Source organism: Microcebus murinus, chromosome 11, assembly GCF_040939455.1.
Source record: "Microcebus murinus isolate Inina chromosome 11, M.murinus_Inina_mat1.0, whole genome shotgun sequence".
Classification (NCBI taxonomy): Eukaryota; Metazoa; Chordata; class Mammalia; order Primates; family Cheirogaleidae; genus Microcebus; species Microcebus murinus.
The window spans coordinates 11,141,075-11,429,432 of NC_134114.1; the positions used below are offsets into that span (position 1 = coordinate 11,141,075).

At 44.3% G+C, this 288,358-nt stretch overlaps 3 protein-coding genes, 1 long non-coding RNA gene and 1 pseudogene across 4 annotated transcripts; 3 read left to right on the plus strand and 2 right to left on the minus strand.

The window, feature by feature from the left end:
- Positions 1 to 1,960: 1,960 nt before the first annotated feature.
- On the minus strand, positions 1,961 to 150,176 carry ANKH (ANKH inorganic pyrophosphate transport regulator). The gene is made up of 12 exons (XM_012790261.3): positions 149,779 to 150,176; positions 61,189 to 61,405; positions 49,879 to 49,997; positions 46,754 to 46,837; positions 40,185 to 40,355; positions 37,458 to 37,592; positions 35,227 to 35,319; positions 31,100 to 31,195; positions 8,215 to 8,344; positions 5,714 to 5,837; positions 4,734 to 4,833; positions 1,961 to 3,449 (listed from the first exon to the last, which is right to left on the minus strand). The coding sequence occupies exons 1-12, from the start codon at positions 149,872 to 149,874 to the stop codon at positions 3,336 to 3,338; spliced, it is 1,479 nt and encodes a 492-aa protein (XP_012645715.1). The 5' UTR covers positions 149,875 to 150,176; the 3' UTR covers positions 1,961 to 3,335.
- Positions 70,464 to 99,075, plus strand: LOC105885366 (uncharacterized). Its single transcript, XR_001160646.3, has 3 exons — positions 70,464 to 70,546; positions 77,939 to 78,013; positions 98,991 to 99,075. It is a non-coding gene; the product is annotated as an uncharacterized LOC105885366 (long non-coding RNA).
- Positions 150,177 to 170,726: 20,550 nt separating the features above from the next.
- On the plus strand, positions 170,727 to 171,192 carry LOC142873776 (10 kDa heat shock protein, mitochondrial). Its single transcript, XM_076008362.1, has one exon. The coding sequence runs from the start codon at positions 170,759 to 170,761 to the stop codon at positions 171,065 to 171,067; it is 309 nt and encodes a 102-aa protein (XP_075864477.1). The 5' UTR covers positions 170,727 to 170,758; the 3' UTR covers positions 171,068 to 171,192.
- A 5,054-nt stretch (positions 171,193 to 176,246) lies between these two features.
- On the minus strand, positions 176,247 to 176,680 carry LOC105885360 (large ribosomal subunit protein uL24-like; annotated as a pseudogene).
- Positions 176,681 to 187,426: 10,746 nt separating this feature from the next.
- On the plus strand, positions 187,427 to 231,913 carry LOC105885359 (selenide, water dikinase 2-like). Its single transcript, XM_076007894.1, has 6 exons — positions 187,427 to 187,639; positions 190,648 to 190,794; positions 191,062 to 191,150; positions 200,595 to 200,756; positions 229,315 to 229,374; positions 230,547 to 231,913. The coding sequence occupies exons 1-6, from the start codon at positions 187,427 to 187,429 to the stop codon at positions 231,850 to 231,852; spliced, it is 1,977 nt and encodes a 658-aa protein (XP_075864009.1). The 3' UTR covers positions 231,853 to 231,913.
- The last annotated feature ends 56,445 nt before the right edge of the window (positions 231,914 to 288,358 follow it).

Consider the following 288,358-nt stretch of genomic DNA (forward strand, 5'->3'; position numbering starts at 1 on the left):
AAAAGAGTGAGGGTTTCCTGCCAACATGCAAATCCTTTAATACTTCCTGAACCACGTGGCCAGCAGGTCCAATCCCATCATGACTTTCCTGGTTCTTTTTGCTCAGTTCTTGGGTGTCTTACCAATGCCCTGTGCTGCTGAGATCCCTGTAGGTCGGTGCAGAACAAATGGCAATTGCACATTTAGAATGACCTCCCATGTGCTCCTCAAAAAACCAAAACGAAGAACAAGAGGGGCCACCCAAAGGAGCTGATCTGACCTCAGCTTGTTCAGAGAAAACCTTACTATATATTTACTAGCTATCTATGCTTTGAACTGCCCAAACTTATGTCTCAGCATGAAAGGAAAAACTGCTTTCATGCCCTTGTATTTTTAGATCATATTTGTCTACAAGCAGTCACTCAACTTTGAGAAAGTCACACTTGGTCTTTCTGTGGTCCTTGACATGAGACTCTCACAGGCACGGTGCCCTTCTAAATATATGTCAGCTGCACTCCCTGCCGTGAAAAATAAACAAGTATTGGGAGAATATTTCTTTGGTCAGCAAAGTCAAAGGATTGCCCCTAACAACTCAGAAAAGCAGGAAGGAGAAATTTACTGCCCCAGTTTGATCTCTTCTGCGTCTATCTGGATGATAGAATTCTTGCTTAAAACAGATGCAGAAGGATAGACTAGCTCTAAATTTTGCCTTAAGAGTTAAGGTGTTTGTTAGGCCGTGACTTAAGCAACCCAAGTGCAGGCTACCTATGAAGGATCATGTGCTTCAAGGTGAAAGTTCGAACAAGTCCTGCAAAATCACAGCTTCAGGGCCTGCGTCTGGCATTGCTTGCTGTGTTCTCAGAAACTCTTGTAACAAAATAGCCCATTAATCTTTATCACGGAAGGTGTCTCTGGAGTTGTAATTACATATTTTTGTTGCATGACAAAGAGGCTCTAGCTTATCTTTCCTGGACTTGGTGGGAGAGGATTTACCTTTTCAATTTGATCTTTAAAGTCCAACCCTAGAAGCATGAAAGAGTCACGTGTGTTCAAAAATACTGCTGTTGCCGGGCGTGGTGGCTCACGCCTGTAATCCTAGCTCTCTGGGAGGCCGAGGCGGGCGGATTGCTGGAGGTCAGGAGTTCGAAACCAGCCTGAGCAAGAGCGAGACCCCGTCTCTACTATAAATAGAAAGAAATTAATTGGCCAACTAATACATATAGAAAAAATTAGCCGGGCATGGTGGCACATGCCTGTAGTCCCAGCTACTTGGGAGGCTGAGGCAGAAGGATTGCTTGAGCCAGGAGTTTGAGGTTGCTGTGAGCTAGGCTGACGCCACGGCACTCACTCTAGCCTAGGCAACAAAGTGAGACTCTGTCTCAAAAAAAAAAAAAACAAAAAAAAACAAACAAAAAAACCTGCTGTTTAATTTTCTAGTCATGTACTTTAAAAAAAGCTAATACGATTAGATGGAGTTTTTTTTCTATCTTCTTAGCTCTGCCCCTGAAACCACTGCAAAACAGCTATGTATCTTATTTTCAGATAGGTATGTAGAAATGGAGGAAAAGCCACTCTGAGGAAGCACGAAGGATATGTCCCCATGGTGGGCAGTAGTTATCCAGAAATGTGAATGCAGCCCTGTTGTGTTCACAGCTAACTTTGTGCCCTTACGTTCTTTTCTATGAAGAACAGTATTGATTATATGGCACTGAAAACAAGACACAAAAGACCTGCCTTTTTCTTTCTTTCTTTCTCTTTTTTGCCCTTCCAGCTTACACTTTCATTCCCACTATGGTCTATGCCAGTGGGCTCATTTGTCCCCGGGTTACCCATAATGAAAAATAGTTCTCTTGTCATTTACTGCCCCTTACATTCATATGCAAATGATGGACTTTGTAAAACTGCTGCCAATAAGGTACAATTCTCATTGATACAATACGTTTCAACTGCAGGTATGTCGAGCACGCAAGCAATCACCGTATTGTATTAGAGACATTTTATTGAAAATGCGAAAATAGGAAATGTATTATAGCCTAAAATAAATTACATAACATATACAGCATATATTTATATCTTTAAAATATTTTTTTTTGTTTGTTTGTTTAGGTTCTTTCAGTCTAGGAATTTTGACTAAATCAACAATTTAGTGAACTGTGTCCATAATTTTTTAAAGGAAAAAACCCGCTTTCCAAAACTTAGAAAAATATACTGCACTAAATGGATTTCAAATGCGTTATTTCAGGGAGTATCACATAGTGACTTTGATATCGTTGTTAGAAAATGTCTTGCTTTACCATGTGGTGTGAGAGGGACGTACCACAGAACACTGGATTACCGGGACTGCACAGTGAGGACTAAGAACGGCAGAACCAGGTAATACAACTACTTCAAAAGTTACGATACGGCAACCTGGCATTAGAATGCTAGATTATGACTTAAAGCTTCAGTTCACTGTAAAACTAAAATGTAAAGTTAGAATGCTCCGTTTCACTCGCTCTGGTGCCATCTTCAGGAAAGGCGAGTGAAAAGCAAGCCTTTGGGGGAAGTCATGCGGAAGGATGCTGGAATTTGGAGATGCGCTCTTGTGACAACTTAGAACAGTTAGCTCATGTATGTACACGGTGGGGAGGTGAGAACTGACAGCTCGCTCGAATCTAGGAGAACACAACGTGAAATGCTAGCCTTCGCGTCAGTGTGCTACTCCCATGGCACCTCAGACCTTTCTACGGATTATTTCCATACATCATCGGCCCGGCGTGGTCCCAGATCTCTGATCCTCGGTGTGCACGGCGACTGCAAGCTGCCGCCCGCCTTCTGCTCGCGTGTAGCAGACAGTTACACCTCCATGGCAGAGGGGAAACACGCTAGGCCACCAGGGCTACATCTCTGCACAGCCGCGTGACTGGGAAGCAAATCAAAGGAAGCCGAGTTTTAACCTGTTGATTCTTAAGAGAGATGAAAAGGGACAGGAGGGAGCCTGTGGCCTGCTGGGCAGGGTGACCAAGAGGTGATGGCACAGCCGCAGTCCTTTGGTTCCAAGTGGAGATTGTCCGAGGGGGGAGGGCACAACTTCGACCACGAGGCAGCTGTGTCTTTTGGGGTTTCAGGAAGCAGGGGCATGAAGTCAGTTGTTTGGTTTGTTTTTACAAAGCGACAGTAAAGACCTTTCTCTCGGTCCCCACGTCAGTGTGAGCATACCTAGTATGCTGGAGAATTGACACGAAACCTCTGAATCAAGGCCTCTTTCATGAAAAAAAAACAAAAACAAAAACAAAACACGATGAATGGGAGAGGGAAGAGATGATGCTGAAGTGTCGTCCTGACTGTCCCTGCAGTGCCCGATGGCATCCTGGGCCTTATTCATTCTCCTCTCTCATTTCCACGATGTCTGTCACCTCCTCTGCCTGAGGCATGTCGGTCATGGCGGAGTCTTCCCCCTCTGTGGCTGACTCGTTCTCCATCTTCTTTTTCTAGACCAGAGAAGACTCGTCAGTATGAGACCGAGGACAGGGACATACCATAGATCCATAGCAGGGAGAGGCCAACCCGGTCTCATTTGTAGTTGAGGCAGCTTCTTAGTTCAGCACGTTCCTTTCGGTTTGGTTATCTGTGCACCTGCTGTGTGTGCCTGGCACTTCAGGGGACATCGTGTCCCACCTCCCTGCCCCAGACGGTTCCCACCCTGCCATTTCAAATTGGGGAGGGGGCTGTGCTCTCTTCCACGCCTCATGGTCACCTGTAGGCTCTTTTCCCTTCCTCCTCCCTAAACCCCGGAGCCTGGAATGTCATGGCACCGGAGTAATTCTCCTTGTTCTGGGACAGCTCTGGGCTTGCTGTCACTCTCCCTCATTCACTGCCTGTCCTAATCTCTGGCAACTTTCCTGCCGTGTTGCCCGTCCCTGCAGTCGGTGGCCTCTCAGCGATCAGGCCCTCAGCGCCTCCTGGGCTCAACCGCAGACCTTGTCATCATACACCATCGTCCACCTGCCACCTCCTGGCCCCCAGTCCACCGGTCCTTTCGTCCTTTCACTGTGGTCACTTCGATGTCCCCCTCCCCTCTTTCATCAGCTTAAATGAAAAGCTCAGTAGTTGTAATCACTTCCTGGCCCTGCTTCTCCTCCACCCTACTTGCCGGGCAACACCTTGACTGTGCTTAGGCCCAAATCTCCGCCAGTCTCAGCCGCAGCCCTGGGCTGCCGTGGCTGGGGACGGCCAGTGTCCCGACGGGCACGTCACAGGCCGCCCTAGCAAGCGGCTGTCACACTCTGCTTCCTCAGCCCGCTCACTCTGCTGCTCTCCCCTCCCAACTGCTTCACGCGTCCTCCTCTTTCTCCGCGTCCTCCTCTTTCTCCCAACCTCCAGCCTCTCTTCTCAGCTGATGATCCGGCTTCCTACTTCACCGAGAAAAACACAGCAATCCGAAAAGTACTTGTGTGAGTGTCCCACCACTGCTGTCCCTCAACACCACCGTTTCCTCCCCGAGGCAGCAGCTCCTGTCTGCTGGATCATTCCCCGACACGACCAGCTGAACTCCACCCCGTCTTGACTGGTTTTCTGAAATCCACGTCCACACCTCTCTCTCCTTTAGAACAAATTCCTCAAAGGGGGCTGTCTCTATTTGCCATCCCCCTTTCTCTTACCCACTTCCGCCAGGCCCCTCGGCCAGACGCCTGGGCGAGGTCACCAGCGAGCCCTGAGTGATGAATTCCACCTCCCGACCCCTACGCCCCTGCGCCGCGGTGGCGCCGGCTCACCTGCTTCCGGTAGACGTAGCACGCCGCGATGGCAACCATGGTGGATTCTCCCACGAAGCCCGCCAGGAGGGAGCCCACGCCCAGAGTGGCTCCGTGTACCCTGGAGATGAGAACGCACGTCTGTTAAAACCCAGCCAGGGGCCGGGCGCGGTGGCTCACGCCTGGAATCCTAGCACTCTGGGAGGCCGAGGCGGCGGATTGCTCAAGGTCAGGAGTTTGAGTGAGAGCAAGACCCCTGAGCAAGAGCAAGACCCCGTCTCTACTATAAATAGAAATTAATTGCCCAACTGACATATATAGAAAAAATTAGCCGGGCATGGTGGCGCATGCCTGTAGTCCCAGCTACTGGGGAGCCTGAGGCAGGAGGATGGCTTGAGCCCAGGAGTTTGAGGTTGCTGTGAGCGAGGCTGACGCCACGGCACTCACTCTAGCCTGGGCAACAAAGCAAGACTCTGTCTCAAAAAATAAATAAATAAAAAAAAAACCCAGCCAGGGTGCAACAAAGTCAATGCCGAGAGCAGGAAAGTGGGTGTGGCCTAGAGAGTGTGGAGACCGGCAGTGTCCTTGCTCTGCTGATGACAGCCATGCGTCCGCATGAGGGGCCTGGCACTCGGGGCTGAGCCACCCCGCCCACAGCACGTGGAGCCCACAGCACGTCTCTCCCCCCCCAGAAGACACAGAGCTCCCTGTGGGCAGGGACTGTGGCCTTCCTCTCTTCTGTGTTCACCTCCCAGCGTGTGCCCCAGCCTGCCTGCGGGGGTGGGCACTCTTGACCATTACTCGTACCTGGGCCTGACCCCAGAAGTACCTTCCTAGAGTGGATCTCAAGCGCCTCAACCTGGCGCTCAGGCAGAAAAACAAAACATCATTCTGAATCTCTAATGCCAGAGATGCTAGGGGATTTCACACGAAGACGTACGTCTAGACAGGGTACTCATGTGACAGAAGGACCCACAGCCCCGAATCCCCTGGTGACATACCCCAGGTAGGGCAGGACCACGAGGCTGGCGATGAGGACGATGATCCGCAGCACGGAGCTGGGTGCCAGGACGAAGGTCTTCTTCAGTGTCATCAGCCACCCGGTGAGATGGGCCCGCACGGTGACTGTGGGGAGAGCAAAGGGCCGTCAGCGACACCTGCCTCTGTCCCGTCCTGCTGCCTCAGCCAGAGCAGCACAGCCTTGGTTCAGGGGCTGGTGGGGACCCAGGCCTTGCTGCTGTGGCTCAGCCCCTGTCCCCACCCAGGCTTCCCGCCTTCTCAGAGCCCTTCGGATCTAGACGGCTGGCGGCAGGCAGGCTGTTCGCACCACTGTGACCGCCATCTCCTGAGCGGACGGTCGGTCCGGCCCCACCCCCAGCCCGGCCTCCACCTCTGAGCATCCATCTCTCTCAGAGAGACTCAGAGAAGAGCTAGCTGCACCTTGACAGGGCTCTCGTTTGAAGCTGGGTGAGTAGAAAAGCTGCGACCAGAAGCTGTGTTCCCCTCTTGTGTCTCAGAGGGGTGTGGGGACCAGCGTGGTGGGCCAAGAGAGGGGACTGCTCTGTTCCCTCCACGCTGGGCTGACCACCCCTTGCTCCACCCCCCTCATCGTGCAGCCACAGTAGTGCACGCGGTTATTTCACAATGACGTGCACCCCCGAGCAGAGGCGCAGGGGACAGCAGGGATCGCTGCATAGGGGCATGTGCAGGGCACAGACAGAGCCTTGCCCTTGTCAGTAGGAAGTGCCCTGCGCACCCAGATTCTGTCTGCAGCTGGAAAGGGCTTGCGGAAGTGCAGGCCAGGTGGGGACCTTGAAGGGAGGGGCCCTTCACTTTCATTGGGTGGCACCAGACAGAGGTTCTAGGAGGGGTAAGTGCTTACTCCTGGGATAACAACTCCTTTCCAGGGTATGTTTGTTTAGAAGGAAGAATCTGGGTCTTCCGGGTCTAACAGACTGTCCTGCCTTCTCCAGGCTGGAAGCCTTGTACTTAGGAGGTTCACTGTCTTCCCTTAGGCACAGGCATATGCTAATCTAGTTGGTCCAAACCAGGCCATACTGGCCGGAGTGGCAGCTGTCTGGACGCTCTTCATCTTACAGGCCAGGAAGTGGAAGCAAGAGGAGATTAAAGGCTGGTCACACACAGTGACAGCTTGCTCCCAGCAGGGATCTCTAGGACCCTCAGATCAAGACCATGGGAAATGAACCGTAGGCGTCTTAATCTCCAAGTGCAGCTTCCTCCCAGGATTGTCACTTTCCAGAGCTTGGCTCGCCCAGTGTCCACCCAGCAAAGTCCAGGCACCATCCTAGTGCTGTGATGTTCTAGCCGTTCCTCCATTTCTGCCACAGCCCTGACAGTGACGCCACACGACCTGGCCTCCAGGAGTGCTCAGTGTCTGAGAGCAGGGCTGCTTGTGGCCCACCTTGGACCAGCACAGGGCTAGTGGGGTGCACCATGGGCCCCGGCCAGGACTAGCTTCAGGGCTCATTTCTTTTTCTTTTTTTTCTTTCTTTTTTTTAAAATTTTCTTCCCTACTTCAATGGCTACAAATTTAAGGCTCATTTCTTAACCTAACTGTGGCTTTGTAGATTCTGGCTTCTCAGGTTAATGATTTGGGTGGATTATTTTTGCAATTGATTTTTGTCTAGCTGATATACACTTGGTGTGGAATTCAAAAGGTACAAAAGGGAACACAGTACAAAGGTCCTTCTCCAAGTTGTGACTTCCCACACCCTTGTCATGCTTCCCACAGGCAACTATTACCAGCTTGCTGAGCTACTTCTAGAAACTGATTACAGCTATGCAGGCACTTACCATATATACATGATAATGAAGATACACACGTATATTTCCTATCCATTTGTTACAGAAATGGTCACCTACTGATCAGCCATCCTGCAACCTGCTTTTCTCATTTAATCTAGAACTACCTGAGTCTTGTATAGTATAGCTCAGACTGCTGTGTCAGCTTGGTAATTTTCAATGTTGGCCACGGGCATTTTCCTTTCTGACCATAAACCACTGGCCTCAACTTGACTGGAGTCTTCCTGTCCTAGTGCTCTGTCTATGTATATCTCCAGGTTTCAGCAGTAAGCCCACTCTATTTTCTTTTTCTTTTTTCCATTTCACCTTTTAAAGTAACATACTCTGAAACTGGGTTTTTGCTGTACAGTTCTAAGAATTGTAATACATGCATAGATTTGTGTAACCACCAACACAATCAAGACAGGACAGTTCCATTGTTCCCTCAGAACCCCACATGCTATCTTTTTGGGTCTATTTTCTTTTTTCCTATGTTTATAATCACTGCGCTTCAAAAAACAAGGTATGCCTGTTTGATTCATTTCTTGAAACTTTATCCTACTAGCTAATGTCTTTAGATCTTTCTAATCCACTGTGAAATTTTACATTTTTGTTGGTGACCTGATTGCAAACACTCCCAGAGAAAAATCGGGCATGACGATAAACAGGAACGTTTCTCTCATTGTCTGTTTTTCTTTACCTGGAACTGGGAAGAAAGAGAAGATCCGCAAAGGAACGACACAGAGCTCTGCAAAGGCAAAGTCCACTCCAATGATGTCTATCAAAATTTTCTCTGAAACATTGGGGGTCCAGAACATCACGAAACAGAGCTGGAAAGAAAAAAGACATGGAGCAAGCTTGTGAGGAAAGGCATTAATGAGTGAAATGGTAAAGGCAGGGGTCGCACCACCCCTGAGGAGCGACTATGAAAGACGGTGGACTTGCCCAGTGGTGGCAGGCACACAACTCTGAGGGCTGCCACCTCCCTGCCTTGTGAAGCAGATCAGGAAGTGCGGCAACAGGTCCTTCTGGAAGCCGGGGTGAGGGCAGGGCCCGGCACACCCGGCACAGGCTGGCTGAAAGTCTAGATCATAAGCACTTCACTCACACTTCCGCTTACAGTGCTAGTGACTGTGTCTCCCTGAACGTGGCAGGACACAGGGTTTCAGTCTCTGGATAAGGTAAAACAGGGTACCTGGCACGGCTGATGGCAGGGTGACCCCAGGCTGAGTACCCCTTATCTAAAATGCTTGGGACCGGAAGTGTTTTGGATTCCAGATTTTTTTCAGATTTTGGAATACTTGCATTATAGTTACCGGTTGAGCATCCCTAATTAATTCTGGATGGCTCCAGTGAACATTTACTTTCAGAGCCATGTCAGCAGCGCTCACAAAGTTTCAGATTTGGGGACATTTAGGGTTTTGGGATTAGGGATACTCGGTCTCTACATGGAAAACAAAGGGGTTAAGGGAAGGATGACTTGTGTGTCGCAGCTTTCCTCCTCTCCCAGGCTCCCAGAACACGGGAATCCCACACCAGACACGAGACCCAGCGTGGTCTCTGAGGAATCTGACCAGCCCAAGAAAGAAAACCTAGAGTTCCTGGAATTAGGGGCTCCCAACAAAGCAGCCCACTCAACCAGCCGTCGGGGAGGCCTGCGCGGTGACAGATCTCACCTCGGTGTCCGCGGCTGCCAGCCAGCTCCCGGCGCCCACGTATGCAACCGCGAACGCCAGACCTTAACGCAGGCCTCTGATGTGAAGAGTTCAAAACAAAGGCACAAAAAACAACAGAGGAAACAGAGACAGTGCAGACACAGAGAGAGGGAAAAAGAAGCCTTTTCCCACTGATATTCTCAGAGACATGGGAGAAGAAACTGCATCCATGAAACAAGCACAGAATGGAAATGTTCTACAAAAGACAGTCACAGAACAAAAGAGAAGTTCTGGGAACTAAAAGCATGAAGGCAGAAATGAAAGTCACTAACCGATAGATAAAGTTTGGGAAATGTACCACAAAGGCAGAACAGAAGAATAAAGGTGTGGAAAGTACCGGAGAAGAGACTTAAAGAGTAAAGGTCCAACATTCAAGTAATAGTTGTTCCAGAAAGAGGGGACAGCAGAAATCTCAGAGCTGACAGGCCCCATTTTCAAGACTGGAAGGTCCCATCGGGTGGAGGCGGCGCAGAGGGTGGGAGAAGACCAGCCGGAGCACGTCACCTGACACCACTGGGGACAGAGAAAAGGGCTCATGAGCTTCCGGCCTTCCGCTTCTCAACAGCACGGAAAGCTAGAAGACGTGGCAGTGTAAGTTGGGAGGGAAAACGGTTTCTGTCCTAGGACTGTATACCGAATTGTCAGTCAAGTTGTGTTTAAAAGAAAGATATTTTCAATATTCAAGGCCTTCCCAAAGTTTGACTCCCATGCACACTTTTCCCAGAAGCTACTGGGGGGGGGGCAGGTGGGTATGCTCGGCCCACGCAAGTGAGTCGCAGGGAAAGAAAGAGAAAGTCATGGGATGGGACACAAGGCAAGAGGAAGGCGGGTCTCTGCGGTGGGGGGAGGGGACCCCAGGAAGGCTGTGACAGGCCTTCGGGGCAGCTCATCTGCACCAAGGGGGGGTCCGGGGGACGCCAGCTACCTGAGGGGCTTGAATACATGAACTAAGAAAAATTACAGTTAACACAATTATTAAGCTCAGGAAAACGTGAAGATGTTAAGAAAGGAAAGGAACCTGGGCCCAGCTGTCATAACCTGCCGGAAGGGCTGGGGCTGCCTGTGGGAGCAGGAGAGGACCAGGGAGGGGACGCAGGAGGCCTGGGGCGCAGCCATCGTTAACCATCCTCATAGAACTGACTTCACACTTCATGCTGATTTTAAAAACTTGAATTCAAAGAAATGTAATGACATCACTTTGGAAGACAGTGTTAAAAACATGCTTGTTCCATCAAACAGTGATCTGCTTTTCTTGAAATGCAAGGGATTCTTCTCTGAGATAACACTGAACACGTTATAAAACGAATTACAGTTGTATCAATACGGAATACTCAACTTTTAGAATATAACATCCTTTAGGCTTTGGGTAAATTAAGTTGCATAGAATTAGGCTGGCTCTATTTACTATGTCATGTTGAAATATTTCAAAAAATACACCAGAGATCTATCATAAATATGTTTCACTGTATAAATGCAATGGAGCTGTATCCCTGCATACTTTCAGCACCTGGGAAGCATATCCCACTGGTTTTCAAAACTGGCAGAGGTACTATCATTTAATCCTACTGCCCGATGTCAGTATTCACACCCCATCTTTGACACAAGGAGAAAAATACTCCCTTAGACCGGGCAAACACCATGCCCACTTCAGAGCTCAGGGACTTCATTACGTGAATGCCCTGGACAAGTGGCTTTGCTGTCTTTTCCCGCTGCGAAGCTGCCAGCCCAAGATGGTGCGACATCACTCCCGGGTGCAGCCCAGGCAGGGCAGCAATTTCATATTACGACTCTAGAATAATACCGAGCATGGTGCTGGAACATAACTTACTTCCCGGTCTATATCCCATTCTGACCAAGAGATGGATCATCCCTGCTCCCAGTTCGGCTTTATACTAGGCCCCAAATATTTCCCACAGCAGCAAAACTGAAGAACTGAGATAAGGGAGCGCCGCCCCGAGTCTGGGCTGGACCCGTTCCCTCGCGGCTGGAGTGCCACACCCGGGCCACGTGCTGCTGGAAGCTTAAGCTCCCAGGGGAATCATTAACATGCTTTATTTATTTTGCAGCCAGGGATGATCTGAATGTGAGATAATGCCTCAAACCAATGTTGCAATCTCTGGGCTTTGCAAAAGCCTCGTAAAGACGCTTTTAAGTTACAAGGAACCAGGGGAAAAGGAGGGTGTGATTGCACATCGGAGAGAAGGATGGTGCCAGGGGCCCCCTGTGGCTAACAAGCCAAGTAATTCCCCACTGGGGGAATTACTGTCCTGTAAGAGATGATCAATTAACCTTTGGAGGAGGGAGTCCACTTTGAGGACACATTAATAGCAAGTGTGCCCACATCGCTTGAGACATTTACATCAACATCAACTAACTGCATGGGTGAGCACAGTTCTCGTACCTTGAACACAACCACACGGTTAAGGTTTGCTGGATCTCTAATGGGAGCTTCCTGGAATGGCGGCTCAGTATTCCATTTCTGAATTCCCATAGTATAATTTAACTTGCACTACCAAATCACTCTGTTCTTTATCTGGTATCTATCTGTGCCACACAAGTGCAGAGTTTTCCTTCCTCAGAGTTTTCAACCACATACACCCAGAGCCTAGGTTGGGTCTCCTGGGAGCATCGTCCCTGGAGCTGTCAGTCTGGTCTGGGGCTGGGACAATCACAGTAGCTAAAGGGAAGGAACACTGCGTTTATCAAACCTCCCTTCTCTTTCTCCCTGAGGGCTTTGGAGCCTTTGCCATGCTTCCAGTATGAAAACGCTGTCTCACCCTCCAGCCCTGCGCCCACCAGAAAGGAATGCATGTAACCTAGAAGTGGTTACATCCATTGTGTTTGTTAAAAGCTATAGTGCCCATCTGTGGGTCAGCTTCCCCTAAGCAAAGTACTGAGCCCTAGTATAACATCAGACCAAGTTTAACCAGCCCATTTCAAAAAAGAGAAAGAAGCAGAAGTTCCCCTGACAAAGAGGAAAGTGTCAGGGAAAGTGTCACTCTAACGAGTTCACCCAAGAGTAGCCTTGACTCAGAACATGCCCTCCCTGCTGGCCATGACATGTTGTGTTCTTCAAATATTTGCAGAGCCTAATGGCATTGCCTTTGTCAAACCAGAACACAAACCTAATAAACCCCTGTCAATGAACGTGGTTTGTTCCTCTGAGCAGCTGCAGGGCTGGGGGTTTGGCTGTAGAGTTTGCTGTCAAGATCATGTCATTAGGAGGCAGCCTTCAAAACAGAATGACCCACCTAGTGCCCAGCTCTTGGTTTTTCTATTTATTCTCCATTGAAAAGAACCAGGGTTCCTTGGAGAAATGGCTCATTCTACGACCAAAGCAGAGAGAGACTATGCAAGACAATTAGCCTGGAGTATCTGTAGTACCAGGAGTAAGGAATTGCTCAAAAACAATGGGGACCCATCAAAGGGACACAGGAGCCCACCAGAAAGAGCTTCCAATGGCCAAGGCTGAAACAATCCGAGCAACATAAATAATACAGTATTGATTCACATCCCAAAGTATAAAATAAACATCCACGAGTCCACAGTGACATAAATAAATGGGGGAGAAGGGACAATTCTCCTACACAGAATCCTCTAGATAATTTATCAGATACTCCCTTCTGAGGCGGGTGGAACATGCCTCCCCACTCTGTATGTGTGCACAGACCAGCCACTTCCTTCCAAAAAGTGCAGTATGCAAAGGGGACAAGTAGCTTGACAGTGGATAAATTAGCAAACGTTACCTTGGCCATGTGATCAGGGTCAACTCCCACAGCGCTAAGTCATTTTGACAGTAGTTACCCTTGATAAGACACAATGAGAACAGCACCTTATCCTCCTGGCCTTCCTCCCCCAAATCCACAAGCCCCGTCTAACCATGAGTAAAACCTCAAACAAACCCACATTGAGGGACATTCTACCAGACACCTGGCCCGCACTCCTCACAACTGTCAAGGCCTCAAAAACAAGGAAGGTCTGAGGAACTCTCGTGGGTCAGAGGAGGCCAAGGAGACATGGTGACTAAATGTAATGGGGTGTTTTGGATGGGATCCTGGAACGGAAAAAGGACTCGAGAAAACAAACCAATGAAATCCAAATCAACTAGTTTGTGGTCATGTCCCAGTGTTGGTCCCTTGGTTGTGACAGATGCTCCACAGTAAAGAAAGGTGTGAGTGAGGGGTATGCAGGAACTCTGCACTGTCCTCACAATGTTTCAGTAAATCTAAAGTTACTATAAAAGGAAAAAAAAGGAAGACCCATAACCCCCTTCTCTTTTATTTGGCAGACTGTGATTCTTTTCCTGAGGACCAGAGGTTGACTGTCAAATGTCTACATTGAACTTTGAAATACTTTCTTGTATTCCAAGATATTTTCATCCCTAGTAGACAGTAGTCTCCTTGCTGTCTCTCATCCTGCCTTCGTGATCGCTGAGTAGGCTTCCTCGATTCTTTAATCGTAGGAGCCCCTTTAGACACTAAGCACCCCTGGGCCACAGCTCTTTTATTCCCAACCTGAACTCACAGTTCCGGTCAGTATTACGTCTTGACAAACTTTTACTATCCACATTAAGGTCCCCAAATAGGAGTAGGGAGGGCAGAGCTGATGAAGGAAGCCCCTAACCTTACAGAAATAAAAAGCACCCCTGGGTCTTACGATAGTGCAGTCGGAGTGAGCTGTGACTAGAGCCACGGAAGGGAGATCTTAGCCAAGACCTGCCTCCCTGGCAGAAGAGGGAGCCCTGGGTGGTCCCTGAGCTGCTCCGGGGACAATGTGAGTCTCTTTCCCAGGAATCTGAAATTGGATTCAAAGACTCCTGTTCTCTCCATCGGCATTTGAACCCGGAAACAAACAAACGGAGCCACGGTGGGACAGCCATTCCTGGGTGTCCTTAGAGAATCCGTTCTACAAGGGAACATTGCCAGGGGCTCTGGGTTTTGACTTAATTTCCATAAACTGCTGACTATGCTTTTGAGGAACTCACAAAGCTTTCACCATTACCCTGAATAACTGAAATTAGTAGTAAACAAGAAAATCTTTCACCTTCCAGTTAGAAAAGATAAAATACATGCAGCTGTTTTGAATAAAAATCATTGGCCCTGGAACTCATTTTTGTTTACCTGGATTTAGTCGCCCCTCCCCCCAACAAGCCAGTGGTTAGCCCTGAACAACACAAAGAGTGCGAGGAGGTGGGTCGGGGATGGAATTCCTGTCCCGCTCTTTCTCTGGAGTTTGCATCTAGGCAGGTCCCAGCAGGAGCACTCCTGGTCTCAGCCACGCCCTGGGAAATGGGGATGGGCTCCTGCGAGGACCGGGGCCAGTCGGCCAACTCTTTTGACTGGTCCACGCTGAGATAAGGGGTTGACTCCATAAAGCAAATCAAGGCCTGGCTTCCTTCACTTGGAAAGTCTTGCCACCCAGACAACGCCCACTGAACTAGACATCACAGTGATCAGCTCCTCCTCCCATCCCCGATGACTGGACCTCCAGCACCAGCGTGTGGACCGGAGCTGGAGAGCACACGGCGCCTCCACCGGTGCGGGCACGTTGCACGTGGTCCATCAATATCAGCTGCTATTATTGTAGGTTTCCTGGGACTGTATTAAATGTTAGCAGTGGAGTCATCTGTGGGTGGTAAAGTTAGGGCTGATTTTATTTTCCTCTTGGTACTTTTCTATGGTTTCCACAAAGGGATGTGTGTTCTTTTTCTATCAGAAAAACATTTTAAAATAAAAAAAGACCCCTGTGTATGTCTTCAAGCGCATATGAGATAAAGTCGATCTTCATGTGTGCTTGAGACAGGGATGTGAGGAGTGGGATGGGTGGGATGGGTGGCCTTCAGAAGGTGGCTGACAGCTCGCTTTTAACAGCCAGCGTCTTGGGAGACCGTGTCCCATGTCACCCCGTGCGCAAGGCACGCTGATCTGATGCACTTGGGGGTGGGGAGGCCAACCAAGGCAGGCCTCAGACTCCACACGTGCCTGTCTTGCTTGACTTTCAGAGAGAGTTGGCGCAGATCTAAGGAGTGCCACTTGGCCCTTTGACGCTTAGCAGCAAACTGCGTTGGCCTTATTCATGTGGGGAGGGGAAGGCAATCCCGAAGTGCATAACAGGTCATGTCATGACTCTGGCTTTCTCCCCAAGAGAGATGGGAGCCACAGCATGTTGTGGGTGGAGGAGGGACATGATCAGATGGACACGTGGCAGCCTCGCTCAGGGCTGTCTGAGGGGCCAGGGCAGAAGCAAGGAGTCCCACTAGGGGGTTACTGTGCCAGACCAGGTGAGAGGTGGTGAGGGCTTGAACCCGCAGGGAAGTGAGAAATGGTTCAATTTGGAGGTGTTTGAAGGCAGAGCTAACAGATGGGCAAGGGACCAACGTGTAGCCTTAAAGAGAGGACAGGGCAGAGCCATGTGCCCAGGCACTCACAAGCTGTCCCATGAGCTAGATGAGGGGACCTCTCTGGAAGCCCGTCTAATGTGACCATGGCTGGCCACATCCCAAATGGAATGACGCAGCGTTTCATCAGGACTGACTCTTAGAATCAGGGTGACCCCCAATGTAGAAGGAAAGAAATTGCCATTTTTACCAGGTTGGAAATGCCTAAAGCAGACACAGAGTGTGAAGGGACGTTTCTGCATGGTGCCTTGCTCAGCAGGACAGAGCAGGGCAGCCTCACGAGGAAGGAGAATGACTATTATGATCATATGCAGCGGGGAGAAGTGGCAGACTTTTTATACAAGGTCAGGCTAGCAAAAATTTTAGTAGGCTGAAATAAGTGTAGCAAACCACACCCATTTACAATAGATGAAACTGCTCGTGTTACTGAGAGACACAGAGCCTAGTGTTCTAAGCTAAGGAAATTGGAAAAGTATATTACAAAGTGTTTTTAAAGTCTCTGATACCCTCTATTTGACTTGTTGATAACTATAATAATTATTATATATCTATCTGGAATATTTCCATAAGAGAGTTGATGCTCTACCATCGACTGTTATAGCATATTCATGGTAAAAATGAACATTTTAAGAGTAGCTTTATAATAATTTTTTTAAGATTATGAAAATGAAATCATTGCTGCTATCATTCAGGTTTAATGAAATTGCCAAAAATATGCACCGTCTTTCAGATCTAAGAAGGCTAAATTCTTACCAAGGCGCCCTGTTGGCTGGAAGAAACAATACACCTTAGACAGCAGGGGGCGCCATGCACCAAGCACACAGAGGGCGCCCAAGTGGTCAAACCTCTGCCCATTTTATCTGCAGGTTTAATTTTTTCCTATTCTCACTCACCTGATATGAAGAATATTTAGGAAGCTCCACACTCCAGCTTCTGTTTCATCTTTCCTTTTCCTTATTTCTTTTTTTGAGACAGAGTCTTACTCTGTTGCCCAGGCTAGAGTGCCATGGCATCAGCCTAGCTCACAGCAACCTCAAACTCCTGGGCTCAAGCAATCCTTCTGCCTCAGCCTCCCGAGTAACTGGGACTACAGGCATGCACCACCATGCCTGGCTAATTATATATATATATATATTTTTTTTTTTTCTTTTTTTTAGTTGGCCAATTAATTTCTATTTTGTTTAGTAGAGATAGGGTCTTGCTCTTGCTCAAGCTGGTTTCAAACTCCTAACCTTGAGTGATCCATCCGCCTTGGCCTTCCAGAGTGCTAGAATTACAGACGTGAGCCACTGTGCCTGGCCTTTCCTTGACTATTAATAGTCAATGTGGAACTTATTGGGGGATGCACGGAGGAAGCATGGCAGCGACTGTTTAATGGGCGTGGACTTTCAGTTCTGCAACTCAGGTATGGGTGATGACGACAGTGTGAATGTGTTTACTGCACCCTTAAAAGTGGTTGGGATGTTTTATGTTATGTGTATTTTACAATTATTTTTTCAATTTAAAAAATTTTTATTTTAAATTTTATTTTAAATTTATTTTAAAATTAAATTTTAATAAGCATGGAACCTGCTTATTACAGCACCATGCTTGTTCATTTGCTAATTTTTTTTTTTGAGACAGTCTTGCTCTGTCACCTTGGCTAGAGTGCCGTGGCATCAGGCTAGCTCATAGCAACCTCCAACTCCTGGGCTCAAGTGATTCTCCTGCCTCAGCCTCCCCAGTAGTTGGGACTACAGGTGCAAGCCACCATGCCAGGCTAATTTTTCTATTTTTTGTAAGGGGGGGGGTGTGTGTGTCTCACTCTTGCTCAGGCTGGTCTTGAACTCCTGACCTCAAGCCATCCTCCCACCTTGGCTTCCCAGAGTGCTAGGGTCACAGGTGTGAGCCGCCACCGCACTTGGCCAATTTGCTAATTGTTTTAATAATACACACATGGATTTGCCCTGGCATTTTTATTATGAGGGCTTAGGTAGCGTTTGAGGGACCAGTCTTGTGTTTTAATCTCCTGAGTCCCCCAAACAAATCAGTCACCCCCTCAAATCTACGTGAGCTGACGGGCAAACTCCTGGACTCCCGGAGTGTCTAGAGAGCAGGGCGGAGGCTCAGAGGGCAGGAACTAACTCTTAGCAATCACTCATCTATGCCAAGAGTGCCCTGTACATTATTGCATCTAATCCTCATACGATCTTGGGATGGCTGCCTTATTTTTCGCTCCTCTGTTGATGAGGACGCAGGGCCCTAAGGGGGACTGTGTGACTTGGCCCAGGTCACCCACTGGTAAAGGGGTAGAGAGGGCAAGATTTCAATGGGCTGTGGGGACTGGGAAGCTTCCTCCCCATTTCTGGGAGGTCTTCCACTGCTGACCTGCCTCGGCACTCAGTGCACTGGTACAGCCAGGGGCAAAGGAGAAAGTTTTCAATTCCCTTTCTTTACCTTGGGTTCTCTCTCCACCCCCCCAGGCACAAGAGAGTCACTTTGTTCTACTGGAGCCTGGGAACAATGAGGCAGCAGTCTCTACCTCCGGGTGCGGGGGCGGGGCGCCCCAGCAGTGACAAAGCCCCAAACAGGCCGCCTTTGTTCAGACAAAGGGTCAGCATGGTACCACAGCTGGAATAAGGCCTTTGGTGCCGCCCAGGATGGCTGAGTGACAGCGGAGGCTTTCGGGGAAGGCCAGCAACAAACAGGAAGGTGAGACCGCCTCATTCTTACGATCCAAACTTTTGACTTCAAAAACAGGGCCAAGTAGCCAAGGTCCTGCGAGATAGCAGTTTTTACTGTCATGTCTGTCAGCGTGGATTTTGCTGCTTGCACAGTGGAAGGACTCAGGACTATTGCGCTTGCCAGAGATGCAGCTTGGAATAGCAGATGCAACCGAGAACGAGGAGTTCTTGGTGTGCTGTGCCCAGCAGCAGCAAGGCAGGAGCAGGGAAGCTTCCCAGAGCATGGGGGCCTCTCCTCCGTGGGGGACAGCGTGCAGAAGGGGGGGGAGCCCATCCTCAATTGTGAGGTGCAAACTCGCCCTTACATTTTGAAAAAGGGCTTCTACCTGGGGAAATGGAAGACTCGAGAGAGGCAGTCTAGACCAGACTCCAGGTCTCCAACGTCCAGGCAGAGTGTTCCCGTTCCCCTTCATCTCCCAAGCACCAAGCTGCGCCTTGGAGGAGCTGCTCAGACCCTCAGAGGCACGCACAGGTGGCCGGAGGAGCCTGGGCTGTCCCTGGCATGAGGGACACTGTAAATCCTGCCATGGTCTGTAACCTTGCTGGCTCTCAAAGGTGGCGGCAGGCTCTGGAGGGGAGAGGCAGAGTGGGAATTCTTGTATCTTTGGGAAAGGTGCTTATCTAGTGTGAGCAGCAAGGAAAGTATTTGAAGGTTAGGTGCAGCTCACCAAAATGGATTATCTCCCTGTTTTGTAGAGAAAGCCCCTGACGGTGCGGATTTTTCAGCCAGCGTCCTTCTCCGAGGCTGCAGCTCTCTGCTTTCTTCCCCTCCAAGCTCGGCGCTTCTGCGGTCTGCAGTTCTGCAGTCTCAGGGCTACGGTTTCACGTGTGGCACACCTTCCTCTGGAGTGCACCTGAGATACCACCTGTCGCCTCCCTGCGATACAGCCCCGAGGGGCAGCAGGCCTGCTGCAATCCGTGCTGGGATTTTCCCAGGAACAGAAAGTCAGGAGAGAACCTTCCAGACCACCAAGTCCCCACTCCCATCACCAGCAGGCTGGAGCCTGGTCCCGCCCAGATAAGGCTTATCCCAGAAGGCTGGCAGCCTCCCTGGAGGCACCGCTGACAGGCCTGGGGGCGATGGCCATCATGGGGGGTGGGGTAGTGGCCTTGGCCTCTTTGAGTCACAGGAACCAGGGAAATTTAAAAAAAGAAAGAAAGAAAAGAAATTAAGGAAACATGTCAAAATTTGTGGAGAGAAGCCGAATATAACCTAATAGCACCAGAGTCTAAAAGGAGGCTGGAAAGTTCCCAGAAGAGAAATTCCCTCCACACAACCAGAGAAGAGGCCGGCGAGGAGGAGGACGGACGGCACCTGATGGCAGGGTGGCCCCCAGGTGTGGAAGGGGGTGTCGATGGCCCAACTCTCCTCCAGGCCTTCGTCCGCCCACCCACCCGCGGGCTGGCACACCCAGGTCCTGCCAGGCCCAGGCCAGGGCCGGGCGCTGCCCGCAGAGCGCATGCGCACTCGAGGTGCGGCCCACCTGCGGTGCTGTGTGCTGCACTGACTGCAAGAACCTGGTGCGGGGAGCGCAGGGGCAGGGCCCCTGTCTGCCTGGGAGCGGGTGCGGAGGAAAGGCCGCTGCACCCTCGGCGAGCAGCAGCCAGAGGGGAAGGACAGTCCGGAGGGCGCCGGGTGGGTAACGAAGGATTCACTTCCCGAGGGCCTTTGTCATTTCGAGTTGGCCATGGGCTAGGGCAGCCAATGGGACAGGATGAGGGGAGTCTTGGGGCCACGTCCTAAGCTCCGTAAGAACAAGGTCCAGGAAGGTGAAAGCCCAAATACTCCGAATGAGTCTAAGTGCTCAGATCAAGAAAAAGAACTTTAAAAATTATGCCCCAGTAAGAAAAGGGAAAGAGCTGCCAGGGCCCGAGGGCACCTCCACGGCCCTCCTCTTTATCTGCCCTCTCCACCGAGGAGGGTCACCTTAAAGCTAGCAAGGGTCAGCAGTCACGGTCAAGAAGGCTCTGAAGGCCGGGCGCGGTGGCTCACGCCTGTAATCCTAACACTCAGGGAGGCCGAGGCGGGCGGATTGCTCGAGGTCAGGACCTCGAAACCAGCCTGAGCAAGAGTGAGACCCCGTCTCTACTATAAATAGAAAGAAATTAATTGGCCAACTAATATATAGAGAAAAAATTAGCCGGGCATGGTGGCACATGCCTGTAGTCCCAGCTATTTGGGAGGCTGAGGCAGGAGGATCGCTTGAGCCCAGGAGTTTGAGGTTGCTGTGAGCGAGGCTGACACCATGGCACTCGCTCTAGCCTGGGCAACAAAGCGAGACTCTGCCTCAAAAAAATAAAAATAAAAATAAAAATAAAAATAAAAAGAAGGCTCTGAAGACCAAAGACCAAGACGGACACAAGGGAGCAAAGCGCTGTGTGAGAACTTTAAATGTGGGCAAGGCTCACATCGTTAACACCGACCGACCGCCGTGAAACACCCGCAGCTGTGGCTGAGCGAGCAGAGACTCCCGGGCGCCAGGAGCCTCCACGTCGGCAGATGTCCCACAGGTGGACTCTAGAAGGGCGGGTCCTCGCTGCCCCGAGCATAGGATCCACAGGACCTCGCCGGGTCTCATGTTCATCCTGGTAACGGAGCCATGCGCTAACTTAAAAAGCCGATGTAGCCTTGGGCCGCGCTAACGAACATCATGGACGCGTCCCGCTCTTACTGCCTAGGCCTCAGGTGATCTGAGCACGGCGCACGTCCACATCTGTGTGAGACACGGCGACGTGGGGGGAGACCTGAGAAACGGGGGGCTGGAGGAGCCAGCACCCGGGTGTGTCACAGGAGCAGAGGGAATGCTGGCGTCCTGAGGGAGGACACGGGATTCCCGCATACACGGGGTAGGCCTTTCTAGTCTGAGGACTCCAGAATGCAAACTCCAAATGCAAAAGCATTTGAGCTTTTCGGTGTCAGTCGTGGCACAAGTTTGCCCTGCAAGGGGCTAGTGGAGATGCACTAGGTTGATTATTCAATTAATAAAAAGCTGAATAAAAAGCAAGAAGTAACCTAAGTCTGACATTGGTACTTCCATCTGATGCCATGATGCCTGCGAGGGCCATGTGCGACTTAAAGTCTGTCCTTGCTGGCCTTTTCTAATGTGTGGTTGGTGTCCACAGGGCTGTCTCAGACGTCTACTCAGACGACTAAACATATCAATTCCTCTCTCTCTTTCCATCCAGCACTGCAGCGTTTCTGAATTAGCTGGAGAGCGCTGTCGAAGGTTCCGAGCAAAGGCCATACATTAGCTAAAAGCAACTTCAGTGCTGCCTGCAGGTGCTGGAGACACCCAGGCCCCGGGAGAGGGAACCTGGTAAAATCCTTGGGGGGAGGAGTGTGTTTTGATTGTTTTCTTTTGTTCCTGGGTCGAATGGCATCTTACTTCATCAAGCACACAAAATGGCCATTTAGCATACTAATCGGGGCCTCCTTGTGCTCATTCACACACTGCTGGACATAGTGGCCTCTATTTGGTATTTTCTGGAGATCTTTTGAGATGAGTTACAAAAAAAAATATTTTAAGAAGTTTTGCATGGGCTTCCTGGGCTCTGAGCCTGCGGCAGACAAGTAAAGCTGTGGTCCCTCAGGAGTGTCAGGCCACCGGGAAGGGGCTATGGGTGGAGCCCAAGGTGCTTCAGAGCGTTTGAGCAGGTGCTGAACTCAGAAAGCTGAAGAGCCATGAACGCCACATTCTTGAGTTCTCCAGAGTGTTCATGGCAAATTCTTGTTGGGAGTGTCCTGACCAAGCACCTTGTGATTCCTGCACGTCCTGAGGTGCTTGCTCACTGGGGAAGAAGGAAGTCCCCAGATGGTTTTTTTTTTTTTGGTCTTTAAGCTGAGACTAATAAAAACAATTTTTTAAAAAAGCCACAGAGAGTCATAAGCCATTATTCCTGGAAGTCCATTAATGAAGTCGTACTGAGCTACTTTGCCACCAGGTGGAACAACAGTTCAGGACTGACATCTCCCTACGATGACTCTGTTTAAACCGGTGAAAACCGCAGGAGCAGGGCTGGAGAGCCACGACTTTGAGGTGGGGCCGGGTGGGCAGCACCGGGAACGTGCAGGCATCTCCGTGCTCGGAGGGGCTGGTGACAGGCTCAGGGTGCAAGCAGTATCTTCCCCGAGGTTCTCACACTCACTCAGGTGGGGGCCCCACGTGTATTCTTTGCAGACCACAGGTATGAACTGACACATTAAACTGAAAATAAGTAGTTTTTATAATTTCGTGCCAAATCAGATACCATTTATAAGGTTCCAGTGGGAATTAGTAGAAGGGATCAAGATTTTGAGGCAATGTGGGGGAAAAATACAACCGAATAAAATACAAGCAACTTCCTTTTCCTGAAAATTGGGAAAGTATTTTGAGCTTTTCAGTGTTAGTCGTGGCACAGGTTAGCCCTGGATTTAGCAAGGGCCTTGTTGAGACTAGATTATTCTCAATTAATAAAGAGCAGAATAAAAACAAGAAATAACCTAAGCCTAACACTGGTACTTCCATCTGATGCTATGATGCCAATAATCACCCTCCCCAAAAAAGCATCAGCAAAGATGTAATTAAGCACATAAATGCAGGTACAGTGCTGCAGTCCACGGAAAGTATTTCTAAGCAAATTCTCTACTCACATGAAGAACCTGGAAATAACATAATAGAGATGAAAGGGGCAGCCTTGCAAAAATAACAGGAAAATACCTAATCCCACAATTTCCTAGTGACAGTGAAGGAGCCATCCTATGAGTTCTCGCGCTAACAGGTGCCCCGAGGGAGTTCTGTTTTGCACAAGTTCTGAAAAGAGCAGAATGGACAGATGGAAAAGAGATGTACATCTTTCTCCTGAAAATCATTTTTGAGAATCTGCTTTTACAGAGTTCCTGAGAAAACAGCAGGAGAACGAGCTACAGCCACCACCACATCTCAAGCACAGAGTCGCATCTCCTGCGATAATCCCTTCTCCGGGGAAAGGCAGGGGAAACAGCTCTTGGACTTTTGACATCCTCCTCGCTGTGTCTGTCACCTACCTGCCGCCAAGACAGACAGGGGCGGGGGCCGCAGTTTCTCGGCTGTGCCCTGCCATTTTGCCACCCCCTTAAAAGCCTCAATAGCTGGTCCTTCCCCCTGCCCAGGGAAAAGTCAATAAACCCTTTTTTTTCTATCCTAATCTTTGTCTGCAGAAATCTTTCTCAAAGTAAGATGTACAACGTTTGGGGGATGGACACACTTGAAGCTCTTACTCGAGGGGGGGCATGGGCAATATATGCAACCTTAACACTTGTACCCTCATAACGCGCTATAAATAAATAAATAAAAGAAATCTTTCTCAAAACCCACATGCACTAGTTCTCCACCCTAACAGAGACGTGGTGTGGAAACCAAAGGGAGAGAGAATCCGAAAAGAAAATAAGTCAGTTGAATAGCTAAACATCTGGTTAATCAGTCCATGTGGCCTTAAGGGCTGACAAGAAGCAGCTTTTCTTTCAGAAACAATGGTATCTCAGTTTGCCAGGGCTCCTGACACAAACGACCACAAACTGGGTGGCTGAGAACAACAGGAAAGTACCTCTCACGTTCTTCAGCCGGAAATCAAGGTGTGGGCAGAGCTGGGCCTGGCGTCCACCAGCTGGGCTGCAGCCACAGAGCTCCAGTCTTCACATGCTGCTCTCCCCATGTGCTGTCTGCGCCCAAACTCCCCCTCTTCTAAGAATACCAGGCACACTGGCTCAGGGGCCCACCTTACTCACCTACCCGAACTCCACCTTAGCCCTATTTCCAGATAGAGTCACATTCTGAGGGACTGGGATTAGGACTTTAGCATAAGAACTTTGGGCAGACACAAAACAGCTCCTGACAATGAGAACAGAAGGTTCTGGGTTGAGTGCAGGTTTGCGGTCTCCCTTTTACCACCACTGACTGCAAAAAGCAAGGCTCAGCAAGCTCCAGAAAGATCCTATTTTCAACTTTTAAAGAAGAGCTAGATCCAACAGCCACTGACCTCAGATGCCCTTGCACTCTACTGAGCAAGGCCACGTGGTCGGACTGGCACACTGTGCCCGTGTGGCACCCTGGCAGGGTTCCCTCTCTCTCTGCCTTAAGTGACAGCAACACACGCACCCACACGCGCCCACACGCGCCACACCGAGCAGCCTCCGTGTGTTGAAGCTGATGGAGGCCAGGCATCAGGTGGCCGGTGGGTGCAGTCTGGGGTCCCTGGCACTGTCCCATGACCTCGGCATAATCTGGATGTGGGTGTACAGGGCCAACCCTGGTGACAATCCCACTCCACATCTGCCTTCTTGGAGCAGGTCAGTTCACCAGAAAATCAATCTGTGGAATAACCAATTTGGTCAATTGACAATTTGTCAAATTTACTGAGTTCTTAAGAACTTTTCTCTTTTAAACTCTTCTAAAGGTTAAAGCAATTTCTTCTGGAAGGGTTGTCCGGGGTCTCTGGGGCATCCTCATTCTCCCCATCTGTCTGTACCCCCACCTCTGCCATTCTGCTCCATCTTTCTCAGACTTGTAACCCCCTCTCTCTTTTTCTTACCATAGTCTTTCCCCACTCCCCTTCTCCTCCTGACCTTCCCATTACTCCATCTCTCTGACATTCAGTCTTTCTCCTTTCCCTGATCTTGCCCTCCCCCCTCATCTGACTTTCTCTGGGCTTGGCATCCAGGGGGTGCTGGGTATGGCTGTGTAGGTTGTTCACTGCACAAAAGTGCCCTGGTGGCTGCGCTTGCCAAGATCCATCTGGATGGGTGCCCGTTTCCATTGTGTGCAAAAAAGATCGGGAGGCCTTAGCAGCAGCCAAGCCTGTGCACAGATTCTTCTCCACCTCTCCTGGAGCAGAGGGGCCCCCTCTCTTGGCACCAGCTCCCCAAAGCTAGAGCAGCAGGGAGCCTGAGAAGAGAAACACCAAATGTTCTTAAAAATGCCATTGTGAAGTCAAAATGGAAACTAGTCAACTAAAAGTATCCAAAGCTGTTAAAACTTCCCCTTTTAATAGGATTTGCTATGAACTTCAGAAAGAGTTAAAAACAAAACAATACAAAAAAAAAAAGGCCCATGTTTTAAGTAAATCAGCAAATTTGGTAAATTTAGCAGCCTGATTTGGCTTTCACAGAATTAGCCCAGCCTCCAGGAATAGGGAAGTCCGTTATCCTTTTGGGATACTACTTCTCCACCAAAGGACTGTTGGGAATACATGGCCCACCATGGTTAGTAGTTTCTACTTTACCCCTAAATCTAGAGTCTAGGAGGGAACCATGAGAGACCTCCCCCAGGGAGCTTAGGGAGGCCGGGTTTCTGTCATTTAGCATTGTCAGCTCCCTCCTCCAAGCAAAAGGGCAACTGCTGTGCCTGCCCCACGCCTGTGAGCTCACTGCCTCCTCAGCCTGTGGTCTTTGGGTCGTCTACCGAGAGAAACACAGACTTTTAGGGTCCACTAATTATCACTGCGCTCTACAGTCAGGCCCATGGATGATGGAGACCACGGCTCTCCGGGAAGGTTCAGAGCGGAGTGGCCAGTGGCTCCGACTCCAGCACCAGTGGCCACCTGTTTGCATCTTGCATTGCTAGTCTGCGATGTCTCCTACACATCTCCACGCGGAAGCAGACCCTTTGAAGCTGTTCTTCCACATGGCTTTACACCCTAGATATTTTTGAACTTTGTTTTCCTTTGCTTCAAGCAGCAGCTTGTCAGTCCGCAGTGGCCTTGCTAACCCGGGTTTGCACTGTGTCGCTCCCTTCTTGCTACTGAGGGATTCATTGTCACCTGACAGGTGTACTGTCCTGAAGCTAATCTTTTGGATTGACTAAAGAGAATCCCTGGTCCTCATCCACCCCCACTCCATCACATGGTTCCAAACCCATCCTCCCCCACCCCAGCCGCTCTGAGGACTGACAGCAAGATGCTGATAGAAATGGAAAATACGCTCCTCTGAATTCACCTCCTCCTCCAAACTGGGCAGAAGACATTTGCTGCTTTTCTTGAAACTGAATGATCAAAAAAAAACAAAAAAAAAACCCTTCCAGATAAGAGTATGAGGGCAGGCCAGGCGCAGTGGCTCACACCTGTAATCCTAGCACTCTGGGAGGCTGAGGTGGGTGGGTCGCTCAAGGTCAGGAGTTTGAAACCAGCCTGAGCAAGAGTGAGACCCCGTCTCTACTCAAAATAGAAAGAAATTAATTGGCCAACTAAAAATATATATAGAAAATGTTAGCCAGGCATGGTGGCACATGCCTGTAGTCCCAGCTACTAGGGAGGCTGAGGCAGGAGGATTGCTTGAGCCCTGCAGTTTGAGGTTGCTATGAGCTAGGATGACGCCACGGCACTCTAGCCCGGGCAACAGAGTGAGACTCTGTCTCAAAAAAAAGAATATGAGGGCAGAGCCAACCTTTGGAGTAGGATAGATACACTACATTTAAAAACCTACAATAAAGAATAAATAAACACGCATCACTGTAGCATGCTGAGATATTAGTCTCTTATTAGCCGTCAAAAGTGACACAGCTGTATTTTTCATAGGCAAAGGTGGATATTGAACCCAAAATGTCACAGCCTGAAGAGTGAGCCTATTCCAATGGAAAGAGTGAATTTTTGTTCTGGACAGGGTAAGTTTTCCTTTGAAAAGCAGTTAGTACCACTGAGTCACCAAGTGTCTGCAGGATCCGTGGGTTCAGCCCTTCTCGAAGACCCAGGCACAAGAGGCGGCCTCCCCAAGAAGCCGGGGACAGGAAAGCGCCACAGCTCACGTGAGGCCGCGCACAGAAAGCCGTGGAATCAGCACGAAGCTCATACCTCGCACCTAAAACCATCCACTGAAATAAGCTCAAGGTGTCCTGCCCGTGAGTGTTTCCATGACCTCAGCTACCTTAATTTCCTCTCATCAAGAAGTTTTAGGCCGGGTGCTGTGGCTCATGCCTGTAATCCTAGCACTCTGGGAGGCCGAGGCGGGCGGATTGCTCGAGGTCAGGAGTTCGAAACCAGCCTGAGCAAGAGCGAGACCCCGTCTCTACTCAAAATAGAAAGAAATTAATTGGCCAACTAAAAATATATATACAAAAAATTAGCCGGGCGTGGTGGTGCATGCCTGTAGTCCCAGCTACTCTGGAGGCTGAGGCAGGAGGATTGCTTGAGCCCAGGAGTTTGAGGTTGCTGTGAGCTAGGCTGACGCCACGGCACTCACTCCAGCCTGGGCAACAAAGGGAGACTCTGCCTCAAAAAAAAAAAAAAAAAAAAAAGAAGAAGTTTTAAAATTTGAAAAACGAAAATAAAAGGCCTCTTAAAAGCTTTATAAAACAGGATAAACTGATCATGAATGAGAGCACTGTCACTCACCAAAGGTAAATGCCGAACCTTCTTGACCCTTGTTCCCCAGTTAAGAATTAGGTGATTCATACGTTTATTATGTTTATTAACCTGTCATTGTGCCCTTTCTCTGGTGTCAGGCAGATGCTAGCCCTGGGGGTAAAAGGTGACACGGACTGGACCCTGCCCTGTGCCGTTCAGAGCCTGAGAACAGCGACACATGTACACGCATGAATATAAGTGATATAAAAAGGCACGTGCACATTATGATGACAGTTTCATGTTCGATTTAGAAAAATCTCCCTTTACGTTTTTCCTGTGTGCCTTTACGTTGCCCAGGCTGGTCTCAAACTCCCGGCCCCCAGCGATTCTCCTGCCTCGGCCTCCCGAAGTGCCGGGGTTGCAGGCGTGAGCCACCTCGCCCAGCCTCCACACGTCCCTAACCAACACTTCCTCTAGCCGAGATGCTGGATCAGCTGAGTGAATCGCTGTAAGGACAGCGTATGTAAGACGCTGCCTAAGCTGTAGCTTTTAACACCATGGCTTTTAACGTTGAAGAAAACACCGTTTTCAGGCATGGCAGCACGTGCCCAGGTCTGGCCTAAGCACCAGGATTTGTTCCCGTCCCCCTGGGAAGAGCACAGTTCAGAGGGCAGGGCCCTGGAGAACAAGCCCAGAAGGCTTGGCTCTCGCAGGTTCTATTACTAGGTATTTGCACAAGTCACTTGTCCTGTTTGAGTCACTTCCTCTTCTGAAAAATGATGGGTTTTGACTAGCTCTTCTCCAAGTTCCTTTCCAACAAAGGATTCTGAGTCTCTCTGTCTAAGGTGAACATTTACCCCGAGACACTTCAAGGTACAGATGGTTTTTAGATCAAGGAATAGAATAAAGTAATAAATGTCTATCTGGGAAATATAAGCATTTTCACAGATTGTGGGTAATTATTATTTCAAAACAAACTTGTTGCAGAATCATTTTTTTTTTTAGAAGGTACAAATTACTGCCTGTGAACTGAAAGGGAGAATATCTTTAAACCCATCAGATTCAACTCTAGCCGTGGGCAGCTGTTTAGACACAGTAGAGGAAGAGAGAGAGGGGTAAGTTTGGGTGGCAGAGCCAGCACCAGGCCAGGGCTCCTCGCTTTGGATGCAGACGACATCCAAGTCACAGAGCCGGGCAGCAGAAGCAACTCAACTCTGGACTTCAAGTCATTTAACAATCTCGAAGTGCTGAGGTTTGTTCCTGGAATAGAAACCTTCACTGTTTCTGCCTAAAACATTCTTTTAGACAGTTTCAAAGTTGTTCAGTGTTTTGCTAATATTTTAGGGAACTATGGAAAAACTTACACACCCTAGAGAGACACAGAGCCAGCACGGAGCAGGGCCACCCGAGGACCTGGCCGACTCAAGCAGAAATTCAGAAACTCCCCCCGCAGTAAGGCAGCCCTGGGAGGGGTCTCCGACCCACCCCACGTTCCACAGGGGACAGCTGGTGGGAGGGGCTGTGTTGGCAGCGACAGGGGCAGCCGAGGACACGAGGTCATGACTCAGCGATGTCAGACTTGTTCTGTGATGGGCTATTTGTCTCTGTTGTCCTTGTGACGGTCTAGTCAGGTGTTGGATCGGTGGATTGAATATTAAGCTACAGACTTTCGAAAATATTAAGGTACAGGCTTTCAAAATCGCGTGCAGGGCTTGATTTGAAAGGACCATGGATGGGCTCGTCAAGCCCAGTGGTTCTTGTGCGGATGGTAAGAAAAACCACAGTTCCTATGTTCCTGTTATCAGCACAACCCAAATACTGTGGCCCTATGTCCTCTTTATTAGTTACTGATGATGACAGCTGCACACAGGCAGACCTTTCTGCGGCACACCTATGCTGTGTGAGTCAATACTACATTCTACAGGACTTGAAGGGAATTGTTGCCACAACAAACAGGGACAACAGAGCTGAGTCCAAAAGACGATTTTTTCTTTTTATCCTCTTCTTATTGCTATCTTTTTAACCCACAGGGCACGGTCTGCAACGTGTGATTGTTTATAAATGTCAGGGTTTTTGCTACCATTGATAAATGTTCTAAACCAGCAGTCCCCAACCTTTTTTGGCACCAGGGACTGGTTTCATGGAAGACAAGTTTTCCACAGACTGGGATGGGGGGATGGTTTGGGGATGATTTAAGCACATTACATTTATTGTGCAGTCAGACCTCTCTGCTAATGATGATCTGTATCTGCAGCTGCTCCCCAGCGCCAGCATCACCGCCCCAGCTCCACCTCAGACCATCAGGCATTCGAGTCTCATAAGGAATGTGAAACCCAGATCCCTCGCATGCGCAGTTTACAGCAGGGTTTGTGCTCCTAGGAGAATCTAATGCCACCGCTGATCTCACAGGAGGCGGAACTTGTGTGCTGATGTGAGTGATGGGGAACGGCTGTAACTACAGATGCTCACCTCCTGCTGTGCAGCCCAGTTCCGGCGAGTGGCCCAGAGGTTAGGGACCACAGTTCTAAATAACCTTAAGTTATATACCCCATGGCCTTGGGGTTATAAAGCATGTACATATTTCCTCCATGATTTTTGTTTATTTGTTTGTTTGTTTGAGACAAGGTCTCTGTGGCCCAGGCTTGAGTGCAGTGGCGTCATCACATCACAGTTTGCAAGCTCAAACTCTTGGGCTCAAGAGATCCTCCTGCCTCAGCCTCCAGAGTAGCTGGGACTACAGGTGTGTGTCACCACACCTGGCTAATTTTTGTATTTTTTGTAGACATGGGGGTCTCGTGATGTTGCCTATGCTGGTCTCCAACTCCTCGGCTCAACTCATCCTTCCACCTCGTTCTCCCAAGTGCTGGGATTACAGGTGTGCGCCACCGCACCTGGCCTCATCAATGTTTTTTGTTTATTTAAGGTTGTGCACAGAGACACCAGTGGGCCCTGTGCATGGCGCGGTGTCACCCAGAGGGGTCCAGATAGATGGGGCCCGGGATCCAGCAGGGCTCATTAAGTAAGTGCTGAATGAGGGCCTCATCGGCTACGTCAGCAGAAATGTATCTGCAAGGGAGTTTTACCCGGAAAACGGAAATAACACTGAGTACATTTAGAAAAGGGACAGGGATGGTTCCAAAGTTGGCTCTGAATGTTTAAAAAAATGAGCTGGGAATTATTCAGCAAGACCAGAGTATTATTCAAATTAAAGGCAAAGCCTGCCTTTCTCCAGCAGATAAGAAGTCCCAACAAATGCCAGAAGCAGATCCTTTTCTCCTGGATCCAATGGCCTCCTTCAGTCACTGGTCACATCGGGACAGGAACATGCACGGAGAAGGCTGCTAATCAATCCAGCAGATAGCACATTTCGGAATGCAAGATTTCTCCCTTTAAAAGGGTAATTTCCTCCTTTACAAAAACCCAAACAGAGACAGACAGACAGACAGACGCTGTCCTTACCGTCAGGGATAAGGCCATGCAGACGAAGGTGAACTTCTTGATGTGGGCTGCTGTGACCGTGTTGCTCGTGCTCACCAGTTTATTGCTGGGGTTATTCTGGGGAAAAAAAATGACAGTCGTGACTGGGCTCCCGCTGACCCTTGGCTATCCCCCCCCCCCCCCGCAAATCTTATAGAGCATCCCGTTTTTGTTTTCTTTGACTCATCTGCAGTATAAGTTTCAAGTGACAGCTTGCAAGGCGGCTGCCACATGAGTCTCTGACAGCTGTCAGGTTCCTGTACATGAACACTGGCCACAGCGAATCCTGGATGCAACGCCCAGCAGTGTTGCCTGACTCAGTCCCTGCCTCGCCCAGCCCAGGCCTTGGCTCTGAAGCCTGCTCTCGGCCCCAGCAGGGCCTGTGCCCAGCTACCATGGGCATCTCCCTAAACGCCACAGCCCTGCTCAGCAACCTCGGGGTCCCTAGGGTTCTGCTCCACCAAATGGACATAAATTCCGCTAGGCATTCAAGGCCCTGCCCAGTCGTACCCAGCTTCATTTTCCAGCCAGCATTACTTACTTCTCCACCTATATCCCAAATGGGGCCTCCTGCCCTTCCCCTAGCACACCTGTGCTTTTGTTCCCCCTTCTCCTCATGGATCTTCTGATTTTCAAAAACACCCTTCTCTTTGGGGCCCATCATCCTTACAGCCCATCTGTTCCCTAAAGCGTCTCTGACTTTTGCCTTCCAAGCTGACTCTGGGTCCCACCTCCTGTGACGCTGATGACTCTGGAGCTCTCTTGAGGCAGGCATCGTGCCCTGCCACGTGTTCAAAGCCTGGTGAGGTCGTGTGCACTTTGAGCTGTGCATCTTGCCCATCTCTTTAGCCCCGAAGCACTGAGCACAGTCTTTGGGTAGAGAAGGTGCTGCAAGAGCACTTGCTACATTGAATTTTAAGCAAATCTGCAGGTGGCTCCAATGTCCTCCTGCACAGCAGCAACCTGAGGCTTGCCAAGGCTCTTCCCACTAAGTGTACTCCTCACCCCATCAAAATGAGCCCCTGGCCCCTTGCTGCAAAACCCAGCAGAGAAAAATACCCCCTGCCTCATTAGGGACCCAGTCAGTCCCAAAGCCCACTCACAAAAACAAACCCATATACCTGGTTCCACATCCAGCCTCATAAAAGACTGACCTGCACAGCTATGACAGGATCCACTTGGAAAGAGCTTTTGATTTTCCTTTACCTCTCCAATCCCTTCATCTGTGGAAGCTATGAGCACCAACCTCTGAATGACTGTACTTTTTCTTGAGTCTAGCCTCTCAATATATGTTTGCTTTTTTGAATAACAGACTGCTGCTATAGCAAAATACAAACCCCAGCGTTGGAAATCTCCAACTCCACTCAGCTGGGGGTCTGCAAGGGGTGCCCTGGTGGGGCTGGTGAGAAAGAGGCCCACGTTGGAAAGAATTAGGGAAGCTCACCAGAACACACACAGCCACAGTGATGGCAACAGCTCCTTCCAGGGCACTGCTATTTGCAAAACAGCAAATGTGTCCACAAAGACGGTTAAAATAAACTAGCATGTTTCATTAGATTGGCGCTGGTGTTTCATGTCGTTTGCCCACTCTGCTCAGAAACATGCTCTTTCGCAGGTAACTGCCCATTAAAGAGAATTTGTACTAGTGGACACCTCTCTCGGTTCAGGTTTAGCTAGAACTTCCCAAAGGCACGTGAGCGATTTTAAATCCTCAAAGAGGCAAAGGATTTCAATTGTCAATGAAGCACATTCTGAAGCCCACACAGAGGTGTCTAAGATTCGGGTGAACAGCGGCATTCACACACACGGCTTGGGGTAGCTCGCTGGGGTGCCTGGAAGCGATGGGTGAGGTTTTAAAAGGAGTCTGAGTAGCTTGAATTTCTGGCTAGAGGTATGCTTGTTAAAGGCATTTTTTCAAAGCTTCTAACCTCTGTGATCACGAATAAAACAAAGTTTTTCTTGGATGCTCCTACTGAAACCATACAGTGCTGTATTGTTAAGTTTTATTACTTCGAGGTGGCCAAAAACAATTTCAGATGAGACTTTGGCAGCCAAGAGGTTCTAACACTTCAGCACCTGTCCTTCTCATCAAGTTTCATTCGATAATCATCTGATGCTCCAGGAGCTAGAACTGAAATTTACCAAGCAGGCTTATGTCCATGTTGTTTTTCTAGGACTCATTTCTATACATGTGTTCCTTGAAATGAAAACAGTGATGTCTACCTAGAGACTGAATTAAACCCACTCAAACACAGAGTGTCAGCTCTCTCCAGCGAGTGACTCATGCCTTCTGAAGTCCACTCTCAAAGGCCTGGGAAGCAGGATCAAAAGCATATTTTAGGCTATGGTCTGCATCCTTTTTTTTTTTTTTTTTTTTTTTTTGAGACAGAGTCTCACTTTGTTGCCCGGGCTAGAGTGAGTGCCGTGGCGTCAGCCTAGCTCACAGCAACCTCAAACTCCTGGGCTCCAGTGATCCTTCTGCCTCAGCCTCCCGGGTAGCTGGGACTACAGGCATGCGCCACCATGCCCGGCTAATTTTTTTATATATATATCAGTTGGCCAATTAATTTCTTTCTATTTATAGTAGAGACGGGGTCTCGCTCAGGCTGGTTTTGAACTCCTGACCTTGAGCAATCCGCCCGCCTCGGCCTCCCAAGAGCTAGGATTACAGGCGTGAGCCACAGCGCCCGGCCTATGGTCTGCATCCTGATGTTGCGACTGAGTGTTTCCAGTAGGGGGTGGGTCCTAGCTATGGTCTACTGAGGAAGCTCCACGCCTAGCAAAGGGCTCTGGGCCTATCTCCCACTGGGTCACGTGGTGGGGTCCCTAATGCATGCCAAGGTGAGTTACTCTTCATGAGGGAGCGCAGGTACAGAACAGAAGAGGAAGGTGACGGTGGCCTGGGGGTCTGGGCTGTATGGAAGAAGACTGCGGGAAGCGGAAATGAGAGCAGGTGCGTGTGTGTTTGCACGCGCATGCGCTAACAGGGAGACTCCGCGGGGGATCACAGAAGCAGACCAGGCGCCGGAGGGACAGTGGGTGATCTCTCTCCACACTTGATCCTCCATCTCCACCTTGTCCCCACCACAGGTGCTCGGGGGATGCTCTCGGGTCAGGGTGCAAGGTGGGGCTGGGGGAGGGGGCAGTCAGAGACCTCTCCCGGGTCCCCACAACGCAGGTCTTGTCCCCTCCCTGCAGCCCACACACAGTTTAAAGCAGGGCAAGAGGTTTCCTCTCCTCTCTCCACAGGGCGCTTGTTGGGGCAGGGCAGAAAGACGTTGGCACTGGCTCTGAGCCAGTTCTGTAGGGATTCAAGGCAAAACGGTTGCTATAAAGGGTACAAGTGGCAGTTTGTTTGCCACTTTCCTATTTTTCATTTAAAAACATAACACACTATTTTGGGGGTATGTTTCGCTAGCGATTTGTGGCAGAGTACAAGCCTATGGGGTTAAATAATAAAGCTATAATGAAATAGACATTTATTGAATGACAGCAGCACAGTCATGACCAGGCCACAGGTCAGGAGGGTGACGTGCCTCCCACGCTGGGGAGGACAGAGTGGCTGTCAACAGACAGTTGCTTATTCTTCTGCCAGAGTCGGTCTGCCTTCTCAAAACCATGCCGGACCCCAGTCTTGCGCTATGGACAGCGTGAGCAACCGTGTAGACCAGCACAGCAGCAGAGACCCGTGTGGTGTGAGCTCAGGCACACAGATTACTGTCTGTTCCTTAGCCAGGTGGTATGTGGTCGGTAAAGTGTTAGTTTAGAGAAACAAACCACAGAAACAAAATCCAATATATAAAGTTCTTTTGAGAGCTTGTTTTCCCTATTGCAAACAATTTCTCAGTAGGAATAACCCTAAAAGTGACCCTGGGAACATGGGCGTGGAAAAGCATCATGAGGTCAGCATCAAGGCAAGCTTAAACGTGCCCTTGTTATTTTCTGAAGGAAAACAGTCCACAGTTACCTTCGACACCCCCGACACCACATGAACCTCGTAAAGGGAGGTAAGATCGAGAAACGACGAAGTGTCCGTCATCAGAGAGCCCTGTCTATCGAACGTCATTTTAACAAGTGTGCTTCAGACACTGCCCCGCACGGGCTCTCACCTTGTCAAAAGCAGGATAGACAGCGCGGATTTCCGTCAACCAGCCATACGGCATGTGACCCACGGGGTACGTGGCTGTCAAAATCGCCACTGCCTACAACAGAAGAGTCAGCAGAGTTAGCGTGGGCATCAGCGGAACGTGCCCCCAGAGCTGCTGTGTGTTACGTGGCACAGTGAGCAGTCTCAGATCCCTCCACCCTGGGTGACAGCCATCGGCCAGCCACGGGACGGCCTGAGGGTGTGGAGGGTAAGGTCTGGCCACAGGCCGTGCTCTGAGGTCCTGCACTGTGTCCCTGGGAAGGGGGCGAGTGAGCTAACCGAGGGGACGTGAGACAAGGACAGTGTGTATGTCTTGTATGTCGTGTATGTTTTATACGAATCCAACAAGTTCAGATCCCAGGTTTGGGAAGCCAAGATTTCAAACCAGGTCCACCAGCTTCCAGAATCTTTGGTTGTTCCATGGAGCCCATCCGAACCTCTGGCCGAGCCCTCTTCCTGGTGCTCCAGAGGGAACTGTGGCCCCGCCTGCTCTCCCGAGGGTCTCTGCTCCACCTCTAAGCACCTCTCTGTCCTTCGGGGTGGCCGGCACCGCACGTGTTTGACTCTGCTTCCAACGCAGCTCACCCCCGTATGCCCTGTCAGGATGGCCCAACTTAGATTTTTAACTGAAGAAAATTCAGTGAATATTGCATACAGGAAGATATCCATAGGTTTCTGTGAGAGTGAGAGGGGCTGCTTTTGTGTGAAGGAAAAGGAAGAAAAATGAAAAGGAGGCATCTGAACCCACGTTCCGGCAGCAATCAGCTCTAACTAGCTGGCAGAGGCTTCATCTATTCTAGTTAACAGGACGGTGACGCACAGGTGTGCCAGGAGCACGAGGCCAGTTCCCAGCTGTGGCGTGGAGTGGCACAGTTTAGTGGAACAAAAAAAAGAGCTCTGAAGTCAGGCAGACCTGGATCCAAACCTTCACCTCGTGGCTTCCCAGCTGTGGGAAGCAGGAAGCCTCTCGGGGTCTCCCTTCCTGCTTCTCCAGGGGGACAGGAATCCTAATCCCATCTCAGGGGTTGTCGGGAGTCAAGGAAACGTACATACATGCCTGGCACATAGTAGATGACCAAACAAATGTCAGCTGTGTACCCCACAGGCTGTGCCTAGATGCCACTGGGGGCAGTTCTGGAATGGCCCTAACCCCCAGTTTGTCGTGGGAAGATGGAATTCTAGCACCCAGGTGATGCGGGTCCCCTACTTTTCACTGGGAACTGAATTTCACTTGAACTGAAAAGTTGAAGCGCAAAAGCTGCTATGGTAGCCACCCAAGATGACATTTGTGATTCAAAAAACAAAATCCAGGAACACACCGAGGCAGGAAGAAAGCATTCTGCTTTTGATTTACGGGCTTCTCTTTCCAGGCCAACGTGAGCGGCTTCCCAGGACATGGAAACTGGCAGGCCACTCCCGTCTGGGGACCCGCTGACAGTGCAACGCAGGGCTCTGGGCTGCTCCCTGCAAAAGCCACGCCTAAACAGGAGCCCTAATAATGAGCAGCCTTTCGCCTTGCCTAGGATCGGCGGCTCCAGAGACAGGATTAGTTCTCCAGAGGGAAGTGGAGGGGGAGACAAATGAAGTCATTCTGTTTGTTCAAACCCAACTTGAGAGGGAAAAAGTGAGTCAACTCTCTCTTTGGAGTAGCTGCCAGTTTCCAGATACAGTTCTCGAGCTGTGAGCAAGTCGGTTGAGGAGATCGGTGGGGGGAGGGTGGACGGGGAGCAGGGAAGTCACCACGCTGGGTGGCTCGGGCGGGAGGGCGAGGGACAGGGGAGGGTGGGCCAGGTCGAGTCACAGGCTCCCAGCTCTGCACGGGGCACGTTCCATGTCCTCCGCAGCTACGGGGAAGAGCCACGTGCCGACGCCACGGGGAAATGGAGAACTGAGTGGGAGTCAGAGGCCAGGACGCGGACGCTCGCCAGCTTCCAGCTAGTTCTGTGTCTCGGTTCCCCATATGGTAAACTTCTGAGAAGGATGAATTAGACGTTTTCTTCCATAATCATAAAAATATAAAATTACATCACTATAAGTCACTGAAGGAGATCTTCGTGGCTTCCGAGCGTGACTGTGGCACGTAACTGAATCTCGTGGCACGACCTGAGCTCTCAAGATGACCCAGAAGTAAATTCTACCCCCCTCCACCCTGCAAGGTGATTACAGGTGCTCATGTCCCCACAAGTGCCCTACCTCCGTAGCCGCGGAACTGCCACCGAGGTCCCGGGAGACGAAGAGGTTGACAATAGGCCTACTGATTCTCTGCGTAGCCAGAATGAGAGCCAAAGGCCACCAGAAACTCAGCATCTTTCTTATGGTTGCATCCCCCTGCATTAAGAAACGGAGAAAAAGGTTTACTAAACTCTAGAAGCAGAATAGGAAAAAATATGATTGAGAATCAAAGCTTTTCCTTTTTATGCCAATCAAGAGCCAATTCACTACACTTAAAAGTAATACAAGGAAAATTCTCTGTAGACGAGCCAAGCTGAATTAAAATAAAATGTTCCATCTTATTAGAAATTAACTCAGACAGTTGGCAAGCGACTGTGAAATCAAAACACCCATCGAAGCTTAATAGATCCAACCACTATTTTCCCTACGGGGAACCTCTAACCAAGGTAGAACTCAACCCCGTGGCCTGAGAAACAGGTTTGAAATTAGTCTGTTTATGTCATCAAACTGACTGGCTAGAAGCCATGTTAATAAGAAGTAACTCTTAGAAAAAAAAAAAATTATGATTTATTTGGGAATCAGTCAGCTCATAGAAATGTGCCTAATTATTTCGGCACTGTATAAATCTACGACAGAAATTCTTACTCTTGAAGCTCTCATAGATGTCAAATAAACTGCTCAGAAGCACAAGCAGAACAAAAGCTTGGTAAAGGGCGACTTCCGGGGCCCTGCTCTTGGGGCCCCAGAACCTCGTCCACGAGTGTATAATAAAGCCACGTGGTTTGGCCCCCCTAAACAAAACAAAAACAAACAAACAAAAAAAAAGCTTGGTAAAGAACAAATGAGTGGCCGGGCGCAGTGGCTCACGCCTGTCATCCTAGCACTCTGGGAGGCCGAGGTGGGGCGGATTGCTAAAGGTCAGGAGTTCGAAACCCACCTGAGCAAGAGCGAGACACCTCTCTCTACTATAAATAGAAAGAAATTAACTGGCCAACTAAAAATATATAGAAAAAATTAGCCGGGCATGGTGGTGCATGCCTGTAGTCCCAGCTACTCGGGAGGCTGAGGCAGGAGGATTGCTTGAGCCCAGGAGTTTGAGGTTGCTGTGAGCTAGGCTGACGCCACGGCGCTCACTCTAGCCTGGGCAACAAAGTGAGACTCTGTCTCAAATAAATAAATAGAAAAGAACAAATGAGTTTTTAAGTCTTCTGCAGCAACGGTGTATATCTTTAAAGCCTGGCGTTCCTTCTGCAGTTTTGGTTTTGACTCTTCACGAGGGTGAGAGTCACACCATGGAACCACCGCAGCCACTTCACTGTATTCCCCTCTGCTGGCGGCTGACCATTAAGAGATGGAGTGCTGCTGTCACGACCAACTTGTGCTTGACCGAGTGATGGAAGCAACTACACAGGATCTCACTGATGGCCTGACCTCGGAAAGAGGTAAGCGGTCAGTACAATTACTGTTTTGGGGTGACAAAAGTAATGTGTGGTCCAAGTGGGAATTGGGGGAGGTGTGATGATTTTTTTTTCAGGGCCATATTTGTATCTGCCTTATAGCTAGATGCAGAGAAACCCAGTGATGTCTACTACCTGTGGGTAAGAAAAATTAGCACGCATGGAAGTCAGACATTGTTGATACTCAGGACAAACAGAAGGCCTTGGTCACTGGTGTAAGACTGCGTGTGTTACCGTTTCTGATTCAACTTCCAAGGCACAGGCCAAGCTCTGCCCTCTCCAAGGAGGCTTCTCAGACCACACTCCTGTGTCTGTCTCAACCGTGGTGGCTCTTACATGCGTACTGTGCTGTCTTGGGTTCGTGCTGACTGTCGCGTCTGAGTGGGTCTGATCCGCCAGACGGGACATGAAGCGGCTTCAGGGTAGAGAACATACCTTAACATTTTCTGTGCTGCCCTGTGGCACCTAATGCTCTGCTGGGTCCCCAGGAGGCGCCTGAATAGGAGGTTGTGATTGGCCAGTGCAGAGAGCAAACACAAAGCCTCGATCCCTGCTGTAAGATTAAGAATAATGAAATGTGCCAGCCGGGTGCAGTGGCTCACGCCTGTAATCCCAGCACTCTGGGAGGCTGAGGCGGCGGGTCGATCGCTCAAGGTCAGGAGTTCGAAACCAGCCTGAGCAAGAGCGAGACCCCGTCTCTACTAAAGATAGAAAGAAATTAATTGGCCAACTAATATATATAGAAAAAGTTAGCCGGGCATGGTGGCGCATGCCTGTAGTCCCAGCTACTCGGGAGGCTGAGGCAGCAGGATCATTTGAACCCAGGAGTTTGAGGTTGCTGTGAGCTAGGCTGATGCCACGGCGCTCACTCTAGCCTGGGCAACAAAGTGAGACTCTGTTTCAAAAAAAAAAGAATAATGAAATGTGAACGCAAAGGTATCATAGGCAAATGGTCAAATCTTTGTTGATGACGGAATAACTTCCGATAGAGGGTAAGAGAAACCATGTATGTTGCATCTGTTCCTTGGCCTGACATGACTTGCGGTGCCTCAGTCTCCTCTTATGGGATGAGGACGCTGGACAGTGACCCCCGCGATCACACACACCCATCTCTTGGAGTGCATTCTCCAACTGCCTTCTCCAGTGGCTGCTACCTAGCACTGGGTCTTTGCGAGTATGACATCGCGGCCAATTTGATTATCTGATTTCCTTGATTTCTCATTTTACATGGATGTGGAAGAGTTTACTCTACTCTGAGTATCCAGCTGTTTTCAAGGTGTGGAAGACGTACCCCCAGCTCCGGCCCACTCCTGTCGGGGATGATGTCGTGGATGTTCTTGTAGTAGCCCAGGCACAGGGTGGTGCAGCGCACGAGGGCGCCCATGTACAGGGACAGGATCGGGATGAGCAGCGGCTCCCGGCACTCCAGGTGACTGTGAAGCAAAATGGCTACGAAAACAACCTGCGAGACGGGGAGACAGGGGCCGGTCAGAGGGAGGCGAAGGCACCAACCAACAGACACGCGGGCCCACCCTCTCGAGCCCTGGGCAGACAGGTCTTCAAGTGAAAACCTGCAATTTGATGCAGAGGGGACTGAAACTCGGGCGATGACTCGATGTTGCTCCCATGCCATTCGGGTGTGGCTGTTGGGGACTCACTGGAGGAACACACTGATGGTTTTATTACACCCACCACGCAGATTCTTTGAAGGCAACTGCACGTCTGATTAAGGTTTTTGCTTTAAAAAAAATTTAAAAACTTTGGCCTCCCGCCCCCAAATGTAATCGAGCTTTGCCCTGTCAAGGCCGGATACTCAGCTGCATATGCAACCTGTGCCTGAGCACCTTTCATAAAGGAAACAGCAGTAGTGATCAGGAAAACAGACACTAACATTTGTAGGATGGGAGTTACTAAAACTGCTGCAAAAACCACCAACAGTAATTATTATAAAATAACCTACATTAAAATTTAAAATATAAACTTATAAAAGTGGAATCAGTTGAAATACCCAGGGTCAGGACAGATTGACATTATAATTGAGTGTCGATCTTTATTCAATGGTACCGTCTCTAAAGCACATTTAACGGCCAGGTGCGGTGGCTCACGCCTGCAATCCTAGCACTCTGGGAGGCCGAGGTGGGCGGATTGCTCGAGGTCAGGAGTTTGAAACCAGCCTGAGCAAGAGCGAGACCCCCGTCTCTACTATAAATAGAAACAAATTAATTGGCCAACTAATATATATAGAAAAAATTAGCCGGGCATGGTGGCACATGCCTGTAGTCCCAGCTACAGGGAGGCTGAGGCAGCAGGATTGCTTGAGCCCAGGAGTTTGAGGTTGCTGTGAGCTAGGCTGACGCCACGGCACTCATTCTAGCCTGGACAACAAAGTGAGACTCTGTCTCAAAAAATAAAATAAAATAAAATAAAGCACATTTAACAATGTATTAACCTCCTGGTGAATCAGAGACTCACCCCTGCCGTGGTCCACAGTCCTCCTGGGACCCACTCATTCAGAAGACCCCGGCAGCAAACACAGTGCAAAAGTAGGGTGATTTGTGAGGGGAGGTATATTTCTCAGCTACATCAACCTTAACAGCCAAATACTCATGGGAAAATAGGCATATTCAAATAGAATGCCACTCAGTGATCCTGAACAAAGGACTGTCCTAATCACTACATTATCAAGAAATCAGTGATGATGGAGAATTACGCAACAAGCTGGAGAATGAGCCTGATTTCTTGTATCGGTACATCCCACTCCACAGGGAACCCAGGAGAGCCGGCAATGGAGAGAAACGCTTCTGAATGAAAGACAGGGATTAGGTGCTACAGGTGGTTTGCTTATAGCACAGACCGACACGCGTGCCCCGGCTGTCATTCTGAACCCCTACAAATGAGACCCACCCTGTCACTGAATCACCAGGGGAGTGCAGGGGACAGAGGTGCTGCTGGGACACAACCTGGCTGCCAGGAGCACAGGCAACGCCCCTGAGCACACCCGAGTTGGGGGGACACTCACGCTCACGCTCACATTCACACTCACGCTCACTCTCACGCTCACACTTGCCAAGGATGCAGTGGGGTTCAGTGACGGAAATGAGGATGTGCATGACTTTCTCCATGCGTCCTGCTTCCGAGTGGACCAACCATAACGTGCTAATGGCAGGATGCAGAGGGACACCTTTGACTTCTACAAAACCTACAACGTAACCTGAGATGATGTTTAGAGGCTGAAAACTAGCTGTGTGGAAAATGAATGCGGTACTCGAAGGTGAGTACTGGGCGTGGTCTCCGCCAAGTCCGGAAGGCTCCGCAAGACAGGAGCCCGAGCGGCAGGACCAAAGCGGGATCTGGACGAGTGGGAAAGGGAGACATGGCACAAGAGGACTGAGGGTGGCGATGACAAGGAGATGCGGATGGGTCCGGCCAGGAGAGCCCGCAAGGCCCAAGCGAAGACGGGGCCGGCCTCCCCGGCATCGCGCAGACCCGCGCCAGGCGCCGCAGCACCCACCTCGGATCTGACGTCTCCGCGGGGGCCTGTACTGTTTATCAACTTAAACTAACAACACCTGCGCCTTTTGCATTTCAATCCAGAATGAAGATTCTGAGTCGGAGACAGCCATCGAATACAGGTCAGATTATTTCCGGAGGGGACCGACTTGTCTCGGTGGCGAGCAGGTGTGTGCTGGCCCCGACCAGGTGCTGGGATTCAGTGAGAAACAAGACAGTCCCAGACTCTGGTCTGCAGGGGCTCACGGTCCAGCGGAAGAGGCGGGAATGTTAATCGGTGGACGATGCTGGGGAGCGTGCACTGCAAAACGCCATGCAGAGCCGTGGGGAGGACGGGCGCACGCCGCGAGGGGGAGTGCTCTGCCGAGCGCTGTGCCGTCCCCGCGGAGACCTACAGCCTGCGCAGGGCGGGCAGCAGCCGGGAGAGCCGAGGTGGGGCATTTCCTCCTGGGCAGAGGGGGCTGCGCCTGCAAAGACCCCCATGGGGGTGGTCTGCCACACTGAGCCCTGAAAGGACGGCCTGTGGCTGGGGTGCAGAGAGCAGGGGGTGAGAGGACGGTGCCCGGGAGAGGCGCGGGGCCCCTGGGTCTTTAGCGCCTGGGAGTCATGATCAGGATTTTAGCCTTTTATTAAGAACACCAGAAAGTTATTTTTAAAGCAGGTTTAAGCAGCGGGGAGGTGGCCAGAATTTCACTGGGAAAAGATCACCTGACTACGGTGGGGCTGGGGGTTGGCAGGGCAGAGGGGCAGGGCCAGCGAGGCGGCTTCCCTGGCAGTGCAGGTGGGAGGGGACGACCCTTCGGCCCAGGGTGGGCAGGAGGGCTGGGCAGAGTGGGCAGACTGCAGAGATACCTACAGTTAAAATCTGAAAGGCTTGGGGATAAAGGGAGAGACTCTTCTCTGTTGGCTCCTGGCTTTCTGACCAGGTGGTAGAGCCACTGGCGAGCTCAAAAATGAAATGCCTGACACGGAGGGTCATTCGGTCAGGCTTCGGGTACCTTTGAAGGATCTAGTGCAAATGTCACGGGGACGTCTGGGGAGCCCTGTCTGGGGCCACAGGAGAGGGCTGGGCTACAGGTATCTATGTGGCGACCACGAATCGTGTCACAGATGGGATAAACCGAGGGGAGTTAGAGCCTTCACAAACTGAACACGCAGCGAGGAGAGGGGAGGGCTTTGGGGAACTTCAGCGTGTTCAAGTCGACAGAGGAGAACGATGCCTCCCGCCAGGAGAAAAACCAGGACTGCAGTGGGGTGAGGGCCGGCGGGGAGGAGTCCACAGACTGAAGGTAGCTAAAATTGCTCACTGGGGTTACTGGCGTGAAGGTCATTAGTCAGAACCATCTGGGTGGAAGTCAGCCTCGAGTAGGGAACAGAGTAAAAGGGAAGTGAAAAGACGGAGACAGTGAGCGGAAACCACCCTTCCGGACAGTTTGGTTGTGACGCAATGAAGAGGGGGAGGGACAATGGTAGGGAAGGAGGTTCGTGGGATCCAGAGAAAGCCTGGTGGTGGTGTGTTAAGAGGGCACATATCTGAGCTTGTTGACATGCCAAGGGAAATCAGGGGAGAGAGAAGGAACCATTGCTAACTGGTCAGTGGGTTCCTGAGAAGGCGGGGCTGGAAGTGGGCCGCAGGAGGAACTTCCGCTCTCCTGGGATGAAGGGAAAACGGAGATGACCTGGTTGGGTTTGAAGGTTTGGTGGCTGGAAGTTGAAGAATATGGTTGCTTCAGTTTACTGTGTGAGGTGGGAGAGACGCCCTGAGGCACGGGATAAGATTGTGCATTTGTAGCTTGGTCAGTATGTCCCACTGTGTAACTTTTTGCAGAAGCATTTTCTCCTGGGTGCAGGCGGAGGAGGGCGCATGATTTTGTCGAGAGGCTGAGATGAAAAGGCAGGAGATGGAGAATGTACAGATTAGGATCTCATCATCCTTGGGATGTCAGCTGACCTCAAAAGGCAAATGACAGCAGAGAGGTCAGAGGATGGGAGAACCCAGGGAAGGTAACCAACCTCGAGAGAATTCTCACTTGGATATTGAGCAGATGAAGAAAGTCTAGATGGCCATGAAATAAAACAAAAACAGCAGAACTTTTTCCCGAAACCCTTGCCAATATGAAAGACCAGAACATATAACTACTATAATAACGGTGGCACAGAACAGTCTGCATGTTTGAACAAAACGAAGAGCTTTTTCGTCCTGTTATATGAAACGTATGAACTCAATTAGCTTAGTACAATTTTTAAAAAAGAGAGAGCTGTCAGTGAAATTCAAAGCATTATAAATGATTTCCATTTATCATTGTTGATTACTTGTTATCTATGCCAAGGTGGCATTTCTGGGTACTTTGCGTAGGATCTATTTACTTACTACATAATTAGGTAACCAACAAATGCTTTCATGTAATGAGAGGAAACTCGGGAGTAAAAGACTTAAGAACAAAAAGAGAACTTAATTCCTCCAAACAAGTTGTGGTAGGAACTCAAACAATGAGGTTTAAAATAACTGTTCTGCCAGGAACAGCCTGAGGCCAGATGGCACCTGAAATGGGCATCTATGCTCCTACTAACCAGATTGTTTATTCTGAACCTGCCAGCCCTCCCTCCACAGGCAACGACCAGGATCAGGCTTCAAATTGAGAAGGAAAATGTCTGTAGGTGTATTGGCAAAGTATTTCCAGATAAGTGCATTTTTCCCCTCTGTCCTTGGATGCCTACTATCTTTATTTTAGGCAAAGTGAAGGGTTTTCTTTCTGTGTTTTTTCTTGCCTTTAAAAAAAAAAAAACCAGGCCGGGCGTGGTGGCTCACGCCTGTAATCCTAGCACTTTGGGAGGCCGAGGCGGGCGGATTGCTCAAGGTCAGGAGTTTGAAACCAGCCTGAGTGAGACCCCGTCTCTACTAAAAATAGAAATAAATTAATTGACCAACTAAAAAAAATATATATACAAAAAATTAGCCGGGCATGGTGGTGCATGCCTGTAGTCCCAGCTACTCGGGAGGCTGAGGCAGGAGGATTGCTTGAGCCAGGAGTTTGAGGTTGCTGTGAGCTAGGCTGACGCCACGGCACTCACTCTAGCCTGGGCAACAAAGTGAGACTCTGTCTCAAAAAAAAAAAAAACAAAAAACAAAACAAAAAAAAAACCACACATCTAAAATGTATGCTCACAAATGCTCATTGAATTGCTGATGCCAACGTTTGAAATCAAAGGTACTTCCTTAATTTAAAATTAAGTGATTAAGATGAATAAGGCAGTTTAAGTTCTTCTCTCAGAGGATGCTGAAAGTAAGACTGGGACAAAGTTCTCTAATAACTCTGCAAGAAAATTAACGAAAATATATCAAAGAATTTGGTTAGCTAGTACTCAGGCACACACATGTACAGTGTTAGCAGAAATTACTTTAAATTACTTTTAATAGTGATCCATGGTGTGAATGTGATTAATTTGGAGATTTAATTCTTGGTCTTTCAGGAGATACTAACAGTTCAGCAGTAGATTATTCCAACATGGTGGCTAAAAGATTAAGGTGCACAATGGGCGTAAAATGCATGGCAGTGTTTATAGAACAAAACTGAGAATTTGGAAGGAGGCTTAAAGATCATAGTCTAACCTCCTCTTCTGTGACAAAATCATTCTCCCAAGTCCCTGATTGTAGGAACTTAGTTTCACTTATAAATTTTAGCAATTAAATCTAATTTTCCACTAAAATTTTCAATGTGGTCTCCTTGATTGGGAGAAGGATGGACGGACATAGACTGGGGCTGCACACCAGCCCTCGGAGAACTGGACACAACAGAGAGTGGGTGCAGGTCGTCTTCTCAAACTGCATGGGAAGGCAACCAAACCAACTTCCTGGGTCTTTTTGAATGGGGAGAAATGACTCATGAATAGTGGCTCTGGATGGCCACAACATAAGAAACAAGGTTTTAGGAGTAATTCCCAAGAGTGATCGCTCTAGAACAGAGTGACAGACTGCATACTGCCAGGCCACGCAGAGGTCACCCAGCCAAGGGCACGGCGACCCTGTGACCACCCAAAAATGGACTGGGTATGACTTTATAGTCATCTCACATGCACACTCTTTAAAAATAAAGGTCAAAACCTCAATGCTGACTTTAAATTCATACATCTCTTATTCTAGCGAGAATAGGCATATTTTTTATTCCAAGGAGTCTCCTTCACTCATTCATTTAACAAACACGTATTGGCGTCTACACCGATGTAATAGCGCTGCCGAAACCAGGTGAATGCAGAGCGCACTGCCCAGTGAATGAACACAAAACATGCATCAGTCACACACACCAGAAGGGGGCTCTAGGTAGGTCTGATTGACGCACAGACCGTATTTACCTGAGCTATGACATCCGAGATTGAGGCACATCCCACCAGGAAACTGTACTTGTGTTTTAAGAGAATGCCAGCATGGGTCCATGCCTGCCAGAAAGAAAAGAATTTGGCATGAGATATACTTTCAGGATGACACTGTTTCTGGTTGTCGTGCTATACTAGGCATTCCTGAATTACACTTTATACCACCGCCCACCCCCCCAAAAAAACCTTAGCACAGTAGAGGTTTGATAAGTCTTTGGTTGGTATAATTATTGTAATTTGGTCTAGTGGCTAGTTTTTCCGCATTAGATTTGTAAGTGGAATGAGACTGCACATATTTATTTAGTACCAGTCATATGCGGGCTAGCACACCTAGCAGGAAGCTGAATGAGTACCATGAATGGAGAAAACATGACCCCTCTCTGGGAGCCGTCTTAATCGCAAAGCAGCTGCATCCTCCTCACATGAAGCATGTTATTATGAGGGCTCTAATTTGGTTCTGAGTTATTATTAATACAGTCATCACACGTTCCCACTGACTAATGAAGCTTCTACTGCTTTCTTGTCTTTGACTTTGGGCTGGATCTGATCTGACACTTTGTGTCTTTGAGGGAAATTAAGAGGAAGGTCCTAGAAGAGGAGCAGGCAATGAAGACCGCACCCCATCCCGCCCCGGGACAGCAGGTCTGGGGAAGATTTAAAGTTCATGGTAGGATCTGATTAACGATCATCCTCCTTAAGGCCGATTTGGACTGACAGAAATAACACCCCACCCAAGCTGCACACAATCAGACCAGTAGAATCCACTCCCTGGCTCTGTGTCCAGACTCTGTGCAGCAGCGGCTACTTCCCTCCCCAGCTCCTAGGTCCCCAGGGGCCAAATGTTAGAAGAACTGCAAACTGTAGACAACATTTGCAAACAGCAACCTGCAGGCTCTTTGCTGTCTGAGAGCCATCTGCACCACAAACTTCACAGCTTTCAAATATTCTCTCTCCCACCGACACATCAGGGCCCTGCTGCAGGGGGAGGAGGTGGTGTGCGTGTGGGTGCGGGGAGGAGGCGACCTGCTCTTTATAAATGTCCGGCATTTGGGTTTTTATTAGCAGTCTCTGACTGTTTTATTAGGGTCTTTGGGGGAATTTATGGAAGAAACATGGAAGAGAAGGGAACCAATCACAAATGTTCTGGTGTTACACTGAGTTGTAGAAACTCTCTCGTGGCAAATGAATACAGCCAAAGGGAAGTGGACTACTGGGTAGTTAAGAGTCTGCGATTCACTGTTATTAACAGTCCCAAGTTCCTGGAATTCTCTGTACATTGTAATTCTTCTAGGTGTTTAAATTTCCACTATGAACACAGATGGAGGACAGATATTAGAGCAATATCGTGGACTCTGCCCAGGAAGTCAGGCCTCAGCTCTTTCGGGATGTGAGAAAGATCACACTGTGCGGTTCTCCAGCTGATGGAAAAGCAGTATGCTCCCCCCACAGGCGAGTTCTCGCTGGGGGGAAGCCGGTGCTGGGGACTACAGCCCCTTTGTCTCCTCCTTCTTCTTCCTGAGTCAACTGTGTCACTCCTGAGTGCATGCATGCAGCAACAGGTAACAAAAAGAAAATCCAGGTCCCAGTGTTCAGATGGCCCAATCCTCCCACCTGCAGTGATGCCACAGCAATTAACCAGAACATTCACTCACAGCTCAGAGTTTAGTATTGAAGCCTACCACGCAAACCAATGGAAGGCTATCAGGGATTCGATGACAACATGCCAATAATCTACAGGCAAACTGAGACTTCAGATAACACTGGAGATGATGAACCTCACATATTTTTACCTTCCCTCATTCCTGCCAGGGTTTGGGGCTGCTGCCTCACCTCAATGCAGACATCCACGTACCTCACACGTCTAATGTACGTAAAACCCGAGGTGAGGGAGGTAAAAAACCCACAGACTAACACACTCTCATTACTTCCCAAGGGTAACTCAAAATGGAGCCCAAGAAAGGGTTTACTTTCCAGCCTTGGACATTATTGGAATTTTTGGTTTTTTGCTACCTCTCTTTTATATATCTATAACACAGTTGGGGGGAAAAAAAAAAAGCATTGTCTAAACTCTTCAGTATCATGACAAAGAATGTATGGAAGTGAGAAGCCCTTAGCTAATGTAGTAATGCTGGTTAGTAAAGTAATAAAACCTTGTCAGGGTGCACAAGAGATTCTTACTCTACAACTCTGTGTGTTTATACAACAGTGGTAAGTTTATCAGAAAGCTATTCTGACTCTGATCCAGAGTCCACCAGAAAAGAACTTTATGTTTGAGTCAAATTTTTCATGTGGGCGCTCTTGCCACCCACCAGAACTTCTAGCAAATATAGCACAATTGTCATAAAACGAATTGATAAGATGGACTGGTTAAAAGTCAACAGCCCACACATAAACCTAAACATTTGTACCCCCATAATATACTGAAATTAAATTAAAAAAAAAAAAAGTCAGTGGCCAACCGGAACCTTTGGGCACTGATGCTTTAGTTTAGTCTAGCTGCTATGAAAATCAGTATGCTAATTTCTCAAAAAATTAAAAATTACCCTACGATCCAGCAATTCTACCTCCAGGTATATACCCAAAAGAACTGAAAGCAGGGAGATATTTGTGCAGCCATGTTCGTAGCAGCATTATTCACAATAGTCCAAAGGTGGAAGCAATATAAGTGTCCATCAACAGAGGAATAAATAAGCAAAATGTGGTATATCCATGCACTGGAAAATTATTTAGCCTTAAAAAGGAAGGAAATTCTGGCACATGCTACAACATGGATGAACCCTGAGGACATCATGCTAAGTGAAACATGCCAGTCATGAAAGGACAAATACTGCATGATTCCACTCATACGAGGCAGTCAAATTCACAGAGTCAGAAAGCAGATGGGGGGTTGCCAGGAGGTGTGGAGAGGCAGGTAGGAGAGTTACTGTTTAAAGAGTACAGGGTCTCAGTTTTGCAAGATGAAATGAGTTCTGAAGCTTGATTACACAACAATGTGAATGTACTTCATGATACTGAACGGTAAACATAAAAATGGTCAGTTTTGTGTTATGTATACTTTGCCCCTGTTTTTTTTAAAAAAGAAGGCAACAATCTTTTCTACTCACCATCGCATCCATGAAAGGGAAGGCAGCAAGATACAGGAAGGCCCTTCTCGTCTTGTTGCCCACTGACTCGTCCACATGGTGCAGTTTGTTGATGATGTAGTAGCCTAAGTCACTGTAAGCTGCAAAGGGTCAAAAAGCATACATGGAAATATTTAGAAAAATGTATCTTTATATGCTTTTTATTTCAAAAGCTTAAAAACAATTTAAAATGTAACACTTATTTGCTATAGAAAAATTAGAAAATTTAGATAAGCAAATAGAAGAAAATCATCTCCAATCTCATCCCTCTACCCAGAGGAGGTCCTGGCTAACACTCTGGGTTCTAATCGCCAAGTTCTTTTATGGTGTGTATTTTAACACAAAAATGAGATCGTGTTATATATACTCTTTTATAAACCATGAACATCTTTCCATGAGATGCCTCTACATTTTAATGCATTGAATCCCTTTTTGTAGGTTTATTTAGTATCAACTGACTCAATCTCCTCTTGGTGCACATTTAAATCATTTCCATCATTTTGATATATAAAAAAATGCTTGGATAGGCTTGAAGCTACATGTTTACACATATTCTTAATTATTTACTAAGAGAAAATTTCTAGATGTTAACATGCCTTTTCAATAAATATTTTGAAGCTTACTTTTCCACACTTGTCAGTCCCTTTATTTTATTTTCGGGGAGGAGAGTAGCAACATTGGGTATGGTCCTGCACGGTGGAAAATGACATGTAGGAGGTGCTTTCGAAGTCCTTCCAACAGCAGGATTTGTTACCAGTGTGTGTCTGGAGTATGGCAGGTACTCAGGCCATAGCGGCTGAATGAGTGCATCCGTGCCCAACAGGTATAAGGGAAGACAGAGAAAGGGCTTCCTGATGCACAGCTGGGCATCCTGACAGGTGTTACTAGCAAAAGTTAAATGAAATATTGAGCCGTTTTCTACCTCATTGATATAGGTTTAGATTATGTATGAAAATAATAATTTTAGTGTTTTCGATAGTGTTTGACAAGTGCTCTAACAGTAGGTGTTCCTGCTGCTTTCATTCTAACTATGGGTATCAATGTACTTAGCTACAGAAGCTGCTCTGAAATCAGAATGTAGCCAGAGTACAGAAGGAGTCTCACTTTAAGTCAGCGGTCCCCAACCTTTTTGGCACCAGGGACCGGTTTCATGGAAGACAATTTTTCCATGGACCCAGGTTGGGGGGAAGGTGGAGCTGAGGCGGTGACAGGAGTCATGGGGAGCGGCTGTAAATGCAGATGAAGCTTCACTCTTTCCCGCCGCTCACCTCCGGCTGTGCAGCCCAGTTCCTAAGTTTCACGGGGGACAATTTTTCCACAGATGGTGGGGTGGTGGCGAGGGGGCAGGCGGAGCCCACTCAGGCGGTGATGCCTGGCCGGGTTCCTAACAGCCCGCGGACTGGTACCGGGCTGCAGCCCAGCATGTGGGGACTGCAGCTTTATGAGGAATAATGAGGATCCTCCCAACATTTCAAAGTTTGGGGACAACTTATCACTGTTTCAACTGGTAAAAAGAAATAACCCGCCATCCTTTGTCAGGAAGTGTCTTGAATTACAGGAATTCTGGATGAGGTGAGGCCTTGAGGATGATATCTAGAGTACCGAGAAAAGCACATACAGGAATCGCAGTGGGGGTGGAGGTGCACGGGAGTGATTTCCAGGGGTAGGAGCTGGGATGGCTCATTTCCAGAGAGCAAGGTGGGGTGAGGGGTGGGGGGTGGCAAGTGCAGGAGGAAAGCCCCCAGTCCTCCCGGGAGGGGCAGAGGTGAACAACCCAAAGCCCAGGTGCCAGGTGAGCAAACGTGCCGGGTGCGGAGGTGGCAGGGCTATCGGAGCCAATGAAGAAGCAAGGAAAGGGATCCAGGAGAGAAAGCGTCCCGTGGCAGAGAGAGGGAGACCTGGAAAGACGGGCCTAGCTACGGCAGGGGACATGGAAGGAAGGAGGCAGCTGCGATGATGTCCCTGCTGTCCGGGTCAGAAGCCCCACGGAGATGAAAAGTGGATTAGAGGAGGCCTGACTTGACCCGGGAAGGCAGGGAGGGAGAGCTCCATTCTGATTTTGCAGCGCGGTGAGAACTGCATGCAGACATGAGCTAAGCTGGCCGACACACAAAGCCAGAGAGAAGACGTTGCTCAATCGTACAAATGCCCTGCTTGGGGTGCCGAACCGTGGAAATTTTGTCTCAAAGTTTATTGTTGCTGCTGCTGTTTATTTGCACATTTGTTTTCATCCAGTCCACAAATGTTCGCTGTGCAGGGAGGCACAAGGAGACAGTGTTGACCCTGCCCGTGCTGCCGCCCCCGCCCCCCAGCTGAGGCCACTGGCAATGACAAAGGCAGCCACACCGGCTGAGCAGAGCGACCAATGCCAAGGGCAAGAGCACGGGGCTGGCTATGAATAGCTCATGAGCTCAAATCCCCCGGTAAAGGTTATAGCCCATATAAAACACCCGCTGCGTGGACTTAACAGCAGTGGCTGGAGCTGGGACGGCGGAACTGGCGAAAGACTGAGATCCAGAAGGATGGTGTTATAAGCCGAACTATGTCCCCTCCAAACTCAGACATTGGATGTGACCCTATCTGGCAATAAGGTCACTGCAGATATGTTAATACTTAGGTGACATGAGGTCACACGGAGTCGGGTGGGCTCCTAATCCAATATGACTGATGTCCGTATAAAAGGAGAGATTCAGAGGTCGGTGCAAAGAGAACGCCCCCAAAGATGAAGGCAGGGAGCGGAGTGGCGCCTCTACATGCCAAGGGACGCCCAAGATTCCCAAGCAAGCCACCAGCAGCGGGGCGAGGCATGGGACAGGGTCTGTCCCAGCGTCGGAAGGGACCAACCCTGCCACCACGCTGATCTTATCTTGCACCTCCAGCCTCCAGAACCGGGAGACCACCAATTTCTGTTGCTGAAGCCACCCAGTTTTGTGCTACTTTGCTGGGGAAGCCACAGAAAACAGACAAAGGCAGCTTCTGAGAATGGGGGAGAGAATTATTTCATGTTAAACTCTGGGGCAGTGGCAAGAACGGACGGACCGTGTGGTTTGCACAGTTGAGAGCAGGGCACGAGGTGCGCATGTAGCGCCGGAAATACAGGTATAGATGTCAGGAACATTCTCCACCCTGGGGAAGGCCAGAAACTGTACCTGAGGGGGGGGGCCCCTTTTAGTTATCAGGCCCAGAAAGGCATTGCAGTGTGACAGCGTGTGACAGCAGTCACATCCACTACCCGCCTTGAGCTACATAATTACCTCTTTTTCTTGAGACAGAGTCTCCTTTTGTTGCCCAGGCTAGAGTGAGTGCCGTGGCATCAGCCTAGCTCACAGCAACCTCAAACTCCTGGGCTCAAGCAATCCTGCTGCCTCAGCCTCCCAACTGGCTGGGACTACAGGCATTTGCCACCATGCCCGGCTAATTTTTTCTATATATATTAGTTGGCCAATTAATTTCTTTGTATTTATAGTAGAGATGGGGTCTCACTCTTGCTCAGGCTGGTTTCAAACTCCTGACCTTGAGCAATCCGCCCGCCTAGGCCTCCCAGAGTGCTAGGATTACAGGCGTGAGCCACCGCGCCCGGCCCATAATTAATTACCTCTTGAAGCCACTTGCTACGTGGCTCTAGACTGGCACCAGGTAGCCATAACTGCCCTGTGCTGGACACCACAGCTCACGCCCCACAGGTGAGCAGTGTGCAGCCCGTCACCAAGCAATGCTATTTCTGGGCACCAGCGAGAATTCCTGCGGAACAACTTTGGGTCATCCCGCTCCTTATCTCCTTTTGCCTTTAAAAACCTGCTTGCAACAAAGGCTGCACCAAGCACTCCTGAAGGCAATTTGGAAGTGTGTCCCAGGCAGCTGTCCTCAGTCCTCAACTTTGGCCCAAATAAACTTTTTTTTTTGAGACAAGGTCTTGCTCCATTTCCAAGGCTGGAGTGCAGTGGTGCGATCACAGCTCACTGCATCCTCGATCGCCTGGGCTCACGTGATCCTCCTGCCTCAGCCTCCCGAGCGCTGGGACTACAGGTATGAGCACCGGGCCCTAAAGTCTTTATTTAAATTTTGCCTCAATTCCTCTCTTTAGACAACCCCCTGTAAATTCAGCTACTTGTTTGAGTATTTTAACAAAAACATCAAAGGCAGTGCCTTTACGCAGGGTAAGTGGAATAAACGTGGAACATTTAACCGGGTTAGAAGGATGGCTGGAGGTTCTCAGTCCTGTCTCCCCGGGATGAGCCGGCCCTGCTTTCAGCTTTCCGGCTCTGCCAGCTTGTGTCCCCACCCCGAGCCTTTTCAGCACGCAGGGCCAAGGCCTGGAGTTCCACAGTACTTCAGGACCTCTGGGGCCCCAGCTGCTTTCACTTTTTTTTGTGTGTGAGACAGAGTTTCACTTTGATGCCCAGGCTAGAGTTAGTGCTATGGCGTCAGCCTCACAGAGTTTCACTTTGATGTCCAGGCTAGAGTTAGTGCCGTGGCGTCAGCCCCGCTCACAGCAACCTCAATCTCTTGGGCTCAAGTGATCCTCCTGCCTCAGCCTCCCGAGTAGCTGGGACTACAGGCATGCGCCACCATGCCCGGCTCATTTTTTTCTATATATATTAGTTGGCCAATTAATTTCTTTCTATTTTTAGTAGAGACAGAGTCTTGCTCTTGCTCAGGCTGGTTTCGAACTCCTGACCTTGAGCGATCCTCCTGTCTGGGCCTCCCAGAGTGCTAAAATTACAGGCGTGAGCCACCGCGCCCCCGCCGCTTTTTTTTCTAACTTCTTTTCATTTTAGTCTCTTTCTCTTTCAGCTGCTAGATGAGAAATTTGGAGGCCAGAGGGAAGCAGCTTTTTCTCCAGATTTTCTTCCTTCCTTTTGCTCCTCCCCTACATGGTGGAAGAAGAGTCTGATTATAACTACAGAGGTTTTTTTCCACCCTATGAGCTGTGAGTATAAAATCCCAGCAATGGTTTTCACCTATTCTCTCCCACCCTCCATCCCTCCTTCTCTCCCTCCCTCCCATGGCCCTGAGCTATTTCTAGGTAAGGCTGTTTGTGGGGAGGGTGATTTGTTTAAAGTGCTTTGCATAGAGTCCATAATTACCAGGCTAGCTGCCTTAGCAACATTTAGTAACCTTCGACTTCTATAAACTGGCTTACCAAGATTGCTCTGAAATAGCTTGTATTCCTTGCAAAGAGAGAATGTTATATTAAAAAAAAAAAATTAAACAAGGCTTTTGAATAGATGTAAACAGATTTTATGACACTGCGAAAGCAAGAAGGCACAGTTTATAGGTGGAAGCTTTGAGTCCACCTAATACAGGGGAAACAGAAAGGCCCTTTCATGTCCACGGCTCTCCGGACCTCAGCCCTGATGACGGGCACTTTCTGGAAGGAGTGGTTCTCAAACTTGGTCATCCAGTGGTTATTAGCACTTGTTGCAAGCCATCAAATGTTAATATTAATTGAAACAAGTCTATATGCATATATTTTTTCTACGTCCAAAAGGCAAATTTGAGAACTCCTGTTGTCATTCAAATCCCCTAGTTTTCAATGCTTAAAAGTCTCACAGGTACTATTTGTTGACCCACAGCATCCTGTTTACAAGGCCTTCCATGGGAGCAGGTAACTTCGCCCCTGTGCTTCTAGTGTACCAAAGTGTGTGTGTTTACACGGCTGACGGGCCATATTTGCATCATCTTGGCAGACATGCGTTGAATGACCTGTGTGCATCAGGGTATAGCTAGCTGTAAAGGGGACAGTTCCTACACAGGGCTGGAACGTGGGCATAAATAGTATAACTCATCTATAATCTGTACCAGGCCGACATTTGTCCAGAAAATACAGGGATGGGAAATGTAAACATTGCCTAAGCCTTGAAGAGATACATAAACCCATGTATATGTAATTAAAGTAAAGAAATTTTAACACAAGAATAAAAATTCTACCTCACTGGTATCAAAGCTTGGTAGAGCAGACTTCAGAATAATTTATTGCAGGATATTTGCTTCTTTCTAGAGAATATGATTATTTGCTTCTTTCTAGAGAATATGTCTTATTCACATCTGAAAACCCAGGGTCTAGCCTGGTGTTTACACATAGTAGGTGTTTGATAGATGTTAATTTAATCAATGCTTAAATCCACAATCCCAGAAGTGGCGACTGGGGTAGATTGATAGCTAAAATGTCCCCAGTTCTTCCCTCTTCCTTATAGCGCCACTCTCTGTCACGTGATTTTGCAGCTCCTCCTGTCAAATGCTGGGGTCTCTTTCCCTCCCCCTTGAACCTGGGCTGCCCTGTGGCCCGTGCTGCTCAGCAGTGTGCAGTGGAGGCGATGGTGTGCTGGGTCTGGTTCTTGGCCTCAAGAAGCTGTGTGTGCATCTTTTTTTTCTCAGTTAGAGCATGGCCACGGCCGCCGGGGAAAGTCCAGGCAACTCTGCTGGAGGAGGAGAGACTGTGTGGAGGGGAGCTCAGCTGTCCCCGCAGACACCATCCGCCCGGCCTGCGCTCAGCTGACAGCCCCCCCAGGAAGCCCACCAGGTCGGCAGAGCCACCTCCTAACCCTCGGCTCACCCCAGAGGCACGATCCCAGCCAAGTCCAAAAGAACCCCACCACCACCCCGCAATCTGGTAAACAAAATTAAATGCTTGTGTTTTGAGCTACTAAAGTATCAGGGTGGTTTTTCACATAGCAGTAAGTTGTGAGACTATACAGAAATTGCTGGTCCCTAGCACCCTCGTTGGTTTAAATTACGTCAAATTGTATCAATTCATCCTTTACACAGCTGGTTAATAATCCGTGAGTAATGGAAAAATTTGAAAAGAGAAGTCTAAGTCTGGTCAATAGAACCAATCTCGAAACCACTCCAATTGCTCACTACAGGGGCACAGGAATCTGCAAAAGTTGTGTTCCCCTGAGTTCTGCCAACTGTTCAGGTTGCTTCAGAACATGGTTACAGGTTACCACGGAGAAAATGTATAAAGAAATGTGTAAGGCCGGGCGCAGTGGCTCACGCCTGTAATCCTAGCATTCTGGGAGGCCAAGGAGGGCGGATTGCTCGAAGTCAGGAGTTCGAAACCAGCCTGAGCAAGAGCGAGACCCCGTCTCTACTGTAAATAGAAAGAAATTGATTGGCCAACTAATATATATAGAAAAAATTAGCAGGGCATGGCGGCGCATGCCTGTAGTCCCAGCTACTCGGGAGGCTGAGGCAGCAGGATCGCCTGAGCCCAGGAGTTTGAGGTTGCTGTGAGCTAGGCTGACACCACGGCACTCACTCTAGCCTGGGCAACAAAGCGAGACTCTGTCTCAAAAAAAAAAAAAAAAAGAAATGTGTAAAAAAAAGCTAAAATCCACAGCAATAGTTTGGACATCTCTGTGAATTGGGAGGTCAGGCAATACCCCATGCAGGTGTATGCAGTAGTCCCCTATTATCCATGCAGGTGAAATTAATTTGAAACCAAATACAAGGTGAGCAAGCTTTCCTCTTCTGTAGATTCATTAAGAGGAAGAAACAGGATAACACCTGCACTGCAACCACTGGCCTGAATTAAGGTGTGGTGGCAGCAAACCCTGTGTGCTACAGTTTGTAAAAATAATGTCTCATAGATGAGTCCAAGACAGAAGTACTGGCCACGGTTAAGCTAAGAATGGGACACTTAACTGGCAGGTGCCCAACAAGGGCCATGAGATATTCCCAAGGCTCCTGCAGTTTGTGTATCTTGAGCCAGGCTTTGGGTGTGCACAGAGTAGACAGTAACGTGTGGGCCAGGGGACCTTCTAGACTTCAAGTCTGTCAATCCAACATGATTCCAAGTGTCTACTCATTTGGCTCCTTGCACAAGGCTTGGGTGGGTGGGAGGGTGTTTCTGAGTACATTCTCTGGAGCCATCTTCCCCCCCCAGTCTCTGCCAAGCATTCCTGTGTGGTCAGTGGAATCTGCCCCAGCCTTGACCGGGGAAACCGATGACCACGTGCGAATGTCTCAAAGATGAAACAATGCCTAGCTCACCGGTGGGGTCCGAAAAGGAAAAAAAAAAAAAAAAAAAATCAAGAAAAAAATATGAAACACAAGGAAAAAAATTCCTTACCTGCAGCAAATGTAAGAAAAAGGACCTAGTAAAAGGTTCTTTCCTTTATTGGGGCAAAGATAAGAAGAGTTGGCACTACAAAAGAGCTTTCAGTGCTCTCTGACTTGAGCCTATTTCAATCATATTCCTGTGACCCAGTAACAGATGCTCAGAGAGGTCAGTAAAGGTGAGAAGCCACACCTGCCACTGATTTTTCAAAGCTGGAGATGTTCGCATTTGAAATCCCTTCTAAGTGAAGAAGATCCTCCTCCAAGGACTGGTAAATTATTAGTCAATGCTGAAAAGCATAAAGTGTTGAACTTCATCCAGACTGACAGAAAAAAAATCTAAGAGAAGATCATGTCAGGATCACTTTAGGTGGCTGTAGTAAAATGTTAATTTAGAGCACAGGGTCCAATTCTTGACTCTATTCTCTATCAAAGGTAAGGAAAAATTAGAAAACGTTGTGCTGAAATGCAACTCATCCTTTCAGAGACAGTTAAGAAATGACACAGCCCTGTGGTCCCCAACCTTGTTGGCAACAGGGACCGTAATCATGGAAGACAATTTTTCCACGGACTGGGGAAGGGGGGCAGATAGTTCCAGGATGATTCAAGAGCATTACATTTATTGTGCACTTTATTTCTATTATTACTACCTTGTAATATATAATGAAATATTTATATAGCTCGCCATAGGTTGGGGACCCTGACCCAGTCCACGAGGCCTATCCCGATGCCCTAAAATAGATTCTCTTCCTAGTGTGTGCTCTCATATATCCTTATATAAATGCCATTGAAAAATTATTAATTAGAAGAATTTGATAAAAAGAAATAAATTCATTAAGGTGATGGGGAGCTAGCACCTAAAGAAATGTTTAAGGCAATTAGAATAGTTTTCCCTTAACAAAAGAATAGACAGAAATTCAACGTAAGCCTAGATTTCAAGCATGGTGATTTGGAAATACGCAGCGCACGCACTGACTCTAGGCCCCACCCAGGAGCTGCACACGCAGGGAATATATGCTCAGCTCGATATCAGCCTAAGCAAATATACTTAAGAAGATTGCTTCATATCATATTAACACAATGGCGTCTCACGTCAAATATCTCTGGAGTATTTGCTTTTTTGCCTTATCGATGTCAATGTTCCCCTTCCACAAAGCATACTTGCCCAAGAGCTGATTGTTAACAGCTGAGATGTAAGTAGCTGTGTTTAGCATCACTCGGAAGGGAAAATGGGTTTAAGTGTCTAATGTAGGTGACACAAAGTGGAGACTGACATTGGGAGGGAAATGTGCAATGATGTAGGAAAATGGTGATAAGAATAGGTGGAAAATAGAGAGAGAGCTCCATCCCTTCACGGAGCTTATGGTCAAGATTATGGGAAACGGGGCCGGCGAGATCTGGGGACAGAAGAGCGTACAGGACTACTAAAAAAGGAAGGAGGCAGGAAGGTGCGCAGAGATGCATGATACAGCAGATGGCAGAAAGCAAGGCAGGATCAAAGAGTTAGGCAGAAAATGGAAGGGTCGCCAACAAACCAGAAAAGGGCAAATCATTCAAATCTGAGTTTTAAGTGTTCAAAAGAAACTGATAAGTGCTTTCTTAGCAATTGTGGAAAACATTTGTTTGGTGGAAGAAAAAAAAACGCTATAACTATAAAAATATCAAAAGTGATAAAATGATTAAATATATCTGTGACATAGACCCATTTTGGTTTAAATTTAAAATTTCATGATTCTATTTTAAAATTGAAAAACTGAGATTTGCTTGGAAAATGACATTGATTTACTTCAATGAGACCACATTTTCCTCCTGACAATTTCTATAAGACAGGACGTTCATATTTTCCCTTCCATAATTATTGACCACCGGTAACTAGCTGGTAATCCTATAAAGTCTCACTCAACCATGGCTGAACAAGGAATGCGAGTTTTATTTTGAAGTCCAAGTAAAAAGACCAGTAGCAAAAGGAACTTATTTACATATTTAGAAATGCTCCTTATTTAAAAAATACATGGTGTTTTTTTCAAACACTGTGCATATGATACCATCTTTTAAAAGGGCCCAGATCAAATCTAGCTGCAGAAATTTTCTTCAAAAACAGGTACATATGCAAACAGTCCACAGTTAGCCTTCAGGGCATAAATTGCAGGAATAGAAGGCATCTCCTCTTCATCCCATGCCCCGACGCTCTGAGCACAAATTAAATGATCAGTATTAACGCTCTGGCTGAATATTTGGCCCCTGAGTAGACATGCTCTCTTCCACACTGTTCTGAGTACCACAATCAATGCCAGATTGAAAAGGAAAACCACAAAGGCCTTACCTTCTTTATTTTTAGATTTGCAGTTAATGTTTGAGTAAACATGAGCTGCATGAGAACACACCGCAAATGGTTTGGGTTAATTGTCTCGGTCATTCCCTTGACATTCATACTTCTCTTATAACCAGCAACAATTTTAAGGTACACAATGGGTTTATGAAGTGTCATTCAGAGTGCTTTATGCGACTGGCTTCGATAGATGTGCCATTCAATTTTAATGCCAGGAAAGCAAGGCTGTTTAAAGCCAAGATGTTCTGCAATCGTGCCCTCAAGGTTGTATTAGTATTACCACCAAGACGGCAGTGGAAGTAGAGCTCCCGCCATGAAGGAAAGTGCTTTTCCAAGATCTTGGTTAAACTGTAGACCAGTTACTATATGTATGAGATAGCTTTCTTGTTGTTCCATAAAAAAAATGTTATGCCATGAATATTTAGTTTTGTCTTTGAATGGGATAAAATGAGGCTCTAAAACAATTACTTTAATAAATGAAACGAACTATTGTTTTTGTTTCACTCTGATGAGCATTAATTCTAAATGACAATCATTCCATTTTTATCGTCGAGATTAAATGAGTCAGTACAACAACGCATGCACATCTCTACCAAAAGCACCTGCTATTTTATTATTGAGCTTCCCAAATGCTATTCCTAGATATCATCACCTATTAATGAAATCACTCCATCTCTGACTTTGGGAATCAAGGACACAAACCTACAGCTTTCCAGAGAAAAAATATGTTATTTTCTTGGGCTAGGAACACAAACTCCCTTCCTTCCATTCCCTGAAATTTTCATAAGAAATATTTGATAATCAGTGAGGAAATCAGTTATCCTAATAAATACATTTAAGTCAATGAAAAGGAATATGAAATTGCCAAAGCTGGACATGCCAGTGGCGGCCAATGGCCTTACCTATCAGCGTGTGAAAGATGGCAGCGATGGCCCCGGCCACCACCATACACAGGACGGCTTTGGTCCTGTCTCGCTTGCTGTTCACAAACACCAGGCCCACATTTTTGAAGTCACTCATGGGACCCGTGAAGAACTTCATTAGGGAGTATGCCAGCCCGTAGCTGGCCAGCATTTCGACTGCATCTTCCTTGACAGCAGCAATGCCCCGGTTCAAGGCCTGGGGAGGGGGAAAAGAAACCCACAAACAGCATTAGAAATGTCATCTCATCTCTGGGGAACCACACTTCTAAAAATGAAACTCAGCAGATCATGTTTCTATAGAAACACTAAGCAGCTTATAGGGCAAATCTCACTGTCATTTGATAAAGGTGATTGGTTTTCATTTTCATCTGCATTAGCTTTGGTTTGGTCATCTTTTTGTGAAAGAGATACCTGTCCATTGGGGTTAAAGTAATAGGAAAAAAAAAAAAAACCAACAAGTATTTTATGTTAATAACAGAAAATAATCCTAAGAAGTTTTGGTTAAAAGTTGGTTAAAAAGAGAACTAACATGTTAAATTTGTGGGCTGAATCTACATAGCAGGAACAGGTATTGTGTCAATGAACCAACCAGTTTATACTGGGGAGGGAGGTGTTCTTGTCCCACTATAGCCAGTCTCGGTGCTACCTTGGTATGCTCATGAAAGCTAATTGGAACAACACTAAACGAGCCTATCGGTGCCAGAAAGAGGAAAGGCTGAGTACAGCAAAAGAATTCAAAGTACCCCTCAAATGCATTTAATATGTAAGAATCATACTCTGTTACAACAAAACAAAGTAAGCCCAGTCTATTGGGTTTCACTGAATCTGATACTATCAATTGTAAGATAACATTATCAGTTATACACCACCAAGAAAGAAAAAAATACTCCCAATTGTATCTGTATGCCCATGATTTTAAGATGTATTCAGATTTCAGAGACACTAAAATATGGGGGTGTGGGTGGGGTGTGCCTCAAAAATCCATGAAGGTATTTCGCGTCACACTTAAAGTTACTCCTTAGTTTCGAGGGCTGCTCTAGGTTTGGTCTCTAAATTAACACAGCATACTGTCAGCATAAGCACAGGTAGAACTAATGAGCAAAACCCAAGGGCTTCTTTGCCTTTCATTCCTTTATGAGACACGGCTGACTGATATGAAAACATACAGAGTTGAACATTCTTTGCAAAGAACAAAATGTAGTTACAGGAAAATACTAAAACTGATTTTAGAAAACCTTAGAATAAAAATTTATGATAGCTATGGGAATTCATTTTTCTGACAAAGTTGGTGTTATATAAGCTAGTTTCTGATGATTATTTCCAATTGTATCTGTAATTCCCTTTCCTTTCTTCCAGTAATAACTTGAAGACTTCCCTAAGAACCTTCTTGGCCTCTGCAGTGCACACCTGCCGTGATGCCTTTCTTAGAAACAAATCTTCCCTTATGCCAAAGCTGATCGAATACCTTAACACCCTAAAGCAAAATAAAAACCAAGAAGCTCCTTTTATACTAAATCCCCTTGTGTTTGACAGGATTATCTAGTCAGAGGGCTCCTGCTATGTGTCAAAACTTACCACTTGACAATTTACCGAATTAATTCCTTCTGGACTTCTGTAGCAGATGCTATGCTGTCAGTTCCCCGCCCAGGTCCCCTCTCCTGGGAAGTGTACCCATCCCAGCTGCTGGGAGTTGGCACTCACGGCTCACAGCCACCTTCCCAGGGGGCAGTGTCCCCAGCCCTGTGCACTGGGCAAGCACACCTGACACCTCTACCAAGCCGCCAGGCTGGCAGACACTGGTATAAAAGACCAGCACCTCTGCCTCCATGCGGAACCACTCAGTTGTGATTTCTGCCCCAGGATCCCCCGTGGGCTCGGAGGAAGCTCATCTCCAGTGTAGACCGACTCCTTGCTCCACTTTCCCACTGCCCAGCCTGCCCCGTCCGCCACGCATGGGGGTCTGGCGCCTAGAGAACTCAAGGCAGGACAGCTTCTAATCACTCGTCTTTCAGACGTCGCAAATAGTGTATGGTGTTTTTCTTTGTCTTTCCTATCCTCCTCCAAATCCGGCATTGTGAATTGTTTGCTTTTTATTACTCAGATGTGTTAAAATTTAAATGATATATATTATTTAGCACAAGTTCTAAAAGCACCTAGTAGGGTACCTAAATAACTGATGACCTGACTTTTTAATATGTCTTCTTAGAAAAACTTTATTTTTTCCTAAAAAGACATCAGACCTGGCTGAGGCATCCTCTGCAATGAATTCTATTTCCACCAACAATTCTTTGGTCCTAAAGCCGGTGCTGGGTAGGTGGGAAGAAAGGCCCAGGTAATGATAGCTCTGTCAGCAAGATCGAGTGGGAAAGTTTCATTTAGCCCAACAATTACCGTAATTTGAAGCAAGAGCACAGGGTTTAGAGCCGTGCAGACTTGAGCTGGAATCTGCTTCTATCACTTAACTGCTGAGTGGCCCTGACCAAGGTATTATTTCATATTTATTCTCCCTGAAATAACCCAGCAATCTTAGATGGAATGTGGTGACACTGCAAGCATCTCAGTGTTTGTTGAATGAACAAATGAATTAGCTGTTTTCTACCAAGAATTTTAATGTTCATACTAATTTTTATGAAATTAAATCACATTTTAACTGTAAGATATAATTGCTTGTAAGATATGCCATTGATTTAATGTTTTTCATGACCACACTAAATGTACACATTATTTGCAAAAGAGCCTGATTTCAAGAAACATTAAAGTGCATGGACAAAAGCTTCAGAATCGAGGGCATGTACTATATCAGTGTTACTCGCCCTTTGTCATTCCCACGTGTTGCAAATTTGTTCACTTCTTAGTTTCATGATTTGCCTTGATAGACTGCATAATAATAATTCTAGTATCCAATCATTCTATGGAGTTTCTTTCTATGCTTCTTAGATTTGCTATTTTTACCCCCCCAATAGGTAATTTTGTTCTGATGCATGGCTCCATTTGCACACTTTTAAATCTCCCTGGAACCTATGAAGTGAGTTATGAGTTAATTTCCTCCAAGTAGTTTATTTCCTCAAACCACTTATTGAATACACCATTCCTCTCCCAATTTGTGATGGTTTCTTACCATTCATTAAGTTCTCCTGTGCCCCTCAATCACCTGTTGTTTGCTTCAGCTGTCTCTATTTGCTCACCCTGTTTCTCTTCACAGCCTGTTCACTACCTGACACCGTATCCTATCTACTTGGAATCTCTTTTATGGCCTGTCTGCTCTACCTGAACGTAAGCTCCAGAGAGCAGAGACCTGCTTCTCTGCTGTATCCTATTCTCACAGCATGGTAGGACATCGCACGACAGATGATCGGTAAGTATTTGAAAGAACGAAGGAAAACGTGTATAAGCAGTGTAAACATTTACTGTGATATGCACTGAAGAAGAAAAGACACAGTAGTTTCCCTCCCTTATCCACAGAAATGTTTCAAGACCCCTGGGGAGGCCTGAAACCGCAGACAGTACTGAACCCTATGTATATACGTTTCTTCTTATAAATTAGGCACAGTAAGGGAGTAACAACAATAATTAATACTCAAATAGAATAATTATGACAATAGACTGTAATAAAAGTTACACGAATGTGGTCTCTCTTTCAAAATAATGTAATATTTTCAGACCTCGGTTTAACTGAAACCAAGGAAAGCGAAACTGCGGATTAGGAGGGACTCTTGTGTGCCAATGAGCTGGATGCTTTTTGGAGAAGCATATGGATAGACGAGGTGACCCCTATAAGGAGGTGACATTTGAGCTGGGACCTAAAGAACAAGAATGAGACCAGTATATGAAGAGCTGGAGGAAGGCTTATTTTTAATAGAAGGGAGGCCAGGAAGAGGAGTAGATAGTGAGTTTGGAAAAGTGGGCAACGCTAAGCTCATTCCAGGTTGGGGTGAAGAACGTGCGTTTTGTTGCAAGAGCAGGGGGAGGCGTGGAAGGGGCTGGGCAGGGGTGGGACGGAGGCTCGTGCCATTGTCACAGCAATGGAAGCAGACCGCGGAGGGAAGGGGGGCGCAGGGCTCTGCGGCAGCAGCATAGGCCAGGGAAGGTTGGGGCCCGGGCTGGGGGAGCGGTGGAGAGGGAGAGGCGCAGGCAGACAGGAGAGCGTTTGGGAGGGAACGTCAGTGATCTGGTGATGGACCACACGGTGGGCTGAGGAAGGGAAGAACCTGAGGATGACTGTTGAGCTTCTGGCTTAAGCCCTGGTCAAGTGCAGCTGCTATTCACTGGGGTGGGGAGACGGTGGGCTGGAAAAAGCAAGAGCTCCACTGGGAGCCTCATGCTGGTTTGAGACACCCGTTAGAACTCCAAGTAGGGAAATCAAGTGAGATAGCTCCGTGCGTCTGTGGCTACACATTGGGAGGTCATCAGTACATAGACAGTATTTAAAGCCAGGGGACTGAATGAGATCTTCTAGAAAGGACAGAGGGAGAAAGGAAAGGAGCCTAAGATTTGGCCCTAGAGCACGTGGGGCATAAATGTAAACATGCCAAGGACATGGCAAGCCTTCTGTGTCATGCTGGGGTTGTGACTATGCTGTAGCTCAGCGTCCCAGGAATGTCACTCCCAAATACTGCCACCTCTCCAGCCAAAACCAGGAAGACAGTCACTGTGGCTGGTAGAGAAGAACAAGCTATGGTCGTGACCTTCAGCTACAGAAGCGTCTTAATGTCTTCAGCACGAGTTGGGCCTGGAGGCAGAACTCTGGCCAAGACATTCATAAGCACAGAGGTTCACCTGCTGTTTAAAGGCAGGTTGTTTCTAAATGTTCACAGGCCTTCCAAAGTAAAGACACTTTGCTTCAGATTAGGGCCAGATCTAACAGCACTCGAACAATTGTAAATACGGAGCTGCCCTTTCATCACAGCCTGGCCCCGGCCGCAGGTGCGTGGCACGGCGCCTTTCCTCACACTTCTCACCGGCACCCTCTACGCCACGGCACTCGGCAACATGGAACGTCTGACTCAAAAACACATCTGGGTCCAAAAATCATCGAGTGGATCATAGGTGCCTGCGTATCTCCTGGTATCTGCCAGGTTCGTGCTGTTCTGTTGCCTGATTTTTTTTCCCCACAGTAAGTTTGCAAAACCACAGGATATTAAAAAGTAAAAAAATACAGCCTCCAAGGCAATGGTTACCAAATCCCACAGGTATGAACTGATCTCCCTGGTATGAGCTGTCTAGATCATTACACCTTAACAGAGATCCCCGGCATTTTTAAACCTCAGACCTAGAGACCAGAAATATCTCCATATTGTAGACTGAGATTCTTCAGGACAAGTGTCGCCCGCTCACCCGAACCCCCTAATCATTTTATGCCCATGTCAGCCACAAGCATTCCTTGCACACAGGGACCCCTGGGGCCCAGGGCTTGGTGGGGGGTACTCCTCCTCCTCGGGAGTGGGTCTGGTGCACAGGCTGCTCAGCCCATCTCGCGTCTGGACACCTGTGAGGCACTGATGTGTAGGCAGATGATTGTTCTGGGCTCAAGACAAAAGCTGAGCCAGTGAGCCATGGCCACAGAGACAAGGTGGTTCACTGGTCTGATTGCCCTGGGCCTCTGCACGAGAACGGCCCTTTCCCATCCTCCCTGCAGGTCTCCTCATGGTTACAAGGCCCTGGGCAAGACCCTGAGGTCCTGCTCAAACAGCACCTCCCTGCCTCTGCCACACTTGTCACCTCCACCCGAGAGTGACTCTGCACAACCCCCAGCTGTTGATGTCTACCCACTGGCTGAAACGCCTGAGAATTCCAGAGTTGGTCAAGAGGAGGCGGTGGGCACGAGGAGGAGGGCACTGCAGTGGTGTTTTCCTAGGGTCAGCCCTTCCCTCCCCGTTCTGCAGGTGGGGTGAGCTTCCCCACCCCCGCGCCTGCTTCCGACCACCCATTCTCTGCTCTTCTGTAAACTCCCTGCTGCTTTGAGACTCACACCATTTAGCCATGGTCCTCTCTAATCTCATCTCCCTTTAGAATCCCAAATAGAGAAGTCAAGTCCCTTCTGGTCCCTTTGACTTGCCCTGAGAGTCCTGCCACTTGGCCCCTAATCTCCCCAGCACCTTGACTCCAGGGGAAGGTGTTGCGATATCCATCTGGTCAACCCGTGCGATGCCCTTTCAGGTCTCCAACCTCCTCCTCACCAGGGACTTTCTCTGTTTCAAGCACCCACTCATGTGCCCACGCCTTTGCCCCATAGCCCACGGTCATCCCACCTCTCTCGGTCCAGTTAAAAATCTCTGGCTGCGATCTTCTGCCCTTCCAGATCTCTCCATTTCTCCCACCTCCTCAGTCCTAAACTTCATCAAACTTGTCACTCTCTTGACTCTCCTTCCTGCCTCCTGTCTTCCCTCCTGACCACCCCAGCCTACACTTCATGGTCATCACTTAACCACACCTTGCCAATGCCCACAACTCACTGCCTGCTGTCCCTAAGCCTGGATTCATCTGCTCACCTGCCTGTCCCACCCTTGTCTGTATCTGTAGACTTCTACTTGGGCGCTGAGAGCGCTGGAATCAATATGCCACCATACGCACGATTGCCAACCTGGACTGGGCCGTTAGCTGCTCAGACATCCTCTTTCCTAGTTCCCTTCTCTTGGGGAAGGCCCAGAACACTGAGAGAAGCTTCCCTCTTGCTCAGAGATAACCTCACCTCTTACTTCATCTGGCACAGCGAATCCATCAGGTAGAAACCAAATTTCTCGTTGCTTCTCCCTCTAAAGCAACAGAACCCAACCAAACACATCTGTCCCAAAGGCTTCCTCACCTCCTCTCTCCCGAGACAAAGGAAAGTGCAGTCTGCCCAGGGTGAGCCTGAGCCACCCATCTGGGCTCAACATTGTGGTCCCTCGCTCCGACTCCCCAGCCGCCTCCCCCGTCTGTCTGATCTTTGCTGCCCGAGGGGTCCTTCCCAGCAACGTGTATAGGGGCATGAGCCTCTTCCGTCCTCCTCCTGACTCCTCTGGTCACCAGCCTCTTCTCACCTTCCCTCCTCCGTGGGGTCCCAGACCCCTTACTGTTCTCATCAGAGTGTCCTGCCTGTCTACTTCTTGAGGCAAGGGCTGGGCTTATTTGTCACCAGTTTTCCTGCACTGGTTTAGCACGATGCCTGAAATTCAATACATGAACAAGTGAATGTGTGCTAATTGTGACACGTAATGTATATGTGGTCATTCATAAATAAAAGCTTCCCGCTGTAGATTTTGGTTTTCTGGGTAAAAAATATTTTTGGTAGAATCTATGAACTTAAAATATGCAAAGTGATGATAAGAGCACTCCACACATTTGTGCAGTCCTGAGATTTTCTCAATAGGTAGGTAGGTAGGTAGGTAGGTAGGTAGGTAGGTAGGTAGGGGCTTCTGCAGCTATTTCCACTGAGCCATGCTGAGCACCGGGCTGGCTGCTTAACTGCAGACACACATACAGCATGGCCCTGGGCCACAGGACTAGCCTCTTCAGTGTGGGCTGAATTAGACTTTTGTCAAATCCCTTTTTTCGCTTCCTTTGGTTGGATATCAATTGGGATAGAGAACACACTGTTCCATTAGGGAGTCAGATCCTGGAACAGAAGTTAGCTGCTAGACCGGGCGTGGTGGCTCACGCCTTTAATCCTAGCACACTGGGAGGCTGAGGCGGCTGGATCGCTCAAAGTCAGGAGTTCGAAACCAGCCTGAGCAAGAGTGAGACCCCGTCTCTACTAAAAAATAGAAAGAAATTAATTGGCCAACTAATATATATAGAAAAAATTAGCCGGGCATGGTGGCACATGCCTGTAGTCCCAGCTACTTGGGAGGCTGAGGCAGGAGGATTGCTTGAGCCCAGGAGTTGGAGGTTGCTGTGAGCTAGGCTGACGCCATGGCACTCTAGCCTGGGCAACAAAGTGAGACTCTGTCTCTAAATAAAAAAAAAAATAAGTTAGCTGCTGTAAGAAGAAAATCGGGGCTGGGCACAGTGGCTCACGCCTGTAATCCTAGCACTCTGGGAGGCCGAGGCAGGCAGATTGCTTGAGGTCAGGAGTTCGAAACCAGCCTGAGCAAGACCCTGTCTCTACTATAAATAGAAAGAAATTAATTGGCCAACTGATATATATAGAAAAAATCAGCTGGGCAAGGTGGCGCATGCCTGTAGTCCCAGCTACTCGGGAGGCTGAGGCAGGAGGATTGCTTGAGCCCAGGAGTTGGAGGTTGCTGTGAGCTAGGCTGACGCCATCGCACTCACTCTAGCCCAGGCGACAAAGTGAGACTCTGTCTCAAAAAAGAAGAAAATCAGAAGTTTACATTCAAAGCATAAGAGAGTCTCTTCTGACCGGACCCTGGAGAAGCCGAGGGGACCCGGCTGGGAGCTGAGCGTGCCAACCAAGGCATCCGAAGAAGGGTGCTTGGAGGGGCAACAGGGCACTCGAGAGGTGGCCACACAGGTCAGGAGGTGCTAAGGGCTTCCATGGCCACATGGAGAAAAAACAGTCCTGCTCGCATGGAAATGTCTTTTCAAATTCTTCCACAAAAAGGTGTCCAGTTGGACACTGGTCTTGTTCCTTAAAAGAGCAGGAGGTTATTATATGAATGTTGAAAGTCTCGCTTTTTTTTTTTTTTCCTTTTAGCAGGCTGGATACCCCCTTCCCTTGTCTCATCCCAGACAGAAAGACCAGTGAGGCATTAGGGCCGGGTCATCATTTGGTTTTGCTCAGAAACAGCCTGGGCCTCCCCATCATCCCTTAGATAAAAGACAATTCTTCTAAAGCTTCAGTGATCTTATTACACCTATGACGACATGAAACAAACTGACCATTGCAGCAGGCGACATAAAGTTGAAAAATCAGTCTTCAACCCTAAGTCCCCAGGAAATTTACAACTGGGGGAGTGTGGAAAAGTGGGCAGGACAGGTCTAGGCACAGCCACCTGTGGGAACAGCTTCCCCCAGGCTCACGAATAACCAGCAACTGTGGATTTCAGTCCTCCCTAGGAGTCTGGGATCCTGTAATTTTCCACTGTTATTGTTCCGTTTGAGTTTTCAAAAGTGGCTTGGGTTAAATCGGATCATTTGTCTCCCCGGTAGTTTTCCAGCCACGCTTTATTTTCTCAGGGATCTATAGGGCCCTAAGGGAGACGCCCGCTCTGTCTGGCAGGAACTTCCCGCCCCCGCGCCGGGCTGCGGTTTAGCGGGAGCAGCGGGGGAAGCCGGTCGCGCCTGCGCACAGCAGCCCGTCCACAGTTGGCGCTTCCTGAAACCCCGAGGCGACACCCGTGTCTTCTGTCGCTGCCGCACCTGGACAAGAGTTTCCACGAAGAAACGGCCAAACAGGGTATAGTGATGACTGGCTGACTCAGGTTTCTGGCCGTGTCTTCAATATGTCAGGGGAAATAACAGCACTTTCCTGTATGACCTCTTAATCTGAAAATATATTCCTTCTCTAAAGGGAATATTTTAGTGTCGTGGGACCCTCTTCAGACTCTCCTGATCGCTCAGTGAAACAGGAAGCGGCCTGACCCAGCTAAATTTAACTTTAATTCAAGGTGGTGGAAGGCTTGACAGGGCAGGGATACTGCTAGGAAAATTTAAACGTATTTAAAAAAAAAAAACAAAAACAAAAAAACCAAAGGCTTCCTGTGCCACTTAAGAGTACTTATGCCTCACCGTGATCTCATGTCTTTGCTGTCACTGAAATTCCCACATTGCCTGCTGATTTTTTACACTTATAAAGATAATAGGGTTCCTAACTCAGAACTCTGCCCATTATACCTCAGAACTGAGTTTAAAATGCTTTTAAAGGCCGGGCGCGGTGGCTCACACCTGTAACCCTAGCACTCGGGGAGGCTGAGGTGGGCAGACTGCTCGAGGTCAGGAGTTCGAAACCAGCCTGAGCAAGAGCGAGACCCCCGTCTCTACTAAAAATAGAAAAAAAGTAATTGGCCATCTAAAAATATATAGAGAAAAAATTAGCCGGGCATGGTGGCGCATGCCTATAGTCCCAGCTACTTGGAAGGCTGAGGCAGGAGGATTGCTTAAGCCCAGGAGTTTGAGGTTGCTGTGAGCTAGGCTGACGCCACGGCACTCACTCTAGCCTGAGCAACAAAGCGAGACTCTGTCTCAAAAATAAAATAAAATAAAATGCTTTTAAATTTAAAAACAATAACCAAAATGCCATAAGCAATAATCTGGAATAACAGACTAACCCTGGGATCCTGGGAGTCTTTTTGCTGACTCCCTGTTCACTCTCTCTTTGCTTGGTAAGGGGTTATTTTTCTTGGGTCCTCCAGCACCTTGACGCTGGCTGTGGATCTCTGAGCAGCCCAGAGCCTCTACTGCCTTTTCTGACTCAACTGCACCACAAAGGTGTGTCACCTGTTGCCTTCCGGTGACATTTATAAATGCACTTGTACTAAGTAAAGAAAGAGTGAAGGCCCGTTTGCATTTGGGCCTTATGAAATCCAGTGACCATGATGATGATGACAATGATCTTGGCAGTAGCATATCCCAAATACTTGCTCTGTGGCTGACACCATTCTATAATAGGATCTTTACTTCTCCTGACAACTCTGTGCGGGGCATATTGTTATTTCTAAGCTTCTCAGTGAGGAGATTGCTGTATGGAGAGGCTAAATCACTAGTCCAGGGTGGACACAGAGCTCAGAAGAATCCAGAGAGCTTGGCCTCAGAGCTGGTGACCCTAACCCTCACTCTATGATACCAAAACCAAACCCTCAGCTAGGCGCAGTGGCTCACGCCTGTAATCCTAGCACTCTGGGAGGCCGAGGCGGGAGGATTGCTTGAGCTCAGGAGTTTGAGACCAGCCTGAGCAAGGGCGAGACCCTGTCTCTACTAAAAATAGAAAGAAATTAGCCGGGCGTGGTGGCACGTGCCTGTAGTCCTAGCTACTCGGGAGGCTGAAGCAGGAGGATCACTTGAGCCCAGGAGTTTGAGGTTGCTGTGAGCTAGGCTGACGCCATGGCACTCTAGCCCGGGCGACACAGTGAGACTCTGTCTCAAAAATAAATAAATAAAACGAAACCTTCCTTTGACTATGAATTAGATATTATAGGTGGTGCTAAATTCTGCCTAGTAGCAACATTTTAAGCAGGATTAGCTATCAGATCAAAAATAACTTTTGGATAAAGACTATTTTTATGAAAAAAATTGCAAAGAGCCTAAAGTTATGGTTATTTTTTAAACAATACTGTGCCACCATAATCCCAGTGTAAACGTGGAGAATGAACTATGCCTGAAGACATCCTATATCTGAGCCATGCCAAGAAAATGAGGATAAAGGAAATAGGTTGATTACGTTGTGCAGTCAGCACCATGTAGCTTGGAGAGTTCAAAACCTGTAACTACGGCACCTGCTCAGCCATCACCAGTGCAAGGGGACACCACCGAGGCTCTGCGGTAGCCTTCTGAGGGTGCAGCCAAGAATCTCTAGGGCTCTTTCTGTAACAGGATAATGTATCCTCCCAGGATCGTTAACTTGTTCAAAGTTTTTATTTACTTTTCAGCGGCCAGGGTCCATTGACTTCTGAGTGAGGGTTCAGTTAGGACTCACTGTTGATATTTATGCAACTGGTACACATCAGATTTTGTGAATGATTTCTAAGGGCCTGGGGCCTTTGATCTGATTGTTTGCTGTGATTGCTTTTAGGAGGTGAGTGAGAGACAGTTACAAGTAGTCACTAAAGAAGGTAGCCCCTCTGGTCTCCACCACCAGACTCATGGAGCCCAGTCTGTTGGGAGTCAGCAACATTGCCCATAGCCAGAAGGACAAGAGAAGACCCTGCAGCACAGAACAAGGGGTGTCACCGTTTTAGACACACACACCCACCCACCCACACACACACACACACACACACACAGATGGGAATCCAACAAAATTCAAATAGAAAAACTGAATTATGGCAAAGCTGTCTTGAGCGTTAGCTATGCACAAAGAGACTGTCTTCCCATCCCCCCAAAGCTGTTATTGGTTTAAATTATTGATTTATAGTATTCTAGATGAAGTAAAATATCTCAAAGTTGTTTAGAACACAAGACAAAAGGCATCATTGTGGCATGAGAAAATTAGCAAAGAGTCAAACTGTCATTAGTTGCAGCAGTGATTTAAGAATTATATATCCTGAATTTATTTGTCTTTACAACTATAACCATACTGTATGCCTGAGATTTTTCACCTAGAAAAGTGACATGATGAAGTAATAAGCTATAGAACAATGTGGATAAAATTAAAGTACCATGAAAATTTCTAAACTAAAGATAGAAAAATGAGCACATTTTTATCTCTTACTATTTCATACATCAATAACACGTGCGGTCGGAAATGCACATGCTGAGATTCACTCTGTAAACCCAGAGTCACTGCATTCCAGACCTTTTATCTTTGAGAATCAGAGTAGTCCTGAAGAGTGGCCTTGCTCCAGCCCTATTACCTACACAGGCGAGGGGATGGAGGGGACCCAGGGAAAGGAGACAGCTTTGTGCTCCACTTGGCCCGCAGCCCTGGGAGGATGCTGTGGCATAAGGACGTATTTGTTGATGAAGTATAATAATTCATTCAGAAAACATTTATGGATCACATGGAGAATAACCACCTCTTAAATATGCAGTGCTGCAGAGTCTTGAACGTAACTTCGCACGTTATCTAACTGGTTTTATCTAACAACTCTACAGCGACAGGTAAGAATGGAAAAGTCCCATGTTACAGATCAAGAAACTGAGGCTCCAAGAGAGTCTGTGCCTTGCCCCAGATTCTGAGTTAATACATGGTGCAGCCGAACAGAATCGAGGAGATGGTTGGCTGCCTGGTGCTCCTTCCTCGTCCCTTCAACACGGGATGGAGCAGGAGGAGCGGTGGCAGGGGGGCAGGATGAGCACCTCTCTGCCATCATCAGGCGAGCAAAGCTGGGGAGGGGCATGCATGTCCTCACACAGACACGGACTATTACCTATGCAGGCATTTAAGTATGAGAAATAATTATTACTAAAGGAGATTTTTTTTATGTCTAGTTTGGGGATCTGGAGTGCCCTTATAAAGAACATATGTTGTCTAGCACTCTGGGAGGCCGAGACGGGCGGATTGCTCGAGGTCAGGAGTTCGAAACCAGCCTGAGCAAGAGTGAGACCCCGTCTCTACTATAAATAGAAATTAATTGGCCAACTAATATATAGAGAAAAATATTAGCTGGGCATGGAGGTACATGCCTGTAGTCCCAGCTACTTGGGAGGCTGAGGCAGGAGGATCGCTTGAGCCCAGGAGATTGAGGTTGCTGTGAGCTAGGCTGATGCCATAGCACTCACTCTAGCCTGGGCAACAAAGCGAGACTGTGTCTCAAAGAAAAAAAAGAGAACAAAGAACATATGTTGGGCTGTTGGAAGTTTTCCCTTTGACAGGAGTAAGGAGCAAGGTCACAGCATCTGATGACAGAGTGCTGTCCTGCTCAACCTCTACCCCGCAGTCTGGGCAAAGAAGTCCCGCAGGTCAAGCAGCTTCATTAAGCTCCCAGCACTGAAGCTCCCAGGGAGGTCCCCGAACAAAAGGAAAGTATCTCAGTGACATGTCACTCTTCTCTGCCTTCTCATTCTCACTTACCTAATGTGGGAGAGTGAGACCCTGGAAGAGGCATCCGGTAAAGTTAGTACGACCCCAGTCAAGGCCCTGATGACCCCACACAGGAAGATTTGTGACGCTGTCCCCAGTGGCAGCCGGACAGTGACCCAGTACCCTGACTGCGGAAAGGCCTATTGGTCATGCTCGTTCGGTGACTCTGGACACGGCGTTCAGTCTTCCGCGTGTGGGGGACTCGGCACTTCGCTTCATTTCTGTTCATCTACCTGACGGCGGAAGGCTGAGAGCAGATGATGAAACGCCTCCCAGAAATGCCCACGGCCCAAATGGGGCTCCTCTTTAAGCCTTTGCAAGTCCTGTGAGATTTCCACTCAGAGACTTCAAAGCAAAAAAGACTCATATAATTAAGTGCAAGTACTAAATCTTACCAATTGAAATGGTTATTTGAAAGCATCACTTAGGAAAATATTAATAAAAATGTATATGTTAGGAGAATAACTCTCTTGCTCTTCTCTAATAAAACTCCTTACTATATATTATTTAAAAGTAATATATGTCAAGGGAAAAAAGCCCATTTTCTTTGTGTCTTAGTAGAATGACAAACTACTTACGAGACTGACACACTTATTAGACCAGTATTAAACTAACAAACTGCCTCTCTCTCCCACTATAAAAGAGACAAAACTATACAATTAATTCTTGGGAATAAATTCAAAAAGTAGTTTCTAAAGAAGACCAGAGCATTTTGTAGAAGTTCATCAAATGAGACCTGAATGAATGCAGAAGCAAAAACCATGCTCCATGAGGGAGGAGAAGACTTGTCTGGGACCTTTCTGAGTTCATTTGTAAATTCAATGGCGTTTCAGTCAGAATTCCAGTGATTTGGGTTTTCATTTGGACCAGGGCAAAATGAGTTTTAACTCCACATAAGAGAAAAACCAAGAAAAATGTGATACAGGAGTCTAGTGAGGGGGCTCTCGCCTTCGCAAGAAACTAAACTAACGACCAAGAAGCCAGCTCCCAGCAGAGATGCTCATGCAAAGAGGCTGGACCTCAACAGCAGGAAAATGAAAACTGAAACGAGACTGCCATCAGATTAAAAGAAATTACAGCTGATAAAATCTAGCGCTAGTGAAGATAAGGTGTAACGGGAAATGTCACGGAGTATTGGCGGGCACGTTAACTGCTGTCATTTTGTGGGAAAAGAATATGTCAAGAGGTATTAAAAGGAAGTGTACCAACTTCTTAGTCCAGTAATCCCCCTTTAGAAATCTATCTAAACAAGGATCCCAGTACATAATGACACGCATACAAAGATGTTCATTAAAGGGTTGTTTGTCATGGCACATGGCTGACAATAATCCGTCCACCACCATGGGAAAGGGGACATCGGATAAGGGACTGTGACACACACAACATGAACTGGAACAAAATGTACAGAAGTAGAATGACGCCCGTGAAACAGTGTTAAGTAGAAGGAAGTTGTACCTCAAGCAATATAGTATGTTCTCACTCTTTTTTTTTAAAAAAGACCCTTAAAAATGTGTAAATATATTTGCATGAGCAGAGAAAGACCATTGGAGACTGACATATACTGAGCTGCTGATACTGGTTATTTTAGGAAAGGTGGGATTGAGGTGGGGGCAAAGAGGGAGAAATTATTACCGTGACACACATCTGTATTGTTTTATTTATGACAAAGAGCAGATGTTACTTTTATTAGTTTAAAATGAAAAAAAAAAGCACCTCTATCAATGCAAAGTAAATGAAATGCCTAGTTTCCTAGGGTGCAAAGCCAAGCAACTGCCCGCAACGCAAAGGCCGGGGAGTCACCGGTGTGCTCTTAGTGATCACCTGTGCTGTCTCTGAGCAGCAGCACCCCTGTTCCTCTTGCTTGAAAAATGCTGTGATTTCCGACAGTTCTAAATGCAAGGAGCTGAATACCAGGAGCGGTGTGTTGGCCACAAGACAGTCACAAGAAAGCTCCAAAACCTACACCTTCGGGCATGAGCGAGTTGCCCTGTATGAGACCCATTTTCCCTTTTCTTTTTGACTTCCAGACCTACATCATGATTTGTTTACAAATAGGTAAAACGATTATACCAGTCCGATGAGAGCATAAAGGCATTTAACCCAGTCTGCTGGGTCCTAGAGATTTACCAGGACTATCAGGGCGGCCGCTGTTAGAACTCTAGATTAGCAAGCCCAACCTCTGAATTTCCTGGCTGGGCTAGCTCTTAATCCAGCTGATACGCCAGCAGAATGCTTTCCTCTTGTCTTCTGCCTCTCCTCTGCGAACAAGGTCCATTCCTCCCCCCTCCACGAACCTTCCTGCAGCCTGTCTAAGCCACAGGGTCGCTCCTGTCGCAGGGATGACTGTCGCCATTTATTTATCCACAGAACTGCTTCGTTCACTCAAATATATGCTGTGTTCACTCAAATATATGCTGTGTTTGCCTGGCCCCGTGCTCTTTGTGGACACATGTACAGGATGGGGTGGCCAAACAGGCTGTCATCGTTTCATGGCCACCACCTCATGTACACTGGCAATAAAGGGCATGGGGCCAGGCAAACGCCACCCTCGCTAAGTCTATTTGGACGTTTCTTTATATCCCCCACAAACCTGGAATTGGGGGCTCGTGTGTAACAGCTACTGAGTGATCCATTGCCGTAAGGATTAGGGCACTTCCACGTGAGGAAGAGGATAGTCTCAGGGAGCAGGAGGTGAAAAAATGGGGAGAAGACAGTAGAAAAGCAGAAAGAAATATACATGGACTGTCGCCAAAACAAAGGCTAAGACAGAGACACAGTAGGGCGGCTCCACAAGTAATACAGATGAGATAATAGCTAACGGATCAAAGCGAGTAGAAAATGAAACCTTAGCAAAAAAGTGTATGAGTGTCCCCAAGCAGCTGTGCAAAAAGAAAAAAAAAATGTGCTTCCCATGGCACAGTGTCACTTGGACTCTTGGGGTGTGACTACACCTAAACCCGCCTGGCGCACACACGACAGCAGGCACAGAAGAATGCGGGCATCCTGCCCACTTCAGTGTTAGAGCTGTTTTTACCAAGTCTCATTCCTGAGCTTCCTTGTGGCTTAAATGCATTTTTGAAAGTAAATTTAATATCCTTGTATCGCATTTAGGTCGCCTTCAACTACTCTAAACGCATGTCGTGCTCCCAGATTGGTGGTGATTGAACAAGTAAACAAACAAAAAAGGTAAGCTCCTTTTCTATGCTGTGTCCATCTAGAAATTTTCTTTAGTGCTCAGCATTTTGGCTTGGTAACCTCTCCATAACACTAAGGAATAAACTAAACAATTCTTCCTGTTTTACTAAGAGTAAAAGGTTATTTGTTAACCTTCAAAATGGCCAAATGAAGACGTTTAAAACTGCACTTTTAATATAAAACAGTGATGATTCTGGACGTTGAGTAATACAGATGTTCTTTTTGTGTGAAATTAATAGCTGTGCCTGGTTGGGCGCGGTGGCTCACGCCTGTAATCCTAGCACTCTGGGAGGCTGAGGCGGGAGGATCGCTCAAGGTCAGGAGTTCGAAACCAGCCTGAGCAAGAGCGAGACCCGTCTCTACTAAAAATAGAAAGAAATTAATTGGCCAACTAAAAATATAGAAAAAATTAGCCGGGCATGGTGGTGCATGCCTGTAGTCCCAGCTACTCAGGAGGCTGAGGCAGAAGGATTGTTTGAGCCTAGGAGTTTGAGGTTGCTGTGAGCTAGGCTGATGCCATGGCACTCTAGCCCAGGCAACAGAGTAAGACTCTGTCTTAAAAAAAAACAAAAACAAAAAAAGCTGTGCCCGTGTAGTTTAGTCTGCTTGAGAGTAAGCTGTGATACCTTTCGATTCCCCAATATAGAATATGACTCTTCTTCACAAGTTAAAATGCACTAAGCTTCCCTATTCTCTATCCTTCCAAAAGTACAGAGCAAAAATGTTTCTCCATAATTATTTCTATGTAAAGATAAAAGTACACTAAACAGATAAAACATGCCATAAACTATTATAGTACCTAATTTTTAAACCTCTCAAACACACGTGGAACTTAAGAACTCTCATCCCATATGACTGTGTTACGTGTTTTCTTGGCTGGCGCAAAAATTGAAGAATTCAAAGAGAAAAACACGGAACAGGGAAAAACAGGAAGTCCCAAATTTGAAAAACACTCAATCCACCTTCTATGCAAACCACAAAAAGATTCGACAAACTAAGTATTTGTTGACACTGGCTGTAATTTTTGAAAAGGGACAGAACCTTAAAATATACCTGGAATGAGACCCAAATCACTTGTTCCCTGGTTCTTTTCTTTTTCTTTCTTTTTGTAAAAATATATTTTAGAGGAACTGCTAAGTAGAAGTCTAAAATTACTCTCATATTCATCCCTGAATAGATGAAGAGAGTTGTATGGAGATGAGACTGTTTTCAACGACCCTTCTACATGTGGCCTGGGGTCTGTGCTGGGCATTCTCTCATGAGTTACCACATTTCCTTAATCCTCTTGAAAACAGCGAGGGAGGGAGTCTTAGCTCTCGTGAAAGACACAGACTGGAGCTCACAGGGAAAAATAATCTACCCAAGGTCATAAAGCTACTTACTGGCAGAACTGGGACCTTGGCCTCTAAATCCAGCCGAGTCAGCTGGCAAACATGTGGACCACCAGGTCTGGTTCTCAGTTTCCCCACATATCAGCTGTGTTAAGACCTTTCTGAGATCCAGCATCCTTTTCAGTAACACAGGGATGCTCCTCCCAACCTGTATCCTAAAGGTCAGATTTTAGCGTTAACAGATGACGTAGCAACGGAGGCAGACCACCAGCTTCTCTTTCCCCTTCAGTCAGGCAGAACGCTGGAGATGCAGGGTTTGGAGGTGTGAGTCCCCGGCCTAAGCCAGAAGCCCTGGCATAGGAGGGACGCTACAGCCCTCTTGGGACTTCAGGATGCAGTTTCCGTTCAGGGCAGACTCAATATTAGTCCCGAAGACCTCTGGCACATCCAAAAATCTTCTAGAATCTACTTGCTTTTAAGAACAGCCATACTGGCCGGGCGCGGTGGCTCATGCCTGTAATCCTAGCTCTCTGGGAGGCTGAGGCAGGCGGATTGCTCGAGGTCAGGAGTTCAAAACCAGCCTGAGCAAGAGTGAGACCCTGTCTCTACTATAAATAGAAATTAATTGGCCAACTAATATATATAGAAAAAATTAGCCGGGCATGGTGGCGCATGCCTGTAGTCCCAGCTACTTGGGAGGCTGAGGCAGGAGGATTGCTTGAGCCCAGGAGTTTGAGGTTGCTGTGAGCTAGGCTGACGCCATGGCACTCACTCTAGCCTAGGCAACAAAGTGAGACTGTGTCTCAAAAAAAAGAACAGCCATAGCTATAGACAGATGCAGGCCAAAAATTACTGCCTCGATCATCTGGGTCACACTCGCCTGGTCCCTTAACGTGGTCTGGAGGGCCGATAGGGAAGGGCCTTAACCCTGGGGCGGATGGATGAGCTCCTCTTCCAGAGGTGCCCGTGCTGACCCGAACCAAACGGCCCTCCCGTCAGCAGGAGGGTGAGGAACAGCAAGAAGAACTGTGGTGGTTCCTCTGTGATCTCCATAAAAATGCAAAGATGCAGACTCAATGAAGCAGTTCTCAAAGCGCCTTCTATACCACGCCCCTTTGCTGCTACCCAGGCTCCTCTGGCTTTAATAAGCCTTTTCTTACTTTCATTTTCTTTTTTATAGACATGGTTACCTTGCTTAAAAATTGGTTTTGCATAAATTCACCCTCCCCAAAGTCAGCTGTTGACTTTTGCGTGGTCAAAAGCTAACCAAAATCAAGCAAACTTCTCTTTACTCAATATTTATTATCCTCATCGAATCTGACAGCCTTAGAAGGAGGTGTGCCCAATGTGTACAGTGAGCACTGGTTTTACATTTTCAAAAGCAGCTTCCGGTGATAGCTCATGAAGGCAGAAGTCTACCCCGGTGTCTGCTCTGGGGCTCTCTCAACTCTCACCTTCTCTTCTAGCAAATCTCTGCCACGCAGGTGCTGCCGGGAACTGGCCCGTGTGGCAATCGCTTGGTGAAGAAGTGTTTGTTCAGTACCTGTTACGTGCCCGGTGCTGTACCATGCAAGAGCCATGGGGCACACACGAGGTTAAAGGGTGGTCCCTGCCTTTGAGGAGGTTATATGAAAATATGCAGCGAGCAAAGGACAATAACGGTGGCACTGACTCGAACGGCGAGAACAGGCTGAGCATGCTGGAGAAGACAGGGCAGGGTCCTGGGTCCCTGGAGAGAGAGCAAGGCCTTTGAGGGGGTTGGAGAGTGACTGAGCTCAGCCTGCTCCTGGCTCAACAGGAGGTCAGGGCCGCTCAAGGAAGACGCAGCAGAGTGGGAGGAAACTGGGCCGGGAGTCTAGAGTCAAGTCCATCATGCCAGCAGGGCATGGAGATCAGATGTGACTGGCACTAGGCAAGACTGCAAGCTTGTGACACAGAGTTTGTGACAACTGACCTGGTGGGAATGTGCACAGTGGGCCAGAGTGGCAAGAAAATAGAGTCAGGAAACCAACTGTTGTCACGGTGCCCAGGGAAGAGGTGCTGCGTCTCAGACCCGTGTCGGTGACGGTGGGGAAGGAGGGTGGGAGCCATCATACGTGTTGATGCGAGAAATAAGATCTGTTCCTTGTCCGCCTCAAGCATCCCTCTTCCCCATGCGAACCTCCCTGCGGTGGGGACTGTCCCTCCTTCACCACTGTGTCCAGGCTGGCAATGAACGCTGATCAAAGGAAAGAACGGTTTCGGGGTTTTGAGCTGAAAACAGTCCCTGGGACTCACTACCCATCCTTGGAGTTATATATAATACAGCAATACTGAGTTACAACAAAGCCTAAAATAAAAGAGTGGTGGACATCCTCACCAAAGTTTAAAGAGGCCAGGGTGCGTCCTGCCTTAGACTCAGTCTCCCTTCACCCTGACATCTAAGGATTCTGGGCGTGACAGAGGCCCACGGGGACAATGTGTCCGCTGGAGACCTGGTGAGGATGCACCTGTGCCGCTTAGTCCTCGATTCCACACGTGTGCAGTGACGGCTCAGAGGGTCCCCTCTATCCTGACCGTGCATGGCCAGAGACCTAAGCCTTAAATGTCCTTCACCTCTGGTGGCTGCATGCAGCAGCGCACGCGAATTTCCCCAGTCCCCAGGGGTTGTGCCCGTGCAGAGCAGGCGGCACAGTGGGGACCGCGGGGAATCAGAGGCAGTGAGACCGCTGAACACGCTGGGCACAGTTCCCTGGAGATGCCTCATCAGGGTATTTGGGAAGAGGCTGAGCGGCCAGGAGACGCGCAGGGATGAGGAGGCAGAGTCAGTGGGCAAGGGGCAGAGCAGCCGGACCAGGAGGTTCATAGGACTGGTGGCCGCAAATCTCAGTTGCTGCTGTCCTCGCCTGCACTGCCTCAGCTCCTCCTGCCCTGGAGAAACCCAAGCCCAAGTGAGTTTGTCCTGGAAGTTTGCAAGTGACACCTAGTGGCCCAGCTAGCTGGAGGGCAGCAAGTGAGGCCCTGGCAGGAGCAGCTTCATGCCTGTCGGCCAGCACTCTCTCTCGTGGGGCCGTCAGTCTGCTCCCTCTGCATTTGCTATCGGTGCATTTCTGTGTGGCTGACTGTTGAACAATGAATGGGGCGACCGCCCACTGGGGGAAAAATGTTTTTCTCTAAGTGGAAGAAGTAATGCTAACCAATGATCCATCCTGGCCTGCAGAGCAAATGTGTTTGCTAAGCTAATGCTTATCTGGTGGCAAACTTCTGCTGGGATAAACAGAAATATCATTAAGATCTCTTTACACTGGCGAAAACCAAATCTCGTAGGATGTAGACAGAGTGAGTGCAAATAACTGCACGGCTCCATTCTCTTGCGCAGTGGATAACTGGCGCGTGGACTCCGGCAAGCCCTAACAGTCGCAGGCAGGAAAGCGTTGTTGGGAAGCACGCTAGGAAACCAGCCTGTTCTGGGGCAGCAGACCTTGTTTCCAAAGGACACTCATTTTAGCCACAGTGGAGACCTGGAAAAAGCTGAACTGCACAAACCAGAGCTGTATTCTGCAGTTCCTGCGTGCCCAGCACAGACTGCGAATCCACAGCGTAGCTGTGGTGGGGACACATAGGAAGAGGGACTGGGGCTGCAGTCAGAGAACATGAACTAAAGACAGCTCAGGGAGGGCCTTCCACGGTTTCGGGGATATTCCAGTTAAACGCCTCTTCTCTCCTTCTCCTTTCTTCTCTCTCACTCTGCTTAATAGTGCTCCTAACACAAAAACTCCTTTTGCTTACTATTAGATCACAGTCTAAAAATAAATGTCCCCCAGTTTGCTAACTGCTCTCATTTGGAAATGTGCTGTGGCTAAGAGCTGACCCCATAGGTACTTCTGGCACAGTTCAATTCTTTTCCCCATGCAGGTGACAAGCATAATAAGCAAATGCAAGAGCTTGCTACACGTCATATAATAAGCTTGCTTATTCACAGACATGGCCTTAGGATGGGTAAACCAAGGTTTAGAACTGACCAGTTTGCTTTCCTTGGAATTATGTTAGGGTTGCATTTAGCATTGCATTGCCCTAGGATTCTGAGGAAATATGTATGTTGCGTTTGCCTCAGCACAAGCTGAAGCAATGGAAATAGACAGAATTCCTTTTGTGCACTGGAAGGTATGCTCTTATGCATTCCTATGCTATACTGTGTGTATTTTTTGAGGTAAGAGCACTAGTAGGCGTTGCACAGAAAGAACGTGTCCCTTACACTACTTGTCTGAGTGATCGAAAAATGCCTGGACCCAAGCCTGGTCCAATGGGCATCTACCCACTGCGGCTCACTCAGCACACGCCACCATGCACAGCTGCTCTTTTCTGAAGCGGGATCCTTCATGTTTGTGCACAGAAACTTGTTCTGTTTTCTCTGAGACATGCTGATGGCAAAGGAAAACTTGGTTACTGCCTCGCAGCCATTACTATCAGCCACGAAAGTGTAGTCAGCAACAAGAGGGTGGAAAAAATTTATCTTCAACAATGGTAGGGAAATCCAAACATGACCTACTAAACACTGTTGTTCATGATTTGAATAGTGAACACATTTTCTGCATTTGGAAAAAAAAAAAAAAATAGAGGCAGCTTTTATCCTGAACTAGAGAAATCCCCATAACAATACTTCGTGGTTCTTAAACTCATTTGAAGTGCAAATAATCCCCAAATCATGTGAAATTGATTAATGGGATATGAAAAGAACAAGAAGGAAAATGCAGGATTCTTTAAGCTAGTTTTCCGAGTGAGAACTGTATAAGGGATATTGCAAAAGCAGATTATAGCCCCAAATGTATAAAAGCAAATATTCTATGATGAGCCCAGAGAATGTGGGACTGGCTAATCATTCCTTCTGCCATGTGACACCTTCTCAGTGTCCTGTTCCTTGGAGTCTTTTATAGTTAAAATTATTTTGGACATATTTTCCTTCTGGATTATTAGAGTAGATCTCAGCTAAAAAATATTCTTTTTGATGTGAGACTTTTACAAAGAAATTTATATCTGTGACTTTTGAGGCTTGGCATACCTTGTTTTATCGTGCCTTATTTCATTGCACTTTGCAGACATTGCATTTTTTAAAATTGAAGGTCTGTCACAACCCTGACTTGAGCAAGTCTATCAGTGCCATTTTCCCAATAGCATGTGCTCACTTTGTGTCACGTTTTGGTAATTCTTGGTAGTATTTCAGACTTTCTCATTATTATTATACTGTTAATGTGATCTGTGATCAGTGATCTCTGATGTGACTATTTTAATTGTTTTGTGACTATTTTAATTGTTTTGAGGCACCATGAACAACACCCATATTAAGACGGTGAACTTGATCCATCAGTGCTGTGTGTGTTCTGACTGCTCCCACCAGGTGTTCCCTGGTCTCCCTCCCTCTCCTCAGGGCTCCCTATTCCCTGAGACGTAACAATATTTAAATGTTGAAATTAGGCAAGTTAGTGACACTACAGTGGCCTCTAAGTGTGCAAGCGAAAGGAAGAGTCGCACGTCTCTCACTTTAAATCATAGGCTGGAAAGTTTAGTGAAGCAGCTTAGTGAGGGAGGCACGGTGAGAGCTCAGGCCTTTTGAAAGCTAGGCCTCTTGCACCAGTGAGCCAAGTTGTGAATGCAAAGGAAAAGTTGCTGAAGGAAATTAAACACCCTACTTCAGTGAACGCACGAATGGTAAGAAAGCAGGCCTTACTGTTGATATGGAGAAAGTTTTAGTGGCCTGAATAGAAGATCAAACCAGCCACAGCATTTCCTTAAGCCAAAAGCTAACCTAGAGCAAGGCCCTAACTCTCTTCAATTCTATGAAGACTGACATAGGTGAGAAAGGTGCAGAAGAAAAGCTGCAAGCCAACCAGAGGTTGGTGCATGAGGTTTGAACCTGTCTCCAAAACCTAAAAGTGCATGGTGAACCAGCAGGTGTTGACAGAGAATGTATAATAAGTTATCCAGAAGATCTAGCTCAGATAATTGATGGAGGAAGCTACACTAAACAATGGATTTTCCATGCAGACAAAACAGCCTTCTACTGGAAGAAAATGTTATCTAGGTCTTTCACAGCTAGAGAGGAGAAGACAATACCTGGTTTCAAAGGACAGGCTGACTCTCTTGTTTGGGGTTAATGCAGTTGGTGACTTTAAGTTGAAGCCAATGCTCTTTTACTATTCTAAAAATCTGAGGGCCCTTAAGATTTATGCTAAATCTACTCTTCCTGTGCTCTAGAAATGGAACAGCAAAGCCTGGATGACAGCACATCTGTTTTACAGCATAGTTTACTGAATGTTTTCAGTAAACTGTTGAGCCCTACTGCTCAGACAAAAAAAATTTTTTTTAAAAATATGACTGCTCTTTGACAATGCACCTCGTCACCCAAGAGCTCTGCTGGAGATGTACAAGGAGATTACTGCTGCTTTTATGTTTGCTAACACAACATCCATTCTGTAGTTCACGGATCAAGGAATAATTGTGACTCTCATCTTATTAAGAAATATATTTCATAAGGCTATAGCTGCCGAAGATAGTGAAGTGATTCCTCTGATGCATCCAGGGAAAGTAAATTGAAAACTTCTGGAAAGAATTTGTCATTCTAGATGTCATTAAGAACACTTATGATTCATGGGAGAAGGTAAAAAATACCCACATTAATAGGTGTTTGGAAGAAGTGAATTCCAACCCTCCTGGATGACTTCGAAGAGTTCGAGACTTCCGAGGAGGAAGTAACAACAGATGTGTTAGAAACAGCAAGAGAGCTAGGATTGGAAGCGAAGCCTGAAGGTGTGACTGAATTGCTCCAATCTCATGATAAAACTTGAATGGATGGGAGTTGCTTCTTAAGTAGGAGCAAACAAAGTGGATTTTTAAGATGGAATCTACTGGTGAAGATGCTGTAAACACTGTTCAAATGACAACAAAGGATTTAGAATATTACATTAAGTTTTTTGAAAAAGCAGTGGCAGGGTTGGAAAGGAATGAGTCCAATTTTGAAAGAAGTTCTACTGTGGGTAAAATGCTATCACACAGCATTTCTAGCTACAGAGAAATCTTTCATCAAAGGAAGAGTCAATTGATGTGGCAAACTTCACTGTGGTCTTAAGAAACTGCCACAGCCACCCCAACCTTCAGTCACCACCACCCTGATCAGTCGGCAGCCATCCACGCTGAGGCAGGACCCTCCACCAGCAAAAAGACTGCAACTCACTAAAGGCTCAGATGATCATCAGCATTATTTAGCAATAAAGTATTTTTAAATTCAGGTATGTACATTTTCTTAACACATAATGTTACTGCACACCTGACTACAGCATAATATAAACATAATTTTTATATACTCTGGAAAATCAAAAAATCTGTGTGACTTGATATATTGCAGTGTTTATGTTATTGTTGTGGTCTGAAAGTAAACGTGCAATATCTCCAGGGTATGCTTGTATAATGTGATGTACTTATCTTGGAAGATTTAACAGAATCACTGAACTAAAAGGTTCCTTACCTGGTTGTTTCATTTCTCTCTCATCGTCACACGGAACCCTATTAGATGCCTTCTTGATCTTTACGTCCTTAAATTCTCTACGACCTTCCTAAAACAAATTCCACTGTAATGCCTAGACTGATGATTACCAACACTCATTCCCAAATGCCCTAGGTTTGGAAATTGGCAAGCGAATGCTGTGTTTCTGAAAGTATGTTGCAAGGAACCCTATTTCTTCCAGACGTTAATAGGTGCTGCGTATAAAAAAAAGCTTCACGCTTTGAAATAACTTTCAAAAACAAAGTTAAACATTTTTTAAACTACAGAATTTCTCAAAGACTTTAATAATGTGACAATGTATGTTATAAATCTCCAAAGAAACAATGGCATCAGAGAGTTTCCCAGATGTTTGTGTCTACAGAACCTTGCATTTGAGGTTCATGTCACACAGTCTCTAAGACATTATTTTGTCATGAAAACAATTTAGAACATTATGACCAACATTTTCATTTTTATGAAACAGAATAGAAAAATGCTATCAAGCATGCATATAGTGATGACACGTCTGTTTTGTGTGTGTGTGTGTTCACATGCATGTCTGTAGCCTTGGCCACAATGCAGGATGCATTTCTTACTGCACATTGCTGGCAGCCATTTCCTCAGGAGGTAGCTCCTCTACTGCTTTTTCATGCCAGCAGTGCCCATACCTATGTTCCTACTTGGGACTTCTGTCCTTGGCCGTAGATGGGCAGAGTCAACTGCCTACCAGGTAACTCTGCTCGGGTGGCTGGGCCCCCGGTGTGCTCACAAATGCATTCATTTGTCATGCAGGCCCTGAGGCTCCCCGGGCCGCTCCCTCCAATGTTCCATTTTGCCATGGCAACGCCCACCGAGACTTGTACATTATCTCTGAGGCTTCCCTCTCCCCTGTTCCTCCATTTCCAATCAATCACCTTGTTCAGCTGCTTCTGCCTCCTAAATCTGTTAGATCCACCCGTGCCTTCACACCCTGCGACCTAGCGCAGCCAGGGTGTTAGTTCTCGTGGGTCTTGCAGGACCTCCATTGCATTTGGTCTCTCTTGACCTTGTCTGGCTCCCTTCTGGTCCGTTTTCTGTTCTGCAGCTGCAGAGATCTCTGAAGATGTAGAGTTGACCCTGTCACACCTTCCCAGCTTCCCCTCAACCCCAGGCCAAATCCCAGTCTCCTGTTTGGCTTCTGAGGCCCTTCAGGTCTGGCCCCTGCCTTCTCTTTTCCCCGAACTTAAATTCCAAACACAGAGCATCTCTTGGGTCCCCTCCCACTCTTTCTCTTTCTCCCGGCCACTCTTGCACATCCTTCTTCTCAATGTCACCTGGTCCGGAGGCTTTCCCTGACCCCTGGGCTAGGTAAGTCCCCACCTTGTTCCTGTCTCCCACAGCGCATACGACGCCTGTCATGACCCAATCATAGCTTACCCAATTACCTGGCACACAGTCAGCACTCAATAAAGACTTGAATGGGGCCACCACTTTCCCCCTTCTTCAAGCAGTGATGTTGGATCAAGCCACTTGCTGGCTCTGAAACCAGCTTGCAGAGTGATGTCAGGAAAGTCCTGTAATCACTCTGATCAGATTTTCCACACCTGAATTGCAATACACGTGGGTCATGAAATAAACTTGCTGGGTCATGTCCAGCATTGAAACATCTTTCAGTTGTTTGAGTGTTAGTATGTGTGTACTGGGTTGCAATGCAAGACCTGTTATTGCGCCAGGTGGTTGGAAAGTTTGACAGCTGCACTTCTAGGTCTGCTCTTTAGGTATGGGCTGAGGGCCACGGACTTTATGTTCCCTAAGATCTTTAGTCTCCACTTTAAAAAAAAATTTTTTTTCCCTCTTTTGCCTTAAATGTGTGTATTTTACACCTCTTCTACTTCTATATTTCCTTAGGCTTAGGGAAACCAAGGTTCCAATTTGCTGTATGATCATGTTGATTTTCAAATCGATCCCTTCCCTGGCCGAGCACCCTTTCCTGAGCTCCTTCCCTAAGGCCTCTCTGGGCACCTCTGACGCTCCATGTCTCAAACTAACAGTAACTTGGCCGGGCGCGGTGGCTCACGCCTGTTATCCTAGCACTCTGGGAAGTCGAGGAGGGCAGATCGCTTGAGGTCAGGAGTTCAAAACCAGCATGAGCGAGACCCTGTCTCTACCAAAAATAGAAATAAATTAATTGACCATCTAAAAATATATATACAAAAAACTAGCCCGGCATGGTGGCACATGCCTGTAGTCCCAGCTACTCAGGAGGCTGAGGCAGGAGGATTGCTCGAGCCCAGGAGTTTGAGGTTGCTGTGAGCTAGGCTGACGCCACGGCACTCGCTCTAGCCTGGACAACAAAGCGAGACTCTGTTTCTAAAATAAAATAAAATAAAATAAAACTAACAGTAACAATAACTACCACTTGTTACTGGCGGGGGCTGTGGGAAGAACTTTCTCATTGGGTCCTGTCATAGTCTGATAAAGTAGATACTATTACTTCCCGTTTTCTACAGAGAATTTAGGTACTCACCCCAGATCACACACAGCTAGCGAGTTAAGAGAGCCTGTCTGAATACCGCTGGGTGTGCAATGTATTGCCCCTAACTCTGTTACCTCTCTAATCGTAGCAGCCCTGCAACCACCCTGCAGTGAGGTGCCTGCTGTATCTCCCAGTGGATGACTGCAAGTTCTAGGCAGAGAGAGGGGTCATCTATCCTTCGTGCTCCCTGCACTTAGAACAGTTCTTGGCTCCACACAAATATTTGCTGAATGGCAGAATGAATGAATCTGTAAAAGTCTATGATTGATTGGCAAGTAGGAAGCAGGGAAGGAGCCAGCCAGAGTGAGACTATGTATCTATTTAATGTTTACTTTGTTTCTTTAGTAAAAATAATTCAAGGGATGGACTGCAAGTTGTCGTTGGAGCCTCAAAGGGGTTGAAGATTGGAATAAAATTTTGGGACACTACTGCTGCCTTTTCTAAATAAGATATATTCTTGCCTAGGTACGGACATACAGTTGAGGAAATGGATGCTTTATATATATTTTTAAACAGAGAAATAAAGACTCATTATCAGTACTCATTGACAGTTCATATAGGGTGAAACCAGATGGAGAATCAACAAGAGTAGGATCTAGTTCTTTCTCTGGCACAACTAGCTTTGGGATATTAGGGAAGTTACTGCGTCATCTCGTGTGTTCTGATGCCCTCAGAGGGCCTCTGATTATGTGGCTCTCATTTGTATGATAGCCTAAGGCAGTTGGAGATGACCAAGGTTTGACTCTTTAGCCTTCCTTGCTTTAGATATTTCTTCAGAGGTATCTAGTTTGCATGGAATTTGCCTGGCCTTCCTTAATTATCTGTTGTCTGCAGGCCCGATCCATACATTTCTTTCCATTTTAGACAGTATCTCTTACTGATTAATTAACATAATGTTATAAAAGCTAGATGTACAATTTTGTAGATTGTTCCAACTGGCTGCAAATATATTGACCCTCCCTTGCTACACAGTCAGGACAATATTGTTACCAGATAGCATGTGCTGTTGTTTACCTGGTAAAGCCAGACACCCTACATAACCAGGTGTCTCTCAATAGGCGGTTTTGCCTGTGCTTCTAAGTACTCTGATTAGCATTGAGATAGGTGTTTTGGGAAGATCTATATAATATTAATAGGTAATTGCTGACTTGTTTATAATCTAGATGGGGAGACAAGGTAAATGTATAAAACATACAATACAAGTAGACATAGCTGTGCAACTTGGGTGTAACTTGGCAGCCATAATTTTTGATTCTTCTACACTTCTGCCATTTTAACACATTTGTCTGGAGAACACTACAAGTACAAGCAGACTAATTCATTAGCTGTTGAAAAAAACTAAAACATTAATCAATTAAAGAGAATTATCTCTCCCTCACAACCTGCCCCACTCAAACCCACCCCCCCCAAACTGTAAATATCCCCTTATAAAACATATTTGGGTGGGAAAAAACCCAATCTATATGAGCCTACTGTTTATTCAGGGTTAAAACAGCAGACTTAAATGTTTTTAATGCAATGTTCACAATTTTGTTACCATTTAGTTATCTTGGAGTCCAACAGAACACTCCCAGCATAGCAGTCTCTGATGAGCATTTGCTAGTTTATCACTTGTGCTGAGGACCCTTTTCTGAAGAGGTCAGGGAGTGCCCAGTGTAGCTGCAGCAGGAGGTCATGCTCCTCTGCTGGGAGGGCAGGAATGACTCTGTGGACCATGAGCAACAGAGCAAGCGCGCCCGTGTGTGTGTTGTTCTTGGAGGCCCTTGCAATGGGAACAGCCATAGCGGCTCTTCTATTAGGTGTGATCATCAGTTTTAACTGTCCTCTTGTGACCTCTTGTAAGCATAAAAACAAAATGCTGGAAAAGGCACAAAGAATCCCTGAACTGACACCTGATAAAGTAACAAAGGGGAGAGAAACGCTGCAGGTAGTTATCTTTGCACTAGAGAATCTCTGCTCTAGGAAGCCCATGTTATTTTATATATAAAATGAGTTTTGTACATTTTGAGCAATACTGGTTGTTATGAATTCAGAAACAATAGTTCTACTTAAAAAAAAAAACAAACCCTCATTTTTAATTTTTTAAAATCTCATGTGATGACATACTTTTGGTATTCTCTTTCTTCCTGCTCAGGAATTACAACAACTACCAGAAAAAGTCACAGCTACTCAGTGGTCCTATGTGGTTTCCATGAGATTCTCCTTACTATGTTGTTGAGTCAACACGATGAGTTTGTGAGGGTTTAAGGATTACAATATTTCTTGAGCATTGTTTCCTTACGTACCAATCTTTAACTGAACCAGACGTGAGAAAGGTAAATTTATTAAAATGCATTCCATTTTTGTATGCATGCTTTGAAGGCATCTGCAGTACTGTCGTGTGCTTTATATTGTACATCTCTAAAATGAAGGCACTGGGTCCCCCTACAGTAAGTCTATATGGCAGCAAAGTGGCACATGGAACAGGGAGTGTTTAAATGCTTGGATGAGATGTGTGGACATCACAGCACAAAGCTCTTTTTTCCTCCAGTTTTCTAGTTCTCCTTGATACAAACTGTTCATGGGATGAAATGATACCTTTCTGCAGGTACGAAATACAGAAGCAAGCATGACCTGCAAATGTTCAGTTCTCATCTTTCTGGATTCCCCAGACATTTCAGGCTAAGGCTGGGGACCACCTGAATGAGAAGCCTCCAAAGAAAACTCTGGACCCACAGGAAATAGAAGGTGATGACCAGCTAGAAGGATCGTTCCTCTGAATCAGCCTGGTCTCAGTGTGACCCTAGAGTAGGCAAGGGGCTCCCGAAGCCAAACCAGAATTGAGATCTGAAACCAAGATTCTGTTCACAAAGGAGCCGACACAGGAAGTCAGTTTCGGAGGCCAGCTGAACTCAAGCCACAGACACGGGCTCTGTTTTCATTCTCTGGTGGCACTGGTGCCTGTGGTTCTGACTTCCTGGGTACTATGTACCACCCACAGCTTCTGGATCCCTCTAAAGGACGGAAGACGCAAGATGCAGTTCTGAATGTCATGGGGGGAGGAAAATGACTACTACAAAAGCATACAAATTATTAACTTTTAAAAAAACAGAAAGTAGAACAGCGATGAGCATGCTTGTACACGGCTGCACTGATAAGTGAGTTCAGAATTCGCTTTCATTGTTTGGAGCTTAAGGTACCCAGGTGACATGACTAATTACATTAACCATGAATTCCGTGCCTGGCCACTTATCCCAGCAATTGCAAGTCTCAGGAATCCCTTGCAGCACTAAGAAGCCACAGAGACAGCAGCATGTTTAACTTCTCCCTTCTGTCCCCTCAGAAGCCACTACTTGTCTGTGGTTCCCTGACTCCTTATTCCAGGATGGACTTTATGTTGCTAAATTTAAAAGTCTGCAAAAGAAAGAAAAAAGGCTTAGTATGAGATCAAACCTTATGAATCATTGCCAAGGTCATTTTTTATCTCTTCTATACCTAGGCTACCGGATGGCACAGGGCGTTCATAAAATTCCAGGTTCAGTGCTATCATTTCCGTGGAGACAAAATGTCACTTCACAGAGAATTATGGTTTCACCGGGGCACTGTGGGGTGAGGAAGGTAGGTGGGAAATAAATGGACTATAAAAAGCAGAAGATAAATTATGTTTGTGCAAGTACAGAGCATGATCCCTCAGGTACAGCCCACGCAGCCTCCTAAAGAAATTAACCTCTTTGGCCTGAGCAGCGCGTTGCATTCAGAGCACTTTAACTTGGCCGGTAACAAAACAGTTAGTTGGCGTTCAAGAGTCTCAGCTGTGCCAGTGACACAAGCTCAGCCATTTCACGTCCTTATTTATACAAGATGAAAAGACAGGGCTGACCAGTAACGACAGCACAGAGGCAGGGAAGGGGCAAAGAAGAGAAACCCGTGGTCTTAGTGGGCACCAGGACTCTTCTCTGACTTCTCCACTCAGGCACGCTCTTTCCCAAAGGAAGCCTTCATGTGCAATGCACCGCAGCAGTGGGAGGCAGGACTGCTGGTTTCAGCTCAGAAAAATCCCAGTATACTGTAGATCCCTTTGAATTGCCTTGTGGGTGTGTGCTGTTGGAACTAACGGCTTCAGAGCATTCTGATTATGTCACACATTGTCCCCAAATACAAGCAAATCACTAACCTTGTGTGGTAAGACAGCAACAAAAAGAATACTGAAACTCTGATGTTCAATCTGCTGAATTGTTAGTTTACTAACATTTTAACATATTTCTATTTCAGATGAAACCTCAAAACTTCTTTCCTTGTAGTCCCTTGGGTCTAACTTAAAGAGGAACTTGATACCAAAGTTCCTGTTTTCTGCTAAACAATTCCTGAGCACTGTTGATCCCTTTCCAAGCTCAGCAACAAAATCAGCCATGGCAGCAAGGTCTAGGCCTGGGATAACTCACTCGGTTTTTCATAAAGACTCTGTGCTCAGTATCATGCATCTGAATTCGGTTCCTTCTATTCTTAATCCTTCAAGGTTTGAAGACCACAGGACAAATTAAATGGCACCACTGTGGCTGATGAGAAGCACTTTTTAAAAGTTTGAATATAGAAAAAAATCTATTTTCCTAGTTCAATTCATGGTACTATCATCGTCCATTCTTCCCTCTCTATTTATTTCCCTCTATAAAATTCTTGCTGAGACACTTTTAATCCTTTGATCCTGAAGATAGTTGTTTCTGTTAAGAGCATTTATCTTAAAACAAAACAAAACAAAACAAAATTAGAAAGGGCCCCAGGAAGTTTGGAAACCAACAAGGGAAAACAGACTTTTCTCTAAGGGTTAAAATGTTTTTTCAAATTAAAACCAAAACCCCAAACTTACATCTTTTTACCAAAATGTAAGTAAATAGCGTAGTCAAATTTGGGGCAAATGTTTCTGATTGGGGCCATGCTCTCCAAACCCGCTTTCCCCGGCCCATGTTAACGCACAGCCAGCTCCTCCTCTGAGGGACCCCTGACTATTGTCACGCAGCCTCTAATGAGGCCTCCCAGTCTGGAAACAGACTGCACATGGGCATTCAGAACACCCCCAGCCCATAACGCTACAGACACTGAACAAACAGTTCTAGGGCATGTGGGTGACAAAGATCTTCTTCTTGACCAAACTTTAATCAGGCTCCTCTTTGGAGCCTCGTTTCCTTGTCCTTGGGCCAGTCTTCCGCCTGCCTAGTCCAGCTGCAGCAAGAATCCTGCTCAGTGAGTTTAGCCAGAATCCCCCCACCCCCGATATCTGGTCACCCTGGATGTCTGGTAAAGTTCCTTGTCTCCACCTTTGATACCTGAGCCCTTGGCCTGCCTTCAGCAAGAATCCTGTTAGGTTGGTTTATCTAGAGTCCTTGACCCTTGATATCTCCTCTTAGTGATTTTCCACCCACTGACCATTGCCTATAGATCCCCACTTGTCTTGGTGTTCAGAGTTGAGCCCTGTTTTTCTCCCCCGTGGGGATAATCTTGACACTGATGGCAATAGTGTCTTCCTTACCATTTTAGTAAGTGTCAGAATAATTTTTTCTTTAACATTGGGGGACAATCGAAAGATGAACAGGCCGGGCGCGGTGGCTCACGCCTGTAATTTTAGCACTCTGGGAGGCCAAGGGCGGGAGGATCGCTCAAGGTCAAGAGTTTGAAACCAGCTTGAGCAAGAGTGAGACCCCATCTTTACTAAAAATAGAAAGAAATTAATTGGCCAACTAAAAGTATATAGAAAAAATCAGCTGGGCATGGTGGCTCATGCCTGTAGAGCCAGCTACTTAGGAGGCTGAAGCAGGAGGATCGCTTGAGCCCAGGAGTTTGAGGTTGTTGTGAGCTAGGCTGACGCGACCGCACGGCTAGGGCAAGAGTGAGACTCTGTCTCAAAAATAAAATGAATAAAGTACAATCCTTGAACTCAAGTAATTGACAGTCTGTCTAGAAACACACGCAATGAACCAATGTGAACACAAGGCAGCACGAAATGAATGCTACCCACAGCAACAGAACAAGAAGAGTGCTATATTTCATCTTTATTCAGTATAACCATCCTGGTCATGTTAATATGTGGTTGAATAGGTCCTTCTTAGCATAACCCATTTTTCAGTGCATGTAAAAGTTTTAGGATGATACAGGGTATGTTAAAAATAGGCCCATAGATACTCACAGACTATGAATTTTGTCAAAAAATACTATGCGGATTAGTAATGTGAATTGTCACCTGAATTCCCTAGGGAAATGTTAAGTTTAGGTGGCTAAGTTTTGGGGAAAGAATTTAAATTCAGAAGAGTGATAAAAAGAAAGAAGGAGAAAAACAAAACGTGTAACAGTGTCCTCCGCATTGTGGTGTGAAGGTGATGGCAAAGTTGGGTGTCATTCTGGGAACCCCAGATGTGGAGAGGAGCTGTACCGACGGGCAGGCAGCAGGATGATCATCAATGCCTGCACCCTCCTGTGGGCCCCTGGCCAGTGTCCCTGGGGCTTCACTGGGACGCAGCCCCTAATCTGGATCTCTGCCACAGCCACGAACTCCAATTCTGTCTCTCCACTCTCCATTGCTTCTCCTCACTGCTACAGCATCGCCTGCTAGAAACATGCACAAGATCATGCTTCTTCCATCTTCGAAACCCATTAAGGACTCTCACTCCTACAACATAAATCTAAACTCCTACCCATGATGACCTGGGCCGTGTTCTTCCAGCCTCCCCTCCCACTGTGGGTCTCTGCACCCTGTGTTCCAGCCTCCCTGGGCACTCGCCAGCCGGAGCATCCCACCTGCACTTCTCTCCCTGGCTTGCAAGGCGCCACAGGCCAGACTCTCCTCCCTCCTGTTTTCCGCCTTATCCCAGTTCTACTCATCCTTCAGGACCAAGTTTGGATGCCGAGGTCCTCGAGACAGCATTTCATCTCTCACACCAGAATCCACCATGCCTTTTTCAGTATTGTTTTCATAGACAACTGTTCTCCCCTGCGTGACATTCTGACATTTATTTCATTCCTAGATAGCTTTATAAAGTTAGTTATTAATGTTTGTCTCCCTCACTAGATCAGAAATGACGTGAGGGCAGGAGACTGGTGAGTGTGTGTGATCAAAGTGCCAGCTCAGCTTCTAGCAAAAACCAGGTATCTAAAAATGCAACTGAATGGACCCCAAAGTGGATAGATTAAATTAGATTGTTTTTTGGTTGGTTTTTTTTTTTTGGTAGCTCAACAATCTATTTCCTAAACCAAGATGTATCTTATGGCATTCCTTGACTCAGACTCAAGGATACAACTTGAATCTATCCATCCAAGAATGTATATGAACAGTATAAACTTTCAACAATGCCTCCTGGGGGCACTGAATTCACTAATAGTCACCAATCCAGTTCTCTCTGCCTTCCTCCCTGCTCTCTAAATAAAACTACCTCCTTCAAATTTTACCAGGGGATGGGGTGGGGTGGGGGGGAGGGGGAGAGGGGAGGCGGTCCTAATTCCAGAATGCCATAAACAAGGCCTTTTTACTCTACCTGTACTTAAAAACACAACTGGAACATCTAACAGAGCTTTAGCCCTTCTAGTCTGAAAAGGCCTAAGCTTTGAAGCTGGTCTTAAACACCAGCATCACATCTCTGTCCTTTTAGACATGTCACTTGGCCCTCTCTGGAAATTCTGTAATTCTAGAAGCAAACTGTGTACAATGTTCTAGGTCTATGGCTTTCTAGAAAAGTAAGGGAACATTTTGTTTCACTTTCAATATCCTCTACTTAATGATACCCACTGGGCTATAGAGCAGGACCTCCAGGCTAATGTCTTCAAGAGAGACTACAAGTCTCTCTTGGGTTGTATTGCATACAAGGACTTAAAAGTTAGTGTCCATAGTGCTGTAATAACAGGGACATGCCCCCATAAATCCACTAGTTAAGTGGTGCCTGGGCTGAAGCTCATCTGTATGTATGTTGGTGAAATGTGCATGTGTAAACAGGTCTGTCTGTATTTTGTAGAACAAGAACACGCCACTGCCCTGAAATTGCTCACTGATAGTCACTCTCATCACTGGAGTCTTAGCTACTTCACCATTTACTTTCACCCATCGATCATTATAAAATCATAAAAGATCTTGAGGTCTGGAATGATTTGGGACTCCCATCATTTCTACACATCCCTGGCTATGTGCTAGTTCTCTGGTTCTTGTGCCTAAGTCACTGGTTCTTGTGCCTAAGTCATCGGTTCTCATGGATGGCAAACTACTCATTAGCCCTTGCCAAGGAGTATTCTTTATTTATGCAATAATAACCTCAGCCAGGCTCCAAACAGAAAAAGGAGCACACAGTGTACATACAAAGACGGGGCCATGAGGTGGAAAGACACAATGACCATAAGTGTCCAGGAGCACAGAGTCACTGCAGACTTCAGAGCCAAATACTATTAAATACAAGTCAGAAAGGGTTGGGACTTTTGCCTGGTTGAGTCTAGCCCCTCTTACAGTAACAATCAAGGGCTCTGGCCAGTGAGCCAGTCAAGGCCAATGGTAGACAGTGGACGATGGACAGGTTATTGTTGGAAATGGCCAGTTCTGAGTTCCAGCCCTATTTTTCTGTTTGCCCTTCCCGATTTACTAGGTTGCCCAATCCTGGTTTCCAGATGGGTTTAGAATAATAAGTTTGACAAATCACTAAAGATAAGCTGATGGAAAACTATCTCTGACCTATAAAACACCCGGTTGGTATTGTCATATGGAAAGCACATTATGCTAAATTCCTTTCTTTTCCAAACCTCAACATATTTTACTTTACTTTGTTGATCCTAAAGAGGTAGGAGGAAAGAGGTCAGAGGTCATTGTCTTAGGCGAGGACAGTCTACTTCTGGATCTGCACATCTGAGCAAGTAGCCTCTGCGGGCCTCAGTTTCCTCATATACAAAATCAAAGCGGACTGATTTAGAAGCTCAGAGAGAGAAGCTACTTCAAACAGGTCTAAGTTAATTTCTTTTATTTTTTTATTTTTTATTTTTTGAGACAGAGTCTCACTCTATTGCCCAGGCTAGAGTGCCGTGGCATCAGCCTAGTTCACAGCAACCTCAAATTTCTATGCTCAGAAGATCCTCCTGCCTCAGCCTCCCAAATAACTGGGACTACAGGCATGCACCACCATGCCCGGCTAATTTTATATATATGTATATATGTATGTGTGGTGTGTGTGTGTGTGTGTGTATATATTTTTTTTAAGTTGGCCAATTAATTTCTTTCTGTTTTTAGTAGAGATGGGGTCTTGCTCTCGCTCAGGCTGGTTTCAAACTCCTGACCTTGAGCGATCCAACCACCTTGGCCTCCCAGAGTGCTAAGATTACACAGGTATGAGCCACTGCGCCTGGCCAGGTCTAAGTTTAATGTTTTCTGATCCTCAAATAGCTTCATGCAAGACTTTTCTTCCTCACAATGCTTGTACTCCCAATAATCTGATTTAGTGTCAGTGACTCGGGGTATAAGAAAGAAATATGACCCAGCGTGAGAGGAAGGGATGCTTCAGTTTAGAAACTGTCAATCTCTGAAGTGAGAATAAGTCATGACTGTCTTATAAGGGAGATGTAAAAGTCTTGGAGATGACTCGTGTCTCTGGCTCTATTCTCTCACCAAAGGGTTTTATTCGGGCATCAATATTTTCAAGAGGCTCAAGCCTTTCCGCCGTCTTTCTTGGAACATTTATGTCAAGCACACCTGACCATTCCTAAGGAAAGTCTCTGTAACAGACTGGTCTGGTACCAAGAAAAGCTTCTCAAACATTCACCCAACCAAGAGGCGGGACAGTCAACACTGCAAGCCACGAGCAAACAAACTCTCCTACAGGGAAAAGAAAAACACTCATTTGGGACGCGGCCAAAGAGAGGACCGCGGGCCCGGCGCTCAAGCTTATACCTGACCGTCTGCGTCTCAGCTGTTTTACGTGGACTGCTGTGAGTTTCTGCCCAGCACAATTTTTAAATTAAATATAACATACAACCTGCTTTGATGATTCTGTAGCACAATGTTTTCTAAATTCTAATATTTCACTGGATAAAATGCTTCAATTCCTTTAGACAAGAGCGCTCATTTTTCTGTTGTTTTTGCCAAATAGGCAGATGGAAAGGATGTACCGTGCGAGAGTCTAGGATTGGGCACTGCGGGGTAGAAGTGATGAATCCAAGCTTACTGATCCTGTTTGCTTTCTGTGGTGCCTTCTGGCAGCCTGTGTTAGATGTGTCACAGGCTGTCTGGCCACGCACGGTGCTTGGTGACGGTGGTGGATTTCGACGTGTGACGCTAAAACGCCAGGGAGGAAAGTGACAGAAACTGTTAAAAATGAGTGGAAATGAGTAAAATGGAAGGATGAAAATAAGAAGAACAAAAAGAGAATGAAAGAAAAAACAAAGAGCCCAGAGAACTTAATAAAGAATAAAGGCATTCTGAACTACCATGAGATGGGATACAATTGTAGTGTGACATTAATCTTCTTCCAGTTATATGCCCTGTGTCTCCCCCACCCGCCCCCAGACTGCCTAACTAGCTTTCTTCTTACTGCTCTCTCCTCGCTGTATTTACCCTACAGGGAAGGAGTCAAGAAGACGGTCTTGACAAAGTGTGACACCTGCCATCACTGCATATGTTTAGGTTCACAAGCGGGAAGAATCAAAAGGGTGCTATGTCCCCAGGGCATTTTGTGTAGTGATCTGTTCCCAGGTGGCAGTGATATCTCCAACAAGTCTACATGACCTGTACATAGCTTCACCTGAATAGAGGTGTCAACCACACTTCCATTGTAAAAAAAAAAAACAAAGAGTTCCTTGTAATAGGAGCAGTCAAATGTAAAACGTAAAGGCCAATGCAAACAAAGCAAGATTTAAAGAAACCAATGGCTAGCAAGGGAGTGTATCTATCTCAGTAGTCTGCCCATAACCGTTATAATTCATTATGCACCCAGATGAGGCCTTTAGATCTTTTCTCTCACCTATTTTATCTACATGGAAGCCCAGAGGTTGACCCTATTCCATAGTTAAGTCTTTATCATTATCCAATAGAACTGGCAGGAGGAAAAAGTCCCACCCTCCCCACTCCATCCATCTCTCCCTCCTGCTGTGAGGGAGAGAATGGTCTCATTCTCTCTCTCTCTCTCTCTCTCTCTCTCTCTCTCCCCTTAATGAGGCAGAAGCAGAATAAAGGATCACAGTCCTGTAAATGCATTTGTGCACACTGGTTTCCACACTACCCCTAGTCTTAAGGTTGCCACTTTACTAATGGAAATGTAGCAACTCTGCCCCTCATTCTCTCACAAAGAAATAAAATACGTCACTAAAACATTTTCATTCTGGCCTCTGCCTTTTTGAAATATGCACCCAATGGACACTCAGTAGAGGATACCTTTTAGCAAAGGCCTGAACCTAGAACTTATATTGAATTGCTTCTGAAGAGCTTCTTTTGGAAAAAGCTAATTTTCTTAAATCATAAAATACGCTATTCTAAAGGCAAACAGACATATTACAGTTTTTTTTCCTATATATTTTTAGTTGTCCAATTAATTTCTTTCTATTTTTTAGTAGAGATGGGGGGTCTCTCTCTAGCTCAGGCTGGTTTCAAACTCCTGACCTTGAGCGATCCAACCACCTTGGCCTCCCAGAGTGCTAGGATAACAGGTGTGAGCCACCAAGCCCGGCCAACATATTATATAGTTTTAACACAGAGATTGAAAGTGGCTTCACTATACGGCACTGAAGGCTCAGCTCTGAATGGGGAGTCAACGACCATGCTGCTGGCATGAGCCACCCGTATCTGGTGCAAACGGGCACTGCAGCCCAGTGTCCAGAAAGAGCTCATGTAGTCCTGGAAAGGAACTGTCTGAGGATTCCCATAATTATCTCCAGAAAAATGAAATACTGAAATTACATTTTATTCTGTACTCTTAACCTCTCTCTTTTATATAACTTGTAAAATAACATCATTGAGGATAGACATCTGGAAAGAAAACAGGCTGACACACAAGTCTATGCACCCAGATCTATATGGGATTATATTATTGTAATGCTGCTGTAATACTCATGAAAATTTACAAGGGCCTGGGCTTTCTAATGAAATAAGCCTCTGGATGGGGGCCAACATTCACACAAGGAGGCCCTCTCTGCAGTAACAGTGGCTCAATAAGGTTACAATGTAATTCTGTCTTATATTCACTGCAGTATGTTTATTTCTGCCATAGAGAGACCTATTTTCTATGCAAACTTCCATTGACTTCCTGCAAGTGGATTAAAATACATTAAGCCTAAGTCTAATAAACTTTGCAACTCAGTATACACCATCAATGGGAGAGACATGCCCACATATTTTGAGCCAAACGTCATGATGTAAAATAAGGACATCTTACTCTTGTAGAAATGAGAAACTTAGTATTTTATAAAGTTTAAGGCCAGATTTTATACTTTGGTTGTAACCATAATAAAACGTGTATACAATAGTATTAAAATAAACAATGAACTTTCTAAGTAAGTATAAACTTCAGTTCTAACCATAGGGTTTACTTTAGCCTTAGATCTAATGCAGTGTTTTTTAGTTTCTTCTTTTTTAGTTTCTTCTGGGTTGAATGAAATTAGAACTTACTGTGTATTATTCTACAATAACATTGTCCTAAAGTTTTAATATATGGGCGTTCTATGTAACTTATTATCTTGTTAAAGAAAAAAGTTATTCTGACACTTGTTAAAATGGTAAGGAAGACTTTATTCAGCACTATTGTGATAGAGGGAAGAGTTCAGGGCTCAACTCTAAATACAAAGAACAAGTGGGGACTGCAGCCCACAAGCAGAGTGAGGGGATCAGGGGATGGAAAATTACTAAGAGGTGGCATCAAAGTTAGGGGATTCTTGCTAAACTGACCTAACAGGATTCTTGCTGAGGGCAGGCCAAGAACCAAACACTAAGGGTGGGGAAATGAGGAACCTGATCAGATATCAAAGGCATCAGATACCAAGGATAGGAGGAGTCTCATTAAACTGATTGAGCAGGATTCTTGCCAAAAGCAGATCAGGTAAGGATAGACCTGGAGGTTGAGAAGGTGGCCCAGAAGGAGCCTAAGTAAAGCTTAGCCAAGGAGAGAATCTTTGTCAGTTTCTATCATGCAAAAAATTCAAGCTATTAAACTTCAAAAATATGCCAAGACTTTATGAATGCCTGACATCATATGGATGATAGATTTGTGAGTTTGTAGATACATTTCAAGTTAATTCCAAGCACCATGCCTCTATTACTAATCCCTTGAGGGTAAAGTTTGGTAATCTAGCCAAACTTCCCTCTCCAATCAAAAGTAATAAACTCAAAGGTCACAGTTTCTTTGAAATGAAAGCCATCTGGTTGACAACAACAGCCTTCGTAATTGGCCAGGAAGACAGGGAATGTTATCACCTCACTTAGATTAACAGTAACAGCTCTTTGACTCTGAAAATGGAATGACATAAAATAGTTCATATTCCACAGAAGCCAGGGAGGCAAATCAGATCAGATAAAGACCCTGTGACACGTTCTGGCTTTGAGTTCACACTAATTGTTTTTGGTAATTATGGTTTATACTTGCTGTAAGGGCTGCAAAGCATTTGAAATGGCATTAAGTTTTCCACTGACCCTACCAAATTGAAACATAAACATTCACTAAGCAAAACTTCCACATTTTCAAGGGGAAAAGCCCAACACGATAAAAACAGCCTTTAGTTGAAAAGTAATAACTAAAGAAAGCATGGTGTGTAACTGGAGTCTTTAATTTCTACTGTATCCCATCCATGTGGCTATGGCAACAGCAGAACCAGATATATGAGTGAAAAAAGGAATCTTTTACATTAAGGCTCTCTGATGTGGATTTTTAATTTTCCTTAGAAAATGAGTAGCATCAGATCAGTGTTTGCAGGGGTTTTATTTTTTTCTTTTTTCCATGAAAATAAAGTCAAACTCTGCTACGGAACAGCATTTGACTTGTGCAAATAAACATCAGAAATAAGGTTATATTTCCCAGAAAGACCTGTCAACATTTTCCTTTTCAAGAACTGACATTTATGTAGTCTTGGGGAGATGAAGAGGCATGTCAGATGATCCCTTTCTTCCTCCTATCTGAAGCTGCCATCAAACCATGAATGGACCTGCGCTGTCAAATGCAGCAACCACTGCCCACACGTGGCTACTGAGCATTTGAAACTGGTCTGAAGGGAGAGGTGCTGTTAGTAGAAGCACGCTGGCTTTCAAAGACTTAGCACACACAAAAAAAGTATTTCCATTGGGTGTGGTGGCTCACACCTGTAATCCTAGCACTCTGGGAGGCCAACACAGGAGGATCACTCAAGGTCAGGAGTTCAAAACCAGCCTGAGCAAGAGCGAGACCCCGTCTCTACTAAAAATAGAAAGAAATTAATGGGCCAACTAAAATATATAGAGAAAAAATTACCCGGGCATGGTGGCTCATGCCTATAGTCCCAGCTACTGGGGAGGCTGATGAAGAAGGATCACTTGAGCCCAGGAGTTTGAGGTTGCTGTGAGCTAGGCTGACGCCACGGCACTCTAGCCTGGGCAACAGAGTAAGACTCTGTCCCAAAAAAGAAAAAAAAAAAAAAAAAGTATCTCAATAATAATTTTATTTTGATTACATGTTGAAATGGCAGTATTTTGGATATACTGGGTTAAACAGAGTACTAAAATTAATTACACCTGCTTATTTTTACTTTTTAAATAAGGCTACTAGAAAACTTTGAATATATTTGTGGCTCGTATTACACTTCTGTTGGACAGTGCTGCATGAGACACTTCTTTGGGGGAGGCTGTTTTTCCCAGCCATCTGAACAGAACGAATATTTCACACTTCAGAAATAGCTCTACCAGCTGAATCACACAATGACCCTACGTTGGGCCCATCTGCTCAGATACCGATTCAACTCTGTTACATAAATCTTTTTAATGTATATAAAAAGGTAGTGGATTTCATTTTTCAAGACATACAGCATGAATTCAGAAGCAATACTAACTGCAGTAGTAAAAAAACTCTGCCAATAAACAACAGAAACTTCATGAATACAAATCTTCAAATCCAAGAAATACATGAAAACCACTTTTGCCCTTTTCTTGTGCCCTAAGTACCTGCCATTAAATACCACTATTACAGTTATTAATTTGAGGTTATCTGGGCTTGGTGATATGAAGTATACACTATTATGTAATTTTACAACACTAAATAAAACCAAATATTCAATTACACATCTGACACTGAATATCTGTTGCAAAGGGCAAAGCAGGAACTTCAGTGATTACTGGTAACAGTGGCCTGGGTAGTCAGAAAGATGAATCGATACTATTTTATACTTATAAGAAAGTAACTTTATTCTATTGGTCTCAAGTGCTTTGAACTGTGATTCATTTAAATGTCAGTATGTCTATCTCCCAGGGTATCAGGAATAACAACAGTAATAATTTTGAAATAAAAATGTTTCTTACAAATGAAAGATCCTATTTATAAAATGAATGATTTGCAATGTTACACAGCAAGAAAGTGATCACAGCATGGAGTTTGAGTGGGTGATCCTCCTGTAAATAGTTCAGTAATTGAGAGACAGAGAGAGGGAGGAGTGGGTATTTTCAAGCAAACTGGAGATCAAAACTCCCAAATGACTTCCAAGTTCACAGCCTCTGACGCATAAAAAGAAGAAGTCATTTCCACATTTAAACATTCCTTTCTTCCTGTGGTGCTGCTGCTGCCCAGATAAACAGGCAGCAGACAGAAACCCACTGAACAAGTAGGTGGTGTGCAGGAATATCTCATACTGACCAAGAGTCTGCAGAACATGCAGACAGCCCCGACTCTAGAAAAAAAACCCCATCTCCATTACGTTTTGTCTCCACAAATAAAGGCTGAAATGATCTGTTTCCAGCAGGACCATCCTTCCTTGAAAGAAGAAAAAAATAAGCTCTTCTGAACTATAGGAAAAAATGAAAAAGTGGTGAAAACAGATTTTTTTCAAGTTTCTTATTGCCAAAAAGAAAAAAAATTAGTTGAGCAACCCCCCCCCCCAGAAAAGAAAGATTTGTCTGCTACATACAACTTGTTCTTGTTTGAAACTCAAAACCAAAACAGGACTAGAAGCCTAAAAAGCAAAAATGACTGGATGATTTTTTCCAAGAATAGAAATATAAAAAAGGGGTTTCTTTTAATGTTAAAATTAAGCTGCATTTAAATTAGGAAGAAATGATAATGCTCGTCCGTGCTCCTGAAATCTAAAACACAACAGCTCAGGGTGCCATAGAACCAAGCAAAACCCTCAATATTCGTTCATGGAATGAGAATAACTGTGTTATGTCAATCCTGAAAAATAAGCAGTCATTTCCAAACAATGCAAGTTAATGAATACAATGAAAAGTCCTACAGTTTCTGAGATCATTTAATCAGCTTATAGGAGGAGTGACTGCCAACACTCCTGGTTGCCAACGTGTTATAAAAAGGTCCCTGGCACTGTAAGGATCAGGTCCAAGTCCAAAATCTCTATTAAATTACCACTGTTACAGCCCATGGAGTCAGCCCTGGACACGTCTGTGTTCTGCCTGGCCCCCAACTTGAGCCTGGGCTGTGAGAGCTCATACCAGAGCCTCCCCGTGCCCCTGCCCCAGCTCTGGCTGCACACCCTGAAAGGTGAGCAATAAATATCACTTTCTGGGCTCAATGAAAATTACTTTGAAGAACAAATGTGATAAAGAATATTATAACTTTGCACAGGTGAAAATGCTTTGGGATTAGAGGCGAAAGGCATGACGTGATTACCCTCTTAGTGTTGGACAGAGAGGATGGTCTGCCTAATTGTTCCTCATTTTTTTTATAAACCAAAACAAAGCAGCATGGAAAAGAAAAAAACCACGTGCCCATAGAACAAATATTGAGGAATAGGTGCTTTCCTCATTCGGCTACCATTACCGGGATTTTCAAAAGGCAGATGAGGCCACACAAATGACTGGGCAAACACCCAACTCTCTGGTGGCTTAGCCAAAAGTCTTTAAGTAGATACTTGGGCACACAGAAATTCTAATTACTCAGCTATTCCATGGCCTATCAAAACTCTTTGTACCACTACACATCTGCTGCTGCTTCCATCTGACATCTGTTTAAATCTCCACTTCTCGGGGCTTTTACAAACACATCTCAGTTCCATAGAGGGAATGAACTCCGCGGAACAAATACAGCCGGCAATGAGCTGACTCATCTGGACTGATCACGCGGGCTCTCTTCTCTTCACACTGTCCTTGTAGATGTACAGGGGACACGGAATTGCGCCTTCGTCTTTTTTCTCTATGATGCCATATGTGAAAAATTAAAGCACAAAGACCAGTGACTAAACGTCTATGATTAAAGTGTTAACGGCAGCTCTAAGTAAGGGGCCTAACGAATTCTGCAAGGAATAACTAAGCAGATATTAAGAGGTTAAGATACTAAAGCCACTTTTCCAGACTAATGCAATGTACGCATGGTTAAACTGATAATAAACACAGCATGTTTCTCTAAGCAAATAATTAAAGTAAACCAAAGGATAAAGTACACACCAATGTGTGTTTTTCCATGCACATGTGTATTAGGTTTTCTTCAACCACCCAGCTCATGACAAATTAATGGGTACTGTTATCAGGTATAGTGAACCCCCTGTACTAGATTCTCTTCTGCTATATAGCTGCATTTGGTCCCCCTAAAAAAAGAAATGGACAACTAAGTTCTCTCTCTACCAAATTTTACCAGGTTAGGGATTAAAGGGCCAATGAAAAAGACCAACCAGCAGTTTTTTTTAATCCTGTTTGTGATTCTTCATCAACTCATATTTGCTCATTTGGATTAATGACATCTCTGTAATTTAGTTTCTTCATCCAATAAATGGGTTTAAGTCTGGTACCTACCTTATAAAGGCTGTGGTAATAATTAAATAAATTAATTTCATCTTATTAAATAAGATCAAATAAGTAAGTGACTTAGTATTTGGTACACAGTAAATGCTCCGTAAACATTAGCTTTCCTTATTTTATTTGGAAATGATAATGTAGAATTTTTGCAGGAATATTAGAATTTGAATGTTGCATGTCAAATAAGGGAGTAAATTTTCATATTGATTCTTAAACTCAAAAAATGTTTATGCTTCATACTGACACCATAAACTGAAGTCAAAATCAATTTGCCATCCACGTTCTGACCAATACCCATGTCCTTCTTTGCTTTGTGGGCCCACAGCTAAACTACATTTCCCACTTTCCTCTGCAGTTAGGTGGAGCCATGTGACCATTTCTGGCCAATGGAAAATGGGAGGCGTAATGAATGTGTAATGACGTAAGTAGAATGTAGCAGGAGTAGTGAAGTAGTGGAGCCAATGAAATGTGGGACATGACAGGATGTGAGAGGTTGACCCCTAAGAACTCCTCTCCCCTCACCTGCTGGCTAGACACTAAAAATCAGTGAATAATCCAGAGGCCCTAGAATATGCGTCCTCAAACTAGGGCCCGAGGGCCACATGCGGGCCGCCTAGCACATTTATCCGGCCCTCCAGGTGTTTTTGCCACGGCTGCTTGTCCTGCTTAGCAGCCGACTTGTCCCGGGCCCACAGTGCGCACTCTCCAATGGTCTGAGGGACAGTGAACTGGCCCCCTGTTTAAAAAGTTTGTGGACCCCTGCCCTAGAACATGGCCAGACTCTTATCTACAAGAAGCCTAGATTCCTGGCTGTCCCCATGGAGCAGAGTCACCTCACTGACCTGGGCTAAGTGGCTGAGCTGTCACCATTGTGTGCTCTGCCAGTTAGCACACTCTAATCCACGGTTTTGCCTTCCTTCAGGCACGACTCTAACATATTTTGGTAACAATAACAGCTAATAATTTTACCATGTGCCAAACACTGCTCTAAGTATGAATACTTCATGTATATCTTAGCCCTTTTAATTCTCTCCACAACCCTAGGAGCCTCTCTTTCACAGATAAGGAAGGCGACACACAAAGAGTTCAGGTGGTTTGTCCAGTCTAAGGCGCACAGCCAAGGGAAGTGGATGAACTGGGGCTGGGTACCAATTGCAGTCTGGGCCTAGAGTCCCACTGGTCTAGGCTGACTTTTAAGGATGTGCACACATATTAAACTCGCACCTTTGGGATTATTTGAGTGTTAAGTAGGATCAGTCCAGGCATAGTTGAGAAGAAGGCTGGTTGTCAAGGGATTCCCAAAGCTCCTTTTCAAGGCAACTGTGTTGTACAATGGATAGCGCATTGGATTTCTTCCACAGCACCTTTTTCATAGCGCCTCTCACTGGCTCTACTAACCAGGTATCTTGTCAGGTAGCAGGTAATCGGGTATCTCATCGTTTCCCTTGGCTTCCTGGGGCTCCCAAATTAAAGGATCCTCTCTGGGCAGTATTAAAGTCTTCCGACCTTTGTTATATCTCCCTTTATATCAAAACTGCTCCATACTAAGACCTATTTTTCTTGGGATCCTGCTGACAGCTGATAACTCAGCCATTTTATACATGATGTTGAGGTTCTCTCTCTCAGATTATCCTTCGTTTCAATGGAAGCCTTCAGGGGACAGTGCCATAAGCTGAAATGGTTACATGATTGCCAACATTCCCGACACCCCCAGGTAGGTGTAGGAGCCATATCTGTTTGGATACAGAGGAGTATTTGGCACACCTCTGATCACACACACCTATCCTAGCACAGGATAAATCACATTAATTACAGACAAACTAAAACACATTGACTTGTTTCTGGACTGTTGCTGCAACACCCTACTGCATGCTGTTTGGAAAAAGGAACCATGGTCATCTGCTGACACAATGAGATGTAAAACAGGTCAGCTTGGGCACCACCCACGGATATCTTCCAACATCAAAAACAAGCTCCTTTCTTTACCATAATGCAGTTCTTGGGGCCCATGCCATGGAATCAGATCATCAGCAATTTGTCTTCTAGTGAGAATCTCAGAACATGGAAAATTTACTTGTGAAAATCTTTCATGGCCTAGACTCTAGACATGCTACTGGAAAATATTAGCTTATTTAAAATAAGGCACATCCCCTCGCACTTTGTCCAAATCAGAGGTAAAAGAATAAGCTAGCAATGATTTTGCCCAAGTCAAATACTTATCATTAAGGTTTGAATCACTTAAGGGAATTCTTTATATGGTATTTATTCAGAAGAAACAATTTCAAAGCATGGACCTTTACTAATTTTACTTAACTGATGACTCTTACTTGTTCATTATAATGAAGGGAACAACAGAATCCAGACAGATTCATTTAGTCCAGTAAGTACTCCACTTGTTTTCTCTCTCAGACATTCGCTACCAACCCATTAAATAAATATCTTTCACTATCATCTCTTTACCATCACTTACAGAGGAGGAGGCAGGCTGTGAGGCCGAGTGACCTGCCCATGGTTACACTGTTAGCAAGTGGCAAAGCCAGGACCTGAACTCAAGTTAATTCATTTTTGACCACTGCTACACCATGTTAAACCAGAAACACTTATTTTTATATACAGATGACCCTAGGTCATCTAGGTCCCTCTGTTCTCCTTCAATCTTGATGGTCAGCTTTTAATCCAATTAAGCAATCAAAAGCTGAATATGATATACAGTTGAGATTCAGCTTCTACTAGAAAATGTCAAAATTCTACAAATAATACAGGTTCTGAGATATGGAAGAGAAAAGTGTCAAATCCCTACTTTATAAATAAACTACCAAATGCTTAGGAAGAATGTATTTGGGCAAGTTGCCTGTTCTTGTGCAGCAAATCAATAGCAATGCCTGACATACAATCTAGAATCCACTTCTGCCAGGTTAGTGCTGCACAACCACCACACGTCCATTGTGTGTATGTGTGTGTTGAGAATTAGTCTTTGCAAAACCTCCTCACAAAATCATATTAAATTAAAAGAAGGCCAGGTGTGGTGGCTCATGCTTGTAATCAGAGCAGTTTGGGAGGCTGGGGTGGAAGGGGCGTGAGGCCAGGAGTTCGAGACCAATCTAAGCAACACAGCGAATTTTCTCTGCAAAAAAATTAAAAACCCAGGTGTGGTGGCATTCCCCTATAGTCCCAGCTACTTGGGAAGCAGAGGCAGGAGGACTGCTTGAGCCCAGGGATTGGAGGCTGCAGTGAGCTATGATCATTGTACTCTAGCTCAGGCAACAAAGCAAGACTCTGTCTCAAAAAAATAAAAATAAATAAATAAATATTAAAAACTAAATAAAAAGTTGTTGCACGTTTCCTGTGTTTCATTTAGGCAGATATCTGAGACAAATATAAGCTGTCCTCTCCATCCTCAAGATAAATAAAAGATGTAATATAAGTTCTACATTTTCATAAAAACTTAAAGCATAACTGAATAATAATTTTAGCCAGGAAAAATCATCAACCTAGCCTCTAAAATGACTGTTCTTAATATTAGCAAGTTAGCCATTTCATATAAATCCAGGTAATTATCAATATTTGACTCCTGATCCTGGTTTTGCAACTTCTGGATTGACAGGGGGAGTTCACTTATCCTTCATCTGTAAGATAGATGGAAGGATGAATTAATATTAGGAAAGTCCAGTGTTTTAAGCTGGAAGGAAGCTCATTAAATAATACACTAAAATCACTATGACAGATTGAATACATACCTAAGGATAACCACTAAGTATGTTTTTTTAAACGGGGGTAGTAAACAAAATTATGACACAGAAGTCTTCCTGTGTATGTGAGGCTGCCCTTCAAAATGATCCTCTTTTATTCCCGGGCTCACTGAGCAACTGTGCTTTCCTGACACAGTGTCATCTCAGACTGAGAATATACCGTGTGTGGCTTGCCCCCCCCCCCCAGTGCTGGCCCTCACTTCTGCCTGCTCACACACACCCACATGGGCCAGAATAACCGAAGGAGGGAACAACATGAATAGGAAGTAAGGAAAGCACACCCTGGTGCTGCGGAAGTCCAAACCAAACACACCCGTGGGCTGCCAGGAGGAAGGAAGTGGCTGGAAAGTTATTCCCTGATGGCTTGGGATATTTACATATTGTAGGGCTGGGGGAGTGCGTGAGTGTGCGTGTGTGTGTGTGTGTGTGTGTGTGTGTGCATGCATGTGCGTGTGCAGCTTGAGGGGCAAAAAGCAACATCACTAACTTAGAAAAATGATTTGGTCATAACTGAAAGACAGTAACAACAACAGAGCCAACTGAGGCAGCGAGGAGCTGTTTAAGAGCTCAAGGTTGGAGGGTTAGTTCCCCAAACTGCCTCCCCTGCGACCAGTTTCACAAGCACTGCCTAGAAAGGAATCTGGCTGGCCCGCCTGGTAAAGCACTGAATTTGATTCACCCCTTCACCCCCAATACCTAGCCCAGTGCCTGGCATTCAGAAGGCACCGGTTGGCCTGGTTTGCTTGGGACTTGCCTGGCTCTGGCACTGAAACTCCCAGCCCGGGAAACCCCCAAACTGGGTCAGTTGGCCACTCTACAGGGCACCCTATGTTGGACTCCTTTCCTTGGTACTCCTTCATGGAGAGGTGGTTACATTGTTGTTTTTATTTTCTTCTTAAGGACCTACTTATAGATGAAATGACTGCCTTATTCTGATAAACAGAATATAATCCAAAGGAAAACTATAACTCTGAATATTCCAAATACTGAACCTCACAGCGTGATACATCAGATGCATTTAAAGCTGTTTTTAAAGTCATATAAGAAAACTTCTTATATGAAAACTTCTTATATAAGAAGTTTCTCATATAAGAAAACTTCTTATTTTTTTTTTACATTAAGATGTACTATTTAATAGTACTATTGATGGTACATTTAAAAAGCAATATTCTTTCAATTCAAATTTGCACAAAGTTTTGCAATTTTTGGCTCCCAAGAACTCCTCCCATAGAGCAGTGAGCTCTGGAAGCCACCGACCGAGCTGAGGACGGAGCATTCCATGCGGAACTGTGCCCCTGGGCGGAGACGAGGCAGGTGCACACAAGACCCACAGCTCCTCTCCAGTCTCCACTCTCCTTCATGAGACGCCAACTTCCCACGCTCAGCTGCCTCACTCGCTGATTCAAGGGAGAGGCGAATGTGCAGTGCTAAGTCAAAGACAGACTCCAGCAGAGGGGGCAGGGCAGGGCGGGGGACTCTAGGTAGGACTGCATCACCTTCCTCATCCTGGCCCCTCTGCTGTTCAGCCCATGCTGCAGCGAAATGCCAGGGCCACTTCATCAGGCACTGCATTGCCCCTAGAAGAGTCCCCGGTGACCCCAGGCTGCCTGCCCGATGTCGCTCTTCTGCTCATTTTACTGCTTTGGGATTCTGGCCGAGGCTCAGCGCGAGGCTGCCTGGGTCATTGATTACTTGCTGATTTTGGAAAAGTCCCAGAAATCTATTTTTCTCAGTGGGTGTTGAAATACATGCTAATCATTTGCAAAGGTCAAGGATCAGAGAAAAAAAACTAATCTTTGAAAATGCTTCAATTTCAAAGTGATGCGTCTCAGTGAATTTCGGCGCCAGGCACTTCCTCTAGAGTTGATCAGAACGGCACAAGGGCAGTGGCGCTGAATGGTTACTTCCCAGCTGGGCTACAAATGCAGCTGTCCAGTGGGTGGGACTGTGGTGTCCAACTCAGGAGGCCTTGGAGAGAGAAAAGCCTTAAAAGGAAGGGTGTGAAAACTACACGGAACCCGAATCTTAGAGACAGCCATCCCTCTTAATTCCTAACCGGAGAAATTTTAAAGTTTCAATATATATTCAATCATGAGTGCTTGGAGGAGGAGCCTACAAAAGTGAACATCTGCCTAAAGACCTCCCTATTTGCCATTATTATTATTGACTCTCTTAGCTAAGTCACTAAACATCTAATAAAAAGAAACTTCTGTGTTTCCCATCTCTCTGCACCATGCTGTAGTTGAGCTCACTGGTGACTCAAGGCGCTAGAATGACATTTGCTAAGCTATACCACCCACGATCCCATGATCCCCTGGAGCTGGGAAAGGCCTTCATGCTATTTATAGCTGTGACTACCACGGTGCAAAAGGGGCCATGGTCAGATGTCCCGGAAGAGCCCTGCATGCAGCCCCCCACCCTGAGAAATCCTACGGTATAACAAGCCATCTTCACTGCCGTCAGCCTAGCATTGCCAAGACTTACTTGACCACAAGGTCCGATTTCCACCTAAGACTTCTTATTATCTGCAGTGTATTCTGGGAAACTCACTCAGCTAAGGTATTCCCAGACTTGAAAACAGTCTTTTCCTCGACTAGCATAATAATTCTTGCTAAGTAAGGAAAAGCAGTTACCAAACATTAGACTATTTCCCATTGATGAATCTTTTTAATCACCAAATTAAATTATTAAGAAAGACAAGGAAGAAGAATGACCTTTAAGGAAAAAAGATTAATAATTTATGCAATATATTTTGTCTTTAAAACTCTTCCTAAATTTTGAGGGTGGAAAATTCTTGCCCAGCAAAATATCCAATTCTCTATGGCTTTTCTCAACAGCTCATAATACCAACAATGCACAACACTACCAAAAATTACAGTGTAATTTCTTGGAAGCCCCCAAGAAAAAGGAATTTTTAGATCAGTAACTTATAATTTTTAGATCAATAACCAATAATCAAATATAGATTTTTAAAATATTTTCCTGTGTGAAAATAATACTAAGAAATCAGTCTTTAAACAGTTATCTTTCCAAAATAGAACATAATTCCAACACCAAAAATGTAAGAAAAAATATTTAAAAGTTACTAAAAAGTTGTTGCCACAGACATAAATTTTATTATCTCTGTGGAAATTCTGACAGCTTTCCATGTACAAATAAATATTATTTCCACTATCGTGGTTTGTTAAAAGTGCCCAAAATAGTTGTAATGAGGAAAAAAACATTTCTAGATTATAAACAAGCAGTATCCTTTCCAAAAAATTAAATAAAGTCAATTATCAAATTGCTAGTTTATAGTCATAAGGGTGGGGGCAGAAGTCAAAATAAACAGATTTTATTCAGTAAATAAGCATATTTACAGAACTGTTCAAGTCACCTAGAAAACAGAATGAGCTTTAAAAACAAATTCTAACAGATTTATTTAAAAGTATTGAAGTAGGAGTTGGAGGAAGTAAGTTTCCAACAAAAGATAAATTAAGTTGTAATTAGTATTAATGGTTCGGTTTCCTAGTTTTCAAGTTCTCATCTACTTCCCCGTGGAGCTTGTGGGCTGTTAGAAATACCAATCTTTATAACACCTGGAGCCAGGGAGGCTCAAGCAAGATTCACAATGGGAGAAGGACATGGTTCCACTGTGAAAGCAATGAAAATTTTGGAAAGAATATGGCTATCAAAATACTGAAAAACATACCAACACCTAATCTTTCTGAAAAAGAGGAATTTAGTTCACAAAATTTATTTCTAGCCTACCTTCCAGTGGACAATTAAAACATTAACTAGCCACAACTGGATAAGTAACGATTTCTAGTGCTTAATATGTTCTCAATCCCTTGATGCAATTACAATGCTGCTTTGGGGGGGCCACAAGCTTGGCCCCCTGCCCTGCGGGGTGGTTCCACCAACTGCACTGTTACTCCTATTGTCTCAGATGGACCAGTCGGGTGACAAACAGGACCACTGCAAGGACAGCGGCTTCCCTCCTGCTCACGTTAAGGCTAGCGATAGATTTTACCTTCAGATGTCCCAGAGGCAGGTAAGGCAGGTAAATATTCATTTCATTCTTAAATCATAGCATAGCCATATATTTTGGAATTTCTACCAGAGCATAAAGACTAAAAAGAAGAATCAGCTTGGCACGTGCATTAAAAACGAGCTGTCTCAATATTCCAACGCCCGCGCTCTAACACTCAGATCTTGAAGAGCTTTCATTCATTCATACACCCGGAGGTTGGCTAGTCACCGTAATGGGAAACAGCCTAGTAAGGGTTCTCATCTCTTAGGGAGGCCGAAACAGGACTCTTGCTTGCTCTTTCCCTGGTCTGGGCACATGGTCCAGGATTGACGATTCCCAAAAGTGAAAGGAGAAAAAGGACGAGGATGATGTTAAGCGCTCAGGATTGAAAAGGCTGCCGCCCAACCTCAAAGGCAAGTGCTGGTATCCGCCTGAGACCTTTCAAAATAGCCAAGATGTTTCCCTTTGTGGACTGGTCCATGCTGGGCCTGTGGGAAGTGAGCCAACCGACCTGTACGCCCTGCCTGGCTTCTAACATCATGCAAAGTAGAAAACTACCTTATGCACAATTCTATTGTTACGGATCACTCCTGTATTCAGGTAACATAGACACTTATGCAAAGAAACTGCTGGAGCCCTGCAGCCCCTCAACGACACTCTACTTCTCCTTTTTGTATCAGAACTCTTTTCAGTAATACAGCTGTGTCAGAGTTGGCAGCAGGAAAAATCAGGAAACCAGATAGAAGCAATGTGGCGCTTACACACCGACTCCGCCTGAATTCAGTGCATGGCTCACTTGCCACAAAACGCACTGGCATCTTTAAAGCACACAGGCGGACGACAGTGACTGTGCACGAAATTTACAGGACAACGACATAAGGACTAAGGAAGTGGTAGAGAACATGGGCTCTACCCGTTGTCTGGGCACAGATAAGAGCTCCACTGTCTGCCCCTAGACAAGTTATCTAATGCCTTTAACCTCAGTTTCCCCACCTGTAACCTAGAGATAGCAACAGGGGCTGCATCGCAGGGGAAAGCATCCCCGAATGCTTAGTCTATGCATGGGCTGGAGTATGAAGCCCTCCACAACGGCAACGGTGCTGCTATTGCTAATCACAGGAAAGGCGCACACGCTGGAAGACCACAGGAGAAAGGACGCTGCTGTGCTGGGGTAGCAGGAACCCATATACTGGGGACTTACCAGGGAATTTCTTAAGATTCTTAAAAAATATCGGCTGAGCGCAGTGGCTCACACCTCTAATCCTAGCACTCTGGGAGGCCGAGGCAGGAGGATCACTCAAGGTCAGGAGTTCGAAACCAGCCTGAGCAAGAGCGAGACCCTGTCTCTACTAAAAATAGAAAGAAATTAATTGGCCAACTAAAAATAAATAGAAAAAATTAGCTGGGCATGGTGGAGCATGCCTGTAGTCCCAGCTACTCGGGAGGCTGAGGCAGCAGGATTGCCTAAGCTCAGGAGTTTGAGGTTGCTGTGAGCTAGGCTGACGCCACGACACTCTAGCCTGGTGACAGAGGGAGACCCTGTCTTAAAATAAATAAATAAATAAAATAAAATAAAATAAAAACCCATTGCATGATCTCGGGCAAGTGCACTTGCCCTCCCTGTGCCTTAGTTTACTCGTCTGGAGAAAGAGGGTAATAACAGTAGCTGCTTCCTAGGATCGTGTAGAGGATTAGTATAAATGCATAAAGCACTCAGAGCAGTTACCTGGAATACAGTCGGGACCACATAACCGCTTGTTATTACTACCATCAAGACAAAGAAGAGCACTGTTCTCAAATGAACAGTGCCAAAGTAGGAAAGAGAGGGTTATTTACTTCACTAATATTAATCAATCAAGCAGGATTAGTCATTACTTCTGATACTAGTATAATTCATTTAAATTGTTATGGTGATGCAATCTTACAAGGCTTTTTTGTTTCAAATAATTCTGGATTTGTGTAGAGCTTGTTACATTTCAAAGTGCTTCTACATATATATACTTTTTTTTTCATGACCTATCTTAACTGGAAGCCACATAGATTTTTTAATTCTGTCGAGACTAAAAGAGATGAATGTCACCAAGAGAGATGAATGTTGCACCTCTGGTTAATCATTAGAATGATCTACCTCTTGGAAGAGTTTGTGCCTTTGTAAAAGGAGCCCTTTGAAAAACCTGACAGTCCGCGCCCACAGCCAACCTGGGACACGTTGCAATGCTCCCTGAGTCCAGCACTACTGGCTTGAAAACCATCCTGACAATCGAGCCCTTCATCTTCCCAGACACCTGGGTGCGTTCAGAGGTAAGAAGTCCTGCACCATCTCCGAGCAGGCTCTGGTCCCACTTTCCATCCAGAAACTGATGCCGTGTCACCGCACATTTGTGGCTGGTGAGATTCTGGCAGGTGCCCCTGCTGGCTACTAATTGCTTTTCCTGTTTGTCTTTCTGCTTAACTAGCCGCTCTCTTTGTCTCCTGACAAAACCACGCTGCAGGGCAGTCCTCTCCAACTCCAGAAAACCACAAGCCTCTCTGGCTGGGGGGCCCCGCCCTGTCCCCACGTGCAGGCTGGAATTGGAAAGCCCTGCTGGGGGGCACGTGTGAGCGCAGCGCTGGGGGACCACACCCCCGCTCCAGGAGACCAGAGAGGAGGCAGAGGATGGGACGAACTGCAACACAAACAGCCGGCTCCGAGGGGCTCTTCACTTAATTCCAGCTAGATTATTTCACTTGGCAGATGACTCTTTGCACACGTTCTGATAAACCAAAGTTTATTTTTTCAATAAATCACTTAATGAGCATAACAAAACATTCCGTGGTGTGACTTTTTCTGCCAGTGTACACAAACTGCAGGTGTGCCCAGGCACAAACCCAGCCAAGTCCCTCCCGGCCCCTAAGGTGTGCACATGTTGGCCTAGGAACCCACATTGTCCACGTGAAGGCAAAGAACATGAAGGCCTCAGCACCGGGTACCTGGGTGTTTGTTGGTGTCAAACATTAAACTCTCTGCAAATAATAACCCAAGTAAAAAAACTGTTCATAAAAATCTTTGCAAAGATCCTTAAAGTGATTTTGACCCAGTTATCCAAATAGATCTTTACCTCACTTTTTGCAAGTTGAGCCTACTGCAATGTTATTTAATGGGGAGAAAGGTCTTGAACATACAGCACAGGATGACAAGTGAGTCACGCGTGTGTGGAGCACAGCGACCACAGCACTCGCGGTCCTCACACCCCGACTCCAATCCTTAGGGTTAAACCTAAGCGCTGAATTCAGAAAGACACAGACTGATTTTTCATTTTGGGGAAGGAAAGATTATGTTCTGTCATTATAATCTTTAACATCGGCAGTAGTAAAGACAAGTAAAAAGAGAACTAATGTAGTTCAAATTATAAAGTTTTAACTTTATAATTGCGAAGACAGACACACACACACACACACACAAGGTTTTGGCTAAATGTCTTACCTGGTCTTGTCAAAGAACAGTATAGCTGTGCGATTTTCCAAGGCCAAGCATCTAACCTCAACTCTTAAAGTTTTACCAGTTAAAAACAAAACCATAGAGATTCTTTTTTTTTTTTTTTTTTTTTTATCTTTCAACATGAAAAAGGGTTTTTGTTTGGTTTTGTTTTCCAGGCTGGCTAGATTTTGATCAGTCTCCAAACTCACATTACCTCTGGGCTGAGCTGAAATCTTTCCTAGAAGAAAGTACAAGACACCAGGAAACAGAATGAAAGTCCTCATGACACTCACTTTTTTCAGCTTTTCCTTCTCAATATCTAATTCTGCACCATGAATGAGCTGCTTTATGTAAGTCGTGGTTATCTGTGGGACCAAGTATTGACCTTGGAAGGGCAGGTAAAGATGGAAGAACGGGCCGCAGCAGGGTAGAAACTACTTTGACTGGCAGGGCGCCATCTCACCAATACATATCAAGCCAGAGGAAGTTACCAACATCTGACCTCTTTGTGATTGAACCTCGTAAACGTCCAGACTGGACTTGTCTAAGACCTTGAGCCGCACACTCCTCCATGCACGCCACAAGTCTTCTAAGAATGAGTAAAGAAGAATATGAGAAGGTCTTAAATGATTTAAAAGGGCTCCTCGCATATAAGCAACAGGCGATAACATCTGCCCTCGTCCTTAAGCACTGAGCACGTCAGGGTTGCTCACGAGGAGACTCCAACACTCTTTCAGTCTCAACAAGCGGAATGTCTGGGCAGCGCCAGGAATTTTCACGTTTTTTGTTTGTTTGTTTGTTTATTTGTTTCTTTAGACAAAGTCTCACTCTGTTGCCTGGGCTAGAGTGCCGTGGCGTGGGCCTAGCTCACAGCAACCTCAAACCCGAGCTCAAGCGATCCTCCTGCCTCAGCCTCGAGTAGCTGGGACTACAGGCATGTGCCACCATGCCCAGCTAATTATAATATATATATATATATATATTTTTTTTTTTTTTTGAGACAGAGTCTTGCTTTGTTGCCCAGGCTAGAGTGAGTGCTGTGGCGTCAGCCTAGCTCACAGCAACCTCAAACTCCTGGGCTCAAGCGATCCTCCTGCCTCAGCCTCCTGAGTAGCTGGGACTACAGGCATGCGCCACCATGCCCGGCTAATTTTTTCTATATATATTAGTTGGCCAATTAATTTTTTTCTATTTTTAGTAGAGACGGGGTCTCGCTCTTCCTCAGGCTGGTCTCTAACTCCTGACCTTGAGCGATCCTCCCACCTCGGCCTACCAGAGTGCTAAGATTACCTGCGTGAGCCACCGCGCCCACCCAGCCTCCACAGAGTTTTTTAAATAATGGTTTATTTTTTCCCTCTTTCTGTCATTCCAGCAGGATCTAAATGTCCACCGTTTTCTACTTGGCTCTAGGACAGACTACGTTAAGAGAGTTGTTTCTGCTGCAGTTTTCTAGGAAGGAGGTGACCATGGGTGGCTCTTTGCTGGATTCAGAGCTCAACCAAATGCTGATTTTTCTAACTTGGCTTTTACCGTATTAGATTTGGGATCAAGGTAAATTGAGCTGTGCATTTTCTTGACTTGTGACAGTTGTTCTAACAGTTCATACAGTTGCCCGTTTCAAGCAAAACTTGATGCTTATAAAGCATCTGCTTCAAAAGATGGTTTCTAGAAATGACAAATGATCTGAGTTAGCAAGTGCTGCGTTTTCAAATTGTCTGCTTCAAAATTCTCTGGACTTATCAGGTGAAATGGCTTTCTAAGCATGCTCAGTCAGCCTGGCTCTTCATCAGCCCAAAAGGAGAAGGTTCTGACATCTAACGTCGGCCAAGGTGCCTCCTGGCACGGGACTCCCAGGGCATCTATGGAGAAGGAAAGTGAACAGGAAAGCAGGGAATTCCTGAGTGGAGCCTAAGAGAACTCATGCTTCTCCACATGAGCCTGCCACTGGGTTTTTAAAGCTTGACAGGCTAACACTTTAATGGTGATTTTTTTTTTCTCCTTCAGCCTGCAGCACGTGTCTGGGACTGTCCTACAAGTTTTGAGGGGGGATGAACATGACTAACGTGCATAACTGACGTTACCGGGGAGACGAGGTTTGACAACCTTGTAAAGCAGAAGGTTAAGAGGGAAGAAGAGCTAACATACAACGTTTTGTTAAAAAACAAAAGGCAAAACTCAGGCCTCTTCAATCTGGACCAAAAAAAAGGGGCTTTAAGAGAAAATAAGGCATAAAATGTGATACTCTGGCCGGGCGCGGTGGCTCACGCCTGTAATCCTAGCTCTTTGGGAGGCCGAGGCGGGCGGATTGCTCGAGGTCAGGAGTTCGAAACCAGCCTGAGCAAGAGCAAGACCCCGTCTCTATTATAAACAGCCTGTAGTCCCAGCTACTAGGGAGGCTGAGGCAGGAAGATCACTTGAGCCCAGGAGTTTGAGGTTGCTGTGAGCTAGGATGATGCCATGGCACTCTAGCCCAGGCAACAGAGCGAGACTCTGTCTCAAAAAAAAAAAAAAAAAAAAAAAGTGATACTCTTTTTAAAACTTATTTTTAAAATCATAGTATATTATACATAATATAAAATTCATCATTTTAGCCATGTTTAAGTGTAAAGTTCAATGGCATTCAGCACATTCACACTGTTGGGCAACTGTTATCATCATCCATCTCCAGAACTTTTTTCACCTTGCAAAACTAAAACTCTGCCCCTATTAAACACTAACCCTGAATTGTCCCTTCCCCTGGCAACCGTCCTTCTACTTCCTATCTCTATGAATTTGGCTACTCTAAGTCCCATGTATGAAGGAAATCAGACAGTATTTATCTTTTTGTGACTGGCTTATTTCCATTGGCATAGTCTTCAGGGGTCACCCATGAATGTTGTAGCCTGTGTCAATATGTCATAATTTAGTTCACCAAAATCCTAGAATTCCATTATTAGGTGTCGATTCCAAAGCCCTAAGGAGTTAGTTTAAAGAAAAATAAAAAGAATTAGTGCTTTACAAAGGGATAATGAACTTTGAGCAATCTGTACTCCTAGAAGATAATAAAAGGCTAAATAGATAAATACTTTCACTCAAATTAGATGATTCCCAGGAAATACACATATAGGAAGTTATTCACTGTAAGGAAATTTAAAGTACCATGTCAGCCTGCTTTGAGGTAGAGATGGTAAACAGCTAATCCGTGTCTTCTCCGAAATACTGATGATGGGAGTGTGGTTTCTTTGCATGGCAAGTGCCTTGCCAATCATTTGGGCACCTGCTGGGCCTGGAGACTGCTGACGTGTTTCAGGCAGAAGCAAACCACATCAGTGGCTCAGCTCACTGGCCTATCTGAAGGCTAACGACAGAGACCAGCTCTGGCCAAGCAGCACCCCAACGAAACTGCCCTGGAGAATCTAAGCTAGTTTGGCAATGTCGTACAGAGTCCTAGGGTGACCCTGGTTGTTCAGCTTTGGAAAGCATGGTTTGGCCTATAGGACATAAAATCTCTTCTAGGGCCTTCCTGAGGGACCAACTCTGTCTCAATTTGCATGAGAGACCTGGAGGAACTAAATGAATAGATGGTACAGGCTGGGCGTGGTGGCTCACGCCTATAATCCTAGCACTCTGGGAGGCCGGGTGGGCGGATTGCTCGAGGTCAGGAGTTCGAAACCAGCCTGAGCAAGAGCGAGACCCCGTCTCTAGTATAAATAGAAAGAAATTAATTGGCCAACTAATAGATATAGAAAAAATTAGCCGGGCATGGTGGCGCATGCCTGTAGTCCCAGCTACTCGGGAGGCTGAGGCAGAAGGATCGCGTGAGCCCAGGAGTTTGAGGTGGCTGTGAGCTAGGCTGACGCCACGGCACTCTAGCCTGGGCAACAAAGCGAGACTCTGTCTCAAAAACAAACAAACAAACAAACAAACGAATGAATGAATGAATGAATGAATGAATGAATGAATGAATGAATTGATGGTACAAGCATGCAGAGTATCAAAGCCTTTAGTTTGTAACGTCCTGAGAAAACATTCTGCCAAGCTACTTGGGCTGGACTTGGAACAGACAGAGCCTGCAGGGGCAGGGAGTGGGAGTTTTCTTCTGTCTAGCCCAGGTCTGAATGACACACACCGAAGCAGCTCCTCTGTTCGCTACGTGCTCATGAGCTATGCATGAGCAACCCTGTCACCCACGGCTGGCGATCTTCCTCCCTTTCTTCTCTCAGTAATAGCTCCCGGAGAGAATGCCCTGACCATTACAAGGAAGAACGCACAAAGATTCCGGTGGAAAACCTGTTCTGCCCAACCATCCCCTACATCTGGCACATTCTGTTCCCATCTCGGTTCTGCTGCAGGACAGCCAAGTCTGTTTTGGGAGCTTTACGGTGATGAGAGCCTCAAGTTGTGGCCAGGCGCCTGGGCGTGATGAGAACACTCACAGGCATTGCTTCCTGCGTAGGGTGAATGCCCGCATCTCAGCAGGACAGCCCGTCTCCTGGGTCACTTAGCGCCCGCATCTCGGCAGGACAGCCCGTCTCCTGGGTCACTTAGCGTCCTGACAAGTGAGGCCTTTGCACAGCCATCGGGCTTCTCATCTTCTATGATGCACCAGACCCCAATGAATGTGTTCCCTTCCTAAACAAGGATTAGGGGGTTTGGTCCAAAAGAAAAAGAAAAGAGCCCATCTAACTGTGGCAGAAGAAATGAAGTGCCACGCCGAAGCCAGGGCAGACCTACGGACCCTGGTTGGAAGACTGAACGTGAGCGAGGAGGAGGAGGAAGGACACTCAAATTTAAGGTGGGTTTTTCTCCTGCTGCCTTGTCCTAAGAATCCTCCAGTGACTTCCTCATTGTACTGGGAGATAGTCTCTGGGAGAGGGAGGAGATGGGCCATCATATAGAAAGAGTATAGAATGGCAGCAGTTAAGGGTAGCTTAAGGGTCACGATAATGAAATAACAATGACAGCCAAACTGACAGATTGTGACACCACCAGTCGCACACGGTGGGCACGCATTTTGCAAGTGAGGCATGTAAATATGAGCATGAGCCCTTTTAGAAACCTAAATGTGACCTTTTTGTAATAAACATCACATTTTTCTCTTCCTCCCTGAAGTCCAAGAAGATGGATAAAAGAGAAAAAGAGTGTTCTTGCATCATCCACAAGATTTGACCTGAAGTCAAGTTCACATTCACAGTACAGCAAACGAGAAACTTGGCTGCAGAGAAGAGCAACTTTATTAGCTGGACTGCAGTAATCTGTCTCACTCTGCCTCGTGCCTTAGTCTTCTGAAAGCTGGGTGTAACATAAAACCTTTAGAAAAAAAATCCCCAAGGTTGGCAGTCTTGGGACAACTCTGGTATCCTATGTACCTCTCACCTCTCCTATGGTCCTTTCTCTCTGTGTGCAATAAGCCAGTGGGCTTGCTTATTTTCTAAAAGTACAATTCTGTTTCACTTGCCAAGGTTCTCTGACCTTACTTTTTGGCCGAAGGTGTTTCTAGTGACATGTAGTACTTCAGTGCTTGTGCCAAATTCCTTGGCTACGAGCTCAAAAGAAACGGTCAAACTCATTTAGAAGAGGTCTTTCAGCTAAAGAGAGACATTAATGCTCTTTCTATCTAAACTGCAGGCTTTTGCCTCTTCAGACCTGCTCTCACTTTGCTAGGCTTTCACTGTAGCTAGTCAGATTTTTATTAGGGTGTCTTAGCTGCAACCAAGGGATGTGGAGAAACAGAAGGAGTCAAAGATAACCCTGTGTTTTCTATATTTCCAATTGCAAATGGAAGCCAAGCCATCTGGACGCCGCAGGTGGCTGCTGAACGGTGAGCCCCTTTCCCTGTCTGTAACTTTCTGCCTCACAGTGGCACGAGAAGAGTCGCAGATGTGGGATCTGTTTGCTGGCACACTCCTCAGACTTTAAGGATTTTTCTTGCTTGTTTTGAGTTTGAGAGTTATTTCTGCCTTTTGTGTCCTCCCCCTCCCCTCTCTCTTTTCTTTGTGCATAACAGGCTCATTGTCTTGGTCTCACAGAACGCTAAGTTTCTGGGAGTGTCTTCCAGGGAGGATTATTGGAGCCATAGGGTTGGGATCAATTTTCTGCTTAAAAATGTTTCCCTCATTTTTAAGGGGGAGAAATTACTTACCAACCTATCGTATTATCAACTTCTTCCTGCTCTTTTGTTCTTGTTTACCTGGGCGTGCAAAGGGGGAAAAAAAGCAAGCCCTTTGTCTACAACTGAACTTTCCAAGAGGACTGTTTAATATCCAGATGAATGGTGTCGACAGAAACATGCTTTCCAATAACGCCTCCGTTTTGTTATTTTGGCAAAGAACAAAAATGCATATAGTTTTATCTCTCTCTTTAATGAGCATATAGGGTGACAGTCTAGTTTGGATGACTAAATGAGCCCAGGGCTGTCCATCTTCCATCTACCCTACGCCTGAAACCACTGAGGTTTCAGAAGGTTTGAACTGAGGTTTGAAGAAGTCACTGTTGGCAGAAGAAAATCTGGTGGTTTTTCTGTTTGTTTTTGTTTTACTTTCTGGTTTCATTAAGAAAGGACAACAAAAGAAAATAGTATAAAGTACATCAAACAAAATGGTGTGTGTGTTTAGGAACTAAGCTCCAATAAGAAAGTTCCAATAAGAACTATCTTGGGACTTTTCTCCTAAGATTTTTGGTACCTCCTGCCCTTATCATATGGTACTATAAACTTACAAGAGTCCTCTGAGCCCCCATACAAGGACTTGGGTTGATAGTGACTTCGGAGGAAGTTACTGTGGGTCCAGCCCTTACAAAAGAAATATAGGGACTGCCAAGGGGTACCTTTAATGTCCTACACATTGGCCAATGACCACAGGTATAAGGTGACCAAGCATATATCTAACCAGCTATGAGCCAAAAGTGACACATCACTACCCTGGTACAGCACACCATGGCCACAGAAAATCCCTGTGTATAGGCTTTCCACCAACTAAGAGAGTCTAGTAAAACTCTCACTGTGATGCAGCCAAATTCTACCTTCTGAGTATCTTTTGGTAACCATGCTTAAGGCAGGCTGTCACCTAGGTGTCTAAGACTATGATTTCCATGGTACAGGTGTTTAAGGTGGCATTCCCACTGCTTTCCTTTAAGTTCCCATACAACAAGCAATGCCATGACACTCCTCACCAGAGAGCAGTGGGAAAATAGCAATATTTACAGTGACATTTACATGTATACAGTTGAATAGCCAGTAGAGTCTGGATTATGACGAGAAATGGACAAGATTTATTTAATAACTAATTGTATGTGATTTTTAGTCCTTCAGCTTTTGAAAGGATTTTTAAATTATTTCATATATGGGCAATGGAATGGAAGTTCAAGAGTAAATGACAAGGCCGGGCGCAGTGGCTCACACCTGTAATCCTAGCACTTTGGGAGGCCGAGGCGGGTGGATTACTCAAGGTCAGGAGTTCAAAACCAGCCTGAGCGAGACCCCGTCTCTACCATAAAAATAGAAAGAAACTAATTGGCCAACTAATATATATAATATAAAAATCAGCCGGGCATGGTGGCGCATGCCTGTAGTCCCAGCTACTTGGGAGGCTGAGGCAGGAGGATCGCTTGAGCCCAGGAGTTTGAGGTTGCTGTGAGCTAGGCTGACGCCACGGCACTCACTCTAGCCTAGGCAAGAAAGCGAGACTCTGTCTCAAAAAAAAAAAAAAAAAAAAAGAGTAAATGACAAAGCCCTGGATAAGCAACTGATTATTATCTCTTGGGCTGTTTCTACCAGAGACCTATTTTCTGTCACCCAGTACAAGTCACTTAAGAGACAGCATGCACACTGGACACACAGGAGAGGCACCGCTAAGAACGAACCTCGAGCTTGTGATTTTCAGACTACAGTCTTACAGACCAGGTCGTCTTGTACGATGAAGGGTACTTCAACAAAAGCAGTGCGTTGCTCATAGGGAGAGGAAGGGAGCCAGTAAGTCACTAAAGACACAGTGTCGGTTCACAAGAGCAAAATCTGTAAATGTATTATTTTCATCCATATTTGGGAAAATTAAAAGAGGAACATGTAGGCACCTCAAAATGAATGTTGATGTGGCCAGTAAAGAAACCACGTAGATCACTCGGGGGAAAAAAGGGCTCTTACTGGTTTTGAAATAAAGTCATCCCTGCCGCGGAGGCTGATGACATGGTGCTGTGCGTAACAGCGGTGCACAAGGTTTACCCGGACTGTAGGAGAAAGAACTGCCCCATGATCCTTGGGGGCCTGCGTGCTGCAGCAAAACAAGGTGCAAGTTCCCAGGGCTGCTAAGCAAACAAAAGGGTCCTGTATTCCTGAGAACCAGCTCCAGGCAGGACTAACCCTTTTAGTTGTCTTTTGGATCCCTAAAGACTGCTTGGGGCCTTGTCAGCTGGGTGACAATCCACTGCTCAAGCTGCCAAAGCACATAGATTGGAAGGGTAAGAATCTATTTATTTCATGCCTATAGATATGGACCAGTCTCTCTGACAATCTTAGGATAGAGAGATTTTCTCCTTCTCAATATGGGAGAACCATATGGTCTCGAATGAATAACCATTGCTCTTTATGAGACACTAGAAAAATGACAGAAAATTCAATAAGGGCTGTCATTTTTTAAGTTTTACACTCTGTTGTTCTACAAAGAAGAAAAATGTTAAGTGTCACTATGGTACCTTTTAGGCAATAAGCTGTAATAATTATGTTATAGGGAAGAGGTAAATTATAAATTATTTTTAGTGATCTGTTAAAAGAAAAATATTAATTTACTCCTCTCTACTCTCCTTCATCCCACTCTTCTCCCCTCAAAGAAAACCCTAAAAGACACACATACACACACAGACACACAACCATGCAAACAAAACAAACAAACAAACAAACAAAAAACAAAAAAAAACCCTGAAAGAGGAGATAAAGAAAGAAAAATGCTTTCATGCCCAGGAGCTGTCTATCCCTGAAAAAAAACAATAGCACATGCATATTTCTACATTTTGGGAAACCAAACAGCACATGCATATTTCTGTATTTTGGGAAACCACAATATGTCGACTCTATGGAATTTAGAGCCACTGAAAGATTAATTGTACTGGACTCTGCTCCAGTTTGGGCTGGAAGCTTTATTTTTAGAAACCCCACTACCATCCTTATGGCAAATTTATGCTTTGCTTTCTAAGGTTTTTGTTTTGCCATTTTTTTTTTTTAAATGAACTCCATCTCATTTTTAAAATAATCTGGTTTATTTCAAATAGCCTGTAAATTATCTTCTTATCCTGTTAAGGGAAGACTCAAACAACAGAAAACTATCAAAATGTTGCCATGGTTATTTAATCAATGGTTTAATAACCTCAAAAAGGAAACATTCCATTTTAAAGTAATCCCAAACAAGTATGCATCTGGCTGTGGGTTAAAGAGGGACAGGGATTTCATTTGCAAAACAATGTTACATTTTAAAAACATGCCATGCTTTTTTCCCCTGCCCCTCATCCTCTGTCACTAAGGAACTGGTACATACTGGAGATCAGATTTCTTCTCTGTCCGATTTGCATGGCAGGTGAGTCCCAATTATATTTCCTCTTCCATCTTCTCATTTGGACGTGGGGGGGAGAGGTGTTCTACTTTTTTTGACTATATTCTTCCCCTCTGTGTAATGGTAAGTGATGTAACAGTCGGCATCCCTAAAGCAAAGGGCTTTCCCTCTTACAGCGTTAACTGTGTACGGGTGGTCCATACGCTATGGCTGTTCACATGATTTGCAGGGAAAATTATTATAAGCTATGAAGCTATATACTAGATGGAGGGAAGGATCGGGGGAGGGAAGGTGAGTCAATGAGCAATACTGTTTGCTAGCTATTAGATTAGTACTGCTTCAGTGTTGCTCACTGTCAGGACTCATTGCTATGACATGTGACACATTAAAGGCTTTTTGGTTTGGCCACAGCCCACTCCAGTGATCAAACGTGCAAGGTGCAGCACAGAATGCTCTTTACTAGGAGATAATAGCTAATAAAATAACAACTCCGCTCACAAATGCTGCTCTTCACATCCGGTCTGTTCAGTCTACTCTAATCACAGCTGTGCAGGACGATCCCTCTGCCCCAGGTGAAAACACATACCTGTCAATCAAACGAGATTGCCATTGAGGAAGGCACTGCATCTCATGGTCACTTGGATGTGCATCCTCCAGAGAAGCTGGTCTTCCTAGTGGACTTCCAGGGCTTGGGGAGGTGTTAACTAGGGTGGTCAGGGGGCCCTCCCCCGCACCCCTTCCTACCTCGAATCTCACCTGCCCATGGTGTACTCTCCAGGTAGTTCAGACCTTCTCCTAACTGGGGAGCACGCCTCTAGCACTCAAATCACCCTGACTTTGTTCTTTCGGGCAAAATGGCCTCACACGAAATGCATGTTTTTGCATGTTTCCTCTCACCGACAAAGCATTTCTCACCAAACTATAAAATAACTGGTTTTCAAGGTAGCTAGCCTCCCTGGCACCGACAGTATGACCAGTTGATGAACTCACATGTCGAGCCCATGCATGGCTAATCCCTCCCTACCTGGTTCCAGATTCCGCCCAAGAGGAGCTGCCTCCTGCCCCGGGCGGGGAAGAGAGCCCGCCCCGGCTGCACATGGATGCATGCTCAGTCGGTTTCCCCCACTGACCCTGAGCTAAATGTGTGCACAGGCTATCATGTCTAGGAAGAAATCCAATAAACTCAGTGTGGCGCCCCTCCATTCTGAAAGGAAACCGTGCTCGGGCTGCTAGATGGGGACTTCTGCACTAACCTTGACAAACCACGCTTGGTAGCCTGTATTTTCATGCATTCATTCACTTCATCTATTGATTCTATTTAAGCCCCCTGAAGCCCCTACTGTGTGCCAAGTACTTCAGGAGAGACAAGTTGGGAGACGGGGAAAGTGAGTGGAAACTCATGCCAGCCCTGCCTCGGGGGTCCCTGGTACGATGGGGACAGCGTGTAGCTGCCGTGAAGAGGAAAGGAACTCGTCATGCAGCAACCTGGGCGCCTGAATCTGAGGCTAATGAATGTGTGGAAGGGAAAAAAGTCTTTGAAAAGACCTGGTTTATGGCGGGGGGCGGTGGCTCACGTACTCTGGGAGGCCGAGGCGGGCGGATTGCTCGAGGTCAGGAGTTCGAAACCAGACTGAGCAAGAGCGAGACCCCGTCTCTACTATAAATAGAAAAAAATTAATTGGCCAACTAATATATAAAGAAAAAACTAGCCGGGCATGGTGGCGCATGCCTGTAGTCCCAGCTACTCGGGAGGCTGATGCAGGAGGATCCCTTGAGCCCAGGCGTTTGAGGTTGCTGTGAGCTAGGCTGACGCCACAGCACTCACTCTAGCCTGGGCAACAAAGCGAGACTCTGTCTCAAAAAAAAAAAAGACCTGGTTTATGAAAAGGTGCTGAAAAGCAGAGAAACTGCCACGTCCACCAGAAAGACACAGCCAGTTACAGCCTCCCGGTCGGTCGCCTGATGATTAGATGTGAAGAGAGTCATTGTCAGCAGGGGAGATAAGGAGGAACTTCACAGCAGTTTAGGCAGGGAAGAGAGGGGGCAGGAGAGTCAGAGGACAAGTCACAGCCATGTGTTAGAAGGTTTAAAGAGGATGCATGCAAGAACAGAATTCCAGGAGGACTGGGGCAGAACCTGCCAGTGACACCAAGTCCTGCTAAGGCAGTGCTGCGACCCACACCGAAAGGGGCGCCTCACCCTTTATTAGACAGTGCACGTCCTCCCAGGGGGACAGGGAGGGAGCTTCGGACACCAGCACCCAGAGGAAGGGAAGGCTGCCGCGGGCTGTGATCCTCCTCCTGGGCCATCGGCAGCTCTGAGTCTCGCTGCCTCCACCCTCCATGGCAGTCTTCCGTCGCCCCAAGACTGGATTGCACACTCCCCCAGGCCCGGAGAACAGCCCAGCACAGACGCACCAGCCAGGGCTCAGAAGGGAGGTGGAACAGCAGACGGGAACAAGGGCGGCCCCTGGCCACGTGGCTCTCACATCCACTGGGACAGCCTCACTCGCCTCTGGGCAGGGTCATCCCAAGCACTCTCGGATGGGGGAGCAACCCTTGCATTTAATGGCAACACATTTCACAAACTGTGAAGCCCTCTACAAATGTGAAGGGTGCACCAGGGCAAGGCAAAGGGCACTGCTCACTTTGTAGCACCCTAAATAAGACTGTCCACTCCTGAACTAAAAAGAAAAAAAAAAATGGATTAAGCATTTGTTTTCCACACCTTCATTCTAAAGCATCTGTCTCACATTGGAGATGACGTGATTGATTCTCAAAAACAAGGAACAAAAAATGGGAACATGTTTGGATGGAATATAGAATTAGAGATATTCCTTTTGCAAAATGGAAATGGTCCAATTACAGAAATTATTTTCACTTCCCCAAATTCTCACTTAAATGCTAAGCTTCCTAGCAGCCTATATAAGTCTCTTACTATTAAATATTGCTCTTTATTTTGCAAGAAGAAACCAACTGAATGAAGGTACAGGTAAGCCTGAATGGATGATGGATACAGTTAGGTGTTTGTAAATTTTACCCTCACTAAAAAACATAGCACTAACACACTTAAAAATAGAATCTGAATACCATTTAAGAACTAATTAAGGAAAAGGAAACATGATATGCAAGTGGCAAAGCCCTTGGATATTAGCTGGGCACACAGGACATGTTTAGGTCATAATAAATTGCAGGGCAGGGAACATGAATTTTAAAGTCCAGGTAGCTACTGACGGTGACAAGTAGAACAAGCATGACTCTAACTATAAAGAAATGAGAGTTATGGCCAGCCGAGGTGGCTCACACCTGTAATCCTAGCTCTCTAGGAGGCTGAGGTGGATGGATGGCTCAAGGTCAGGAGTTCGAGACCAGCCTGAGCAAGAGTGAGATCCCATCTCTACTAAAAATAGAAAGAAATTAATTGGCCAACTAAAAAAATAAAATAAGAAAAAAAGAAATGAGAGTTATTTTCAATGCAAAAACACTTAAAACTGCCTTACATGTGTCCCTAGTAGCAGATGAGCTGCCACTACCATACTTAAGATTACATCAGGTTACAGGCAATGACTTTTGATTTCTGCCTTCCCCCCCACACACACACAAAAATGTCTTTCACATGCAAATGACAGAATGCACATTATCTTCCTCTCTCCCAACTCCCAACTCCAACCCACTCCAACAGCCCGGGGTCAAAAGACAGCAGGGAACAGGAACTCGCAGTATCCTCTGGGGGGGGCGGGGGAGAGTCCAGCCCCACCCAGGAGAATTCATCCCGGACCCCAGCCACTAATCCCACCCAGATCTGTTTCAACACCCACCTCCTTTCTTCCAAATCTTGTCACAGTGTCCTCCAGGAGGTCTAGGTCACTCATCTCTCATTAATGAGTTTTCAAATGATCATAATCACAGCTGATGAGTCATGTGCCTCCAGAAGATGTTTTATCTTTAAACTAATCCTAACGCCCCTGGCACCAACCTCCCCCTTACAATGTAGTTAAACCAACTGTTCTTAAGGTGCTTTTAATCAATATTTTTCCATAATCTTGCTTTCCCCAATTCCTACTAATTTAACAGTGTGGTTTTCTGCTCCTCATTGCAAATATATAATATTTAAATAACATCAGAGGTTGTATAACTTAGGTGGAATGGCCTAGAAACCTAATTTATAACATTATTTCTATAGAAAGACATATTCTAAATAAATTTTACGAATTACAGCCACACTGTAAGCTGTAGACAATACTGAAAGCAAACAAACACACAAGCAAACATAAAGCCATAAAAGGAAACCCTCTAAGGTTAGTCTACTCCCTACTGTTTACATAGTAAACATTTACTATACAGAAAGATACAGCAAACCAAGGACCTCATCAAATTCAATTCCAGATGGTGTCTCTCTGCTGTCACCGGGCACCTGGTCCAACTGTAACGTTATCCTCAGCAGAGCATGATGATGACGCAGATAAATCTGCTTCCCTCCGAGGCCTAATGTATTCTAGTGCCAGAGACTAATATTTTTGAATTTTCTATATCCCTATTTCATGAAGGCAAATGGCTGAGAACTGACTGTATTACAATAAAGCGTTCTTACATTTTAAGGGAATAAATGAATATCCGTAGCATATGCGTTTGGTAAAAATGAACTCTAGAAAAGATGCCATTTACAGAGAATGTCTTGAAGTTGCTGCACAGAGAGGAGAAAAGGGAGAAAAGAGAGAGATATCCAAAATATTGCAGCTCCTACTGTTTATTCATAATTTGTATTCTTTCAAGGGCAAACAATTTAAAATATTTCACCAAATCTACTAACAAATTAACGCTACTGAAACAGAGTTCATTCTCTTCACTGCAACCCAGCCCTCCGCCCCAGCCTCTCCCACCCCACACAGGTGACTCTAGGTTGCAGACTCCCTCACCCTTCCCTTCCTGCTGGACCTTGACCCAGGCCACCACTTTCTCCTTTCTCTTCCTCGGTTATCACAATAGGCTCTTTTCTTTTTTTTTTTTTTTTTGGAGACAAGGTCTTGCTCTGTTGCCTCTCTGCCCCAGGCTGGTGATCAGAGCTCCACCTCCTGCCTCAAGCTAGCCTCCCACCTTGGCCTCCCAAAGGGCTAGGATTACAGGCATGAGCCTGGTCCACAACAGGCCCTTTTTTTTTTTTTTTTTATTTGAGACAGAGTCTCACTCTGTTGTCCAAGCTAGAGTATCTTGGCGTCAGCCTAGCTCACAGCAACCTCAAACTCCTGGGCTCAATTGATCCTCCTGCCTCAGCCTCCCAAGTAGCTGGGACCATAGTCATGCGCCACCATGCCCGGCTAATTTTTTCTATATATTTTTAGTTGGCCAATTAATTTCTTTCTCTTTTTAGTAGAGACTGGGGTCTCACTCTTGCTCAGGCTGGTTTCAAACTCCTGACCTTGAGCAATCCTCCTGCCTCAGCCTCCCAGAGTGCTAGGATTACAGACATGAACCACCACAGTAGGCTCACAACCGGCCCACAGTAGGCTCGTAATTGGTCTCCTAGCTCTACTCTCACCTCCCTCTAATTTATCAGCCACACTGAAACCAAAATTATCTTCCAAATAGCAAACCTGAGCACACTGAACCCTACTGAGAACCCCTGAATGCTCTGCACTGCCAGCAGGGCCAAGCCCACACTCCTTCCCCTGCCTGGGCTCACTTGCCCCACCAGCCTCACCTCCTGCCACTCTCCAGCTCTTATTTCCTGTTCCAAACACACTAAGCACCTTTCTTCCTTTCCAAAATGGGGACACTATTCTCTTCAGCTTGCACAGAAAGCTCCCCTGATGGTCAGGATGGGTTGAGGGTTCTTCCTACAAGATCCAGAGCAAAGTCCCTGGTCTCCTGCTCCCAGCCCTGTCCCCACAGTTTGCTAAGTACCTGCTTGTCTATTTGCCCTACTAGACAGACTCGCTTGAAGGCATGGACTGCATTGGTCCTTTTTCCAGCTCCGTTTCCAGTGACTAGCATTGTGCCTGAGACACAGTAGGTATCCAAGAAACATGTTGAATGAACAAATCGATAAATACACTCTGGGTTCCACATTCCCCATTACTTAATAGTGAAAATACTCCACAATAGCATAGTAAGCACGTGGGGAAGTGAGTTGCAACTTTTAGCTCATTAAGCAACCACTACACGTTGTCTCAGAACCTCTTGGTGTGTTACTGTCAAAATTGTCAACAAAATTGAGAAAGGCCTGGTCCCATTTGTATGACTAGACAAGGAGTCAATGGTACATGGTAGCCACTCTCCCCCACGAGCCCACGTCAAACAGCAGCCTGTAATTAAAAGAAAATTAAATTTAAACTATCATTTCAAAAAGCACATGTTGTTTCAATCCTAGTAACTCAATTAAAAAAAAAAAAAGCACTACTGAGAAAATCCAGCCTTAAAGTTCTTTTCCCCAAAGTGCAATTAAAAAAAAAAGAGGAAAAAAAAAAAAAAGAAAAGCAGGCCGGGCACAGTGGCTCACCCCTGTAATCCTAGCACTCTGGGAGGCGGAGACAGGAGGATGGCTCAAGGTCAGGAGTTCAAGATCAGCCTGAGCAAGAGGGAGACCCCGTCTCTACTAAAAATAGAAAGAAATTAATTGGGCAACTAAAACTATATAGAAAAAATTAGCCAGGCATGGTGGCACATGCCTGTAGTCCCAGCTACTCGGGAGGCTGAGGCAGAAGGATGGCTTGAGCCCAGGAGTTTAAAGTTGCTGTGAGCTAAGCTGACGCCAGGGCACTCTAGCCCAGGCAACAAAGTGAGACTCTGTCTCAAAAAAAAAAAAAAAAAAAAAAAAAAAAAAAGGCAGCATGCTCACATACATGCTGCAAAATCCAAGTGTCTCAAGCATCTGTCACCTACTTGCTGCTGCTTGCCCCTAATCCAGCTGGGTATAGTGTAAGAAATCCCCTTAGAGCAAGTCACTGAATGAATACAAAGCAAGAAAAGTCAGTCAAGAATGAATAAAAATACACAAGCATAGCAGCAGCAGCACACCAAGCTCAAAGTCTCTGCAGTACTATTTTACATACGTGTAGTGTTTCATACTTACCAAAGCACTTTTGCACCCAGTCTGTTTGTGGTCTTTATCGTCAAAAAATGTGCAAAGGTATTTCCACCCTTTATCCCCATTGACAGTTGGGAAAGCTGAAGCCCACAGAGGTCAAGTTCTTTGCTGAAGGTCATAAAGCCTGTGGGTGCAGGGACGGAGGCCCAATCCAGGGGTCCCGACCACCAGGAGTGGGCATTCCTTCTATTCTCCATGCTGGGCTCAGCTCGCTCCACTGCCACTGGGAGCGGAGGACAAAGCCCAGGAACTCGGTGCACTCCTGAATGAGCACAGAGCACGTCCCCTCTCCTTCCTCCTTGTCCCTTTTCTCCAACATGAACTCTGAAAAGCAAGACTAGGTGAGATGGAAGAAACGACGGTCAGCATGATAGAAAAGAGAACGTCTCCTCTTCCATTTCCCCTAAATACCACTAGCTCCCCATTTCCCTAGCACACTTGACACCAAATATTCTCCTAGGGGCCTTTAGGCTTGAGCCATCAGTCACACAAGCCTGGCTCTAGGGGCCAGAAGCTATTCATCTATTCACCTTCACAGGAGGGAAAGTCACGCCCATGGTGACTGCCTCATACCCAGGCCCTGGCACACAGGAAGGTCTGCAGCAAGCCTTCTTGAGCACAGAAAACTCACTGCAAGACAGTGTTTTCCTCTGCCTCCAACCCTGCAGGATCGGGGATCTTCCCAGATATACAGGCATATAAGACCAGGAAAACCCCTGCCCTCCCCACGCTTCTGCCTAACCACATGTGCAATACATACTTGCTCCAAAATGTGCTTACTGAAAAGAATGAAAGCCCAGAGACAGTTTAAAAGTAGTATAATATGAAAAACTCAATTGATTTCTCAGCATTTGAAAAAATGCTTTTAATGAAAGAAATTACATAAAGGAGTTCAATGGTGTGGCTTGAGAGACTAAAAGGCAGATTCTCAATATAAAATCACCGGACGATAAAATACCTCTAAGGGTGGGAGTGCTCACTGTATGTCAGGGATGGGCACCCAAACTCAGCATCTCTGAGCTGAGCTAGAGCAGCTTGCTAACAGAGGATTGTGGGGCCACTCAGCAGGAGCCTGGAAAAGGTGCACACATGTGACAAGTGTTTTTAAGTATTAATCATTAGTACAAAGAAATAATCAGATGCATACAAAGATTTCTGTACAAAAAATGCTTCTTGGCATTATTTATCACAGGAATTAAAACAGAAACAACCTGAACATCATCTAATCACAGATGATTGGTGAAATAAATTATGGAATATCCATGTGACAGAATGCCAGGAGCATTAATCATCACGTTTTAGATGAATATTTAAAATCAAGAAAAATTGCCTATGATAGAAAGTAGGAAAGGGGTTATAATTTTGTTCTAAAATATATGCATAGAAAAGAGATGAGAAGAATATGCACTCAAATAAGATAAAGATTTCTGGGAGGTGGACTTGCATAAGATTCTTATTCTTAATACTTTTCCTTCTTTTCACAATGAAAATGAATTATATCTCAGCCTGAGCAAGAGCAAGACCCTGTCGCTACTATAAATAGAAAGAAATTAGTTGGCCAACTAATATATACAGAAAAAATTAGCCGGGCATGGTGGCGCATGCCTGTAGTCCCAGCTACTCGGGAGGCTGAGGCAGCAGGATTGCTTGAGCCCAGGAGTTTGAGGTTGCTGTGAGCTAGGCTGACACCACGGCACTCACTCTAGCCCAGGCAACAGAGTGAGACTGTGTCAAGAAAGACAGAAAGACAGAAAGATAGGACAGAAAGATAGGACAGAAAGATAGGACAGAAAGAAAGAAAGAAAGAAAGAAAGAAAGGAAAGAAAGGAAAGAAAGAAAGAAAGAAAGAAAGAAAGAAAGAAAGAAAGAAAGAAAGAAAGAAAGAAAGAAAGAAAGAAAAGAAATGAAAATTATTACATTTATAACTAGAATAAAATTTGTTTTTTTTAATAAAAGGGAGATCATTATCAAAAACCACAGACTTTCCCAGTAGCTTATGATGTTAATTTAAAATTTTTTAATTCTGATAAATTACACATAACATTAAAATTTGTTTACTGGGGCCTGGCATGGTGGCTCATGCATGTAATCCTAGCACTTTGGGAGGCCGAGGCAGGAGGATCACTCAAGCTCAGGAGTTCGAAACCAGCCTGAGAAAGAGTGAGACCCCATCTCTACTAAAAATAGAAAAATTAATTGGCCAACTAAAATATATATATATATATAAAAAATTAGCCAAGCATGGTGGCACATGCCTGAAGTCCCAGCTACTTGGGAGGCTGAGACAGAAGGAGTGCTTGATCCCAGGAGTTTGAGGTTCCTGTGAGCTAGGCTGACGCCATGGCACTCCAGCCCGGGCAACAGAGTGAGACTCTGTCTCAAAAAAAAAAAAAAAAAAAATTTTTGTTTTACTAATTTTTAAATATACAGTTCAATGGCATTAAGTATATGCATAGTATCATACGACCATCACCACCACCATCTATCTCCAGAATTTTTTCATCACCCCAAATTAGAACTCTATAACCATTAAACAACAAATCCAGTTCCCCTCTTCCCCTGGCCCCTGGTGACCACTATTCTACATTTTATCTCTACGAATTAAGACTACCCTAGGTAACCCACATAAGTACAATCATACAACAGTTGTCTTTTTGTGTCTGGCTTATTTCACTTAGCATAATGTCTTCAAGATTCCCCTATGTTATAGCATAAATCATAATTTCATTCCTTTTTAAGGCTGTATTTTAGTCCATTGTGTATATATGCTATGTTTTGTTTTGTGATGTTAGTTTTAAGCAGACCTTAATTGTGTGTGTGTGTTTTTTTTTTAGACAGAGTCTCGCTTTGTTGCCCAGGCAGCAACCTCAAATTCCTGGACTCAAGCGATCCTCCTGCCTCAGCCTCCCGAGTAGCTGGGAATACAGGCATGCGCCACCATGCCAGGCTAATTTTTTCTATATATATTAGTTGGCCAATTAATTTCTTTCTATTTATAGTAGAGATGGGGTCCTGCTCTTGCTCAGGCTGGTTTTGAACTCCTGACCTTGAGCAATCTGCCCGTCTCAGCCACCCAGAGTGCTAGGATTACTGGCATGAGCCACTGCACCCGGCCTAATTTTTAACCATATCTGAACATCAAAATGATTAGCAGTTCATGTAATTTAAGATGTATGTCATTGGAAGAATTAAAAACACCAGATTAGGGGAAAAAGTTATTTGATACAAAAGCTCAAACTCTCCATCTGCCTAAAAGCCACTAAAATACCCCAAATTAAGCTGTATTTGCCACACACTGTAATGACAGTGCACATGTGTCACCTGTGTGAGCAACTGCAAAGGCTGACGCAGGCTTCAGCACAGGGGTTGCCTCTGGGAAGGAGGCCAGGAAGACAGCAAAGGGGCACTGCAGAACGCTCTGGGCTGTTAGGAATGTCCCATGTCACGATCGGTGTGGATTACACAAAGGCATGCATTTGCCGTCTGTCAAAGGCCACGGACCTGTACGCTTAAGGTCTGTACAGTTCTCTGCATGTTTCATTTAAGCCTAAAGGAAATTAGAACAAGAATTTTAGAGAAATACAAAGGAGATTGTGCGGGTCAGCTGCCGAGGCTCACCGCCACCAAACTGCTTTAGGGCCCTTCGGTGGGTCGCCAGTGTCCCTGGAATGCAGCCCAAGCTCCTCTCTATGCAGTGCTGCAACACTGGTTTAGCTGGGAAAGGCTGGTAAACACACGGGTGGACTAACTGCCTTCACTGCCAGGAAACCTGCCCACATTTAGGGACCAGCCCAATAGGTGTGAGCCCCAGGTGGTGTCAACACTTCTGCGTGGGAGTAGAAATGAAGTACACCCTGCTGCACCCTAAGCTCCAGGACAGGTGTCTCCCCAGGTGACGCAAGGCTTCACCTGAAACCAAACCAAAGAAACAAGGTCCCCGTGTGAGAACAACATCCCAACGTGAAGTGTGAGGTTGACTTGCTTATCATGCTGGCTGTGGGCTGTCTGGACAGTCACTGCAGAGTGGGGCTTGGCTAGAGTCACAAGGTGAAAGTTACCTCTTTCTTATAAAGTGTGGTTATTTGCTCCTCTCCTCTGTGCAGTTTGTCTTTATAAAATGTCAAGTTCAGGCCACATGTTGTGGGAGGCTTCAGTGTCCTAGCCACTGTGAATTTCCTGCCAAACCATTTGAAGCACTCAGAAGTCAGAGATTTTTTTTTTTTTTTGTAGGTTGCTATTTTAGATTCTCCACACTACTACTCCCCTCTATTAAAATGCATGACCTAGTGGCCAACAGATCTCCAAGTTGTTCGTGGAGCAGCATTAAAAAGCATGCAAACTTCTTATCTTAAAAACTGCTTTAGAAACAAAGTATTCACACCTAAGCCAAATGGCAAGTTAGAAAATGACAGGGACTCAAAATACTTTCCTTGACTTAATGTTATTTAATGTACATATATATACATTTTAGATTTTTTACAGGTATGGAGTTTTGTCGGATTTTTTCCTTCTTCTTTTTTTGTTTTTTTGAGATAGAGTCTCACTCTTGTCACCCCAGGTAAAGTGCAGTGGCGTCACTGTAGCTCACTGCAACCTCCAACTTCTGGGCTCAAGCAATCCTCCTGCCTCAGCCTTCCCAGTAGCTGGGACTACAGGTGTGTCCCACGACACTTGGCTAATTTTTCTATTTCTAGTAGAGATGGGGGCTTGCTCTTGCTCAGACTGGTCTTGAACTCCTGAGCTCAAGCAATCCTCCTGCCTTGGCCTTCCCAGAGTGCTAGAATTACAGGTGTGAACAATTGCACCTGGCCTTAATATATATTTTTTAAATGGAGCAGGGATTCTGAAAAGCTTGCTGATGTGGACTCACTGTTATTGTAGTTAAAGACAATACCTTAAAGCAACTAGTTCCCACAGCATAAATGCTCACACAGGACTACTGACCCTGAAACATTCCAGACCCAAAATATTCCTCTGGGTCACTCACAAAATAAGCTACCTTTACTTCTCACCTCCTCGGAAGATTACGATCTCAAAGCTCACTTCTGCCCCTCCTGGTTCTGGGCTCACCTTGCTCCCTAGGAAAAGCAGACACTCTGTTTTCCAGCCATTTCATTTCAACTAAAAGTCTGGCAAAGCCTTGGCCTCACTTCTGAAGTCACCTGTGAAACTTGCTATCCACGGCTTCTGTTTTCTGCGGATTTCCTCCCAGCCTGAAGCCAGAGGTCCCCACGGCCAGCTGTATCTCTGTCCTGGTGGGACAGACCGGTGACACACGGAGGTGTGCTGCCAGGGTGGGCGTGGAGGCGTAGAGGCGGAGTCTCTCCCCTCCTGCACCCTGAGGCTGGGACAGTGAAGTCAGCCCATCCTGGTGAGGAGACTACAGATTCTTACCAACGAGCCCATCTTTGAACGTGACCTCTGGAAAATGCTGTTACAAATCGACAAACCAGCCAGGACCTGTGAGCTTAAACCAAAATATACTTTTCCAACTAGAAACTAGAAGCTGGTCAATCTGTCCCTAGAGGATGTCCCTAGAGGAAATGGTCAAATAAGTTACAATACATACACCTACAAAAAATGAACCAGTAAGCTCTTTATGTACCAGTAGGGAAAGATGGCCAAGTTATTTTATCAGTGGAAAATGCAAAAATGCCCAGAGGATGCGATTTCATGAACAAGATGTACAGGCTATCTTTCAGTAACTTTTTAATATATCTAGGGGAATACATACCCCTTTCGTCCTGACAAATAACCAAGTTACTTTCCTTTCCAGGATGGACTTTAAAAACATTTTTGGTATGAAGAAGCAACCATACAGGAGAAACAGTAAGTTCTGATCCATAAACCTTCTAGTTGATTGAGATACCTCCTAAATGTTGTCTTTGTGATTTTAAGCTCATCTCTTCTCATAGGATCTTGAGCGGTGTCTGGTTGCTGGAACAGAAACTGAATGATCCCAAAGCCATGGAAATAGCAAAAAACAAGCAAACAAAAATACCAACTGGGATCCTATGGCTTGATAACTGGCTAACCTGTCCTGTGATTCTATCTTCATCTTTGCAGACTGGTGCTACCCACCTTCCTGGCCAGAGCACAGGGAGAGAGGAGGCAGGGCCCACAACGCCCAGATGAGAAGACCCACGTCCAAACATCTCACTGCTTCACCACCACAGAATCACTGCTCTACTGCAGTCACGTTATAATAAACTGTGCTACACAGCCAGAGATTTTGCTCAGTGCTGCTCTGATTGCAAAGGTGTTTCACATGTGTTTTCTTAACCAGAATCTAAGCAATTGAGGCCAGAGGCCGGGTCCAAGATGGCAACACTTCCTTTCCTTGTTCAAGGGTCACTTCGCTGACATTGGATCTAGAATATCTCTAGCCCTTTGCACTTGGATGTCGAGTGTGACTCGATACGGTTAGCAAAAATTATAGAGATTAAAATTACTCTTTGAATGTATCAATAATTTGAAATATAAAAAAATCCAAATAAATAAGTTTGTATGAAAAGAAACTCCAGTTTTTTATTCTACTGCCACGCTTTGTAAAATCTGGGGTATTTAAAAAATTAAGTCCCGAGTAGAATAAAGGAATCGAGAAAATAGCAAGCGGGTGCAAAGGGCTAGAACAGAAAAAAGACTAGGGCAGGAACGTAAGTGTCACAAAGTATAAACTGCTTTTCCCAAAGGAGGATTCTGAAGTTATTTATTCTTCATTTTTCCTGACATTCTACTGAATTTTAGTTTCCCAGGCCCAGAGCAGATCAAAGCAGAACACTAAAAAGCAGGAACTCAACACGTATTAACTATTCATATTGCCCTTTTGTCATTATTATTGAAGCAGACAAGAGGAGGAAACTGAGTTGACAACTGATTAAGTAGTGAAATGATGAAAGCAGATACAGGACCTTAAAAAAAGAAAATGTAAACCCTACCACACATTGGAGGGGCTTAAGAAACTCATGAGACTGACAGACACACAGAGCTCAGGACTGGCCAAAGTCAGCACCCATTGGTCGGTGCCAAACTATTCGTTTTAAGTTTTTGGAGTATCTCACTTCAGGGGATATCCTGATTGCCCATCCCAACAAAGGACATTCACAAGCCTCCAATGATGCTACACTATGTTTTGCATATGATATGCACTTAATAAGGTAGAGAAATGTGCTACCTAGGTTGGACTGATGAAAAACCAGTGATTGCCACTAAGACGGATAAGCTTCAGTTATCAAGAAAATTCACTCACGTGGGTAGCTCATCCCCAGATTTGGCTGCAGGAAATAGAGTTTTCTCTATTGCATTTCCACAGCAACTAACAGAATCACAGGTATTCAAAAAGTACCTGATTTATTATTATCATTTTTATTTATTTTTATTTTATTTATTCTTTATTTTATCTTTTTTCTTTTCTTTTTTTTTTTTTAGTGTTAGTAACCAGAATCTATTACTTATTTATTTATTGAGACAGAGTCTCTGTTGCCCAGGCTAGAGTGCCATGGTGTCAGCCTAGCTCACAGCAACCTCAAACTCCTGGGCTCAAGCGATCCTCCTGCCTCAACCTCCAGAGTAGCTGGGACTACAGGCATGCGCCACCATGCCCGGTTAATTTTATATATATATATTTTTAGTTGGCCAATTAATTTATTTCTATTTTTAGTAGAGACAGGGTCTCACTCTTGCTCAGGCTGGTTTCGAACTTCTGACCTTGACAATCCACCCACCTTGGCCTCCCATAGTGCTAGGATTATAGGCATGAGCCACCTGAGCCAGTCTAATTTATTATTTTTTTAAATGTAAACATTCCCCAAGTCACTCTGGTATGCTATACCAGAGGTTCAATGAGGTTTATTTACTCCAACTCACACAAGACATTAAAGGAATGATTATCCATTCATGGTCTCTCCTTGTCCCACCCAATAAAACCTGCCCCATAGTCCCAAATTAAACATTGTTGTTTACCACTAACATAAAACTGAGCTTGTCACAGCTAAAAAGTGCTACAGTACCATAAACAATATTATATTGTATACTTTACAAACTGCTTTAAAAGAATTTAGTCTATTACTAGAAAGAGCATTGTCTCTATGCATGAAGGATATGCTTGTAAGTATTCGGACAAAGTAGTATTTAGGCTGGTCATCAAACCACCTCAATAAATAAACAAATGAGTAAACCAACCAACCAACCTCAGGATTATACCTTTGTGGCTTTAGAAACAACCTGCTTATCTAAGTCATCTCGAGATGTATTTTCAATGTGGAGGAGCGTCTAAAGAGAATTGGGAAACAGCAGGAGTGTCTCGCTTGGACTAAGGAGGTCACAGTGTCCTTGACTAAATATGGACTGCAAGAAAGGCATGACCTCATTTTCTATGTATGAATGAGAAAATGAAATAGGCACCACTTTATGCCAGGCATAAAGCACAAGGCAGTCAGAGAAAACACATTATCTACTTATCACATAAAGATGTTCACTGAAACTTTAGATTGCAACAGACAGACAAAAAACCTCAGTGTTTAAACAATAGGGTAATGTACAGCAAAAGGAATTACAGCATGCTCGTATAATCACATATTATGCTGCCAGTTAAAATCATACTTAAATACTTTTAAATGATTTGGGGAAATGCCTCTGTATTTTGTAAAGCATCACACACACACACACACACACACACACATGTTTCCTTAAGTTAAAAAATAGATTGGACAAGCGCCACATGTTCTCACATATAAGTAGGGCCTGAATGAGGGATATATGTGGTCATAAAGTGGTGTGACGGACACTGGAAACTAAGAAGGGGAGAGGGAGAGAGACCATGAGGGACAAAAAATTACCTATGGGGACAATGGACACTATTCTGGAGACGGGTACCCGAAAAGCCCTAACTTCAACATTATACAATTCATCTATGTAACAAAATACACTTGTACTATCTATTGAAATAAAAAAAGAAATGAAAAAAATTTTTAAAAAGGATTGGCAGGAGATACACAAATTGTTAAAGGAGTTTTCTCTTCGGATTGGAATTAGAGGGTTTTTTTTGTTGTTGTTGTTTCATTTCAAAAGTATCTACCAAACTTTAAACTGTTAGCATCTGTTACTTTTATAATTAGAAAAAAATAATTATTTTTAAATGTACTCCGTTAATATACAATAAATTGGAGGGGGGAACGTCTCCCTTACAGTTACTTAGAAACTTAGCTTGGGATGTGCATTTCTGTCCTTAAGCACTTTGGGAAGTGGACTATGTAACAGACACTCATTATTACTTAAGGCAAGCTCTGCCTGCAGAGCTTAGATGAAGGGTCCCTTCCCAGTGGGGGCCAGTGCCATACACTCACTACATGTACCATTTTTATTCCTGCACCTCCTGGTCGAATGGAAGACTATTGTTTGTTTGTTTGTTTGTTTGGGGGTGGGAGGATGCATTTCTGTACTTAGTGGACTGGAAGAACATTTATTAGGCTATTTTTCCTGGGCTCATCTGTTTTTCCATTTTTTGATGTTAATAATTTGAGACACCCCCCCCCTTTTTTTTCTATTGATACAGAGTCTTTTTCTGTTGCTCAGGCTGGAGTGCAGTGATGTCATTGTAGCTCACTGCAACCTCAAACTCCTGGTCTCAAGCAATCCTTCTGTCTCAGCTAGGACTATAGGCATGTGCCACCATGTGGCACGCCCAACTAATTATTCTGTTTTTCTAGAGATGGGGTCTCTTGCTCAGGCTGGTCTCAAACTCCTGGCCTTAAGCAATCCTCCAGCCTCAGGCTCCCAAAGTGCTAGGATTACAGGCATGAACCACCAGGCTGGCCAGAGACTCTCTTATACAGTGGACACCTGTGTAAGAGAGCTTTTCTATTAGACCCAGACAAATTCAGTGAATCATTCAGGGCAATTTGAAATACCTAAAGTACTTGAAAGGTATTGAGGTTTCTGAAATAAGACTTCTTTCACATTTGAATGTAAAAGAGTAGATTACCTGGCCCTAGACAGAACACATTTCTTCTGACCTGAAAACAATTTCAACTTTCTTTTTTTACTCTTTCAAAGTCTTCACAGAAAAGTTATCCTTAACATTTTAAGTGTCACTAGTACCTTAAAAAAAAAAAAAAAAAAAAGCTCATTTATTCTACATAATTTGGTGAACTTGGCTTTTAAGGAAATCAGTGACTTGGTACCAAATTTCGTTTTAAACAGAAATAAGTCCTTTGACTATGGTGAGATCAAATGGACATTTGCAAATACTTTTAAAAGAAATACATTGTTTACAAAATATCTCAACATCCTCCTTCTTTCCTTAGCAATCTGTATTGTTCTAATGATAAAGACTAAGTGACTTCAAAATAACTTTATTATGGAGTATCAATTGTTTCTTATTTTCTCCCCCTGACCTTTAAAAGCCATGCCAACTTTGTTAAAACAAGAGACAGTGTTGATCTGATTATCTCAGTAATTCAACTTTCCTTAAAATGAATTTATTTGTTAAATGAATCATTTATTAAATAAATATTCCTTTCCTAGGAGCCCCCTTTTTGTTTGTCCTACATCTGCTGAGTTTTTAAAATTCAAAATATGACAGCTAAGCTAGAACTTATTCCTAAGTTTGTAAGGACCAGGTGGCTGTCTGTAAGCTTGAACCTTAGCTCTGCCATTTACTACCTATGTGATCTTAAGCAAGTGTCTTAACATGCCTAGGCCTTTCATTCTTTCCTCTTATATCACAGTGCTGAGATATTATAAATACATACTAGGTGCTTAATGAATGGAAGTGGTTAATACTTTTGATTCTCAATCTGTAAAAATGGAGATAAAACATATATATAACATATAGAGAGAATTATCTAGATATATGGCAATCATCACAATGTATTTTACATGCCTATAAGGTTCCACAAACAGTTTCTGCAAATAAAAATAGATGTGTTCTCACTCTTTTCTATGTTTAATATTAAAAAGCAGATCACTTTATTCCATGTAGCTTTTTTTTGTTCAGTGTAGAATTCAACCTTTCTTCTCCTCACCCCCTCAAATTACTGCTACCACCAAAATTGAAAAAAATGTGATAATAGGTTTTACTAGTTTTGTTAGAATAAATGCTGCATAATATTTGGGTTTCCTACCCGACTAAGCTATAAAATGGCAGAGAAATCTATATACAATAGATCATGTTTGTGAAGAATATCTGAAGGTTCTGGAGAGATGGTTGCAAGGCTTCTTCATAGCCCCTCCCCCCACGGCTGATGGCCTTGGAGTCATTAATGGGTAATTCCTTTACACAGTCATGTACGAGCAGTTTATTTAACTTTCAGTGGAATCTCTACATAGCTGGATCTCTAAAGAAGCCATAAACTATAATGTTTATAATCATAAAAATACCACTTCTAAGAAACATTTAAAATGATTTTGCTATTCTTCTATTCTTGATGAGCCAGAGACTTAAAAGCTAATGGGATGGTTTTTTTTTATTTTGCATCTCTTTTTTTTTTTTTTTTGAGACAGAGTCTTACTCTGTTGCCCGGGCTAGAGTACCATGGCATCAGCCTAGCTCACAGCAACTCCAAACTCCTGGGCTCAAGCAATCCTTCTGCCTCAGCCTCCCGAGTAGCTGGGACTACAGGCATGTGCCACCATGCCCGGCTAATTTTTTCTATATATTTTTAGTTGGCCAATTAATTTCTTTCTATTTTTAGTAGAGACGGGGTCTCGCTCTTGCTCAGGCTGGTTTTGAACTCCTAAGCTTGAGGGATCCTCCTGCCTCCGCCTTCCAGAGTGCTAGGATTACAGGCCTGAGCCACCACACCCGACCTGCATTTCTTAATCATCTCAAAAGCATGTGATCACCGGGGCGCAGTGGCGCATGCCTTAATCCTAGCGCTCTTGGAGGTGGAGGTGGGATGACTATTTGAGCTCAAGAGTTCGAGACCAGCCTGAGCAAGAGCAAGACCCTGTGTCTATTAAAAATAGAAAAATTAACCAGGCATGGTGGTGGATGCCTGTAGTCCGAGCTACTCAGGAGGCTGTGGCAGGAGGATCAATTCAGCCCAGGAGTTTGAGGTTGCAGTGAGCCACAATGACACCACTGTACTCTACCCAGGCTGAGGGAGTGAGACTCTGTCTTAAAAAAAAAAAGCATGTGACCAACAGGCTACATTTACCTTTGTACATCTGTATCTCCTCCCCTCCACCTCAGGATCTGTAAAGCACTGACATATGAGTCCTCATTCACTCACAGCAAGGTATAATACACCTGCCCGCTCAGTGGCAGGACCTACATGTGTCCATCTGTCTGGAACTCCATACAAATTCATTTTGAGAGCTGCATATTTTCAGAAGTCAAACGTAGACCCACTTTTGCAAATTGGTTCATTTCCCCTCTTCTTTACTGTGCTTCCGAGCAGATGGGTAAAATATTCTTCTATTCATCACTCATACATACCAGGCCACTCCTTAGCTCCTACTGTAATTCTTTCCCTCTAGTTTAATACTGAGAAAGAATAAGTACCATTTTCCTCACCTTGTACCATTTTGCAAAACAATTATCATTTGACACCAGAAGGCAAAGCAAGGTTTTGGAAACCTATCAATTTCTTCCCCCTATGGCTCCACCCCTAACTCTGTGATAAAATATCTCCACTACCAGGCAGCCTATAACCTCATAAATACTCTGGTGTTTGCGGGAAAAGGACCTCAAATGACACTTGTTGATAACATTTTGCTTTTGTGCAAAAAGACAACTCTTTTAGTACTTTGCTTACATCAGCTATGATAATCAAGTTAGCAATGTTTTAAGGATGAGTTTGAATTATTAGACCCATAAACCATCTGTATAGTTGTTTCTTATGTCTAGTCCCCCTTTTGTGATCTCAGGAGATCCTTTTCCTTATACTAAAATCCAACTCGTTACATCAGCCTTTTTATTAAATCAAGCAGATGGGAGGCAGTACAGTGGTATGCTTTAGGTCGTTTAATTATAACAAAGACTACTCTTATTTCCACTAGTTAGTTACCCCTGTATGATTCTTTCTCTCCTCTCCCCCCTCTCCCCTCTTTACTCTGTCTCTCTCTCTCTCTCTCTCTCTCTCTGTCTCATTCAGAACAGTCCTGGCTTTCTGACAACCTTTGGGGCAACTCCAAGACTATAAGCCTTAAAATAGCAAAAGGTTCAGGTGAACATACAGCACTTGACTTATCTAAAACGTGCAATGTAGTAAATTCATATCTCAAAACTTTCCCATAGATGATAGGAAATGCTCAAAATTACTAGTTACTTATGAAAGAAGGGAGGTGGGCAGGACCGAGGTGGAGCAGTAGAGAAAAAGAGCCCTTGGGTACCCTTGTGAGGGACTGGCAAGGCTGAGAGGGCAACAGAAAGACGCAATATTTCATCAACAGAAACTGGTGGCTTCCTAGACAAAGGTCTCTAGACTTGAATATGCCACACTGTGAGCACCTATCAAATTCATCTACAATTCAAAGTAAAAAGAAGTTTACAATGTGGGCTACATACTAAGGAGCTAATAGAGTTGCAACTGTTCAAAAGTTCTGAGCACAGAGAGACAAACCCAAGTAGATATTCATCAGACAAAGGAGTCAAACAAATCTCGGGTTTGTAACTGCCTTCTGAAAAGCTGCTTGGCTTTTAAAATTAGCATCAAAACAGGTGTATACTCTATAAATATCCTTTTAAGTCTCTGGATTTACAGAAAAAAAGACGGTAGCATAATACCAAGGGTGTTGCTCATCACATGCCCTGGTGACTCCGGACACCTGCCCATCAAGATGGCATGCTACTGGCGTCCCCATCCCAAAATCTTCCCCGGGCCTTAGAAGGCAACTGCATCTTGCTGGAAGCCCTGAGAAAACGCTCCTCCCAGGCAAAGTGCAGGGTACCAATGCCCGCCGCTGGAGAGCCTGCAGCGCACGATTTGCAATGACGCCACATGGAGAAAACATGAAAAACAAACAAGGGCGAGAAGGCAACACGAAACAAAATTGTGCTTCCCTTCTGTAATGGTTCATGAAAAAAAAGAAAGAGAAAGAAAAAAAAAAAAAAGAAAGGAAATGCAAAACTGGAAATGGCCAAAGGTCAGCTAACCAGGACACAGTTGGGACACCCCTAATCTTTACCTGGGCTACAAAACAAATTTTTAAAAATTAGAAATACCTGGGAAATCAACTTGGACACGTAATAATACAAAATCTCCCCACAGCACCATCTCCACCAACCATGGATAAATACGAACCCTGCACTTAACCTCCTAGAAACTACATTTCAGTTACGGAACTGAGGTTTACATAATCGCAAATTATATAATACTCCCGTGCACTAAAAACCCTTCTATAGGTGCAGCTTCGCACCATCCGGTCTTTTTTAACATTTTCCAGAGAGGGCTGGAAAAGTCTGCTGAATAACAGGGGGGAGGGAGGGAAGGGGGTGCTAGAAAAGTCATCCTCCACGAGCTGCAATCCCAAATGCCCCAGGATAAAAAGAGAACAGGAGCAGGTGACTCCCCACTGCCCCCATCCCCGGCTCCGGGGCGTCCAAGGCCGAGGGAGAGCGATCGCGACCGGGGAGCGCAGGGTGCGGGGCGCAGGGTGCGGGGCGCGGGGTGCGGGGCGCGGGGCGCGGGGCGGCGCTGCGCCGGCTGGGCGCGGGGCGCGGCCGGGGCTTACCTGCTCCCCGAAGTCGATGGCTATGTTGGTGATGCCCAGGGGCACCAGGAACCGGATCAGGGGCCAGTAGTGCGTGAGCGCCGGGAATTTCACCATAGTCCCCGCCGTGGGCTGGCCCCACGCACATCTGCCGCCGCGAGGGGATCTGCGAGGAGGCGAGGGGCGCGGGGGCGAGCGGCGGCCGCGTCCGGCGGGGCCTCGGGGCGGCGGCGGCTCCGGCTCGCGGCTGCGGCGCGTCCTCCGAGCGCGGCTGCTCTAGCAGGGGCTCCGCAAGCTCAAGTCCATCCCCGCTGCCCTCCCACACAACAAAGATCTGCCGGGAAAAAAAAGAGGAGGGACGGCGGCGGCGGCGGCGGCAGGAGGCTCTGCTGACAGCGGCTCCATTATAAGCGCTCTGGGCCCGGAAATAAATAAATAACCGCGCGCACGAGGCGCCGCCGCCGCCGCCGCCGCCGCCGGGAGGAAACGGGGCGGGCCGGGAGGCGCGGGCCGCGGGCCGCGGGGGAGGGGCGGCCGGGCCGGGCGCGCCGCGGCCTCCTTCCCTGCCGCCCGCGGGCGCGGCCGCGGGGGCGCTGCGCACGCACAGGCCGCGGGCCGCAGCGTCCGGGCGCGGGGGGGACCCGCCGCGGTGCCCCCGCCGGCCCCGGGGCGGTGGCGCCGGCCTGCGGGGGAAGCGGGACGGAGGGCGCGGCGGGGAGCCTGCGGGGGAGGGCGGCGACGGCGGAGGGGAGCCGGGCGCGGGGCCATCTGGAGGCCCCGGGGCCGCCCTAGCTCGGCGGCCCGGCCCTGTGGCCCGAGCCCGCGGCGCGGGGGCCGGGGTTCCCGCGCTGCCCCGGGAGGGCCCGCGCGTCTGGAAGGCTCGGCAGCCGGGGCGGGAGCGCGGGTGCGCGGGGAGGGACCGGGGCGCGCGGGGCTGCGGAGGCCCCCTGTCGCCCCGCTGCGGGGGGACGTGCCGCGGAGGCTGCGGGGGGACTAGGGGCGCGGGAGGGACGGAGGTGCCGCCCTGGCCGAGCGAAAGAAACCGAGAGACGGTCGCCAGGGAGGGAGCATCTCTCGTAGGGTTTCCAGGGGAGACAGTGGCCGCGTCCCTGGGGGGATGCGCCGAAGGCCGCAGGGACCGGCCCTGCAGGCTCCCAGGCTGGGGACGGCCGCCTTCTGGGGCGCGGAGCCCTGTCGCCGGCAGACAATTTGCTAACAGTGAACCGGGATTCTCCTCAGTGTAAGAAACACTGTGGCGGCGGGGGTGGAGGGACGACTCCTAAAACCTCTCTCTTTTCAATAAAGGAAAAGAAAGAGAAAAGTGTATTCTGTTTTATAACGCTGGGCCCGGTGATTTCATAGTAATTAGCTGTGCCTAGAGTTTTATCTAAAGCTCAGCTGTGTGACAACAAAGCCAGCATCCATCCCGCACCCTGGCACACTATGATTGGAGGGTTGGGGACTCGGGGAAGGCAAAGGGCCCATGCTGGGCCGGCCTCATGGGCGTGCGACCCGTGCAGGCGCGGGGGTCTGCACTTAGAAAGACCTGGGCTTGGTTGAACGCTCTGCCTTTCTCTTGAAATTGTCCATTTTTGAACGAGGGGCCCTGCATCCTCAATTCTATGCTGAGCCTGGCAAACTGTGTAGCCTGTCCTGCTCTAATTATTTTGTATCCCCTCCCCCCATACACATCTTTTTTAGTTTACTAGGCAAATGAATTAAAATAACTCATTATGAAAATAAATAAGGTATTTTGTGACTAGGACCGAACCCATTAAGTCACATTTTAGTTTTATAAAGGTTATGTAAATAGGGATCTTGAGATCTCAGTGTCCTGGGTCCAGGTATTTCACAACTATTTTGAAAGTATTAAAAGTTTCCATATTTTATGCCTTTTTAAAAACACCTTTCTAAAAATCCAAACAGCCTGAAGGACACCTTGAGGAACAGGAAGCTCAAGTTTACCTGGTAGCTCTGGATGGAACCTCAAATGATACCCCTTATAATGAAAATGAAATGTTGGTAATTATTTATTGTGTTAAATGTATCAAATAGTAATACTGTAGTTAAAAGATTTCCCAGAAAAATAGTAAGCTCATGTGTACAGGACCCTCCTCTGGAGCAAGTTCCTGAAAGGTGTGTTTTAATATAATTGAATCTTACTTTAAATATACAAAGGGAGTTTGTTATTTAAAGGACTTCTCTGGGAAAGAATTCTAAAGCAAATATCACCTCAAGGTTTACCATTCTCTTATTGTAGGTTTTCATAGGCTCCTTTTACTTAAAGTAATGCAATTACACTGACCTTTGTCTAGAGTGTGGGATTGATGAGGTCCTAGATCGATCCTCTTCTAGTCCAGTTTGCTTTCACTGGTCTCTGGGCAAAGACCACCACATCCCTGCTGCTGGCTGATGCAAAAGCACACACCTTTGGTCTTAAGGGGGAACAGTGAGAAAATTCTACTGAATCAATGCAAGGTCATCATCCTTGTTTGAGTATTCTGAGAGTGCATTTTCAAATGAGCGATTCAGTAGGTCGTCTTTGATTGTGGCAAAGAGTTTAGATTTTAAAGGCCTGTGAATTTCAATAATGCTATGGCAATATGGAAATGAATGGGACATTTAATAATTTTTTTGGTCAACGAATTAAAATCAGATTTCAAAGAGTTTTTGGCCGGCCTCTCTTTATTTTATTTATTTATTTATTTATTCATTTATTTATCTATCTATTTATTTATTTATTATTTATTTATTACAGACAGGATCTCACTCTGTCGCCCAGATTGAAGTGCAGGGGCGTAATCATAGCTCACTGTAAACTCAACCTCCTGGGCTCAAGGGATTCTCCTCCAGAGTAGCTGGGACTACAGGAGCCACCATGCCTGGCTAATTCTGTATAAAAAAGATGGTACTCAACTGTCTTGAGCCATTGAACACCATGGTGCTCAAAGGGTGGTGGTGTTCACCAGGGATTGGGGTGGGGGGGGTTGGAGGGGTAGTCTCACGGCTGTGGGATGGGGCGAACATTGTGTCGGGGAAGTGCATGCCTCTAATCCTTCCTAGGGAGAGGCAAAGATATAAAAGGTAACCAAAATGTTAAGAAAAAAAGAAAAACAAACATTTGTCGGGTGTGAGGCAGGGGGAAGGAGGGGATGGGTATATACATACATAGTGAGTGTGATTCACACTGTCTGGGGGATACACACGTTTGAAGCTCTGCCTCCAGGGGAAAGGGGAGACAAAGGCAATGTATGTAACCTGAACGACTTTACCCCCATAATATGCTGAAAAAAATTATTAAAATAAATAAATAAGGCCGGGTGCAGTGGCTCACACCTGTCATCCTAGCACTCTGGGAGGCCAATTCGGGCAGATCCCTCAAGATCAGGAGTTCGAAACCAGCCTGAGCAAGAGCGAGACCCCGTCTACTAAAAATAGAAAAAAAGTAATTGGCCATCTAAAAATATATATAGAAAAAATTAGCCGGGCATGGTGGCACATGCCTGTAGTCCCAGCTACTAGGGAGGCTGAGTCAGTAGGATTGCTTGAGCCCAGGAGTTTGAGGTTGCTGTGAGCTAGGCTGACGCTACAGCACTCACTCTAGCCCTGGCAACAGAGTGAGACTGTGTCTCAAAAATTAAATAAATAAATAAATAAAATCTGAAGAACACCATAAAAAAAACGTTTTTGTAGAGGTCGGGCGTGGTGGCTCACATGGATTACAGGTGTGGTGCCTATAATCCTAGCACTCTGAGAGGCCGAGGAAGGCGGATCCGCTCTAGGTCAGGAGTTTGAAATCAGTGTGAGCAAGAGTGGGACCCTGTCTCTACTAAAAATAGAAAGAAATTAATTGGCCAACTAAAAAAAAGTTAAGAAAAAAATTTTTGTAGAGATGTGGGGAGTCTCACTGTGTTGCCCAGGCTGGTCTTGAACTCTTGGTCTCAAGCAATCCTCCCATGTTGGCCTTATAGAATATTGGGATTACAGGCATGAGGCACCACAACCAACCTCTCTCTCTTTTTAAACTCCAAACTATTGGTGATCAGTATCTAGTTTTCAAAATAAATCATAAGGCTCCCAGTATATGAGTAGACTAGATATAAATCTAAGCCTTACTGTTCTATATCTGGGCCTAGAGCAATTTTGCCCCATGGCTCATGGGGAATGTGGTAAGGGGAAGTCTCCTATTCTAGCCTATTTAATTGTGTTCATATAAACATCATCACATTGATGTAGTCAATAGTTTGAAAAGATCATTCTGGAATATAAGTGATGATAATGAGTAGGAAGTTTTGTAAGTTACTCAGAAGCCAAGAAGAGGTCCCAAACCCATTTAAATTAGGTTCAGAGGGTGTTATCTTTTGGAAGGTACAGCTTTTTCTTCTATTTACTAAGTCTCGGATTTTATTGCTTTTGGTCAAAGATCATTACAAGATTTACAGACTCTATACTCAGCAGTATAAGAAAAAAAATGTACATGTAGGAAAAATGCTGGAACAAAATATGCTCAACCATTACCAATAGTTAGTTATAGCTGTGTGGTATGGATATGGGCAATTATTCCTTTCTTTTTATACTTTTCTGTATTTAACACAATGGGCATATACCAGTTGATAAAAAGAAAAAGAGTTTTAAAAAATATTTACAAAACTTCATGGGAAGTGCAAGGTAGCCTTGATTTCAGAGTCTGGAAAAAGTTACTTTTTGCAAAACAATTTCATAAATGAAAAGCAATATAATTTTGGTGCCTAAAATTATTGTTAACGCCAATTTTTTGAAGGAGCAATTCAAAAAGACTTAAAGTTATATACATGTCTAATTAACCGTTTTTTCTGAGATTGATCTTAAATGAATAGAGTCAAGTGACCCCCAAGGAACATATGCTGCAAAAGGCAGAATAAAACATAATGTTTAAGATTATCCATTTCTAGAACTCTGTAACTCACACCTCTGTGACTTGAGGAGCACAGTGACATCAGATTGGGGTTGCAGAAACAAACGTGGTTTGGAAGCAGATGCCATATAGATTGGTGTTAGATTGACCTTACAGTGTCATCTATATTGGTTACACGTAATTATCAGGTATTTTGTATAACAATGTATTTGACAGGTAGTTTTGATGGAAGCCTTAGTCTTGGAGATTGGTGTCTAGTTTTCAAATGAGTCATAAGCCCCCCTCTTATAGAGTAGACTGGATATAAATTTAAGCCTGACACTGGTTCATGGGGCATGTGCTGAGGGGAAGTCTCCAGTATTAGCCTAATTAATTGTGTTCATATAAACGTCATCCTACTAATGAAGTCACGATTTCTGCCCAGATGCCAATTTCCAGAGAGCAAAAAGAGAAGTTGTTTTCTTCCCCCCAGTTGTAAGTTCTACTTTGATGACATCTCTGTGTCATTCCAGCCCAAAGCCTTTGAATAATATGCCTGTGCTAATAATTAAAGTCTGTTTCTGTACTCTGGGCACTTGCCCATAGTGAAGATAGGAGGTGAGTGGAATGAGTAAGTGATCCTGAAACCGTCATTTGTTGTAGATAAACTAAAATTAGCTAGTTAAATTCTGCCAAGAGTTATAGTTCTCACTTCTACTGACTTCTTTAATAATATTTTTAAAGGGACCACACAGATGCTTCAAAATGTGTGCTGTAAAAAGGAATGGGGAAGATTTCTGTATACTGATATGGAATGATCCACAGACTATTTTAAGTGAAAAAAGCAAGGTGCCAAACTGTAAAATGGTATGCTATTTTGGGGGCAAAAAGGGAGAGAAATATAAATATGAGTGTGTGTGTGTGTGTATGTAAATTTGCTTATGAAAAGACACACCGGATAGATAGGCCAAGAATTAATTAAATTTTTATCTATGAGAGAAGGAAAGGAACAAGGTGGAAAAGGGTGGCAGAAAGACTTCTCTGAACTTACCTTATTATCAGATTTTGACTTTGGAAACCCTCCTGTTTTACATGTTGAAAAAAGAAAATTAAATCACAAGAAAAAATGATGGACAGGAGACCAATGTCACACAAGTTTTTTCCTTATTTATTTCCCTTTTATTCTGAGGAAAGGATTTGAGGTGACTTCAATTAGAGCACAGATACACACCTTATGCACATTTATAAATTTTGATTTTTCTATAATTGCTGGAGGATAAAACCATTTGGAGAGACTCTTACCAGGGCAATTATGTAACCTTGTGGCCTTGTATAGTGGTAACTGTTAACTCACTCTTACCTCTGAAAAGTGACCTAAAAAACAAGAGTGAGTTTTGGGATGGATTCTGCCTGTGCCCCTCGGCAATGATACCATCATCAACTGACTTTCAGGATTTTTGAAGTAATATACTTTGTATAGGTGAGTATTCGATGATGTGCTGACGTATTTGGCTCATTATAGTGAAATATAACAGGTAAGCATATAAATAACTCATCCTGGCTCAGCAAACCTTAGGTCTAGCAATTCTTTTTTGTTTTGTTTTGTTTTGAGACAGGGTCTCACTCTGTCACCCAGACTGGAGTGCAATGGCACCATCATAGCTCACTGCAGCCTCCAACTCCTGGGCTCAAGTGATTCTCCTGCCTCAGCCTCCAGCCACTGTGCCTGGCTTATTTTTTTATTTTTTGTAAAGATGGGGTCATGCTCTTTTGCCCAGGCTGGTCTCCAACTACCAGCCTCAAGCAATCCTCCCATATGGACCTCCCAAAGTGTTGGGATTACAGGTGTGAGCCACTATACCCAGCCAGGTCTGGCAATTCTTTTTTTTGTTGGTTTTTTTTTTGGAGACAGAGTCTCTCTTTGTTGCCCAGGCTAGAGTGAGTGCCCTGGCGTCAGCCTAGCTCACAGCAACCTCAAACTCCTGGGCTCAAGCAATCCTGCTGCCTCAGCCTCCCGAGTAGCTGGGACTACAGGCATGCGCCACCATGCCCGGCTAATTTTTTCTATATATATTAGTTGGCCAATTAATTTCTTTCTATTTATAGTAGAGACGGGGTCTCGCTCTTGCTCAGGCTGGTTTCAAACTCCTGAGCTTGAGCAATCCGCCCGCCTCGGCCTCCCAGAGTGCTAGGATTACAGGGGTGAGCCACCATACCTGGGCTGGCAATTCTTAATGAAGAGAATAGAATAGAGAGGTGAAACTGAGATTAACATGTAACTACTTTTTGTTCTTCTTTTTCCTCTCTCTCTTCAACTTCTGCTTGTTTTATTTAAATGACCAGAATAACATGCAATGCTTTTAATTAAAAATATTTGATAAAGCTTAAATTATTATCCTTGCCACCTATTCAAGATCTTTTTTATTTTTTAAAGCTCTTTGAAATGCCATGTCTTTCATGAAGATTTCCTATGTAACTATCTCACTTTGATCACTTCTTTTCCATTTTGTATTTTGGCAATCAAAGTCAGGGCTACATTAGTTTCTATTTCTAGTGTATAAGTCTGATCACAAAATATCATCTGTATTATAGATATAATAGATATAAATAAATATTATCTATATTATAGATATTTCGATATCTATCACAAAATATTAAATGTCCTGAGGATGGAATTATTTAAAATACTGTTACATCTCTTTTCACCCCCCTCCACTTTTCACCCCCAACCCTAGGACAGTAACAGACACTAAATAAAATGTTTTCAATTGAGTTTTCCATAAGTTTTTTTGTTTTTATGTTTAATCTCCAATTTGACAAATATGTTATCCTTTTCATTATATAGTTCGTGCTGATCAGACATCTTTCACATTCTCATAATATATAGAAATCAGATTCTCTTGACTTTTCGGACTTTACTATCCCAGAGGAAAGGTAGACAAATAATGGTTCTTTAAATTGTTACTGCATTTTAATTGAATCTATTTTCCCTTTTCAGTATTACTGATTAGGTTAGAGTAGGTATCAATTCATCAGACAAATAAGTAGTGTGATCCCACCTTCACATTAAGCATGTAGCTTATCCCTAAGTTTTTGCACCCCCACTAAAGGATTTTCATACTTGAAAATGTTCTTGATTTCAAGGTGATATCCCCCTATTTATTTCATGATTTTACTTTTTTTTTTTTTTTTTTGAGACAGAGTCTCACTTTGTTGCCCAGGCTAGAGTGAGTGCCGTGGCGTCAGCCTAACTCACAGCAACCTCAAACTCCTGGGCTCAAGCAATCCTTCTGCCTCAGCCTCCCGAGTAGCTGGGACTACAGGCATGTGCCACCATGCCCAGCTAATTTTTTCTATATATATTAGTTGACCAATTAATTTCTTTCTATTTATAGTAGAGACGGGGTCTCGCTCATTGCTCAGGTTGGTTTCGAACTCCTGAGCTCAAAGGATCCGCCCACCTCAGCCTCCCAGAGAGCTAGGATTACAGGCGTGAGCCACCGCACCCGGCTTCATGATTTTACTTATGATTAAATGGGTCAATTAGATGGACAAGGTGTTAATGAAACCAGTGTCATTTTTATCTCTATATAGATCAATCAACTTTGTTTTAATTCATTTAGCAATCTCTTTTGAGTGCCTACTATGTGCCAGGCATGGTGCAAGGTGCTGGGTATATAGTGTTGAACAAAGCCATCACGATCCCCCTAAGATTGGAGGCAATGCAAGATGTGCTCTCTCACTTCTATTCAACACCAGAGCAGAAGTCCTAGCCAATACAATCAGGCATGTAAAAGAAATAAAAGCCATATGCTTTGGAAAGAAAAAATAATATTTTATTCACAGATGACATGGTAGTTTACATAGACAATCCCAAAGATTCTATGAGAATGCTAAGAGAACTAATATGACAGCTTAGCAAGGTCACAGGATAGAGTCTCATCATCTCATTTAATTCTCAAAGTAATCCTATGAATTTGCTATTATTATTGGGGAGGGGGTGAGGAAACAGAAGCATAAAAACAAAGGTTAGGCAAATTGTCTAAGATCTCACCACTAATAAGTAGCAAAGTTGGTACTCAAACTGTGATATACAGGATTTAAAAGATATTAATCACCAAACCAGGGCATATTAAATTTAGTATGTGTGCTTAATATGTAAAGCCTCAGCCTTTCCCCAGAGAATGTGGTTCAGACGGTAGAACAGGAGTAGGTCCTGGGGAGCTGCATGTTCACAAGCACCCTGGGAGATTCTGATGCAAGTTATACAGAGAACCTCCACTTACTTGGACTATATAGTCTAGATGCATACACAGTATTCTAGATGCATGCACTGTATGCATATATAGCTCCAACCAAGGAAAAATGATCTCTCAGTGGAAGCTGGACTTGATAGGAACCAAACCAAACTTTATATAGTCTCATCAGTGGATTTATAGAGGAGCTATGCTGGCCTAGAGGAGCCCATAGAATCCATAGCTGAGAAGGCAAGAAGAGGTGACATTTCAAAAGGCTAATCCCTCTGTGAAGTCCACAGCTGAGTTCTTTTTTTGTTTTTGAGGCAGAGTCTCACTTTGTTGCCCAGGCTAGACTGAGTGCCATGGCGTCAGCCTAGCTCACAGCAACCTCAAACTCCTGGGCTCAAGCAATCCTTCTGCCTCAGCCTCCTGAGTAGCTGGGACTACAGGCATGCACCACCATGCCCGGCTAATTTTTTTCTATATATATTTGTTGGCCAATTAATTTCTTTCTATTTATAGTAGAGACGGGGTCTTGCTCTTGCTCAGGCTGGTTTCGAACTCCTGACCTCGAGCGATCCACCCGCCGCGGCCTCCCAGAGTGCTAGGATTACAGGTGCACAGCTGAGTTCTTGATCACAAGTTCTGTAGAAAGGACCTTGCAGAGAACCCGACAGCCCACTGCAGGGGAGGGGCTTTGCAGCAACCAGAACTCTGGTGGTCCAGAGAAAAAAGAGAACCTAAAGGGTGAGTGCAGGGTTCTGTGAAGGTGCCTGGGAAATGGGACTATGGAACTGTGGATTTGGAACACAGGTAGCTAGTGAAGGATCCATAAGGATGAGGGAGAGTTTGGAGTGTGAAACTGTTTTAGCATAGCGTTTTCCACATACTAGGAGTGATGTCAGGCTCATCACATGCACTATTCCATGTAATCTTCACACCTCTCTGAAGTAGAGACTATTTGTTATCATCCCATTTTATAGATGAGGAAACTGAGGCACAGAGAGCTTAGACTGAAACCACTGCATTATACTGCCTATTATCTGGGGATTAATTTGCCAATGGAGCTAAACTTTGTATTGTTTAGGAATGAAGGAAGTTCCAAAACCTGTCCAGGTTGGAAGTACTTGGGAATGATCAGTAGAGTGGACTTTGAAAGAGATTCAGAATCACAAAATACCTGGGCCAGGTGAGGTGGCTCACGCCTGTAATCCTAGCACTCTGGGAGGCCCAGGTGGGAGGATTATTCAAGCTCAGTAGTTCGAAACCAGCCTGAGCAAGAGTGAGACCCCGGCTCTACTAAAAATAGAAAGAAATTAATTGGCCAACTAAAAATAAATAGAAAAAATTAGCTGGGCATGGTGGTGCATGCCTGTAGTCCCAGCTACTTGGGAGGCTGAGGCACGGCACTCTAGCCTGGGCAACAAAGAGAGACTCTGTCTCAAAAAAAAAAAAAAGAAAAAGAAAAAAAAAAATAAGAATCACAAAATAGCAAGGTGGCAAGGAATTTCAGAGACGATTTAGTCCAATGGTGTATCTTGTGCTTTCATTAAAAGGAGACAGGAGGCCAGGCGCAGTGGCTCGCGCCTGTAATCCGAGCTCTCTGGGAGGCCAAGGCGGGCGGATTGCTCGAGGTCAGGAGTTTGAAACCAGCCTGAGCAAGAGCGAGACCCCATCTCTACTATAAATAGAAAGAAATTAATTGGCCAACTAATATATATAGAAAAAATTAGCGGGGCATGGTGGCGCATGCCTATAGTCCCAGCTACTTGGGAGGCTGAGGCAGGAGGATTGCTTGAGCCCAGGAGTTGGAGGTTGCTGTGAGCTAGGCTGACGCCACGGCACTCACTCTAGCCTGGGCAACAAAGTGAGACTCTGTCTCTAAAAAAAATAAAAAAGAAACAGGAAAAGGCAAAGAGTTCCCAGGTGGAGAGCGGCCGCCATGGGGGTGGTTTCTCAAACATTGGGAAATGAGAGCTAGTTTGGGACTACGGCCTGTGCCACAGGCTTAGGAGAAGAGACCGTGACAAGTCAGGGTTTCCCAAAGCTGCAGCAGTCAAGGTTGCAGCTAGAGCAGTGATGGGGGCCTCTCTAGGGTGCTGCGCCATTTGCAACCTACTTTTCATCTCAGTTATATTACCTTCTCACAGCTCATCTATGAGAAGATATATTAGTTGAATTCTTTTGGCAGAATCTAAGAGAAATCAGCTTAAACTAGCCTAAGTTGAAAAGAGGGATTTATTATGAAGATATAGGTACTTCCTGCAGAACACAAATCAAAAGCAAAGTAGCCTCAGGAAGGTATGGAACTAGGGGCTGAGCTATCATTGGGATTCTTCCTTGGATCTCTAATCATTTCTCTCTCTCTCTCTGTCTCTCTCTGTCTCTGTGTCTCTCTCTCTCTCTCACACACACACACACACACACACACACACATCTCTATCTTTATCTTTCCTTTCTCTCTGTCTCCTCTGTCATCCTCTGCCTTTCTGGTTGGTCCCAATGAGATATTGGGTAGAAAATGTCCACCCCATAGCTCCCCAGCTTAGAAATTAGGTCCCTTTTGCTCTCAGGTCTATATTTCAACCCTGAGTGGGCCAGCTTGGGTCGGGTGCCCACCCCAAGTCAATAAGATGAGTCAAGCGATGGAGCCATGTTGTCTGCAGTGACCACCGGGCACCCCAGGGAGGAGCAGCTGAGCAGACAACTCTGCAGGTGTCTTGCACATGGCACCCTGCCCCTTGGCTGTGTAACGCATGTATACATCACCCCACATGTACAATTTTTTCAAAGATGCCTCTGCCTAACAAGGCTCAGCTATGCTAGTTACAATGTGAATGTACACTCTCCTTCCCCAACAGAAGGCAACTCAAGGTCACGTCCAGCCACTCTATGTAACATTGGAGTCTTGGGACCGGGGTTCAAAGACAACCTCGTCTTTTTCCATGTAACATCAACCCCTTTGCCATATAAGATAACAGTCTCAGGTTCCAGGGCTTATGGAATAGATACCTTTGGATGGCCTTGTTTAGCCTATCACAAGTAGCTTCATTAAAAATGTAAAACAAAACAGGTGAGGCTGGGTGTGGTGGCTATTGCCTGTACTCTCAGCATTTTTGGAGGCCAAGGTGGGAGGATCACTTGAGGCCAGGCAACCAGCCCAGGCAACCAGCCTGGGCAACCTCATTTCTATAAAAAATTTAAAAATTGGCCAGGCATGGTATGTGCTTGTAGTCCCAGCTACTCGGGACTACAGGTTGAGGCAAGAGGATCTCTTGAGCGCAGGAGTTGGAGGCTGCAGTGAGCTATGACTCCATTGTACTCCAGCCTGGGTGATAGAATGAGACCCTGTCTCAAAAGAAAGAAAGAAAGAAAAAAAATCAAACTAATTTTAATATCAATGAGATTCCTATATCCTTTTTTCCTACCAGTCTTCAAAATCCTGTGTGTAAGCACAGGCTCTCTGTTCCCTCTGCATCCTGTGGTGGGTGGGTTGTTCTTGGGCTAGGGCCCAACTGCACACACTTGAGGTCCCATCCCAGTAGAGGGACCCCACCCAGGATCTCTAGGGGAAGGATGGCTCTGCCCAAGGCAGTAAACATCTTGTGCCCGATTGCCCGGAGCACTAAGCCTAGGGCCAGATGTCTAGAGGACAGGTGCTGCCCTGGTTCAACCAGTTGAGAAAGGACCTTTTGTCTAGCACTGGAGACCTCGGCTGTGCCTTGTCCCTTGGGAAGCAGAGTTCAGGCTCAGCCTCTTTCTCTGGCAGTTGGGTGTGTGTGAAGGGGATGGCCTGGCAGGGCTGAGTCCTCCGATCTCACTGCTTTGTCACCAGGAAATGAAAACAGCAAAGTACCCATAGTTGCCTGTCGGGCAGGCCTGCCCTTCTGCACAGCTGCAGATGGTAGAAATAGGATTTTAGGTCTCTCTGACTCCAAAGCCAGTTCTCTCAGCTACTTTCTGTTCAGTTCCTTCTGGCCTGACAGTATCCATGCAGGTTTGGGCTGGGGGTCACCCCCTGAGGTGGGCTGAGACAGGACAGCCCCACGTGGCACTGAAGTAGGACAGCAGAAGGGTGGGACAGGAATTGGGACAAACCAGGGCGATCTGTGGCCCAGGGAAAGACTGGAGCTTCAGGAAATGCCTCCAGGTGTGGCCAGGCCCTTGGAGGAGGCCGTGGCGGGGCTGGTCACGGGGAGACTTGTTTTGGATGGAGATGAACTGTTAAGTTTGTTTTTCAGCTAACTGCCCCACCCAAGAATGTTCCAGTCATGTCTTAAAAGGCTCAGCCCCTCCAGAGAGGGTCTGGTTTCCCTGAGTCAGTGATTTTGTCGCCTTCTGTCTAAGAACCCTGCCAGTTTGTCTCCAAAAGAGTGTTTTGCCCTTAGGGGGGATGGGGTCTCTGGCGGCTCTGGGATGAGACGCAGTCCTCTTAGCCTTTAATTTTGTAACTTTCCAATTCCTTCCCAGTACTGGGGCCACAGGTGGGCGTTTGGCTCGGGCCTGATACTGATCCCATCAGCTCCAGTCGCCAGGGCTGTCTGCACATGCATGGTGGAAAATAGTACCGAGGTTCCTCAAAAAATTAAAAATGGAACTACCATATGATCCAGCAATCCCACATACCCAAAGGAAGTGAAATCAGAACGTCAAAGAGATGCCTGCACTCCTGTGTTCTTTGCAGCACTATTCACAATAACCAAGGTGTGGAATCAACCTAAGTGTCCATCAACAGCTGGATGGATAAAAGAAATGTGGCATATACACACGGGAATACTATTCAGACTTAAAAAAGAAGGAAATTCTGTCATTTGCAACAACATAGATGAACCTAGAAGACATTGTATGAAAGCAAAATTAGCCTGGCAGAGAAAGACAAACACCACATGATCTCACTAATATGTGGAATGTAAAAAAGTCGAACTCATAGAAATAGAAAGCAGAGGTCGGGCACGGAGGCTCATGCTTGTCATCCTAGCACTCTGGGAGGCCGAGGCAGCAGGATCATTCAAGGTCAGGAGTTTGAAACCAGCCTGAGCAAGAGCAAGACCCTGTCTCTACTAAAAATAGAAAGAAATTAATTGGCCAACTAAAAATATATAGAAAAAATTAGCCGGGCATGGTGGCACATGCCTGTAGTCCTAGTTGCTTGGGAGGCTGAGGCAGGAGAATTGCTTGAGCCCAGGAGTTTGAGGTTGCTCTGAACTAGGCTGATGCCACGGCACTCTAACCCGGGCAACAGAGTGAGACTCTGTCTCAAAAAAAAAAAAAAAAGAAAAGAAATAGAAAGTAGAATAGTGGGGTTACCGGAGGCTGGCATTGGTGTGGGGTTTTGGAGATGGTGGTTAAAAGACATACATAAAATTTCACTTAAACAGGAGGAATAAGTTCAACAGATCCATTGTACATCATGGTCACTGCAGTTAATAACAATATCTTGTATGATTAAAAATTGCTAAGAGAGATTTTAAGCGTTCTCGCCACAAAAAGATGGTAAGTATGTGAGATTAAAGTATGTCAATGTTAAATAGCATGAGTTAGCATTCTGCAATGTGTACAGGTATCCAAACACTGTGCTGTACACTATAAATATTAATATATACAATTTTTACTTGTCAATTAAGAAAACAAGTCACTTGCCCGGGCTCACCCTGGCTCTCTGACCTCAGAGGCTCCCTGCTGCAAGCCCAGGGCCACCGTGGGGATACACATCTCCCTTCCTACTTCCAGTTTGTAAGTCCTGGGGCTTTTCACCTCAGCTCCCAGGTAAACAGTGACAGTGGCCCAGGGAGGAAGCCCGGCTTTCCGTTAGGAGGATGATAGATTACTGCAGAATTTTCTGAGGGAATGATTCAAAATAGGCCCAGAGGGAGGATAATGTGGAGCATTTACGAGCAACCTGCCTTGCCACTTACCTTCCCTTTTAGCTCACGATTGCTTTAAACATTTCTTATTAGCATGGAGTGGGGGGAAGGCTGAAAATAAAAAGTTTTCATACCAAAAAAATGTAGTGAGGGATTTGCAAGCCTTGCTGACAGATTGCAGGCTGCAAAACAGATTTGTGGGTGAAATCTTAAGCTCTTTGTGTTTGTTCCTTCTCATTTCCTCTCTTTTATGCTTAATGCACAGTAAAGAAAAGCTAATTAGGCTACTGTAGGAATAGCATAAATAATCCTCATCCCTAAATAATGTTATCTATTCATTGCAAAATATTTTGCATAAAGAGGTGTTTTCTTTTTCTTTTTTTTTTTTTTAGGGGAAAAAGTAGCTAATGAACTGTCCTACTTTATACACATATATATGTAATTTCTGACTGCATATTATTAAAATGTCTGAAAAAAATGTCTAAATACTCTGAACATAGATTTTTCAAATCTGGGTTTCCCAATCCACAGCCAAAATGGATTTAGAGTAGGTTTTATAGGCTCTTGGTGCCAATACAGCTTTTCAGATGATAGTTATAAAAGGAAAGATTCTTAATTTCAGTGTAAATTCATTTCCCAGGGCTTCCAAAACAAATTGCCACAAACTGGGTGGCTTAAAACAACAGGAATTTCTTCTCTCACAGTTGTGGAGGCCTGAGGTCTGAAATCCAGGTGTCAGCAGTGCTGTGCTTCCTCTTTAGGCTCCAGGAGAGAATCTTTCTTCCAGTCTGGTGTCTGCAGGGCTTCTCTGGCTTGTGGTGGCATAAATCCTATCTCAGCCTGTGTCTGCATACGGTTTCTCTCTGTACCTCTGTGTGTTCCATCTCTCTGCCTTTCTCTGATAAAGACACTGTGATTTACAGTCCACCGTAAATCCAGGGTGACCTCACCTCCAGATCATAACTTAATTATATCTGCAGACACCCTTTTCCAAATAAGGTCACATTCCCAAGTTCTGGGTCTTAGGATTTGGACACATATTTTGGGGACATGCATTTATGGGTCACCATCCAAGCCACTATACAATGTTCTACCCGAAAGTGGGGAGGAATTAGAGGTCTAAGGTGTAGTCTTTCCTCTGATGTGCATTTTTTAAGCATTTGCACACAGCAGCACACTCAAGAGAACAAACCCGTGTGAACGATCAACAGAAACGCTTTGTGGGCCCTCCTTGTGCGCGTGTAGGGCCGCAGCAGAGTGGAAAGAGGACGTGCTCTGGATCCGACACGTCTGGGAGGAAGCCTGCTCTGCCAGCTCCTGGCGTCGTGACCTTTGCGATGTCCCTCAGCCTAGCCTCAGTCTCTTCCTTTGTGACAAACCAGTCGTAATCCTGACCTTGGCGCGTCATTGGGAAATGAAAGAGGCTCCAGATGTAAAGCCCGAGCCCCATGCCTACACGATTCCGCAAATGGCAGCGTCCCGCTCTCTGTGCTGAGCCGGGATGCCTGTCTTCCCTTCCACTCAGCGTTCCCTTTTTAACCCTGGGAGCTCCCCAGCGTTGGAAGGGGAGAGCCGGGGTCTGGCTCCTCATATCCAAGGCTAGCACGTCTGCTCGAGCCCTCTGTCCCCACAGGATGCTTCCAGTGCACTCCCTCACTCCTTCCTCTTCTACTGCCTTTGCGCCTTGCCCAGAGACCACAGTGGCTTTTCTCACCTCTTCCTTAGGGTCCGCTGGTATCCAGTGTCAGCCACTCAATTTAACACCATAAGGCATCCGGGAGGCTCGGGAGGGGAGGATGGATGCCACAGTCCTCACCCCAGGACCAGGGTGTCTCTGAGGTAGGTAACTGGGGGACCCAGAGCTGGGTTCTGGCGGCTGTGTGTAAAGTGGACTCGAAGGGGAAGCATTGAGAGCAGCCAGAAGCAGGCACGTCTGGCAGTGCATTTTTTAAGCATTTGCACACAGCAGCACACTCAAGAGAACAAACGCGTGTGAACGATCAACAGAAACGCTTTGTGGGCCTGAAGGAATCCCAGTGGTCCTGGGGGCAGACGCTGGGCTGCTCGGCTTAATGAAGGAGCCCTGGACTGGAACTTGCGGATTTAGGTATGATCACACAAAGTCACCTAATGTTTCTGAGCTCCAGTTTTCTCCTGTGTTTAAAAAAAAATCCAGAAATTAATAGGTTATTTGGAAAGATAAATAAGATTGGGGCATAGATGTAAGTGAAGGTTATTAAACTCCATTGTTCTTTTGTAAGTAACATAGATAGGGCAGTCATAAGTCTGGCACCTCTAGGGCAGAGCCCTTCTCTCTGTTTCACAACTGTTATCCTCTAATACATACAGATGTGCAACAAATGCGATCAAACGAAGGTAAAGTCGATCCACGTTGCCTGAAGAATTTTGACGTTCAGTTCTGACTCACTGGGTTGTTGACATTTTTAACCAAGAATTGGGCTAGGGTGGCATTTCTCAAACTCTAAAGGATTTACTGATCCCCTGGGGATCCTGTTAAAATGCAGACTTTCACTGAAATTCTGCATTTCTAGCAAGTTCTGAGGACACGGACACGGCTGATCAGAGAACCACACCGTGAGTAGCAAGCAGCAGGTAAGGCCCTGGGATCCTGTCACCCACCCACTCTCGTGTCCTCAGAAGATCTAGGCTTAGGGTTTCCTGAGAACCACCTGCTGCAGTTTCTCTTCTCTTTACACTGAAAACTCATCTTCTTCAGGTCAGAATTGAGGAAGAAGAATTTCCTTAGGGCAACCCAAATGGAATGGAGGCCGGAAGTCAAAAGAAAATTACTGCTTTAAGGAAAGCCATTTCTTCAGTCAATAAACCTGGTGACCCGGGATAACAGAATGGCATTTAGTCTGCCAGACATTTAATCTGCACATTATGGATATAACACTATTACAGTCTAATTCTCATCTAAAAGCCTCATTGATAATTTTTGTTTTGTTTTAATCTTATATTCTGTAAGGTTTTGCTCAGACCCTACCTCCTCTGAGAGACTTCTCCTTGTTCTCTTGTCTTTTCCTAACTCTCAATCCTCTACAAGCCCCATTGGCCTCCAAGATTTGCCTCTATCCTAACGCTGGTTTCCCTGTCACTGGCCTTGCTATTATGGGTCTCCTTTGGATGGTGAACTCTTTGAAGTCAAAGATGGAGAGACTAAGATTTGCTTCTAAAAGTTGGGCTAATTTAAAAAAACAAAAAACAACAAAAAACAAAAAAACAAACAAAAAAAAGTAAAATAGCCCGGGCTCCGAGGCTCACACCTGTAATCCTAGCACTCTGGGAGGCCGAGGCAGGCGTAGGTCGAGGTCAGGGGTTCAAAACCAGCCTGAGCAAGAGCAGGACCCCCTCTCTACTATCAATAGAAAGAAATTAATTGGCCAACTAATATATATAGAAAAAAATTAGCCGGGCATGGTGGCGCATGCCTGTAGTCCCAGCTACTCGGGAGGCTGAGGCAGGAGGATTGCTTGAGCCCAGGAGTTTGAGGTTGCTGTGAGCTAGGCTGACGCCATGGCACTCACTCTAGCCTGGACAACAAAGTGAGACTCTGTCTCAAAAAAAAAAGTAAAACAAACAAACAAAAAACAAAGATGGAGAGAATTTCAACCTTCAGTCTTAGACAGCATCTGGCATATTAATAGACACTCCAGTTCTAGCAAGAGCTATAGTGAAACATTCCTGGTTTGTTGAAGCAAAGACCCTTTGTGAATCCTCATAATGGCTTGGTGAATTTTTGCTCTCTCTCCATTTTGTAGATGTGGGGTGGGGATGGCAGCTTTGAGAGGCTCAGCAACTTGCCTAAGGTCACCTAGTTATCAAGTGAGGAAGCTGAGCCTTGGATGCTGGTGTGTCCATTTCTGCTGTCTGAATGCTTCCTAACTGTTTAGGAATGACAGATGAATAAATCCACCCACAGTGAATTTCATGTCTCCCATTACCTGCAAAATGTGGGTGGCTAACTATAGCTTTGGTGGAATGTGCTGGTATCTGGAGCAACCGCTTCCAAATATTGGTCCATGGCCAGAGCCAGCTCAGTACCAAGGATTCCCCAGTCTTTGATATGAGGAAGATAAGAACATACACTTAAATTTATTCAATTAAAGAACTGCCTTAACTATGTGATCATGTCCATTCTTTTTAAATAGCTAAGTGACCTTCCTTTCATGAAATAATGGTTATAGTAACTGGTAGTTGTTTTTTTAAAAAACATTCTTACAAACCCTGGCAAAATAAATTGACCATACTTAATTTAAACCCCACGTTTTTAGACTTCTGTGAAATACTGATGCCTAGGAATGACTGCTCTAGAGAAAGTAATAAGCAGGAGCTGAGTAGTTGACAGCAAATAGGCAGGTGCCTTTAATGGGTGATTTTAGTGATGACTGCAATGAAAATTCCTGTTTGTATTCTCTTTTTCACCTTGCCTACTTTGCTTTGAGCAGCCCTAGATCATAGGACTCAAAATTCACGAAGGGAACACCCCTTTGATTTGAGCAAAATGGTTGAGGGCGTTCTGTTTTCCAGAGTTCTATTTGAATGGGTACCCTCTGCACTGGACGGGGAGAGGACCCTGGGTGTTGTGTGTCTCTCTCCCACTTGCACACTGTCTTACTCTATTTGGGCTGCTATAATGAAATACCATAGACTGGGTGGTTTATAAACAACAGAAATTTCTTTCCCATAGTTCTGGGGGCTGGGAAGCCCAAGATCAAGGTGCCTGTAGATTTGATGTTTGGTGAAGGTTTGTTTTCTTCAAAGTTGGTACTTTCTACCCTTCCTCATATAGAGTTAAAAAAAAAAAAAAAAAAAAAAAAGAACAAAGTTGGTACTTTCTTGCTGTGTCCTCATGTGGTGAAAGGGACGAGCAACTTCCTGCAGGCATTTTTTTTTTTTTTTTTTTGAGACAGAGTCTGGCTCTCTTGCCCGGGCTAGAGTGCTGTGGCATCAGCCTAGCTCACAGCAAACTCAAACTCCTGGGTTCAAGCGATGCTAGATCCTACTGCCTCAGCCTCCTGAGTAGCTGGGACTACAGGCATGCACCACCGTGCCCGGCTAATTTTTTCCATATATTTTTAGTTGTCCAGCTAATTTCTTTCTATTTTTTTTAGTAGAGATGGGGTCTCGCTCTTGCTCAGGCTGCTCGTAAACTCCTGACCTTGAGGGATCTACCCGCCTCAGCCTCCCAGAGTGCTAGGATTACAGGCATGAGCCACCACTCCCAGCACCAGGCCCCCTCAGGCCTTTTTTATGAGAGCACTAATTCCATTCATGAGGGTGGAGCTCTCAGGATACAATCACCTCCCGAAGACCTCACCTCCTAATCCTATCACTTTGGAGATTAGGTTTCAACGTAGGAATTTTGAGGGGACACAAACATTCAGACCATAGCACACAGGCTACTTAATTTTCTTGGAAGAGATAGAGGCTTTGAGCAAGGCAGCTAGAATTTCTGGTAGGGGCATGGGTAAGAAGCGAGGTGGGGTGGGGACTAGCCCAGGCAGTCTAGGCTTACTTAGCTGAGAGGACCGGGCTAGTGAGAGAAAGTCTCAAATAATGGGGTTGCCCAGAGGGATGTTGAACAAATACAAAGATATAGATGATAAAAAATGATAAAAGCCAGGCCAGGCGAGGTGGCTCACGCCTGTAATCCTAGCACTCTGGGAGGCTGAGGCGGCAGGATTGCTCAAGCTCAGGAGTTCGAAACCAGCCCAAGCAAGAGCGAGACCCCGTCTCTATTAAAAAAAAATAGAAAGAAATTCATTGGCCAACTAAAAATATATAGAAAAAAATAGCCGGTCATGGTGGTGCATCCCTGTAGTCCCAGCTACTTGGGAGGCTGAGGCAGCAGGATTGCTTGAACCCAGGAGTTTGAGGTTGCTGTGAGCTAGGCTGACGCCACGGCACTCTAGCCCAGGCAACAAAGTGAGACTCTGTCTCAAAAAAAAAAAAAAAAAAAAAAAAAAGAGGAGAGCAGAGTACTTGCTGCGGCGGCGGGAGTCATGGCAGGACAAGCATTTAGAAAGTTTCTTCCGCTTTTTGACCGGGTATTGGTTGAAAGGAGTGCAGCCGAAACTGTAACCAAAGGAGGCATTATGCTTCCAGAAAAATCTCAAGGAAAAGTGTTGCAAGCAACAGTAGTGGCTGTTGGATCGGGCTCTAAAGGAAAGGGTGGAGAGATTCAACCAGTTAGTGTGAAAGTTGGAGACAAAGTCCTTCTCCCAGAATATGGAGGCACAAAAGTAGTTCTAGATGACAAGGATTATTTCTTATTTAGAGATGGTGACATTCTTGGAAAGTATGTGGACTGAAATAAATCACTATTGAAATGGCATTGACATGAAGCTCATTCCACTGAAGTTCTGAAATCTTTCATCATGTAAATAATTTCCATGTCTCTCTTTTATAATAAACTAATGATCACTAAAAAAAAAAATATATATATATATATATATATATATATATATAAGCCAGATTTTACCTGTTGATCTACCTCTAGGCAAAAACCCAAACCAAGATAAACACAAAAACCCAAAACTAAAACTCCCATTTTGTCATCAGAAATGAGCCGGCTGCCACATGGGAGTGGCAATAAGTTGATGAAATTCTCACAGATCATTTCAGGAAGAATAGTCACGTGGGATGTCTTTGTCACTGTGTTCCTATCATTGCCTGATGATTAGAATGACTGACGTGATAAATACAGGCAATCACAATCATTTCCTTACCCACATTTCACAACACCCAGCCTTAAACAACAGAATTGATCTGGTACCCATGGCTGCAGAGAAAATATCCTCATATAACCCGGTGGATCACAAACTAGAGTGCAATGAGGCGTGTACTATGGCCCCAGAAAGGGCTTGGTGTGTGGCTGGTCTCACCTTTATTGCCCCCTTGGTGAGTCATGAATCACTGCACCCCATACACTCTGATACACTTTATAGCCAGCAGTACTCACGATCGTGATAGTGTAACTACCCTTCATTGCTAAGTAGATCAAAAGTTTAAAAAAAAAAAAAAGCCACCTTTATGAGGTAACAAGCTTTAGCGCAACATCAGAAAGACTGGATGTGATTACAGCAACTGAAACTGGTTTGCCCTGGAATGGGTTTATGGAGTCTGTTGTATAATGGCTTTTTGCTGAGCCGTACAATGTTGAGATTAGCAGTGGTCGAGCAGTATCCGATCTGGTGGCATCTGTACGTTTTTCCATAGTTATAAGGAGACAGGGACTTCTGGAAGGCTATGGGAAGAATGGTCCGGGAATATTTTTTCACCATGAGAGACGTGACCCAAGGATGGAGCCTACGTTTATATTAATGTCTTTATGGATTTGTCAGGGAGAGCGGGAGTGAAGTATTTGTAGACTTTGAATAAGGGTGGATCTCTCAGCTCAAAACACCAAGCAAATACCTTCAGCGTCCGTCTCCCTGGAAAGCACGTGAGATTTGGCAACATGATGACAAAGCAGATGGAGCCCCTACCCATAGGGTGCTTGAAATCAAGAAAGGATGTACGACGTGTGTGTGTGCATAATTCTAGTGAAAGGTGGAAACTGATGAAGGGCTGGAGCGAGATACAAAAGCAGGGAGAAGGGAGAGGTTTCTCCCAGCCGGAAGAGGAAGGGCAGCTTTGCGGAACACAAGTGTCTGCATTGAACCTTTCCTGGAGATGGGGTCCAGGAAAATGACCTAAAAGCATTCAATATCTTAGTAATTAAGATTAGGGCTTATCGAGATGTAGGGAAGGGCACGTCTGCGAGATGAAACAGCATGAGTATGAAAGCACCGGGCTTTTTCCACGGAGCGATCTGAGGCGGTTGGAACAGAGCGTTTCTTGTGATGTGCGGTGGGGAGTTAGGTTGAAAGATGGGCCGGGCTTAGATTGTGGGCAGCTTTGAAAACTAGACCACAGAGTTTGATATTTATTCTGTATCTGACTGGTGCACACAGACACTGTTGTTTGTGTACCTAGCAGGTATTATTCCCCCCCCCCCCTTTTTTTTTTACCAGCAGAGCCACAGTGATCGCGAACTTTACATCTTATAGGCTGTCAGGGTTTATAAAATGGTTTTGTAAGCATTCAGCTAGAGGGATGGGGCAGGAGCTGATTAGTTCTTTATGTGGATGGACCGGGGACAGGATGAGGGGAGGGTTAGGAGGGGGGAAGACTCGAGACAGCCCGAAAACCTAAATGAAGGCCATGAAGGGTCGTGCCAATAGGACACACCTGAAAACTTTCCAGAACAAAAACACGTACAAAAGTAATTTCACAAAATACTGGAAAGACAATAACATCCTGACCATGCTGGGATGATAACACATTTATTCTGATTGGCTTCATTCTAATGGACAGCTTAACTGCACCCCAGAACTCAAAGGGCTGAAGTGTTGCTTCTGGTTTCTGGAATCTTGGTCTATACTAATCTAGGGACATGCCAGCGGAAGACTCTCACCTTGTGCTTCAACCTGTGCTGTTGGCAGGCCCTCCCCCCCGAACAGTATAAGTAATTATGTTAAATGTAAATTGATTGTAGTGGGTTGAACTGTGTCTCTCCAAAAATACGTTCACATCCTAACTCTCAGTACCTGCGAATATGACCTTATTTGGGAATAGGATTTTAGCAGATGTAATCAGGTTAAGATGAGATCATACTGGAATAGGGACATCCGATGATTGATGTCCTTAGAAGAAAGGAGGAATTTAGATACGGGTGCAGCCGGAGGGATGATGGCAGTGTGATAAAAGAGGCGGGGACTTGTGTTACTCTGCCGCACACCAAAGAGCACCCTGGATTGCCACAACCACCCAAATCCAGAGAGAGGTCAGGACGGTTCTTCTCTAGAGCCTTCCAAGAGAGTGTGGCCCCACTGACACTTTATTTTTGGACTGCTAGCATCCAGAGCTTTGAGAGAATAAATTTACATTGTTTTAAGTCACTGAGTTTGTGGTTTTGTTATGGTAGCCCTAGGAAACTAACACAGGGACCAAACACTGTAATTAAAAGACAAAAATTATCATGCCGGAGGAGAAGCAACTTAAATGGTGTGCATGAGAATATACTTTAAATAAAAATGTACTTCACATATACTTTAAATAAAAAGATACCGATACATTGAATGGAGAATAGTATAGCACACAAGTGTTGGTCAACAGAAGACTGTTGTGGCTATACTGGTATTAGACTAAGTAGACTTTAAGGGAAGGCCTACCAAAGAAAACAGGCACATTTCTTACTGATAAAATAAGCTATATCACAGTCCTACGGTGTATACAGCTAGTAACGTAACTCTATATGAAGCAAAAATTAGCGTAACTAAAAAGAGAAATAAGCAAACCACATCGTAGCTATAGATGTTCACAACGGACCCCTCTCAGTAACTGATAGAATAAGCAGGAAAAAAGCCAAACAAACAAACAAACTCAGTACACAAACAAAAATTTGAGCAACAGAATTTACCAACCTGACCATACTGACATGAACAGAGCAAATGAACTCAACAATTGCAGAAGGATCACTCTGCCCATGGCCTATAGGTGTCCACGGCACAAGGTGCCTTCTCAAGTGTTGGCAGGTTTTTAATTTATTTTATTAGGAAGATTCCTCCTTGTACTAGCTGCACAGAGTTTCTATAAAAATAGAGCAGGGATAGTGTGTCATTTTCCCACTTCATTTCCTATTCCCCACTGCTTTGGTGGCACAGCAACTCGGTGCAGAGGAGGAAGAACGAGACCAGGACACTTAGGAACAGAGTGGCTTAAGAAATATGTAAGCTATGATAAGCCCAGAATTGCAAACACAAACATTTATTTGGGGACGGTGGGGGAGGGCCGTGGTTAAGCGGCCACAGCCGTGTTAGCACAGGAGCCAGTGTGGTTGGTCGTCAAAAGGGGAGTCAAGAGTCCAGACTCAGGTCAGCCTGGCTTCTCTCCGTTGAAGCAGGGCAGAAGCGAGGCTGTAAAAGGGACATGAGATAAGGAATGGGTCAGTGGAAAATGATGGGAGGCTGTAAAGCGGGGTTAAGACTGTGGACTTTGGAACCACACTGTCTGGGTTTGAGTTCAGCTCGGCTGTGTGACCTTGAATAAGTCACTTAACGTCTCTGTGCCTCATTCCTTGTACTGATCAATGGGAATAACAATGGTATGAAGTTTAAGGTGGTTGTGAGGATGAGTTGATAAGACAGTTGTGTTAGGCACACTATTCACATGTTTGCTAATTCTGAGAGGGAGCACAGCAGGGAAACTGCTGGAGATGTAGCCATTGAAGGTATGAGTGCAAAGGTGCGGGGCAGAGCAGAGAGTACCTGGCCAGTGGTACCATTTTCATAGCCTCGGAGGTGTCTCGGCAAGTGACCAGCGATTGACCAGGGAAAGAACCGAGCGGCACACAGAGGGACTCAGAATCAGCTTTTATTTCACCTGCGGGCTCACAGGGGCATGGCACCAAATTCTGAGTACCACCTTCTTATTTCTCTCCAGTTTTATACACTTCTTGGGGTTACACACAACCAATATCCAATTAACAGTGGGATTAGTAGGATCAGCCTACTTCACATGTATCCAATCGGTAGTGGGTTTTGCCTCAGGCCCCCGGGCAGGTGGCTTTCCCTATCATTAGTGGGATAAGCTTCACCCGCATCCAATCAGCAATTGATTTTTACCTCAGGGCCCCTGGGCGGGGGCTTTTCCCTATCAGAGGGAGCCCAGAGGTAGCGGGGAATTAGAAGTGTCCCTTCTACCAGAATTAGTATTCTTCCTTATCTTCTTTCCAGTTTATGCTGCTGGTGTTCTAAATATAACGAATGACTTTTTTTTTTCTGATTATGAAGGCCCAGAGTAATTACAGCATTGTTTGTAATAGCTAAAAATGGTAAATAACCTAAATGGCTATTGAAAATGTTGCGGCTCTTGACCAGGGGAAGAACCGGGCAGCACGCCAAGAGCCAGAGTTGAAGAACAGTCTTTATTCTCTAGGCAGGCTCAACCGAGCAAGACTTACAGCTCTCTTCCCTGGTCTCCTCCTGCTTTTATACCCTTGGTAGGACTCCAAAAGTGTCCAATCAGCATCAAGCTTTAACATCCAATCAGCATCAAGCTTTAATATCCAATCAGCATCAAGCTTTAACATCCAATTAGAAACAGTGGGATTCAAAAATTACCCAATCAGGATCATGCAAGCAGCACTGGCAAGATGACAGGCGGCAGCCAAGCACGGAGCAAAGCCAGAACGGCGGACTCAGCCGGCAGGTGGAAAGCAGGTGGTGGCACGAGGGCCTGGCAGCATTCCAGCAGGCGGCCCTGGGGCTCTACCCAGGGGCGGCCCCAGCAGCGTGCCCTCCAACATACCCTGCACAGCCCCGGCCCCTGAGGATGCGGAGGACATTTTCCAGTCAATACAGGAATGGATAGGTTAATTTTGGTGTATTTGTGGTTTTTTGCTCCTCTTTTTAGCAGTTTTTAATGAAAGTTGTACATAAGATTATTTTATTCTTGCATCTTCTCAAATATTTCTTCCTTGTACTTGCCCTTTTCCTTTCCTACTTGGCGAGATTTTGCTTTCCGTTCAAGCATCTTTTTGCGGTCTTTGTCCAGTTTAAGCCTAGTAATAACCACCTTGCTGGGGTGAATGCCCACATGGACAGTTGTACCATTGGCCTTTTCCCGCTGCACCCGTTCAATATAGACGACATATTTCTTCCTATAAACCTGGACTACTTTGCCAATTTGCTGACCCTCTTAGTGTTCCCGAACCACCTGAACTTCACCATCCTTTTGGATGGGCATGGATCGAACATTGTATTTCTGTCTCAGCTCTTTGGAAAGAGGGGAAGACATAATCTTCCTACGAATGTGGGAAGGTGCATTGAAATGCCTTTTCTGGCTCTTCTGTCCGAAGTCACAAAGGGATTGAACTTCATTTTGGCTGCTGCCACTTCTGTGATGGCCGCAAAAGGGAAGAACAATTATGGTGTATTTGATGAATACTCTGCAGCATTTAAATTAATGAATTGGTTTAATACAGAACACCCTGAATGGCTCTCAAAGATCTAATGTTTAGTGAAAAAATAAGTTAGAATGTGATAAAATTTATGTAAATGTTGAAGAACACAAAAAGCAACATTATATGATGTTTAGGAAAGCATGAGCTTATAGAAAGCTATGCAAACCCAGAATAGACAGATGCATACTCAGGAAGAGAAGGGGCTGGGGCTGGGGCCAAAAAAGACTCAAAATTCATCTATAACATTCTATCCCTTTGTTAAATATCTGAAGCAAAAGCAACAGTAATGCTGGACAGAGGAGTCATTATTTTTGTGCTCTTTCCCCTAGTTTTTATTTTTAAAAATTTGTATGCCTATTGTAGAATATTTAGGAATTTAAAAAGTATAAAAAAGCAAGCAACTAGCACCCAGATATAATCACTACCATCATTTTTTCCTAATATGATGTGTATGTAGATGTATATTTGAAATTGTACTGAACATACAGCTTTGTAAAATGCTTTGTAAATTTAATGTGTTATATATGCCAATGTAAAATATTCCTTAAACACATGATTATCAGTAGCTGCAAAGAAGTTCATTTTCTGCACACACTAAAATTCACTCTATCATTAGTCTATAGCTGGACATATAACTGTTTCCAAATTTGTGTTACTGTAAGTAATGAGGCTGTGAACATTGTAAATTTCAGATTATTTCCTTAAGATATATTTGTAGGAATAGAATTATGGGTTCAAAATATATGGGCATTATTAAGGCTATTGATACACACTGCCAACTTGGTTTTCCAAAAGGTTAGACCAATTTACACTTTGATTGGTAGTGTATGGGATACTTGCTGATGTTAAAGTCCTTTAATTGGATATTAAGACTCCGAACTCACCCCACTTCTGTTGCACATTTGTTTTTTCTGGGCCTCTGGGTCTATTTTCTTTTGGATTTCCTCTAGCGGTAGTTCAAACCTCAGGAAGGGAGTGGCTTCTGGCTGGAGGACAGGCTTGGTGGGCGATTTCCCTAATATTTGCTCCTGTGGGGACCTCAGAGCCACCCCCTGCCTCTGATGAATTCAGTCACTTCCAGTCATTAGGGTGAAGGGCTGTCTTGTTACTGCTCACCACCTCCCACGCTGTGGCTAACATGCATACTGCATCCTCCTCCATAGAGGAAGGGCAGCCTGCTATTTTGCAGTTGTTGCTGTCTTATATCAATAGGAAGCTAGAGACAGTAGTGTACCCTCAACAAAAACACAGACTCGCCCCAAGTGGCTGTTCCTTTCTAAGTGTGGTAATACAGCAAAACTCCCTTCCCAGTGGGAACACCTCTCCGAGTCTGAAACTGATTCCGGCTGAGAGGCTATGGATGGCCGGGCACGGTGGCTGGCTCATGCCTGTAATCCTAGCACTTTGGGAGGCCGAGGTGGGACGATCACTTGAGGCCAGGAGTTTGAGATCAGCCTAAGCAAGAAAGAGCGAAATCCCATCTCTACAAAAAACAGAAAAATTAGCTGGGTGTGGTGTTGCGTGCCTGTAATCCCAGCTGCTCAGGAGGCTGAGGCAGGAGGATCATGTGAGCCCAGGAATTGAAGGTTGCAGTGAGCTATGATGACACTACTGTACTGTAGCCGGGGTGACAGAGTGAGACCCTGTCTAAAAAAAAAAAAACAAGACAATAAAACAAAACAAGGCTATTTATAAGCATTATAGCTCAGTAGGAGAACTAATGATTTAGTCCTGGGCCTGTTCATTTACATGCCACATATATTTGTTATTGTCCACATATTTACTTCTAAGATATTTGTAGACATAAACTCCACTTATTGTGAAAGAGCATTTCACCTGTGATAGTGTATTGCTTTTAAACTTATATTCGTATAAAGTGGAAATTATTCGCACACCCAACTGTCAAGGTAAGATTTCCATCCAGTCAACATTTTAAAGTAAAAACGTAGCTGCTTCCTACTGCTTTCAGGATGAACAGCCACCACCTCACCACGAGCCATGCCTGTCTGCTTTCTTTTCATGCAAACTCTCCCCCTCAAGCCCCTTGATCTTCTTTCTAGGCCTCCAACACAGCATGTTCCCCCTGGCCTCAGGGCCTTTGCACGTGCTATTTTCTTTGCCTAGAATAGTCTGCTTCCTCCTGGAAATTGCTCCCGAACCACAGATCCCACCCCATCAGCCGCCTCTGCCCAGTCTTACTGGAATCCTTTAGATGAACTAAAAAATCCTGTCTTCAGGAAAGGCTGCCCCGATGCCTCAGACGGTGTCTGGACTCTGGTTTATATTATCATAGCATCTTGTGGTTTTGCTAGTGACGCTTTGTAGTTAGTAACTCTGTTTATCTATGCCATCAGGGTTGGATGTCTGCCTCTCCCGTGGGTCTGTGAGCTCCATGCAGCTTTTTCTTACTGCCATAAGCGTATGGCTTGCAGGACAATGCCGCCCAGATAGGTGCTGAATTGACGCTTGTTGAATGAGTAAATGGATCCTGACATACAGTGCGATAGCTGAGGATCCCGGCATGCAACTTCTTTGTAAGGGGCTAACTTATTCCTCCTGCCCTGTGCTGGGACCATGCAGAGCAGAGGCTTTGAGAAGATTGGCAGGTTTTCTCACCTACTTATGATGAGACCTTGTTACTACTTTCACCTGAATCTCATTTTAAAATGAGGATAGTACCTTCACTTTTCCTTCATCCTAACACACCATTGGCTTTAAGATGATCGTCACTTAATAACTTTTCAGTGGAAAAACCCCAAACAATATTAAAAAAAAAAACCCTCCAGAAACCTCACCATAGCTCCCGCGTTAAATTTACATGTTGATTGTAAAATACACTCACTTCCCGAGCATGTTAACGTGTAAAAAATGAAAATGAACATCTTGGAATTTAGACAAAATGTGACATTACCTGCCACAAAGGGTAACTGCAAATATTAAAACAGATGAATGGATGTTAATTATTAATAAGCATTTATTACTATTCATACTGTCATTTTACTTTGAAAGGGTTAACTTGTTTTTCGCCTGTGGGTTGTATATCCCCAATGACATTAAAGGGCTCATGTCTTCTATTTCTTTATAAACTTAATCGCCCCCTTGCCCCCAGTATTTGGTAAGATACAGGGCACACGCGGCAGCTGTCAATGGCATGGATTCGAGGAGGAATTCGTGCCACGAAGAACAAAGCTGTTTTGGACCCTGCTTCCCGCAGGGGTGGGACGAGGGGACAGAGGCCAGAGAGGGGGCCTCAGACTGTCTGCACTGGGTATCTGGCTCCTTAGCTAAACAATCGAGGGAAGAGAAGCCCCCTGTTTGGTGGGCCTGCGTTCTCTGCTGTGGTCAGGATGTTATTGTTGTCTTTTCTGTGTTTTCACAGAATAACATCAGAGGATGTTTGTTCTCAGAGATCTCTGTTGGCCACTTGCAGGCCACTGCCACGACCTGGCCCTGGCTGTCAGTTCTTCTCGCTGGCCCCACACAGTGGCCCCCGGAAGGGTCCCTCGTAGGCCTCCAGACTCCCCTCCCTGCGGCTGTCCTGATCGAATTCAATTTTGTACAAACCAGCAAGGTGCTGCCCCCTGGGGTCAGGCAGCCAAGTCCGGGACATGCTCTGCTCTCTCCCCTGGACTCCCATAGAGGGCGGCCAGGCTGCTAAGGCCACAGCCAGGGCGGCGTTATTCTTACTTTATCCTAGAGAATTAAGCCAATTCCCAGGGTTTGTCTGGGATCCGAGGATTTGCCTTCTGAAGTTGGGTCCCATTCCAACTGCCTCTTCCTCCTCCTGCTCAGTCCTGGTTTGATCCCGATTCTCTCCCCAGCTTCAGGGGCTATTCAGTCAAGGCTCAGCGGCCTCTGATTTCTGGAAAAGTCTCCCCCGCTCTCACCTCCCTTGGCTTCCCCTGGCTAGGCTTCCCCTGCAGCACCCGATTCCATCTTCCTAGTCTGGAACACAGTGGGACACCCCTTTCTAGATGAAGAACTCTTGGAAAACGGGGGCTCCACCTTGTCTATCATTATATTGCAGCTTTTGCATCTAGTATACATAAAATGACTAAATGGCCTTTTGGTGACTGAAACATCAAAAGGAACTTATTATTTTATAGGGCTTCAACTCAGGTGCTAAAAATCAGTAACAAAGTATTTATTATTTGTCTCGTAAATTAAATCTGTGAAAATAAAAGGTGCCTAGTGAAGGGATCTTTCTTTTGCAACAATCATTTCTTTTTTTGTGTGTGCTCTTCCTTTGAACTAATTAAAGGGTGCAGAGAGGACTTGCTTTTCTCTGAAGGGCAGAGGAGAGATATATGGAGCTGTTACATTATGCTATTTTGGCTATGTGTCCATTCATGCATGTATCCCATGCTCAGAATGCAGCCACTTATACGTTTCCAAATCAACACTGGTGCTTTACTGTGTGGAGGGTGGGTTGACTGCGGATGTGAGCGCCAGGAACTGAAGTCAGGATCAGCTCTGGCTTGATGAGCTGGATTTAGGTCCCAGTTGGGTAAGGCCATGCCTAGCTGCCACCTTCTCGGCTGCGGTCCCTGGGGCACAGTATGAAGATACTGAACATCCTTATCAAGAACTGGGCTGATGATACCATCTTTCAAGAAAACAGGTATCACAGAGAATTATTCTAAGTCAATGATCTTGGGATATCTAGAAGTGGAAATTCATGGTGTTTTAGGGTGCCCGAATAAAATAATTCAGTAAACAACACAGCCCGTTGGAGTTTCCATGTTGCATTTTGTGGATCCCTCAAGTTTTACCTGTTCTTTTGAAAGTAATGAATTTTTTGCACATTTAAAAATTCTATATGGATTTAATTTCTGAATCCAATCTCTTTTCTTTTTCAGTGACCAAATTACATCGATGCCTTTATCTTGTGGCAGACACGTGTTTCCAAGTATCACTGAACAATAAACAATATGATTTTACTACTGGATAGATGATTTTCAGATTTTTTTAATTATCAGAAAGTGAAAATAGCAATTTTAAATTTAAAAAATAAAAGTAAACAAGTGGAGAAGCCCTTGTAAATGTTTGAACAGGCTCAGGGGGCAGTGAATGTGGGTTCCCAACCTCAATGTGAGTTGATTGAACTTCGTGATCTCGAGCAAGTTATTTTCTCCTCTCGCCATCCGTCTCTCCTGCTATAGAACAAAGGCAGAGGTGACAGACAGCCCCTATCCTACCCACCTCAAAGATGTAAAGTAAATAAAATAATGTACGGATTTGGTCAAAGCAGAAGTCTCAGGTTAAAAAGAAAAAAGTAATTTAAAATAAGAGAAGAAATTGAAAATAGAAAAAAAAATTAAAAGTATTAAATAATTAAAAAAAATAAAATGATGTACGGAAACATATGCTTAGAATAAAGGTTATATACAAGTTTGAATTAGTGAACCTAGGTTGTTTTAGGTGCTGTTCTTTCTGTGTAGATCTCATGAAGTATTTCTAGCTCAGTGACAGGTAAGTTACTTATCTGTCATGAACTATTCTGTAAAAGTCATTTATCCTTCCCTCCTTCTCTGCACTCTCACTATCACATTTATATTCAGGCACTGTAAAAATGGCCTGTTTTCCATGGCAGGCATCATCTGGGTGGCCATTCTGTCTTTGTGTGTTCCATGTCACCTCTACCTCCTGGCGGGGAGGAGCTGGTCCCCAATGGGGCTCATTGGCCGTGTTTCCCCTTTTTAGTGCTGGCTTCACAGGTATGGGTAAACCCCAAAACTGCTGCAGGGCAAGAGGTTTTAGGGCATAGTACTCTTGAGTCTAATTTTTCTTGCATTATTTTAACCAGATGCAAATAGAAATCAACAGGTGAGCAACCTCTCATTAAGCTTTGGGAAATGCTGCCTCGATGTCTTAGAAGGTATCCCATGAGAAATGTCATTCTGTAGGTAGCTTTATTTGAGTCTTGTGACTTTTAGAAGAATAAAATTATTTGCCCTTAAGGACTTTTCCAAACCCATTACTTTGCTATAAAATATTCTCCACTGAAATAATACATTTTTCATTATGTAGTTACTTTCTTTGCTAGAGACTCAAAATACCTGAAAAATGTTTTAAATTCCTATTCAAGGACCATTTTTGCCATTGTAAAATTCACATACGGTGATATAGAGCGACTATTTTAATATCTTGCTGCCATATTAATAAGATCCAGACATCATGAGAAAGAAAAGGAGTCTGTATCTTAATGATAGTGCAGTGCTCTTTTAGAAATGCTGAATTGGAGCAGTGAAGGCATTATTTTTGTTGTTGTTTGTTTTTTTTTTTTTTTTTGAGACAGAGTCTCGCTTTGTTGCCCAGGCTAGAGTGAGTGCCGTGGCGTCAGCCTAGCTCACAGCAACCTCAAACTCCTGGGCTCAAGCAATCCTGCTGCCTCAGCCTCCCGAGTAGCTGGGACTACAGGCATGTGCCACCACGCCCAGCTAATTTTTTTCTATATATATATATTAGTTGGCCAATTAATTTCTTTCTATTTTTATAGTAGAGACGGGGTCTCGCTCAGGCTGGTTTTGAACTCCTGACCTTGAGCAATCCGCCCACCTCGGCCTCCCAGAGTGCTAGGATTACAGGCGTGAGCCACCGCGCCCAGCTGTGAAGGCATTATTTGATGAGCATCATATGATGCCTAATCACCTAGTGAAGGTATGTCCAAGCTTCCTATCTAATCTGAAAAGTACCCCTCCTTCAGATCGACTTTGAGGGGTCAATGCTTCTTAAGGCCACATTTCCTTATTTGCCTTTTCCTTACACTTACATACTAGATGCCGGCACTAGGGTAGAGCTCATATAATCGCAGTGAATTGTTTCATCTTAACCCCTTTCACATTGACTGCAAGGTTCTTCTTTGAAGTGTTCCAACCTTATCTACCCAAAGGTCTGCTTACTCCATTGGAGCTGCCAACCTTGAGGAGTGATTTGAAGGCTCATGTAGCCTTGTGCTTTGAATACCACTCTAGCCTGGCCAAAATGCTACCATCATTCAAATAATACTTTGTGAAACTTCTGCACCTTTTATTTGAAATATTTTTTTTCTTAGTGGCAGGGTCTCACTCCATTACCCAGGCAGGAGTGCAGTGGCACCAACAATAGCTCACTGCAGCCTTGAACTTCTAGGCTCAATTGATCCTCCTGCCTCTGCCTCCCGAGTAGCTGGAACTCCAGGCATGTGCTAATTAAAAAATAATTTTTTTTGTAGAGATGAGGTCTCACTATGTTGCCCAGGCTGGTCTTGAGCTCCTGGCCCCAAGCAATCCTCCCACCTCAGCCTCCAAAAGTGCTGGGATTGTAGGTGTTAACCCACTATGCCTGGCCTATTTGAAATATGTAAAATTGTTTTGTAGCAGGTAATTTTTTAATATTGCATGTAAAGAGGGGAAACTGTATGGTCTATGTGAGTATGAGGTAGAAAAAGAATCTCAATAAGGGCTTGCTCTAGCAAAATGAGCTTTTCTAAAACCAATATCATTTTACTTAAAAATAATTGTTAAGTCAATATTTAATTTTTCTCTTCCTCCCATGGGTAGGACTTCCTGGGTATTAACAATATTTTATAGTTACATAGTTATTTTATTCTTAAAATGTCAAGGCCTGAAATAATCCATTCCAATCGGGAAGGAATGTTTCCCCTCAGCTGGGGTATAAAAGGGTTATAGTTTGCTTAAGATTGGAATAAAGTTATGGTAATTGTGTCACTGAAATAACTAGAGTCTTTTTTTTTTTTTTTCTTTGAGATAGAGTCTCACTCTGTTGCCCGGGTTAGAGTGAGTGCCATGGTGTCAGCCTAGTTCACAGCAACCTCAAACTCCTGGGCTCAAGTGATCCTCCTGCCTCAGCCTCCTGAGTAGCTGGGACTACAGGTATGCGCCACCATGCTCGGCTAATTTTTTCTACATATTTTTAGTTGGCCAATTAATTTCTTTCTATTTTTAGTAGAGATGAGGTCTCGCTCTTGCTCAGGCTGGTTTTGAACTCCTGACCTTGAGCGATCCTCCCGCCTCGACCTCCCAGAGTGCTAGGATTACAGGCTTGAGCCACCTCGCCTGGCCTTAGTGTCCTTTATTTTATTTATTTATTTACTTATTTTTTTGAGACAGAGTCTCACTGTGTTGTCCAGGCTAGAGTGACGTGGCGTCAACCTAGCTCACAGCAACCTCCAACTCCTGCGCTCAAGCGATCATCCTGCCCCAGCCTCCCTAGTAGCTGGGACTACAGGCATGCACCACCATGCGGGCTAATTTTTTTCTATGTATATTTTTAGTTGTCCATATAATTTCTTTCTATTTTTAGTAGAGATGGAGTCCTGCTCTTGCTCAGGCTGGTCTTGAACTCCTGGCCTCAAAGGATCCTCCTGCGTTAGCCTCCCAGAGTGCTAGGATTACAGGTGTGGTATCGTTGTTGCTCAATGGTATGTTTTGACCCAAGGATTAGATTATCAGTTGCTCATGGGTGAGGTAGACAACTTAAAATTCCTTTGCGAGTTGTCTTTCAACACGTGGAGGGGTGGGAGTGCGGTCTGCACTCACCGGAGGAGACACGCCTGTACACCTGGCACGGACATGGAAAGTCTGTCGGAATCGGCTGCATAGCAGAGGGTGCTCTGGCCGCTCCTGCAAATTAACGCTCAAAAAAAAATTATGATGCGTGTGTGATGAAATACAGGTGAGTCAAATTAAAAAAAAATCTTTTAAAAGATTCTTTTGTTATACTTACGTTATAATTTATATTTGTGTTATAATTTCTTTTTTTTGAGGTGTGTGAATGAATTAACAACTATTTATTGATATAAAAATTACGCTGTGAATGAACCCAGTAATATGAAATCTTGACAACCAGTGGTGATAAATGATTTGCTCTTAGTTTCTTCAGTAGTTTTTTTTTGTTTTTTTTTTGTTTTTGAGACAGAATCTCCCTTAGAGTGAGTGCCATGGCATCAGCCTAGCTCATAGCAATCTCAAACTCCTGGGCTCAAGCAATCCTGCTGCCTCAGCCTCCCAAGTAGCTGGGACTACAGGCATGCGTCACCATGCCCGGCTAATTTTTTTCTTTGTATGTATATTTTTGTATGTATATTTTTAGTTGGCCAATTAATTTCTTTCTGTTTTTAGTAGAGACAGTGCCTCACTCCTGCTCAGGCTGGTTTCGAACTCCTGACCTCGAGCAATCCACCTGCCTTGGCCTCCCAGAGTGCTAGGATTACAGGCATGAGCCACTGCGCCCGGCCGGTTTCTTCCGTTTTTAAAGATTCCCTTCTTACCAATACTCTGTGTTTGGGAGACAACAGATCTTCTAGAAGGCTGTAGTCTAGGGTGGCATTTCCCTAACTTAATCATTCCCAGAACTGTAGTGTCTCACAGAATGTTAATAATTTTCATGAAAAAAAGGATGATCCCTGACTTATGATGGTTTGACTTAACAATATTTCTGCTTTATGATAGGTGTGTCAAGGTATTAAATGCATTATTATCTTAATAATATTTTCAACTTGTGATAGGTTTATCAGCATATCACTCCATCATAAGTCCAGGAGCACCCGTGTTTGTGTACATGTAAATATAGAGAGAGATATTATGGGGAATTGGCTTGTGTCGTTATGGAGACTGGCAAGTCCAGAATCTGTGGTTTGAGCCAGCAGGCTTGAGACCCAGGAGAGCCAATGGTGCAGATGAAGTTCAAAGGCAATTTATTGGAGAATTCCCTCTTGCTTGGGGAGGCCAACCTTTTTGTTCTGTTCCGGCTTCTTGGATGAGGCCCACCCACGTTATGGAGGGCAATCTGCTTTACTCTAAGTTCACTGATTTAAATGTTAATGTCATCCAAAACCACCCTCCAGGTTGACACATAAAAATAACCATCACACTAGCAAAAAAGGGGGAAAAACGGGTGAGGAGGTTGGAGGAGGAGAGAAATACTGCATGTTGTATTTCCCTTAGAGAGGGAGAATCACAACACACACTGTACCTAGAAGCCCTGAGAAGTCCTGCAGTGAAGATGATCCTTCATATCTGTGTAACCTCATCTTTCCCAAATTTATTTGCTCACGGAAGCTTCCCTCTCTCCCCTTTTTTTTTTTTGTTTGTTTGTTTGTGTGTGTGTGTGAAAATTTATTACCATCTTGCTGGATTACCAGTGTTCAGAGGAACACTTCAGATCAAAAACTGGTCTATGGAATAGTTTGTTTAGGCAGTAGGTTCACTTGGAGATTAAATTGAAGATATTTGCTTCATTACCTGAACCTAGCAGCCCAGAGGGGTATTTACCCATTGGATTTGTCGGCTGCCGCCCACTCAAGTGTGGACAGAGGGTCCCCCGCGTGAGATTCCACACACAACTGGTAAGATGTGAAGCACCAGTGCACTTGTGGGTATTGTCAGAACAGCATAGCCACCATTTCCATTTGCATAGACTTTTGATGTATATATTTTTAACTCAAGGAAATAATGAAGCATCTTTAATCCCATCAACCTGGAAAACTCGATGAGTGTCTGAGTGCAGAAAGGCATGGACATATCCTATTATTTGATAAGTTTTCTGACGCTTACATTCAGGTATGTGACAGTCCTAAGGGAATCACGGAAAACCCTGCAGCTGCGTAACTTTGCATGGAAGCAACTGCAAAGTTTGTAGAGTTAATCCATAGATAATCATGATGGCATGTCGAGATAGTGATTGCCTCGGGGTGAACGTTATTCCAGTTTTATCCCCTTCTCCTGTACCAATCTCGAGCCCTGGCCCTCAGCAGCAGAAGTGGGACAGGGACAGTCAGGTGGAGGAGACGGCGGAGGGGTGGGGAGCCAAGGACCCAGGGCTGCCAGGTCTTGATTTGGAAAATATGTCCTTGAAAAGGACACTCGCTGAAAAGGTGACCTGTGTGCTCAATTATGGAACATGGAATTTACCACCATGAACACCTGTAGAAGCACTGAAGGCTCTTGGGCAGGGGTCCTCAAACTTTTTAAAAAGGGGGCCAGTTCACCGTCCCTCAGACCGCTGGAGGGCTGTTGGAGAGTGCGGCGCACATTCCACACATGCGCACTGTGGGCCCGGGATGAGTCGGCTGCTAAGCAGGACAGGCAGCGGGGGCAAAAACACCTGGCAGTCCGGACAGGCAGCGGGGGGAAAAAACACCTGGCGGTCCGGATAAATGTCCCCAACAGGCGGCATGTGGCCCGCAGGCCGTAGTTTGAGGACACCTGCTTTTGGGCCAGGAGAGATAAGAACAGATATGCATCCAAGTCCTTCTGCTGTCCCCTGAAGCACAGGTTACTGGATGGGGTCATGGGAATCCAGGTGAGATGGGTCTCGGCGTGCTATGTGGGTGCCTATCTTCCATATTTAATAAGAACATGGCTCTGGAGGGCAGGTGCTTATGTCTGTTTACGGTGGGTCTGTTTTGCTGTAATGTAGGCTTTTAGGACCTGAATTCGCTCACAAATGATTTATAAATAAGGGGATAATGACAGCGCTGAACCCAGTTTCGCACCTTCCCAATCTGCTCTGCACCCCCATCTCCCCCTTACTGGCCAGAGAGGCCTCAGGGACGCTCGTGGAGCTACCTGGTTGCCTGACCTGGCCGGGTCGGAGGCTGTGACAGCTGGAGCAGCGCCCACCTGCCCGATTGATTGGCCCCTCAGGGGCGCTGGTTTCCTCAGCTGCTGCTTCTGGTTTCTGGAAGTGGGACACTCCCCGGCAGTTAGCAGAATTCTTGTTCCCTGAGGTAAGCTTTACCAATGTAGGACAGGAGACAGAGAAGCTGGCAGGTAAACTGCTCCCCTCCCCTTCCTCCAATCTCCCCGAGACATGAGGTTCCCTGCGATCTTTCTCAAGATGGCCACATGACCCGGAGTCCAGGGCTGTTGTGAAGCTGTGGCCATCTTGGGAACACACAACCTTAAATTTGTTCCCTCTTTCCCTGCTTCATTCCCCTTTTTCTCTTACTCTTGCAATGACCCTCCCCCCCACCCCCAGCAAGGTAAGCTTTGTCTTGGGGCTGTTTTCTATGGACTCAAGTGAAGACATGCAGGAAAGCCAGAATAGATGGTGGAATTATAACCTTCATCAGAAGAGGAGAAGCCCTCCATTCAGCTGCTGCCCAAGCAGCAAGAGCCTTTCGGCTGCACTTTAAGAGAATTAATGTGAGGGCCTCTTTTTGGGGCTCCTTTCTTTGCAAGACGGCTCTGGGCTGGTTAGATCGTGTGCTGTCATCTGGGCCCAGGCTCAGAGCTCCCCTCCCGCCTGCATTCCTCCGCACCCCCTAGCTCTGCTCTAACTAAATCATTAGACATTTTTACTTGGTTGTTTCTGTGCATTTTTAAAGGCCTACTGGCAGCCTCCAGCCGGGCTGAGCTGCCTGCCTGGTCTGTCTGTTCAAGTTCTCTCCCCGGGAACCAATTATGGTTTTTGTGAGGATTCTGGCTACAAAGTTGCCCAGGTTTGGAGTTTTCTGGCCAATCCTATTTTTCTCATAAACACTGTAGTCTGAGTGTGTGAGTTTTGAGAATGTGAGGTGTGGTCAGGTATGCGTATGTTGCAATCTAGTAGAAAGGTTGATGTCTCAAGTAGACAAGAAATAAAGACTTGTTGAATGAATAAAATGTTCTCTCAAAACTATTTCCAGGGATACGGAAGTAACATCCACATAATGGCATAATTATTTTTTTAGCTTTTTGCTTACTTTGGAGAGGATTTTAAGCCTTCACATTGTAGCTAATTAGAAAAACAAACTTTTCTCCATGGCATCGTGTATCGCTGGATAAGGGGGGTAGGAAAATATGCTGAGTATCTTTCTTTGGTCCCTCTGAATCCACCCGTCTCCCTTTTTTGCCCTGCGAGACTGTCACATGGATGGCAGTTTTCTTGCTGTAGGAACGGCACCCTTGGGTGGGGCCAACGCCAGGCAAAGGAGGGGGTCAGAAAGTGGGAGAAGAGTGAGGTGGGCGCACACCTCTGTTAATACTCCTGATTTGTGGGTGCCACCTGTTTCCTGCTGGGACCCTGACTGCTAAACAACTTCCTTCAAAGGTTTGTGTATTTTCTAATCTTCATCAGGTGAATGAGTGAGGAAACTTTATTAACTCTTGTTGTACCCATTCTCAATTAAATAGAAATAACAAGAAATGGGTGGTGGGGAGTGATATTTCACTCTGTCTTTAAATGTCAGCAAAGAGTGTCTCTTCCTTGGCAAATGCATATCCAGAAAAACAACATAATAAAGTACATTTGAAAAGGTGCCATTTAAAACATAATTCAATTTGTTTTTTTGATGATTCAGAAGATACGTTAGTAGACACAGTGCCTCGGGAGTTATGGTTATGACTAATAATTGTGTTAAGGATGTGTGGAGAGTCTGGTTCTCAGGATACCGGAAAGCAGAATTTTCTATACTTTGGGTATGATGATCCTACATGTCTACTGTGAAAAGCTGTGATGAACACTGTTAAACTACTAATGAAACAGAGACAGAAAAATGATCCCATCAAAGGTTTTGGACTTAAAAAGAGTCAGAAATATCGTTACAGACTACACTACAGATGCTATTTTGGTTTGCCTACCACGTTTTCCTTTCACCTTCGGGGCAATCCAGCAAAGTGGGTTTTATGATTATCTCTGCTTTATGGGTAAGGGGACAGGTTGGGAGAAGTCACAGGACCAAGGTCACACACTGGGTTAGGGGCAGAGCCTGGGTGAGGGGCCAGGCCTGTTTGATTCCAAAGTCCCTGTTGAAAGGAAATTCAGGAAGTGACAACTTCAGGAAGTGACAGCTTTTCTGAGCCTTCCTGGTTTCGAGTGATCCCGAAGAGGTTAATCCCAGCTGGCTAGTGCTTCTCTTTGTGTTCTTTCTTCTCGACGGAGCTGGTTCTTATGATTTAGGCGTCGCTGTGTGTCATCACCCACTGCAACAGCGTGATGTACCGGGATCAGCCTGCAGGACGATCCTTCACAGTAATGGCCCCGGCGCTGTGCTGCGACTTCCTGGGGTTGAACTTTTCACCTGAGGAAATGGCGGGGAGCCGTCTTGTCAGGCAGTCGCTCAGCATGCTGTGCATCGAGTCGTGGAGTTCTAGAGCTGGTGGGGAGAGCTTATAATGAAAGCAATAATTTTTACTTACTCTTGAAGACCTGCCTCAGAATAGTAGACTACACTCAGCAAGCAAGAAGGCAACCTTGGTTTCTCACATCCCATAAACAAGGGAACACGCTCTTGTGTGAGAAGGTAAAACAAAGACTTACTTTTCAATATTTTATGTTCCTCAGACATATGGCTGTTTGTGTTAAATCCTAAAGGATGTCCTAGACCTGGAAAGTTATTCCAGCCAGTTTGGGGGACACGGAGCAGTGGCCAAGAAGGAGGACGGCTCACAGGGGGCGCGTTGGTGGGTTTCTGCGTGTGTTTACGAGGGGGCTGCTGTCGGAAGGCCGGCAAGGCAGTAGAGTTCTTGAGAGAACTGGGACTCTGGAGAGAGGCTGCCTGGGTTCCGGTCCTGACCCTGCCACTTACCTCTCCGGGCCTCAGTTTCCTCACCTGTAAAATGGCAAGAGCGAGCATGTGCACCTGGAGGGGCAGTTGTGAGCCTCGTGTCAGGTAACACATGTGACATGCTTTGCCCAGGGTGAACCAAATACATGTTAGTGGTGATTCTGACAGTTCTCATTTCTTGGAGTCCCAGAGATGCGAATCAACTTGCCTAAGATCACACAGCTACGAAGTGAGTGAATTGGGACTGGAACTCAAACCTGCCCAAATTCAAAGCTCTTTTCTCATTTTTTTGAGCTGAAAAGAGTGATCCAGGAGAGCTGTTGTCAAAGTTCATGATGCCCAGCTGATGTCCCCAGGGTGATATTTCGTGTCTAAAGAGGGACGAGACAACAGCAGGAGCAGGTAGGGGGAAGGTGTCAGCATCCCCCATCCTGAGATGATCCAGGGACCCTGAAGTTAGACCCGGGGAAAGCAGAGACAAGTTTGAGGTGCCAAAGGTAAGAGTTGATGTGGAAAACCAGTACCACGTGAGATTCCCCTTCAAGAGAATTCTGCAGACCTGTGGATGCCATGTAGGTTGATTTTGAAATGTTCTTCCTCTCTGGTTCTACCATTCCCGTGTTTACAGTGTTTAGGGGTTTGCTCTGCTGAGAAAGGGTGTCATTCGTGGCAGTGAGCCATTAAGAATAAAGGTATTCACAGTCTTTTCAATATTGATTCAGTTGTGATACCCCTATCTCCTAGAACGTTGCCTGGCATGTATTAGGTGTTCACTGATGTTTATGAAATGAAAATTTATTCAATGAATGAATGGACGGATGAGGGAGGGAGGGAAAGATGACTTAATGAATATAATTTTTGCACACCAGGGGAGGGCAGAGGAGCTTAATGACCAACACCCAGTGTGTTCCCTGCGCTGGGGCCTGCCTGCCCCCAGGGCAGCTGGCTGAGAGACCAAAGCTGGGCCTGTGAATGGCAGGTTCTCTTCAAAGACCCTGCCCTGGGGTGGGTGTTTAGTGCGTGGACAGTGGATCTGCCCACACGGGACCCACAGGAGGGCTTTCAGGACACACAAGGAGAGAGAATCCCTGGCACATCCGCTCGTCACTTCCGTGGGTGGCTCCTGGGGCATTACTGAAAAGCGTATTGTGGCATTTGTCTGAAGATGGGAGCAGAGGAGAGAGCTTGGCCCGGCTAGACCCGCTGGGAGGCTGTTTCCGGAATCCAGGTGGGGACTGAGGAGAGCTCGCACTCAGACACAGGTGGTGAGAACGGCCTGGAGGTGATGTATTCTGGAAATATTTGCAGGGAGGATTGTCAGCACTTATTGGACTCATCACATCCTGCCCCGAGGCCTTAGATGTCCCCAAATAAAGTGAGTTTATAGTTTCCAGCTGAGAATGTTGGCCAGCCACCAGCTATTGCTAGGAACTGGCTTTTTTTTTTTAGAAAGGCCACTAGATTCATTGTTTTTGAATTTCTGAGTACCATCTGTTTGGTTCTACAGTGTGTTTCTTTCCATACTTAATAGAGACCTATTGTAATGGCATTGACTTTAGAACTTTTGCACCTATGAAGTCACTGTACCTTTTCCCACTAACCTAGCCTTGCAGCTCCTCTCTCCCTCCCTCTTACTTTAGCTATGAATGGCTCCATACATTGCAGACTTACCCTGCCCTACAACTTCGATTCTAATGCCAGGAATGGAAAAACCTTTGCAGCTTAAATGCACCCTTTGAAAATGCATTCATGATTCCCTTCATGAATGCAGAGACATGAACATCTGGTGTCAGGGACCCCATCATTCTAAAGGCAGGTTCTCACCCATTCTTATGTGCCTCCTTGGAATTCTCTAGTATTTTTTTTTTCTTTTTTGGAGGCAGTCTCACTCTGTTACCCCAGCTAGAGTGCCGTGGCATCAGCCTAGCTCACAGCAACCTCAAACTCCTGGGCTCAGAGGATCCTCCTGCCTCAGCCTCCTGAGTAGCTGGGACTACAGGCATACGCCACCATGCCCGGCTAATTTTTTCTATATATTTTTAGTTGGCCAGTGAATTTCTTTCTATATTTTAGTAGAGACGGGGTCTCGCTCTTGCTCAGGTTGGTTTCGAACTCCTGACCTTGAGAGATCCTCCCGCCTGGGTCTCCCAGAGTGCTAGGATTACAGGCGTGAGCCACCACACCCTGCCTCTAGTTCTTTACTAGAGCCAGGAAGCCTCTCTAGAGATTGGCTGCGATTGCTAACAGCTTCAGGGCCTTTCTCGCTCTGGTGGGTAACACCTGACTGCCAGACATTGTTTGCCCACACCAGGAAGGTTGCTTGAAACGTGGCAGAGGGTAGGCCACGGTCAGTCTACTTCCAAGGATCCACCTCATGGCCTCCTCTGCCATCCTCCTTCATGCATTCTTGCCTTCTTGCTATGACCAGTTTTCTGTGCTCAGTTCCAGTACCTCATGCTGTCCTCCGATCTGTGCCTACCTGCTTTACCTGGGCTTTGGCACTGGCGTCCTGGCCTTGGCTTTGCCCATGTGTCAACCTGTGCCTCACTGCCCAGCCTGGACCTCGGAGTGCCACGTTCTGACTTATTGACTGGGACTTGGGAACCTCTCTGTGCCCTCTAGGTTGGTTTGGGGACCTGGGGTCTGACCTTGCCTTTGCCTTTTCCATGTTGGTTCTCTCCCGTGGTGCCGCGTGGCCCTGCCTGGCAATGGAAGCCACTTGGTTTGGCTCTCCCCACACGAGCCTGCTTGTCTGAAAGATCTGGATCATTACGTGCGACACCCCCCGCCCCAGGCACCTTTCGGTCATTTCACATTTGGGCCTGAGGTTTCTAAGTTCTACCTCTCCCCATCATTCATCACATTTTGAAAATCCAACATTTTATCCAGAAATTTTATTTGATGAACCTAATTACGTTGATTACACCTTGTAGATTCACACTGTGCTCCTTGGTTTATGTTTGCTTAGTTGGCTATGATGGGGTTCAGGACGTGCTGTCCCTAAATACGCCACTTTGGCATCTGAGAAACAGCAGAAGCAGGAAGGTCTCTCTCTCCTCCACCCCCTGCTCCCCTGAAGCAGGTCATGGCGTCTGGTTTGAGAGGTGCCCTCTTATGCCCAGAGGAAGGGAACATCCTTGTCTCTGAAGACACAGGGACACGGAGAAGAATCTGAACAAACAGGTCTTGCTAAGTTCCCCCAGTTTATTACCATTAGATCATACCCCTTTGTCCAATCAGATCATACCCCTTTGTCCAATCGTACTTCTCCACGACTGCCACCTCTTTATCAAACCCAGCCTAAAAAATGCACAAGTTTACCTGTGTCAAAAGACAAAATTACAACACGTTTACAGATCTTAATTGGCTTTTGTGATTTGAGATGTGGGTAAATTCTACATAATGGAAGCAGTGTCTTTCAAAGGCTGAGCAGAGGAGTCTGGCTTTACAGACAGAGAAGGGCTGAGGAAGGCAGCAACGAAGAAAGAAAAGTGGCTTGGCCATATCAGTTACTTTTCTTGTAAAGGTTAAAGCAGAAGGGGCTTTCTTCTGCCGGCTAAAACTGGCCTGTTTAGGCATGTGGCTTCATTCTTTCTCTCTCCTGATTTCTCGCAAGGTAAGATAAACAACTAATCAATGGCACTAGCGTGGTGGCGGGGAACTTTAGCAGGAGCTACTCCATTTTGGTTTGGTTTGCTGGGCCTGGTGCAGGATTTCAGTCCAAACCCATGGGCTTCTATAAATTTTTCAAAGAAACACCTGTTTCTTCGGGTCTTCAATTCTAAAGGATCCTGTGTCATGTAAAAGTTATATTAAATACATCTGTATGCCTTTCTCTTATTAACCTGTCTTTTATGGGGGAGAAATTTCTCATCCCCTGTAAGTACCTTCTATTTTGTTTTGTATGGCAGGAATTACTTTTCTGCTTAAATTATTTTGTAACGCGGCCAGGGCGGTGGCTCACGCGTGTAATCCTAGCACTCTGGGAGGCCGAGGCGGGCAGATTGCTTGAGGTCAGGAGTTTGAAACCAGCCTGAGCAAGAGCGAGACCCCGTCTCTACTATAAATAGAAAGAAATTAATTGGCCAACTAAAAATATATATACAAAAAAAAAAAAAATTAGCCGGGCATGGTGGCGGCGCATGCCTGTAGTCCCAGCTACTAGGGAGGCTGAGGCAGGAGGATTGCTTGAGCCCAGCAGTTTGAGGTTGCTGTGAGCTAGGCTGACGCCACAGCACTTGCTCTAGCCTGGGCAACAAAGCAAGACTCTGTCTCAAAAAAAAAAAAAAAATTATTTCGTAATGCAACTGTTGGGGCTCAGAAAATGGTATCACAAAATGAAGACCACAGAAGCAGTCTCAGAAGCAAAAGTTTTTCTCTCATCTTCTCCTGCTCTCCTGTCCCTGCCCTTCCTGCTCCCCCGAGGCTAGCCATAGAAACTAGAATCTATCTTTCTGTGAGTCACAGAAACCAGAACCCCCTTTCCCAGAAACCAGCCTTAAACCCCCCAAATATTACTCTAATTCCCTACCCCCTCCACCCCTGTCTATGTAAAAACTGGCCATAAAGAAATTATCTGTTCTGCCTCATTTGCTTATAGGTCATAAGACCCCCATTCCAGAGAGGGTCCTGCCCCAGACCCAGAAGGAAGGAAAGCAGCTCAGAGGCCGAGAGGAATCTAGACAGACAGGCCTTGCTGGGTAACCCCCCTCGGTCTATTAGCCTTAGATCAGCCCTTTTTGTCCAGTCATATTTCTATATGGCTGTCTGTACTTTGTTGAACCTAAGCATAAAAATGGACAATTCCCCCTGTGTCTTTGGGTCTTCATTCTGAAGGCTCCCATGTCATGTAAAACTATGGTCAAATTTGTCAAATTTGTATGCCTTTTCTCCTATTAATCTGCCCTTTGTCAGTTTATATTCGGGGAACCTTCTGAGGATGAAGGGGAAGTTTTCTTTTGGCCCCTACATAGTCGATGCACCCAATTATGTTGTAATGCAACCAAGAATAAGTTTGGAGAAAAGTAATGCTATTGATGATTACTGAAAAGTTATTTCTTTGTGAAACAGAGGTAATCTCAGGAAAAAGCTTAAAGCGCTATTTGCACTTTGGAGTGTGTTACCTTATCCCTGGTTAGCCCAAGGTAAGGGGAACTGCTGGGGTGGATATGTGGGGATTTGTTGGCATTCCAACAGAAATGTCAAGGGAAATTAAGAAATTGTCAGCTTTTGACATTCAAAATAGGGTTTTCCTGCTACACAATAGGCTCGAAATCCAGGCTTTGCCTAGAGAGGATTCACTAGATTAGCACATCAAGGTCTAAAATCCATCCCTCTGTCCCTGGGGAGCTGTCTAGAAGAGAGAGAGAGAGAACACCCAGAAAGGGTAGGGAGGAAAACATGTAGTCTTGGTCACATACTTCTGGGAGAGAATTCAGAGGAAGGAGGGTTGTCACTTGTCCCGACCCGCGGGACCTTCTGTTACTCGCGGGGGCGAGGGGGACCGTGCCTGAAAGAGATGAGCGAGAGAAAGGAACGAGACCAAGCGAATGATTGTCAAGGTCTGCTTTACTTAGATTTTTAGTAGGTTTTATAAGCATACAAAAACAAGGAAGTAGAGGCAAAAAAAATAGAGTGTTGACGATGAGGCTTGGGTCTGGGTTAATCAGCCCCAATCAGCGTCTTATCGGTATCCTGTTTTTGACTGGTTACTCATCTCCAACCTGGCAGGTGGTCGGGAACAATTGCAGTCAGCACACCCTGGAGCATCCCGTGGTCAGCACGTCATGGACTGCATTCTTCTCAGAGCTATAGCTGGAATTTTCCAGGGCGAAGTCCGTGTGTAGGACGAATCATAGGGGAGTTGAGGGTCTTTGAGGGTCCTTGCCTCTAACAGTCACTGAAGCTGGGGCAAACGCTGAGAGCTTGGGGCTTTTGCTCCAGTTTTACGTTTGAAGCTGTGGAAGGAGATGTCTGTGAACCTGGGGAGAGCACTGTGAAGAAAAGTAGGCAACAGAGAGTGGGCCAGGATTTAGTTTGCCTGAGTTGCTCTTGCTTCTGGAGGGGCATGGATGGGGCCTAGAATTTTCCTCATGCTCCTGGTGTTGGGGGTGGGGGTGTGGACACAGAAGGTGGTTGAGTTTCCGGCCCGCTGTGGTGAGGGGCCAGGGGCTGTGGATGGACACTCAGGCTAACAGAGCTGTGAAGCTCAGTCAGCGAGGATGGAGCACCTGAGCAGAGCTACTGTCGATTTATTTTGACCTGCCAAAGGAAGGTTATAGTTATAGTACCTGCACGATCACATTCCTTAATAACAGAACTTGGAAGGACATGCTTCAAGAACTTGATGGTGGTAGCAGAAGTTGTTAGCATTATAGATCATTTGGACTTTTTTCTTCTGCTTTTCTATTTTTCTAACATATTTTATAATGAGAAAGTGTTAATTTTATAAAAAGAAAAAGTTAAGCTATCTTCAAAAATAAAAAATAAGAGAATCAGACAAGACACATTACTCTGTAACTTTTCTTTTAATATTCCAAAGCCATCCCTGTAAGTCACATTAATCTCTTTATTTTTCTTATTTCTTTTTTTTTTTTTTTTTTGAGACAGAGTCTCGCTTTGTTGCCCAGGCTAGAGTGAGTGCCGTGGCGTCAGCCTAGCTCACAGCAACCTCAAACTCCTGGGCTCGAGCGATCCTGCTGCCTCAGCCTCCCGGGTAGCTGGGACTACAGGCATGCGCCACCATGCCCGGCTAATTTTTTATATATATATTAGTTGGCCAATTAATTTCTTTCTATTTATAGTAGAGACGGGGTCTCGCTCTTGCTCAGGCTGGTTTTGAACTCCTGACCTTGAGCAATCCGCCCGCCTCGGCCTCCCAAGAGCTAGTATTACAGGCGTGAGCCACAGCGCCCGGCCTATTTTTCTTATTTCTTTAATACATACATATACTTTTATACCAGTGAAATCACACTTTTTGGTTTGGTTTCCTTTTTCCTTCCCCTTCCCCTTTTCTCTTTAGTTCCCCAGAAAAAGGGATCTAGAGAGAACAACCTGGTGTGAACATTTTAGTACCTTTTTCTATGTAACCGTATGCCATATGGCCACATATGACTATGCATATAGACATGCATGCATCATACACATAAGCATGTGTACAAACACATGTAAATACATTTATAAGTTTGTGGGTTCTTTTTTGTATTACAAAGATGAGATCATAACATGAACATATCTCTGCATCTTATCTTTTTGTATTCACCACCACCTCTTGGAAATCCTTCAAGTCAGCTGGCTGAAGTCCTATTCATTTTTTCATGGCTCTGTAATATTCTGTGATCTTGTCACTTATAGTTCATTCATCTAACTGTGGGATGAATTTTTCTTTTTCCTGAACATTTCTTTTTTCTTGATTCTTGGAGATGATGGCTATTTGGCCACTGTCACTAGAAAGCTTATTATATGTTCCATATTTCAAGTAAGTATATAACAATTATTTTATTAATTTAATGATGGTAATACACCTACATTTTTATCCACTTATTCCTAATGACATTCAAATATGTTTTTTCATTCTAGGACCAAGATTAATCCTTGGTTAATGTGAGTGGTATAGAGTAACATTGTACAACAATTAATCAACAAATATTTAAGAATCTCCATTATAATCTCCATTGTAAGATATAAACCTCACTTTAATTAGTGGTTTTCCACAAAACTCTTTAATAAGACTTTCACAGTTTTCTGTGGAGGGATTAAAAATGGGCCAAAATCAAGAAGGTAGAGACTTCTATTTGAATTAATCAATTGTTGGAAAATGGACTTGGTCTTCAGAAGGCAATAAAGTTTTTATGGTTTTATTAATATTTTCGTTGCAATTATTGCACATAGTATTTTGCATTCAAGTATAGCCCATATCTGACTTTTAGAGGTTAGTAAAATGATTTCAGCTTCTTATTGTCAAACTTTCCTTGGCTTCTCTAGTGATTAGCTTATGCCCCAAAGATTTGAGTTATAGATTACCAATATCAAACTAAAATAACTCTTGGTTATGCATCTAAGTCCAAATTTTATTTTATTTTATTTTATTTATTTATTTATTGAGACAGAGTCTCACTCTGTTGCCCGGGCTAGAGTGCCACGGTGTCAGCAACCTCAAACTCCGGGGCTCAAGTGGTCCTCCTGCCTCAGCCTCCTGAGTAGCTGGGACTACAGGCCTGCACCACCATGCCCGGCTAATTTTTTCTATATATTTTTAGTTGGCCAATTAATTTCTTTCCATATTTTAGTAGAGACGGGGTCTCGTTCTTGCTCAGGCTGATTTCGAACTCCTGACCTTGAGTGATCCTCCCACCTTGGCCTCCCAGAGTGCTAGGATTACAGGCGTGAGCCGCTGTGCCCGGCCTAAGTCCAAATTTTAAAAAGGTTTTATACATCTATATTCCCATTTAAGTTTTAAAACTTTTTTGGGTTATGAATCTCCTCATTGTTTGACAATGGATGAAGATTACACTTTTTATTTTAGTTCACCAAGAGTTTTAGATCATGCTAACCAATGAAATAAATGCCAATATTGCTTAGCTGTGCTAACTCTGATGACAGTTTATAAATCATTTCCTATCATTTTAACCACAGGAAGGAGAGGTTGTTAGCCTGTTATGCTTGCTTTAAATGTCTAACTGTGGCTTCCATTGCAAACAAAAATTATGAAACACACTCATCCACTGTCCTAAACTTTTGACTATTAAAAACAAGTACATAATAAAACTTTTTACTCTTAGCTTAATTTTAAGATCAGGTATAAGGGTAAGAGGTTTGCTAATGTTGAACACAGGTCTCCAAGCACAGGGATAATTTGTAGTGTACGATGGATGAGGTTGATTTTTTAAAAAAAAAAATTCTAAGAAATAGAATCAGAATTACCTGAGAATCTGTCCAACGTTTCTCTACTGTATCAGTCATGTGACAAAAATCACAGCATCTTTAACACAGAGTCAAGGGACTCAAATAAGGGGCATTGAAGCCCTGGTAAAGCTAACGGCTTGTCGAGAGTGGTAGAGTCTCCTTTGTAATAACAGGGCTTACTCACCACCTTTGCCTTGTGAGTGTTTTTCTACTCATCGCATCTCATCTCCCAGGATGGCAAAGAAGGTGAAACGCAGGCAGCTGTGGTGAGAGATTTGCTGTGAGGGAACGTTCTCCACCACCCACACATCCCTGCCCAGTGTGGGCTGAGTTCCGGCTGGCTGGCCTCTGCTAACCTCCAGGCTGACTCACTCTGTGCTTGTAACCTAGTCATAGCCCCTGTCTCTGCACTATTTGCCCCCCCCCCCCCGGGCAGGGCCGGCCCCATGGCTCACCAGTGTGGGGAAGGCACCGTGGTCCTCCTGGAATCTTCAGTGCCAGAACTGGAAGACAACTCTGTGGCCACCCCTCAGCCCCCTGCTTTGCTGACGACAGAATCGAGGCCTAGGGAGACTGTCTTGTGGTCAAGTCCAAATGGGTACAGATTTCCTGTCTTCCAGATGTGTCATTTCTACTCTACCAGCCTCATTCTTCTACTTACCTCCAATTCTCCTTACTAGAGACCTTTCCCTTTGGAATTCCCAGAGTCCTATTCAAGTCAAACGCCCTTTGGAAGAGCTGGCATCTTGGCCAAACCGAGTGCAGAACTGTCAGACACCTGTCTTATGAGAGAAGATAGCTGTAAGTCCAGGTGCTTAGGGTATGGGACTTTTGTTGACTAACATGACAAGATTTCCTCTGGGGCATGAGGCTGTGTCCTGGGCCATTGCAGAGGATGGGCTGAGAGCCTGGGAGAGGAGAGAAAGGACAAAGTGGAAGCCGTTCCTTTGCCAACAACACTTTCTTCTGTGGCTTTCTGTCACTCAAATCTGCCCTGCTGCCAGTACCTACCAACAGCTTTCCCCAGCTAAAATGCTAATCTGTGCATCCCAGGAACATGTACAGGACAACCGTGTCTCTGACTATGTCTAACTGTGAGCTTCTTGGCTGAGAGATGCTTTATGTAGACAAAATATTATTACTGGGACTTTTGGATCATTAAGATTTCCAGCTGTATTAACTACTCAACTCCTTTCAGTCTCTTTTGTTGTGTGTTATTTTCATTACCCGAATGAAGGAAAATTGAGTTCTAATTCTGGATGATGTCAAATGGTGGACAACTTCAGTGGGATTTTGGTAGAATTAAATTTCTTTATGAATAGTTTGAATTCTGAATGGACCTAAATGACGTCCTCATATTTTTTTCTTTACCTCAAGAAATCAGAAAGTAAGCTACATTTTTACCTTGTTCTCTTAGATCTTTCCAAAGAAAACTCTACTCTGGGGGGCAACCAGGTACTGGTAGTGAATGAAATAAGGAACTTTTGGAAATATAGGGCCTTTATAGTAAGAATTAATGATTATGTTTTAAATAAAAGATGTAAGCAAACCTTAGCTGGAGACAGCATCCAAAATCCCTTTTCAACAATGTTATTCACCAGTGGTTTCTCGGTGGGGAGGCTCATTATCAGGATTCAAAGTGACTCTTAACTCAAATGGGTTCCATCAGATGTTATAGCTTATTCTATAAAAGTAGTCATGGAATTTTTTTTTTTTTGCCTTCTTTTTTTTTTTTTTTTTTTTTTTTGAGACAGAGTCTCACTTTGTTGTCCAGGCTAGAGTGAGTGCCGTGGCGTCAGCCTAGCTCACAGCAACCTCAAACTCCTGGGCTCGAGTGATCCTTCTGCCTCAGCCTCCCGAGTAGCTGGGACTACAGGCATGTGCCACTATGCCCGGCTAATTTTTTATATATATATATCAGTTGGCCAATTAATTTCTTTCTGTTTATAGTAGAGACGGGGTCTCGCTCTTGCTCAGGCTGATTTTGAACTCCTGACCTTGAGCAATCCGCCCGCCTCGGCCTCCCAAGAGCTAGGATTACAGGCGTGAGCCACAGCGCCCGGCCTTGCCTTCTAAATTGTATTTAAAAATTAGATGTAAAAAGACTATTTAACACTTATGACATTCCATCCGTCAATGACACTGAGACAGCTTTTCGTTGGCTTACTGTCAAATTGACGTAAGTACTCTCTTTGAAGACCATGATCTATTCTATGTATTGTGTTCTTCATCTTCCATATATATTAGTCCTGATCTTTCATGCACTTAGGGTACTAAACAATTATATTACACTGTGATATTATGAGATACATACATACATACATACATACATATATATATGTTTTCAGTTTTCATCTGCAATTCCTGCCTCTTAACTCCCATATCCCTTGTTATAATGTTGGGGCACTTTAGGCCTCAGAAAACAAAATCTCTCTCTCTGACCTTCTCCTGCTCTCCTTTTACCTACTCCTTTTTTCTCCCCAAGGCAGGAATCTTCTCCCACCTTTCTGTCTTGGAGCTGGCCATAAAGCAATTCTCTGATTTACCTTGTCTGATTGCAGGTCATAAGACCCTCATTCCAGAGAGGGTCTTGTTCCATACCCTCGAGGAAGGAATGCTGCGAGACTGGCCTTGCTGGGTTTCCCCACTCAGTCTATTAGTATTAGATCAGACCTTTTTTGTCCAATCACATTTCAACGTGGTTGTCAATCATGCCTATCCAGTTAAGTCTCCATAAAAGGCCCAAGAGGACAGGGTATGAAGAGCTTCTGGACAGCTGGATTTTAGGAAGGTGAACAAGAACTCATCCACGTGCAGACAGGGTGGTGCACCCCAACTCTCCCGAGCTCGAGACCTCACCCTAGGTATGTCTTCATCTGCCTGTTTATTTGCATCCTCTGTAATAAATTGGTAAGTGTGTTTCCCGGAGTTCTGGGAGCCAACCTAGCAAATTAAACCCAAAGGGGGGGCATTGAGGGAACCCCAAATTGAAGGCTGTGGGTCAGAAGTTCCAGAGGTCCAGACTTCTAACTAGAGGGAAGGAGAGGGAGATCTTGTGGGAGTGAGCCCTCAACCTGTGGTTTCTGAAGCTGTCTCCCGGTAGACAGCTTCAGAACTGAATTGAATTAGAGGACACCCAGCTGGTGTCTGTGGCAGATTTGCTTGCCTACTTGGTGTCTGGGGAGAAATCCTCACACATTTGGTCACTGAAGTCTTCTGTGTTGATTGCTGTCGTTGAGTGAGAACAGAGAAACAAACACTTTGGGTGTGAGTTTTTTACACACATACACAAATGTACCTCCTCAAGATCTATAGCTGACAGAGGAAGATTAAACAGAAAAGTGGGATACTGTGATACTCAATCTACATCTAACATAAATGAATCGCAGCCTTTGATTTCTATACAAATTATTCAACATAAATACATTTAAAAGCCTAATTCATGATTACCCAATTATTATAACACATCTCTCTCTTTGTACATGTAAGGTAGAGTTTTTCATATTACACTTCAGTGAAGACAAAATGTGTGAACTTGAAGTTCTGCATAGCTATTGAGATCTTGGGGTTACTGTAATGAAATGAGGTCACAGCCAGACTTTGGCTTCGTATAGTCTCATGTCAAGCAAGTTATTTAACCTCACTAATCATTATTTATAAAGTACATTTGTATTTATTTATTTCTTATTTATAGAGTGAAAAATTCAGAACCAGATGCCTCAAAGGGTTTTTTTGAGGGTGAAATGAAAACTGTTTTGTGCAGTGTCTGGTATGTAATAAAGGGTCAGTGCAGATTAGCTATTTTTATTAGTTATTATTTAGGCTGCATCTTATATTATGATTTGATTTAATAAATTAATTCTTCTAACAGCATATTAAAAGGGAAAAAATTATTTCGCAATTTATTTTCTTCTCTATTAAAAAATTTACAAATATCAATTAAATTTGGAGTAATTTCTTATAGCAACTCAAGTTAGTATTTTATTTAAACTCCTGTTGGTTTTTTTTTTTTTTTTTTTTGAGACTGAGTCTCACTTTGTTGCCCAGGCTAGAGTGAGTGCCGTGGCGTCAGCCAAGCTCCACAGCAACCTCAAACTCCTGGGCTCAAGCAATTCTACTGCCTCAACCTCCCAAAGTGCTAGGGTTTACAGGCATTCACCACAGTGCCTCACCTAGGTATTTAGTCTGATCTTTAGTTGGAAACGTAACTGTGGGAAATCTTTTATTTTTATTTTTTAATTTTCATTTTCTATTTTCCCAAATGCCTATAGTAGAATCAAGGGAAATCTATTTTTTTATTTTTTGGCCAATTTCTTTCTATTTTTAGTAGAGAATGGGGGGGGGTCTCACTCTTGCTCAGGCTGGTCTCGAACTCCTGACCTCAAGTGATCCTCCCGCCTGGGCCTCCCAGAGTGCTAGGATTACAGGCGTGAGCCACCACGCCCAGCCTCCTGTTGGTTTTTAAAGCTGAGGCAGGAGGACTGCTTGAACCCAGGGGTTCGAAGTTGCAGCGAGCTATGATTTCGCCACTGCACTCTAGCCTGCTGGGAGAGAGAGTGAGACTTGTCCCTTAAAAAAGAAAAGAAAAGAAAGGAAAAGAAACTTTTAAAGAGTATTTTCTTGATCAAATAAGCTTAGGAAGCAGTGAGATAAGCCATTATTTATCTATATTAAAATGAAAAAATTACTAAACACAGCAATAAGATTGAAATGACTTTTCCATGCCATTATACACCATAGTTGATTAAACGATCTTCTCACTTTTTTTTTTTTTTTTTTTTTTTTTTTTTGAGACAGAGTCTCGCTTTGTTGCCTAGGCTAGAGTGAGTGCCGTGGCATCAGCCTAGCTCACAGCAACCTCATACTCCTGGGCTCAAGTGATCCTCCTGCCTCAGCCTCCCAAGTAGCTGGGACTACAGGCATGCGCCACCATGCCCGGCTAATTTTTTTCTATGTATTTTTAGTTGGCCAATTAATTTCTTTCTCTATTTATAGTAGAGACGGGGTCTTGCTCTTGCTCAGGCTGATTTCGAACTCCTGACCTCGTTGAGCAATCCGCCCGCCTTGGCCTCCCAGAGTGCTAGGATTACAGGCGTGAGCCACCGCGCCCGGCCTGTTTATCGTTTTTTAAACTCTTTGTCCCTGAAAGTGATTTTTAAAAATTTTATTTTCCAGAGATGAGGTCTTACTCTGTCACCCCGGCTGGAGTGCAGCGGTGACAGCACAGCTCACTGCAGCCTTGAACTTCTAGGCTCAAGCCATCCTCCTGCCTCAGCCTCCCACGTAGCTGGGACTACATGCATGCACTACCACATCCAGCTAGCTTTTTCTTACCTTTTTTAGAGACGACGTCTCACTATGTTGCCCAGGCTGGTTTTGAAAAGGACTTTTAATAAGCCAACATGATTGATATTTAATGTGAGAAAGTATGAGAACTAGGAATGTTGGGTTGGAATTTTAAATATATACTATTGTTTACCAACACAGTAATTGGATTTTTTTTGTTGATGTGAAACTCACAAAACATACACCAGCAATGTTCATATTTCTTCATTGCCAATACTGACGATTTTTCATTTTTTTTGGTTATAGGCGTCCTAATATAGTGTGATGTGGTTTCTCTTTGTGGCTATAATTTGTATTTCTTTAATGACCAAGGACGTTGAAAGTCTTTTTATGTGCTTGTAGGCCATATGTATATCTTCTTTGGAAAAATGTCTACTCAAATTCTTTGACCATTTTAGATAGGATTTTTTGTCTTTTTCTTCTTGAGTCATAACAGCTGTTTATATATTTTGTATGCTAAACCTTTGTATGATTTGCAAATATTTTCTCCCATTCTGTAGGTTGTCTATTTACTTTCTTTTTTTTTTTTTTTGAGACAGAGTCTCGCTTTGTTCCCCAGACTAGAGTGAGTGCCGTGGCGTCAGCATAGCTCACAGCAACCTCAATATCCTGGGCTCAAGCGATCCTCCTGCCTCAGCATCCCAAGAAGCTGGGACTACAGGCATGTGCCACCATGCCCGGCTAATTTTTTCTATATATATATATTAGTTGACCAATTAATTTCTTTCTATTTTTATAGTAGAGACGGGGTCTCACTCTTGCTCAGGCTGGTTTCGAACTCCTGAACTAGAGCAATCCGCCCGCCTCGGCCTCCCAGAGTGCTAGGATTACAGGCTTGAGCCACCGTGCCCAGCCAATCTATTTACTTTCTTGATAACATCCTTGGATGCACAAAATATTCAGAAGTTTATAAAGCCCAGTGTTTCTATTTTTTCTTCTATTGCTCACACTTTTGGTGTCAAATATAAGAATCCATTGCTAAATCTGAAGCCATGAAGATTTACCCCATGTTTTCTTCCAATAGTTTCATATTTTTAGCTCTTATTTTTATTTATTTATTTATTTATTTATTTATTTATTTTTGAGACAGAGTCTCACTTTGTTGCCCAGGCTAAAGTGTTGGGGAATCAGCCTAGCTCATAACTATTTTCTTCCAATAGTTTCATATTTTTAGCTCTTATTTTTATTTATTTATTTTTGAGACAGAGTCTCACTTTGTTGCCCAGGCTAAAGTGTCGGGGCATCAGCCAACCTCAAACTCCTGAGCTCAAGCAATCCTTCTGCCTCAGCCTCCCTAGTAGCTGGGACTACAGGCATGCGCCACCATGCCTGGCTAATTTTTTTTTTATATATATTTTTAGTTGGCCAATTAATTTCTTTCTATTTTTAGTAGAGACGGGGTCTCCCTCTTGCTCACACTGGTTTTGAACTCCTGAACTTGAGCGATCCTCCTGCCTCGGCCTCCCAGAGATATTTTTAGATTGTTAATTTTCTTTGACTTAATTTTTGATTATGGAATCAGGTAGGGGTCCAACTTTATTCTTTTCCATATGTTCACAGTTTTCCCAGAACCGTTTGTTGAAGAGACTATTCTTTCCTCATTGAATGATTTTGGCACCCATGTCCAATTTGCCATAGATATTTGGGTTTATTTCCGGACTATTAATTCCATTCCATTGGTCTATATGTCTATCTTTATGTCAGTACTACACTGTTTTGATTCCTGTAGCTTTGTAGTAAGTTTTGAAATCAGGAAATGTCTTTCAACTTTATTTTTTCTTCTTTCAACATTGTTTTGGCTATTCAGCGCCACTTGTAATTCCATGTGGATTTGAGAATAGACTTTTCCATTTCTGCAAAAAAAGGCCATTGGAATTTTGATAGGGATTGCATTTAATCTGTAGATTGCTTTGGGGAATATCACCATCTTAACAATATTAAGTTTTCCTATCCATTATCACTTATGTCTTTTCATTTATTTAGGTTTTTAAAAATTTCTTTCAGTAATATTTTGTAGTCTTTAGTGTACAAGTCTTTTACCTCCTTGGTTAACTTTATTGCTAGGTTTTTATTCTTTTGGATGCTATTGTAAATGAAATTCTTTTCTTAATTTCATTTTTGGATTGTTCATTGCTGATGTAAAAAACGCAGCTTATTTTTGTGTGTTGATCTTGCACTGTGCAACTTTGCTTAATTTGTTTACTAGCTCTTGTAGGTTTTTTTTTATTTTGTAGATTATTTGGAATTTTCTATATATATAGAATCATATCATCTGGAAATAATAGTTTTCATTCTTCATTTCTAAGTTAGATATCTTTTATTTCTCTTTTTTTCTTGTCAAATTGCTCTGGCTAGGACCTCCAGTACAATATTGGATAGCAATGGTGAGAATTAGAATGAAATGAGGTTCCTTACTGTCACTGCTTCTAGTCACCATCCTACTGAAAGTCAGATTTTGCAGAAAAGTTTTCATGTACTCCAGTTCACAAACTAAAGCCAGTGGTTCAATAATGCCCCACTTTTTCTGAGGTTAGCTTTCTGGGCAAATTTGCTATATAGAATATATATATTTAAGAACATAGAAATATTGAAATAGTTCTCATAGGAGGAGGACAATGACTGTTCAAAGCTATGTGTTTTACTCTACGAGAGGGCTAGCTCTACTTTCTGGAAAAAGGCCACTGACTCAGAACTGTCTCTAAAACTGGGGTTACTGATTTAGTAAGGGTATTTTCCTTAGAAACTTCTGGTTCTAGTTTATAATGTGCCATGAATTAAAAGGGGGTAGTGTAGGATAGGGAACTGCCAATGTCAGAATAGAACAGAGAAATGACAGTTGGCGACAGGAGAGAATGTGGGAGAAAGGCAGAGCTGGACTTGAGTGGGAGGGCAAGCTACATGCTGACCACTGCAGTGGCCCTTGTGGTGTCACCATGTCACCCCACCATGCAATCACTAACTTTTTTTTTTTTTAACCAAGCCCATTTCCCAGCCCTGCTCCTGGGCTCTCCGGGGCGTCCTCCCTCGGTCCCGTGGCCAGGGCGGGGAAGGGCTGCGGGGACTGGGACGTGAGGGCTGCCCGGGCAGCACGTCCATAACTGCTATGATGATCTTGAGTTAGATGAAGGACCAAATTATACTGCGCATAAATTCAGTGCATTTAACAAAATGTTCTATAAACACAAAATTCAAAAGCTCTCAGAAGGGAAAGGTTCGATTTCATGGATTTTATATTTACATTTTGTTTTTCATTCCTTGTCAAGGCAAGGGAAATTTGTGATTATATGAAATGATAAAACAATCTTTTAAAATAGAGTTTTTCTGACACATTTCTGATGAAGGGGATAAAATATGAAACTTCACAGTAACTTGTCCCTATAAAAATGGATTGATGATTTTCTTCTATGACAGCCTTCATGAGGGGTGATTTGGGTATAGCTCCATCAGTAAATATCAATCTGTGTATCTATATATTTATAGAGGCAGGGTGTTGCTTTGTTGCTCAGGCTGGAGTGCAGTGGCACGATCACAGCTCACTGCAGCCTCAAACTCCTGGGCTCTAGCAAGCGATCCTCCTGCCTCGGCCTCCCAAGTAGCTGGAACCATAGGCATGAGCCACCATGCTTGGCTAATTCTTTTATTTTTTTGTAGAGGCAGGTAGGTTCTCACTATGTTGCTCAGGCTGGTCTTGAACTCCTAGCTTCAAGTGATCCTCTGGCCTTGGCCTACCAAAGTGCTGGGATTACAGAAGTGAGCCACCATGCCCAGCCCCCACTTGGGTTTTTATTCTCACTGTTACAACTGCTTTGTCATGGGAAAAAATTAGTAGCAAGAGAAATTTTTATTCTTTAAAGCTATAAGCCAGATTTTCAATGGAGAGAAAGTTAAGGTAAGAGTCCATGGTTATCAGGGGTGCCCTTTCCAGTTCTCCCCCGTGTTTTTTTTTTGTTTGTTTTTTTTTTTTTTGAGACAGAGTCTCACTTTGTTGCCCAGGCTAGAGTGAGTGCCACGGTGTCAGTCTAGCTCACAGCAACCTCAAACTCCTGGGCTCAAGCAATCTTCCTGCCTCAGCCTCCTGAGTAGCAGGGACTACAGGCATGCACCACCATGCCCGGCTAATGTTTTTTTGTATATATATTTTTAGTTGGTCAATTAATTTCTTTCTGTTTTTAGTAGAGACGGGGTCTTGCTCAGGCTGGTTTCGAACTCCCAACCTTGAGCAATCCGCCCACCTCGGCCTCCCAGAGTGCTAGGATTACAGGCGTGAGCCACCACGCCTGGCCTCTCCCGTGTTTTTAAATTTTTTTTTATTTTTATTTTTTTTTCTATTTTAAGGGGAGTTAATACAGTTGTACCGTGTTTTTTTAGAGTGGCCTATTCAGGTGATGTGAGGCTGGACTGAGATGAACTCAGATCAATTTGACACCAAGTGTGGGCAAGACAGGGCTGCCTGGTAGGTTTAGGTTCAGTAAAGACCAGAGGGAAGAGGAGCTGGCTTCAGCCCAGAGCTTTTGGGTCATTCTTGTGCACCCCCCCTCCCCCCCCCATCAAACTTCATACCAGTGAGGCAGCCTGGGACCTCCTGGGACTTACCCACAAGGTGGAGGAAAGTCCTGAGATTTGACTGTAACTGAATTGGTTTCCAGGGATTAGCAGGAAGTGAGCAGGATAATTCTCACTGGGAATAGATTTACTCCCCGACACTTTGTTGATAAGTAAATTTCCCAGCAAAGCAATCACCAAAATAATAAAAGCTATTACATGAACATACTTAATCATGTGAATGTCATTTATGATTCCAAGGACTAAAGGTAATGATGGTTAAAAATCAGAACTGATTTCGTTTAGGTAAATGTTCTAAAGGTTACTCATCTGGCTTCCGCAGGATCTTACATTTAATAATCAGGCTCCAGAATATGATGTGAGTCTGTAGATCACTATCATGAAGACATAGTGGATAAGGATGGCCATTAGAACAATGATAAACGTAACAGAAGTCTTGAGTTCAAGGGACAAGTCTCTACAAAAAGAAAAAAGAAAAAAAAGAAAAGAAAGAAAAAGTAACAGAAGTCATCTGTGAGCATCTTTTATGTACAAGGCACCAATAGTTTGCCCAAAGTAATGTGGTTGGTCAGTAGCAGTTAGGAGCAGAGCCCGAACTGAACGCTCATGCCTGTTCCACTCTGCTGTACTGACCCCCAATCCACAGGTATTGTGGATAATAGAAAATGCATTGAGATATAAATCAGGGACCTATGTCCTAGTCATAGACATGTCATCAATAATGGCAAATCATATGATCTCTCTGAATCATAGTTTCTTCGTTTGTTAAAGGAAGCTGATATAGGTCCTATCTGCATCCCAGGATGGTGGTGAAAATCAAATATGGTGTATATGAAAGTACACTGAAAATACTTTCCATGGTATAAAACACCGAAAAGGCCGGGCATGTGGTGGCTCACACCTGTAATTCTAGCACTCTGGGAGGCAGAGGCGGGCAGACTGCTCGAGGTCAGGAGTTCAAAACCAGCCTGAGCAAGAGCAAGACCCTCGTCTCTACTAAAAATAGAAAAAAAGTAATTGGCCATCTAAAAATATATATAGAAAAAATTAGCCGGGCATGGTGGCACATGCCTGTAGTCCCGGCTACTCAGGAGGCTGAGGCAGGAGGATTGCTTGAGCCCAGGAGTTTGAGGTTGCTGTGAGCGAGGCTGATGATGCGGCACTCACTCTAGCCTGGGCAACAAAGCAAGACTCTGTCTCAAAAAACAAAAACAAAAAACCCCCCAAAAACCTGAAAAGAGTTATTAAGAAGATTCTGTCTCAATCACACTTGTATCATGACATTTAGGAAAATGTCTTTTAGTCTTTTAAAATTTTCTTCTCTATTTTCAAATGTGCAAAAGACAGGGAGAATAAGGATCTTCTTTCCCTGACTCATCCCAGGCATTCCTCATAAACACTTCAAAATGGCTTCTACGGAGGGGCGTTTGTCTGGCCACCTTATTTGTTGTTTGCAGGTACTAATTACTAGGTGGATCAGCACATTTCTGAATGCCTCCCACTGTCCTTAGTGATTATTAAGAATCCTTGAGATTTTAAATGGTGAGTGAACTCATTAGGATCACTTTGGTTTTAAGTAGCAGAAATTTCCAACTCAGAATGATTTAAGCGTCAGGAAATGTAAGGAACTTTTTCATCTCACTTAACAAGAATTTCATAGTAAGGGCATCTCCTGTTATGATATCTCAGGGCCCTAGATGTGCTTTCTGGCAATTCTCTCTCTTCTGACCTTCACGGTGTGTGTTGACCTCGTGGTTGTAATTCCAGGTATCGAAGCATAAGGGACATCATCCCAAGGGAAAAAGAGAAACTTTCCCCCCAAAGTTTTTTGGTCAGGATTGGATTGTATGCTGCCTCTAAGTCAATTACCAGCAGGAGAAGGGGGTGCCATGGCTAAGCATTTAGGGTAGGATGTATTTTGGGGAGTCAACCACTAATACCACTGCAATAAGGAAGGTTGGAAGGAAGGATCGAGCCATTTGGCACTATGTAACCTCCATTCAAATTCTGCAGAGTAAACTTTTTGTAAGGTTGCTTTTTGTAAGGTTGGTTGAGGGAGATGGCAAAGCATCTACTATTTTGTACTTCTTGACACCTAGGCGAATCATGACCACTATGAAGAAACATAATGTATAGTTCCTGTTCTGTTACCACTCTAACTAGTTTATTTTGAGATTTCTATGTAGCTTTTCTGGGGAGGCGCATGAAGGATGGACTATAGTCTCTGTTTTTCCCAATTGGAGTACCCACCCCAACACAGATACATTCATTACCATAATTTGACATTTCGGTTTCAAAGTAGGCCTTTTGGGTAATTATTTCTTACCTTCTAGAAATGTACATAAAATTCTCATATATTTCCAAGTGGTAGTATGAGCACTATTACGTTAATGTTGGCATCCCAGAAACTCAAAGAACATTGATAACAACAAGGGAGACCTGGAGTGAGGCATTTTGTAGGTTCTTCTTTCTCATCCTTTATTAATTTGCTCAAAGTAATACATCAAAACTATCAAGAGTGGGGTATTCTGGGGTTAGCCTGTGAAGATCCAAATCCTGGTGCTCTATCATTTACCAGCTGTGTGTCCTTATGCATGTTACTTAGCTTCCCTGTGCCTCTTACTTAGTTTCCTCTTTTGAAAAATAAGTATAAGAATAGCACCTACTTCATAGTGTTGTTGTGAGAATTCAATTAGATAATGTTTTAAAAGTGTTTAGACCAGGGACTGGCATATAGAAAGCAGCCAATCGATATTAATTCCGGCTACTACCATGACTACTGCTGTTACTACCACCAACATCACTACCTCTGCCATGTGCCAATGGAGACACAGTCCTGAACAAGAGAAAGGCATGGTGCAAGATCAATGTATTTTTATATCGTGATTTGGTGGGGCAGAGGTTGGGGAGAGCAGAGTGTTAATTAGCTCTGCATTATATCAAACTTATTTCTTTAGGGAAATGAGAAGCAGAAAGTGAGGTGGAGCCTTATTTTCATCTGTGGATAAAGTATTATAATATATTTTAAGCCATGAACCACCCATTCTGTTTTTCAATTAGACTAAATCTAAAATTCCAACTATAGACATTAAAATGAAAGAAAATTTTCACTCTTTTTGTATTTTTTTTTTTTTTTTTGAGTCAGAGTCTCACTCTGTTGCCTGGGCTAGAGTGCTGTGGCATCAACCTGGCTCACAGCAACCTCAAACTCCTGGGCTCAAGTGATCCTATTGCCTCAGTCTCCCAAGTACCTGGGACTACAGGCATGTGCCACCATGCCCGGCTAATGTTTTCTATATATTTTTAGTTGGCCAATTAATTTCTTTCTATTTTTAGTAGAGACGAGGTCTTGCTCCTGCTCAGGCTGGTTTCGAACTCCTGACCTTGAGCGATCCTCCTGCCTGGGCCTCCCAGAGTGGTAGGATTTACTCTTTTTGGATTGCGGGAGAAAGCTATAGCTAAAGAGTTCTGAGAGGGGATTGGTTGTTATCTTATAATGACTTTTGCAGAGAACAATGAGTGTTAATACCTCAAGGTAAGAAGAAAACAACCTCTGAGACCCTGCATCTCTTTCCTGGGCAGTGTGTCTCAGCTGCCACCCTTGTACCAGCCTAGAGTTAATTGGGACTAGAATACTGTTACTGTATCAACGGTGTTGAAAGGACAACTAACTGGTTTTGGGGCACCCCTATCTGTTCCTCGATAAAGGAAATAACTCTCATCTGATTAAAAAAAAGAAACATCAGCAAGATGTTATGTCTGTTTTGATGCGGTAGGAAGTGTTCTTCCTGATGAAAGCTTGTTGGAATAAGACAGACCCTTGTTTATTTTGTGTCCCTAGCTACAAATCCACGATGGCAGCTGTTTATGGTGCTTATAATTAACGCTACTGCCAGAATGAAGAGCCATTTCTATTCTTCAATCCCTTAAAGGAAATATTTGAGAACCAAAACTTCCACTATCAATTAAGATAATCTGGTAAATCCGTGGTCTGAACAGCCTACCTAAACTATTTTGTGATTTGTTTTCCTGAATGAAATTGGAATTTGCTTAAAATATCATGTCCAGATCAGCTTAGAGGTAACTGCTCAGTCTCTGGCTTTCTCTTTTACTGACTTCTGGCCCCTTTTCTACCTTTGCCTGAACATTTGCTGTTGCAGCAGAACAACTCATTATGCATATGACAAAGCACAAAAACTGTCTAGAAAAATATCCACTGATCATTTAACCATGAACCGTGACTAATAGTTATCTAAATGGAATTAAGGGTAATAACTTCAAGAGGTTCATAGGAAAAAAGTGCTCAGTGTTTCCTAGTAGTTTTTTCCTCTTTTGTAGAAATTTTACCCTTTAATCTCCAAATGCCTCATAAGAATCCTTTCACATACTCACAAATACGTCCTTTTGAAAAGCTCTGTAATCCTGTCCTCAGAAACATTATGATATAGAGGAATCAAAATAATAAGGTTCAGTTTAACCAAATTAGTTAAAAGAGATTGTTTTTAAATTCTCCTAACTCAAGTCATTAATGTCATTAACTTTCCCCCTTCTCTTGGGAACAGTAGCTATATCATATGGTTCTCTGAAAATATTTTCTAAATATTTGGATTCAGGGCATGTTTCTTGCCTTTCAATTTTTTTTTATTTATTTATTTATTTATTTATTTCTTTTTTACTTTGTCTTGTCAGGACCCAGGAGAAAATTTTGTTTTTAATACAGTTAGAGAAGGCAGGGATCTCTGATAGACACTATTCTTCCATTATACTTTGGAATTAAAAAAAGATAGAAGTGGTAGATATTTTTTAACACTGTCTGAAGTCATCTCTTGAGCTGAGCTTTTGATTTAGAGTCAAGGGAAAATGAGTTCCTCCCGGAGCATGTTCTGGATGGAAGGTATGAGGAAGTGAAGTACCTGGTGTAATATCCTGAGACAGGGGCCGGGGTCCTGGGCTTCCGCTCCGCACCTTGTGGACGAATGAAGAGACCGCATCTAGCTGCGAACCTCACCTCCTGCGCCCACACGCCCAGGGGGCCCAGAGTCATGGAGGGTGTTTGCTTCATTTTCTGTGGAAAACTAACCTATCATGTCAAATCAAATGTACTTTTTAACTTAGACATTATTTCTGGGTTATCTTTTCACTTCTCAGCGTAAATGACGGCTCAGCAGGTTGGAAACAGTGACATCAGCTTGGTTCAAAAATAAACCTTCTGAATTCGTATCCAGCCTATTTAACAAGTGGGATTTGAGAACAAGGTCATTTGAGATTTTTTAATTTTATCTCACATTTTAGTTCCATTAAGAGCCAAATAAAAATAAATAGTAGTCGAGATGAACTGAAAGCCTGAGTCCCCATATTCATAGAGCTCTTTCCTCCGAATTTCATGGTCTCAAGGGGACGATGGCATGATCCACATGTATTCACAGAGGCAGGAGCTAAAGGATTACCTGACTTCAAATCCTCAGCATGACAGCTCCTTGCATCTGTCACATTAAATATAGTTCGGTTTCTTCACCTTACCCATGTGGCATTTATCAAATCCTCATACTAAGGCGCAGGTGGGAGAGAATGACAAGATCACATTATTTAATAGATTGCCAAAATCAACTAAAAATAATAAAGCTTTTAGATGTCTTTCCTTTTTTTGTTGCTTAGGGCTTAAATGAGTGTGCACTAATTAATATACAATACCACTTGGGGGGCTTCTCTTTCAGGAGAGGGGTTATTATATGAAGTGATTTGTACTTTGAGATATTGGTGTGAGGCGTAATTGTGTCGATGCTCAATTTTTCATAGAAATGACAAGACACCCTATTTAATCAACCATAAACGATGTAACCGAAGAGAAGCATTATAGCTTTAAAAACATATGCATTAATTAAACCGTACAGCGCTATAGTTGCGATCATGTAAAGTGGCATTTAGAGTTATATAGTATCACGCATTGTTCAAAATTCTCATCTTCCCCAGTTCTGCCTATTTTACTATGGCAATGCATCAAATCAATAAACAGGTATGTTAGGATCACACAATGCAGAAGGGCTTTCTTGAGATGAATTTCTCAGGTATCTGATTACCCAAGCTGCCACTACCGGAAGCTTTTACCTGATGTTACCCAAAGCATATCTGTTATTGACAAAGAATTGTTTACCTTTCATCTCTCACTAGGTAGCTGTTTCTTCCAGAAGTCAAAACCCCCATTTGACATACATGATGGCTGGCTTTAAGACTCACAGCCCTGCAGGTGATCCTGCATCTCCAAGGCAAGGCTTTCCATCCAGCTCAAAGCTCAGCATTTTTTTCTAGGATGTTTTCAGCTGTTTTGTTTTTTCTTTTGCTGTTTGTTATTAGAGAAATATGTGACTTAAGCCACAGGGTTTAGTTTAAACAATCATAACAATATATGCACCCATCCTCAAAGTGGGCATTGTAACTTGTTCAAATAATAGAACATTTCTGGAATTCCCTTCAGAGGGTGTATTGCCCACACAAGGGAGTGAGTCATTGTTTTGTCTTGAAGGTTCCAGTCTCTGGTTGTTTCGCTCCCCACTGCTCCAGGCCTATGTCACTCACCTGGGCTTCCTCCAGCCTGGCCCTCCCTTCTTGACACTTGAGCAGCTGTCCATCAGTCCATGAGGAAGCTGCCCCCTCTGTAGGCTCCTCTGGAATCTACAAAAAAAAAAAAAAAAAAAAAAAAAGCTTCCTGGGAATGAAGTCAGTCTTTATCTACAACTCAGCCTAAATCAAACATCCAAGAGAAATGTTCTCCTCCAATGAATCAAACTATAATATCTTTGGAACTCTGTTTTTCTTGTCTCAAATTTCTTAATGTCATAGGTTTCTTCCCTGCAGTCCCACCTCCCATGTTTTACTCACCCAGGGAGGTGACACAGACTCATGCTTCTGTTTGCAGCTCTTCTTGTCTTCTCCAGGAAAATATTAAGAGTCCCTAGATCTCAATTATCTTTACTTAGTTAACAATAGCACTGAGAGTTCTCATTCTTTATCTATGATTATTTTCCCTGCATATTGTGCCTCTTCATTGGTGTTCTTCAAATACTATATGGCAGGCACCACGGACATATAGAAACAACCTTCAATGATAATACTAACAATTAGGAGCCTTGGAATGACCTCTCCCGCTCAGGTCCTCTACCCTTGTATGTAAAATCAATAAGATCCTTTAAAACTGAAAGTGTATGCAGGGCTTCCACTTAGTCAAGGGGAACTTCTGGTTACCCTATGCGTTTAAAGATTGTCCTAGAGTGTTATTTCCATGAAGTCAATAGTTGTGTCTATTTTTGTTCACCATAGCATATTCCGTGTTTAGAACAGTGTTTGGCACATAGTAAGTTCACAATGACTGTGCAGTCGAGAAGTTCAAAGATGTCGTTGACAGTGCCTGTTTGTGAACCAGAGCATGGGAGAACAGGCATTCCACACCTGGTCCTGAGTAACTGGGACTCATGTTTGGCATACCAAGCTCTGAATGATCAAGATTGGAAGCTGTCTAATGCGTCCGTACAGAGAGAAGTAAATAGGGAGGTTTCCATTTCTATAACTTGTTAATTGGATGCAGGTTTTAAATTTTGCCCAGAACAATTAAATATGCCTCTGATAGGAAATTACATGCTGTCCAAACATTTGGGAAAGCAGAAAGAAAAATCCCCCTCCTGTTTAATGACCGTCCGACTAGTTGGATTAAAAGAGCTGTGCTGGTTTTTTGGGCTCCATTTAAGAATTCTATTTGCTACTGTGCACTATTACATTTGGTGATATGTGAAAAACAAGGAACCAGAAGTCATGGGCTTAAATGGCACAATTGCCTAGTTGAGGCTCACACAGAGGGGACACCATCTCATGTTCTCAAGACACAAGTTCCCTGGCAGGGAATGAATGAAGAATGGTGGCTTTTTTTACACGTCTGGTTATTATTCCAGTACACGTGGCAAAGCATTGGCACATGCCGTCCAGGCGAGGGCGCCAGCGCACAGTTCCGCTTTAGAGTCCATTGTATCAAGGTAGGGTTGCAAACAGCAAAAAAATCACCTTAAAGGATTCACCAGAGTATCAAAGAATGTTTGTTTAGTGACCATCCGATCAAACATCCATTTTATGGACAAGGACAGTAAGTGACGATAGATTCTGTGAGCTGGCCCACACCAAGCAGTGAGTCAGAAACAGAACGAGAGCTTAAATTCAGTAGCCTCTCCCCACTATACTACACCAATCGTCTTCACTGTCTCCTGGGAACATTACTGATCCAGACCCTAACTAGGAAGAGCTCATTTTTGCAGTGGGATCTACAGCTAGGGCAGGCAGACGTCTTCTTGTTGAGGGATTTTGCCCTGGAAGTCCTGCCCTTTGCGATACCACAATGAGCCTTTGTGGCATTCCTCGGGGAAATGGTCAGGACGCCTGTTTCCATTTCTGGGCCATTGTGGGGCTTCGGGTGATGCTGATATAGTTAGGAGAAAGAGATCTGGATTTAAGATTTTAATTATCTTTGCTCAGGCCTTGATGTGATGTCAATGGGTGGGGAATAAACAGCACCATTTGTTTATTGTGTTGTGTAGATTTCTTTAGGGCTTTTAGAAGATGGAGCGGAAAGAATGTAATGAGGAATAAAGCAACAAAAGGTTATTATAAAAACTCCAAGGATGTCTTTGGACTATTTGGATGATGTCTTTGGAAGTCATTTGAGTTTCTGTGTAGTATTTTGGTCTTCTAAAGCTCCCCATTCAAAACGAGGCAAAACCAATACTTTCCATAGTCCTACATCTACATATTTTTGAAGAAATAACTGTTCTCCCTCCACATCTACTGTTGTTTCTGTGCAATAGTAAGTGTACTTTTTTGGTACAATAAAACATAAACCTTTTATTACAGCATAACAAAAATAGAGAAAAAGATGTAATGAATTTTCACAAGGTAAACACAAGTTATAAATGTCATCTAGGCCGAGACATAGGCCATGACTGTCAGCTCAGAAGCTCTCCTCAGCACCCCTCCCAGTCATACCCCACACCCCCTGCCCCACTGCCCACAAAAGTAACCAACATCCTGACTTTAATCACTGATTTAGTTTTGCAAGTTTTTGAATTCTATATAAATAAAAGCATAAAGGTTCTCTGTAGTGTCTGGTTTCTTTCATTTAACATTTTGTCCGTGAGATTCACTTATGCTGTTACATGTAGCAGGCTTGTTTATTCTAATTTTCATATAGCATTCCATTATATGAATAAACCAAAATTTGTTTCCAGTTTTTGGTTACCATAATAAAGTGCTTCAATCAGCATTCTGATCCATGTTTTTTGGTACACAAATGTACTCATTTGCTTTTGTGGGTATACTCAGGAGTAGAATTGCCAGTCATAGGGGAAGCACATGTACTGCTTTAGTGGATATGGCCAAACTGTTTTCAACTGGTTGTGCTAATTTACATTACCAACAGCTGTCTATGAAAAAGCCAACTGGTGGTATATTCTTACTTGAAGTTGGTGTTCTGGTAGGTATATATTGGCACTTTATTGTGATTTGAATTTGCATTTTCCTCCTCACTGTTGTTGAATGCCTTTTCATATGTTTAATGGCCATTTGGATGTTCTTTTTATGAAGTGCTTGTTTAAGTTCTATTGCTTATTTTTCTTTTGGATGGTCTGTCTTGTTTTTTTGTCTTGTAGGAGTTTTTACATATTTAGGTATGAGTCCTTTGTTGGATATTTGTATTACAAATATTTTCTCCCAGTCTGTTGTTTGTCTTTTCACTTTCTTAATGGTGTCTTTTTGATGAATGGAAATTCTTACTTTTAATATAGTACAAATTTATCCATCATTTCACTTATTGCTCTTGTGTCTTCTTTAAATTTTTTTTTTTTTGCCTACCCCAAGGTCATGAAGATATTCTCCTTCCCCCCCTAGAATATTCACTGTATTTAGACCTACTTTTTCAGCTACAATCCATCTGTAGTTGATTATTATGTATGAGGTGAAGTAGAGATTTAAGATTTTGTTTCATATATATTCTAATTTCTCCAGTGCAATTTATTGAAAAGGCCATTTTTTTCCCCTCATCTGACTGATATGTCACCTTTGTCAAAAATCAAGCAATAGTTTCTGCCTTCTCTTTTCTATTCCATAGGCCTATTGGTCTATCCTTGAGGTTATACTACACTCTCTTAATTGCTGTAGCTTTATAATGTGTCTTGGTATCTGCTCATGTAAATCCTAAAGTTTTTTTTTCTTCCAGATTGTCCCAGCCCTGCTGGGATATAGATTTACTTGGGAATAAGTTAGATCTTTATAACACTGAGTTTTTTCCATTCATGAGCATGGCATAGCTTTCCACTAAATTAGATGTTAAAGAGTTCTCTCAATAGTTGTAATTTTTCAGTACAAAAGTCTTGCAAATCTTTTGTCAGATTTATTCCTGGCTATTTTTTTTTCTTTATTATGCTGGCTAAAACCTCTAGTCATATGAATAGAAGTGACAATAGTGGCATACTTAGTTTATTGTCTATTTCAGGGGAAGAGCCTTTTATATTTCACCATTAAGTATAATGTTTGCTGCATGGTTTTTGTAAGTACTCTATATCAGGACAAAGGAAAGTTTCTTCCATTCTAAGTTTGCTAAAAGTTTTCATTTTGTTAACACAAGTGCTGAATTTTATCAAATGCAATTTGTTCATTTGTAAATATGATCATATGACATCTTTTTTTGTTATGTGATGAGTTACACTAATTGATTTTTTTTGGCTTATGAGCAATGGAAATTTATTTCTCACAGTTCCAAAGGCTAAGAAGTCCAAGATCAAGGTGCTGGCAGATTGGTGTCTGGTGAGGGCTGGCTTTCTGGTTTTGCCGATATCTGTTTTCTCACTGTGTCTTCAGATGGCTGTACAGGCACAGGAGCTGCCTGGGGACTCTGTTATAAGGGTATGCTGATGGATTTTTGTACGTTAAACTAATTTTGAATTCCATTCCTGGAATCAACCCAACTTGGTTGTGATGTATTGTTATTTTTATATGCTCTTGGGTTGGACACACAAATGTTTGGTGTCAATGTTTGATGAGTACTTAAGCATCTGTTAGTGCCCTATAGTCAAAGACCACTAGGAACCCACTTGAAGTTGAATAAGTTGGGCCTATTGCTCATTGAGAGGGAGACTGCACACAATAGGAACCATGGGGCATCCCAGTAAGAGGGAGTTAAGAAGGATTTATTACAGGATTTAGTGTTTTCAGGGAGGGTTTAAGGAAGCAGAGCTTTACTCCAGTCATGCTGTCAAGAAGCAGGGATAATTCTGTAATTGAATGACTTTATAGATCTTTTCAATAGAAGAATGCATCAAGGCTAAATGGTAATTGGCAAAGAGGCAACAGCCCCTTATAATAGCCAGGATGAGAGGGTGTTTGGTCATTTTTTATGGCTTGAACAATGGTCTTGATATTGTCTGTGTTAAGAGATGATTATGGTGTGGTCTCAGTTTGCTTTCATCATCACAGTTACAGAGTGTTCGTACCTATCGTGGTTGTTCTGAGAAATGGTTTATGATCAGCAGGACTCCAAGGCCCACCTGTAGGTGCCGGCCCAGCTCTCACACCAGTGGGGAGTGCCAGCTAGTAGAGAGTGCAGCTAGCTCCTTGGTGTTAAGAGCTTTTTCTCTTTTTCACACGTATGTGTATGAGAGAGACCGGTGTGCAGTTTTTCTTTTTTGTAATGTTCTTTTCAGATTTTGGTACCAAGTTTATGCTGGCCTCATAAAATGAGTTAGGAAGTGTGGCTTCTTTTTCTATTCTGTAGAAAAGTTTGTGAAACATTGGTATCAATTATGCTTTAAACGTTTGGAGAAAATCCCCTGGTGACGTTGTCTGAGCTTTGACAATGACTCTCTCCTTGACCAAACTTGACTTAGGCAGCTCTGCATCCTTAAACACTTGGTGTGCTTTTCCTATATAGATCCTTTCACTTGGCCTTGCCCTTGGCCCTGTCCTTGTTGCGCCTGCATGGTCCAGTTGTGGCGAGAATCCTGCTGATTCAGTTTAGGTTAGAGAACCCCCCCACCCTTGATATCTGATCTGCTCAATCTCTGATAGAATAAATTGCTTATCTCCTACCCCTGAGATCTGATCACCCTGGCCTACCTTCATCAAGACCCTTCCTCTGTCAGTTTAGCAAGGACCCTTCTCCTTGCTGTCTCCCTTAATAATTTCCCATATCTTAAATCCTCACTGTACTCATTTATGTTCTTTCTTTTTGTTTGCCTCTTTTGGATTAATCAGCTATTTTTTTTTATTATTCCATTTTCCCCTCTATTTAGTTTTTTTTTTTTTAAATAAGTATATTCCTATGTTATTCTTTTGGAAGTTACCCCAGAGGTTAAAACAATTGCTTTTGACTTATTCCAGTCTAATATAAATGAGTTCTAAGATGATGTCAAGACCTTAAAGCATTTTAACTCCATGTACCCCTCCTTTTGTTTTGCTATTTTTGTTATGCAGTTTAACCCTACACATATTTAAATCTCCTCAAGATATTATTACTGTTTTGTACAGTGCATATTCATTTAGATTTACGTGAATTTGTGTGGCTCGTTATTCCTATATGTATTGTGTGTTTCAATCTTCTGTCTGATGCATTGGGGAAACCATTGCTGCATGTTGGGTTCATTCTTGGTGTCCTCCTTCTCTTTGGTATCTGGGCCTCTCAAGGCCACTTTTGTAACCTCTAATCTCAGTCCTATAAAATTGCTTGAAGCCCTGCTGTCTTCTCTGCCTCTCAGCGTCTGCTAAGTTTCTCAGTCTCTAGTCCAGTACCAAGAATTGACACCTGCCCTGGAGGTGGACTTGGAATGCAGGAAGCTGAGCTCACCTCTATAAACGTCCTTTCTTTCTTGGATATGGTGCCCTGATTCTGCCTTGGCAGTTTTCCTATGCCTTGAAACAATTAAAAAAAATGAAAAGATTTGATCTGGTCTTTAAGTTTATCTTCAGTTTTCTTTCAACTACTCATCGTAGCCAGATGCAAAAGTCCTATAATTAATTATACATGTTGTACACAGATTCTCTGGCATATGGGAAGCCTTTGGTCATTTAAGAAACCAACTAGTATGTGTTGCTTAAAGAGTGTATATATGGAGAGAAATAACAAGGAGTAATGTAGAGGTTGCCTTGTCTTGGTGAACCCATTGCCAACCCGGGGCCCTCTTTCTTCTACTCCAGTTGGCTTATAGTGTGGAGAGAGAGCACCTTACTTTTCTCTCACCTGGCTGCACCCCCAGAATGACTAATTGGGGGGCTGACTGCCTGAGTGTGTTGTTTGGGATCCCGGTGAGCCCTCCAGCCTTCAAAATGCCTCTCGCCCTCCCGCACCCCAGACTAGCTCTGATGCCTTCCGTAAGGAAGAGTCCACAGCTAGAGGAATTTTAAACTTGCCAAAACTCTGAACGCCCAGGGCAACACAGAGACTTTGGTGCACCACAGATACCAGATTCTTCCTTGAGAGCAGGCATGGGGAGTAGAGAGAGGCATGCTATGACAGAGGGAAAGAGGCAGAAAGGAGAAAAACGGTCTGCTGGCATTATAATCACGCCTCGGCAGTGTCCTCCAGTGCCACAATAACCGGCGGGGCAGGGGGCTCTGGTACCCTTTATCTCCTACATGGCCAGGGGTCCTGCAGGAGGTGAGGAACTGACTACCTTTCTGACTGTCTTCACCCCTGTGCCTCTCTGCCTCCCAGGCTGGAGGAGTGGATCCCATTTCATGCTCCTTTGATCTTTGGGGTCTTCTCTAATGAATCCTTGGTCAGGGGCACAGACCTTTGGACAGACTGCCTACTGCTGAAGCTTGGTGTGCTTCTCGTGCACTGTATATTCTTCCCTCATCTGCTGTCTGTTTGTGTGTGGTGTTCTATAAATACATTAATTGGTGCCACTTTTAATTTAACTGTCACTGCTGTCTCTCTTCTTGACAAGCTTATATTAAACTCTCTGAGGATGGAACAAAATAAAACCACCCAGCCATAAGCGGCCTATTTTGGCTAAAGAGGAATGTAACGAAGAAAAGTTGTAGTCTTTCGTGGTGGGGAAAAGACCATTAACCCTTTGCACTCGCTTGCTTTTTTCTCATTATCCACTCGACATTGTCCACACTCGACCTCTGAGTGCAAAGGGTTAAGACTCCTCGGTGATAGTTTGTATGAAAAACTTAGAGTAAAACTTCCTTCTTAGAAGTGGAGGGAAAAAATCCTCCAGGAAATTGAACTAAGGAAGGAAAGGTAGAATTATCAGAACAACAGCTGCAATTTAGGAAGTGGGCTAAAGCCAATTTCAACTCCATTTTAACATTCATCAAGTCATACTTATTTTAGACGGACTTTGGTTTTGGTAGAGTTTCAGAAACCATATTCCATATATGCCTTAAAAGGCTGCGGCCATTTCATAACAATGGAAACCCAACTGGTACCAGTGCCCGTTTCAAGTGTCTTTTATACTTGATAGAAATTGGGACTAATTGTACAATAAAATATATTTTTACTAACTCCCATCTAGATGGCATTTAAGGACATAGCAGCAAATAATTTTAAATTTCTGCTATTCTGTGTTCTAAAGTTTATAAAACCAATGTTTGGGGATTTGGCAAGTTTAGGGCATAATGAGACCCTTTATTTCTAGATAAATTTAGATTGATATCAGCCAAGACCAGTAGACTGGTGCATCAGTCTGGGTCTGCCAGAGAAACCGAACCAGCGATTGTGGAGCTTGCACGTCTGACATTCCTAGAATAGGCCGTCAGGAAGGGCAGCCTGGAAGCTGTCAAACCAGAGCTGAAGCTGCAGTCTACAGGTGGGATTGCTCCTCCCCCGGGAAACCTCAGTTTTGCTCTTAAGGCCTTTAACAGATTGGATGAGCCCCACCCAGATCATCAAGCATAATCTCCTTTCTTTAAAGTCAACGGACTGCAGATGTTAACCAACCATACCCACAAAATACCTTTGCAGCAGCATTATTTTATTTTATTTTTTCTTGAGACAGAGTCTTGCTTTGTTGCCCAGGCTAGAGTGAGTGCCGTGGCATCGGCCTAGCTCACAGCAACCTCAAACTCCTGGGCTCAAGCGATCCTGCTGCCTCAGCCTCCTGAGTAGCTGGGACTACAGGCATGCGCCACCATGCCCGGCTAATTTTTTCTATATATATTAGTTGGCCAATTAATTTCTTCCTATTTATAGTAGAGACAGGGTCTCGCTCTTGCTCAGGCTGGTTCCGAACTCCTGACCTTGAGCAATCCACTCGTCTCGGCCTCCCAGAGTGCTAGGATTACAGGAGTGAGCCACCGCGCCCTGCCTGCAGCAGCATTTAGACTAGTGTTTGATCACATAACTGGGTATTGTAGCCTTGCCATGTTGACACATAAGACTAAGTACCACCACTGGACATGAAAACTCTCCTCTAGTTTGAACGGAATTATCCGGAGGTGCCATTCGATGTCCGTATACAGCATCAGTCCTGAAGGCCTGGTCTGCGTGGTCGGCTCACTGAATCCTAAATGGAGTCCTTCTCGCAGTGTGGGAGAAAGCCCAGCACGTGCTGTCCTTGTTCCCACAGTTGCTAATGCTTTGACATGGGCATGAGTTCAGGACACAGACTGTAGGGCAGAACTTCTTTATTTTTCATGAAAGCTGCACAGAGTGAATGTCCACGCTCTTAGTCATTTCCTTCCCTCTTTGCCTTTGCTTCTGGAGAATGGTGTGTAAGGAAGGGCTTTTGAGAATTTGTAATGTGTGTTTAGTTCTGAAGAATGCTTAATTTAAAAGAATAAAATTTCTGTAAGTATGGATTCTTTACTTAAAAGTATGTTTCCTTTTAGAACAAAGAGAATATGAAAGAAGAATATGACCACAAAACTGTAAATGTTGGCCAACCTATATTAATTTTATAGATATTTTCATTGTTTATAGCTAGAATAATCTTAAATGTGACTCGATATAACTTCTTTAGTTTGTTTAGTAATTTTATAATTTTAAGTGTATATTATGTTGGAATATGCACAATGAATGCAATGGGAATGTGATGTAATGCGAATGAATGTACACATTCAATAAGAAGAGAAACACATTTGACTTTAGGCTTAGATTCTATTCTTTGGTCACTAAATACTAACCTAGCAATAGTGCAGTGTGAAGAGGAAAAATTATCCAATGTATTTGTTAAATGTAGTGTATCAAATGGGGTTGTAGAAATTCTTCTTTTTCCACCCAAAGCTATTTCAGTCCTCTTTTCCAGTGTAATTTTAAAATACAAGTTCTATGGTTATGAATGTATTAGGCACCTACTAAGATGCTTTGATGTTCTCTGAACATGACACATACTCCTTGTAAAATCCTTGGATTTTTTTTAAGGCCTCCAAATTCTCTATCACTGTACATGAGGAGGAAAAGGGAAGTTTAAATATTTTGATTTTTATTGTCACAATAAAATTATCTTATGAGAGTTCTAAGAAAAAAGAAAGGAACTTTGCAATGTTATTGCCTGAATAAGAGGCAACATTTTCATATTTTGTGCAAATGGGACATGAGTCCAGGTATTCACAGGGCATATCCAATGAGCTGACAAGAGCAGGGAGTGGAGAGGGCGTCATCCTGACCAACCACAACATCCTTTCAGCTGGTGGTGGTGAAACTCAGGGGTTGGAACCTGCTGCATGCAAAGGAAAATTTTTAAACTAGCCTTTTTCATCTTGATTGAGGATGAAAACATAAATGGGAGTATCTGAACCTCTTGCAACCATTTTCTTGGACAGTAATACCTAAGTGTTTTCTTAAAATATCATTTGAGGGGGAGGGGGGGAATGGGCATTTATTGAAACCTTAAAATCTGTACCCCCATAATATGCCAAAATAAAAAAAAAATATCATTTGAAATTGAAAATGCAAACTGTGAGGCTCATTAGTTTGTCCATGGGTGGTCTTAAGAGGTTGGACCAAGGCTGGGTGTCTGGGTGTTGGTCTATGTGGGCTGAGTGACGTGTGAGCTGAGTGACCCAGCAGGTCTGGACACGTTATTTCCGGGAAACCTCGAAAATAAATCCCACAGTTTGTCTACTTTCACCTCCCTTCAGCCCCAGAACATTTGGCTTCACAGTGGCCCAGTGAGGCCACACTGAGGAGACTCACAGAGCTGGAAAAGCCCCTGCTCAGCAACAATGGGCTCACCCTCACCTTTGGACACTGTTCAACAAGTGTTTTGCTGACACACTAAGCCAACATGAGCAGTTCTTGATCCAAGGGTGAAAAACTGGCAATCACTGGGGATTAGATGAAGTCTCATTTCTATTATCAAATTATAATCAACCTTTTTGATTACGTAGGATCCATTTTACTTTGTGACTTAGAACACAACTCCAGCTGTGTGTGTGCACACACACTTCCACACCAAACACGTGTTCTAGTTCTCCCCCTTGTTACCTGTGGTTTGCTCTGGTATTTTCTTTCTATTCTGTCCCATCCTACCCTATCTATCCTATCCTATACTATCCAATCCCTCCTCTCCCTCTCCTCTCCTCTCCTCTCCTCTCCTCTCCTCTCCTCTCCTCTCCTCTCCTCTCCTCTCCTCTCCTCTCCTCTCCTCTCCTCTCCTCTCCTCTCCTCTCCTCTCCTCTCCTCTCCTCTCCTCTCCTCTCCTCTCCTCTCCTCTCCTCTCCTCTCCCCTCCCCTCCCCTCCCCTTCCCTCCTCTCCCCTCCTCTCCTCTCCCCTCCTCTCCTCTGTCTTATCCTATCCCATCTTATCCCATCCCACCTCATCCTAACCACTCTATCCTATTGTGTCTGTATCCAAAGTGCTAGTCGTGACTCATTACATTTATATTATGACACTTTAATATCTGGTGGATCTACTTCTAGAAAATAAAACCAGCAGTGTTACAGCTTCATGAACATTGGCAGTGAAAGAAGCTCTTCTGTACGAAATAATCTGCTACCCGAGACGTGCTGATTTCAGATAAGGTGCCCAGCTCTTTTCCTCCCAAGTGAGAAGGACAAAGTGGAGAAGAGGTAAGGATTCACTCTTTCTATAGGACACAGATATACACAGGGATGAATGAACATATATATGTTATTTTTTAAACCATGTATAGACCTCAAACCTGACTTTCCTTTCCTTGAAGTTGGATAGGAAAGAAGAAAATCAGTATCCATTGAAACTGGACAGTTCATGAATCGGTCCTGGGAATAAGAACTCTTGATGCAACTTTCACATGTCATTGAAGCTTCCAATAAACAGAAGTTACCATCAGAGAGGACTCTGAATAGACTAATTGGTGATCTGGATTAATGTCTTGATATGGGATTAATTTTCTTTCCATGGTCAATTCTGGGTGACATTCTAAAAGCCCCTGGAAAGGAAATTAATCCCCTACTTTCCCTGTGATGTTAATGGTGCTCCCTTGGGTTTTCAAAAGCAACTTTCAAAGGAGAATGTGATTTGGTCCATAGTTCTTGTTTATTTTTGGTTTTCCAGAGTCTGGACTTCTTTATTAAAGGCTGTCAACCTAGGGCCTTGACCACAGAGATTTAGCAACATGTTTTGAAGAAAAAGAAAATCAAAATTGGGGTTAATGAAAGTTAGAAATCTTTGAGTCTCCTTGTAGTTCTCCTGTACAGACACTTGTTTTGCAACTGTCTCTGGTCTGGGTGCGCCAGGTCTTTGCAGACCAGCTTGACCAGAGGAAAAACAAAATAAACATTGCCAATGGTGGCGGTCATAACCGGCAGACTCCTTTTTTTTTTTTCTCTACCAGACAAATCTCTTCTTTTTCCCCCCATTAAAATTTTGTCTCTATTTGACATTTTGAATCACCCTAGAAGGTGGAATATTGTTTTTGTTGAAGCCACTGGGTGTCTCCTACCTACCTTGTCTGGAAAAAGCCCCAAACGTCCCCTTCTCATGTACCCCTGGCCTAGGAATACTGCCCTTCCTGGCCTCTCTGGGTCTTGCTTGCATTGTAGCCCACCTGGCCCCGAGCTGGAAAAAAAATACCTTATCCAGGGTACCTGAATCCCCTAGGGATTATGCCCCCTTGCTCCAAATAGCCCTGAGACCTGGTCTAGGTGGATAGTGAACCTGCAAGGGACCTGCCTAGACGTCAAAGGGCAAATGACATGAAGTGCTCTTAAAAGTCTGAGTATATCAGCAAATCATACAGAAAATGAAAAACAGAGAGATTCTTGGAGGAGGCAGTGGTTGAAGTATTAGCAGCAGACTTGTCAGAACAAAAATACCTTGTCATCACTGCTTGGCCTCAGGAGCAGGTGGGTGTGGAGGTGGTGTCATAATTCTTAGGCTGCTCCTCTGACTTTGTATCTCAAAATACTCACCATTGATTTCTGGTTCCCCCAAGAGTTGGTTCCTACACTTACGTGCTCTTTTCTATATATCCGGGCTCTTTTTTTTTTTAAATATTATTATTTTTTTTAGACAGAGTCTCACTCTGTTGCCCAGGCCAGAGTGCTGTGGCATCAAGCCTAGCTCACAGCAACCTCAAACTCCTGGGCTCAAGTGATCCTCCTGCCTCAGCCTCCCAAGTAGCTGGGACTACAGGCATGTGCTACTGTGCCTGGCTAATTTTTTCTATATATATATATATTTTAGTTGGCCAATTAATTTCTCTCTATTTTTAGTAGAGACAGGGTCTCACTCTTGCTCAGGCTGATCTTGAACTTCTGACCTCCAGCGATCCTCCTACCTGGGCCTCCCAGAGTGCTAGGATTACAGGCCTGAGCCACAGCGCCTGGCCAGAGCTCTTGTTTTTAAATACTGGTTCTTTTCTTCATACCATGAAGACGAGTTAAAATCTCTCCTGTTTTGATCTACTTGCCATCAAATTGGGACTGACAAATTAAAACTATGGTTCTCAAATGGTGGTCATGTTCACCAGGGATTGGTGGGGGGGGGAGACCCAATCTTAGGGATGTGGCGAGCATTTTGGAGGGGAAGGGCATAACTAACCCTTCTTAGGGAGAGGCAAAGATATACAATGTAACCAAAATGCCAAAAACAAAACAAAACAAAACAAACAAACCCCTTTTCATCACGTGGTGGGCAGGCGAGAGGGGAGGAGGGGAGGGTGTAGGCTTACATAGTGTGTGCGGGGCGCACCACCTGGGGATTGGACACGCTTGAACCTCTGGCTCGTCAGGGGCAATATTTGTAATCCTAACAATATTTGTACCCCCATAATATGATGAAATAAAAGGAAGAAAAAAAAATCTCTCCTGTTTTGGAGGAAGGCCCATGGAGACACGGCCCGCGTCGGGCAGCGGGAGTGGTTCGTGCTGGAGAGAGTCTGGTAATATCTGACGTGACGTATTCCTCTGAGTGAAACTAAAAGCGTCCTCTCCTCTTCTCCCTCTCCTCTTCTCCCTCCCCTCAGGCCAGCCGCGGGCGGGACAGCGGAAGCCTGGGCGGCGCCACAGGGACGCCCGCAGGAAGGCGATGGCGGCGATGGCGGCGGCCGGCTCCTCGGGCCCGCGGGCCTTTTCCGCGGCCTGGGCCTTCTCCACCTACCAGCCCTTCGAGCCCCGGGCGTGGGGCCTCAGCCCGGGCTGGCGGCTGACGGGCTTCTCGGGCCTGAAGGGCTGAGGCTGCAAGGTCCCGCAGGAGGCGCTGCTCAAGCTCCTGGCGGGACTGAGGTGGCCCCCACCGGGCCGCGGCCTTGGAGAGGTGGCCCGGAGAGCCGGAGACGCGGCCTCCCCAGCCCTGGGCATCGGGCTGGACGCCTGCGTCATCCCCTTGAGGCACAGGGGCCTGTCCCTGGTGCAGACCACCGACTTCTTCTACCCCTTGGTGGAAGATCCCTACATGATGGGGCGCATAGCTTGCGCCAACGTGCTGAGTGACCTCTACGCCATGGGCATCACCGAATGCGACAACATGTTGATGTTGCTCAGCGTCAGCCAGAAGATGAGTGAGGAGGAACGGGAAAAGATAACGCCGCTCATGATCAAGGGCTTCCGGGACGCCGCCGAGGAAGGAGGGACTGCGGTGACGGGCGGGCAGACGGTGGCCAACCCCTGGATCATCATCGGTGGAGTCGCCACCGTGGTATGCCAGCCAAATGATTTCATAATGCCTGACGGTGCTGTCGTGGGGGATGTGCTCGTGTTAACCAAGCCCTTAGGCACCCAGGTCGCTGTCAATGCCCACCAATGGCTGGATAACCCTGAAAGGTGGAGCAAAGTGAAGACGGTGGTCTCCAGACAAGAGGTGGAGCTGGCCTATCAGGAAGCCATGTTCAATATGGCTACTCTCAACAGAACTGCGGCTGGGCTAATGCACTCATTTAACGCCCATGCCGCCACAGACATCACAGGCTTTGGCATTCTTGGGCATTCTCAGAGCCTTGCGAAACAACAGAGAAATGAAGTATCCTTTGTCATTCATAATCTGCCCATCCTTGCCAAGATGGCTGCGGTCAGCAAGGCCGCTGGGCAGTCTGGGCTCCTTCAAGGAACCTCAGCTGAAACCTCTGGGGGATTGCTGATTTGTCTGCCAAGAGACCAGGCAGCTCACTTCTGTTCTGAAATCAAGTCTTCCAAGTATGGAGGGGTTCACCAAGCATGGATTGTTGGCATTGTGGAAAAGGGAAACCGGACAGCCCGGATCATTGACAAGCCTCGAGTTATTGAAGTCCCACCTCGTGGGGCCACTGCTACTGTTTTCACTCTTGACAATTCTAGTGCCTCCTCGGAGCCACCTCATGACATGAAATGGCAGAAGTTGTTTGGGCCTTAGAGCCTTTGTACACAATTGTGGACAATTCTCAAGAGTTAATTTTAAGAAATTGCCTAAGAAGGTTGCCTGCATAGTGGGTCCAGCTTCCTTTTCTAGGTGATTTGAATCAGCCCGTCAAAAGCTGCCTCTGTGTACATTCCAAGGCCAGAAGTAGCATTTTGAACTTTGGGGGGACATTTGTTCATCTATGGGTAAAAGAGGAGCAGAAAAACCTGTTTCCTCTTTCCAAAGTAAGATGAGGTTATTCCGGTTTGAGGGATTTTTCTTTGCATTGGGTTGATTCACTTCTGCATAGACGGTGAGATTATTTATTAAAAGTGCATACTCACATAAAAAAAGTAAATTGCAAAATGAAAAAAATTTAGATCAGAAGCAAATGAGTTTGGACCAATACTGCTGAGAAATCTAAATTGCTAAGAGAGATCTGATAATGTAATGTCTAATTCTTTTTTTTTTTTTTTTTTGTAAGAACATATTCTGTAATAGTAATGTCTAATTCTTTATTAGATTTTTCTGAAGTACTGGCTCTTTCCTGCTCTGGGCAAGAATTGAGCAGCTTGTCCAGCGACTGGGAAGGGAGGGCCTGCCACCATCCGACTTGGCCTCTGTTAATGACGCCTTTCCTTCCAACCCCATTAAGGACAGGGAGAGGCAGAGCAAAACCAGAGAGCCCAGGCGTTGGTGGTCATTACCATGTTAAATCTTGTGCTGACAATTTCTGGTGATTTAATCAATAAAGAGTAATTTCTAGCTAAAAATAATCTCTCCCATTTTGGAACACGAAACCCTCCAACTATCCTCCTTTTCCTTCCAACGGTTGCTTCTCATTCTCTCCATGTGTGTACTTTAGGTGTGTCTCAACTTTTGGTGTGCACTAAAATCTCCTATAGAACATGTTAGAACACAGATTGCTGGGCCTTATCCCCAGAGTTTCTGATTTGGGAGGTTTGGGGTAGGGTCCAAGAGTGCACATTTCAGACAAGTTCCCAGGCGATGTTGATGGTTAGGGGCCAGCTTTGAGGACCATGGCTCTACAGAGCACCCTCTTCATTCAGTGGCTTCACTTGCTGTTTTTCCATTTACTACCCAGCTCGCTGCTGCCTGCCCACTGCCCCACCACTGCTGACCTCCAAAGGTCAAATCCAGTGGACGCTTTGTGTCCCATCTTACTCAAGCCATCTGTGACATTGGTCACCCGACTACATTCCTCTCTTTCTTCCTTTGGTTTCCCTGACATCACTCTCTCCCAGTTGTTTCCTTCATTTCTGGCTGCTCTTTTTGAGTTGCCTTTTCAGCAACCTCTTCTACCCATGGTGTGTTTTGGTCTTCTCAGGCACTGTGCTTGTCCTCTGCACTTTTCACTCTACTCTTCCTGGGCTGCCTCACCTACACTTACTTCTCCAGCATATGCCAGTAACCCTCAGAGTGACCTCTCTACCACAGGCCTCTCTTCTAGCTCCATATCTGCATATCTACCAAGTCAGGAAGTTAGATACATCCCCAACAGGCTTATTATATTTACCCCCAAATCATCCCCTTGTTTTCCTGATCCCCATGAAGGGAGACCATTTTTCCCTGAGCTAGGAATCTGTGTGCTATTTTTATTTTTTTCTCCCTCATTCTTAATCCTGACGTCCAGTTCTTCATCAGAATATCCCTTACATTCCCCTCTACCCTTCCTTTCCTTTTTCATTGCTAATGCCTTGGTTCACTGCTGTTTGCCAATATTACTGGGAGACCCTCCTAACTCTTAACTCTGTTTCCAGGCTGCGACAGTACAGGGATAGTTCATGGGCATCAGCTTTCTGTTATTTCTGGGCACATTTTAAATACTAGAAATATATGGGTCTCTCAGATCATGTAACATTTTGCCATTCTGTAAGTTCTTGTTTTGCCATTTGATATTCCATCATTTTATACAACAAGAGGACTCATCATATGCATCTGAAGCATGTATGGCATTGCTGTTCATTGGTGGAAAATCTATAATTTTTCTCCAGCACAATGTGTATTAACTTCTGGCATTCTGGACCTGGCTGTTGCAATCCTTTCTTAATGAAGTGCCACTGCTGAGAGGGGAGAAACTAAAGGGACCCTCCCCCAATTTAGATTTAGTGCTAGGAGGGAACAGTAAATACAACAATATAGGAGGTAGACAATCTTAGCTCCATTTCACAGATGAGGAAACTGAGGCTCTGAGAAGGTAAGTAGAGTTAGAAAAAAGTGTAGCCAAAGATACAAACCACATCTGCAAAAAGCAGGAAAGCAGGTTGTAGAAAATGAGAGATGTTTAGCTCCCTCTGCATAGAAGAGTATAGTTTCTGCAGAGTATAGTTTCATTATTTTGTTGAAGTGTGGTAAATTTTAATTAACCCAGACATCCCTATAATGAAGCAGATTCCTATAATGAAGTGGAAAAAGTCCTAAAGCCAAAAATGATCTTGTGATCCATTTCGATAGGCAGTGTTGTTCTGTGTATGTGTGTGATGTGTATGTACGTGTAGTTCTGTGAAAATTTAAAAACGTTTTATTTGGAAGTAACTATAGATTCTCAGGAATTTGCAGAAGTAGTACAGAGAGGCCCTGGTAATCTTTTATCCAGTTTCCCCAGTGGTTACTTCATATATGACTATAGTGTGATGTCAAAGCCTGCAAACTGACAGTGGTATGATGTGTGTGTACATAGTTCTGCCAGATGTGTAGATTCATGTAACCACCGCAATCAAGATATAGAACTATTCCATCACCAGAAATATCTCCCTCGTACTATGTTTTTAGAATCATTTCCTCTTCCCTCCACCATCCCTAACCCTGGCTACCCCTAATCTGTTGTCCATCTCTGTAATTCTGTCATTTTGAGAAGGTTGTATGAATATATGGTATTTAACCTCTTGAGACTGACTTTTTTCACTTCATAATGTCTCTGCATATAGTTGGGGCATATTTTTAAAATCTTCTCTGCCAGTATGTGTCTTGTCTCTCTCTTGCTTATTTCAAGATTTTTTTCTTTACTTTTATTTTTTAGAAGATTAAATATGTTGTGTCTTGGCATGGATTTGTTTAGGTCTATCTTCTGTAGAATTTGCACAGCTTCTTGATTCTTTGGATTTATGTCTTTTATCAAATTTGGGGAATTTTTAGCTATTATTCTATAACTTTAAATACTTTTTTAGCCCCACCTTCTTTCTCATCTCCTTCTGTGACTCGAAGAACATGTTTGATTTCTTTGTTGTAGTTCCATAGGTCCCTGAGTATGTTCATTTTTTTCAATTTATATCCTTACTGTTATCCAAAACAAGGAACTTCTATTGTTCTATCCTCAAGTTCACTGATTCTTTTCTCTGTCCTTTACCTTCTGCTGTTAAGCTCATCTATTGAATTTTTTGTTTGTTTTTGTGTATTTTGGTTCTAAAATGTATATTTGGTTCTTCTTTACATCGTCTATTTGTTTGCTGAGATTTTCTATTTTTTCCTCTGTTTCAAACATGTTTTTGTAATTGTTCATTAAAGCCTTTTTATGATCGCTGCTTTAAAATCTTTGTCAGATAATCCCAACATCAGTATTATCTTGGTGTTGGCTTCTGTGGACTGTCTTTTCTTATTCAACGTGAGATTGTCCTGGTTCTTGGTGTGATGAGTGATTTTTTATATTATCATGGACATTTTGAGTATTACTTTATGAGACTCTGGATCTTACTTAAATTTTCTGTTTAGCAGGCTTCTGACACTCTGCTGGGGGAAAAGGGGTGCACTGCCTTGTCACTGCCCAGTGGGGTGAATGTCTAGGTTCCTCTCTTGATTTCTTTAGTGCCCCCAGGAGGGACTCCCTCTTACTGCTGGGTGGTAGTGGATTCCAGCCCCTTGTGGGCCTCAGCTGGCCCCATGCTGGCTGGGAAGGACAGGGATGTCCCGCTGATGCTTCCCATGGGGCACCCCCGACATTGTACTTGAGTAAGGGGTAGGGCGAAAGCATTGTAATTCTGTTTCTGTATTTGGATTGTTCTGCTCCTAGATAGAAATCTTGGAGGTTCTGAAAAACTCCTTGACCTTGTTTCTTCTGTACCTTTGTCTCTACCCCAACTAGCTGGGTTTGTGAACACAGACTAAGTGAAAGGCACGCATTTCCTCTGTGCTAAGAGAAAGCTCATTTGAGGAGTTGGGACTGTCCTTTCAGCATGGAAGTCACACGAGTTTTAGTCTCTTAGTCAGTTTGGACTGCTATCACAGATACCATAGGCTGGATGGCTTAAACAACATTTATTTCTCCTAGTTGTAGAAGCTGGAAAGTCTAAGACCAAGGTGCTGGCCAATTCAGTTCCTGGGGAGGGCATTCTGCCTGGTTTGCAGAAGAATGCCTTCTTGATGTATCCTCACATGGTAGAGAGAGAGATTCCCTTTCCCATGTTTCTCTTTATAAGGGCACCAATCCCATTAATGAGTATGCCCATCCTCAGACCTAATTACAGTTGGTCCCTGATTTATGATGGTTCAATTTATGCTTTTGCAACTTTATAGTGGTGTGAAAACAATAGGTATTCCGTAGAAATTGTACTTTGATCATACGACCATTCTGTTTTCCACTTCAGTACAGTATTCAAATAATTGCATGAGATATTAAACACCTTCTTATAAAAGAGGTTTGAGTCAGATGGTTTTGCCCAACTATAGGCTAATGTAAGTGTTCTGAGCATGTTTAACATAGGCTATGCTATGCTACATTGTTAGGAAGGCCTTGATGAAAGTAGTAAAGGCAGTCAGTATACAAGTTCAAGTCGTCAAAATCCAAAATGCAGGGTATGTTTAATCATGCGTATTGTGTCTTTACTTCTTGCTAATTCTTCATTACAGTTTATCTCATTTGTTGAAAAATCTAAATTCTTTATTCACTTATGTTTTTGGCAATGGGTAACTTAGTCTATAACTCTCTCCTTGACTGTGGTATTCATTATATAATTTTTATTGCATTACTTACAAACATAGGATATGATTAGTGATGAGTTTGCCTTTAGATTATATGCTAATGGTTTCTGGAATTTCATGTCTTAATATGAGGAGAAGTTAAAAATATATATTAATTTAGGTCGGGCCTGGTGGCTCACACCTGTAATCCTAGTACTCTGGGAGGTTGGGCGGGAGGATTGCTTGAGCTCAGGAGTTTGAGAGCCTGAGCAAGTGCAAGACCCTGTCTCTACTAAAAATGGAAAGAAATTAGCCAGACAACTAAAAAAAAAAAAAAAAAATAGAAAAAATTAACCGGGCATGGTGGCATGTGCCTGTAGTCCCAGCTACCCGGGAGGCTGAGGCAAGAGGATTGCTTGAGCCCAGGAATTTGAGGTTGCTGTGAGCTAGGTTGACACCATGGCACTCTAGCCTGAGCAACAGAGTGAGAGACTCTATCTAAAATATATATATATATATATATATATGTTTAAGCAATATGAGACAAGCACTTATTTATTTCTGTAAAATTTCTTAACACTTTAAGCAAATGTAACAGTCTATGAAAGCAGGACTTGGATCACTAAGCAGCTGTGGTTGAGACACATTTCCCAGCCTTCTTTGTGGTTAGGCATGGCCATGTGACTGAGTTCAGCCAATAGAACATGAGTGGAAGTGAGCCATAAAAACCTCCCAGGTCTTTCTCCTTCAAGGGCAATCTTGGAGGGAAAATGTGGAAGACAGTGGGACCATAGGTCCCTGAATTATTGTGCTTGAAAGGGTCTTGTTCATCAGAAACATTCACTTTAGAATTTACATGAGCAAAAATAAGCTCAGTTATATTACTCTGCTCAGATTTGGGATTTATCTGCTCATCAGCTGGCAATTCCTTAACCAATATAAAAGTGGTAGGTTTTTGGCTTAGATTTAGTTCTCATTTTCAGTTCCTAGAATAGCAATGTTGTTAAGACAGTGAGCCTTGGAATCACATAGAGCTTGGATGGGATCCTCTTACTAGCCATGTAAATATCTTAGCTCTTCAGAAACTCAGTTCCTTTATCTATAAAGTGGGGATATAATATCTACCTGCTTAGGGTGATTGTGCAGACTAAATAAAAAATAGTCTTCACAGTGCCTGGCACATAATAAATAGTCAATCATCGGACAGAAATTATATTTTATTTTTATCCTTCTCACTTCAGTGGAAAAAATGATTCTGAATTGGTGTATTTTAACTATTTCCCTTAGGATTTCAATATTATTTATGGTCAGATAACATGTGTTTCCATCTACATGGTTATTCCCTTCTGCTTCTGTCTAAACATTCATTTTTTTCACTTGGAAAAAAATTTTCATCCTCCAAGTTCTAAAAAATTACCTTAGTTTTTAGTGGCAGATTTTAATTTTCCAAAATGGTCACAGCAATATTTCCAATCCCACAAACTCTTCTAGACCATTACAATCTTTCCATACCAGTTTCTCCAATAAAACTGATGTGTGACTTCTGAGGCTAGCTCATAAACAGCAATATGGCTCGCATTAACTCTTCTCTCTCTCCCTCCTTCCTTCCTTGTCTCTCTCCCCCATCTCTCTCCTCCCCCCACTCGCACTGGAAACTAACTTACCCTTATCCAGCCTTGTTGTAAGGGAGCCCAGGTCACGTGGAGATGCTGTGTGTAAGTGTTCTAGCTAACGGTCCTAGGTAAGGTCCCAGGTCATCGGCATCAGTCTTCAGAAATGCCAATGAATGAGCCTTCGGATAATTTCGGTTCCAAGCCTCTGAGCAGTCCCAGCTGATGCCGAGTGGAGCAGAGAGAAGTCATCCCCACTGAGCCCTGACCAAATTGCAGATTCAGGAGCAAAATAAATGTCATCATTGTCTTAGGCTATTACATTTTGGAGAGGTCTGTTAAAACAGCAATAAATAGTGGAATAACTCCACTGTGAAGCCATCCTATGACCTCTTGTTTTTTTCTCCCTTCCCCAGAACTAAGAGCTTTTCTCTGTGCTCTTTTAGCATTTTATTTGTTTCACTGGCATTTAACAGTTTGTTAAAGTTTGTGAAATCCTTGAGGGCAAGGATCAAAGCTTATTCTTTTTTTGTGTGTTACTTGTAGCATCTGATTCAGTGCCTGGTATAGTGCATGTACTGAACAAATGCTGATGAAATGACAGTTGAGCTTATTTTGCCTTGCCTTGCCAGCGCTGTTATGCCATGCATAGAAATTTCCACTCTGTATTAAATTCTGTTGTGAAATGGCATCTGGAGCACAAGCAAACCGTATGAAGCTCAAGGATGGTTGATGACATCCCAGAGTCTGTAACGAGAGTAGATGGGAAAGCCAACCGAATGACATGAAAAAATGTCTAGCAGTCATTAAGCAATTCGCCAGTCATGTCTGGCGCTCCATAAAGCAATTTTAAAATGTGATCATTGCTGTCAGGGGCACTGAACATTCCAGAGCTCTTGATTACCCTTATTAGAATATCCTTTGTAGAAAGAGGTCTTAAAATTTTTTATAAACTCTCAGTGACTTTCAATGATGCTCTTTTTAACAAGATCACAAAACTCTGCCATAAAATGTTCTGATACACTTAGAAAGCAAAATTCTCATTCCACACATTTGTTTTCCATGCTCTGTCATTTAGCAGCTTTGGTACAAGCAAACACATGTTTATTTTAAAAGCTTCAAGGTTACTTATTTCTCATGAATGGAAAGACCATTCAGCTGAATGTCCAGAGACTCAGCCCTGCTCTGCAACTGACTAGATGTGTGATCTTTAAAAAAATCCTTTTTTTTTTCCCATTCAGATTTCAATTCCCACATTTATGAAGCAAGGATTGATGGTCTCTAGGGCTTTGTCCAAGTCTAGCTCCACCATTCCATGAGCAAAATGATAGCAACATTCTTGTTGATATATAGGTGAAAACTTAAAGTGCTTATGGACTTTTTGACCCATAAGAAAAAACTAGTGATGTAGGGAATATTAGGATTTCGAAATTTGGACTATCCTCTCAACAGCTGCACAAAACTAGCCTGTTTATCATCTGTTATTTTTGTGGATTAGAACAATACATTTTTAACCACTAGAAAATGGTTATGGAATGACACTGTTGTGAAGAGGAAGTCACAACAGTTATTGGGGTCTTTGATCTGCCATATTGGAGTCCTCCAACTGTGCACATTCATTGTGCTGTAAGAAGAAAGAAGTTTCTGTGACCCATTTAAAGCTAAATTCATTTTAGGGTTGTCTTTAAGAGAGACTGAGAAAAGGCTAAAAGATTAACCCAGAGTTCCATTTTGAGACATTAAGAATTCTCAGCAATATAATATGGAAAATAAATGGCAAGCAGGATTACATTTTTTTTTTCTTTGAAGGTATTCTATAGTAAAACAGAACAGAACTTGTCTATTTACAACATTTTTCAATTTTTCTGGGCAGTTGATAAAACATAACATTGCCAACATCATTTTCTCTCTCCTCATCTAGGACATTTTTCTTTTTGTCATTTTTATGCGTTACCTGTTATGAAGGTCTTTCACCTCTTGCATTTGCAGTTACTAATGGTAGGACATGAAGTGCCAGTTTGTTTGCAAACCATGTTAAAAAGAGCATCTTAAAGGATACCAAATGATTAAATATGTGGCATATATTTAATCGTTTGGTAACACTGGACCATTTCAGGTTTCATCTTACACCTTCAAAATCAGGTCTTCTTTTGCCCCATTTCATCATTGCTCCTTGGGCTCGTATGTGTTTATGGGACATTTGTGTGTATTTTAATAGTGGCAAAGATGAAAATAATTTTAGGTTTAGAGTAGCATTATTTTTCCTCCAGGAACAAAATTGATATTTTCTCGGGCACAGAATGCCTACCTCCATCTCAGTGGTAGGGTCTGGAACACAACATGCTTTTTTGTTCTGAGAATCAGATCACATTTATTTTGCGACTTCTCCCTGTTTTACAATCTTGTTGACTTCTACCTATCTCGTGGTGCTTTTTCAACAAAAATAAAATTATTTACTGGGCTCATTTTCATGACTGACTATAAAATTTTTCCTTTTAAACTTACCTGTTAATAAAGGGAACCAGCCCTTCCTTTTCCTGTATTCTTGGAATAAATATAAAAAAACAACAAACAAAACAGCTACTAGAAATATTGGACTAACTGAAAAAAGAAAACATTGAGTTTAGTCTTAAATTGTGTTATAGTCTCAAATAGTCTTACAATATAATCCTTAATTTAATTTTTTTTAAAAAAATGCTGTGTTTCCTTAAAACATTTCTCTTCTTTCCCCCATCCCTCTACCACCACCCTGGGAATCCTGTACAATAGAGAACTATCCCTGGTAGAATTGTCATAGGATTTACATTAGATATGGGTTATTTTTTGGAGAATGGCAAATTAATTGATAGGTGGCTAGGGCAATGTTTATTACTTAGTATAGCTTTCCTTAAATACTTAGTAGATAGCTGTCCTGCTTAAATTTGTCTGTTAAACACAGTAGCTTTGATAGACATTGTAAGAGGACACAGTAATGGAATCCTCTTTTAGTGTGATGATATTTTACCTGAGTGGGTTTTTAATCAATAAAGAGCAATTCAGTCCTCAGAGATGAACAGTCAATTCCCATTGATTTGTATAAAATTCTCATGTATGTTTTAGAGTGATGGATGCTTTAGTCTGGCTGTTTAAAAATAAAATCGTATTCTTGGGCTAGAGATTCTGTGCTGGAAAGAGCTGGTGTATAATGGATAAAATTGATCATGGAAGTCCCTGATACTTGCTGATATTTAGGTGACCAAATATCACTGAATGCTTGGCTTTTGTTTCCAGGCTGAATAATGTTTCCCAATGATTCTCTAACACGTGCATTTGAGTGTCCCTACAGGGACATTCCGGACAGTGGTACAATTTACTGCTGTGAAACTTTTAATGAGTTATCACTTGTAGGTACTTAGAATGTCGTCTGACACAGAATAAGCATTATGTAAGTGTTAGGAATAATTATTACTAATCATCCCAAGACCAGCTCAAACATCAACTCATTAACCAGGTGAGATGGAAATGGAAAGCATGAATTAGGAAGAAAAGCATATCAACCTTTTCTGTGTAACACAGAAACCTCAAATGTAATGGTTTGAAAATAAAAACCATTTATTTAACTCAGGAATCTATGGATCATCAGGTTGGATCGGGCTCAGCTGGGTGGTTTTCCTGCTTTTGGCTCTGCTCTCTCAAGCATCTGTGGTCAGCACTAGGTCATCTGCTGCCTGGCTAGTCTAGGCTGGGCTCAGCTGGGATAGCTTGTCTATGCTCCACAGATGGGCTTGCGCTTGATCTCATGGTGAAGACAGAGAAGCAAGTCACAAGAAAAGTCACAAAGACCAGCATAATTTGGCCAAAGAAACCTCCAAGTCCAATCTAGATTCACTGGGTAGAGAAATAAACTCTGTTGATGGGAGGAGGTACAAAAATCACAATGGAAAAAGTGTGAGTAGAAAAGAGTGAAAGATCTGACCATTTTTATAATCAACCATGGAGGGTGGCTGATGTGAAAGATGAAGCCAAAAGGAATTAGAGGAGTTGGATGTGCCTATGTGTGTTTGTCTGTGTGTGTGAATACATGCATTTAGGGGGTGGGAGCTGATGTCAGGTGTAAGAAAAAGAAGAATAAAAATGAATCCAGAGTCATAATTGCAGGTGACTTAGGACATGGCGGCACTATGCAGATAAATAGGAAATGCAGTAGGAGAAGAATTCACCTTTGAATGTATAGAGTTTGAAATAGAAATGAGGTGATTAGGAGAAAGTTTCCAACAAGGGATCCAGAAATCCAAAGAGAATCCCAGCCTATACATAAGAGACTTAGGATGTGAATAGATGTAAATAAATGTCAACACCAACACCAGCACCAACAGCATGTTGTTTCCTCCAGCCAGCATCCACTCCTCTTCTCTGGTAACCACATTGATTGGCTTCCTTTTGAGTTTTCTTTGGGGACACTCCCTTTCCAACTGTTAGTTCATGAGATTTGGATGGGCCCAGCCCTGGCTACATGCTCCCCAGGCCAGGCCAGGCCAGTCAGCACATTCTGTCCCTCTGCTCACAGGGACTGGTTTAGGAATGGCACCTGACCACCTTGGGCCTAATAAAGCTAAATCTTGGCCAGGCATGGAGGCTCATACTGTAATCCCAGCACATGGGGAGGCCAAGGTGGGAGGATGACTTGATGCTAAGAGTTTGAGCCCAGCCTGGGCAACATAGTGAGACCCAGTCTCTACAAAAAACAAAATAATTAGTTGGGTGTGGTGGAGTACACCTGTAGTCCTAGCTATTTGGGAGGCTGAGGCCGGAGAATCACTTGAACCCAGGACTTTGAGGTTACAGTGAGTTATGATCGTGCCTCTACACTTCAGGATGGGTGAGAGAGTGAGACCCCATCTCTAAAAACAAAAAATAAAAAACCCTTAAATCTCGACACTTTTCTTGGAAACATTGGAACTTTTCTTTCCTTCTACTGGAGCAAATGAGCTACTGGAAGTCATCTTACCAGTATGCCTGGGAGGGAAGCCAACAGAGACAAAAGTAGAACTGCTAGTGAGAGAGAGATGCAGTTTAGACCCCTGCATCCAGCTGTCTCCAAAGCCACATACAAGGGCTGTCTGGAAAGTATCCAGCCATTGTTAAAATAATACATGTCTCTATTTTTCATATAACATGGCTGGATACTTTCCGGACAGCCCTCATATACTTCCAAACTTTTCAATTTTGGGAACTAATGAATTACCTTTTTTTTACTTGAACCAGTTTGAATTGGGTTTCTGTCGTATGTTACTAATATCAAAAAAGAATGCAAACTTAGACAACAATTGCATTTTAGGGGGCTGAAGAGAAATTAAAGAGTGAGTAATAAAAGCCTATGGACACAAGAAACCCAAGAAGAAGGAGACTAAGAAAAAGGAATAAGGGGGTTGATGTTGTCACGTGCTGGGAGCAAGGGCTCTGTACAGAGCGTTGACTGGGAGGCCAGGACAACCTCTGAGGGAGAGCTCTTGGTAGCACAGTGTCGGAGAGGAAGGTGCTTTGCCAGGAGCAAAGGAAAGAGTGGGCAGTTTCCTTTGTCCATAAAAGGCACTGCTAGTCACTTGGGCTTGAAGCCTTGGAGTCAACTCTTCTGCCTCCCCCTGCCACAGCCCACACAGCCAAACAGTCATCTTGTCCTGTAAATTCTCCCTCCACAATTACTCTTGGACTCGGACCTTCCTTCGTGCTTCCCCTGCCAAGAGCTGGGTCCAGGTGCCCAGTGCTCCTTTCCTGGAACCCGCAGAGGCCTCCTTGCAGCGCCTGTGCCCAGAGTCTTTCATCTCTGCCACCCGTTCTTCATTCTGCTGCCAGATTATTTGTCCTAAGGCTCAGTTCTGATTGTGAAATAGCCACACACAGTGATGAGGCCCCCGACTGGGAACCCAGAGCCAGCTTGGACTTGCTATGGGATCTTGGGAAAGATTCTGGACTTCTCTAGGTGCGGGGCTCTGATCTTCAAAGTGAGGTGTTGAACCAGGTGCTCTGACATTCATTGCCTCTCCACTGCCTATGGAATAAAATTCTAGCCTTCACCTCCTTTGACCCTACCGCCCTGCATATACATATAAACTTAGCCAAAATGAAATACTTCTTGCATCTGAATACCCCCTGCCTTGTACATTCCTATTTCTGTTCATTTTACCTGAAATCCTTTGTCTTTCTATATGGAAATCCTATCCATCCTCCAAGGCCAAGTTCAAATACTGTCTGTGAAGCTTTCCTGAACTCCCAGCTGACAGCCTCTTACCCATGTTCTCAGGCGGGACTTTGCTGTTCTCTTGTTTGCACATACATCTTTCCTCCTGCCAAACTGCCAAGGACTTGAAGACCGAACTTCTGTCATATTCATTGCTGTAGCCCTCAAGGCGTCTACCAGAATAGCTAGTTCTCGGTAGATGGTGGAATGAAAGAAAACACATATTTATTGCTGTGTGACCCACTCAGCCATCTTGTAAATCTTCCCAGAGCAGTCCAGTGTCTCGAGTCTGCTGAATAGGTTATGTGATAATGAAGAAAAGGGCCCTTTGAGCTTCGTGGCAAGCATCACTGGGGAAAGGACAACCGCATTCCTGCCCGGGCCAGGTGTGTGTCAGCGAAGTCAGCGCTGGGTGAAGGTCTCCCTTCCGCAGCCACATGGAGGCCAATCCCGGCAGCCTTCTCCCCACTGTTTGCAAGATCATGGTGAGCATGTCCCAGGCAGGACAGAGTGGTCTCTATCCGATGCAGCTCTTCACAGTGGACAGGAGCGTGGAAAGGCCAAAGTGGAATGGAGAGATGGAAGAAGGGGAGAATGGTGGGTTTTAAAAATGGGGAGTACGGAGATGCCAGTGTTCCCCGTAACCCTTTTCATAGCAAGATGATCAACTCCAGATCTGCAAACTTGTTGATGTGTTGTGGCGAGACTGAATGTTGACACAGCCAGTGCCCATGGCCAGCAGTTAGAATTATGTGGCTCTCTCCTACCTTACACAGTGAACCTCGAGACCTTCCTCTGGAATGCTGGTTTCTCTATGGGGCCCAGGGAAGCAGACGGCTGTACTTGGGTGAACCTTAGCTCCTTCCTTATTATCTTCCCCTCTCCGCCCACAGCAACTTAAATCATTAAAATCCCATATAATTAAAATTTCATCCAAGTTACACCAGCCATGTTTGCTGGCCACAGCGGAGTGTATAAATATCTTAGAAAGGCAAAGGCAGAGGCTGCTTCCTGCCTGTGGTCTCCCCCTCGCGCAGATTGCCGTCTGCCGCTGTGTGGAGGCTGAACTCCTGGTTCCCGCCATCCCTGCTCTCGCTGGACCTCTGTTCCATCGGTTTATGGACAGGGCTCGGGCTGGGGGTGACATGTTCTTGGTGGGGGTGAATGTCTTCGCTACGCTTATTCCAGGAATTTCTTTCCTCTCACTTTCTCTCTCCCCACCCCGCTCTGTATAGAATTTGGTCCTTTGATTTTGAATATATTTAGACTAAAATATCTAAATAAATAGATTCATCCTCTCATTTAACTGGAAAATAGGAATTTATCTTCCTACCCATCCTTTCTGCCAATGTCATATTAATTTCTCTGAAATGATTTGTATTGTCATTTCATGGTTCAAAAATCCCCATTACACATTGTGTGCATGTATCAAGATATTTACGTGTACCCCAAAATATGTACCATTATGATGTATGAATAAAAAATAAAAACCCAAAATAGTTTTGCATTACTCTCAAAATGGGGTTAAAAGTCTACAGTACATTCACTGAACAACTAATCTTTGAGCATATGTCACATGCCAGGCAGTTAAGAGCTCTCTTGTCATTGATGCTCTAGCAGCTCCAGGGGGTCACCAAGGGAATGGCCCACAGACTGGTCCCTAATGTGGGTGCTACAGCCCTGTGATTGGGGCCACCTTGTGTCATGAACAGCGAGTCTAAGTCATAAATCACTATACCTGGTGAGGGTATCACCATACTGGCCGTGACTTCACTGTTGTGTCACCTCAATTGGGATGCTTGTGACGGCTTTGGGATCAGCATGTGTGTTGGTTCGGGTTCCCACATAGCAGACCTTGAGACAAGGATTTGAGTGCAAATACTTTATCTGGGAGATGGTCCCATGGCAAGTGAGTGGGGAAGTGAGGCAGGAAGGGAACGGAGCCACTAGAGGGTGTGTTGTCAAACCAGTTACCACTGTAAGCAACTGGAGGCCCATTCCTCAGGGGAACTCTGAGAAGTAGGGTAAGCATGCCTCAGAGTTATCCCATCTGAGGCTCTAGCAGGCTGGGTGTCATCCGCCATGTGCCCCCAGAGGGTGTTGGTTGCGGAAGTTCAAGGTTGAATGTACTTCCTGCTCGCCTGTACATCCTACAGTCGGATCTCGGGCAGAGACGCAATATTGGCACTTGGCAGCCTCCCACACACAGCCGTGAGGGCTGTGAATATGTGACCGAGGACTGATAGATCCCCTGTTTTGTGCTTGTAGAGCACCCTGTACTACTGATTCTCATTATTTGCAATAGTTTGTTCTATAAAGTCACTATGAACACTGAATTAGCAAATACTGAACCACTGCTTCTCGAGGAAAGACAAGGTTAGGTACCTGGGAGCGTCTGGTCACGTTCAGTGAGCGGATCAATACATAACCTTGTTTTGTGTTCGTGTTTAAAGATGGCTTGTTTAATATGTAATGCCGACTCATTAACGCTGGACTCATGGCCAGCGGCGTTATAACTCAGGTCTGAATGAAGCTTATCTAATACATGTATTTTCTCCATAAAGCACATCACAGGCTTTTTGTGCTTAGGAACACTAGACAGCACTGCAGCATTGTATTTGGATGCTATTTTAGACCACAAAATTGCCAACAAAATGCATTAAAAAACGTGGCACCAAATAGATCATGAAAAGAACACTTGTTTACAGTATGAGAGCTGAGACAAGGCAGAGCGTGGCCTTGTTGGACCCCAGCTGGGAATGTGTGCATTGGGCGGCTCAAATTTTTTGCTGATCTGTGCATGTCCGAAAATGACCCTGAATGTGCCTTGAGTATTGATTTTGGGGTTGCAAATACATTGTTGGGAGTAGGTGAATCTGAAAATATGGAATCTTTGAATAATAAGACTAAACTCTATTTCACCTTATGGCAAACACGGTGAAAGCAAACCGTCATGCTCAGTGGGATCTAGAAAACTCAGTGACATAGAATTTAGCCTGTGTCATTGTGAGGCGAAAGACGTGATTCAGGCAGGCTTGAGCAACCAGTCACAGAAGTCTGCACAGGGACAATCTGATCAGTGCCTTGCCTCAGGTCTCGTCCTTCTTGCTTCCTGCCCCGGTACGTCTCTGAGGCTGAGCCTGGCATGCGCAGGGGAACCAGCTCCATACTCAGATGTGCACAACCCTGAAGTGCAAGCAATCAGTGCCTAGGAGTCCTCTTGGACAATGGGGGGCAGGAAGGCATCAGTACATGCTTCTTGCCTCCATCTCGCAGAGGGACAGTTCTGAGACACATTCCCTAGGTCCCCAGAGGGTGCCCAGAAGGATCAATCATCCCGAGGAGACAGCCAGTGGGATCGCGCATCCTTGACAGCTCTTTCCTCCTTTCCTCTTTCTCTCACCTGTTTCATTTTCTCAGCTCCCTGGTATCTCCTTCTCAAATAACTCCCTGCATGCAAGCCCTCCCCCAGGCTCAGTTTGGGGGCCCCTGGGTCAGGATGGGGAAGGCAGCGGTTGGAATGGCATCATGACCAGAAGCATAAAGTGTCACTGGGAAGGTGCTTTTTATTTTATTTTTTTCTTTTGGAGACAGAGTCTCGCTTTGTTGCCCAGGCTAGAGTGAGTGCCGTGGTGTCAGCCCAGCTCACAGCAACCTCAATCTCCTGGGCTCAAGCCATCCTCCTGTCTCAGCCTCCTGAGTAGCTGGGACCACAGGCATGCTCCACCATGCCCGGCTAATTTTTTTCTATATATATTAGTTGGCCAATTAATTTCTTTCTATTTATAGTAGAGATGGGGTCTCGCTCTTGCTCAGGCTGGTTTTGAACTCCTGACCTTGAGCAATCGGCCCACCTTGGCCTCCCAGAGTGCTAGGATTACAAGCGTGAGCCACCGCGCCCAGCCTGGAAAGGTGCTTTTGACCAAAGTCTTGAAAAAGGGAGGTAGTTGCCATGCAGATAACGGGGGGGGGGGGCCTTCTAGGGAGGGGAACAAAGGCAAGGGCAAAGTCTCTTTTATCAGTGTGGCTGGAGTGGAGTGAGAGGAAGAGAAAGAGGAGACGAGGGATACCCAGATCCCATTCCATGGGGACACTCTTACAACCTGGATTTCCTTCCAAGTGAGATAACCAATTTAATATTTTCAGAAGTTCTGTGGTTTTTTTCCTCCATTTTATATTTAATTTTATTATTTTATATTTATGTGGTACACTTGGATGCTCATTTTATAGGCAGGTAAGTTGAGTCTTTAAAAAATATTGTTGACTTGATGAGAGATATATGTTCTCATTCAGCTTCCTGGGGTTGCTAATGAAGTGGTAAGTTCTTTGGGGCTGAATTACTAATATTAATATACTAATATCGATGGATGTTAATCCTGGATGTTAATCATTCCTACCTTCATTCATTTAGCAAGTACTTATTGAGTAATCCTATGTGCATAGGATGGGCATGGGACAACAGGAAGCTACAACTCCACGTACCTGAGCATGTGGTAATCCATGATGTTTCTAAATTAGCTAGAACACGATTCTTGGAGGTTTTCTAATTCAATATTCCACATTCAATTGGTCTCTTGTACATTATTTCCTTTCCTTTTGCTTTAATAGAAAGAACTTTCATACATCAAACCATATTCCTGCTTACTTCAAATCCTATAAATCTCACTGCTACTTTTTGAGAAACTGACATATCATTTTCCATGGCGGCTTTATGGTTTTACTTTCCTCCCAGCAATGCTCAAGTGTTCCAAGTTTTTCAAATCCTTGTCAACACTTGTTATTTTTCATTTTTTTGTTAATAGTCATCCTAATGGGCATAAAAGTATCTCACCGTAGTTTTGATTTGCATTCCCTTATTGAATGGTGATGTCGGACATCTTTTCATATGTTTACGGATTGTTACAGAAATAATGTGTTGCTCATAATGGGTAGAAAATAAAATCTGTATGAATAAAAAATTGAGTAAATATTAGCATATCTTTTTCATTAGCATATCTTTCCACTGGTACATCTTTACTTTTTAGGTGACATTCTGGCCTTTGTCTCATGTTCAGACTTCCACCCAGTTGGTTTGGGGCAGCTGCTGTGTGATATGCCAGATGGATGTAGGCCAGGCTCTTTAAGGGGTCTAAATGCAGTGATGTGTTCAATATTATCCCATGAATGGGTCTGACACTTAACTATAATGAGTGTCAGGCCGGGCGCTGTGGCTCACGCCTGTAATCCTAGCTCTTGGGAGGCCGAGGCGGGTGGATTGCTCAAGGTCAGGAGTTCAAAACCAGCCTGAGCAAGAGTGAGACACCGTCTCTACTATAAATACAAAGAAATTAATTGGCCAACTGATATATATATAAAAAAAAAAATTAGCCGGGCATGGTGGCGCATGCCTGTAGTCCCAGCTACCGGGGAGGCTGAGGCAGAAGGATCACTCGAGCCCAGGAGTTTGAGGTTGCTGTGAGCTAGGCTGACGCCACGGCACTCACTCTAGCCTGGGCAACAAAGTGAGACTCTGTCTCAAAAAAAAAAAAAAAAAAAAAAAAAAAAACTATAATGAGTGTCATGTTCCTCAATCGTGTGCTTAAGCCCATTAAAGCACTGATCCTCTTCCTGATGTTGTCCTAAAATCAAGAGCAACTATTTTATATTATTAGTATAGTTTGATTGCTTTTTTGAGGAATTAGAAATAAAAACTTAAGCTCCCGATAAAGGCCATTTTTGTCTTATCTGTTCTGCACGATTGCTTCAAAATCTGGCAATAGCCCATCGGCAGTAAATATTACTTCTTGAATAAAGAAGTAGCCTTTATTTTTCTCTACTCACTCCAGAGGAGCCTTTTTATGGTCCAGCGGCATCAACATCACTGGGGGCTTTTTCTAAACGGAGAAACTCGGGCCTCACCTCAGACCTGCTAAGTCTGAGTCTGCACTGTAACAAGATCCCAGGTGATTCATACTACACATTAAAGTTTGAGAAGCACTGGTTTAAAGTATCAACGTGTCCTGTATTTGTTTCGCTTGAAGTCTTCCAATAAAATAAAATAAAATAATTTTACAGCTTGAAGGAGACTTAGAAGTTATCTGATCTGATTTTCTTATATCACACAGAGAAAAAACTAGAATTCGAAGAGATTAAATGACTTGCCCGTTGTGACACTGGGCTTAGGTATAGAGCTAATTATTGCTATTGAGATTTCTTTCTGCTAGAACATATTATCTCTCTATGTTCTCAGTGCTAATTCAGATAAAGCCTTTGTGGGCTTTGGAGTTGGCCGGGCATTCACACTCAACACCCTCATTTTGGAGACAAGAAAAATGAGGTCTGGGGAGGTGGAGTAACGGATTCAAGATAACAGAGTAGATACAGTCAGGATAAGCAAAATTATGTTACATAACAAACAACCCCCAGACCTCAGTGGCTTTAAACAACAAAGCTACTCATGCTCCCCATCCATGTGTATGTTCATGTGGATTGACTTGGGGACTCAAACTCTATTACATGCTGCTTTGACTTTAGGATCCACGCTGGTGGGACAGGTACTAATTGGAGTATTGTTGTGGCAAAACACACAGTGGCTTTTAAAATTGCCTGGAATCGACACATGCCACTTGTTCTCACATTATTGGCCAAAGCTAGTCTTATGACCATGTCAGAGAATAACAGAGACAGACATAAAATCAGTGATGTGCTTGTAAATATGTAACAACTGATTTGTAGCCTTTGCTGATTTCTTGTTATAAATACTCCATTTATGGCTGATATCAAGCTACTAACATGATATCGTTGAACATGTTGGTGCAAAGAGATGTGTACAATTGGCCTTGCCTAGCTGATATAAGCCAGTGGGAGTCAGCTACACAACACATTGAATAATCAGTCCTATCATAGTAATATTGATGAAGAATAATACTGCATATCAAAGAAGGATTAGATATAAAAGTAGCAGGGGGTTTGAAATTAAACACAAATATCAAATCCAGCATGGCAACTAACTCAGAAAAGAGTTAAGGACCCATACAATGATTAAGTTCTGATAGGAGGTCAAACACCTTTACAACAAATTTCAAATGTTTTTACTGCATGAACATTTGTGCTCTTGATTATTGTTGCATTAGTAAACTTGTGAATACCTGAAACTTAATTCTCTTTTACCCCCAAATATTTCTATTTGCACTTGAGATGGGATTGACCTTGCATGGCCTCCATGACTGCTGAATCTTCCTTTAGGTCCTCTCTTTCATTGAACTATTCTCATTTTATTCAAAGTCACTCACTGTACTAGACTATCTGATGGCAGCATCACATTCCCCTCTGTAGGTTGTAAGATGGGCAAAGACGAGCTTTGACCAACCACAACAAAGCCAGATGTATATGCATGCAGAAAGTTCTCAGACGTTTCCACATACATATCTCACCAAGAAGACATCATTCCTCAATTAAGGTACCCTTATAATGGTTTTTAAGGTTGCCTTTCATTTTTCTTTTTTTTTGAGACAGAGTCTCGCTTGTTGTCCAGGCTAGAGTGAGTGCCGTGGCGTCAGCCTAGCTCACAGCAACCTCAGACTCCTGGGCTCAAGCAATCCTTCTGCCTCAGCCTCCCGAGTAGCTGGGACTACAGGCATTCGCCACCATGCCCGGCTAATTTTCTATATATATTAGTTGGCCAATTAATTTCTTTCTATTTATAGTAGAGACGGGGTCTTGCTCTTGCTCAGGCTGGTTTCAAACTCCTGACCTCAAGCAATCCGCCCGCCTCAGCCTCCCAGAGTGCTAGGATTACAGGTGTGAGCCACCGCGCCCGGCTTTCATTTTTCTTACCATATAATACTACATAATTCTGTTTACTGTGTTCATTCATCGTATCAGGGACTCCTCTAACTCGATTTTTAAAGAAACTCAAGATTTGAAAAGGGTCAAAATATCTAGGACCTAGGTTAATAATTTTATTTAAATTTTTCTTTTTTTGAGGAGAAGGAAAGAGAAGTTTATTAAGTTGCCTGCAAATGAGGAGGTTGGAAGACTCTTTCTCAAAGTACAAACCTCTTCTTTTTTTTGAGAGAGAGTCTCACTCTGTTGCCTGGGCTAGAGTGCCATGACATCAGCCTAGCTCACAGCAACCTCAAACTCCTGGGCTCAAGCAATCCTTCTGCCTCAGCCTCCCGAGTAGCTGGGACTATAAGCATGTGCCACCATGCCTGGCTAATTTTTTCTCTATATATTTTTAGTTGGCCAATTAATATCTTTCTATTTTCAGTGGAGACAGGGTCTCGTTCTTGCTCAGGCTGGTTTTGAACTGACCTTGAGTGATCCATCCACCTTGGCCTCCCAGAGTGCTAGGATTACAGGCATGAGCCACTGTGCCTGGCCCAAACATCTTCTAGGTTTTCCTTTATGTAGTCTGTTTAATGGGACATATTAATAGTTGAAATAATTCACTTAATCCATGTGATATTAAGAAGTTGAGAAAACAATGGTAATTGTTCCATTCCTTGATATCCCTTGAGCACTGTCATGCAGAAATTAACTCTGGAATAGCTACTCCAGGAGCCTTGCAATCAACCCTGACAGCAGAAACTTTCTGTCACCACAGACATATTGCTGTCATGCCAAACAAGACATTGAGAAGCCACTTGAGGTCTCCATTCTATAGAAACTTACAACCAAAACCAACAGTATCATAAATGTAGACCTTAAAATGTAAATTGATTGTACTTTACAATGATTTTCAACTTATAGACAAAACATAAAAAGTAAAATGAGTCAGTTACAGAGCCTCCCTGAACTCAATTGTGTATTTAACCAATACTAATAGTTAAAATTTATTGAGTACTTATTATGTAATTGAAATTGACATTCTTTATATACATTTTCTCACTTAATTGTCACAGCAATCTTGGGTGCTATTACCTCCTGTATTTTAGAGATGAGAATGGTGGAATTTGGAAAGTTAAGTAATTTTTCAAGGTCACAAAGCTAGTAAGAGATAAGGATGAGATTAGCCACCAGGCAGATGAACTCCAGTGTCCAGGTTCTTGACCACTATGCTGTTCCAATTAGTATGAAGGAAGAAAGACAGTGCCCCTGCCCAGGCAGAGTGAGCCCTGAGTTTGAATGGCCATTTACAGTAAGGGGATAGAAGACGAGGGCTCAAAGGCAACTTTTAAGCCATTCAATAAATGCTTTGATCTCTTCCAAAGTATCTTCTCTATTTCTCAGTTCATGCCCACAGTCTATTCAGATTTGAGGCAACCAACATCTCCACCAAATGATTTTTCTAGCCTTAGTTTGCATAATTCCAGGAAGGGGACTACCCCATACCCAGATGCCACTTTGGAGTAATGCTAACCCTCAGAATGTGTCAATGTCTATAAAGTCAAAATCTGACCTTCAAATTTTGTTCTCTGATGCCTACAAAGTAATTATAATCCTCCAGAATGGTTTTTCTGTAGGTTAAATAGCCTCAGTTGAGACATCCTTTATCATCCCCATTGTTTTCCTCTGGACAACATTCAGTTTTGTTTATTTTTTCTCAGTTTAACCTTTATAATTGGGACATAGCTTGAAGGATTATCATTTTTCCCAGTTACCAATGCAATATCTCTACTGAGAGATAATATGGAAGCAAAGCAGAAATTGAGCTGTGTTATCCTTCTTCCAGCCCTCAACTACTCTTCCCCTTACTGTGCTCATTCAACACGGCAGGGATTCTCTACTGGATGGACGTGTCTGAGAGTGTCTTCCATCTTGCTCCAAAGAAAGACTCCTTCATAACCTTAGACCTTTTCGCCAGCCTTACGGAGTCTTGGTTTTAGCATCTCTGGCTCTATTTTTATAGGTCGTTTTAGTATTTTTCCCTTGACTTTGTAGAGATCATTTTTGTTTTTCTCAGTTTAACCTTTATAATTGGGACATAGCTTGAAGGATTATCATTTTTCCCAGTTACCAATGCAATACCTCTATTGAGAGATAATATGGAAGCAAAGCAGAAATTGAGCTGTGTTATCCTTCTTCCAGCCCTCAACTCTTCCCCTTACTGTGCTCATTCAACACGGCAGGGATTCTCTACTGGATGGACGTGTCTGAGAGTGTCTTCCATCTTGCTCCAAAGAAAGACTCCTTCATAACCTTAGACCTTTTCGCCAGCCTTACGGAGTCTTGGTTTTAGCATCTCTGGCTCTATTTTTATAGGTCGTTTTAGTAATTTTCACTTGACTTTGTAGAGATTGTGACTATGTTGACTACTTTTCATTTTCGTTGGCTTCTCTTCTCTCTTGAGCCATTTCAGTCTGACTTATCCTACCTCTCTTTCCTTGGAAATTGTTGGTATCAGTAGCAGGACATAAATCTGGGCATGTGTCAGATCTCACATCTCCTACAAGTTCCACATTACCAGGGAAAATCATGTCCCAAGTAGCAGTTCCATTGCCACTTCCTCTATTTTCTGAGAGGTGAAATTGTAGGCAATGCGAGTTAAGTCTAGACCTGATGAACTAATTTTCAGATGGAAATTTCTAGTATTTTGAGGTAATCGAAGCTTCTCCTTACTTCCATAATTTGCAATGTGCCAGTTTATGATCACTCTCAGGAGTATACTAACTGATTCTTCCAGCATACTCCTCTTACAGCCCCTCCTTTATTCTTCTCTGCATATTGTATGCATGTATATGTGTGTATGTATGTGTGTGTATATATACATATTTATGTTTATGTACATGTACATACACACACACATATATATTTACCATTATCCAGATTTCTCTACTATAATTTTATTCTTGTATTTACAGGTTTTCCCAAAGGTTAGAGTGACTGTATGTTCTAATTCTAGTTTGCCGGGGATGGTCCTAGTTTACCTGTTGTTTCAGAAGTAATTAATAATTAATAATCCTCTTTTTATTATCAAAAGTGTGCTAGTTTGAACTATAAATTTTGCGATCACCCTATCAAATCTTCCTTTCCACATTCTGTATCCTGTCTCAAAGTCTGAATCCTAAGTTGGAATCAAAGATAAAAACAGCACCTGTGTCCCCTGGTTCTCTAATTTCCTGACCAGCACTTACAGCACTTGGGGATTTTCCAGTCACATGCTCCCAGCTACGTGATGTCCCCATATGGCTGGAGGGTGCCATATTCCCTGATGTGTTTTTTCCTCTTGGGTTCTTTGACCCCTTTTTTCAATGTGCTGGTTCCCCAGATTGTGTCATGTAGGATGTTTGGTCATGGCTGATCCTTAGCAAGTCTGAATTTGCTGTCTGTGGGCTACACCTGTTGTACCAGTGATCTAGCTGTGAATATCTTCTCTTTCTCACCAACCTGTATCCTGAATTGTTATTTTCTTAATCTTGTCCTGGAGTGCTTTACTGTGGCCAAAAAGCAGGTGCAGATGGGAATGGTCTCTACCTTCTCACTTGCTCTTCAACCGGTGAGACCAGCATGGCTAACTGGTGGCCTCTAGCAGGAAAAGAAACCCAGTATAATGCCCACATGCCAGAGAACCTGTCCTGTATGCTTCTCTACTTCTTGGAATATAAGCCCTAGTGAGTGTCAAGTTCTTTGTTCTCCCCTAACAACTCCTGGAATGAGCTCCTCTTTGACCTGTTGCAGTGGAGGGACACAGCACAGCTCAGTGGTTAAGATTCTGGCCTCAGAGTCAGACAGCTTTGGGTTTCATTCCCCACTGTGGCCTCAGACAAGGTACTTTATTTGCGAGTCCAAGTCTCCTTGTTTGTAAAATAGGGTTAACAATTCTTAGCTTCTCAGATTGAGGGAGAGATCGCATAGAGAATATGCTGAGCATTGTGCCTGGCAATTAGCATATGCTTAGTAAATAGTTACAGTGCTTATCATCATCATCATAATTATTATTATTAGTTTAGTGTCAGAACTATAATGAACTATCAAGTCATTCAGGCTCTATCTTAAGAAGGTGACAGCAACCCCTAACACAATGACACTAATCACAGAGCCAGTGGTGAGATTCCCAGGGCAGCCCTGTTCTGTTCTCCTGGGTGGTTATTGGTCACTGGGAATGGCAGTCATTTAACCAGTGAATGGACCACGTGATGAAGCAAAAATGATTCTCCAGTTATTAATTGATAGGAGGAATAAATTCTAGTGTTCTATAGTGCTATAGGGGTAACCATAATAAACAACAATTTATTATGTATTTTCAAATAGCTATTATAGAACAGATTTTGAATGTTTTCAACACAAAGAAATGTTTGAGATGATGCCTATGATGCTAATACCCTGATTTGTTCATTACACATTCTATACATGTATTGAAATATCATACTGTACCTCATAATATGTATAGTTATTGTGTCAATTAAAAGTAATAAAGGATTATCCATTTGTGAGCATTTGATTTTTGTTTTGTGTAGTCCTTCTTTTTTTTTTTTTTTTGAGACGGAGTGTCACTTTGTTGCCTGGGCTAGAGTGCTGTGGCGTCAGCCTAGCTCACAGCAACCTCAAACTCCTGGGCTCAGGCGATCCTCCTGCCTTAGCTTCCTGAGTAGCTGGGACTAAAGGCATGTGTCACAAGCTTGGCTAATTTTTTCTATATATTTTTAGTTGGCCAGTTAGTTTCTTTCTATTTTTAGTAGAGATGGGGTCTCGCTCTTGCGAGGCTGGTCAGGCTGGTTTTGAACTCCTGACCTTGAGCGATCCATCCACCTGGGCCTCCCACAGTGCTAGGATTACAGGCGTGAGCCACCACGCCTGGCCAGTCCTTCCTTTTTAACTCAACAAAGAATAACATGCACAGTGACTTTTCATCTTGAGGAAGGATAACTCAGAGAGAAGTATGGGTAGAGAGAAACCAAGATCTCAAGTTCATCTTGAACGTGTAGGCTGACCAGATATACTCTTCTAAGAAGGCCTTTGGTGCGCCTAAGAGTGTGAACCCCGAGTGAAAGCTGAGTGCTTCCCCTCAGCTACATTTTCCCCTGGGGGTCAGTGGTAAGACCCCCACATTCCTGACACTCCTCTTCTCTAGATTCCTGGTTCTTTGATTTTCTTCCCATTCTACACTGTTTTCCAGATATGATCCCAGTTAGTACCCACAACGAGCTGAAGCAGTGCTTGCTAGAAGAGCCTTTGATGAACACTTTCAGTTGGTAAGCTAATTAGAGGATCCTGTTTTCCTTCCATGGCCCTACTACCTATTTCCTGAAGCTTCGTATTCATGTGGTATTATTTCCTTTTAGAGTCAACATCCCTTATTTTTTATTGTATATTGTCAGAGTATCTGATTAGTTCTGAGCAACATCTCTAGGTAAGAAAAAATGGATAAACTGAGGCTCACAATGCTTAAGTGACTCTCTTAAGGTCTTACAATGAGTCAGGGAGTGAGACAGGAATAGAAACCACCACGACTCTAGTCTCCTAAACTGTTTTTCTGACCACTAGACCACACTTCCTCTCCAGACGATGAAACACTGGAAAATGGGACTCAGGCGGCCAGTAAATATGGAGGCAAACCCACAGAAACACAATTTTACTTGTACCCAAATCATGTCATTTAGCAAAGGAAAACAGCAAAACACCCCAGTCTTTTTGCTGTCTTCCAAAATTATAACTTAAACCCACAATGAATATAGAATAGGAAATGAGTCTGCCCTGAACTGACATACTCTTTCCATTTAAAATAGATTTGAAGAAATTGTTGATTTTTTGGGCCTGATGTGTCTTTCCTTTATACAAAATGAGACTCTAAGCATTCAGTTTTATTCAGATTTCAAGGTATGCAAATAAATCATCTTTATTGCTCTCAATTCTTTGTACAATAAGAGCCTAACCAATAATTATTTGAGTATTTATGGCTTTGCGGGAACAGTAGGTTTATTAGACACAGTCATTGTCTTTAGACTCAACATTAATTAGACAGAGACTACACATACCTATGAAAAGCTGAAGACAGTTGGCGGTGGATTGCAAATGAGCAGGAGTGATTAAGAAGCAGCCCGTGATATGCAATGGGGAAAAACCAAAGCAACATGAACCAAGACTCGAGTTTGTATCCTAACTGTACCGCTAGCCAGCTCTCAATCTTGGACATGGATGGGATGATAGCAATCGCCGGCCTAGTCTAGTCACAGAGTTGGTGCAGAGAACAACATGAGAAATTCCACGTGAAAAAGGCAGTGAGCTGGAAGATGAGATACAGGAGGTATCAGAATCAATCCAAGATTGCCCAGGCAAGCCTTTCTCCTTTCTACTTAGAATCCCCAACAATACAGCTTTTAAAGCCCATTCGCCGTGCCCAGATGGAAATTAAAACAAGAAATTAAGAACAGGCTCCTTTTGAAATTATCGTTGGCTATGAGAACTGAAAGCAGCAAGGCATTTTCCCTTTGGCAGGTAGCTCATTGTCTCATCATTTGGAGCATGTGTGAGCGAGAGGTACGTGGACACCTCGTGTGAAATCTTCTGATAATGAGTGTGAAGGGAAAACTTTTCCATTTGGAAGAGCCAGGCGTGCAATCTGGGGGAGCCGAGTCCGCTTCGCTGTGATGGAGAGTGCCAGAGAGCCTTCCCGCCTGTGGTTCCCAGGAAGCAGCAGCGGCAGTATTTCATCACCAGGACAGTGTGGCGACTAGCAGGAATCCGGGGTGACCTTCTCACGGAAACAAGCCCGAGACCGTGCTCCGGGCTTCCGTTTGTGGATGGCATTGGGTATGGCTGATACGGTAAACTTGAGAAGAAGTAGGAATTTACTTTTAAAATTAGGCAGGGAAAATTTACCATAATTATTCTTTTTTTTTTGAGACAGAGTCTCACTTTGTTGCCCAGGCTAGAGTGAGTGCCGTGGCGTCAGCCTAGCTCACAGCAGCCTCAACCTCCTGGGCTCAAGCAATCCTGCTGCCTCAGCTTCCCGAGTATCTGGGACTACAGGCATGCGCCACCAGGCCCGGCTAATTTTTTCTATATATATTAGTTGACAAATTAATTTCTTTCTATTTATAGTAGAGATGGGGGTCTCGCTATTGTTCAGGCTGGTTTCGAACTCCTGGCCTCAAGCAATCTGCCTGCCTTGGCCTCCCAGGTGCTAGGATTACAGGCATGAGCCACCTCGCCTGGCCCATAATTATTCTTAATCTGTAGTCTGCCAGGACATTTTAATTCCAGGAGGTCATGTGATCTTTCATAAGGGAGAGAACAAAGAATAGTAAAACTTTTAAGATTCTTTAACTAGTCTCTGCTTACCTCAACTCACTTTTTGTATAGCAATAGTTCCTTACACTTTATATTAGCAAAAAAATACAGATTTCTTAGGCTGACGGTGTGACCCTAATTTTTATATCAAGATACCTGTATAAATTGTCTTCTATCTAACATAAAGGGATTGGAATACAGTCCCTGTCTTTTTCTCAGAGTATAGCATGACCCAATCTAAGGAAGATTGCAGAGCCCTTGTGCCAAAAGTAGAATAATGGGCAACATTTAGAAAATAATGCCCTGCTGCCTGCCAGCCTTCATGCACACGTTTGATTGGGTAGTTTATGTGACAAGCCAGTGGGTGGGTTGTAATATATTAGCACCATCTAGTGGTGATGGGCAAAGCTGTCTCTTCACGACCCCCCACTCCACCTCTGTGAAACAAATTCCAGCCAGAGCAGAGCAGGTGTGCTCTGTTTAACTAACCTTTGATCTCAATTTATTGCCGCTTTCCACTCTGAAGTTAAAGGTGCTGCACAGCTGGGTTGAAAATGGAGGAGAAAGGTGCAACCAGCGGAAACACTGCTCGCGTGATAATAATAGCTAGTGTTTATCGAGCACTGACTACATAATAGACTTTGTACTAAATGCTTTTCTTAATCATTTTATTCTATTCTCACAAGACTCTATGAGGTAGATATTATTCTTATCACCCCTATTTTACAGGTAAGGAAACGGAGGCAAAAAGAGCTTAACTAACTCGCCTAGGTTGCTCATCCTATATTGAGAGGAGAAAAACCTTCCTGTCGTGCTGATGATGAGTTTTCAGGCCCTCTCAGACTGGTGCCATGAGGAGCACCACCACTGGGATACGATGGCCTAGGTGGAAGTCAGGAACTTAAACACACTGACAAAGTACCAGCAGAGAAGCAAACAGTGGGGCAGGTTGATTGAGAATGGGTGTTCCAGGGTCCAACTAGAATTGGGTTCAAGTCACAACTCAGCCAGTTATTACTTCTGTGTCTCTGGGAAAATTATGGTATCCTCTTAGAACCTCAGTTTCTTCTTCTGTAAAATGGAGGTAATACTACCTTACTCATTGAAGAGGAGTTGGTTGTATTAGTTGGGATATGTGTGCAGAGGGTCTGGCTCACAGGGGCAATTGAGGAGCTATTATTAGATTCTACTTTAATATTTTAAATAAAGATTTTAAAACATTTTGTACATTCTTTTTTAATTTATTTGAATGCTGAAATCACACAGCGATCAGAGTCCTCTATCTCTCTCCTAAAGTCTCAAAATCCTCATTTTGTGGATGGACAGAAATGGGACAAGAAGGATTTGTTTCAGGGTTCAGTAGCAAATCCAGAGTGGAAAGGAAAGTAGTGTCACCCTATACCTAATTTGTAGCTTATTGCACAGGGGAGGAGCGGCTCCTTCACAACTAAATGGCCTGGCTACCACCGGCAAATCTTGCTCCCACACGGAGTTCAGAGAAGGTTCACACAGTGGTCAAGTGGCTTTTCCAGGCTGTACAGAGGAGAATATTCGGGAACGCCCCCTGGCCCCTCTCCAGAGTGTACCCTCCACCCCTGCGGGAGGCACCTGGCTTTTATTTTCCATTCTCAGGGCTCTGCAGGTGGTGACAACCATGGGTCAGCAGAGAAATCTCTTTCCTCCACACTCTTCCTTCATTCTTTGTGCTCTTGTCTCTGCTTATTCAGTACAGCCTTGGCTTACTGCTGGAGGGGCTGAGAGTTAGGGGTGGGCAAAAGGGGAATTTAGACCTAGAGGGTGGAAGACAGGAGGTGAGCAGGATTGGTGTGGGGGAGGTGGCCTCACTGAGGCTTATCTAAAAGGAAATCAGAGCTTCCACTGTCCAGGAGAGCTAGGAGCACCTGACTGACCCCCTTTTGCTTGGCTTGGCATGGCCATGGCTCTGTTCCTGTTCTCTTATCCTGCCCTTTTTGCAGCCTGAGCTCCCGCAGTATAGAGAGTACCTTGGGTTAGTATCATGATGTCATATCACCTTTGATGTACTCTCTGCCCAGTAGTCAGAGATGCCTTTGCAAATACAAGTCTGCTAGGTCACTGTCTTGCCTAAAGCCATATAGTGAGTTCCCACTGCTCTTACTAATGCACGAAAAATCTGTAACTTTACTTACAAGGGCCACGTGGGATCTAGCTCCTGCCTACATCTCCACACTTATTTTCAGCCCCATCTCTGGCCCCTCCCAGCATCCTCCTTACACTCCAGACACCTTGTTCCCAGAATTCCCTGAGCTCCTTTTGACCACAGGACCTTTGTATATGCTGTTCCTTCTACTTGGACAGTCTTCACTAGACTCACCGTTACTTATCCTTAGACTTGTGTGTTCCCAAACTTTGTTACACATTAGAATTGCCCAGGGAGCTTTACAATATCCTGATACTCAGTCTTGATACTCAGTCTTCACCCCCTGGCGGTTCATCAGAATCCGTCAAGGTAAGACCTAGGCAAAAGCATTTTTTAAAGTTCTCCAGGTGATTTCAATGTGTAGGCAAGTTTGAAAGCCAGCTTTTAGCTGAAATGTTTTCTCCTTCCAGAAATCTAATGGCCTGATTTCCTAGTCTCGTTTGAGTTCCCTCATTAAATGTTCTCCTGGTACTCCGTGTGTTTTCTCATTTGTTGACTGTATCTCCCACTAGATTGTAAGTCCATGAGGCCGTGTCTTTATTCCTGGTGTGTAGCACACAGCCTGCAACTTAACGAGGTGCTCAAAAAGTAACCATGAAAAGAATGAAAGCCCTAATGTGGATCGGTCACTTTGCCCACCATCAGCTGATGGGACTCTCCAAAGGACGGGAAGTTGTAGCGGGGTTGCCGGCTGAGGCACGTGCACCCACGTGCTGAGTCTGAGATGGTTGCTGTGGAGAGGAGCTCTCCCCACTGGGAGGTGAACACAGTTTCATCACCAGGAAAGGACACTTCTCACCTTTGGGAATGCATCGATCACTTCCCAGGTCATGGCAAGGACCAGAATATCGAGTGTTCCATGTGACCACTGGGCTATCCTCCCACAAATGTATTGGTCTATTAACTTATTGTTAATTTATAGTCTTCGGGAGTGAATATTCACTGAGAAATATACTTTCAATACTTCACAGTCAAAAGTGTGAGGCTACTGAGTGTTGTAACTGTATTTCTTGGGGAATATTCACTGCTGAAAACAAAAAATCAATAAATTAAAAATAAGTTAATAGACCAATATGTTTGTTGGAAAGCAACACATAACATCAATATAACACTAGAATGTGCTTTATGTAGAGCAGAAATAGGTTTAGTTTATGCTTCTAATATGCTATCTTGAGGGATAGCATGATGTGTGCTCAGAAAGATAAAAAAAAACAACAGCTAAAGTCAGAGTTTTCACATATAGTTCACTGTATAATTAAAGCATGATGTCAAGTCCATTTTAATAGTGTGTATTTTCTTTTTTGCATTCTCTTCTATAGATTTGTTGCATTACATTACAAACATGGAAAAAAATACTGAAGGAGAATGTAAGAAGTAGTACTATCTAATGAAGAAACATCTGAGCTAGCATTTACCGATAGATTTTTTTTGCTTCTGACCCTTTCTGCAACAGTGGATGATTCATTTTATGCTAGTGTCTCATTTTCTCCATCTCTAAAAGAAGAGTAATAAAATTTGCCTTCAGTTAAAAGTCTCTCTTTTTTAAAAAAGCTCTAGGGAAGTTAGGTCCAATGGAAAAATGAAATACTTGAGGATATGACTTAGTCTGTGTTAGGAATTTTATAGGCAGTTCACCAAGGATTTTTTTTTCCAAATAATTTACACAATATGCAAAACGTATTTTAAGCCAAATGTCTCGTACTGGAAGCTGCGCACAATAACCTGTCCCAAAAGCAATTATCACATCAGGACACACCCGTTGGGATTCAATGCTCCTATTTAAAGTCTGTCCAAACACCACAGCCCACATCTATAATGGCTTTGGCAGAAGGGTGAGAACCAGCATCTGCAAAAACCTTATTTAACTGAGCAGGAAATGGATGTTTTCCGTACCAACATTTTGAAAGTTGAGAAATACCTTTTTTGTGAACAGGATTTATGGTTTCATTCCTATGAGAAGAAGACGTGAAAGCAAATGGGCAAAAATTAATTCCATAAAGAAATCACAGCTCGGGAGCCCGTTTTCCGGTGGGAATTGGGGGCGTTTGTGGAGCATGTTGGCTTGAGGTAATCTTCCTGAGACACAGGGACTTCTCTAAGCATATAAAAATATTGTGATCTCTCTAGATCTCTGAGATTCCCAGTACAAGATTTAGTTCGGGTTTTACCCCTTTCAGGAAATCTTTGCTAATTGCCACTCCCCCTGTCCTCTGGGTTAGAAGCTCCTCTTTTGTGCTGCACACCTATCCCTGGGTTTCCATATTGTTTTGGAATTGCCCTCATGTCCATTAGCTTGTGAATTACTGACTATCGTGAACACAACTTCATTTATCCTTGCTCCTGCTGTTCCAATTACAGTGTTGTTCAGTAAGTGACTGCTGTGTAAATGGATAAAGGCAGGAGCACTGTCATTACCATTCTAAGCTGGGGAGAGTGTAGGTGGTGATATTTGGAAGCCAGGCAAACAAAGCTAGGCAAGGGCCGCTCTTGTTTGTGCATGACTAACTTGTCCCACTCTCGTGCGTCATCCCAAGGCTGAGAGTTCGGCGTGTCAGGAAGCACTGTGGCTCCACGCAGCCAGTGTGTTTTGGCCCTAGTGGATTCTTGTCCTTGTGGGGAGGCAGGGAGGAGGGATGGAGTGAAGCCCAGAGTGATTTCTCAACAATAAAAGCCTGTCTTCTTTAAGGGCTTCTTTTTCCTTACTCTTAAGAGAAAATACAGCCTTAACCCATCATTCCTTAAATCACCTCCTAAGAGGAGAGAAACACAGAAAATCACATAACAAAGGTGGTCAAGAATTATCCTGGGTCAGGGCAAAGGCTGCCTTGGCTCAAGGCCCACATAGCCTTTGGTTTTCTGCGGAAGATGCATTTTAGAAGTCTCAGAGTTATGGGTGGGATGTTTAGGCTAAGGCCTGTCAGCAGGTGGGTTGGGGGGTTCTGGGCAAGGGCTAGGCATTGGACATCATAATCAAAGATGGTTTGATGAAGGGTAGAGGAAATGGGTGCAATCCTTCAAAGCTATCCCTCGGACTTAAGAAAGGAGATGGAAGTTAAAATAAAAAAGCAACAAAGTTGGTTTCTTAAGCAAAGGAAGTGTGAGGCATAATTTTTTTTTCCCAAGGAAAGCTCAAATTAGCTAGAAAATACGGCTGATTAACATTATAATGGTATTAAAAATACATTTAAGTTATTCCAATTCTTAAAATACTAGGGTAACTTTTGTGAGAGTCCCTTTATTTAAAATCATTGCTCCCCCAAATTATACAGCAACAGATGGCTTTCCTTAACTGTGGTGGAAATGCCCTTTCTACATGAAAGAGTAGACCCCTCCGTATCCACAGAGGGCTGAGGTCTGCTTAGCTTTGTGACAATTCGGGTCTTATAGCCTCAGACCGAAGGAACGTTGACCTTTGTAACTCTTTGCCACTTTGTCCATATTTACTCTATAAAACTCTGTGACATTTACCAAGGGGGTACATGGAACCGAACTGCAGCAGCTAAATTACTCGTTCATAGAAAAGGCATTCTTTTGAGTAGAAAAGGAATTTTAGAAAGCATCCATTGACACGTTGTTGTTGTAACAATAAAGAATAAGTTAATAATTTCTGTGTACTTTTTACAAACTTTGCTTTTTAGATCACATTTTTCTCACCAACCAGTGAAGAGTAGGACAAAATATCACCCAAGCCAGCATACTTTATATACCTAAGACATGAATACTTTATCCTGAATAGGTGATTTCCTTATAGAAGAGTTGTAGAGGCAATGGCAATATAATATATGCATATATATATTTTAAAACATCTACTAAGTGTCAGGCACCACACTAAATACTTTATATGTCATTTATTCTACCCTACAACCTGAGAGAGGCATTGATAGTCTGGACATAGCACAGATGTCTAAATGTGGAAATAGACCCAGAGAGGTCAAGCGACTTATCCCAGGTGTCATGGTTTTCAGGAGCAGAGCTGAGATTTGAATGGAGGTCTGGCAGCCACCCTCAGCATGAGCTCTTACCCACTCCACTGTAGTGTTTTTCATAAAAAAGCTCTACATGAGGTACAAAACATGTTTATAAGATGTTTTCACTCTAATTTAGGAAACAAGCCCAAATGTAAAACAATGGCTACATATGAGAGCGGCATTAATATAATAAACCGCACTATATCTTATATATAATAATATGGTAAGCCGCATTGTACCTTATATATAATAATAATATAGCAAGTGACAGTGTGTCTTAGCTTACATTAATACAAAGAGTCAGACTGTATCTTATATATCAGTGGTTCCCAGCCCTTTTGGAACCAGGGACGGGCTTCGTGGAAGACAATTTTTCCACAGACTAGATTTGTGGGGAGGATAGTTTTGGGATGATTCAAGTGCATTACACTTATTGTCAGTCAAACCTCTTTGCTAATGCTAATCTGTGTTTGCATCCATTCCCCAGCGCTAGCATCACCCTCAGCTCCACCTCAGATCGTCAGGCATTAGATTCTCATAATGAGCACGCAACCTAGATCCCTCGCATGCGCAGTGTACAGCAGGGTTCATGCTTGTATGAGAGTCTAATGCCACCGCTGACCTGACAGGAGGTGGAGCTTATGTGGTGATGTGAGTGATGGGGAATGGCTGTAAATACAGATGAAGCTTCACTCACTTGCCTGCCACCTACATCCTGCTGTGCAGCATGGCTCCTAATGGGCCATGGACCAGTGCTGGTCCGCAGTCCCAGGGTGTTGGGGACTGCAGTTATATATAATAATAATAATATAATAAGCCATGCTGTATCTTGACTTACATTAATACAATAAGCCACACTGTATCATATATATGTATATGTATATATATGTATATATATAATATATATATTATAGTATGCCACACTGTATCTTTTTTTTTTTAAAACAGGGTCTCACTCTCTTGCCCAGGTTGGAGTGCCCTGAGGTGATCATAGCTCACTGCAACCTCAAATTCCTGGGCTCAAGCGATCCTCCTGCCTCAGTCTCCCAAGTAGCTGGGACTACAGCCACTTGCCATCATGCCCAGCTAAGTTTTCTATTTTTTGTAGAGATGGGGTCTTGCTCTTGCTCAGTCTGTTCTTGAATTCCTGGCCTCAAGCAATCCTTCCACCTCAGCCTCCCAAAGTGCTAGGATTACAGGTGTGAGCCACTATGCCTAACCTTGTATCTTATTTAATAATAATGACAATAATAATATAGTAAGCTACAGAGATGATTTCATAAAATGAGATTCTTAGGGAAGAGCCTAATCAGATGTCCTTATAACCACGTGTCCTTATGAGAAGAGATTTGTGGACACAGACATGCACAGACAGAAGACCACACGAAGACGAAGGGAGAAGATGGCCATATACAAGCCAAGGACAGAGGCCATCGTATCTCAGCTTACATTACTACCATAAGTCACAATGTATCTTGTATATAATAATATAGTACACTACATTGTGTCCTATATATAATAAAAATAATATAGTAAGCCAAGCTGTATTTTAGCTTACATGAATGCAATAAGTCACACTGTGTCTTATATATAATAGTAGTAATATGGTAAGCCACACCGTATCTTAGCTTACATTGTGCCCTAAATCATACTGTATCTTATATAGAATAGAAATATAGTACACCACCCTATATCTTACCTTATACACCTTTTATTTGCAAGCCAACCCTAAGTGAGTTCCAAGCTACTTCTTCGACTGTGCCTCGTCCTTTCCAGAATATTTGAAATCAGAATGACTTAAGGCCTATGGCATTTGAAAGGTTAGATTTCTGTGTTTCCCATGAGGATGGGAAATCTTTAGTTCTCATAATTGATATAGAGAGGGAGAGATGGAAGAAAGATAATCAGTGGAGACGGATATTTTGCTGGAGGAGTTGGAGGGTGTTAGGATCTGATCCTTTTTTCCTATCTTCTTCCCTAACCCAAAAAGTAAGAGTGGGGAAGTGGGTTGATGGGCACGAGGTGCCCATGGAGCACCTTTCAAAATGATTCTTGTGCATTTTAGAATGACTTGGAAAGATAAGCATGGCTCCTTTAAGAAAAAACTGTTGAATGCTTTATCACATTCAAATGTCTAGTGGGCCGTTAAAGCCGTTGGCTTGGAAAGATGTTCACTTACTTACTGGTACACGAAAAAACCCACCTCGAAACAGTGCATGGTGACATCCCACTGTTGGGAAAGGCATCCAGAGAGCAGGATAGACACATGAACGCTAGTGCGGTAGCTTGCTAGGGCTGCCATGACGAAGTGTCGCAGATCGAGTGTCCTAGTCAACAGTTCAGGAGGTTAGAAGTCTGAGGTCAAGGTGTCAGCAGGGTTGGCCTCTGTCCTTGGCTTGTATATGGCCATCTTCTCCCTTCGTCTTCGTGTGGTCTTCTGTCTGTGCATGTCTGTGTCCACAAATCTCTTCTCATAAGGACACGTGGTTATAAGGACATCTGATTAGGCTCTTCCCTAAGGATCTCATCTTATGAAATCACCTCTGTAACACCTCCAGATACAATCACATTCTGTGGTATTAGGTGTTAGGACTTTAACATATGATTTTGGGGGGGACAATTCAGCCCACAGCAAGCGTCCCGGATGGGAGTCGGGGTGCCAGCCCTACTGTGGCTGGAGGGGGCAGGCAGTGCTGTGCGGGGGGCGCCGCAGTTCTGGGCAAGGAGAACTCGCCCAGTGCAGCCCCGACTCCAGTTAAGGAAACGGGAAAACGTCATGTCCTAGGAAATGGTCTGAAAATTCAGTCAACTCTTGGATTTCAGTTTGTAATCCAGTTACGCCAATACATTTTTGATGTGTACTTTTGAAAAGAAAGACTTTTTGTTTTTTGTTTGTTTTTTTTTTTTTAGACAGAGTCTTGCTTTGTTGCCCAGGCTAGAGTGAGTGCCGTGGCATCAGCGTAGCTCACAGCAGCCTCAAACTCCTGGGGTCAAGTGATCCTCCTGTCTCAGCCTCCGGAGTAGCTGGGACTACAGGCATGTGCCACCAGGTCCGGCTAATTTTTTCTATATATATTAGTTGACCAATTAATTTCTTTCTATTTATAGTAGAGATGGGGTCTCACTCTTGCTCAGGCTGGTTTCGAACTCCTGACCTCGAGCAATCCTCCCGCCTCGGCCTCCCAGAGTGCTAGGATTACAGGCGTGAGCCACTGCGCCCGGCCAGAAAGACTTCTTGAAAGTCATTATGAAAATAAAAATTCAACCATTTCAAAAAGCATGAAGAGCAGAGCAACAACAATGACAAAATACCTAAAAAATGGGGTGGGAGAAAGATGCAGAGTTGGAACAAAAGATGTGCTCACAAACCATAGTTCAGTAAATATTTGTCTAGGGCTGTAATCATGGAGGCAGCAGGTGAGGCTCTGGGATAAGAAGAGTAGTCATTCATAATCTCTGCCCTCAAGGCACAGGTGGGGAAGGAAGATGAACAAAGGGTTAGGGCTATGGGGCGTGGGATGTCCTAGAGTGATGTCCCAACATAGCTGGAAACTGAGCAGGAGTTAATTAGGCAGATGGGGACAGGTGGGTGGGAGTGTTCCAGGTGCAGGTCACAGCACAGGCCAGGGCAGGACAGGGCCTGCCGAAGTTTGGGAACCAGGAGTCCCCGTGGCCTTGCGGGGAGAAGTGAGGGTCTATGGGGAGAGGTGGGCTTCAGTTCTTTCAAAGGAGGTTATACTTCGTGTGCAGGCCGGGAGAATCCTTTAACGATCGAAAACAGATGCTCAGAAGGAGGTGGGGGTGTACGGAAGGGTGGACAGAACCAGTAAGCAGGGACACAGAGTCTATTTAATAGGTGATCGCAAGAGTTAATGCGAAGAACATGGAAATCTTGGACAAAGCGTTGAATACGGTGTTGGAAAAGTAATTCAATGAAACTTGTTACAGCATGGTAAAGAAGCTTCATTCAGACCCGTTGTAATAGTAATGGGATTTTGCAGTGGGGGAGAAAGATTGGGATCTACTCCCAATGCAGCCTGGGCAAGTGGGAATTTAGAGCTGAGAAACAGGGTTGAGATAAGTGGATGGAAAACTACCGAGAGGAAACATCAGGAGAAAGGGAAGGATTTGGGCTAAAATGACTGTCAGGATTCTTTTTTTTTTTTTTTTTGAGACAGAGTCTCACTTTGTTGCCCAGGCTAGAGTGAGTGCCCTGGCGTCAGCCTAGCTCACAGCAACCTCAAACTCCTGGGCTCAAGTGATCCTCCTGCCTCAGCCTCCCGAGTAGCTGGGACTACAAGCATGTGCCACCACACCTGGCTAATTTTTTCTATATATATTAGTTGGCCAATTAATTGCTTTCTGTTTATAGTAGAGACAGGGTCTTGCTTTTGCTCAGGCTGGTTTCGAACTCTTGACCTCAAGCAATCCTCCCGCCTCAGCCTCCCAGAGTGCTAGGATTACAGGCGTGAACCACCGCGCCCGGCCCTTGTCAGGATTCTTGCTGCAGGTAAGCCAGGGTGATCCCACATCACCTGGGGGTTGGTGGAGAACTATGAACCTGATCACCTGATCAGATGTCGAAGGTAGGAGATTCTTGCTGAACTGACTTATCAAAGTTCTTGCTACAAGTGGATTTTATAAGGGAGTGCACTGGTGGGCCTAGGAGAAGATTTAGATGTCTCACTAAAGTTTGCTCAAGCAAAGAATCTTCATCCATGGAGAGAGAGGGTGAATCAGAGAGACATTTAGGAATAGGCTCAGGGACTTGGTGACTACTGGAAAGTGGGGAATGAGAGAAAGGAAGGTGTCCCAAATGTACAGTATTCAGTGACAGTCATCTAACCAAGATTTACTGGACCCTCACCCCATGACAACTGTGCCGTCGGACTTTGAGCACACAGTGGTAGGTGAGATAAATCAGAGTCTTACTCCTGCTGAATGGCACTTGATGGAAAACAACCAAACACACATGCTGATGGTGGATGCCTTCCAGATTTCTGTCTTGGGCATCTGCTAGCATTGCCAACCAAGCCAGAAAGCCAGAAGACAGAACAGACAACGAACGTGGTTTTGGATATGAGTTTAAAGTAGAATATGCAGAATATGATGCATTATTTTCTACTGCCATTGGAAAATATGAATATTTTTACAAAAGGGAGTCTTCTTAAAGGGAAGAAAACATATTGAGGAAATTTATACATCCCTAGTTTGTCTCCTGAGTATATATTTGAGGAACAATGTCGCCCTCTGGTGCTCAAGTCTATGTCTTTTGCTCCACGCTGGGAAGGGTGGTGAAGGGGCCACCCAAAGTCAAGTTCTTGTTATTTCTGGTCTTTGTGACATTTTTATAAGGGAGCTTTTCAGTTTTCACAAAAGTGAAAATGTTTCTAGTGCTTTCTTTTGGTTAGTAGGAATAGTCCACTAATTGGAAGAGACCAGGAAAAAACCCATTTTGACCAATGGCAGAAAACTTGTGTACCTAGCAGATCCGTAGTATGGGGGTCAGAGCCAATCTAACACCTAGGGACAGCCAAACATAGTTTATTTTTACACTGTTCTCAGGCATCTGCAAGACGCTCAGGGCTTCCCTTAGTGTCAAGTGCTAGCTAGGTACATGACATGTACATGGCAAAATTTTATACTCAATATATAGAGTTTGAATTTTTATTTGTATTTATTTGTATTTTTTTCCAGCATATTGTGGGGGTACAAATGTTAAGGTTACATATATTGCCCTTGCCCCCCCACCCCAGAGTCAGAGCTTCAAGCGTGTCTATCCCCCAGTTGGTGCGCGTCGCATTCATTATGTATAAATCCATCCCCTTGAATTTTTTAAGAAAATTATTCTTCCAAGACAAATTTCTTGAAATAAAATAATTTTTAACTTGACCGTTTTTCTCATCTTGCTACAAGTATGAACAAATAAATTTTTATTTTGAGCTCACAACGATATTACCTTTTGGGAAGTGGAAGTGAAGAGAATGAAGGAAGGATAATAATATTATTCTCCATTTCCAATTTGAGGAAAAGGGCCATATGAGTTAAAAATTGGCAATATATGCCAGATGCTATGGCATGCACCTATAGTCCCAGCTACCCCGGAGGGTGAGGGGGGAGGATCGCTTGAGTCTAGGTGTTTGATACCAGCCTGGACAACATAGTGAGATCCTTATCTCTAAAAAACATAAAACCTAAAAATACTGGCAATATACAGAAAGTGTTTTTCTGCAGTGTATAGCCTCTCCTATCCCTTTAAAATTTTTTCTGTAGACGCTGTGAACATCCAGGGTCTTTCTGGCTCATGAGAAATTGTGTAACACAAAAGTTTACAGCATTGGAACCCATCCTACTAAGTGAAGTATTTCAAGAATGGAAAAACAAGCACCACATGTACTCACCAGCAAATTGGTATTAATGGATCAACACCTCAGTGGACATATGGGAGTAACATTTATCGGGTATCTGGAGGGTGGGAGGGGGGAGGAGGGGATGGGTATATACAACCACAACGAGTAAGATGTGCAACGTTTGGGGGATGGACACGCTTGAAGCTCTTACTCAAGGGGGGAGGGGGCACGGGCAATATATGTAACCTTAACACTTGTACCCCCATAATACGCTAAAATAAAAAAAAAGTTTACAGCATGGACTGTCAGACAAGCCTTGATGAGCCCTGGAATTGCTGGTTTTCACTGACATATTGGGCAAGCCATACAAACTCTCTGAGTCTCAATTTTTTTGTACGATGGAAGCAAGTGATCTAATTTACCTCCGAGAGACATGAAGATTAAATGGGATAAAGTATGTGAAGTATTCAGCACGGTACCTAGCATGGCATATTTATTTTAACCGTTAACAAAGGGAAACATGACACATCATAGATTATTTGCATTAACGAATTTGGCTAACAAATAAGAGGGTAGTGCAGGATAAAATAAGCATACATTTTTTTGCATTTGGAATTATTTTCAGCAGTGATATAAACATACACTCTAGGTCCTAAAGCAAATTCTGTAACCCAAACTGTAAACCCCTCTTTCTGTCTCTCGCAGGCAAAGCAGTCATGACTTTTGTTCTCTGGACTGAGCAACTTATTCTTTTCTGTTCCTTCCAAAAATTGCCTTGAAACTATTGCCAAAAGTTGTGAATCTTTTATACAATTCAGAGCGAACCCTTCCGTGAGAGTAGATCTCCCCTGTTTCATGAATGTTATTACTTTTCCTAACCCTTTAGAAACCCCTTTGTCTTTTAATTTCCAGTTGATCCATTGTTTAGGATTATCTTCCCATCAAAGTTGGCCTCATATTTTGCCTATTTTTTTAATTCTCTGTGGACTTTGGAACAAACTTTCGATTAACTTAAATTTTTCCTTGGATATGGTCTTCAATCAGTGTGAGTTGGGGGCTGGGAGGTGGCGCCAGCCTGACCAGATATAAGATGCATCTTCTCAACCAAGCCCCTTTCTTGGAGCTTATGCAAACTTTGGGGTGGTGAGGAATGAGGTTGGAAACCACCCTTCCCTACAATCGCTAATCTCAGTAACTCTGGACGACTCAAGACTCTTCCAACTGAAAGACACAAGAACCCAACTCAAATTAGTTTGAGTAGCAAAGGGAATCTACAGGTTTGAGAGACTTATGTGTGTAAAGGAGATATCACTTTGGTGATACCTTGATCTAGGTGCTCAAACAACATTATCAGGATCCTTTCTGGGGTTTGGCATTTTGTCTTTATGTCCCCTGTGTGCAATACACAGCTAGGGTATTGTCTGCACTGGTGTGTGTTAAGACTCAGTCACCAGGAGAGCAATGACTCTACTATTCGGTCTCTTCCAGTTTCGTGTGTGGACAGTTCATCTCCCAGAAATTCCTTCAACACTGCTCATTACCTGTGGATGTCGTCAGCTTTGAATGTTCTAGACAAGGCTGGTTCAGTGCAAAATGAAAACGCAGGACCCCTTTCTTTCAAAATGCAGGAAAAAAGTGCCATTAATGGTACAAAAATAAAACCCTTTTCCTTTCTTCTGTGGTCTCTCTGTCTACCTTTCATGGTGTTTTAAATGTTCTATTTGATGGCATGCTTGCTTGGGCATGGGGACACAGGCCAGGCGAATCTAGACCTTCACAGGCAAGCAGGTGCCCAGCCCTGGGACGTGGCAAATTCACCGTCTGACAAGCTGCCAACCTCCGGACCAGAGGCCATGGCACCCTGGCAGGGGGTGGGGTGGAGTGTGCAGCTGGGTCAATCTCTTTTCCTATAGCTGGTGGCCCCAATCCACCATGGGAGGGCGCCCTCTACGGGTTACCAACCTCCATACCAGGCGCTTTGGGTCTTGATGGGGTGAGGGTGAAAGAGAGAGAGAGAGAGAGAGACAGACAGACAGATTGCCTGAGGTACCACAGTCCTGCCACATGGGGTAAGGACAGCTGCAGCTGTGCCCACTGTGAGATGTAGCAGGACATGTACACCCAGATTCTCCCTGTGCCCGGCCCTTGGCCCCTCTGAGGGTGGTGGGCAGCAGCAGTCACTGGTTGGGAGCTAGGAGGGGCCCGAGGCAGGGCCAGGAAGCCCCAAGTAGCAGGAGTGGCCCATTGAGACCCTGCCTGGGAGGTGCCTTACATACGCTCCATTGTCCCATCAACTTCACTCACAAAGTGCAAATTCAAAGATAAGGTTTTTACTGACCACAGAGCATTAAACCCCAAGTGTGAGGCTTTTTTGAAAGGGGGCCCCATGTGACTGCACCCCCCAAGCCAGCCCTGGGCCTAGGTTTATGTTCTTCCAAATTTTCTTCCTTTCATTTAGGCTTTTCCCACACAGCACCCACAAACGGGTCTACACACTCAGTCATCAGCGCAGGGCAAAGACCCGGGCTTGAGGAGGCAGCTGGTTCCGTCCATGCTCGGGCTGTTTTTAGACCTGCCCCTTTGTTGGGCTCAGATGGTTTTTGGGGAAGTCAGGATTATTTTCATGAAAATCATAACTCTGACTTTACAGTGTTCTGTAAAGCTACAGAAGAAAGACCCAGTCATCCTCTCATAAACAAATATTAACATAGAATTGTCTGGAGTCTCGACCAAGTGAATTGGGAAAGAATTACTACCAGCGTTTAAAATCTGCCCTTTGCCTTCAAGTGCTCAGAACCTAGTTCATTCCGTAAGGTAAGAGGGAAATGAAATTGTCACACTTCCTTTTTATAGGCATTCCACTCTGTTTTGTAACAAGGGTTTTGTGTATGTTTCTAGACCATATTGCTGAGTCATTTGGTTTCTATTTTCTATGTCATTCTGGAAGGTTTTCTTTTTGTTCTTTGAGACAGTCTTGCTCTTTTGCCCGGGCTAGAGTGGTGTGGCGTCAGCCTAGCTCACAGCAACCTCAAACTCCTGGGGTCAAGAGATCCTCCTGCCCCAGCCCCCTGAGTAGCTCAGACTATAGGCACATACCACCACACCTGACTAATTTTTTCTATTTTTAGTAGAAACGGGGTCTTGCTCTTGCTCACGCTGGTCTCGAACCCCTGAGCTCAAATGATCCTCCCACCTTGGCCTCCCAGAGTACTAGGATTACAGGTGTGAGCCACAGTGCCTGGCCCATTCCTGTAGGTTTTCAAAAATGTCCTGCGTTGTTTTCTTTCTTTTTCTTATGATTTTATTTGACTTGGTCTTGTAGAAGACATTTTTATCAGTGTCTAGTACAATGTCTTCTTACTCATCATTCTTGAGTCTGCACTTTGGGAATGAAGGCATATAAGGGAAATGCTTTCTGTGTTTTGTGCCAATGTTGCCATCCCCTGGCAACACCAAGTTCCAGACAAATGTCGTGGTGACTCAGTGACTTTCTCATATTAGAGGCCAGTGCCTTGTGTTTAAGGTCTTACTATATCTAACTTTTGAGAGTCCAAGTGTGTTGAATACTTGAGGCTCTGTTGTGAGTTCCCAACCTCTAAAGAGACCAATACTAACAACAAAACAATAAAAACAACTTTTCTTCCATTTGTTTGAGAGACAATGTGATAATTTGAGCATTTTTCTTCATGGGTGGAATAATTGTGTCTGTACAGTTGAGTTGAATAGGATAATTAGAAGTTATATCTCTATCTACTCTTGCCTGGCTTCAGAATGACTCATATAGCCAATATTCTTGCTCAGAAAAATTCCCTCTCCCTATTCTGACCTTGAGGCCTTTCTTAGTTTTGACTATTCAGTTCAGTGCTTGTTGCATGCACACTTTATATCTCCACGGTGTTCCTGATGATCCAATAAACTCCCTCACAAAACCCAGACCTTTCAGATGGACTATAAATTAGGACACTCTTAACCTACTTTTTTCCGGGGGTCTTAATCTTTCACTGAAGACCAATTTTCCTTAAATAGATTTTATAAGACTTTCATGGAAAAATTACATTTAGATTTTACCACTTTCCCTCCTATAATCACGTATTTTAACTGAACAGTCATGCATCTATTCAATTTATGGAACTACAGACAGTAATTTCTATCTTGAATTTTTAATCTGTCAAACACTATATATTTCTTTTGTTAAGCATTTACAGTGAGGAGCTTTTGTTAGCTTTGTCAAAGAATAGTCCTTGAATTCTTGTTTCAAATATATGCTCTTCGTTTTGAAAATAGAGCCATTCAGCAAACCCATGGCTCATGATGGTGCTATAATGAGATTAAGAGCAGCAGAAAGGTTGTGAGAATCCAGTGATGAGAACCCTTGGAGAAAAAGTTTGGAGAACTGAGATCTCATTAGAATTATGCCATCAACTGAAACCTTTTATTTAATAGTTTCCCCTTTCATAAAACAGGAAAATTAACAGCAATGCCAGATTCCCAACATCTGACTGTGATGTAGAAAGGACATGTAAAATAAAAGATGCATGTGGTTTGAGTTTTATGAAAAAAAAAAAAAAAAAAAAGGCATAGCACCAGAATGGTCTTCAAATGAGTTTAATGCAACAAGCTCAGTAGCTTTCTTAAAAAAAAAGGATCCTCTTAAACAAATATCTAATGCATGTTTGCATGTTTGTTTCATTTTCTAGATTACCTGATGCAAAACATTTTCATGGGAAAAGACAAGTGAATGAGAAGTAGAGTAGCAGAGGAGGGTTTGTGGAGGGGCAAGGCTCTCTCACACTTTCTGCCAGAAATTATCCCTCTGTCCCTTCCTTCCATACCCACAGGGCAGATTCCTTTCCTTCCCTGAGGAAAGGCTGGGTTCCTCAGGTTTGAAACAAAACCAAAAAATAGAAATAGAAAGGAACTCAGGGACATGGTGAACCAAGCCAGGGCTGCACACACTCTTGGGCAATGAAAAAGAATGCAGATCTTCTGGGTGAACGTAAATTCAGTGGAGCAGGCAGAGGCTCTTTGGCCGCTGATCTTATAATTGGTTTTCGTTTTACTTTTGGACATTTGGGACACATGTATTTTCAACACAATCCATTCAGTTGGAATTGAATTAATGTGTTACTGATATGACCTCCCTGGCTCCTTATGAAAAGAGGTCAGCTTTTGATGTTCCGGTGCCTGATTATCATGCCTTAGGCCAGCCCTGGTCTCTCTAGTGGGCAGTTTCAGATGCCACCCAAGACTTTCACTATGTCACCACTTCCGGTCACTGCTGCAAAAGCAAACAAAAAGGCTCCCAGTTCAGGACTGAGATGGGTCCTAAGGATCGAGGAATTTTGAAAGTTATAATGTGAATTAAGCCTTATCTACCACGATTTCTGACATACGGGAGTAAAAAAATGTAAGCAGCCCTTTCAAGTGACTTCTTTCAAAGGAATGGAATTTAAATGCATTTCTAAGAAGAGTGAGAGGCTCCAGGGAATGCCGCTTTTCCCGCATCGTTTCTTAGTTTTGGTTAAAAACATCTCTTACAACAGCGATGAGGTTGGGTTGCATTTCATTGCTGGCAGGATGCAGGCAATTGTTCTATGGCAGAATTAATTTTCTTTTAGAGGCCACAGAGGAATCAAAGTAGAACGTGTGTCTACTTTAAAAAAAAAAAGACATTAGCTTCTGTATCTCTTGTCACCTGTGTTCTGTTGTCTCTCTTTAGTGGTTCTCAATGGGCAAGAGTGAGAGGGTGATTTTGCCTCCCAAGGGGACATTTGTCTGGGTCTGGAGACCCTTTTGGTTGTCACAACTGGGCGTGGGTGTTATTGCTGGCATTTAATGGGTAGAGGCCAGAGATGTGGCCAAACATCCTAAAAAGCACTGGACAGTGCTCTGCCCTAACTCCAAATCTCTAGCCCGAAATGTCAATAGTGCCAACTATTCAGAAGCCCTGCTCCACGAGGGTACTTATTCTTCCATACGCTACACACGTCCTCTGCTAGCAGACCAGTGGCCACACACAGAGACAGGGAATATCAACTGTGTTTAGCCATCAGGAGTGGGCCTAACATTTATTATCAGTTTGCCTAAAATTAATGTTATGCAATAATATACATTTAACAGCTCATCCTTTGTAAACAGTCTGTAAAAACTTACAATCAGAAATAATGAAGGAAAAAACCCTAATTTCAAAATCCATTCATGAGTCCAAATGATCCTCACATACATATAGACTAAATTCCACCAAAATTATATCTGAGATGTTATTCAGTGTTTTAGAGAGTATTGAAGATAATTCTGTTGCTCATTACTGCAAATAATAGCACCAGCCATAATTCGGTGGCCAGAGCCACCTTGGGTGTGTATGGCTGCTTTGTGGGTCCACAGCAGTGTTTGGGTGGGGAGGGGAGAAGTGAGGGCTGGGCATAGCCACAGGAAATTTTATTTCCAGTCTCACAGTACTTAAAAATTTGGGGTGAAAATTGCATTTTACTCCCAATGTCAAAATAACATTTTACATTGCTTATCATTAAAAAAAAAATGATGCCCAAGGAAAATAAGCCCTGTTTATGTTGGGGCATTGCACATGTGAGCAGATTAACGTGCACTCTTGGGGGGCAGCTCATCTCAGTTTGAGAAACACAATTATAATGTTACCACTTTCCCTCCTATAATCATATATTTTAACTGAACAGGCATGCATCTATTCAATTTATGGAATTGCAGACAGTAATTTGTATCTTGAGTTTTTAATCTGTCGAACATTATATATTTTCTTTTATTAAGCATTTTATTAAGTGAGGAGCTTTTGTTAGCTTTGTCAAAGAATAGTCCTTGAATTCTTGTTTCAAATATACGCTCTTCATTTTGAAAATATGAAGTGAAAATATAAAGTGAAAAAACAGTAGAAGAAAAGACAGAAAAACAAATGGCTGTGGGTCTGAGGAAGGCGGCTGACATTCACACAGCATATTTTTTTGTCCACCTGGTTATTAAGCGTCTCCTCTGCAGCGGGTGCCTTTGCTGTGTGTTTACAGCAGGCGGAACGTCTCACAGTCTGAGAGGTTCACACACATACCATTTCCCCAGTTTCCTTGTCACTGTCTTCCAAACATGGAAGCCCATGGTCATCCAGCCAAACCATTAGTAACTGCCCATGAATTGGTGTAGATCCGTACCTCTGGCCATCTCTTACTTCAGTCATAGTGGACATCGATTTCTCAGAGATCTGCCTAGTGGAGGACTGTCCCTGCCCTCCAGTGTCATCCCTGAGTGGGCTGGGAGTGCTGCCACTTCCCACTCTCTGGTGGTACCAGCATGTCATGCTGAAGTTTTCCTCCCTCAGTCCATTGGTCATAAAGAATGCCCTAGGAGGTCACTGGCATAAATTGAGGGACAGGAGGCAGTTCCATCTGGAGTTGGCGTTGAAGGAGTCTGAGCCACCTGCTCATGGAACTTATTTGTGCCTTCTGGATTTGCTGGAGCTTTGTCTGTTGTATATTTGTGTAAATTAGGGTCCAGCCAGAGGAGAGCCAGTAGGACTTTAATATACATGGGGTTTGTTACGGGGAATTGGCTTATGCCACATGGGAGCTGGCTGAGCAGTTTCTGTAAGGCTGTTGTAGGATGCCTGGTCACCTGGTGCTTCATGGTGAGGTCTTCAGTCCTCACCAAGGTCCAGTAAGTCAGATGCTGTTTCTCAAACGGAGAATGGTTTAAATCTCCATGTTTGTCACATTATATCTCTGTATGTAATGTATCTCATTATGGACTTTCTATTTTATTATACTTATACCTGACTGGTCATGCACCAAGACTCAGTATATAACAGACATATATGTTAGCTGATAGAACTTTATAGCTTATTTTGATAATTGGTAAGTCAAGTTCCTCTCATTGTTCTTTTTTATTCTACATTTTCTCTTCTCTTTTGCAATTAACCTGTTAAGTTCAATAAAAGGTCTGTTGAAATTTTGGTTTACATTGCACTGAATTTCTCTGAATCAATGGATTACTCTTGCAAGTATCCTTAATATTTATAGACTTTCATTTCATACTTTTTTTTTTTTGGCCTTGTGTATTGAGTTCCAAAAAATTTTTCAACTCTGTCTTCCAGCTTGGTAACTTATTCTTCAGTGGTGCCTATTTTGATATTGGCATTTTGAGATTTTTATTTTGATACTCATAGTCTTTTATTTTCAATATCTCTAATTGGTTCTTTGTCAAAATAACTCATTTCTATTTCTATAGATGAGACAGCCTTTCTTATAACTCTGAGGTTATTAATTATACTTCATTTAAAATCCCCTCTTGTTTAATTTCATTGTGTATAAGTTTTTCTATTTGTTGTCTTTTGTACCTCTGTTTCAGTGTTAGTTTTCCCTAAATACTTTCTGTTTTTTGCCCATGACTAATTTTTAAAGTTTGATATTCAGTTTACACATGTGTGATTGTGTTACTGTTTGCTGCAACCTGTCTCCAGTGATTTTGGAGAAGGGTATAGGATGGACTCCCCAGTGGAGCATTTGACTATGTTGTTTTTGAGCACTGAGGCTGCCTGTTTCTTTTATTTGTCAGCCCTTCCAACTTAAGTATTCAAATCAATGCTATAGCCTAAGGGAAAATGCTTTCTTCTGATTGAAGTGGACTTGGGGGTGAGGGAATAGTGAAGGCAGGGGGTCCCACCCAACTGCTCTAAATTTTCCAATGTGTTCCCATAACCCTGATGACTTCCCCAGCTCCCTGGAGCTGGCCATCCAGACTTAGACAATACCCAGCTCTGCTTCTACTTTTCATAGTTCCCACCGGCTGGCCTGAGTTTTGGGCTCCTATTGACTCTGTCAAACCAACCTCATTTGCCTTCCATATTTTGGGAATTGCTGGATATCTGGTTCATTGATAATTCTTTTTTTTTCCTAATGCCAGTGAACAATTATTCTCCTATACACACACACACACACACACACTCACACGCGCACTTTTCCATTTTCCTGTATTTCTGGGGTCTTGGGACAGGCGGGATCTATGTTCTCAGACTGCTATCTTGATCTAATTTGATTTGATGTTCTTTAAGTGATTTAGGTTGCCTTTTGTGATTCTGTAATGCCTCAGGCCACAAGTTATTTGGGCCTATGCATGTCAGATGAAATATTCCCAGTTTTGCAGCTTAAAGGCACTAGAGATAAAGCTACTGGAACATAATGACTCACAGTAATGAGTTTTCATTTGAGGGTAATATGAACAACGGGGGACTCTTGTCTTTGCTCTCTGAATTCTGGAATGTTTTCACATTGGGAAAAGAGGAGGCGGTGGCTGGTTCCTTGGCTTTTGTTCACAGACTCGCTAGCACACTGTCTGCCTGATGGATGTATTTCCTCATTGCTGGTGATAATTCTGTTGGGCGTGATTCACCAGCAAATGGAGGCCAGAGTAGCGCAGTTTCCTCCCTCAGCATTTGCGCTCACTCACTATGCTATTTGCTCCCAATGTCCATTTCCTCTACTCAATAAATCGCCATTTGATGAGGAAAAAAAGTACAAAATATTAGTCAAGTGAGGATTTGGATCACATTTAATGTAGCACCAATGAAAAAATTCTCTCCTTAATCCAGTAGCTGTCTGGAGCCACGGCCTGCACTTGCCAATGGTCTCCTGCACGCGCCATCGGAAGCCCAGACTTAGCTCCGAAACCAGCCAGTGGCTCAGAGGATTCGTGCTAAATTCCTGCTCTGGGCTGAGACTCTAAGCCTAGGGGTTAAGCTGTGAATCAGGAATGACTCAAAGCAACATTACTAAATGCAAACAGATTCCTCTTTCTATTGACTTTTCTATTCTTCCGGTTTTCTGTTCTTCTATTATTGACCAGAACATCCAGGGTTCAATGTGATGCTCATACCTAAGATTAAGGGGCCCAGGGGAGCCACGAGTCCACTGGGCTGCCCCGTCACTTCCGTAGGGAAGAGATGGATAGCCTCTTCTCTGGGTTTGAATTAGATCCTCGCCTATCGGAGCAGACTACCAGCTTCCACCTGCTCATCCCCATCTTAGGTCTTGTGTACGCACACAGTTAGAGAGCAGGGTGCTCACAAGGATCAGACTGCTCTGCGTGTGTGCGTGTTTACTCTCAGACTTAAGTTAAAGTCGTGAGGTATGAAGCTGTGAACCAAGAGTGTGTTCCTATTTATGTTGACCGGACTCTCCTGCAGGGTTAAGATGCTGGAGCCAATGGCAACAGACCCTGTGATAGACTCGAAGGCTGGGTTTGCCAGAAGTAGTTGCTAACATGGATCTTGAAATACAAGATTGTATTAGAAATCAGCAGCTGTGAAAAGAAGGGTGCGGTCTGGGCAGAGGAAACAGTGAAATGGTGCTGTAGACCTGAGAAATCTTGGCCAGAGCTGTGTTCCTTGGCCCAAATGGCAGTATCTTCACACCCCGGCCGTGTTCAGGAGCTGGGTGTGGGCTGCGACCTAGGGCTAGGTGGCCCCCGGCAGATGAGGCGCAACCAGAAAGAGCTCACGGCTGGCGGCTGTCTGCAGACTGGGCTCCCACAAATGAGAGCCTGTCCTTCCTCTAAGGGCGATCTGGCCAGCACAGCCTGTGTCTGCCCCAGGTAGAGTAGCTTTAAGAAGAGCAATTACCTTGGAAGAGAGAAAGTATAAGTGCCCAGGATTTTCTGGGGCCTGTGGTAAGGGGACACTTGTGAGTTCTTTTTTTTTTTTTTTTGAGACAGACTCTCGCTTTGTTGCCCAGGGTGAGTGCCGTGGTGTCAGCCTAGCTCACAGCAACCTCAAACTCCTGGCTCAAGCAATCCTGCTGCCTCAGCCTCCCAAGTAGCTGGGACTACAGGCATGTGCCAGCATGCCCAGCTGATTTTTTCTATATATATATATTAGTTGGCCAATTAATTTCTTTCTATTTATAGTAGAGACGGGGTCTCGCTCTTGCTCAGGCTGGTTTCGAACTCCTGACCTCTAGCAATCCGCCCACCCCAGCCTCCCAGAGTGCTAGGATTACAGGCGTGATCCACCACATCTGGCCCACTTGTGAGTTCTTGATACCTAAATCAGTTCAGCCCTCTTTTCTGATCAGATTCCAAACTAATTTTTTTTTTTTTTAAAGACAGAATCTTGCTCTGTTGCCCTGGGGTAGTGTGCAGTGACATCATAGCTCACGGCAGCCTCAAACTCCTGGGCTCAAGTGATCCTCCTGCCTCAGCCCCCCAAGTAGCTGGGACTACAGGCACCCGCCACCACACCCAGCTACTTTTTCTATTTTTAGCAGAGATAAGGGTCTTGCTCTTGCTCAGGCTGGTCTTGAACTCCAGAGCTCAAGCAATCCTCCTGCCTCGGCCTCCCAGAGTGCTAGGATTACAGGCGTGAGGCACTATGCCTGGCCAAAAAAGAGGTTTCAATAGGAAGTGAGTCACATGCAAGAACTGTATTGCTCTAAGCTTCATAAAAAATGGAGATAAAAGGTCCCTCTGATTTTGGCTTAAGAGCAGAATTCAGTTCAGGAGGGAGAGACTGAATATATGAATAGACTATGGCCAGAGCAGATACAAAAATAGAACTCTGACCCACGATTTGCGGCAAGCAGCCTAGGAAAAACACCCATCACCTACAGCTGTGGTCCCCAATCTGGCCCATGGCCTGTTAGGGACCAGCTGTAAAGCTCAGCCATACCCCTCCCCCTGCCCCTCTCCCCCCACCATTCATGGAAAAATCGTCTTTCAGGCCATTAGGGACCCAGGGCTGCACAGTGGGAGGCCAGTGGCGGGCCAGCAAGCTAAGCTTCATCCATATTTATAGCCGCTCCCATTGCTTGACTCACCTGCTGAGCTCGGCACTGCTCCCATCCTCCTGTCCATGGAAAAATTGACTTCCATGAAACTGGTACCAGTTGCCAAAAAAGTTGGGGACTGCTGATCTACAGTAACCAGCCCAGGAAGCCAGCCTGCTATCTCTGCCAGACTTGTAGGAAGTCAGATTCCTATCTCGAGAAACAACTCAGGAAGCCAGACAATAACTTGCTTACCAATCAGCCCCACATGGTCAGAACTTAATCGCTCACAGCTTCCCTAATTTTTGTCCCCACTTCCCATTTAGGACCAACCAGAGAACGCCATATATGCTCCCCTAATGAATCCCATGGGATGCCCCACTTCCGGTTAGCCACCTGCAGCTTCCCCAGGCCAACACCCCATTATCAAGGCCCACCTGACTCCATGGTTGTCAACGGAGCGTCGTATTTTGAAAATGTGACACTGTTTATATCATGATCCTGCTCAAAACTGTTGACTGCTTGCTGTCAGACAAAGCCATCAGGGCATTCCAAAATTCAATCTGATGTTATTTTAATATCTAAAAATTATGGCTCTAAAAGATAGAAAGAATATGACAAAAATTGAGGTTAGATCGAAGTGGTAACAAGATTTGTTAACTCCAATCAAGTGGAGAAGCCACCTGGGTGGGAGGTAGAGACAAAACTAACCTACAAATTAGGTAAAGCTGGGACTTGGTTCTTAGCTATAAAAAGGACTACAAAATGGGACTTGGCTTGGCAGTCAGAGTGGGAAGAAGAGTTGTCCTTTTATGTTCATGGCTCTGGCAATTATAACACCCAGAGATTAGGTGTGGTTATTAAGCAGTCTCAGCATGCCAAGAAACCCCAAATATTCTCCTGGAAAAGCAAGCTCAGATTTGTTTAAGGTAACATAATTTTTCCTTTAGTAGATAAGCCCCTTAAACTCCAGGGAAGTTTAGAATTAAGTGCAGATATAAAGAAAATAAAAGCATAGTAGTTTTGATATCATCTGTATACATTTGTTCTGCTAACATTTAAGAATACCTGACATATTGTAGTCTCAATAAGTTCACCTTGTGATTTTAGTTTAAAAATGCAAAAATGAGTAAAATCAATTTAGGTTGTGATTTCTTTTAAATCATACTAAGCTTACATACATTATTCGGACATTTAAGACATTATAATCATTGTATTTATAACATATTTATAATAATTGCTTAAGTGAATACTTGGGAAAGTTGTAAAATTGGAAAGAAAATCAAATATTCAATTTTTAAATGCAGTCTAAAGTGTTTTAAGTCAATAAGTTAATTGAGTTCTTAAGTGGGATCAATTATCAATCAGTCCGCTTAAATCAGCAGTCTCCAACCTTTTTGGCACCAGGGACTGGTTTCATGGAAGATGATTTTTCTATGGGTTTGGGGGGATGGTTTTGGGATGATTCAATTACATTACATTTACTGTGCACTTTATTTCTTTTTTCTTCTCTTTTTCTTTTTGTTTTTTATGGGGGTACAAATTTTAAGGTTTCAATAAATGCCCTTTCCTTCTCTCCTCCCACAAGTCTGAGTTTCCAGCATGATGTGCACTTTATTTCTATTATTACATTGTAAAATATGATGGAATAATTATACAACTCACCGTAATGCAGAATCTAAAGCTGCTGCCAGTCTGACAGGAGGCGGAGCTCAGGGGGGATGTGATCGTTGGGGAGCAGCTGTAGATACAGATGAAGCTTTTCTTGCTTGCTCGATGCTCACCTCCTGCTGTGGGGGCTGGTTCCGACCAGGCCATGGGCCAGTACCATTCCTACGAGCCCTAGGGGTTGGGCACCACAGCCTTAAATGATGATTAAAATGTGAAACTGCACCACGAAATTCCTTAAAAGCTTACAGTAGAGCTACGTTTATGATGTACAGCTTTAGTGATTATAGTACTAATTTAAAAAGGAAGTAAACTCTGAATTTAAATTTTGGTTCACCAAAGCCCTTTCATTTCCAAGCTCTGAGAATCAAATCTAAAAATTCTTTAGCAATGCCTCCGAGGCCCTCCACAATCTGGAATGGGTTTGGATATTCCTCTGCATTTCATGTCTCTGTATCTCCCTGTAATTACACTCCAGGCACGTGGCCCCATTTATTTACACACCGAATTCTCCCCTACCTTACGGACGTCGTGCTTGCTGCTCCTTCTGAGTGGAGATTCTTCCCACAGGTGCTGAAAGGGCATTTCACTGTCCTCCTGCCAAGTTCAAATGAGAGGTCTTTCCCAAAGTTGAGTCCAGCAAGGCCCTCCCGCTTGCCTGCTGGAACTGCTCTTTGCACTCTGTCTTCCACCACCCTCCTTTTCTCTTTCAGACGAATCATCTCCATTTTTAACGGTTTCAACTGCGATGCTATTTACTTTTATCATTCTCCCCCAGTAGAATGTACTCACATAAGAGCAGAGAGTTTGTCTTGTTTACAGCCCTTGGTAGCTAGGAGGTGCTAAATAAATATTTATTCAACCAATGATTGAATAGTATAATTATATTTAAAGCCAAGATAGGATCATACTATTCTGTCTCTTCAGTAATTTCCTTTTCTCATCTAACAATTACTGAATAATTTTTCCAAATTCAATATGTATGTACATAATAATTACTAAAGACTATAACAGTTCGTTGCATGGATACATTATAGGTGGTAGAATGATGAACGGAAGAAGTTTTAAATTTTAATGGAGTCTAATTTGCCATTTAAAAAATGAATAGAGAAATAGAGGAAAAAACTGTGTTTTAAAAGTAATAGAGACCCAAGGAAGAAGAAATATAGTACCTCAAAATTAGTTATTATAAGAATCAAAAAAAGAGGTGTTGGAAAATTATCTCTCCCAAACAACACTAGAAGAGTTTATCTTTATGCAACAGAGACAGTAATTGCAAGAAAAAAGAAGCAAAACACACAAACCAGGCTGAGATTGAAAAACAACAGGATAATGTGAAAATAATGTGAAAGGTGGAAATAATGTGAAAATGCAAATGAGTGAGAAAAGGAAATTTTAATGAATTAAACCTTTAGTATTGGAATTAAAATCCAAATTGACATAAAGTGGGCATTGTGGAAAATAAACTTGAAAGCTTTTAAGGCAAAGAATCAAGCTGAGAAAATAGTGATATGGAAAATTATAAAGAAAGATATTCAGCATAAACATTATAGTTGTAAATCAGAATAAATGGAACATAGGCCTCCATATGAGGGAGAAGAACAAAGAATTGATTATACTACTTAAACATTCCCATTCTATTTCCTTAAACCAAACAGAAATACATATCCGGAGAGATCCTGCTTAAAATTTTAAAATGAACTGACGAAGAAAAAATTATCCAAGATTTCAACAAAAAAATATTATTCTTCTATAGGATCTAAAGACTAAAAGACAGTGGAGGGAAAACTGTGTGATCAAAGAATCTGATGCATAGAGAAGTTGTCCTTCATGGGGAAGGCAACAGAAAGATGTTAAGAATGCAAGGTTTCAGAATATAAATTAAAAATTCAAGAATGTGGATGTCATATATTTCTGAGTTGGAAATGAAGAGGTTAAATCAGGAATTCTTTGTATCATTTGCTGCCTTATTTGGTTCAGGAGATGACTGGTGAAACTGGAAACTTCCTTGTTTTTTCCTTAATTCTCATTTGCTTCTTTTTGTATATCAGGAAATGAGTTCCCTAATGCACATCTTTTAACCCACTATTCTGATGACTTACTGAGATATTTGATAACTACATAAAAAAATATTGTACTTTTCAGTTTCTAGAACTTGCAAAGAATGTGCCAGCTAAGAATACAGCAGGACATATTGTAAGGAGAATTGTTAAACAGAAAGTCTTTTTTGATCTCACAAAGCCCAATTGCACAGCACTCCACAAAGGCCATTTAGTTGCCAAAAAATGCAACGAATTTTTGATATTTTATATTAAATGGATTGAGTCACTACTTAAACCACCAAATAGCAGATATCTTTACTCAGAGTACTCTTTTTCAAATAATACTCCACTCTGGATCTGTGTGTATTACTCAGTTAAAACTCCTTAAATGAATACATATGTAATATGTATATGCATTCTGTCAGCTATAATATTGACCATGTAAAAGAAGCACAGAAAAAATAATTTATGGAAATTTACTACACAATTGTTATTTTGGCAAGATGGAGGTGTAAAAATATTTTTGACATTTTGTACATCATTCCAGCAATTTCCCCTGTCTTTTATGTAATATATTTTTGTGCTTGATCATTCTCATCAGCATATAGCATGCTGCTGGAGCTCTTCTCATCTTAAAAACCTT

Excerpts from the sequence above, each read along its gene's own strand:
- ANKH (XM_012790261.3), bottom strand. The coding sequence starts at position 149,874 with ATGGTGAAATTCCCGGCGCTCACGCACTACTGGCCCCTGATCCGGTTC. Across the intron at positions 49,998-61,188 it reads CATCTTTCACACGCTGATAG|CTTACAGTGACTTAGGCTAC; the intron begins GTAAGGCCATTG and ends GACCCTTTGCAG. Across the intron at positions 35,320-37,457 it reads GCAGTTCCGCGGCTACGGAG|GCAGTGGCGATTTTGACAGC; the intron begins GTAGGGCACTTG and ends CTTCTGTTGTAG.
- LOC142873776 (XM_076008362.1), top strand. The coding sequence starts at position 170,759 with ATGGCAGGACAAGCATTTAGAAAGTTTCTTCCGCTTTTTGACCGGGTA.